Source organism: Danio rerio, chromosome 24 (assembly GCF_052040795.2).
Source record: "Danio rerio strain M-AB ecotype USA chromosome 24, GRCz13ab, whole genome shotgun sequence".
Taxonomy (NCBI): Eukaryota; Metazoa; Chordata; class Actinopteri; order Cypriniformes; family Danionidae; genus Danio; species Danio rerio.
In genome coordinates this window covers 26,164,582-26,452,939 of record NC_141044.1, presented here as the reverse complement: position 1 = coordinate 26,452,939, position 288,358 = coordinate 26,164,582, and the positions used below count along the sequence as shown (strand labels likewise).

Here is a 288,358-nt window from a genome sequence, read left to right as displayed (position 1 = left end):
TAGTAATCCTTAATGCTTTGAAATAGATCTGATAGAAGTCCCACTCACTTGTTTGGGATTACACTCATGATTTTTTTTCCACATTTAGTTAAATTAACCCATCGAATTAGAATTTGTCTACCTGTTAAAAGCACCTCTGTGAGATCCAGTTGGTGTTTTTCTGATGCACTGTACTCTCCTTGGTTTCCCCTTAATATCATGCTTTAATGGTTCACCTAAAGGTGCAGTGTGTTTGAAAAGAAGCCCGTCTCCTTTTTGTAATTTTCCGAGAACAAAGGCAAACATTTCAGTAATCTTCAAAGTGGCCAGTGGTATGTCGAGTGGACCGTGGAATGCAAGCAATGGCTAGGGCTTTTCAGTGCAAAAACAATGGCTTTCCTTTTATGGGTAGTAACTGCATAAACTGTGGTTGAAGCATTAGCTGTATCAGTTGCATCTACTTACAATACCGCAGTTTGAATTGATGTGTTTATGTGCATTAGAGCATTTCTATTTGCCTGTATGTATTTAAAGTTCTTAATATATCCCTGCCGGCTCTTGATGTGTGGGTTAGTGGGTGGGTAAGGTGTTATTTACTCAGACTCTTTTGATACAGCACAGGTTAAAAGCGTTCACCCCTACAGGCTCGACTCCTGAAGATCTTCGTAGGCAATATGCAAAGCGTTCGACTAAGAAGGGCTCCCATTGAGGAGTGAGAGCAGCAAAGCAAGAGGCAGGGCTCTTTAAACAAGCTCCTCTCCATGATCCCTGTGCTCTCTTCCTCCCTCCCTCTTTCCCTCCTCCTATAATAGGATGCAAATCAGGGACCCTCCTCTATGTTGTTGTGGAAGGGGAGAAGGCAGATGGAACATGAAAGGGTTTAATGTTTAAAAGTATGAATAGGGAAAACACGCAGCAGTGAGCCGGGGCTCATTCCGCTCTTATCAGATACACGAGGTGGGAGATTGTCTCATCTTTGCATGGGCCAGTTTTAAAGGAAAGATTTCAGCCCATAGAGCATGCATCATAATTAGTGCGAATGCTACAGGCTAGCGCACTGTACCGGCCGAGGGTCACACGCATGGATCATCCTTTCCGGTGCATCCCACCTGAGACTATGAGCTCATAACTCTTTGTTTGCATTAAAAACATATGCTAAGATGTGTGGGGAGGGGGGATTTTCTAGAAAACTGCACATTATTATATCAAACCATATAATTATTTATTATTTATACTGTATAGGTAGTATTTGAAATTAAGCAAAGCAGCACACCCAAATTCAACTTAAAACAATCAAGTTTGCGATGTTACATTTTATTAAACTCATGTGTTATTAATATGTAATGATTAAAATGATTTCTTAAAATCAAAGTTATTGTTTTTATATTGTTGTTGTTAAAGCTGCTGATTGTAAGTTTTTGACTCTTCTAAAGTAAGTAAAGGTTTATAAAGCATAAAAAATACCATAATATGTTTGCAGATATTTAAGGAACATGCCAAGTGAACATTCTTGTTTATCTGAAAATCAATGCTAAAGTCAGATATTCTGCTTTGAAAATGTGTGTGACATGCTGAAACGCTGTCTTTGTTTTGGTTCTTTTATCCCACCCAATGCCACTTCAGCCAATTATATTTCAGCACCCTGGGTTGCTTGGTGGAAAGCATTCAGAAAGGCTCTTAAAGCATGTGCCCGTGACCAAAATGCAACCTCCGATGGACAGTAGCAGACTCCAAAATGAGACGCAGATTCAGAGTTCCACATGAGGTGGTTATTAATTAGCAAATAATATAAATATTATGAACATAAACGTTTGGTGATCAGATTACATTGTAACCGTGTGTCCTAATAAGACTCTACGTGACGAGATTTGCAGTGATAAGCAATTTGGCTGTTTGCACCAGACAAAATATGACAGAAATTTAAATACAGCCATCAGAAACACAGAATACTGCATTGCACTCCAGCGAAATTGTCAGGTTTATAGTTTAATTAATACATAATAAACCTCTTTAACATTATTAAATGTACATGCTGAATCAATGATATAGTATATGTTGGTTTGCATTATTTCATAGTTCTAAAGTTCAATTTCAAACTGTTTATTTTATTTTGAACTTTTGAAATTTAATTTTATTCTGAATCTGCTGCTGATTTCAGTAGTTTGGCAGTAAATGTGATGTAAAACGGCATTCAAACTCCCATTGTTAGCATTTAACACTGATTAAAGCACATGAGGTTTACCTGAGGTGATTATTGTCATAGTTTATCCTGTTCACCTGTGAGAAATAGAAGCCGTTTCTAGTATATCAATTTGAGTTGTTGGTTAGGCAAATACTAGATAATATCTCAAATATTTTTTATCATGTACTGTTGCTTTTAGTTGGAACATGGTTTAAATCAGCCTTAAGGCTGGAAACTAGCTCCTGATAACGTCATTAATCTGGCAACCTGCGCTCACATTTGTTTTGATCCCAGAATACAATACCTAATTCAACCACTGAGTATCAAACTTACAAACTGCACCTTTAATATTGTTAGAACCAATTTTATGATATTTTTGCATATAATTAAAAAATCATTTTTATATAGAGCTTCACATATTTCTCCTCTGTTTGTTCTCTACATTGCTATTTTGAAGCTTGGAAAGTTTTATGACTTATTTGTCATCTTTTATTTAGTTATTATTATTTTCCAGAATTATGTTTTTCTTTATTTGATGGAAAAGCTTTGCACACCCTGTTGAGAAGCCAGATTTTAGACTTGCCGCCGTGCTCAATTTCTTAAGTTTTTTTTAGTGATAGTGTGGTTTGAAAATGATGGTTGAGCCTCTGGTCTTTTTCACCTTCTGATGGAGACAGAAGAAGCTTTTAAGGGTAATGGTAAGGTCAGTGCATTTAATGGGAGAGAAGTGTCCAGGCGACAGATTTTAAATCACCATAATATAAATACACCTCCATTTTCATAGGGAGTTTGCTTTCTTTTAAAGCAATTTGAGGAGCAGACGAACACTCATGCTTGTCTTAGCGGTGGGAAGGATTAGAGGAGTAAAGATTAAAGACCAGTTCTTAATCTTTCATATCAACTACAGAGGTGAAAGGTGATTTGGAAATGGAAATTTCTGATGCTCCTGCTTCGTGTATAAGTCCAGTGATTCTATTATATAGACAAGAGATTCATTCATCTGGTTAGCAATCAGTAACAGCAGGATGTCATCACCTGGCTTTGCATTTTTGCCAATTATAAATGTTTAATCCTGTATACATAGACCTGGCATTGTGTTGAAATGTTTGATTATGACTATTATTCTGCATTAAACAGTTAAACAGTGCACAGGGTTTCATAACATTTTATATTTATGATTGTAAAAATGTTATCTAGACAGGCAGCTTCTTCGATTTTGAAACACAACCTCTGTGTTTTTGGTTGTAATGTGATATTTAGATAAGTAAAGTTGTTGACTTTAAAATATGATCATTATGACTTAAGAATTATTCTTCACCCACACTGTTCATCTGCAAATTTGGTTGTATAGACTCAGACAGTCCAGTGGGCTGGATGCAGGAACCCTGTAGTGTTTTAAAGTTTTCATTCATTTATTTCTGTCCCAGAAACATTGTTGCAGTCCTAATGATATATGCCAGATCAACAACATTAGCACAGCAGGAAAATATTTCTTTCCACGCTTCCTTCTTCTTCTGTTTACAATTCGTCGTGAAACGCATGAAGCCATGGCATGATTGGTTCCCAAAGCCCACTGTGCTGTTTGCTTTAATATTGAGTTGACAGGAATTGGCGCTTACAGCGATCAATGAAATATTAGGTCGCGGATCAATCCACATATTAAAATGCTGGTAAAACACACACGCAGACTTTGACAAGATTGATATGAATGTAAATGTACAAGAGAGGAAAAACAATATTTTCAAAGAAACTAACAGAAGTTCTTTTAAGACTTTCTGCCAGCCGGCTGTCGATTAGTAGATTTATGTGTTTTTGGTGGATTTCTGTTTGGAACATGCTTGGCTGGCTAATATTTACATGAACTGTTCCAAACTCGCAGAACGCATCGACATATTGAGGGCCTGATTGTTAGCTGAGGTATTCACAATACAGTATATCTCCACAGAACCAGTGTCCTTGAGAAAATGGGGCGTATGTCACCCTAGACTGGTCCGATTGCCATTATGGTAAATGAAAGACTGCGGATGGACGCTGCTGCCGAAGTTGTGGGTTTTAGTCATTTTGGAGGGACCCTGGGGTGTGTCCCGCTCTCTTTACTGCATTTCCACAAGCCACCTCAGACGAGAGTGTGCTGCTGAAAGACACATTGTGCTAATTCACTTATTTAACTTGGCATACATTTGCAAGGATGATTATTATTATTATATGACCTAAGCAGCTAACCATACAGCCATGCGCTGGCGGAATGTCCTAAGCCATAATTACATATGATGAACCAGACGGATTCGGAGGAAAAAAATAAATAGGGGAGGTAATTTGGGGCTCTTTGATGCATTCCTTGGGATTTGTTGAGGTAGGGGAGAAGGAAAGTAGAAACGAGATGGTTTTTCGCTCTTGTTTTGTGCCGGTAGCAGAAAAGACAGTGGCCTTGTGCGCAATCTCTGAATGGAATGTAGGGGGCATACCTCTCGCACAAGAATTTCACTCAGGTTGCCAACTCCTGCGGTACCCATGATATAACATTACATTTATGTCTCCGGGCTCAATAGCGGTTACTGGTAACATGTGTTTGGACGGTGTCAGCATTGATGGAATCGTATACCTGGCTGGCCTCCAAGTAAGGCTGGAATGTGTTTAAAATGCTCTGAGGAACAAAACAAGCTTTTGTTTATTTTCTTTTTTTTCATTCTTGGGGTCCCCAGAGTTAGACCGGAAACCGGTGCCTCTTCGAAAGCGTACAAACAAGAATTATAAAAGTGGAGTGCTGATAGGATTTATTTAAAAAAATGCTTAAGACCATGATTATTTTATGCATGTTTTCTTTTTGTTGTTTTTTTCCCCCACTAATGATCAGGGCAAAAAAGTTTGAATGGCCTAATTTGTTTTCGTTTACGAACAACATCTTTTTAACCCGTCATTTTTTTTCTCTTTCATTGTCTGAAGGAGTCTTGTCATCCTAGCAGAACGTAGTGAATAAACATCCAGTCTCAAACAGCCCTTATCCTTATTCTGAATGCCACTAATGAGTCTGTTTTGTCACTGCAGGCAGTACAAATGAAACCAGTCTCCTACTGCCAACAGCAGACGGGCAGAGTGGAAGGCAACGAGAGGTGTTTTGTAATCATTGAAGTCAGTATAAATAAATAAGTCTCATCAGGTTAGGGGAAAAACAGGCTCCTTGGGAATTGGGGTCTAGTTTGACAGGTGATGGGGAGTCCCTGGTGCTTTGATTTGCATTGTTTTGGCATCACGGTACGACGGCGTCTTTGCTTTAGAGTCGCCCAGCTCATGCCTGATTAGGTCCTGAGAGTCTAGAGAGAGCGGGAGGTGGGTGTTCCTCCTCAGACCTCCGTGCCCAGGGTCCTGTATGACTGGATGTGCTCTTTGCCATGTGAAGGGGCACCCAGGGATGACAAGTTAGCTAAAATGATTGGACCCCATGGGGTTTTTGAGTCTTGGTTGTTTGCCAAATGCTAATCTAGAACAATTACCCATCAAAGACAAGAGCGCTGCGCTATATTGTCATAGATAGCCTCTTCGCCACCCACAACAACAGCACTTGGAGCAGTTTCAAAAAAAATTCTAAGCGCTTGACAGAACCACTGTGCGATTTATCCTCCAGCTTTCTGCTAAACCAAGTCGAGGTGAGAGAAAGCGTAGTCTTATTCTTCTTTTCTTTATTTATTTTAGTAATAAATAGGGCTTCTTTTCTTTGCTAGCAGCATCCTGACTTTTCGGTGGGCAGAATCTGCTATGGGATGCCACAAACATTTTGAACTTTGCAGGTAGTATATAACTGCTTTGTGAGTCTGGCAGTACTAAAAATGGTAAGCTTAAACCTCATAAATCAGAAACCCCAGGCTCAAGTCTCTGAACAGCTTGCACTGGTGCCACAGGGGTCTATAAAAGAAGGAAGAAAAATACTCAATTTCAATATAGGTCTTGAGCAAACAAAGCAGGAATGCTGATAGTGAATAAATTAATATTTTCTAGAGTTACGCACATCTCTGCTTGCATTGTGTTTTATAATATGACCATAAAAATGGATACTGTTCAGAATAATTTAAGATATGCGGTCAGCCTCGTTCACATGCTACACAAATCTATTTCTATTAGCATGAAAATATTAGTAATGGAGGTTGCTAAAAGGGGCTACAACTCAGGATAAGATGCATATAAGTGCAATATGAGAATATGAATGCGACAATAGCTAGCCAATAGCCCTTGAGCAAATGCTTGTTTATTAGTGATAGTTATTCATCCTAATGAGGTTTAGTCATCATGCAGGGAAAACAAATTACATTGCTGTTTTTCCCAGAAACCATTTTGAGTCTAGATGGAACGTCATGTATTTTGTTTTGGCAAATGCATGACTACCTAAGATGAATTAATGATGCAGAGGTTTCACACACAGAGATTCTAAGAAAAATCAAAAAAGCTTGAGCATGTTCTCTTTTAAGTTTACACACTAAACACTTATGTGTATTAGTCGTCCAAGAGTGGCAGGACCCTTCCAGTGCTTTAAATGTCAATTCAGCCGGGTTCGAGTCTGTTTACAGCAAGGCAGTTCATACAAGTAGCCTTGCATGTCTTTGAAGGGCTTCCCTTTGGAAAGAAACAAAGATAGCTGTAATTAATGACCCTGAATCTGTGCCAAAAAGGTTTTCCTCTGACAACTTCAACTTAATTAAAGCTTAAGACGTTTCAATGGCCACAGTGAGCCCCTTATGGTGCAGACTCGTGAGAAAATTCTGCAGAGTTTATGAAAGAAAAGATGTGTGTTACCACTGGTGCCATGACTCTAATCCCTGACAGTCCAAGAATCTGTTTTGTCAAAAGGGTTTTCTATTTAGCCGGCTCACACCTGCAGGCACGCCGGTACTTCCTAGAGGCTCGGAGAGCTCTGGTTTTGTGTTTTAGCGGAAGATCAGATAATGGAGGCCTCACTCGGCCTTTTGTTTTTGCGCATTGTTCATTAGTCTGCGAGTACTGTAGGCACACTTGATATGCTTGGCTTGCCTGGGGAATGGGGAGGGAGGAGGGAATGTTTGTTGGATTGGGAGGCTTTGTATGTGTCTTAGGTGCAGGGGAGGCCAGCTATGGCCTTGCATGGTGCACTGCTGCACAATTTTAATGCAAAACTTTAGCCCAAATTAAAGTGCATAATTGTCAGGCAGGGCTGAATGCAGGAGCCTTGCTGTTTGAAACACATTAGAGATGAATAGAACAATACGCAAAGCTGGACAGTTCGGATTTCGCCTACAAAGCACTGTTTTAAATACTTTTGCTCTCCTTCTGTGTCTAGCCTCCGCTTGGAGTCTCTTGTCAGAATTAACAAGCTTAGGAAGCCCCACCATCTCTCTCTCTCTCTCTCTCTCTCTCTGTGTGTGTGTATGTGTGTGTGCTTGTCCCTAAAAAGACCAATCCAGTTTGGGTTTTGTTAGCTGCAGAGGAGGAAAGAGCCTGTTCACCTTATTCGTACCAGTTGACCTACTGCAAGCCAGAACGCCAAGAGAAATAAAGCGGTTAGGTGCATTTTAATAGCTGTAAATAGTGGAGGTATTAGCATGAGAAAGTAGCCAGGATTTCCTCTTAAGCTTTCAGAAAAGTGTAACACACTTGTGTGTGTGCACACATTAGAGCTGGATTAGTGTTTGTGTATATATAAGTAAATATATTTCTGTAGTTTATGTAAATTCTTGATATATATTGTCACTTATTTAGTTTTCCATAGCTATCAATATAAGTTATTTTTGTATTTTAAAGCATGTATAAAGTAACATCTGTAAATGTTTATGATGAGGCAGACAAATAGTTTTGACTTTAATTAAGACACAATTCATGAATAAATTTAACTTACAATTTTATTTTGCTACTTTTGTGTAAAAAAAAAATGAATCAGCTTTCATAGCATCAGCAACATGGTAGCAATAAAACTGTAAGATTCACACACATACAGTGTGTGTATGGGCCTGAGTAACAGGGGTCTTTGTGTCAGTGAAGAAGAGAGAGAGGCCACGTAGGGGTTTAGCTTCCACTTTCGTTCACTAATGCGCCACAGGCCTTCATATGCCCCTCTATATACACAAACACACACACACACACAAAGCAGCATGTGAATATTTAGACTATATAAACCTGAACACGTGTGCGTCAGTACATGTTTAAACTGTTTCACAGTCCTCCGTAGGCCTTTATGAGCAGGATGGAAGCTGAGGTGCCCCTCTCCTACCGCACAAAGCCACAGACCTGTGGTAGTTTTATAGCCAGGGTCTGGTAGATTTGTTTTCTTATCTTTATCACTGCAAAGATAGTAAACTACCCCCTCCAGAACCCATCTTCTTTCATCCTCTTATCCCTTTCTAAAGTTGCAGAGTCCAGACTTAAAGTTAAGCTGGACTTTTTGTCGCGGTAAATTACTCGTATGTCCTGGATTATGCGATGCCAGGCGGAGACACGTTGGCTCGCTCTCCCTCGTCTGTCTTTCCTCATCGGGCAGCCCCTCTAAAGCACTCGGCTTTGACAATCTCTCTTTGTTATCAGTATTTATGTTTGGGACAAAGCTGGAAGGAATGCATTTCATGTCGGGAGATTATTACGGGGGAAAGGAAGTATCTGTTTCATGTAGGTGCTGTCTCAGCCCGTGAAACAAACGATGGCTGTAATTTCATGTGAAGCGTATAGCCCCTAATGACTTTTTCCCCTTCTCTCTCTCTCTCTCTCTCCCTCTCTCTGCTCGCACCTCCTCCCCTCCTGCAGCACTTGCAAAAACAAGAGAGTGCGTGTAACTCGGAATCCTGCTACTACTACTGCGCGCTGTGCGACTACTCCAGCCGAGCCAAACTGAACCTGCTGCAGCACCTCCGGTCAGTCAAGCACCAGCAGAGCGAAGGTCTCCGCAAGCTGCAGCTGCATCAGCAGGGCCTTCCTCCAGATGAAGACAACCTTGCTGATATTTTCCTCGTCAAGGACTGCCCTCCGAACGAATCAGGTGAGTGCACTATTCAGCCCACTCTTGTAACGCATACCTCCTTCCTCAAACCCAACTCTGGAGCACCTCTCCTCCCGATGTTAAACATAAATCCCTAAAACGAACACATTTCTCCCATTACTGACCGTCTTTTTATATCAGTACCAGGGCCTGTTTGCAGTGACATCTTTAGCAGGCACGCAGAAGGTTATGAAACTCTACCTTGGGAGGATCTCACAGTGCAATTTTTCCCCATGGAGTGAGCTTTAATTTCCTTTCTCATGACCAAATCAATTTGGCTTTCATTTAAAAGTTTTGAAGCTGCCAGAAGCTAATAAGTGTAAAACATTCAGAGACACACACACACACACACACACACACAAAGAAAAGATTAATAGTTTTATTTGAGAGGAACCTGTAATCCAAAATTGAAGAGCTGGTCAGGGTCCATTATATAATAATGCCCATGCTAATGCAGCATGTTCAAATGAACGCTTAACTTGTTTTTGCTTTGCCTGACCTGGCCGAGGGAAACACATTTTCAATGGCATTCCAAAGCTGAATTAATCTCTGTTCCCCAAAGTGTCCTGTTTATATATGATCTCCAGAACCAGATGGGATTAAACGGAGAAACATATGTGAAACTCCAGCTCCAAAACTACCCATATTGGAAATAAACAAATCTGTTTTACATTTGGCATTAATTATATCTGGATCAAAGGTGCTGCAGAGTCTGGGTGCACCAAATGACCTGTTGGATAAATTATTATTTTGCTTTCAGAAAGACAGGCTACCTTTGTCTAAACATGCATGTGTACACGCACACACAGTCTCACTTTTCTAACCTCCTGTCTTTGCACAAGAATATAGTGTATTACCATGCTTTAAGTACATTATCCCAGAGAGTGCATTATTTTTGGAGAGTTGCTGGTAAACACCATATCATGTGTTTTTCTTTACAGCGTATTCAAAGATATTCCTCAGCCAATCCATTCTGGTGTTTCTAGCTATAGCTCATGGCTTTTATATTTACCCTAGTCCTTCAGAATGGCGCTAATGTGTATAAACTAGCAGACTCATTCAGAATTTATGCTTGCTGTTTAATGACCATACTTTTCTTCACTTGTACGAATGTCAGAACGAGCAGATGAGGTGGGCGGACTCCAGACAGAGTACATTAGGGGAAAAATAAACCCGTTGTCATTGCTTTTTGGTGCTCTAGGTGGACTGCAGAACTGCCAATGTTTTTATTATACACAACTATGCTTGGATCAGTTGAAGAGTAACTAGCTTTAATAGGTCTGAGCCTTGAGCACAACACATTTAGAGTTGGGGGTGCTGTTGAACATTTTTACAACAGTAGGAGAGAGATTATTCAGGTAGTTCAACCCCATAATCTTAATGTTTAAAGTACTTTCAGACAGGTCCAACTGTAGTAAGGATAAGGAAATGGATTACTGGCAAAAGATGAATCACAGCTTATTTTTGTTAATCGTTCCACCTGGTACGTGAAAGCTGTAAATAAAGCGGGGAAGTTTATTTATAAACTTAATTTTGAGAGAATCCCGTGCTCAAATGGGTTTTCCCCCGGTTCCCTGGTTTCCTCCCACCGTCCAAAAACTTGTAACTTAAAGGTGCAGTAGGTGATCTGCCAAAAAGCTAACCGCTTAGCATATTATCTTTGGACGGCAGGGAGGGACTGTGATTCAAAGCCACACCCCCTGAAATCGCAAGCGCGCACACCGCATCACTAGAGCCGACAGACAACCCACTAGTTCATGTCATGTTCATGTAGCATGGTAAACAGTATAGGAAGGCTGTCATTGTTTAAAAATGACCCAATGTGAATATAATAGCAACTTCAGCTCAATAAAGCAGGTTAGGCGGAATAGCGCTATTTACTAGTGTTTTGTTGTTAAACTAAATATAAATCTACATTATAGATGCTGTCAAAGAACCTTATGAAACTGAAAATAATCACATCAATTTTTCACCAGGAGATTTCAGTGGCTGAACAACACGTCTGTGCATATTAGTCATTCATAACAACCCAATCTAACATAAAATAGTTTCAAAACAGAACATTACCTGTCTAACAGTAATACTTCAGCCATGGTGTCGTCCTTCCTCCAGCGTGCTAAAGTAACTCCAATATTGATTCAGGTATTTAAAAGTTTCAATTCAGCATTTGATTTCTCCCGGTCCGTCTCGTGACCGCGTGGCCGCTTTAAGAGCGAATTATACCCGCGCCTGGCTTTACAGTAATTGGCCTGAGCTCGGCTGTTCTTCCGCGCCTCCGGCTCCGACTGGGCATAGCTCGCGCGCATGCGTTTGTGATGCAGACGGGCACGCACTAATGGCAGATCTGCGTGAACACATGCGCAGAAGTCGGAATCTACATTTGCTGACAGTCTGACCTGCTTATCGGAATTAAGGGAGATGACGGTCCGACTCTATTTAATTGGATGAACATTTTTTAGTTTTATGCTTTACCCAGAATATAAAAATACATATGAACACATTCAGATCATTTACTGTAATCATTACATATTTGACTGTGAAGAGACTTTCAACCAGCACAACAGAAAATGTTTCTGAAGACAATCAACTACTGCACCTTTAAGTTAATTGACTAATCCAAACTGGCACCATAGACATGCTTCTAGTAAGTAGTTATCTCTTAAGAGCATTCACTATCTGTTCATTAGCTACTACAGCACAGGAGTTCTCGAGATCTACCTGAGCTCAAACTCCCCTCTCGCCTTGCAAATGGCAGCATGCCAAACAAACTTTACAATCAATCATCAGCTAAGTGTGAACTCTTGAAATAAATAATGTTTTTAAAAAGTTATCCAGTTCATGTGGGTTTCCCCCGGGTGCTCCAGTTTCCCCCACAGTCCAAAAACATAGGTGAATTGAATAAGCTAAATTGTCCCTAGTCTATGTGTGTGAATGCAAAAGTGTGTGGGTGTTTCCCAGTGTTGGGTTGCAGCTGGAAGGGCATCCGCTGCGTAAAAACATATACTGGATAAATTGGCGGTTCATTCCGCTGTGGCGACCCCTGATTAATAAGAGGACTAAGCCGAAAAGAAAATGAATGAATGAAAAAGTTAAGCGGAGGAGAGAAGGGAGGATAAATTGGTGAGAATGAGGGGGAGTCTGCCCTCTCTGTGACAGTGCTCACTCCATTCTTAGGGCCAGGCTGGGTGCCTGTGTGTATGTGATGGTAAGAACTTGTGTCTCTGCTCCAGTGAAAAAGGTCCTGGAGTAAGCAACATTTCAGCTCTCGCTGAATTACAGCTCTATGTTAAAGGGGGCCGGTTGGTTTTCGTGGGTATAACTCCTTAGTTTAGCATTTTCTGGTCATTAGTCAGTTTCATGAAGAGAGAGAGAGAGAGAGAGAAAGAGAGAGAGAGATGAAGAGAAGGAGAGAGAGAAAGATTTATTTAACTGCTGACCTGTATCTTTCTTTTAAAAGCAGCTCTGTGGAAACTCGCCAAATAATTATAAAACCATTTGGGAATAAAGGTTAGAATGCCATTGACTTCATGTTCATGTGAATGGATTTCGTTAAACAATTTTGATGCCATTTTTTAAGACATAATTAAGGGGAGATTTTGTGGCGCTTACAGTGGTTAAATAAAGGAGAAATGCATTAGTGACAAAAGCCACACTCAGCAAACTACAGCCATGCTGTAGCACAAGGGCCATATATCCGACTGCTTATTGTTTAATTAGACTACAATAGCACGCCAAAAAGGGTCTACACTGCAAAAATTCACCAGCGTTGTTTTTGTTGATAAACGTAGCCCTGCCCACAGTTTAGACATGCATCGCGTACATCAGGGAGACAAGAAGTCGTATATTTCATTCTTAACAGCACGAATCACTGTGGTGTGTGATAATGAATCCGACCTCCATGGGCCCAACGTGCTAAATTAGCCAAAAGAGACCTGGTACGGCAGAGCTCTCACAGTGCACTAACAGTAATATACCCTCCTAAAGAGACCATATGAGCCCATCCTCCCTGAGAATCAGACTGCCGAGTCTCCCAGAGCGACTGTAATTCCCTGTGCTCGGGACCCAGAAGGCTCATCATTTACACAAGGTAAACATTGTGAAGCTGAGAATTTGGAAAGGCAGTGGGGTTGTGTGGTTAAGCATGTTTTTGAAGTGGCGCCCCTCATTTGTAAATCACGGCGATCTCCATATATGTGGCCCCTGCGAACTCATATTTTACACAGATGTGCCAAATGGGTAAAACGCAACCGGGTTTTGTTTAGTAACTTCTAAATTAAATTCATCTAGATTATTTCCCGACTGGAATAATTACAGCTGGCACTTTTCTCATAAAGCCAAATCGATGGCGTAAAAAGGCTATTTGTATTAATATTTTATCCATTGCATGACTCTCTGTTGCATTATATTGCACGATATTCTTTTATAAATATTTAACAAATATTGATATTTCAGATGAAAAGGTTAAATAACAGCAGCACTGCATTTATATGTGTGTGTCTGTGTATGTGTGTGTATTTTAGTTGTCTTTAAACAAAGACAAAACAAGAAAGCACTGTAATTGCATGCGTGTGGAGTGGGACCTATTTTCCTGGCTTGTAGCTTGGCCTGTAAAACGCCTGATGGGCTTGTTGATGCATAAAGGGCTTTTTTGCATCCTTGGGCTGCTTCTCCATTTTGTCGTGGCTTTCGGAGAGGAGATGGGATCTTATGGAGGTAATTATTTCTGAGAGTCTCCCCCGCCACACTTACCCCCCTCCTTCGATATGTATTAAAACTAGGCAAGAAGAGGAGATCTTTGTGTGACATGGCCTTAAACAAAAGGCCTAGCTGACTTTGGAGATGAGCATGTCTTTAAATGATACAGCCGGATGGGAGCTGAGAGAGCCCGCATGTCCCGCTCTTTTGTTTCTTCTGAGTGATAATGCTTCAGGAGGTTTGCAACCAGGGCCAAATTACCACCAATGCAGTGAGAACCATTTTCATGGCAGCTGTAGGCCAACAACATGCACTAATGGACATGCTGCCTTTTTTTCTTTTTGTTAGACTGTCGGAAAAAGAAAGAAAGAACGAAAGAAAGAAAGACGTGTTTTGTTTTAGCCTGACGCAAGCGTGTATATGAAGAGGACTGCGTGCTTTGTTCGGTTACACTCCGAATGCGATCCTCAAAGCGGCTCTTTGTTTTTCCCTGTGGTCGCATTCTCATCCGCCTGCATTTCTGCGCCATGACAAGATATTTTAACGGTTTAGGTTATTTTATTTTATTTTTTCGACTTTGAGGGCAAACAAGCAATTATAACAGTTACTTTTCGAGATCGCCTCCCTAGACATTGTTTCCAGGGTTTGTGGCCATAATTTGTAGCCATTACATAAACTGAAATGGGAAAGCAGTGAAGTGAAAGATATGACATACAGCCAAATCAGTCTCATCATTCTGTTAGCCATGGGTGATGTACTAATGCAAGGCCATCCATTTTCCCTTTGATTCCTTACACAAAGCAGGAGGCGCAGAGGCGGCCACATTCCACTGTGATTAGACGGAGACGGGCCAGGCTGCAGGAACACAAGCCTGCTGTGTTTTTTATTTTTTTATTATTATTTTTTTTAACTCTGTTGCGATTGTACCTGATTATATATATATATATATATATATATATATATATATATATATATATATATATATATATATATATATATATTAGGGCTGTGCGATTATTTGAAATCAAATCGCGATTTGAAGCATTGCAATTAGCTAATTGCAAGAGGTTGCAAAATGAAATGTAAATGTATTATTTAACTTCCCCCGCCCAGAGCAATTACATGACTTCTGTCTGTGTGTTATAGTCTTACTAGCCAATTGAGTAAGCAATCAGAATTGTGCAACCAAACTATGCAGAATGCCCACACACACACACAAAAAAACCCAAACTGGAAAGCGCTTACGATTAGGATTAGCCACTTCAGAAGCATTAATAGATGAATTGATATCAAAGAAAAACAAAACATGGGTAATATGGGAATATTTTGGTTTCAAAGTCACAGACATTGAACAAAAACAGATCATCTGTAAGAATTGTTGCCCAGCACCTAATAAAGCACCACAGGCAGCTATATCAGGAGTGTCTTGCTAAAAAGCCAAATGAAAGTATCGCCTGTGACACTCAATCTTGTAGCAACAGCAAAGTAACAGAGTTGTTTCAGCCATGTTAGTTTGCAGAGTGTTCTATATTTTTATAATTATTATTATTTTGTTTGTATAACAAGCTAAACTATCTCCCTAATTTGAGTTGAACTTGTTTACAGAAGGGTAAAGTCTTTTTATTTATGTTCACTGTTTGCTCTAAACAAAAATTTGTGTTTCATTTTTGAATATTTTAAAAACAATTTGAATAAATGCTTAACTAAAGTTAGTTAATATCTTTTCAGTTCCCTTTTTAACTAGTAACACAATATTTGTACTAGTTTCTTTATAAATGTTTCTTTAAAAATATTTATAGCGTTCAATGTAATTTTTTATTTTTTTTTTAGGGTGGAAAAATCAATTTTTTTACTTAGAAATTTAAAAAGAACATATTTTAGAGCAGTAATCACAATACTGTGATACTGTGAAATCATGATATATTTGTCCAAGGTAATCATACCATCAGAATCTTATACCGGCCCATGTCTAATATAGAACGACAGCAAGATTATCAGTTGGCTTTTTGGTGTAAAAACATTTACAGAAAGCGATGGCACCACAAAAGAAACACAGCTTCTTTTTTTTTCTGGGAAAATAGGCCATCCCTAGTGAAACACGATCTTCACCAAGAGAGGCCTTTTGTTGATGGACATAAATTGTCTCAGGAGATCCACAGCCCGACCCCGATATTTATATTGCTGTATCATTAAATGGAGACAATGCTTGATGCTTGAATTATAATTTTTTCATATCATAATAAGTCAGTTATACATATGTGTATTATTATTTTTACATACAGCAGTGATTTTACCAGAAACCCTTTTTTCATATGGCAGGCACTCAAGATGGAGTCATTTCTGAATAATTCCGTCCAGTGCTAACGTAATTATTCTGTGGTTTCTTTGTGCAGAAATCCAAAATTATTTTCTAAAATAGCCATTTAGTGCTTTCGAAAAGACATGTTTTAGGACAGATGTCCCTGGTGGTTTTTCTTTCAATGAATCCTAATTCGCAAAGGGGTGATAGAAAAGCTAAATTGTTACCTCATGTTTTCAAAGGCAGTTGTGGCCACTGACAGTTAAAATGAGCAGAAATTGCAATGATTATTCACATTAACATACCTGACTTTTAACCATAATGCTTATTAAAACTCCAAGGGATTGATGTTTTTTTTGCATACTAATGTGAATTATTTCACTCTGCTTTTTTTATTATTTCGTTAGTGGCTGTGGCACTTTGAGAACATCCAGGAATGCAATACCTTTAGAAAAGCGTGACAGTTTCGATTTACATACGCTTGAAAAAGTAGGCCCTCTTTTGTTCATGCCGAACAATGCTAATAAGCCCAGCATAGTGAGCAGGCGACTAAAGGGGCCGTGTTTTAGTAAATGTACAGTACACGTGACTGCTAAAGGTGTAAGCTGACAGCCTACAGAGACTTGATCTGGTCTTAATTCAAACAGGGAGAGGAAAATTGCTCGGCGGCTTCCTCATTGTGTGGTGACTCCACTGACACTAACCATAGGAGATGGTACAATGCTCTCTGTCATAGGACATTAAGGGAAACAAGGCATTGTCAAAGCTTGGAGGACGTCACAGAGACAGGCAGCATAGAGCTCTGATAAAGCAGCAATTAACTAATTGCCTCAAGCAGTACAACAGCAGACTAGTGTTATTATTAATGTGTGATAATACGGATGGATCTCTCACACGAAGATACTTCCACTGGGTTACACTTGTGATGAGACTGCAGTAGTGTGACGTGTGTGGCTTGGCGTCCAACACCCTTGTCATTAGCTATCATCTCTGAGAGCGCCGAGCCCTGAATCCCTTCACTTCTGATTAGACGGCCGTCCATTGATGACTGGGCCGTCCAGGTGTCAGGGTAAAGTTAGTGACCCCGTCCTCCCCAGTGCATCTTGCCTGCAAGTAATTAGTCCTGACTCCAACCATCACCCCTCTAACCATCAGCGCTCTCTCTCTCCTTCCCCCTCCCTTTCTCGCTGTCTGTCTGACCTTGTATCCTTTCTCTTTCATTCATTTTCAATAAGATCATGTGTAAGGGTTGTGTAAAATTTTTTATTTTATATCTATACATGCAGCTATAGAAAAAATGACCTAATTACTTCGCAAATCACAGTTTTTGTAAACTAAAGATGACATTTTTTTCTAAATTAAAAATAAATGTTGTCATTTATTACTATTTGTTTTGCATATAATACAGTTAAAAAATTAAATTCTGCCATGTTTTCAGATGTTTTTATTTATTTTAAACAACACAATATCAACCTCAGAAGGGTTAAACAATCAATATTTAATGCAAAAACCCTGATTTTCAGTTAAATCAAATATTAACATTTGTTATTGTGATCAGTTGTCAGTTTTTTTGGGAAACAAATGGGAGAAATGCTACAACAATTATTAACAATAACATTTATAATTTAACATTTACATCAAGGATCAACAATAATGTTAGACTTTACTTGGGCGTATAATAATGGCCGCACAAGTATATTTGGTGGTGACATGAATAATACTATTACTATCATCCTTTATACTTTTTTGTATCCGTCCAAGAAAACTGAACATTCGCAATTGATTAACCAGTGGAAAATCTTCTCTCGCTCTGTACGTTTCCTTATGCTGGTTCTGTGAGCGCGAGAATCATCAACACACACCTTTTGTGCCAAAATGCATCTGACTGTAGTTTCTGAATCTCCTAAAATGTCCGGGATTCGGGTTTTACTTTCGCGTTCTAAAGTTGCCATTATTTGTATCTGTTTTTGCACTACCTTAACATTAAATGATTCATGATTTTATAAACGACTTTACTAGATAATAGGAGAGAACAAAATATACTGGCTGCAAAATATTGTACATCATTAGAAATCAATTAATTTGCCTTATTTAAATAAACTACACTTTTTCTTTTAATAATTAGTAGCATTTTTAGCAATAATGTATATTTTTATTCTTTATCTGCTATTTATTTCTCTTTTGCCGTATATTTGATTAATGATGTTATTACATACTTTATAAACATCTAAAATGCTTTGGCAATACTGTATAAAATGTCATGCCAATAAAGCAACTTTAGAGAGAGAGAAAGAGAGAGAGCAGCCTTTACCTGTCAGTGGGTGCACATGGCTCCTAAATAGCATAAACGTAAGAGAAATAGTGTATTTCTTTTATTTCAACAGCCTTTTAAAAATAACTTTAACCCAAAAAAAGAAAATATACACTTTTTCCTATTAAATATCTTGAAAAAAGTGTCATAATAAATCAAAATATAGTAAAATTTCACATTATTTTTTTTGTTTGTCGCATGTAGTTTATATGCTGTGGGTAAAAGGTGTATTTCAATCAAGCTACTGTGGGAAGCACTGCAACTATATAATTAACTTTACGAAAACCATTTGTACCGTTTGTATTTATAAATTACCATTAACCTAGATTAATAAACGCTGTAAGTAACGTAATGTTCATTTTTAGGTCACAGTACCTAATGCATTATCTAATGTGCATGTATGTATCAATCTCTTGGGTTCAGTGCATGTGGTACATGGGTTTGTTTACCATCTCCTCTCTCTTCTACTCCCTGTCCTTTTCTCTGATAGACTACTATTCTGGTTTCCCCCTTTCCTTTTCCCCATCCACCTCATCCATCACAACAAAGTATGGAATTGATAGCCAGTATTGATTATCCATAGTCGTGCCTAATCGTGGCTAACCGAAGGAAGCTTTGCAGATTTAGCCAGCGTCGAGCCAGAGCCAGTGATAATGCAGCTGGGAATTTAGACCTAATGCTGTCATCATGTTCTCTTACAGCGACTGACCACCGCATGTTAGACAGCATCCTATGGGAGCGAGGGAATGACTTAAGGATAACTTGAAATGCCAATTGCAATGCATTTAACTCGCAGAATGTGACATTTGCAGAGCGTTTTGTGAGTTAGGGTCTGATGTAGGTAATAGTAGTGACTAAAATGTTAGTGGTGATATTGTTGGTTGTTTATTATTATTTGGCAGGACAAAATGGGTATTTGCTAAGATGGTAAATAGGTTATATTTTGAAGGATATTTCTTAATATGTCCACAGTAAAACAACAGGGATATTTAAACACATCTGTTTCAATCCAATGGCAGAAATGCAAACGCTCACATTAGCCTGCTTTTTTCCATCTCTTCTTTTTTTTTCCCCATGTCTGCTTCCTGCACTGATGAGTAACTCTATTTAATAGGCTGCCATTATGCAGGCAGATTGGGAAGTTGACTGGGAAGTGCTCCTAGCTATTGCTGCATTTGAACCCTGTTAATATATGCAAATTAAAAGGAGTCGGGCCTCGGGATTGGTCCTGTTTTAAATAAAACGCGAATCTGATCAAGGCAATCTGCAGATGGGGTGTTATCAGAGGGAGCCGGAGCAGCGGTTGATGATTCCTCGGCTGTATCTCTCTCTTCCATCATACTGCACTGCATTAAAGAGACATGATTCATCAAGCACAGGCACTAGTATTTTATGAAATTTTGCTCTCTAGGGCAAAGGCTTTTTTCCTTAATCAGAAGACAGTAGGCTTGCTTAAGTAGAGTGCTCCACTCTGCCGTCATGCTGGATTTTCATTTCATTTGTTTGCGTGAAGGGGGGCATCCAGGGCAGGTGTGTATGAGCGTGTGTGTTCCCCATTATGTTTTACGGTGCATAAAGTTTATGCACGCACCTGTCAGCCGACATATCAGGGGTGGAGTTTACTTTTAAATAGGAGGAGCAGCTATTATTCCTGATGGGAATTTAATGCCACACATACTCTTAGGAGACTCACGCAGACGGCAATAGGTAGCATTAAGTACTGTCATTGGGGCGAAGGCCTGTTGATTGTTCATTGACTGTGTCTAGGTGTGCTGGAGTGCTTCTGTGGCATTTGCATAATACACAGGCAAAAAAAAGCCTGATGATTTCGAGCTCATTTATAGCTCTTCAGCCCTCACAATTACCACCAAGGATACCTGAAACAAGCATCCCCTCCAGGGCCCGACCACTTCCTTTGTGTGTGAGCGCAGGGGTTAAAACGGCAGAAAAATGTGGGTATTTTTCTTTCATTAGCCGCTGCTAAGGAATATCTCCTTCTGTGGACACCCTCTCACAAACCAATTAACTCAGTCTGAATAATTCATCATTCTGGGGCGACTGTGGTCCAGAAAGGAACAAACTGATAATAAGATCTAGTTTCCAATGTATATACAGTGAAGTAGGACAGCGCAGACACTTCCAAACCTTCAGTATGCATGAAGGATCTGTGTCACAGAGGGTCATTTTCATCTCTCTCTCTCCCTCTCATTGTCACATGCTTGTGTTTCTGATAATGCCACATACCGTTCAGACCGATTCTCTCCGCTATAATACACCTCATGCCTCTGTCAGCTCGCTTTCCCATGACCTGCTCTCGAGATCGGCACAATACAGTCACTTCATCAGGGCTCACAGCTACAGCTCGACTCGCAGAATCTCACCATTCTTCTTAGAAACTATCTGCTTATGCCTTAATTAGTCATCATTTTGAATGAACAAGGAGTCATGTGATTGGGGCGAGAAAGAAGATGGAGGGTCGAGAAAATAAATGGATTGATGTGGCGTGAGACTGTCTGACATTCCTGTGTGAAAGGATCATCTAACAGCTGAAGCTCATAATCCAGCCCTGTTGATAGAAAGACATCTCTCAGACCCCCTGGCCATTTTCGAGAGGCAAACTGCCCACAAAGCCTCATGAAATCGCTCGAGGAGTGCAGTTTTCTTTCCTGTAAGGTATTTCCTATTGGAACAGGAAGTTGCTGTGTTACATATTGAATGACTGAAATAGCAGGCAATGATATATTGTTTTCGTCAGTTTTCTCGGCAGCAGCTAGCGCTGTGCAGCTCTCACACGGTCGTCCACTGAAGGCAAGCAGGGCTGCGCCCGGTCAGTTCCTGGATGGGAGACCACATGGGGAAGCTAGGTTGTTGCCGGAAGTGGGGTTAGTGAGATCAGCAGTGGGCACTCAACCTGCGGTTTGTGTGGGTCTTAAGACCCCGGTATATTAATAGGGGTTTCTGTACTACTCAGTGAGCGCCGTCTTTCAGATGAGATGTTAAACCAACTCTGACTCTCTGTGGTCATTAAAAATCCCAGGCATCCTGGCAAAATTTGAAAAATTGGCTTCATCAAAATTGACTTCATCATTCTGTCTCCTCTCCACCAATCTGAAGTGTGGTCTGGCGCAATACGGCGCCGTCTCATCACCCAGGTGGATGCTGCACACTGGTGGTAGAAGAGAAGATTCCCCCACAAATGTTTAAAGCACTTTAATTGTCCAGAAAAGCGCTATGTAAATGTAAGGAATTATTAGTGGATTCAGGTAGTATTTGGTTTAAGCTAAGGCTCAATTTAAGGTAGGAACTGGCAGACATGCAAAAAAAATAATCATAAGGTAAATACAAAACAAAAGTTTCTATCTAGAGCTCCTTCATGGGACTCCACACTTGTAAGCAATAGCTCCAACGGGTTTGCGCAGCTCCCACCCACATTCGTCAGCACTACCAAGCTGACCAATCACAGAGCTTGCACTAACGTCGTTGCGACGTGTAGTTAGATTTTTTGAGAGGTGCGTGTCAGTGTTGGCGACAATAAAATGCGACCACGCGAAGGCTGCGCCAGAGCATGTGCACTTGACGCAGAAGTATAAATCAGCCTTAAGAAAAGCCTCCCAGTGGCTGTGACTACTTAATATTGAGTATTCTGTTAGATTAGATTCTGTTAGTGTGTCTGCTAGATTAAAAACTATAGTAAATCAAATCAATATATTTAACATTTCTATTTTGTGTGTGTCAGGATAAAAGTAGTCTGGTAATTTAGAATATTGCTAAATGGCTATTTTTTATTTATAATGACAGTTCTATGTCCTCAATGTGAAAGCCTCTTTTTGATGGTGTAAGGTTAGGAATGACTTGTAGGTTAGTAAAACATTAGCAAATTTCCATTGTTGGGTCAACTATACATTGTGTCCCATTAAATCGTTAAATTAAAGATTTCAATTGACGAAAGGCAAGAACATTTTGTGAAAAAATTCTCTTAAAAGGGTTGTACCCATCTTCCTCATTTCCTCCATGTTTCTTTCTTCTTCTCGTCCTCTGGCCCCACCCTTCTGGAAAAGCCATTAAGGCGTTGTCTCAAGCTTGTCAGATCATGGCCAGGCAGTGGGGAAATATTCCATCTGAGCAGCACACTGTCTTCAAGTGCTGCAATTAAGAGTGTCAGCATGCGGCCATGGTCCTGTCTGACTGCGAGCGGACGGGGGGGTCATCAGGCCCGTGTGACCCAACACACACATGGCTAGAAGCGAGCAACCATGCACTCCACGATATGACACCGCCACTCTGTTTGATAAAGGAAAACAGACGATTTGTGCAGAAACTCCTCCGAGTGCTCAGCCAATGAGACACTCTTGTGGGTCAAGTGCTGCATTTGCATTTTGATGGGATGTTATCGAGTAATTAATGCACTAGTCAGAATGTATTACCCCAGGAGTGAATTGAAAGGTTCATTACCAAATCGCCCTCACTCCAGGAATAGGTATTTCTCCAGGCGTTTGCCTCTGACATGTTGTTCTTCTCTCCCTCCCTCTCTCTTTCTGTCTCATCGTGGCAGGCTGTAGAGGTGAACAGTGGCTCTTAATAAGGGCATTCACTTTGGAGAGCGCTCGTCATAGTAAATGTACACATCAGGGCCTTGCCTTCTTGTCACTTTAATTGCTTCTGGAGGTTCTTAACAGGCCAATCTTCATCAGGCCAGGCCATGTTATGAATAACTCGAGCATCGGAGGAATTCATGCTTAATAAAAGGGGCCCAATTTATAAAAATGCTTTGTTTACAAAGCTCACACAGAAAATGCTCCACTTTACGGTTATCCATTAGAGAAAGACAAAAATCTCCAAGAGTGTCATGATAGCAATATACGACTGTTCTGCAAATGTGTACAGATTACAATTTTAACCGATAACTGGTAAACTGTCACTATTAAAATTCTTTGCTATTTTGTCTAAATATTTAACAATTAAATCCAATAAAAACCTCTACAGTTTTGCATCATGTGCATAATTTTAATGTTGTCATTTTAAAATATAAATTATGAATGTATTATAGTATCTTAAAATGCTTAAAATAAATATTAAGAAGGTGTATTTACTGTAGAAAAGCTGAAAGTACATTGTAACTGAATGTATTTTACAGCCGGGTGTATACTACCACCTAGTGAGTAATACAGCTGAATGTATACCATTACTATAGCATACAGTACCTCTAATTTCTCTCCTGCCTCCCTTATTTGCACCCCCTCCCTCTGTGCTGCCAAAACCAGCAATGTACAGAGGGAAATTTGAGTGTGCTATGAGATTAAAGGCTGAAATCAGGGCCTTGTGAGCAATCATCAATTCCCAAGAACATTCTTTCATCTTCCATTCTTCCAGCCTAATGCTAACGGTTTCATGTCACAACATTGTTGTTGCTTTTATCATCCTATAATAACTCTCCTGCAAAAAACGGGAGGGAGATTGGAAGAAAAAGAGGGTAAGAGAGGCCTGTTCTTTCTCTGCCATCACTGTAAATTTACACTAGGCTCTTTTGCTGTCACTGGAGCAGTTCCTCTTATATTAGCGGTCTTGTCTTTGGCCTGAGCTTAAACTCCGATATATTCCACCAAGACATTTATAGTCATTGTTCTGTTTTCCATAATGAAATCAAGCATTGTTTCCTGCCTCATGTATTTTAAGCCTAACAGCCACTGCGGGCACGAATTTGGTGTCTCTGATTTTGTGCGCTGGGGACAAAATGGCGACCCGGTAGGCTTGCAAATCCCTGTCTTCCATCAGCCAGCCTGTCCGTCAGCAGGGCATCAACGGCACCAAACTGCAGCCCATCTCTCGGCCCATCAGCAGGTCTCACACACCAGTGAATCCGAGCCTTTTGTTCCCACTTGGGCTGATAGGAATGAGGAGGTAGACCACGGAAAAGCAGAGCAATTTTCTGCTATTTAAGCTTGGAGAGATGGCGCTCCTTGGGAAGTGTGTGTGTGTGTGTGTGTCTGTGTAGAGGCGTTTGGAGAGGAAGAGAGTTTGTATAGTCACTGGATGAGATTTTTTAGATTTAGGCATGCATGGAATTGGGGGTGAGATAATCGCGAATGTGAAATTGAAACCTGTCGGCCGGCAATGCCTTTTTTACCCAACACCACACACACCTCACAAACCAGTCTGCCTTTTTGGTTCTACGTGACCGTCAATGAAAAGCACTTTGTAACTTTCACAAAAAAAAGCAATTTCGCAAAACATTGCTTATCATCAAGTTTCAGACTCGCAAGTTGTACCTAAAAGATAAACTATGTTTCACAAGAAAATACTCAAATTTCAATGAATTATCCTTGCCAATTCTTAAGCCACCTTTCCACTGCACAAGGCAAACAACAAGCGTCAGACTGGAAATTATTCATTTCCAATGGAGAGTACACTGGCAGCTGCATGAACCGCCAAAAGTACAACAAAGTATTGTTTTATAATGTTCATTTGTGTGTGTGTGTGTGTGTGTGTGTGTGTGTGTCTGTGTATCACATACTGTATGACAAGTGGGAAGCACAGTACTAATGTCTGCTTCTCTGTGTTATGTTCTGAACGTTTATCATATTTTTGCAGCAGATGGACATGAGTCGCTTTCTGTATGTCCCAAACCAAAAGATTCAGTAAAAGCAGAAAGACCGCGATCTCTGTTATCGTATCTGTCACCTAGCAACATCTGTACACAAAGCAGCAGCTCGATGATGCAAGCGTACCGGGGTTCAGAAGGAAAATAAGACAGTGTAAACACAAACCAACCGAGAAGGTGGCAAGAGGGGGCTTTCCAACTTGGGTACGGTCCAGGCAATTGAACCAAGTGTAAAAGCACTCTGAAAATTCTTTGTGACTGCCACAAGAGGGACACAACGACAGTTGTGTCCGAATGTTGTGTGCAGAGGAAGGTGGCTTTAGTAATTATTTGTGAAAGGGTTTTTGAATGCAAAAGTATTTCAGCAGCATAGCAGTATAGTCCTTTTGAGAGCGAAAAATCTAAACGCTGACGTTGGGTTAATTGCCTTAAAAAACAATGGCAGAGTTAATTACAGTTAAAAATGAGAGGAGAAGAACATATGCCGTGCCGTCTTCCCTGTAGCTATGTCAACAAAGCCGCTAAGAGAGTCCTCTTATGAAGTATGTCATGTTGCATTACTTTAATTACTGCATGTCAGTGTAATTTTGCTTAAACTTGTTATTTTTTTCTCTCTTTTACCCCAGGTTATAACATGTTGTATGGGTGCTCATTATTAATCTAATTTATTTGCTCGTCAAGCAAGCCATGTGACGACCGACTTCCTGCCTCAAATGACAATTGCAAACAGTAGCCTCTTTTTAAAGGTATAATCACCCATCTCTTCTAATTAGGAGAAGAATGTGCACTAGATACAAAGGGCTCTGTGAGGATGCAGCCCCGAGCAAGCGATAACTCCCGTGCCTCGCTGCAGCCTGATCTGGGATCTGCTTTAGGGAGGCGCTATCTGACATTAGATTAAGGGAGGTTATTTGTGGAGGGGGAGTTACTCAGGTTACATTCCTTTAAGGGAAGTGGCTGGCCGGCTGGCACCCTGTCTTCATTTCACAGGCTGGTAAAGTGAGCAAGGGCCTCTCATATTATTCACCGGAGCAGGCTGATCGAAGTGCGGCTCGATAGCACTAAACCAGCTCATGCTCCGAAGATTTGTCTTACAAAACCTTGAAAACTGCTCTGAACATCCATACATTGATTTTTGTTGGCGGGGATCTCCGGGGCTTTCATGTAGAGGCAGGATCCATGCAGGGATGAGGAGAGGGCTTCCCCCTTCACCAGACTGTGCCGGCAGAGCGGGGGGATTCCTTTTCAATAACCCGGCCGAAAGAATTAGAAACACACAGGGCTACTAGGGCCATGGCACCCTGTCATGCTAACGCCTGCTAAACACACACTTCAAAAGCCCTATGTGCACTTTTATATCAAAAGACAGTATGTGCGGTGCAACTATTTATGCAGCTTTTGAGATTGAGAGAAGCAAAAAGGCAGACGATTAATTCCAGTTTTATGGATGTGACTTTTGCAGTAAAACCTCAAAGCATAAATTCACAAAGTAAATGTTCAAATTATATTGAAAGATTTGTTTACATTTTCCAAAACAACTAACCACAGAGTTATGAGATCAGAAAAATATTCATCAGTAAGCATTTTTTTTATATTTTAAATAAGGAAAATAGACATGCGTTAATGGATGTGACCAAAAAAGTCTGCGAATTAACAGTATGCAACATACTTTGTTGAAATTCTCTGAATTAAACTGTGAAAATAAAAAAATAAAAACATGGTAATTAAAAGGAGAATAGTTGCTCCCTATAGAAGGAACAAGATTAAGTTTATTTTATTTTACATGTTTGCATTTATGAGGGAAAAGCTACATTATGGATGTGACATGTTTTCGTTATCAGCGTGTCGGCGAGGTCTTAAAAAGTATTAAAATGTCTTAAATTCCAAAAACAAAATTTTAGGTCTTAAAGCTGCTTAATCACACACAAACATTTTGTTGTAGGTCTTGAATCATGTTAAACAAGTCTTAATTTTCCTCTGTTCAAGTAAAGCTACCCAATCAACAATAATCCATCTCAAAATTATATATATATATATATATATTTGTTTTTATTGCAAAGAGATACAAATCCCAACCGCTGTTAGACATGTTTACAGTAAATTTTCCTAATTAAATTCCCCAAGTAGCAATGCATCCCTTTACATGATCTTCCATTAATGCAAAAACTAGAAGTAACTTGGCCATTAAAAAAAATCCTTAGTGTTTAGCCCTGTATAAGTCTAAAATTTCATTCATAATGGTTTAAATTTGACTTAAAGAAACTCTGCAGAAACTTATGCCATCATTTGAACAAATGCAAGGCCATTTTTCCACTTTCTGTTCAAATCTAATTAGATTTGTTTCCCAAGGAAGTCTGTTTAACCCTCAGAGCTAAAGAAAACTGTATCCTCATATCTTTTTTCTTGTATTGACAACTGTTAATCACAGTTGGGACTTTACAGAAATAATTTAAAAACACATCTCTCAGTTGGGTCAGAAAAAAAGACATATCACAAGTTGATAAAGTATGAGACTATATATTCATTTGTGACTTATTCTCCATAATCCAACCGTTTTTAACAGACTTTATTTTGACATAATTATGACTTATTCTCATGATTGCTACTTGATTATTTTTCATTTGACATTTTACCTTACAATTACATGTACATGCCTATTTTGGGGCGGAAACAGGCTTCCATAATGTCTTTCATTCTACCTTGTTCTCTAGCTCTCTTTTTGTCTTATTCTCCCTCTCCTTCGCTACTAATTCCTGTGCCTTTGATGTGATAAGGAAGTGTTAAATCAAAGTAAGGCCTAATTACATATCTTGGGACTGGCTGGTTGTAAAGCATTGTTCATACTGTTAGAAAGACAGGCGGCAGTGAGAGCGTGTGTAAAGGGAGGGCTCCACGTGTGTGTGCGCGGGCGTCTCTGGCTGGCAGCTGCCAGCATGCGTGCCACCTGCTATACATCTCTCCATTAGCATAATCACTCTCCGGCAAATGGCAATAATAGTGTCATGCACCTCTGTGTAATTGCCTCTGTCATAATATGTGCCTGACGATTGTGTTTCCTGACTCAACATGGAAAAAGCAGAGATCTCTGGTGCCACATTTACACAGAAGTGCCTTTGATCTGAGGCCCAGGAAGGACATCCCTCTTTCCGTCACTTGAAAGCACCTTGTCAGATGCAAATCAGAGGTAACCAAGATGCACCGCTGCTTTTAGCTAATAATCCAGGAGGTTACGGGTTTTGATCAAAGGATTGTGTCAGATTGTAGGTGCAAAATTGAAATGCATTCGTGTACACATTTCATCCATGCATATATGCTTGCACTCATCAGAATGAAGACAAGAAGACCTTCTCTTTTCCAGCTCCAACGTTTTACATAATTAGCCCATTCCTATTTTCCTTTAAGGGACAGAGCTAAGCAAAGTAAATGAATACCTAATGATTGTTTAGGCCAGGGGCAGTGTGGTCCGAGCATGAGTGACAGCTGCTGTAGCCACTGTGACGAGCTCAGCCTCTAATTGGGCATGAGAAAGGAAATGGAAGAACGGTGTAGGAAGGACTGGGGGGTGAACTGCGCAAACAGCAGACAAGCCAAACAGAAATTCTAATGGATTGCATGCTCGGCTTGCTGACACCTCATTGCACCTAACATCACTGTTTTTTGCAAGGGTGGCAAAAATTATACATTTGCAAAGATGACGCATGCATGTATTTTTCTCGGAGACAGGGTGCGGGTTGTGGGTAGCCACCCCATTGTTTGATGTATGGCGACAAAATCGGGCGGCTGGTGCAAGCATCCGTTTGTCTAATAGAAATGGATGGATGTAGCGTTTTCAACATTTTGTTTCTTTTTCATTATTCATATATCCTTTACCTTTCTGACGTTCCGACATTCAAGGACGCAGGCTTTCGTCTTTGGAAGCTGGATGATAAATGCTGAGCAATCCCTCCCCTAATCGTTCAGAGCAGGAGGAAAACACACAGCCTTTTTAAAGCATCTGTGTCTTAAACTGTCATTGATTAAATGTTAACTGATATACTCCAGTTGGCAATCTTGTTAGAGCTTCCAGTAGCCAAGATAGACAGTTTAGAGTCCCGGCTGATCAATATTACAGATAAAGATTTCATCCATCAATGAGCTCCCAAAACAAAAGGTGTCTGTTACCTGATTAGGCCGGCCAGAAAGTCTCTCCCCCTCTGGACTGCCGACGCAGCATGAGGAGTTCCATTCGATCGGCTACAAACATGGAGCCCATGTAATTACAGCACCAAACAGTTCCGCAGATAACATGCCTTTGACTTAGCTCCGGATAAAGGTTAATCTCCCTCTGTCTGTCCAGCGAGATGGGTCTGGGCTTTATATATTTATTTAAGTCCTCTGCTAAGGCCAGGGCCAGGGGCTGTTAGCGTGGAGCCTTGGAGGGAAAGAGTTAGAACCTCCTGCATACCAATGCCAGTGCAAATGACCGAATCGATGGCGGAATGGCCACTGCTGTTTAAGAGTATCAATAAATGTTCCCTTATTTCCTCCTCAATGGCTAAGTGTTGTAGTTAAAAGTCCAACAGATGTCTTAATTGAAAGTTAATTTTAAATCAATGCAGAGAGTCATTTAAATATTGATCATGCTCTTTTGACTCAAATTGTCCCGGCAGAGCATAATTTGCCCATCATTCCTCTTTTTCTAAAACAACTTTGTTCAGATTCAATCAATAAGCTACAATTAGTATGTTGTGAAACTGCCATTGACACTTCCTAAAGGCCTACGCGCAATTTCATTGTCTTTTCGGACACGGATACAGTGTGTCCTTAATTACAAAGTACATTTATGGTGTTTTAATTGCATTAGGTCATCGTAAAAATCAAACAGAAGCTCTTTAGTGAAAGACCAACTTGCTTTCCTGGTCTTTCATTACAGTTCAGGGCCATTAAAGAGACTCAAGGGCCACCGAAAGCAAGGCATCTACTTCTGATGTTTTCGGTATCAGACAAATAGAGGCAAGAACGACAGGCAATGTGGAAGGGGGACAAAATATGGGAGAGAGGGAGAGAAAGAGAACAGGGAATGTTGTCAGAGGCCTCTGTCTATCAGGGTAATCTTATTTATTTAAAGCATATGTCTGCTGGTACTCCTTTGTCAGGGTCTATTAGGGGGCAGTGCAGCCCATATGACATTGTTTAGCAAGTAATGAAATGGACATTTTTTGCATGTTTTTATAGAGTTGGAAGGGAGCTCACAGAGCCATTCATTTCCCTCTGTGGATGCCATCTCCTAGCCATCGCCTCAGATCGAGCTGCACGGCTATTGTCAGCCCTGTTTCCCTTCAGAAATTCAACTGAGGTTTTGTCTAATTAGATGTGGCCTCTGAGATCTTGGTTTCTGTCCTGTAAGAATTTACAGAATGTTAAGCATAGCCACTGTAACCCTTAAATGACCTCTGTTTTGATCGATCATAACAACGTGCTTGTGGAATTTGCTATTGTAGTTAGGTTTGGTACTTTCCAGTTCCCGTTTTTTCCCCCCCTCTCTTGTCTTTCCTTTCGAAGGATGATGCAGCTCACTGTGTATATTTGAAAAATCTGCATGCACGCCAGACCGCCTTTTCAGCCGTCTGTGTCTCCTCTCAGTGCGGTCAGGGGTTTGGCTGAGGCTTTCTGGGTTTCCAGAGCAGACCTGCACAGGGGTGACAGATAGGTCTTATTTGTCTGATAGAGTTGAGCAAGAAAATAGATCTAGAGCTGGTTACTTCATTAGGTTCTCTCATTGATTGAACCTCCTGCTGAAGTGATGCTGCAGCCTCCTCTGATAACTGCTGGTAATAGAACAAAATGAATTCTTATCACAGAGATTGGAAAGGCCATTAACCCTGGCCCCCAGTGCTTTTCAGACGTCACAGACAGGAAGCCGTGTGGTGCATGGGAGGAAAAAAAAAAAGCGCCATGCTCTGTCTGAGCCGAGGTCATGTTGGCGGCCGTGTGTGAAATTTCCAGCCCTTTTGGCTCCTGTGTAGATGAAACGGCTACCCAGGCAGATGTTTATAATCATGTCTTGAATAAATATTGGATGGAGAATAATAAAAAAGGAGAGCGGGGAGAGAGGGAGGGGAATGAAACCAAGAGGAATCTATTTTATATTATTTTCGAATACTGAAGTAAGCCCGGCCGCATCGCCTCCTTTCTCCAGATGCCTCAGGTGATCTGAATGGCACGGACACAAAAAGCCTTTTTGTGTACAATGCAGGTGTTTGGGGTTTGTCTGTGGAAACCTTTGAAGATGCATTCTTTAAAAGATTTAATGCTAGTTATTTGGAACCATTAATATCCCTTATGCGGGCAAGCACAGAAACAGAAGTCTGCAGAAATGAAGGGGGGAGAATTTGTGTTGGTGCAGCAAAAAAGCAGAAGCTTTAATCTTCATCATCTTTATTCATTTGATGGAGGTGATTAATGGTTTGAAGTGCATCCTGCATCACAGAAGAGACGGTTGCATATGAAAACTTCCTTGGATGAAAGTAACTGACAGCTACAAAAGATATTTTCTGATGGCGGATGCAAAGCGTACTCCTTGCCTTAGAGAACATTGACCATGTGAGGTAATGTGCTGGTCAGTTTTAGCAAGACAAAGAATAAAGATTTAAAATAGTGCTTTATCAAATGTACAACAATAACCATCTGTGTTAGCAAAAAAGTGCCCACGGTTTGAGTGTGTCGAGGAAAAAAAAAAAAAAGCTAAACAATTGAAAATGCTATTGAATGGCACCTTTCACCATTTATCACAAAATCTTTAGGTTAATTCGCAATTTATTTGGCCATCTCCAGATAACCCTGCAGCAGCTGAGTCTGAGCCTTCTTGTGTCTCTTAGCCGCAGCAGCGCCATGAAGGGAAACGGGCTCGCTTTTCGCGTAGATGTTTAGTATTTTAGACATGGTACATTAACGGCATCTGGTTAAGATCTAAATGCTTGTTAAATACACTGAAATTTGGAAAAAGAAGGGAGCAAGAAAAAAGATTTGGGTAGGGGGGGCGGTGGATCAACAAGTCAGTAAAGCTTATTATCCTGAAAGTATTACAAGTGGCCCTTAACAAAGTAGTACAGGGTTTCGAGTTTCAAAGATTCCTTTAAAATGGAGCGGCTCAAATGAAAACCATGGGGGGAAAGAATGTGACATCATGAAAACCATGGGCAGCTCAGAGCCAACCTACGGTGTGCTGGGAAATTAGTGTTCCTTACACCTCAACACGACCAGACAGTCCAGAAATCATAATTACAACCAGACTGCATTTTCACAAAGCCAGAGATTAAAAGAAATGACAGTCATCGTTGTGAATAATTGTTAACAGAACTATTGTTATTATTATAAAGGAGATCATTAGTTTAAATTAATATCATTGAGTCATTTAACATTATTCAAAACAATTATTATAACAAAAATATTATAACATTTTTATATTGTTATTACTGTTTTAAAATGCAGTAATAAGTCTCATTTACTACTACGTGATTACTAAGAGTTCTGCGAGATTGCAGTCTGCTTCTAATTCACTTTCTGTAAATAAGGTGCTCATTTATGATAGCCTAGCTTCAATACATTTTCTGATATTCTTTGTTAAGAACCATAAATAACCTGTGAGCCTGAGGAGGAGGCGGGGGACACATTTTAATGAGCAAAGTCATTTTTGGGGGTATCCACGGTTGTGTACAGTGGGTGTCTGTTTTACTGGCTGGATAATGACCGGACTGAGGTGTTATAGTCCCCAAGAGGAGAAAGAGGGAGCAGCCTGCCCTCCACGTCTGTCATTATGCTCTCTCTATACCGGACAGGCCCGGTGCTTTAATGAAAAGAAAGTGTTGGCCGTCACATTTCTAAATATCCATGGATGCCTCCTGTATGTTTTTTTTTTTTTTGGTAGGTATGGTAGCCTGTGCAAAGGGAAACCGGTGCATTTTGATGAGGCAAAAACACAGCACTGCTTTAATTGTGACGCCTTCTTGACCCCAGTCTCCCTCCAGCGTGCCGATCAACCCACATCAGAGCAGGTCTCACGGGAGACTAGCGAACAGAGAGCCATCGGAGATGTGTGGTTGATGTGTTTGCGGCTTTTGCTTGAAAGGGATGGCGGGGGCAGTAAAAGTTGTCTATGGCTCTGCTGTTTGCGATTAAGTTTGATGGGCAGAGAGTCTGCCGAACCCCCTCACACCCCTCCAATGCTGCTGACACGCTGCCTCTGTAAAGCATTCAGATTACTCAAACTGTTGCCAGGGTCAGGCGCGGGGCAGACACCACTATGATGTATAGGAAAGCATGTCTGGGAGTTTCTCTCGCTCTTGAAATGCATACCAGAAAAACTGCAGAACACCCTGCTAAAAGACCAGAGAGGGAGAGAGAGAAGGACGGTGGAAGGAAAGAGAGAAAAAAAATGCTGTCTGATGAGACCCAGATGATAGCGACCCATCCTTTTCTTCCCTTATTCCTTCTGTTACTACCTTCATAATTCGCCCTTTTCTTTTTCGTGACACTCTATGTTTTATTAATGCATTCCACGATCGCCTTAAAAATTTGATGCCCCCTCGAGGTAGAGACGCTCACTAGCACTTTGACACTTCATTTCCCAGCTAGGGGGACTGGGTCAGTAAATCTAGCTGGCTGAAGAGAGCGTGTGGAGGAGGAGAGGGGGAGGTGCCACAGCCTGGCCCCTGTACCCTTAGGGTGTGACATTGTGCTGTGGTGTTTGTGTATGAGCGTGTGTGTATGTGTGTGTGTCTCTTTTATTAACCGACCTGAAATCTGGTCATGATCACAGACTTCCAGCTGGTCCTAACCCCCATCTGCCTACTGAGGCAGAGCACTCTCTCTCTCTCTCTCTCTCTGATTAGCCCTCTGTCCTGACGCTGGCTTTAGTTCCGTCCAGAGCCTCTTTGCCTCCCAATATCACCTCCCCCCCACAAAATTCACCCCCAAATCTGGAGGTGAGGATCAGAGAGCAAGAAACACATTGTATGCTATGCTCATACTGTAGTGCATGCAAAGTAGTAGATACCGCTGAAATCAGAATTATTAAACCTCCTTTGATTTTTTTTTCTTTTGAAATATTTCCCAAATGATGTTTTGAAGGAAAAAAATGAAGGAAATTTTTAAAGTATGTTTGATAATATTTTTTTCTTCCGGAGAAAGTCTTATTTGTTTTATTTTGGCTATAATAAAAGCAGTTAAATTTTTTTAAAAAACATTTTAAGGTCAATATTATTAGTCCCTTTAAGCTATATATTTTTTCGATAGTCTACAAAACAAACCATCGTTATACAATAACATGCCTATTTACCCTAACCTGCCAAGTTAACCTAATTAACCTAGTTAAGCTAGATTAAAAATATCTAGTCAAATATTATTTATTGTCATCATGTCAAAGATAAAATAAATCAGATATCAGAGATGAGTTATTAAAAATATTATGTTAACAAATGTGTTGAAAAAAAATTTCCTCGATTAAACAGAACTTGGGGAAAAAATGAACAGAGGGCTAATAATTCAGAGGGTTTAATAATTTGGACTTTAGCTGTATATCTGACACATGAACTAGTGGTAGGAACATTTAAATGATCCAATATTTCATTTAACCCTAAAAATCAAATATTAAAATTTATATTTATTCAAATTGAAAAAGATTTATTATATGGCCAGCTGATTGACTGATAATATTTATTTAGTGATTTAAAAAAAGAAGATCATCTTTTAGCACAGTACATTATTGTGTCAGACAAAATATTAAATGTACGATGATAACACGACACGGAGGTAAATACATTGCTTCATGTCAGTCAACTCTATTCACCTTCTTTTTCAGCCATTTGAATCTTTTTAGTTTCAGACTTCGGGTCTCATTTACTTCCATTCATTTTCAGATGTATAAACAGCTTGACTATATATTTTTTAAGTTAAGTGGTTTTAAACAATTTTTGGGGGCTGAATTTAAACAAACAAATTAAGTTGAACATTACTAAATGTAACTTGTTTGTTTAAACTCCACCTATATAAATTGTTTGCAACAATTTAGCAGAAATCCTATTTTCAGTGTGGTTTGACCGTTTCTGTTGTTTATTATTACAAGTCATTTCTCCCGTAGACAACTGAATCACAAGTTCTAAAACAATCACAAAAATGAGCAAATTTCCGCATTACAGAACAAGGTCAATAACTGCCAATAACTGACAACATGGAAGGAATTCCAATTATGCAGAAATAGTTAATCTAATTATTTCTAATTGTGTTTATAATTTTTAAAATTAAAAATCATAATTATTGTTATTAATAATTACGTTAGCTTTAATTTTTCTGTATTATATATATAAAAAAACTAAATATTTATGGAAAAGGAAGCCCAGCTTGCTTCCTTAAGCACAAGTGCTGCAAATGATGGCATTTATTTTTGTAGAAATGCAGTCTGTACATCTAAAGACAGCCCCCAACTGTCTTAGACACACATGCACGCATGCACACGCACACACACACACACACACACACACACACACACACACACACACACACACACAGACAGTGCCTTTGTTGCAGGATGTATTAGAGCACACCGTCACCGCATGTGCGCCAAAATAGCAATTTTTGCAGCCGGCTGCCAGCAGTGACAGGAGATATTTCATCCTGTTGTCAGAATATTATTAATAAAACATCAGGACTAGAGTGCAGCACAATTTTTCCTTTCAATCACTCCCAGCATCTGCCATGAAAATTTCATGCTGTATATAATTTCCACTTAATGTATTGCACTTAAAACGTCGGTGCCAGCAGCGTGTGGGGAGTTTTAAAGGGTTAATTATATCATGTATCTGCAGAATCGGGGAGCCTCTGCTTACCAAACAATGACTTGAGTGATTGTATGCAAATATACCGGTGACCTTTTTGCCTCCCCGTGGTCAATTTATATGGTTATTAAGGTTTTATAAAATGGATGAGCGCAGCACTTTGAGCGCCATTTTCCTGCCTCATGTTGTCCTAATTTATTTCATTTCTCGCGGGGTCTTCCAAAATATGTTTATTTCTCCGTCTCACTCTCTCTCTCTCTCTTGATTTCTCTCTCTCTCTCTTTCTTTCTTCCCCCGTCGTGTGCCGTGTGATGGAAGCTGCATGGGGTGGAGGGGGAAAGACAGGAGTGGTTATCTGGCATTACTCAGCCTGCTAAAAATTCATTAAAATGTGACATCAGCGCAGTGAGAGACAAATGCTCTCTGGATGAAAGGGAACAGTAGGCCTTTCAGGGATTAGAGGCGCACGGCCTCGACCTATCACCTAACAGCATAAACAGATTAATCCACTGGCAGTGCTGCAAAGATACACAGAATTATTAAACACGAGGGGGGGCGACGGGGATGGTTGAGCCTACAGAAACATTTCCATGTAATCTGCCCAGTGCTAACAATCTGAAGAGGTGTGAAGAACATTGTCCCAGGTTTAATGAAACCAGAAGCACCGGTGGTATATTTTGTGTATGCACACACACACACACACACACACACACAGTCGGCATAACCTCTAGTGGGTAACCAAGTGCCCTTCCTGTGTTCAATTGTAGAAGAACCAGGTGAAGACAGCGAGGAATTCCCACAAGCCTCCTCATTGGCCGCAGCCGAGGACAAAGACACGAGCAAGAGGGACGCCATAGAAGGCAAGACCACAGAGAAGGACTCCAGTAAGACCTTTAGTTTTGGTCTTTTATTTCCTGGTACCCCTATCTCCAGTGTCACTAACACCCAACCTGTTTTGCTCCTCTGTTCTCTTCCAATGGGGCTTTTCCTGCTAATAACAGCTGCATGTGTGGGTTGCATGTGAATGCTATCAGTAGCCTCCCGCTGACCCATTTTAATCATAGCCATCTGATGGCAGAGATGTGGATAAAGGCAAAGAATATTCGGCAGTGGCCAGCGAGATTATTTTTTTTAATCAAATCAGTTTTTTGCGCTTGTAATTTTTAAGCTCCTTTCATTAATCTTTGCTGTTCTTACGATTCCTCTGATGACATATTAATTTTGTATAAGCGTGGGATTAGATAGTGCTGCAAGTGTGTCGTTTTCTAACCCTTCTTTAAAAAAAAAAAGAAAAAGAAGTAATAATAATAATAATTCTGCCGACGCACCACCTATCAGAGCTCATTGTCCTCGAACTGCAGATCTGCATACAAGTCTGACTGGTAGCACATTAGCAAGGGCAACAATCCTTACAAAACAGTGTTGTGTTGAGATCAGGAAACAGCCCCTGGAGCTAGCATCTGGCATCACTACCTAGGGCTCTGTTATATTTGATTTGCCAAATAAGAATTCATATGTGCTTTTTTATGTATGAGATGGAAATATATGGTCGAAATGAATATTACATTAGGCGTCTTTTCATGCACACCATACCTAGCTACATAATGTTGGGTTCAATGGAGCAGAGGAAATGCTGAAACAGGACAGAGCCTATTAGTTTAGCCAGTCGTTTATCTTTTATCCATATAGCCGTGACAGGCTTGTCTGAGGCAGCTCGTACTCAATGCATTTACATGACCTATTACATGCGCCGTCATTTAACGCTGCGGCCCAGATGCAGATCTCACTTCTTAAACCTTAATGTGAATATATGCATGCTAACTTTCTTTTCAGGCTGCTGTGTTCAAATTGAAATTAGGAAATATACATCTCCACATTTTTTGTTTGTTTGTTTGTTTGTTTGCTTTTCTAATCCATTACTTTGAGGAGCCGTCAAAATGGGTTTTAGGGGTTGCTCTGTTGAACCCATATGTTTAATGTGTTTTCCGCCCAATCCCTAATGTGGCTTGGAATATAAACCACCAGGCTCCTGCATATTAAAGAGAGATATACACAATATTCATCTTCTCAGGCAACGTTTCTCAAAACAGCACATTTACTTTGTCGTTTTAATCTAGTGTCACTGTGGATTAATTATAATCCAAATTGCATTTTCCATGCAAATGTCTTAATCTGGATCAACTCCAGATTACTTTGTGCTCTGTTTAGATGTAGCATGGTGGCATGTCACTGTGTTGGCTTCAGGGGTAAAGAGATAATTCCGCAAACACAAGCAAAGATGAAAATTAGCTGTCATTACTACTAAGAACATTTCTGCATACCTGCTGCAAATTAGCAAGGAGATTAAATATTGTTCTCAGATCAGCTTCTTATGAAATTTAAAATAATGCAGCTGAATTAAATAAAACGCAAGACAGATCAAATTCTGCATATTTACCATCAGCATTTGCATGTTTGTTGAGCGTTTATTCAATTTCTGTCTATCTAGATATTAGATTAAAATAAATTAAAAGTATTTGCATATTTCATTGAAGCCCTGCAGCTAGGATTTCAGTTGCTGACTTAATCGATTCGGAAATTCTTGTAGGATGTGCCAAATATGACATCCGTCGGTTTACGCCTTGTCTGAAGTGCGATGGCAAAGCTGATGGACTCGAATGCCTTTTTTTTTTTTCCACGAGAGGAAAAAGAAAGCATGGCTGCACTGTGCGAGCTGAGAATTTAGAGTGTGGTATTCAAATGTTATCTGCTGAACTGTAGGTCACACTAATGCGCAACCTTAACCTCTTGTCCTTGTAAATCACTAAAGTTCCCTGAGCGTCCCAGGGTCCTGCTTTATTTATTGCCCTGTCACCTCAGCCAGACTGGCTGGACTGAAGACCAGTAAATTGAATAGTAAATTTATGACTCCTTTATCAAGCAAGTCCAGTGTAATTGGCATTTGCAGGGGAAGACATTCTGAAGAAAAAAAAATTGCTAGTCATATATAAGCGGCCTGTAGTATTTTTGCAAAAAAAAGAAGAAAAGAGGCGCTTTGAGATATTAACAGGACTCAAAATGGTCTTTGAGATCAAATAGATCACATTAGAGAGATATCTGTTTGTTTGAATTATCAGTTGTGTTTAAAGAAGCCTTGCGTAGGTTGCATGATTTAAAAAGAAAAAACATTGACAGTTGTAAATAAAGATGGGTGGCCAGTCTGTGGCTCTGGTCCCTGTAATGCAAACAGCTTGACTGTCATAAATCACCGTTTGATTTATCTAATCAAGCAAGGTCCTGCTTCTCAAAGACATTTGTCATTCGGATGGGAAGGGGGGCTGTGGTGTCACAATTATTTTCTCTATTGCTTCATTGCACTGCGTGTGTGTCTGTAGACAAAGAAAAAAGGGCATTCTCATTTAGTGTGGGGTACACACACACACACTACACAAAGAGCCAAGCCATTGAGACACAATTCTACATGAAGACTGTTAAAAAATCATTTCATACCAATTGGTATGTTAAAATAACTTGATAGTTAATTTAGCTGACAACACGTCAAAGCAGAAACAGAGCCTGTGTTTGCAAGTGTTCGGTTCTACAAAGGCTTTACTTCATATTTCTTTCCTCGTTTCCTTTCCTGTTTCTAGTCTATCTGCAACCCCCTTTGAATGTTTCTGAAAGCAGAGTGTTGATTATGAAAATAAATCATATAGATGGATCCTCATGTAGAACAGATTAGCCCCCAGACCATACATTTACATTCAGTATGATGGCAATCAATGGAAGGGGCCTCATTGCATTGTGAAATGATTTTGCACCCAGTTGTCCAGGAGTCGCCTCCTCACCCGGGAAATAATTTAGTTGCAGATTGACTGGAAGATGGCGAAAATTGAAAGTTAAAATTAGAAATCCTCGTAATAAACAGAGGGGGGAGAAAAAAGGTCAGATGATGCGGTACAGCAATGAGATTGGGGAGCCTCGCAAATGAGGTTTTCTGTTTGTCATGAAATGCATGTGACGTCCCCCCGCCCCCCCTTAACGCAGCAGCGACATCAAGGCTAGGAGAGAAAAAAAACAGATTACCTAGCTATTTGAGACTGCAGACCATACTCTTGATACTCTTGGAAATTTGTATTGTGCCCTTGTGCTTTTTCCCCTTTTTGTGTCACTTTCTTTGGCAGGTTAATATGTCAGGCTCCTGATATGTAAGACCACAATAAAATAAGCCCGACGTCTTGTAATGCCAAGAATTAAAATGCATGAACATGCAGCAGATATTGAAATACTTAAAATAAATAGAGAGCAGAAAAAAACACTCGCTCCTTTTTTTCCAAACATCTTTTTCAGCATCCATTTTCGATGACTGCTTTGCTAAGCTTTGATTCATAAGAGTAATACACACATTTAGCCTAGAGTGACCAGATTAAAGCGAAGAACAGCAAGCAGGGCTTTCTTTGTGCACTGCATATGCAGCGAGAGGATAAATTGCATTGACTGAGGAGGCTGGGACACTCTGTATCTGAGGATACAGGGGTAATGAAAGATTTATCACTCTGTGCAGCATACTCTAAATACAACTGGGGGCTGATTTGCTGAATTGAGCTCAGCCGAAATGGAAATAACATGGCAACCCCCTCTAATACAGAGCGTGAGGCTTGGTTATTCAGGGGCGATGCAGGGAATGGTGATTTGACTGTCTGTATCCCCCAAATGAACTGCATAATGGTACTGTGACCTGCGATGCAATAACAATGAATTCGAACCTCTATTTATTTGTGAATATCTTCATTGGGTTGCTTTTGTGCATTAGATATAGTGATATAGATTTTTTTTGCTGGATCCTCTAAGTATTCATGCTCAAAATCAATACACACAATTTGTCTGTGGTGTAATTCAATTTAAATTTGTCGTTATTTTGTGTGTTTTTTTGTCATAAATATCACATCCATTTTATTTGCTAAATAATATCTTATAATTGGAGAAGCCCCAATAACCTTTTATCAGATCTACATTCCTAGAAATAAGCTCATTTTACCCAAATGTGGTGTTTTATTAAAGTGAGGGTCCTTGTACCTCTGTCAGGAGATTTTCAGCATCAGGAGTCCAGAATAAGCTTGTGACAGAAGATATCCTATCTGTTTGTTCACAGGAATTAATACACTGGCTAAGGAAACCCTGGGGATTGCTACAGCAGGGAAGCAGTCGCTTCAGCAGGAGAAAGAAAATGACACTCCACCCAAGAGGCCTAAATCAGCTGAAGAGAAGACGCTGTCCAATGAGCAGGTTAGTTACTCTGATCTCTTTGAGGGAAAAAAGGGTCTTGATAACAAGTCTGAGCCCTTTTCTGTAAAGAAATTCAATTCCAGCATCACATTATTTTAATTTTATTTCTTTTCTTTGTTAAAAATAAATTATAAAGCGTACAGGACATACTGAACCAGGTCTGAAAGGGCCACATTAAAACATGTAGCGAGAAGTTTAAACATACTGCACTATAAGTAGCAAAAATAGGTAGCGTAAGCTAAAATAGCTTTCGTCAACATCATTTTTAATCTTCTGATTACAAATTCCAGGCATTCATTTGCTTGCTTACTTGATTAGATTTTTAATTAAGTTACGTGAAATGAAAACCTAAGTTGCAGCATGACTCATGGTCATTCTGAGCAGTGTTATGATATGATAAACTCTTGTCTTTTCAGGTGCAGCAATGCCCATATTGTAATTACAGTAATAAGGATGCAAACCGTTTACAGCTGCACATCATGTCCCAGCATTCTATGCAGCCGGTCATCAGCTGCCCCTTGTGTCAGGATGTTCTCAGCAACAAGATTCACTTGCAGCTGCATCTCACCCACCTTCATAGCGTGGCTCCTGACTGTGTGGAGAAGCTACTTATGACAGTATGTGAAGCATTTATTAATTTTCTATTAACATAAAATATAGTAATATAAGCTGTCTGCATTACTCACTAGATCTTATTCTGGCAGGGTTCGCACAAATATGCATTTCACAGGCCTAGCATATTCTCCAAAGATTATGTTATGAACTTAAAAATTCTCCTCTTACAATCAGAAAACAGCAGTTTTGAAAATGATTTTAAAGTCTCTGTATCTCAACTTATTTTAAAGCTTAACTTTCTAAATTAATACATTTTTTGTAAATGTTTTTTTTTTATTGTTTAGCACAGATGCAATATGATTTATATGTGTTTTTCTTCAGGTTGCAGGTCCAGATCTTCCAGTGCCCAGTTCCTTGCTGTCTGCATCATTACAAGACAAAGTCCCATCCCTGATGGATACTTCAGCTGTTAACCCAGAGGGATCTGGAAAAACCATGGGTAAGCACATGCAGCCACAGTGTCATCTGAAATGTATGAACCACATCACAGATTTTTCTTTAGAAATAACAATTATCGTTTATAAATGAAAATTCTGAAATATTTTTATTCTGAACTTTAACAGGTAACAGCTCTAAGGATTTGAAAAACGGTACAGGTCAAGACAAAAGTGAGGTTGACCTTACCAGTGAGGAACTGAAACCACTAAAGGAGGCTGCTGAGGCTCCTGATTGGAAGAAAGCAAGTGGGCAAGATAGGAAGAGCCCAGACGCCTTGCAGGAGCACCTTAGCGATCTGCAAAAGCGGCAGCAGCTCTCAGTCTCTGATCGCCACGTCTACAAATACCGCTGCAACCATTGCAGCCTGGCTTTCAAGACTATGCAGAAGCTTGAGATACATTCCCAGTACCATGCCATCCGTGCAGCCACCATGTGCACTTTGTGCCAACGCAGCTTCAGGACATTCCTTGCCCTCCGAAAGCATCTGGAGACTGGTCACCCGGAGCTGACTGAAGCCGAAGTGCAGCAACTTTGTGGAAACCTGCCCCTAAATGGTGACATTTCTGAGAGCGAAATGCGGGCCCTGGAGGAGGCACAAGCCTTTGAGAATGAGCTAGACAAGGATGAGGAGCTTGACCAAGAAGGAAAGGCCAGTCCAACTGGAAGTGACAGCAGCTCTTTGCTTGATGACATGGGCTCAGAGCCAAAGCGGACCTTACCTTTTAGGAAAGGCCCAAATTTCACCATGGAAAAGTTTTTAGACCCTTCACGTCCATACAAATGCACAGTATGCAAAGAGTCCTTCACCCAAAAGAACATCCTCCTTGTTCACTATAATTCCGTCTCACATTTGCATAAGCTAAAGAAAGTCATCCAAGAGGCCTCAAGCCCAGTTCCCCAGGAGACCAGCAACAATGTTGACAACAAACCATACAAATGCAATATCTGCAATGTTGCTTACAGCCAAAGCTCAACCCTGGAGATTCACATGAGGTCTGTACTTCATCAAACTAAAGCACGCACCGCCAAATTAGAGACTAGTACCAGTACTGGGAGTGGAAGCAGTGGAAGTACTTCATCTAAAAGCCCTGTTCCACCCAATCACGGAAACACTGATTCTGCAAGTGCTGCACCAGTATCCACTAACAAAGAAAACACTGTAGATGCCAAAGAAGTTACCATGAAGCAAACTACTGAACACATACCTGTGCAGCCCAACCACCCACCAACCCAGTCACCAGCACAGCTTCAGATGCAACTACAGCATGAACTCCAACAGCAAGCTGCTTTCTTTCAGCCACAGTTTCTGAACCCAGCTTTCTTTCCGCACTTCCCTATGACACCAGAAGCACTACTGCAATTCCAGCAGCCCCAGTTCCTCTTCCCATTTTACATTCCTGGTGCTGAATTTAACATCAGCCCCGAGCTTGCATTGCATTCAGCTGCATTTGGGATGCCTGGAATGACAGGATCATTCCTTGAAGACCTGAAGCAGCAGATGCAGCAACAACATCAGCTGGGCCAACAGCAACAGCTTCAGCTTTCTCAGCAGCAAGCTCAACAGCAGGCCTCCCAGTCTCAAATGCAGCAGCAGAAAGTACAGCAGCAGAGTCACAAGCCTAAAACTGAGTCCAACCACAATGTCCTCTCTGAGATTCAAATGTCCAGAGATGCCGAAGAGCACCTAGAAAAGCAGGAAGGCAAAGCAAAGCAGGACACAGCTAATGAAAATGATAATGGGAAAGATGCTAAAGATAACAGAAAGCCAAAATTTTCAGAACCTCTGATTCCTCCACCACGCATCATCTCAGGAGCTAGAGGCAATGCTGCAAAAGCATTACTAGAGAACTTTGGCTTTGAATTGGTAATTCAATACAATGAGAATAGACAGAAAAGCCAGAAAAAGAACAGAGAGGATGAGTTAACTGACAAACTGGAGTGTGGGCTATGTGGAAAATTATTCTCCAACATGCTTATTCTCAAAAGCCATCAAGAACATATCCATGGCCAGTTCTTTCCATATGTGGAGTTGGAGAAGTTTGCACAGCAGTACAGGGAAGCATATGACAAGCTGTACCCCATTAACCCAGCATCTCCAGAAACTCCCCCTCCACCTCCACCACCACCACCACCACCTCCTCCTCCTGCCTCTTTGAATACTCTCCCTGCTAATGCATCTGTAGGTAAATCGCAGACACCATCGCCAGCACCTATACAAACTCCTCAGCAAGCCCCTCAACCTCCCCCTCCACCACCACCTCCACCACCAACTGCACCTCCTCAAGTGCATCTCCCTGTTTCTCTTGACATGCCAATTTTCCCACCATTGATGATGCAATCAGTGCAACACCCTGGGCTACCCCCACAGCTTGCGCTGCAGCTTCCAACAATGGACTCTTTATCTTCTGACCTCACACAGTTATGTCAACAGCAACTGGGACTGGATCCAAACTTCCTGCGGCAGTCTCAGTTCAAGCGTCCTCGCACCAGAATCACAGATGATCAGCTAAAAATTCTCCGTGCTCATTTTGATATCAATAATTCTCCCAACGAAGAGCAGATTCAAGAAATGGCAGACAAGTCTGGCCTTCCACAAAAAGTCATAAAGCACTGGTTCCGCAATACACTCTTTAAAGAACGTCAAAGAAGCAAAGATTCCCCTTACAATTTCAACATTCCACCCATGACCACACTGGAGGATATCAGACTTGAATCCCAAGTAAACTTGCTGGAGTACACCAGAATTGATTCTGCTTCGAACAAAAGGTCATCAAGAACACGTTTCACAGATTATCAACTGCGAGTACTCCAAGATTTCTTTGATACCAATGCTTATCCTAAGGATGATGAAATTGAGCAGCTCTCCACGGTACTCAACCTGCCAACACGAGTGATTGTGGTGTGGTTCCAAAATGCCAGACAAAAGGCCCGCAAGACCTATGAGAACCAAGCGGATACAAAAGAAAGCGAAAAGAAAGAACTAACAAATGAACGATACATTAGGACCAACAACATGCAGTACCAATGTAAGAAATGCAGTGTAATTTTCCCTCGAATCTTTGACCTGATTACTCACCAGAAAAAGCTGTGCTATAAAGATGAGGATGATGAGGCGGGAGATGAACACATCTTAGAAGATTTTTCAGAGAACAATGAACAAAGTTTAGCAAAGCCAATGGAGGCGGCAAAACAGTCTTTTGTGACAGCAAGCAGCTCTGGCTCCAGCTCTCCATTAATGCCTTCCCCCCGACCTGATATAGGGAAAACCTCACCAAAACCTGAGCTTCTTAATGAAAAGAGTAAATTGGGAGAGACTGCCCCTTTACAAACACCTAAGAACCCAAATGAGTTAAAACCTTCTAAAGCTTCAACCCCACAGCCTCTATCACAAAAAGTACCTCAACCACAGTTGTCAAGACCCCATTCCCAGCCACAGTCTACTCCAGTCCCATCAAGTCCTCTTTCACTTGCACTGTCTTCTCTAAACAATAGCCTACCACCACAAATGTTACAGTACCACTGTGAGCAGTGTAAAATAGCTTTCCCAACAGTAGAGCTTTGGCAGGAGCACCAACACATGCATTTTCTGGCTGCCCAAAACCAATTCCTGCATTCACAATTTTTAGAAAGGCCACTGGATATGCCCTATATGATCTTTGATCCAAACAACCCTCTTATGACTGGTCAACTTCTGTCTGGAGCCCTCTCCCAGATACCAACTGCAAGCAACTCTGGTCTTACCATGAACTCTAATTCTTTAAAACGGAAATTAGATGAAAAAGAGGATGGGTCTCATGAAAAAGATGGCCTTAACAGTGCAGAAGATCAGCACAGAGATAAACGTCTTAGGACAACCATTACTCCAGAGCAACTTGAGATCCTCTATGATAAATATTTACTTGATTCAAACCCAACTAGAAAGATGTTAGATCACATTGCTCATGAAGTTGGCCTCAAAAAAAGAGTTGTCCAAGTCTGGTTTCAAAACACCCGAGCCAGAGAGAGGAAAGGACAATTTAGAGCAGTTGGGCCCTCCCAGACTCACAAAAAGTGTCCCTTTTGCAGGGCATTGTTCAAGGCCAAGTCAGCTCTTGATAGCCACATTCGCTCAAGACACTGGCATGAGGCAAAGCAGGCAGGCTTTAGTTTGCCCCCAAGTCCAATGATGCCTCAAGATGATGAAGGTCAAAGTCCCCATAAGTACAGTTTTTCTGACTACTTACAGATGCCCACAAAGATTGAAATGAATGAAAATGAGCCTCCAACTGCATCTTCAACTCCAGTTAAACCTTCTGAGACGCTCTTTAAAAACTTTTTGAACATACCATCCTTGAAAGCAGAACATAGTGATGAACTTGAGGCACTTAACATGAGCTCTGCAGAGGCATCTTTTGATACTAACAAAATGGACTTTGATGAGACATCCTCTATTAACACAGCTGTGAGTGATGCTACAACTGGAGATGAGACCAACAATGAGGTTGAGAATCTCACAATAAATGGAAGTGAGAAAATGATTGAGAACAAATCAAACCAAGCACAAACCTCTGATATGAATGAGGATAGATTCCCTTTCAACATGGTTAGCCCAGCATTAAGTTTCTCTGGTAAAGACAGTGACTATTTCAATTACAGAGATGATGACTTCGATGATAATGCAGACAGGAGCGAGACTTCAAGTCTGGCTGATCCAAGTTCACCCAGTCCGTTTGGAAGTACAAATCCATTTAAGTCTTCAAAAGCTGGTGGAGAGAGACCAGGTCACAAACGTTTTAGAACCCAAATGAGCAACCTACAGCTTAAAGTCCTAAAAGCTTGCTTCAGTGACTACCGCACACCTACTATGCAAGAGTGTGAAATGCTGGGCAATGAAATAGGACTCCCAAAACGTGTTGTGCAAGTTTGGTTTCAGAATGCCCGTGCTAAAGAAAAAAAGTTTAAAATAAACATTGGAAAGCCATTCATGATAAGCCAAGGCTCCCCAGATGGACCAAGGCCTGAGTGTACATTATGTGGAGTAAAGTATACAGCCAGACTTTCGATCCGTGATCATATCTTTTCAAAGCAGCACATTGCAAAAGTGCAGGAAACCCTGGGCAACCAGGTTGATCGAGAAAAAGACTATCTAGCACCTACCACTGTCCGCCAGCTTATGGCTCAACAAGAACTTGACCGTTTAAAGAAGGCAACCGATGTACTCAACTTGCCAGCCCAGCAGCAGCCAGCAGTGGACAATAATGCACTTCATGGCCTTAGCCTGCCAACTGCCTACCCGGGAATATCTGGTCTCCCACCAGTGCTTCTACCTGGTGTGAACGGGCCATCCTCCCTTCCAGGTTTCCCACCAAATACACCTGGTGAGTTAGTATGACAAAAACACAGCGCAGTAGCTTAAAGAACAATTAATGCATCAAATGCAATTAGTGCTACTGCCCCATTTGCTTCCTTTTGAAGGACTGTGATGTTTATTGATTCATTATGACATTTTAATGCATGCATTAACTATAACAACTTGGAATACTTTGATTTTGTCTGTAAAGTTCAGTTGCTTGTGTTGTTTTTATTGTTTATTTTTTCCTTCTTTTTGTTGTAACCCTCTTTTGATAAAGTTCTTGTAACAGTTTTGATCCATAACAAGATAATATAGGCAAAGCCCCAAAATAATGTCTTGAGAAAGAAATTAGGAATGATTCTGCAGTCAATCATATTTCAATATTTTCTATACTACTGTATTTCAGCTTTAGCGTCTCCTGGTGCTGGCATGCTTGGGTTCCCTACTCCAGCCACCCCTTCTCCTGCCATGTCTCTCAGCAGTACCCCAACCAAGACTCTTCTTCAGACTCCTCCTCCTCCTCCTCCTCCTCAACCCTCCGCACTTCCTCTTCCTCCCACTCCTTTGGCAGCAAATCAGACTGAGCAGCACATAAAAGAATCTGAGAAAGACAAGAAGTTAGAGAAGCCCAAGGTGAAAGAAAGAGAAGCTGACACTGCCCGTCCCGAGACACCAATTGTGAAGAAAAAGGAAAAGCCCTCGCCGCCACTTTCAATGCTAGGAAAATTGGGAAGTGAGGGTCAGATGGACCCAGCACAACTGCAAGCACTTCAGAATGCCATTGCTGGTGACCCTGGCTCCTTCTTAGGGGGACAGTTCTTGCCTTATTTCATCCCTGGCTTTGCATCTTGCTTCTCACCCCAACTTCCTGGCGGAGTGCAGGGGGGATACTTCCCTCCTCTGTGTGGAATGGAAAACCTGTTCCCGTACGGCCCTGCGATGCCTCAGGCTATTGCTGGGCTTTCTCCAACTGCCCTGCTGCAGCAGTACCAACAGTACCAGCAGTCCCTCCAGGATTCCTTACAGAAGCAGCAGCATCAGCAGCAGCAGCAGCAGAAACAAAGTGAGCCGCAGCGGAAAACCCCTGCCCCTATGAAGTCAACGAGTGCGCAGAGCAATTCTCTCAAACCAAAAGAGACTGTCGAAACTAAGGATGATAAAGGCTCTTCAACAGAAAGCACAAACGAAGAACCCCAAACCAATACCAAAAGTTCAGGCTTTCCAGATGCGTTTATCGTTCCATCTATCAAACATGAGTTTATATGCAGAAAGTGCCAGATGATTTTTGCTGATGAAGACTCAGCAGCTCGCCACCAGAAGTCCTTCTGTTACTTTGGTCACCCTTTTATTGATCCGCAAGAGACAGTGCTTCGCAAGGCTGTGAGCAAATACAATTGCATAGCCTGCAACGTGTCCGTCAGCGGGAATGAAGCACTTGGCCAACACCTTCAGTCGAGCTTGCACAAAGAGAAAACAATCAAACAAGCAATGAGAAATGCCAAAGAGCATGCTAGATTATTACCTCACTCAGTCTGCTCCCCTAATCCTAACACCACATCTACCTCGCAGTCTGCAGCTTCTTCTAATAACACCTTGCCTCATCTCTCTCACTTGTCCATGAAGTCCTGGCCAAATATTCTTTTCCAGGCCTCAGCCAGGAAAGCTGCTTCCTGCCCATCTGCTTCTCCTCCTCCCCTTTCCTTGCCTTCAACGGTTACCTCAACTTCGTGCAGCACCTCAGGGGTTCAAACCTCACTACCCACCGAAAGTTGTTCAGACGAGTCTGACAGTGAGTTAAGCCAGAAGCTGGATGACTTAGATAACGCGTTGGAAGCCAAGGCTAAGGCAGCGTCCGGCCTAGATGGCAATTTCAGTAGTATGAGAATGGATATGTTCAGTGTGTAGGAGTGAAAAACGGATCCCTTGCTTAAACGAAAAAAAAAAGACTTTTAACTGCAGTTCCAAAGTTTCTCTAACCCAAAAAATTACAGTACCAAAAGATTGACTCAGGATTGTTTTTCCCATATTGATATGCTGGCAAGAAAATGATTGATTTTTGTTATGGACAGAACTGTTGCAGATGCTTGACTGAGCTTATATTGTATACAAAAACAAGGAATAGGAAAACTCACAAGTTCTTTTGGAGCTTGATTCAAGCCAAAAATTCTCACGATAGCAAATTGCACCTCAGCTGGATTGATTTCCAAATGCTAGCATGTACTGTATGGGATAATGATCCAGAACTTTCAAAGAGAGTTTCTCTTAGTTTAGTTAGGTGTAATTCAGTAGCTTTAAATTCTCAGGTCAGAACATAACATTTCTCATTTGTTGAAACAGCGAAGAAGCCTGCTTATAAATGGCTTTTACCAAAACATGTCAAGCTTTATTGGAGGCATTTCCTTGATGTGTGTAGTGTACCAAGAGACAATATAACTGTTACAGGACAACGCGCATATCCTTTTAGTTTGCCCTACGAGAGAGTATGCTTTTACCACTGAGGGAATTTAGAATGGTGAAGTCATGTGTATGCCCCCTGTGTTTGCCAGTTTGTATTGCCACAAGCTGTATTTATATACGACACCCTTTTTTCTTGTAGAATATACTAATAATCTGTGCCAACTCTTACCTTCTTTCTTTTACCTCTCATCACACCCTTTTTCCGAAGAGGTAATAATTCTAGTTTTGATAGACTCTTGAAGATTATGTGAATAGGACTTTTTTTTTTTTCATTTGTGAATTGCTATAATGTTACGGTACTTGCTTGTGTCTGGACTATAGTGCACTTATTTGATTTCTTTTTTTTTTTTCTTTTTTTTTTGAGGTAGGCCATGTCTTAATTTAATAGATATATCAGTTTTATGTGTTTGTTTGTTTGAATTATTATTTCTTTGTAGATCAGCAGCAGATTGATCCTCATTTGTTAGACGTTTCACACCTAACAATCCAGAGACATTTAACAATTGGTGCATCCATGAAAGTAGTACTGTATACTTGAAACTGAAAAAGTGCAAGTTGGACAAAATGTGTTGAAAATGGTCTGAACATTTGCTTCTTTTAAACAAGAAAGCTGCTTTAAAAAAGGGGGGACAAAGCATTTGTTTTATTAAACAACAAAAAAGGTGTTGTTGTTTTTTTTTTTCCTGTACTTCTGTAGAACTGAACACAGTGTTACCCCTATACACTGCCATTTAGTGGATAGGCTGATTCTTCCATTCTACTCTGGGCACTTCTGTTAATGTCATGAACATTTTCCATCATATTTAGTGATACTTGGATTACAAAGTATTATCTTATGACGTTTTGCTGCTACTGTGTAATGTTTTTTTGTTTGTTTTTTTAATCGCTTGCCATACATTTTCAGCTTCCTCCTAGACAGAATACTGATTCGTCATGAATTACATTGCTTTACTGTTTTATTTTATTTGCGTTGTTTTGGCTGTGTAACTTAAAGAATGTGAACGCTGTCAAGGGTGTTTAATTTTTACGAATCACTTTCTGGTTTAATACAGTCGGACAATGTGATTCATTCCAAAGTAACAGAAGGCTTAATGTATGAAAGAAAAAGGCTTGTGAACAAAGAAAGCTAAGCTGTTGTACATATTCGTAGTTGGCTGTGCATGGTACAAATTTATTAATATGAAGAAATGCAAAAATGTATTGCTTTTGGTATTCCTATTCTGAGATGAACAAGTAGCATGTAATGCAACTGTTTGACAGGTTAAATCAAATCATGCTTAAAAATTGTTTCAAACGATGAAATTAAGTAACATTTCATTTGACTTTTTATTGCTGTACAGGTGATTCTTTTATTGTTTGTTCGTTTTTTTCTGTTCAAAGGTAAATGTCAGTTTTTAATTCTCTTTTTGTGGACTTTTTAATGTTCTTATTTGGAATTTTTAATATTTTAATGCTTATTTTAATCCTGAAGACACTTTTTGATTGTGTTTCACAAGAGACGTCTTGGCCTCCTAAGGTGCAATCCTGCCTCTGTCCAAAACATGAGCGACTGTCCTGATTCCAAAGGCTTTTAGAACTCGGCTTTTGCCTTTCCCTGAATGTGGAACAGCATTTATAGACTGAGCTGTCAGCTAACACTGTGTGCTAAGGTGTTAGCCTGGACCAGAATGCTTCCCACACAAAGGAGACTGGTAAAGCAAAAAAAATAAAAATAAGAAAAGACAAAAAAAAAGAAAAAAAAAACGACAAAAAAAGAAAAAGACAAAAAACAAAACAAAACAAAGGATGGTCCAATAATGTAATTGTACATAAATGTTGCAACTGCACAGCAGCCAAAAAACCTTTCTACGGATGGATAGTGTCAAGCATAGGAGGACAGCCTTCTAAAGGTTGATATTAGGATTGTTCTTCTGGATATCAAAGGGATGATCAAGGCGTAATCATATTCTACACAATACGTACTTTCAACGCCTGGGTAACATAGGAAATGCACCCCAAGGTTTTAATAAAAAAAGATGCCCCTATGGCGAAAACTTTAAATAAACTAAACCAAAAATGTTATTGATGTTTTATATATAGAGAGTAGTCTCATTAGTTTTTGTTACTGTAATGTTTGAGGTCTCAGCTGTACCGTATTACGGTAATAACATGGTTTTGAAACTTTTTTTATTTTGTCACAGACCTGTTGTCATAGTTGAAATGACGTTTATTGTAGATGGTATTTGAACAACTTCTTCTGGAAATAGTTCATCAAGTATGTTTGTTGCTCATTGTTGTGATACATTAAAAACTGTATCTGCAAACCACTTCTGAGCCTGGCATCCGTCTCCTTGTTTCTTTACACCTTCACTACACTTTAGCTAGCGCCACATCGCACGTAAAAGGCACAGGAGCTCATCCGCTCCATCCTTAGCCTGAGCTCATGCTGCCAATGAGCTAGAGAAGAGGTCACATTATCCCTAAATCCACACTGAGAACATTTTTAATTTCACATGGTATGCCTTTACATGTTATTTGCTTGTAATCTGGCTTTATCCAGATGCGATGGATTATCTGTAGAAGTGTCAATCTTAAGAGCCTTTCTGCAGGTATTTGTCTAAGCTTCTCCCCTGGAAGAGATAATGGATTATTCTGCAATCTACCAAGCAGATCGCCCAGTTTTTTTTGCTACCTCAGGCAAAAATTTACTTTTTTGTAATCATTTGTAAAACTCACAATAAGGCAAAGTAAAGTCATGTAATTGTGGCAAACTGTATGTAAAAAGTTATAAAACTCCAATGTGTAAATTCTGTAATTTTTTAGTCACCCTCATGTTGTTCCAAAATCTTTTGTGCGAACACAACAAGATATATTTTTATGAATGAAATAAATAATTAAATTTATTTATTTGAGTTTATTTAGGTTTTTTCTTCACCTTTATCCTACTCTACAGGGAGGTTCTAGTAAGTCAGTTTGGTTACTACAAATGAACTACAAACCTTAGAAATGTAAAATTACAGGTGATTTTTTTAATAATGATATACTCTAAACTTATGAAGGATGGTTTTTGTAGCATATCATCTGGCCACTTGCAGGATTGTATAAATCTATTATTATAAATATTATTAATATTGTGCACTGTGCACATAAAACTAGTTACTGGAATAGTTTTAGACAGCTGCTTAGAACGAAGACCCACAATATATATATATATATATATATATATATATATATATATATATATATATATATATATATATATATATATATATATATAGCCTTTGTTTGTTTTATTGTTAAAAGCTAAGTTTTAAGTTTCAATTAAATGGTGAACATGAATAAGATTGTGTTTATATGTACACTTTCACCCGACAATGCAGACTTTGGTGAGCAAATCAGGTCAAAGACAGATTCGGCTTGACTAATGTATTCATAATTGAAGTGCCCTATGTTAAAATTTGATTGTTTATGTTTTTATTGCATTAAGGTATCATTTTAAAAAGTTATATTGCATTAGTTAATACAATTTAAAGTAATGTTTTCTATTTATTTCGTATTATACTTTGGTATATTTGGCCCACGCCTGATATTTACTTTTGGCCCTTCATACGAAAAAGTTTGGACACTCCTGGTGTGTATCTTATGTTACGCTGCAACATAAGTATGAATAGGTGCATTCGGGCTTTGCTTTTTTTTATCCAATTGTATTTCTATAATGTTTCATGAGCTTAAATTAGGTCAGTCTTCTTGACGTACAAATGTAAATGCTTCTGTTCATTTTGAAGCAGCAGAGTTCAAGCTGAACATATTTTTAAAAGAAAATGACAAATTTTGCTTAAAAAAGGACAGAAATCTCAGATTTCACAAAAAAAAGAAAATTTGTTCGTAAAATCAACAAAGCTTTATGGTTTTGGAACAACATGAGGATCAGTAAATGGTGAGAGAAATTTGATTCTGTAGCGATCTAATTAATTAACTTGATTAAAAATAATACTATAATAATAAGGTCTTCATGATCCAACAGCAGCTAACTTTCATTCCCAGTAGTCAATATAAAATGTTTCTCATTCAAAAAACATTTTTTTGATTGTTCAAACAATTTAAAATATTCTGAAAAAGCACAATTCTTGAGATTTCATTGGGACAACTTTATTTTGTTATGTTAAATTAACATAAATTTGTTAAAAGTGTTAAATGATTTGTTTTGGGACAACATGAACGAATTGTGTGGAACCCTGCCTTTTTTTTCACAGTGAGAGGCATTACACCCAGATATTTTTGGGTTGCGAATTTCTGGGGTGTGAATAGTTTTATTCAGCGTTATTTGCATATTTGGCCATATATATTTTTTATTTTAACAGATGTTTCCCACAGATCTGTTTTGCAGTCTAGTGTTGAGGGCGCTTAGATGTCATTGCTGTTATTTTTCCTGTATCTTCCAGCTGTGCAGACTGAGGGTCACGCTATTCAGTGATTGGATAGGGTTTGACCTTTGGAAGAACAATAGCAGAAGGCATTTCAGTTCTGCCCTTCCCCACACCTTCTCTCTATCTTTCCACAGTTGTTTGCTGACATTTAAGACTCACAGCTCGACCCGGTAGCGCTGAACGTAGCCTGCATCATGTGATCTCTGTGAATCATTCTATTGTATTGCTCGAGACTGAGAGGACTTCTGTTAATCCACAGATTTACACTTAAGAGTCCACCTGTTCTTTGTATTCAAATGGTTTTCAAAGCACAAAAAAGCACTATTTTTAGATATTTTTAGGGATTATCTGTACATTCCTTTAAATAAATGGATTTCCTAATCAACCAAACTGACAATTGAAACTAACTGCAGGCGAAATTAGTGTTTGGCAGAGTACATGTCGATCATTTTGATTTTGGTCAATTTTATTATGAAGGTATATACTGTATATCTATATATATATATATATATTGTGCCTGATTATCCAACAATTAAACTTTCTTTCTCAATTATTGACTGATAAAAAGAGATTCCCGAACTGTTCTTAGCAAATTTCTAATATATGAGGGGAAAATATTAAACAAATAATTTGAATTCGTCCAATCTTCAGATTTTAATTTATTTATTGGTTTATCTTTGGCAAAAAAGATGTATGCAAATTAGCACATTTAATGAAATAATGCCTTGTGAGCATTTTTAACATTTTACAAAATGTGAAATACAAAATAATAAATGATATCAGTCAACTATTATTTTTATTAGTTCATTTGTATTTTGGGTTCAATCTGTCCATATAGAATGCTTGACTTATAATGGCGGTGCTTATGCAGTCAAAGAGCTGATGCATTGTACGTATGCTAATGTTTATTGACACATTTATGGTTGATATTTTCTCAAGCCATTTGTTGGGTCTGGGGAGAGTAAACTGAATAAAAAGTGATTGGATCTTTGTCTCTCCTGCCACTCAAATCCCAAGTGTAGAATACTAATTTCTGCATTTGGTCCCAGAACGCAAGTCTTTTGTAATAAACTGATTCAATTATAATTAAATTCAGCACATGGGAATGTATCATTGCTGCATGAGCCATACTTTACAGTTGCAAAAATAACATTATCCAAAAAAAAACATGAGATTTATATTGAAAATAAGCTTTGAAACTTAAAAACAAACAAAAACATATGTATTGAAATGTATTTAGTCTATTATTTTATGTCTGAATGTTTCCCCCCAAATATTCTCAGTCCTTCTTTAATCTTTCCTCTCACCAGTGATCACAAGAGCTATTTTGGTTTGTTCTTTGATTCATAAACTTGTTCTGTTCCCACACCTGTGCTTCATTTAGCATGTGCACCTGAGCAGTCCTGCCAGATGTGTGTGCTCACATTTGAGATAAAATTTCTTATAATTTATGCTGGCCTGACTGAAGAGGCCTTGTATTAATAGAACATTTCTGCATTTGCACACAAGAGATCAGTTCTCTAAGTCTAATTGATCCAAAGAACTTTTAAGGTGTTAAATTCAAATGTATTTATTTATATAAAAAAAAAAAAGCTTCTAGCTTTACGGTGACATGTAGTAATTATTCTATCAATCATTCATTCATTTTCTTTTCGGTTTAGTCCCTTTATTGATGTGGAGTCTCCACAGCGGAATGAACTGCCAACTTATCCAGCATATGTTTTACACAGCAGATGCCCTTCCAGCTGCAACCCATCACTGGGAAACATCCATACACACTCATTCATACACATACACTACAACTTAGCCTATCCAATTCACCTACATATACCACATGTTTTTGGAGTTGTGGGGGAAACCGAAGCACCTGGAGTAAACCACCGCCAACACGGGGAGAACATGCAAACTCAGCACAGAAATGTCAACTGACCCAGCCAAGGCTCGAACCAGTGACCTTTTTGCTGTGAACCAGTGACCTTTTTGCCACTGCACCACCGAACTGTATGTAGTAATTGTTGTGTTTTAATTTTTTTTGCAAATGTTTCAACATTATTAAAATTAAACAATATACTAAATGTTTATAGCATATATAAATATAAAAATAGAAAAGTAAATACAAAATAAATTACAAAATTGTTTTAACTACAAAAACATTAAACAAAATAATAATGTTTGAATAAATAATTCAAAAAAATTAATGAATGAATAACTAAAATTAACAAATATACTATTGTTACCAGTTTTCTTATTTACTTCAAACCAGCTTCAAATGTAAGCACATTTTTGCTTATTTTTTTGTCAGAACACCTCGCTCTTCTGCATTTTTTTAGGTCCTTTTCTATCACAAAATGTCTTTTTCAAAAGTTAAGATTGAAAAAAATTTATTTGGCGTCGTTTAAAAATAAAATAGTAGTATAATATTAATTATATTCCCTTTATACACACATTTGTCAGCTCAATGCATCTACAATATGGTTATTACCAAAGTAATCTCACGCCAATTTGTAACTTTTTAATTTAATGGCTCATTCGTACATTTTAGTATGATTTGCTCATCCCCCAATGACAGTAGGGCTTAGGGTTGGGGTTTGAGGGCATGCCTCCTTTTAGAAATCACACATTTTCATATGAATTGAATAGTATGAATTTGTACCAGTGGCGGTTCTAGTTTAAATGGCACCCCCCACCCTCAAAAAAAAATAAAATAAATAAATAATAATAATAATATATATATATATATATATATATATATATATATATATATATATATATATATATATATATATATATATATATATATATATATATATATATATATATACATATATATATATATATATATATACATATATATATATATATATATATACATATATATATATATATATACATATATATATATATACATATATATATACATATATATATATATATATATATATATATATATATATATATATATATATATATATATTCATTTTCAGTAAATATAACACTTTATATTTATTAAAAATAAATGAAATTATTATAATTGTTATAAAATTATTATTCTAAATAAATAACAGAAAACAATCCTAAATTTAACAGAAAAACAATTTAGACACAACTGCAGTGATATACCAAGTTAACTTAAGAAATCTTTTGCATGAATACTAAATCTATAGAATTCAAAAAATGTGTTTTATAAAATTATGTTGTCTTAGACCTGACTAATGACAGAGAATTAATGTTGTATAACAACCTATTTAATATATATAACTTAAGTTTTGTTGACTTGCAACTCGCTGCATACCGACATCTCTGCATAAAAGGCTGTTACTCTGGTTTCACAGTGCATGAGTGGTGCATATTTTATCGGTGTGCATGTAAACAACAGGGGTGCATAACAGGAGCAGCAGGTGAGGTGCGCGGGAATGGTTCTCTATACACATGCGTCAGTTTCACCAGTGTTGTTTCAGTCGCACATAGAAAAGACAGCAATTGTGAATGGCCCCTAACGTATTATTCTAAGATTACTCTAAATTAATATTTGCAATAGTAAATTGTATCTCAAATCTTTTATCGGGGCACTTTTTTTCACGTTCTTCCCGTTGACGAAATAAATAAATGGTACAAAAATTATTAAATTCATAAAATGGACATAAGCAGGTTGAAGAGTAATTACAATTTATTCTTCAACCTATAATTTAGTTATACTCCTAACAGTTATATTTCAAACCAGTTGATTTAATCAAATTGACATATTAAATATTTCATGTAAAAGTAGATGCAGCCATTGGCCTGAGATTTTTAGCCATATAAACAGCTTGCTGTTGCAAACTTGTATTTTCCTATTCATGTCATTTTCCCTTGGCTTAGTCTCTATTTCAAAAGTCGCCACAGCGGAATGAACTATTAACAATTCCAGCATATGTTTTACGCAGCAGATGCCCTTCCAGCTGCAACCCAGTTTTGGAAACACCCACTTATTCACACTATGGACAATTTAGTTAATTCAATTCACTTGAAGCCCATGTCTGTAGGGGAAACCAGAACACATGGAAAAAACCCACGCCAACATGGGGAAACATGCAAACTTCACACAAATATGCCAACTGGCCCAGCTGGGACACCAACCAGCGACCTTCTTAGTGTGAGTCGACAGTGCTAACCACTGCATCATTATGTCACCGTATTTTCTTATTGTATACATGCACCGTCATACACAACTGTTTGTAGATCATAGTTTGATTATAAACTACTTTTATAATTCCTAGAGTCATTTCCCCATATACAGATAAATTGGAAGTTATAAAACAATCTCAGAAAAGAGTTTACTTCAGCATTACAGAATAAGGTCAAATAAGAAACATGTTTTAGTCCTCTACTTTCGGCGCCTCTTCAATCGGCATTTCAGTGAGATCGAAACAACCCATCTCATTCCCAACCCTAAATGGCAAAACTCCAGTGTGTGTTTATACTAACCAGAAAATATATCCAATAAATATATTCATAGTTACATTCATATTTATCTTTAGTTATTCTTGATGCAAACTAGCTTTTTTTAACTTTCTCTCGCAAGTTGTGAATCCTGTTTTACTTCCACTCTCCCAAAAATACATTTTCATCGCTCAGTACCGTCCTGTCGCATTAATGCAAAAAGGCCAGATAAAAACAGGATTACAGGTGATAAGAGAGACCTCATCGAGCCTTCAAACATCAATACGATATATCTAATATTCCCCCCAACAGCACACGGCAGACAAATATGGAGGAAAGCTGGAGGGATAAAAGAATTATTCCATTCTGAGAGTGAAATAAGCTCCTAACATTGCCAATATCCATGTAGGCGATGCGTTCGACAAACACAAATATCTAAGGAATGGGAGAGTGAGGAGACCTGGGAGAAATCTAAATAAGCCAGAGAGCTACACCTCTGAAACAAATGCTCGCAAAAAAAGATGCTGTTTCGAACCCGCTGGGATTTTCCCAGGCAGATTGTTCTGTTGTGTTTTTTGATATGCTTAGAAAACCACACCTCCCAGATGGCTTGAGATGAAGGTTGGGAGATACTATTGCTTAAGACAGATAAAACTAGTTGTGTGAGACCATCATCCCTCACCGAGAAATGCCTTATTTCCTTCTTCCCAAACAAAACAATTCTTCTCCGTTGATCTTCAATGCGCTTTAGTTGAGGCCATACATCTGAAGAAACAGCATGATTTGTTGAACACCTGAGGCATTGACGACGTTTAAAGAACAGCGCGGCATTTGGTAGATTTGATATTACAAAAGAAACACATCATTCTTTTTTGTTAGCTTTCTGAATGCGTAAAGTTCCGGTTTTTGTTCGATAAAAACGCCTGTGTTGCAGGTATTTTATTTCTCCAAGTTAAACTCTTCAGTTTGCTGAATGGGAAAGCAGCTTTTATAACTTCCAGCTTTTATGTTCCTTAAATCAACAATCGGTGGTGGATGTTTCAGCTGTGTAAGGGAGGGCAGATGCTTTGTCAAAGCCGTCAAACCTAAAGTCTGTTTGAATTACGGCAGAAATCTGTTCAGGATACATAGACAGCAAGACGTGAAAACAAATGTCCATTTTTATATAATCATAACAGCCACTCTGTAAACAATGACTAGAGATGAGTATTTGCTCTTTAAGATTTGTTTACAAATCCTGATGTTTGTGATGTCATAAAGGTCTGGATGATGACTAAAGTGAAATATTGCATTCAGATTTTTTGATGAATTGCTCTTTGATCTTTCCCTCATGATTTAAACATACAGAACAAAGTCCCTGTGAAATCATAATGATGTTTTTTTTAATGTTAGAATCAGTAGGATATCTAAAAGTTAGCGTACTCCAAAATAATCACATAATTCACGTTAGGAAGATATAAACATCCAAAGCTTGCAGTTTGTCCGCCTAAATTTCATACTTCAGTTTCACATCAAATCTTATGATCAATTAAATGCTAAAGATATAACATGTCTTTTGATATACTGTATGATCTTGAACCACTTTCACTGTTCAAAAAAGGGGGAGGAGCTACTCAGTGTCCATCCCTGTCTTTCACAAAAATGCACATTTGAGCACTTCACAAGATCTTTAAATGCATAAAAACATGCATCAGTATATTTATATATAACCATTACTTTACACAAATGAATTCTATTTTATTTTTATGATGCAATAATATGTGTCGATTTTATTGTTTTCAGAGCAGTCAAACTGTACTGAGGCAAACAGTAATTTAATAATAAAAAGTTTGGTGTAACGCGTTCCACAGTATTGCAGTATTGTATTTTATGTATTTTAGTTACATTTTTGTGGAACATAGTAATGTAATGAATTACATTTTAATTTTGTGTAATCTGGTTACAGTTACCAAAGTCAATGTAATTGTATTCCAGTTATGGTTTTAAGAAAAAAAAAATGTAAATCACGTTTTAGCAAGCGCTTTTAAATTCCTGGAGAATGCGAGCTAAAATGGTTGCTGATGAGAGTGGCTGCTTCTTTAAGTGGAAATACAGACATTACTTTGATTTCATTAAGAGTAAAAACAAAAATATTGCTGTGAAATGCAGTCTATGTCCAGTCTCTAAAGAACTTTCGGCTGCTTTTAACTCAACCAGCAACTTGTTTAAGCACTTGAATAGAAAGCATTCTATGACAATACTTGTCACCAAAGATGACACCAGCGTTTAAAAACACGGCAGCTCAACTCAGCTTAAACAGGATAAAGTTTAATTAAATTTTTTGTGCAGTCTCGGGACCGAAGGTATATTCTGAATTGAAGAGAAGCGTGGCTGCTTATAGAGCAGTTCACATGTCTTTTGCGCACATATATTGGGAGCACATATTGCGCATGCTCAAATTTCACAGGCACACCAAGTTGAAAACCGCGAGTCATGCAACAAGAATTGACCAATCAGCTTCATTTGGAATATACAAATTTAAGTTCGGAACTCGATGGGTTCGGGCTTAATTTTTATTATTTTAGACGGGGTAAATGAACAGTCATGTGATGCATTTCGATTAGCACGAGAAAGTAATCAAATCGTTTGTTACAACATTAAAATTCCTCCCTGCAAGGATGAAACAAATGATGACAGAGAAGTCAAAAAGAGTGAATTTTGACTGTGGTCAGGCCACCTGCCAGTTTAATAAGAACGATCATTTTAGCCACAAAGTGATTTCGGTGGTCGCTTATACACTGCATATTACGGTAAATCGCTAAATATCAATGTACAAGAAGCTGACAAGGAAGATGACGCGGTCACTCGCTACATTGAAACCGCTGTGATGGAAAAATGAAATAGATGATCTTGACAGGTGGAAGATGAACAAACAATCCTACCCAAAACTTGCAAAATTAGCGAGATCATTATGCATCTCGGCCAGTAGCAGCAGCAGTGAAAGGGTGTTCAGTGCTCCTCAGTGAGCGCAGAACTGCGCTAAAGCCATTTACAGTGGATTCAATAATGTTCCTTCACAAAAACACGTAGCCTAATCTTGGTGAGTAAAGGATTTTCAAATTATAATTAAATATTATTTAAACCATAAAATCATATTGTAGACAGAGTAGGCCTATACAGGCTAATGTTGGCCTTATTCTGTTATTATTCAGCTTCACCCTTGCCTTAATTCCAGACTGTGAAGAGAAGTGGCGAAACAAATCCCGCAGAGCCTTTATCTAAATTTCGTTATTGCCAATACGAATAAATAAATAGTAAATTTATAATTTATTTGAATTTAATTTGTTAAGAAAGACTTATTTTTATTAGTGTGTTGTCCAGTTTAAAGATGTAGGCCTACCTGCCTATTTAGAGTGCTAAGATGTTACGATGTTACAGAGGACTTGTTTTATTTCTTTGTTCCAACTTCTAAGCGGCCTATAGCCTAGGTTTGTTATGAATAAATGACACACATATAAAAAAACACATATAAACGACTCATTTGAATAATGTAAGGCTATAAACGAGTTCAGGCTTTTAAAAAGCTGTCAATCCAAATGTACTTGTCGGGCTCAGGCTGAATTCTGTTGGGCTCTGACCCTATCGGACTTAACTTTTATGGCCCAATTACATCTCTAATCCAGACTTAACATTGCATATCTTCGCAATGCGACTATTGCGAATGATCACTTTGCAATATCATGGCTGAAACGATATGCTTTGCAGCCCTAACATACTGTACACAGTGTAGAACCTTTAAAATCTCACTTCTCTCATTGATTTACTGACTTTTGAAATCTGTCTTTACTTCTCAGGAATAGTAGGAGGGAACTTCTTGAAAATCTCCTTGGTCAGAAAGTGTCTGCTTAGAGCATTACTGTAAATATTAATGTAAAGCAGTTTGGATTTGCTTTTCTTCACAATGTCTACTGCAAGGAAGCAAGGCCAAAACTTAAATCCTCCTCTTAATTTACTTCCAGCACACTTTCCCACTGGGACCGCCGTGAATTGAGGTTGAGACTCTGCATAATACAATATTTATATTTAATTGTTTCTTGCACTGGAAACAAAACTATGGCAACCGCAGTAAACATGTCATGTTTCATAACTCTTTAAATACATTTTAAAAAGCATTTAAGCAGAGGTCTGAATTTTTATGAGCACTTGGACGCCTTCAGAAATAGAGCTGACATTATGAGTGAATGATGTAAAGGTGATCATGGTCCTGCTTTAACCAAAGCCCTGGGAAATCTCAAAGACCTCAGGCTTTTTGTTCTATAAAACAGACACTATAAATAAAAAGAAAGGAAAATTAAATCAATAAAATCAAAGACAAAAATATGGGGAAAAAATGAAAAGTTTCTTGTTCTGTTAAACATCACTTCAGAAATATTTGAAAAGAAAAAAAACACAGGAGGATTAATAATTTTGACCTCAAATGTATATACATTAGACTGCACAACATATCAATTCAGCATCAATATCGCAGTGTGTGCTTCCGAAATAGTCACATCGCAGGATAAGCAATATGGTATTATAGTTGACTATATAGTCGATTATAATCTATGCAGGGTTTAATCATAATGAAGTAAAAGTTTATCATTTGGCATGCGTTTTTAAAGTTTTGATTTTTTTCATTCATTTTATAATTTACAGTACTTGTCAGCTTTTGTATTGTTATCAAAAATATAACTGCAAATAAATATGATCATATTCTATAATACACGTGATTTATTTATAAATGTTTATTAAATAAATATCAGCTAACACATTTAAAACAATATTTTAAGAAACTAATATAATAAACTATTAGCTTAACTTAATGAATTTTACAGCAATGTATTGTTAAATAATAATAAATGTTATTAATTATAAAAAGTAAACTATTTTCTTTGTATGCTTTTCAGTTTATTAAAAACTATTTTAATATTTTGTTAACTTTTAAATGATCATATTTACTTGAAATGAAATTTAATATGCAATGAAATATATTGAAAATAGATAGCTATAAAAACATACGTGGCCACTGGAATGTTAGAATTTACTGGATTTAAGAATTTGAGTATGTTCATTTTCATTTTATTGTATAAAGGTCTGATGTTATTAATTGAAATGTCAAACAATAAATCAAAAAATGTATTTTAAGTTTATCAGTTTGACTTTTCAGTTTACAAAAACATGTTTGAAAATAGTAATCTTAAGCAAGCATCTCCTACATTCACTCTGCGTAAAAAAGCAAGAAACAAACAAACAAAAAGAAAAAAAAGCATTTCTTCAATATGCATATTCTGACTCTGAATATACGAGTGCCGCATGGATGTTACCGACTTCTTCTGGTGCAACATTATTCATTTATTCATTGTGAAGATGTTGAACAAGAGGCCAGTCATTGTATTCTCAGAGAGCTCTTGTGTGTTTTGGCAGTGCCTGTCTTGAGTCCTGCTGCATATTTACAAAGAGCACAGCCATATGTAAATGACAAAGCAGTGCATCACACAAAAGACCCTCTCATTTCCAAACACGGGGCTTGGATTACAAGCATTTTGCTCTCTAACCTGTTTACCACTTGAGGGCTTCTGAGATGATCTTGTATGATGGGCAAATCACAATAGCTGCTCAACAGATGACGTCACAGGCCTGAATTACACACAAAATAATTATTGTTAATATTCTAGTCCCAATAATAAAAATTAAGAAAATATATTTATCTTTTTTATATCATATGCAAAACTCTTTATCCACAAACAAAATTTTCTTAAATCCTCTCCCATGACGGCATGAGGAATCTGCTAACGTTAAAAATTTGGTTAATGTTACACAAGCAAAGCACATTCGTTGACGATGTTAGTCTGACAAAAAATGAAACTCATAATCACTGAAGCTGTCAGCAAAGCGAAAATAACCACTTACATCGTTCCAGTAACTTGTTTATGATGAGAAATATCGTGTGAAAACAGTCACTCTGAGCGCACGTTTTAATTGGTTTCACCGGTTTCAACTTCTCCAGCGATTTGAGCTGTGACGCCTCTGATTGGCCATTTTGTTCCTAAAGTCAACAGAAACGTGTGTAATTGGCTATTACTATCATCAATTCTGCAAAAATAAAACGTATAAGGTTTAATTAGTTTTTCATAGTGTAATTTTATTGTGCTGAGGATTTTCTTCTCCCTTAAATTTGTGGGAAATTTTATTTATCTGGCATTTGTATACATATAGGAATTGGGTACGCTAACATTGTTCTTAGTGTATGAATGTGAATGAGTGTGTGTGGATGTTTCCCAGAGATGGGTTGCGGCTGGTAGGGCATCCGCTGCGAAAAACGTGATGGATAAGTTGGCGGTTCATTCAGCTGTGGCGACCCTGGATTAATAAAGGGACTAAGCTACAAAGAAAATGAATGAGTTATTGAATTAATATATTAGTATAATTTCCAAGGTTTAAAATACGAGAGTAGACTTGCTCTCTTTCCTTCAGTTTGCTTTTTTTTTAACAGGGCTCATATTTAAAATACATTCTGATGTATTTCATATTCATTAAACAAAATCTAAAATACAGTACAAAAATAAAATTAAAACAATTTAAAACAACACAATCTTTAAATAAATCATTAAAATAGAAATAGATTTAAAAGAATTTAATATATAAAATATAATAATTCCAAGCGTGTGTGTGTGTGTGTGTGTGTGTGTGTGTGTGTGAGAGAGAGAGAGAGAGAGAGAGAGAGAGAGAGATGTTTAAAATATGCATCATTTATTCATTCATTCATTCATTCATTAATTTATTTTCCTTTGACTTAGTCCCTTTATTCATCAGGGGTCACCACAGCCGAATGAACCGCCAACAATTCCAGCAAATGTGCGCTTATTCATGCATTATTTTTTGATTGTTACAAAACTAAAATGTAAATAATTTTTTTTAAATCACTAAGCTTTAAAAAGACCTAACAAATCATTCAAATAGCCTACCTTTGGGGTATATTAGAGTTGTTGCAATAAAAGACTGTACTCAAATATGATATTTTTAAAAATACTTTCTATTCTGTTTGCATACACTAAAAATAAATATTTCATATTCAATATTCATATTATGCATTATTGCTTTAAATTTTGTTCATCTGTGGAGAGTTTTTTTTTTCTGGTGACCTGAGGCTGAGACTGAGAGTAAAAAAAAAAAAGTCTTCTCCAGCACATTCTTCTCTTCATCTCTTCTTTGCCACATTCAACACATTCACAGTCAGGACTACCAATGGTGTCAATGAGAGCATATCACATAATTGTAGCACTCCATCTTGTTCCAGCACTCCACCAACACTGCACCACATCCGAATAGGTGAGAATAACCATTAAAATGCAAAAAATTACTCAACATGCAGCATCTCAAGCTGAAGTTGGATCTCTTTGTGATGAAGCACTCGACCCCCCCAGAGCTGATCTTCACAAATGGCCTCTTGCAGCAGAGCTGGTGTGGCGTTTGTGGGCTCGGCTGGGCGGACGCTTATAAATCACCAGTGGGTAAAGGGTTTTTAATGCAGCACTCTGCGCTCGCTGCCTCCATTTTCTGTCACAGCGCAGTAAAAGATGAGAGGCCCGGAGGGAATATTGCAGCCCCCGAGATGCTCAGAGCGGAGCTGTAGGTCATGCTGTGTGCCTCTCAATGGATAAATACATAAATACATGCAGCCATGCAATGCTAGACGTAAACACTGCTGCGAGATGAAAATGCACGCACAAAAATTGTTTCAGGAAGGTTTAGGTTTTAAGGAAATGTCAACTATGTATTGATAGGCATTCATGTTAAAAAGGTTTGTAGTCATTTTTGTGAGAAAAAAAATTGAAAATAAGTAAAAAATAAACATAGGCCAACATATTTCTACATTACAAATAAATAGACAGATAGCTATGGAAAAATTTGATTCTCAGTTATATTATTATTACTTTTGCAGTTCAGTAATTGTAGTTTGTTTATATTTGTTTTATTCTGTAAATTACTAATAAAATTTATTCCATACACTGCAAACAAATGATTTTCTTACCTGAATTTTTGTCTTGTTTCTAAAATCAAGAAGCCTTTTAGCAAAACATCTGTCTTGATTTAAGAAATAAATAAAATATCTGTCTTGATTTAAGAAATAATACGGAAGAATTTAGTTTTTTTTTATCAAGCAAAATAATCTGCCAATGTGGTAAGAAAAATAATCTTGTTTTAAACAAATATATTTTTCTTATCTCATTGGTAGATTATTTTGCATGTTTGAAGATAAAACTCACTCAATTTAAGCACATTATTTATCAAAATGACAATATTTTTTACTTGTCTAGAAAATGCTTCTTGATTAGCTGATTTTATACTTCATTTGCTTTTATTTTTACAATTATAAATGTTTTTATATTTACAGTGTGAAAATGCTTGTACTAATTATTCAAATAAAATTTATATTTATCAGAAATTTTGCAGAAAACTTGAAAACATACACTAATAATGGTTTCAAAATTAAACACACACACTCAAACAGCATCATGGATTCATGTTGAAACATTCTTACAAACATTCCCATATTGTATTGTCTACATTTATACATATTTATGCAATTGCAGTGCTCAGCATAACTGAGAACAGCACATTTTGAAAATGAATATTTGTATCCATTTCTCATTAAATATAGGCAATGTATTTTGGTGCCTTTTAACAAAATAGATTTATTAAACAGATATATTTATTGAAATAATATTTCAGTTTCCAAACATATTTAGAAATTGAAAGATAATACAAATAGATTCAAGCAAAATATTGCAAAAAAAATAAATAAATAAATTACAACCTGCAAAATTTCAACTAAAATTTTGAATGTTTTTCTGCTTCTTTTGATTTTTAAAAATTTGTATTTAATATTTTTTTAATGTATAAATTTGACTGTACTAGTTTTTGGACCATTATTCTAAGTTATTTTGTTAGATAAGCTCCAGATTTGGCTTAAGTACTGACTAATCTAATTTATATGCACAAATAAATATTGTATAGCTTCCTATATAAAATATGAATTTAAAAGACAGATTTGTAAGGGGTGTACTTATATATGCTGAGCCTTGTAATTTGTTGATGGCGACCCCAGATGGTCCTGTTGTAAATTTCTATATGATGTTTATTCAAACTGAACAAACACCACACAGATCTCCAAAACTGCAGCATCTGTTTCCAACAAAACAGAATGTGTTTCAGGAGGAATAATTTTGCCTTTTCAAATGTTTGAGCAGAAAAGATAATGCATGACTCTAAATTGCCGCCGAGCCACAGCTGTTGTGAATGCAAAGCAATCAGCCAAGGCTCAGAGAGGGCAGAGCGTCCTCATCCAGCGCAGCGGCACCAGTCCTTTAAGAACAACTCCTGCTTTCAGATTGAAAGATATCTTACAGTTGACTTTCATTCAATGACCTCTGGAGGAGCAGGCTTTGGTGGAGACAGCCACGTCCTTCACTGCTGAATACAAGCGCGCTGCTCTTTGGCATTAAAATATCTGGAATTTTCTAATATCAGATCATGTAGACGAGCTTTGTTTCACGTTTCTCTTCATGTCGCATTCAGAAAAACAAAAAGAGCCAAAAAGGAGACAGAAGAAGATGCGTTCTGATTGATTGGGTCCCTATGCAGTGTTTACTGCTCCCTATGCGCTGGTGAAGTTGTGTTTCATTCATTCATTTTCTTTTCGGCTTAGTCCCTTTTTAAATCAGGGTCACCACAGCAGAATGAACCTCCAACTTATCCAGCATATGTTTTACACAGCGCATCACTGGGAAGCACACATGCACTACGGACAATTTAGCTTACCCAGTTCACCTATAGCGCATGTCTTTGGACTTGTGGGGGAAACCAGAGCAGCCGGAGGAAGCCCACGCCAACACGGGGAGAACATGCAAACTCCACACAGAAATACCAACTGACCCAGCCAAGGCTCGAACCAGCGACCTTCTTGCTGTGAGGCGACAGTGCTACCCACTGCGCCACAACACTGCCCTTAAGTTATGATGTATATGGAATACTGTTATCGGGTCCAAACGGTTTTCCGTTTATGAGCACTAAACATATCACACATTAAAGTCTGCATGAACTGCAAGTTGCTGAGACTTTGTTTCAGTATCTTGATGTACTTTGAAGTGAAACTGAATATTAAATAGGGACAGGGTTTTGTTTTTGCACATCATTCCCTGATAGCAAACTAATGGTAAGAGTAGTGTGGTTAAGAATATTGTGGCTAAAGCCATCAAACTGACATCAACAGAGAAGAAGCAACACTCCAAAGGCAGAAGCAAATGGTCAGATTTTGGTTGAAGACAAACATTTTTGTCCCCACACTCTCAGAAAAAAAAGGTACACAGTGGTACAAATAATGTTCCTTAAGGAAAGGTTGAACCTTATATGGTACAGAAAAGACATCTTATGATACTGTTCAGAACCTTTTACTGAAATAAAGGTAGAATTTGTTCTCATAAAAAAGGTACAAGTGTTGGACAACTCCTTTATTACAATATCTATAAAAATAAATATTATTGTAAAAGCAAAGTGATTTATAATTAATTTCCATATTAAAACATGAATCATCATTTAAAAGCATGTTTAAAGAAACTCATAACCATTGATTATTAAGTTCTATAATACAAAACAACTGGTAAAACCAAATTATAGGTGTTGTAAATTAAACATTTAAGACATTTTTAATAAACATTTGGTGAGCATTTTCTGATAAATACTCTTTCATTATTGATATCCACACCTTTTGGTGTTTGCTTTCCACTACGCAAGTTAGCTGACAAAAGTCCTGCATATGCAAAGTGTTCATGCAGACATTTTAGTATTGTAAAACTAATGAAACATTGTGCATATCTCGTTACAATAATTTTGCATAACTCTATTTCTATTTTAAAATTAGGTCAATTAAATTAACTTTTAGATGATTACAAAGGTGTTGTAAAATTTGAGAATTTTTAAAAAAATTGTACATAGGAGAATGTGTTTCTGTAACATTTTTGTGAAAAGTGTTTAGAAATGTTAAGCAAAAATAGATCTTTTGATTGATGTTAGATTTTTTTTATTCTTTATTGTAAATGGAAAATATGTTTTTTTTTTAAAAAAAAAACATTGTTTAAAAACGTTTTTGATCTTTTAGTTTTACTGAAAATCAATTGACGCATTTTAGATAAAGCAGAATGCCTTTAAATAGTTCTTAAAGGAGCACATTTGAAACTGTCAAGGTACAAAGTAACTTACTGTAGTGGTTCCTTCATGGATCAGATTTTTACCTTTAATGAAGGTACAATATTGTATGTGCAGGTTTTAAAAAACAAAGGCACATTTTTGTTTCCCATGGCACAAATCATGTTCTTAAAAGTACAAACAATTTTAGTGTTTAGAGTGTTTCGATTCACAAAACGGTATTACGTGACTCAAAACAGAGCAAGACATTTTTTCACAGTATTTCCTTACATTTTTTCTTCAGAAGAAATTCTTATTTGTTTTATTTTGGCTAGAATAAAAGCTAGAAAAAAATGTTTTAAGATCAATGTTATTAGCCCCCTTAAGCAATATATATATATATATATATATATATATATATATATATATATATATATATATATATATATATATATATATATATATATATATATGTATATATGTATATATATATTGAATGTCTACAGAACAAAACATCACTATACAATGATTTACCTAATTACCCAACTTGCCTAATTAACATAATTAGTTAGAACTTTAAATTGCAAATATAGCTGAATACTGGTATCTTCAAAATAATCTAGCAAATATTATGCACTGTCATCATGGCAAAGATAAAATAATTTAAATTAATTTAATTTTAACATTATTACAACTAATATGTTTACAAATGTGTTGCAAAGATTTAATTTCCATTAAACAGAAATTGGGAAAATATATATATACAGGAGGGTTAATAAATCTGACTTCAACAACTGTATATATCAGGGGTGGCCAACCCTGTTCCTGGAGAGCCACCTTCCTGCAGATTTCAGTTGCTATCCATATCAAACACACCTGAACCAATTAATTTGAACCTGAACACCACGTGATAATTACAGGCAGGTGTGTTTGATATGAGTTGCGACTGAAATCTGCAGGAAGGTGGCTCTCCAGGAACAGGGTAGACCACCCCTGGTATATACCATGGAAAGTTCTCTTATGGTCAAATGTAACACATCTCAAGGGAGGAGTCGAGCAAAAGTAGGCTTAAATTTACACATCTATGTCTGTACAGCTGTAAAACAAAAGCATAACTTGCATGAAAATCAGTTTGCCTTGTTCTCCTGCTGATCGATGTTTAGATTCAGTGGCGGAGGCTGATGTTGCTCTGTGATTCCAGCTCAACTTTTCACACTGACACCTTGTGCTGTATGGTTTCCATGGGAACGGGGAAATTATTTTCTTGGCCAGCTGCACTGGAATGAACATCTGTATGGGTGTTGTCATTACCTTTCAGCTGATTTGCACATTAAAGGTTTCAATGTGTTTTCAGAAAATGTCCTCTACACTATAATTTGCCCTTCCTTTCTGAGCTGCTGTTGCATTCCAACATGCTCATATATCAGTCGTTCATTCATTTTCCTTCAGCTTAGTCCCTTTATTCATCAGGGGTCACCACAGTGGAATGAACTGGCAACTTATCCAGCATATGTTTTGTACTGTGGATGCCCTTCCAGCTGCAACCCGATACTGGCAAACATTCACAACCATACACTACGGCCAATTCAGTTTATTCAATTCACCTAAAGTGTATGTCTTTGGACTATGTGGAAAACCGGAACACCTTGAGGAAACCCACACAAACACGGGTAGAACATGCAAACTCCTCACAGACATGCCAACTGACCCAGCCAAGACATTTTTTCAAAAATATTGAACCAAAATGGTCTATACTGGTCCATATTAGGAATAGTTTTGTGACAATGTTGCTAACACTTCATTGTTTCTTTCTTCTGTTAAACACAAAATAAGAAAAATGCCGGTATCTACCCCTTATTAATAGCAGATATTTTCTTAATATGGGGAGATAAAAATATCTTTATTACATAGCATTGGAAGACCTGTAATGCTAATTTGGCCATGCACGCCTTGCATGACCAATCACATAGCAGGTTTTGCTCTCCTTCCCTGCATGCTGCTAGAGAGGCAGAATTTCAGGTAGAAAAGAATTCTGGCCCAGATTTGGCATAAAGCTGGCACAGTAGGCATTATTCAGCTCTGGCATACAGCATGTGAGACAAACATGGCCCTGGTTTGATATAGGTGGCACTATCTTTGAGGCGGCACGCCAAACAAGGATGTCTAATGTAGTATTTGGCCCGAATGTTAAAAATTGATATGTGGGCCACATAAGTTTGGCCAATCTTGACCCACATTTAAAATACATTTATATAATTTTTTTGAGTAAAGAAACATTTTATGCATACAATCATTTTCATCTTTCTGTTTGCATCTTCTAACGCATTCATTTTAATCCAGGAAACAATCAAGATTTATTCATTTATTGTTTCTTCTACATATGTTGCAAAATAACTGAATTTAACACACACTATTAAAAAAATTGTACATTTTTGCAATTCAACCTCTGTTATTTTTCAGTAAATTTCTGTCATTTAACAGCCGTTATTTTACGGTTTATTTCCGGCACCTCATCTGCTGGAAAAAAATCGTAAAATTATGGATTTTTTTTTAACAGTGTTCTACATATATTTTATTAACCAAGTTATTATTTTATTAATAATATTATTACCAACCTTTGCCATTATTAACATGCCTAAAGCACAATGCTACAAGGGTTTATCAATTTCATTGCAGTCTTGACACACCAAATATGGCTTTCAGACAATAGCTGGCCTAGATTCTGCCAAATTACGGGTTATTAACTCAGCTGAGACTAGGCCCAGATTTGGTCCATGTTTGGCCTTATACAGGGCCTTATACTAGAAGCCAGACTTGGTCTAGTCATGTACCATAATTCATTGCGGCATGTCGGCCAATTAAAAGCTGATTGTGTGGGCCAGAGCTGGGCCAAAGAAATTTTCCTATGTGGGATTAGCCGTTATGCTTTGTAGGCTAATCATGTAAGGCTTGCCTTAAAAAGGCTTTGTCCATAGTAATGAATTTTTTCCTACTATGGAAGTTCATAGATACCAACAACTAACACCATCTTCTATCATCTTCTTGTTCAACACAAGAAAGATACTCATAAAGGTTTTAAATAATGATACTTTTTATTCTTGGGTGACACAAATTAAAACCTAATAGAATTTTAAAAAAAAGTGTGCTCTTTGTTAATTTACTGCCCCGATGACAGCTTTTGTAAATTATTATTTCTTTTTTGTGCAGGGAGTGCAGGGCAATAAAGTTTCTTATAAAGGCACATGGAACTAGCAAAAATGAACGAAGGCATGGTTTCCAAGATAAAACAAAGAGAACAAGTTGTGAGTTTTCATAAAACATGAAAGCTCCTTCACTGGACCATGTCTTCCCGCTCTTCCTCACAGGGTCCCTCAATTCCAGGCTGATGCTAATGAACGTGGGTCTGCCACGGACATTATCTGCTGCCAACCGTCTGAGGTAAAGGCAATGAGTTTGGCACGGTAAGTGATAGCCTCGCTGACTCCTGTGGAGAACTACAAAGACAGACTGCATGCCTGCGAGGAAAAGCCAATACCTGTGTGCCTCTGTTCATTGGCTGTGCCAGACTGGAGTGGCTTAAAGAGAGAATGAACGACAACGAGGAATTAAGGAGGATTATGGGCCAGTCTGTGCCGTAATGAGCCCGAGGTGAGGTGGGTTCCAGCCAAAGTCTGAGCAGGCCTCTCATTGATGTCTACTGCACACAAAATTGCAAATAATCTGCAGACATCCTTCCAGATGTCCCCTCGAATTTCCTGCGGCTTAAGACAAATCGAAAGTGCTTTGAAAGTTTTGATAATCAAATAGCAAGTTTGATTGAAACCTTGCACATGGTGGAATGTAGCGTGCAGATGTCTAAAGATGTTTAACTTGTGCCCTAATGACAGTCATCCCATCTCAAGGGAATCTGACGGGGATTTGGGGAGGACAAAGTTATCTGCTGAATTTGGTATGTTCTATATGGAAATGAACAATGCTGGCCATTTTATTTTCAGTATTTTCATCATTAAATTAAAAATATCTATATTATATGCAGTGCATCCAAAAAGTATTGATAGCGCTTTATTTTTTCCACATTTTTTTTGTTACAGCCTTATTACAAAATGGATTAATTTATTTCCTCAAAAATCTACACACAAATGCCCTGTAATGACAATGTGAAAAAAAATGTAGCAAGTTTTTTGTTAAAAACCAAAAACCTGAAAAATCACATGTACATAAGTATTCACAGCCTTTGCTCAATACTTTGTTGATGCACCTTTGGCAGCAATTACAGCCTCAAGTCTTTTTGAATATGATGCCACAAGCTTGGCACACTTGTCTTTGAAATTTTTGTCCATTCCTCTTTGCAGTACCACTCAAGCTCTATTAGGTTGGATGGGAAGCGATGGTGTACAGCAATTTTCAGATCTCTCCAGAAATGTTTAATAGGATTTGGGTCTGGGCTCTGGATGGGTCACTCAAGACATTCACCGAGTTGTTGTGAAGCTACTCCATTGATATTTTGGTGGTGTGCATTGGGTCGCTGTCCTGCTGAATGATGAACCGTCACCTCAGTCTGAGGTCAAGAGCACTCGGAAGCAGGTTTTCATTCAGGATGTCTCTGTACATTGCTGCATTCATCTTTCCCTCTATCCTGACTAGTCTTCCTGTTCCTGCTGCTGAAAAACGATGGTACAAGCCTGGTGATGAGCGGTGCCTGGTTTTCTGTAGACATATAACGTTTGGCATTCACTCCAAAGAGTTCAATTTTAGTCTCATTAGACCAGAGAATTTTGTTTAATTATGGTCTGAGAGTCCTTCAGATGCCTTTTGGCAAATTCCAGGCAGGGACTGGCTTCCATCTGGCCACTCTACCATACAGGCCTGATTGGTGGATTGCTGCACAGATAGTTGTCCTTTTGTATGGTTCTCCTCTCTCCATAGAAGAACACTGGCGCTCAGACAGAGTGACTATCAGGTTATAGATCATCTCCCTCTCTTCTCCCCTAAACACTCAGCTATGGCCGGCCAGAGTCCTGGTGGTTCCAAACATCTTCCACTTATGGATGTTGGAGGCCATTGTGCTCATTGGAACTTTTAGAGCAGCAGAACATTTTCTGTAACTTTCACCAGCCTTGTGTCTCGAGACAATCCTGTCTCGAAGATCTACAGACAGTTCCTTTGTCTTCATGCTTGGTTTGTGCTTTGACATGCACTGTCAACCCTTGGACCTTATATAGTCAGATGTATGCCTTTTCAAATCATGTCCAATCAACAGAATTTACAACAGGTGAACTCCAATTAAGCTGCTGAACATCTTAAGAATGACCAGTGCAAGCAGATTGTACCTGAGCTCAATTTAGAGCTTTACGGCAAATGCTGTGAATACTTATGTATATGTTTTTTTTTCAGTTTTTTTTATTTTTAATAAACTTGCAACAATTAAAAAAAATCTTTTTTTCTGTAACACAAAAAAAAGTAGAAAAAGTGAAGCACTTTTAATACTTTCCAAATGCACTGTATAAAATTTTAATAATGACTTTTATTATTAATATTGATAATAATTAATTGTGGAGATAAATTCATTAGTTTTAAAAGGTTTATAAAATCATCTTTTTACAATATATACAAAAATAATAGCTTTTTTAACTATCATTTATTTAAAAAACTTTAAATAAATATAGTGGAATTTGTTGTAGTTGTTATTTTAAATGTATTGAACACCCATTGACTCATTATACTCTTCTACAGTAATATATAATATATTAAAAATCTAAACATTCTACATTTACATTTGGTGAATACTAGATATGATCATTAATTATTAGAAAAAATGTTGAAAAGCGTGCTATAAGCAATTTTCAGCCTGAATTGAAGAAACAACATGTACAGGCTTTAAATGCATTGATTTATTACCATAAAGCAATAATGTATTTTAAAGATATCCTGCAGTGTTTGGAAGCTGGACTAAAGTGAGAAACTGGGTCAATTATAGCGAGAGATACAGATCACTGTTTGTTCCGCTGGTCCGAAGTGAACCATTTATGTTGAGAAATCAGTGGGTGTCAAGAAATGTATCTTTTTTTGTCTCATTGATTCCCTGCATTCCCGGTTTAGAGTGCAAATGCTCTTCCAACAGTGAAGAAACACAGATAATTGGCCACTGTTGACAAGTTTGTCCAGTAGCTGTGCTAGATTTGCTTTTTAACCGTGAACTTTAGGTGATCACATTTAGTTAGGAGAGAAGCGGGTAGCAACACATGGCAATGAACTGTTTGAAGTATTATATCTCAAGTTGTATTTGTTTTTAATGACTTTTGCCCTTTGCAAAAAAAGCACACAAACAAACTCCTAGTATCTGTATTTAAAAAGCTCTATGATTTCCAAAATGAGAAATACAATCATAAAATTAGTCATCAATAGAATACAAACACTATAAAATATTTTAGGTGAATTTGACAAATACTGAATGAATAAAAAGAAAGACTGAACATCCAATCAAATTGCAGCATAGACTGTGAAGGTAAAATAGAAAAGAAAACTATTTAAACACAGAATCTAATCTGTTTTCTGCATATTTGGGGGCTCAAGCACATCTATAATTAAATGTGACTACACACAAGGACGCATATAGTATAAATATGTTTGTGTGTGTAAGAATATCTGCTATTGCACAGCTTTCCCGGTCAAAAAATACTAATATAAAATTTTCAGTTAGGTCAGGTGCGACCGAATCCACCTCCGTTTTGTATCTACGCGCAGGCACACAGCACTGCATTGTGGTTCATCCCCTCCGTTTCTATTCACTCTGAGAGGCGCTCAAACCGGAGGTTCAGTAAAGGAATAATAGAGGAGGATAAAGACCGCGATCTGTAGCGTCGGTCACTTAAGTAAGGTGAGTACAGTGAAGTGAAGATTACCGGCACAACACTTGATGGCCTTTGTTAAAGTAGCACACAGCACTGAAGCCACCCCTTTCCAGGTTTGTTTGTTTAGTGTTGAGGTGAGGGGCGAAAACAAAAGAAGCTAGTCGTGACTCAAAAAAACAAAGAAAAAATATAGTTAATTTGTCTTGCTAACACCCATAACCGTGTTTGCTGAATAGTAGCCTAGCATGCAGGGGCGGACTGGGACTACAAATCAGCCCTGGCACTGTAGCCACACCAGCCCACATTACCACACCGACACAGCCCCATCCAAGGACACGCACTTATATTCATTACTTATATTTGTGTACAGATGGTAAAATTATATAAGCAGTACCTTATTTAAGAGATATGTAAACATTTAATGTATGTGACTGAAACAAAAGCAACCCTTTTTTATATGCAATCATGTCATTCATTTTCTTTTCGGCTTAGTCCCTTTATTAATCTGGGAATCAGCAACTTATCCTGCATATGTTTTATACAGTGGATGCCCTCAAAGCTGCAACCTATTACTGGGTTACCCAATTCCCAATTGGCCTAACCAATTCACCTATAGCCTGTGTTTGGACTTGTGAAGAAAACCAGAAGGAAACCCACGCGAACATGCAAACTCCACACAGAAACACCAACTGAACCAAATGAGGCTCAAACCAGCACCTTTCTTGCTGTGAGGCGGCAGCACTACCTACTGCGCCACTGCACTGCCCCCTTTCGAGACTAGTTCTGTTAATTTTATGTATTTGGCAATGTCTGACTTGACTGCCTTTCCCTTTTTATGGTCCATCTCTGACAATTAGCTTGTGTTGCACTTACTGTTTGTTTGACATTCTTGCCAAATTTTGATTATGTCTGCGTAACCTTAGATTGGGTCGGCCCATCTCGAAACCAGCCCGTTGTTGCTGATTGGGCCAATGCTTAACATTTACTGTTATTCTTACTATTATCACCATCATCATCATAATATTCACATCTCGCACGAGATAAAAGCTGCCTACATTTAAAAAACAATACATATGAAAAAAAAAAAAAAAAAAAAATAGCTAACCGGCCCACATTTAAAAAATGGTCCGGCCCATCTGGCATTTGCCAGAATTGCCAGATGGCCAGTCCGCCCCTGATAGCATGCACATTGTGTCTTTGTGAATTTTAAAGAAGACCATGATCTCTACATGAAGTTTTGTTAACTATTTTTTACACATCTACTGAAAAATTAAAGCAATTGGGCGAATGTGAAGGAATTACGTTACACTGATAATTCAGAATTTTCTGTAAAAGGGATACTTCTTGAAAAATGCTTTTTCAGTCATTTAGTAAATATCAATCTCCAAACCTCTTTAATTTAAACCTGTCTTTATTTAAAATAAAAATTAAGAAAAAAAGAAGATATTTTGAGGAATTTTTGCTACCAATAGCAATTGACTTCCATTGTATTTTTTCCTACTACACAAGTCAATGGCTGGTTTCCAACATTATTCAAACATCTTGTGTCATTAACAGTAAAAGAAATGGTAAAGGTATGCCGTTAAAAAAAGAAAAGTTCCCCTTTTCCACTTCAGCCACTGCTCTCCAGTGTCTGCACATACCTGCTACATAGCTGCTCTGGCATTCATTTCACCAGCATTTAGGTGTCAAAATTTCTTGAGCAAATTGTGACAGAAACATAGCTGTTGTAATACTACTACGAACAATGAAAACAGAAGGAAAACTAAAATGAAAATCTCTCTCTATATATAATAAAAACAAGAAAAAAAAAACTCTTTTAGGGTCCTATAAACACAAATATAAAATAGAGTAAATCTTTTGGCTGCTATTTGATTTAGCATAGAATAGCCGCAAAGGGTAAGTAGCATTACACAAAAGTAGAGCTCTTTAAATCCAAATCTGTTAATCAGAGAACTCAACGCCTGACATCAAAGGTTCAAGAATGTGTGGATTGAAATGAGCAGGATCACTCATCAGAGTGTGAATATGGCCATGTCTACTGTAACACCCAGTGTGTATGTTAAAAAAATAGAATGTGGGCAATTGGCAAAGTAAATGGTGTCAAAGACTGCAGATTTTATAGCTGATTGGAGACTGTCGCAATCCTGAGTGTAAATGAGATTTGGAGAAGATAAAGAGCAAAATGAGGGTCGACTCTTTAGATAACTGTTACAAAGAAAAATGACAAGAGAAATCTTTGCATTTGACTTACAGGGATGTTTGTGTGTTTAGCTACATAAAATACACATTGTGTTCAAGAACCTTTTAAATTACAACATTAGTTACTTTTATTTAACTGGATGGCTTTCATCTCAGTTTATTTTATTACAACATATGTTTAAAATTATGCATAGGTTATACAGAGTGTCTCTTTTTATTGAAATATGAGTGGTGCTCCACTTAGAAAATCAGCTTTTAAGCTACCATTCTTCACAGAAATTAACACTCATCCCCTTAACAAAGTTATAATCTAATTAAATAATGTTTTTATATTACTATTGTTTTTATCATTGCATACCTTTTTACTCTACCCACCTGATTAAACAAATTAACCAGTTTTGAACAATATGTATCATTAATTAAATTTACAATATACTCAAAATATACACAGTATACAATACACAACAGTCTGTTATGTTTGGTATTCAGTTTTACAGGATTGTATTTGAATGCTTTTGAAGTCATTAAAAATGCATTTTGAAGGACAGATGTTCCCTGGATTCGATCTACATATATGTGGAAAACACCAGAACCATATGTTGAGTATATTGTAAATTGGCAATCATTACTGAACATTTCCAGAACAGTGGCGGCAAGTTCCTTTAATCCTATGAAGGAAAACAAAGGGTATAAACAGACGCTGTTGCACATTAAATATCTTTTGAACATTTTTTTTCTTAACTCAGTGTTCGCGTAAACTTGGACAGTTTTGAATATACCGAGAGCTACACTTCTTGGTGGTCCCGTGTTTTCGACCATATGCATAATAATGTCAGCGAATCCACATGAGGGTGAATCGGTGTGCCATGTTCCCAATTTTCAAGTCTTTGTCACAGTGAACTTGAGATCAGCGATTTCAAAAAATGACAAAATCTTGGAAACCACTGGTTCCTCTTGCCCAGAGAATTGACTGATTGCCTTCACAATGGGCAATTAAGGCAATGTGGTCTGGGGGAGGAAAAAAAAACTAGAGTGCGAGTTTCCAGAAGGTCTGAGTCCATTTGGATGTGTTTGGCCTCAGGCATGGCTCACTGGAGAGAGTTAACAGCAGAATAAATACCCATCTTTGCAGTCATTATTAGGCTTAGAGCATAATATGCCCGAAACTTGCATCGGTCCTACTCTGGTTTGTTACAGTTTACTGGCGTATTAAGAAGGGCCATGGAGATTAGGATGGGATGCCTGTCAATCTGCATCTTACCCCACTACCCCCTGGTGCTATCATGGCCTCTCCTTGATCTTGTGCAAATTTCTCTCTTCATAGGGGATGAGGGGAATTGGATCGTGCAGGCAGTTGAGCAAAGGCTTGTTTTGATGTTTATTCATTTGCTCAGCGCTCAATCCAAGAATGCAGGAAAGTGGACCTCTGATACACAGCTTCCATCAAACTTTAATGAGGCTGAATAAATTAGCGACACAAATGATGTTGTTTTAGAATTTTACATCATTAAGTTTGTCTCTTTGTACAAATTTCTGCATATTTCATGGCAACAAATGCTCTCATTTCAGAAAAAAAGGCACAAGGCATATGCTTTCATCAACTAATCTCTGTGATAGATGTTCAACTTGATCTCAAGTTACTCTGTTGTATGTATCTCAAGTCAATCAGCAGGCTGTCTGAGTGTCAGCTCTGAAGCAACTCTGTTCCTACTTGCAGCCTGACTGGCTCTATCTGCCCGGTCTCAGCACCACATTTGGGGCAGGTAAAGTAAATGTCAGCAATCACATTGCTCTTGACACAGTAGTAGCAGAACACATGCTTGCAACCAATGGAGTGGGGCATTGTGGGCCACTCCCTGCAGATGGCACACTCTGTGAGATGGGTTTCCTCTGAACTCTGCGTTCCTGTCAGGTCACTGAGAGGAGAAAACAGAGCTGAAACACCAGCCTTCAGCTTCCATACATTTATTAAAGGCAGCAGGAAGATGAGAAACTCAGCAAAGCCGTGCCACAACAGCTCCCGGTTCAGGTACTGGAAGTTGATGTCTCGTGGCCCTTGGGGTCGACTGAAGACTGGCTGCACTCCCAACAATCTTTCGATAAGGGTCGGAAAGGTTCCTCTTTGGAGGAAAAGTAGGAAGTTGACCAGGCTGGCCGCTTTGGTGAGGCCCAACAAGATGCTGAGTACTTTGCGGGCTTTGCGAGCATTGGACTCTGCTGGGTGGTTGAGAAACAAGCTATGGGAGCGCTCTCTAAACCACTTTTCACCCACCGTCAGCAAAGCAAACCAAAACTTCTGTGGCCGACTCATGGGCCGGTATTTCTGTCCCGGTATCAGTGCATTCTTGTACCGAATGTTGAGCAGTGACTGGCCCACGGTGGCACTGTTGGAGTAGATGGTGAACCTCCACAGGAGGAGCTGGAGAAGCGCTTTGAGTTCTGGTTCCACAGGGGTTAAGATCCCAGGTTTAAAATGCTGGAAACATTGGGTGAACTGTGACCAAACAAGCTGTTCCAGTGCACCATCCAGTTCAAAACCATCCAGCTGACTGATTCTCAAAACCCGAGATAAAGGGCTTGGGCCGGCCTTGGCGAAAGGCTTGTCACCTCCAGCTCCAGCTACAAGCAGAAGAAGGAAATGGTTATGCATTTTTGCATTTGAGTTGAAATCACTTTTCACATGTAAAACCCATCCTAAATTCCCTTTTAGCTGTGCAGGGCAGAGGCACAGGAGGTCTTATGCTGTTCCCTCTCGAGATTCAGTTCGAGGACAAATCACATCACAGGAGATTATCCCGACAGCACAGGCTTGGAAAGGCAGTAAACATCCGCTATGTGGAACTACTTTACTTTGACGGCTTTTTATAAGGGATCTAAGAACTGTGACGTTTGGCAATTTTTCATGGAATGCGTTTGTATCGGCCTGGGTTTATCTCTTTAAATGCAATGGTTAAAAAATGAGAGCCAGGGGCTGTGGTGACCACCTCTTAGCTTAGGATGGGATTTGGACAATATCTGAAATAAATTGGCTTATGAAAATTGCAGGAAACATCTCAAAATCTTTTTTCTTTCTATCAATACTTTAGGTTCATCTGTGCCTAAACCTTCACCAGTTAGAGAATGATGGAATTCATGAAGAAGTTGAAAAAAAAAATTATCTACTTTGAACAGATGTTGGAGACTGCATTTACGTTTGTTGTATAATCAGTCAGAACTTCTTCGTTTAGTGTGCTGATTATGTTTCATATGTGTTGAGGTTTAGAGACCAGTTCAATAGTTTCTCAGCGAAGGAAAAAATCCTTCACTGCACGACGGCACTCGGCCAGGTGAGACAAATCATTGCGGCAGGCCACTCTGGGGATACAGCTTTTCCATGTTCTCGTCATAGGCTTTTATTGAGCAGTTTACAAGTTATGAATGAATATGTTTTATTTGAGAACATAATATTGACAGCAACCTATCAATAGTAATGTGACTATTGTCAAGGGCCTGTCAATAGTAATGTAATTATGATTTAGAGGATCACATAGATGTTAGCTCGGGCAAGTAACATCTCGTATAGGACTGCTATCAATATCAGGATTACTATTGACAGGTTCTCTCAGACTCAAAGTACTTGCCAAATATATAACAACTAGACACTTTTGTCAATGTGCTCTGCCTATAAAAATTAAGCATTTGAATGTACAGGGCTTTAACCAGAGAGCTGAAAATCTATGCTTCTTATGTAATCGGCCAAATTCGTAATCAATGCCTCTGTTTACCTCTATTGTGATCAGAAGACCTGGCCTATGGAGCGAAGTGATTCATACATGTTTACAGTGCAATAGGCGAAAAATCAGTGACAGATAGCCAATAAGAATGAGTCTTAGCTGAAACAACAGTAGCACGAAGAAACAATTAGATACTACTTTATGTATATTTGTAAGCTGATTACCTCATTAGCTCTACATATCAATAATACTCCATCTTTATTATTTATGATCTGGAGTCACCTCTACTCCACAGAAATAAGCTGAATTTTCTAGGAAATGGAGCCCATCTTGGGGCTGCAAAATGGATGGGGAACACGCATATAAGGTTATATCAGCCAAGTCAAGGTCCTGACAAGCAGCCTTAAATGACAAATGCCTGACACCGGCACGGGCTATAAAACATGTTCTCCTGAGGCAGCCCACTGGGGGCTCAGGCCTGCAGTTCTGCAACTGATAAGCTGGGTCACAGAGTCACCTTGGGCTTAGCATTACAAGGCAGTAGGCCATGAGATTCCTGCAGCGACTGGACAATTTGAAATCCAGAGATTTTTAGGAAGCCTGTGGTTACCTGACCTTGCGTTTGACATTCGGTCTGTTTTTTGCATCTTTGATGCAAGTCAGAGAATTTATAGCATGTATCTATTACAGTATATGGTACAAACTAGGGCTGGGTGGTTAATCGAAAATTCAACATTCAGAATCTATATTTGATCAAAATTTTTCAGGTCAATTTTTTCAGTTATTTTCCTACCGAGTGTGGAGTCCCCCGCTCTGTTAAGGCTAAATGATGCTTATTACGTTATGATTCATACGTATTGTTCTCATATTATACTTCTGCCAACAGCATGTGTACAGTCTGGTGAAGCCTTTGCATACCAGTGCACCACTCAAAAAATACTTACACTTCACAACGACACTTAGCGCAAGCTTTGTGATTGGTCAGTTTGATCTAACGAAAAAACGCAAGTATTTTACGTTTTGCCAGTTTAGTGGCTAATTCGTAGGAATTCGTAGGAGTTCAGTCGTAGGAAATTGTACGATTTTAAAAAGGAGGCGTGGCACCTAACCCCACCCCTAAACCCAACCGTCATTCGGGGATGAGCAAGTCGTACTAAATTGTATGAATTGGATTGTACGAATTCATACGAATTAGCCACTAAATCAAAAAGTTACGAATTGCCATGAGATTGTGTTGGATTGGTCGGTTTGTATCGGTGACAGATCGATGGGCAGTGCAGAGAGCCACGTTTTAGGCAATGTGTGTTTTTAATGTCAGTTGTTCAGCGTTGATGTTCAATAAATAATTATAGATAGTAGACAGAGTGTTTTTTTCAATTATTTTAAAATCAAGTAACGCACCCTTCATTCAAAAATCAATGACTTGTAATATGTGACCATGTTTAATGTACAAAACCTACCAGTGAACTATGAGGGCAAAAACAAAATAAATGATTAAAATAATCGTTCATTAATCGTAATGGAGTTAAAATGTTCAATTTTGATTTTAGGCCAAATTGCCCAGCCGTAGTACATACTGTATTGTATCTTTTTCATTTATTCATTTTACTTCAGCTTAAGGCTGATTTATACTTCTGCATAAAGCACACGCTTATGGTCAAGGTCACCCTTTGCATGGTCACAAAGCCTTCACTGTGGCTGTCGCCAACAATGACGTGCACCTCTCAGACAATGTAACTACATGTTGCAACAACGCTGTGATTGGTCAGGTTGGTACCGGTGACGAGCATAGGCGGTGCCCTTTGGAGCCATGAGCCCGATGGAGTGAGTGTTTATAAGTGTCGAGTCTCGTAAAGGAGCTCTAGATGGAAACTTTTTTTTTTTTTACGTGTACCTTATGATTAAAATTGTTACACATCCGGCGGTTCCCGCCTCTGAATGAGTAAGTTTTAGCTACTTGTAGCATTCAGAAAAAACAAAAAACCAGCGAAGAAACACATAAAAACCTAATGCCAGCTAGCCTTTCGGAAGTGTTACTGCATAACAACACAAACAGCACAAAGAAATGCATGCTTACGCGCAAGGCATGCACCTTGGGTCACACCGATCACTCGACGCAGAAGCATAAATGAGCCTTTAGTCTTGAGTATCGTTTTGTATTACATTATATTTCTCAAATGTTTGGGGATGGTTTTAAAAGTTTTGGAAAAATTATATTATTTAATCAAATAATATAGTATTATACATATTCTTATAAATTCAAACCAATAACATTTTAAATGATTAAATACGATTTCAATATTTGAATATTAATTTTAATATAATGCCAAATTATCATTATCATTACTTCAGTATGGTCTCTTAGAAATCATAATACGTGGATTAAGAGCAGTGTTATTACAGTTATTTAAAAGTAAAACTGTTAATTAAAATAAATTAACTGAAATTAATATTTAAACATATATTTTTTAAAAATACACTTTATTTTTTTTAGCTAATTGCCAAAGTTAAAATGAAATCTTTTATAACATATAAATGTTTTATTGTTTGATAAATTAAACTCTTGTTTGAAATAATGAATACAGTGAATGACTGAATACCAGTCTATAATAATAGCTCTAATATGTAGTATATTACATAGTAAATAGATACCATTGGTATTGAAATATAAACGTGCATATTTTTCTTAATATTTTAATGTCTTGTACAAAAATGAAAATCACATGCCAGAACAGATTTTTTAAGATCCTTCGCTTAAAATTTTAAACCCACAGTACAAAAAGCTGGTTGTCACTTTGTATTTCCAGTGACAGTTGAAGTGTCACTCAGTCAAAAAATAAAACCCTAAAACCTTTGCTTCTTTTACATAATCATTTGTGCGATTAACGTTTCAGAGCTCTGGCGCCATTTTCAGCTGCTAGAAGAATTAGCCAGTCTCCTTGTTTTGCATTCAACTTTTAACTCCATCCCAGAAGTACAGTATATGAACACTGATGGCCATGTGCGTTTCTGAATTTGAAAGGTGATGTCATCCTGAAATGGGATTACAGGACTGCTAAAATACCATCCTGTTCTAATTGTTCTACGTCTGTATCATAAAATATGAATGTCTGCAAAAGCACTTGGGGTTCAAGGTCTGGTCCTAATGTCTCATCAGACGGCCCCATTTCTCTAATTACCAAGAGCCGCAAGTCTAACAAAACTTAACATCAGGGAAATGTCTTTTAAAGCAGCCAGGTCTGACACAAAGATATGCTTTGCTAAATCTTGTTTGCACAAAATGTAAATTATTGAAAAGAATTAATTGATTTTGTGAGTATGAAGGTGGAAGATTTAAAGCCTTAAGTACAGAGTTAGGCAGAAAAAAACAGCTTAAAAACTCATGAAACATTTAAAGGCTGAGGCAGCAGGAGCGACTGAACAGAACAGTTAATAAATGAGAAAACTGTGAAGATGCATATTATGGTGTACAGAGGGCAGTCGGGCTTTGCTGTGTCCACATAAAGGATTTTCACTTCAATACATTTGTCCGGTGATTTTTCACCACCTTTATGAGATGATGTATTTGCATAAAAAAAATCATTTTATCTTTTTTTAATAACCATTTCTTCTATTTTTTTTTATTTGAAAAATTACATGAACACACCATCCTTAATCGATGACACAAATAAATGAGAATTGTTTTCCTTTTCACCCTCATCCAGATTTGGCTTAGCATGTTGATTTAATGTTATATTAAAAGGCTTAATGTTTACATGGAAGCAGCAACATGGTAAACATTTTAACCACATATGGAAAATGCAAAACAACCCGACAAATAGTGCTTTTTTAATCTTAATCCATTTAAATGGCACAAATCTATAGGCAACCTTTTGACCTGGGCTGAGATCATACTGCAGTCGGACTTTAACGCCATTCATTATTTTAAGTGTGCCACTTACAGCTCAATCAAATCCACAGCAATCAGCTGTCCTAATTCTGTACCATGACGCCATTTCTGGTCACTTTAAAATTTTATATTAAAATTACATGGTAACCATGATTTTCTAGCATACACTCTGTTATAAATCATAATAATATATATTTTTAGATAAGTTTTAAGTTTTATAATATAAACAGCATGATGATTCGATTATTTATATGGCAGTGATGCTTGATGCAGGGTTATTCAGTACTGTAGCTTGACATTTTTCAAAGTGAAAGAAATGCAAGTGGCAAATATATCTCTAAGTAAGTGATGGCAGACGATGGCATCATCGTCATAAGCGGCGGTAAATTAATCATTTATGAATAACTAATTAGTTCATAACGAATTAATTATTTGTAGCCTACCGTTTCAATTACCTGACCTGCATGGTCTTTGTTTTACCCATACCCAAATCATAAATAACTGAATATAGATAAGTTACACACAAATTACCACCTGTCAATCACTTTTTCCACGGGACTCTGGCATGAATAGGCAGAATGATATGTATTATTATAATGGCGTCGACAAACTTGGTTGGTAAAAAAGGTGCACAACCAACAGTATCTGAGGTTTGCTAAAATTACTAAGTACAAGCGTGAAAGCGTGAACATTTTAAAACAAAGTCGTATTTGTGTAGAGTGTATTTTTCTTGAGCGGGTTGCTGCTGCGACAGAGCAGGGGATCGCGATGCCGGCTCAGCATCATGATGTCTGTTGGCCATGGACAATGGCATCGTCAATCGACCCAACACTATCTCTAAGCATCTAAGCTAAGCTAAAGGGAGAACTGGAGCTACTGCAAAAATCAATAATTAAATACACAACAGGATGATTTGAATCACCTCTATCTCATATGATTTAATGGTTTACCGCTTTTGACCAGTTGGTGGCATAATTTAACTGATGTGTTGTGGTCGTAAATGCATACACTAAATATCAGATAGAGGCCCTGAGCACGAGTCAGTAACGCTGCCATTTTTGTACAGTGCTCCCAGGACAAATGTCATTAAACTTCACTAGTCAAGGCTAAAGCTAATCTGAAGACGCTGGACTTTTGCGCAGGATATGGGTGTAGTAATGAGCAAACAAAGCATAAAGACATAACATTTCATGGGTTAGATTTAGTTTTTTATGATTTTGTATGTTATGAACTTTTGTGCTAAAGTCGTGTTATTAATGATAATACAGTCACTTACTGCAATGACTAGAAGGCAAATCGTTCAAAACAGACTTGATCACAAACGAATCGCTCCCTTGGTTAGAACCAGAAGTGAAAGCTGGAGAGTTTTAGCATTTCAGGCCATGGATTAAATCAAATTTAACAGGGAGGGAAAAATACATTGCCCATGCGTTAACTATCCATCTAAATTGAAAAGTGATGTAAAATTATTATTTTCCTAATTTAAAAAAAAAATTTGATCATCGAGAAATGTTTACATATCTATGGCTCCAGATGGCCAGTCCTCGACTATACCTTGCTCCCACAATAGTTTCAAAGGAGCGCTACCCTGTACTAAAATGGTGGCTCTATTGACGCATTTCTTTCCGTAGACAACAATAGCATAGGACACATCCAATGTAAGTGTGATTCAGCCTCATTTCATGTGCCAACTAAAACACATTGACACAAAATCCATAGCTTTTTGCCATCTGAAAATGATCAGAGTAAAATTTTTGGTTGTAAATTGGACTAACTCTTTAGGATACGGGTATCAAATCCAGTTCTTGGAGGGCCGCAGCTCTGCAAAGTTTAGTTCCAACTAGGGCTGCACTATATAAATATAATTTATCATCAATATCGCAATGTGTGCATCCGCAATAGTCAAACTGTCGGATCTTCAATGTTGAATTGGCATTATTTTGGACCAGGAACCACAGTTCAGAACATGAAGTCATTGGAGTTTTGTCATAATCATAATGAAGCAATTGCAAATGATTTTAAGGCCTGTGACTGTATGAGCATATCAAGAGAGGAAAAAGGTTCAGGACACCCTGGAGAACTTTTTTTTATATTAACAGATTTGTGTGTGTTGAGCATCAGTGAAGACAATGTTAGCACCTGTCAGCTTTAATTGTGGGGAAAACTGGATCATTTTGAGCTTTTGTCAGCTAATTTCAGCTTCCGGGTTTAAAATGATTTTTGGGGCGGGATCAAAATCGGCGACGTAGCGCAGTACTGCAAGTGCAATGATGACGCGTCGGTTTCTCATTATTATTCATAGCGGAGTTTTCTTATCCTATGAGAAGAGCCGGCTGCTTAATTATTCATGAGAGCATGTGCTTTCCGAAGGCAGACCTGCCAGTTTCAAGACACAGACCAACGGCACGCAGTAGCCGTTCATGAAGGCTCGTACATGTTTGTTTCCATGATCCACGGGTTTTGTTGCATGCTTTTTCTCCGCGATCCTGTTAGGGCCGATCATACAGCAAAGCTGTGTGCGTGCTGCAAGCATTTTTGTCGGGAGAGCAGTGCGAGAATTGAAGAATGGCGGATGTTGACTTTTATCAGGAGTTCGTTCACATTCAGACACATCGCCGTGCTGCTGTGTTTGCCTAAATCCTCTATATTACCAGCAGGGCTAATAGTTAAAATAGACAGGTCAGGAGACCAGCTGCACTGAGTCTGCATTCAAGATCTATAATTTAGACACGGGATCGAGGGAGAATCCTCATTTATAGTGTTTACATGAACACACTTATCTTTATAATGATATAAATTGTGGTTATGTGTATATGAAATTACGAATAACAAATGTAGCAGGGCATTAAATTACTGTTTATTTCTTTGCATTTTAACTTTGTAATCTATAAACTCATCTCCTCACGGTTTGTGTCTCAGTTTGAGAGCTAACTGTCAACAACTGTTATTTGCTCCCCTTCTCCCCTGCTGGCCACGCCCACTCCTGCCCTATGCTCGCGGAGCTCCACGCCCATTGATCATGCATCTTTTGAAAAAATTCTGAAGTAGACTTCCGAAAACCGAAAGTGGGGGGTGTCATAGCCCTTTAAACCATTCACTTACAAGGAATTGTACAATTTGAAACTTCAATAAAAAATATTTTATTGACTTGCTTATACAATGAAGCCTACAGTTTGCAGTAGTATTTAAATTAGATTTTTCAATTTCTGTATCTAAACTGTTAACAAACAGATCTATTTAAGTAATGTGGTGAAATTATATTCATATCGAAATATATATCTCAGAAAAACAAAACATTGCAATGTCAGATTTTTCCAATATTGTGCAGCCCTAGTTATAACCCTGCTTCAAGTCTTAGGCTGCGGTCACACTGGGCTGTTCCTACCGTAGACTTCCATTCTTATGCACGCGAATGCGTCAAACCAGAAACGCAGGGTCATGCGTCAAGTTTCTGAGGTTGCTGCAGTGCAAAGTTCAAGCTTGGTGAACTCTGATCTGCGAAATCGCATCACTTGACTGCGTGAGAACAATAGAGAACCAAAACATGACATCTCCGGACAGAAATGTAAAACATGAAGCAATCGCTGGCTTTTAAAAATGTCTAATAAGCTTGTTTAATCCCGCCCCTTTTCGCAGCGTCACACACACAAACTCTAGTGTGACTGCAGCTTTACCTGTAGGTTTCAAACAAGCCTGAAGGACTTAATTAGTTTGATCAGGTGTGTTTAATTAGGGTAAAAGCTAAACTGTGCAGAGCTGCAGCCCTCCAGGAACTGGATTTAACATCTGTGCTCTAGGAGGAGTTTTTGAAGAAAATCAAAATGGTGGACAGGAAGTTCAGTTAATTTTCCATAATTGTTCAGAATAGTTCTCACGATGATATTACTCATTACAATGGGCAAAATAGTACCCATTACCAATCACTACAAGGTACCTTCTGTACTTTTAAGTCATGGAGAAAAAAGTTTTGCAACAATATGCCAATGAGATGCAGACATGGCTACTGTTGGCATGCTAGCAAAAAGACCAGTATAGAGATTTTTGGCCAAAACATTCACAAGTTATAAGGAAAAACAACAACTTTTCACATCACCTGGCCACTTAATGTCACTGTGCCAAAAATTGTGCAGTCAACAACAGGTTATGAATTTCATAACAAAAACTAAAATTTTAAATTATGCTGAAGGTTTCCAGAGATGAAGTCTCACCTCCACTTGGCAAACCCTATATCAAATTTATTTGCATATTATTATGAATCAATTTAAAAGTTTTTATGCCAGCATGGCCAAAAAATTATCTTGTTTGATTTAGTAGAAATCAGACAAAAACAATCTAGGAGTTTAAAAAGAAATTTTTTTCTTAAGACAATGACTGAAAACCAGACTGAGCAAGTCGTTCTCAATATATACCAAGTCATATTGGTATTGCTTAATCAATTGCACTAATATTTTCATGTTGTGCATACCTAGAATAAGCTAAGAAATCAATTTTGTCTATAGTACTTGCAGTTCAAAATTTGCATATTTAGTGGCGCTAGTCTTGCAAGGAATTGTAATGTACCCACTCCGCAATGTGCCCGTAGGACCCCAAAACAGGTGTGCAAACAGACCTGAATGGGCCAAACTGGTGAAAATGAACAAACTAATTACAAAGTAAACATCTCCCCCACGCTGACATCAACACATCTGGACAACTCGGAGTACAAATGATCTGCAAATGACAAAACACACTAAATGATGTGTGAATTTGGGTATCTAAAATAATACCTGAAGATGACACTGAATAGCATTATTATGATTATAATGGACGTTTTTATCATCATTATTATTATTATTACTATTATTATTATATTTTAAATCGTTATGAGCTTTGGACAAGTTCCTTATACAAACAGTGAACGAATATTATAGTAACGTTAATGTGTTTCTTGACGACTGTGTACATTCTGGATCAACGTTTTTTGTAAGCTATATACCTCCGTTTATATTAGCTCTGTCTAGAACAGTCTAGTTTCCGAAAACTATGACAAATAATAAACATTGTATACAATTCTGTATGGAATTCGTTTATTATGCATTGAAACACGCATAAATCTCATACAAGTCTGACAGGAGAGAGACAATGCTGTCCTGCTCAAAACTAAATGCACCTTGATATTCGTTTATTTTTTGTCTCAACGCCTGGATAACTGAGATTTGACTAGAACAAATAAATGCAGTATAATTACCCATGATAAGACTGACAGTTTCACAGTCGGTCTCGGAACTGAGTCGCTGCTCTGTCTTCTTTTCCGGGTTATCTCGGTTAACCCCTCCTTGAAGCAGACGAGCCAATTGCAAATTGCATTTTCTCCGCACCCTTGATCACATGCGTCCAATCGCAGTATCTGATTGAGAGAGGCGAACATGAATCGTATCTACATGTGAGAGAGGCGTTGCTGCAGACTCCAGTGCGGCTGACAATAAATCGCCCAATCAAAATTGATAGCTGTGTATGACTGCAGGTCTTAGCCAATCGGTATCAGGGAGAGGCGGGCTCGGAGGGAGCATCATGTTTTCTGGTATTTCATTTGCAGCAGAGGGAACAGGCAGAAAAAGAAAGAAAATGCTCATGAACGAGCATGGGACGACTTAATAACGACACAATAACGCGGTTTCCTTAAAACGGCACTGTAAACTTGGCTTTTTATTTTGCCTGAAAACGTCTTGTCGAATGAGCAGCTGATTTACTCAATGTAATCAGCACCTGTTATTTTTTATTGTAATGAGTACTTTCAGTATACTAGCTGTCTGCCTAACTTATCTGTATGTCGTACTGAAATTGTCAGAACAATTATAAATGATCATCTACTTATTAATTAACAGTATTTTTGGAAGAAATATGCTGTTAAAAGGGGTAGTTCACCCAAAAATTAATGCTTTTTCAGCTTTACCCACGATTAACTTGTTTTGAAACCAGTTTGAATTTTGTTTTGTTTTGTTTTGTTGAGCTCAACCTGTAACCATTTAAATACACATTGTGGTAGAAAAAAAAACAATATTAAGCACAAAAGAAGATATTCTTATTTATTGAAATGAATACTTGAAATGAATACTTTTAGTATATTGTCTGTCTGTCATACTGAAACTGTCAGTACAATAAAAAACGACCATCTAGTTACTAGTTAACAGTATTTATGGAAAGAATATGTAGTTTAAAGGGGTAGTTCACCCCAAAATAATTATTTTGTCATCATTTACCCATGCTTAATTTGTTTTGAAATCAGTTTGATTTTTTGATCTGTTGAGCATAAAAGAAAATATTCTGAAGTATGTTGGAAACCTGTTACCATTTACATAGACATTGTGATAGGAAAAAACAATATTAAGCGCAAAAGAAAATATACTTATTTATTAAAATGAATACTTGTAATGAGAACTTTCAGTGTATTATCTGTCTAATTGTCGTACTGAAATTGTCAGAATGATTACAAATGGCCATCTAGTTACTAATTAACAGTATTTATGGGAGAAATTTGCTGTTTTAATTGGAAGTTCACTCAAAAATTTATATTTTGTCAGCATTACCCACGCTTTATGTTTGTTTGGTTTTTAGTTCTGTTGAACAGAAAAGAAGATATTCTGAAGAATGTTGGAAACCTGTAACCATTTACATACGCATTGTGGTAGGAAAAAAACAATATTATGTAAGTCAATAATTACAGGTTTCCAGCGTTTTTTAAAAATATCCTCTGTGTTTCAAACTGGTTTAGTAGAGTTCAAGGATAGGTAAATGATGACAGAAGTTTAGTTTTGGGGCAAATGATTCCTTTAAAACAATCTTTTAATTGATTGACTTATAAAAATTTTAAGTATACTATATATTATACTAAAATATATTCAATGTATATGTTATTGTATATATTAGTATATATTAATTATTATTTCATAAGTTTGTTTTATGTATATTTATATAAACAAGGATGCATATATTTGAGAAAATGTTTACATTTAGAGATAAAATATATATGTATATGATACAAATTATTTATCTCAATCTAAACTTATATGTAACAAGACTGTTTTGTATAGTTTTGTTTTTATGTTAGTGTGTGTGTGTGTGTGTGTGTGTGTGTGTATGTGTATATATATATATAGTCAGAATTATTAGCCCCCCTAAATTATTTGACCGCTTGTTTATTTTTCCCCAATTTCTGTTTAACGGAGAGAAGATTTTTTCCACACATTTCCAAACATAATAATTTTAATAACTCATTACTAATAACTGGTTGATTTTATCTTTACCAAGATGACTGTAAATATTATTTAACTAGATATTTTTCAAGACACTTCTACACAGCATAAAGTGACATTCAAAGGCTTAACTAGGTTAGTTAAGTTAAGGCAGGTTAGGGAAATTAGGCAAGTTATTGTATAACAGTGGTTTGTTTTGTAGATTATCGAGAAAAAATATAGCTTAAAGGGGCTAATTATTTTGTCCCTAAAATGGTTCATAAAAAATTCAAAACTGCTTTTATTCCAGCCGAAAAAAAAAACAAATAAGACTTTCTCCAGAAGAAAAAAATATTATCAGACATACTGTGAAAATGTCCTTGCTCTGTTAAACATCATTTGGAAAATATTTATAAAAAAGAAAAAAAATTTAAGGGGGCTAATAATTCTGACTTCAACTGTGTGTGTGCGTGTATATATATATATATATATATATATATATATATATATATATATATATATATATATATATATATATATATATATATATTATACACATACCTTGTCAGCACTTATTTTGGATGCGATTAATTGTAGTTAATCTTTGCGTACCACTAGTGTATATTGTTTGTTAAAATAAACACTCACATTTATGCAGTATTTATTTATTGATTCATTTAAAAGCAATTACTTCTGACTACAAATACAGATTATATCTTTTTCTGTATATCACCAGGGTAATGATCAATAAAACAATGTTAAATGATATGTTCAGGCATGTTAGAACTACAGTTTGTGCAGTTAAAAGCATAGTCCTCCTGTAAATGGTCATTTATTTATCCTTTACTCACTGACCATTCAATTTCAAATAGTTTTTTTATTGTGTGTCCAAACATTTCCTTTTGTTATTTCCAAAAAGAGACAGACTGATTTGTAGCAACACGATGGTGATTAAACCATAAAAGAAAACTCACTTTGGCTGAAGTGTCCCTTAAATGTTATGAAGTATTTTCAATCTGTTCTGATTGTTTAATGTCCTTGTTAACAAAACCAGCCTTTCAGGAGAGGAACTTGAACCGTGATAGTCCAGCACACTTAGAGGCCAGAAGTTCTATAGAATCCGTTCATCTAAAAGTACTTACATTTTATTGATTGTTGATCGGGGTTTCAAAAGCTATTTCTTAAAGATGTTTGTACACAAGATTGTTTGCTATTGTGAACCGCAACGCATTCATGCTCTCGCATAGCCCTTCTCAAGGTTTTGGTTTTCACAAAGATAATTATTTGAAAACCCCTTGTGGACTCTTCAACCTTTATAGACACAGATATTGTGTTTGTTGTTGAAGGAATGTTCACTGTTAAGAGTTCAGATGCAACAATTCATCACCCCGTTCAAGCATTTCTCAGAAGACACATATTAAGATGATTAATAATTTCTGCAATAATAGGGACAACATGATGTGTAACTCTCTAGGTGAACATTCGCATTACCTTTCTCGCTATGCGCTAACTGCTATTTAGTATGTGCGCTGCTAATAGATATTTTAATAATTTATTGGTATGTATTGTAAATTATTCACCCCTCTACAGTATATGGCCGTTGAACGTAACCTAGTTTAAAGCCTTTTCTCATTGACAGAGGTGAGATTGATCATTTAGGTTAAACGTAGGTGGGTCATGCAACAAATAACATGCATTTGGCTAATATTTAGACTAAAGTCAATATCATCGCTGCAAATGACCTCTAAAATGCAGAGAACGGTTTACGCTGCTCAGTTTACAGAAGAGTTCATTAGCTAAACCACACAATATTGACGCCAGAGTAGCATATGAACTCCATTTCTATTCGTCTATGTTTTCAAGAATCAGCAGAATTAGATTGAAGACTGCATCTCCACTGTCCCAGAGGCATATTATGCTGTTGTCCCTTGACTGCAGTAACCGTTGTTCTAATGTACATAATTGGCAATTGAGTAGATTCAGAGCATTAAAAGCTGCTTATTTGCCTCTTGCAATGTAAAGAATGCTCCGAACTTGGTAATATGAGCTACAAATGCACTGATTGAATGGTTGCAATATATAACCAGATTTATAAACCCATTTCGTAGTTTCGTAATTGTTTTAAAGTAATGGGCTTTTCAAAGTACGGCTGCTTATTGCCATCAGTTTATGCGTAGACATGATTAAAAGGAATACTCAGAATGGTTTAAAAGAGTGCTGGGTTGTAACTGATTACATGTATTTTGGAGTACGTAATCAGATTCTAAAATGTAGCAATTAGATTTTATTGTGTTATATATTGTGTTATATATATTTGTCATAATTAGAGTATACTGTGTCTTATTATGAGTTATGCTTACAAATTAGAAGTAAATGATTCATGAATTGTAGTATTTTAAACGTAATGTTTTCTAAAAACTCACACATGTCATTAGCTTTAACATTCACATTCCAGTTTTGATTATTGGTCACATTGATATGAAGATAAACAGATTAAATATTTCATCTGTGGGTTTCAAGAGGGTTTTTTTAATTATTATTTTCTTGTTTAATTTGATGTGTAATTGTTTTTTTCAGAGATGTTCAAATTGCAGCAAAGAGACCCTATGCAAATGTGGAAATGTTTGAAGGAAAAGGATAAAAAATTTAATAATACAGACTCGTATTCACAACATGATTACATAATCAAATCGTTGATATCTAAAATGATATCTAAAACATGAATAAACAAACATATAATATTGAATTACAATAATTTAATAAATAAAAAAACATTATATAACATATCTGCATTGTTAAAATGTTGCAAATTAATTTTAAACAAACAAATGAATACAAAAGTGAGCATAAAATAATTAAAATAAAATAAATATATAAACAAAATGTTTTTACAAAATTATAAAAGTATTTATTTATTTATAATCTCGGTCTGTTGTTAAATCATTCATTCATTTATTTTATTTTCAGCTCAGTGCCTTTATTAATCCGGGGTCGCCACAGCGGAATGAACCGCCAACTTATCCAGCATATGTTTTTACACAGCGGATGCCCTTCCAGCTGCAACCCATCACTGGGAAACATCCATAAACACTCATTCACACTCATACACTATGGACAATTTAGCCTACCCAATTCACCTGTACCACATGTCTTTGGACTATGGGGGAAACCCGAGCATCCGGAGGAAACCCACGCAAATGCAGGGAGAACATGCAAACTCCACACAGTAACGCCAACTGACCCAGCCGAGTTAGTAAAACTATTATGTTTAGAATTGTGTCGAAAAAAAATCTTCTCTCCGTTAAACAGAAATTGGGAACAAATATAAACGGGGGCTAATAATTCAGGGGGCTAATAATTCTGACTTCAACTGCAATATTTAATTAAAATTATTAAATAATAAAATGAATAAATAAAATAGTTATTACATAGCATATCATATTATTGAAATTTTACAAATAAATTTAAAACAAATAAATTAATACAAAATTGAGCAAAAAAAAAAACTAAAATTAATAAATTGACAAAATGTTTTCAAACTTACAAATTGTATTTATTTATTTATTTATCTCAGTCTAAACTTAATTAAATTCAAATTTATGTCATAAACAAGTTAAGTTAAAAGTTATCTAGTCAGAAAATGTTACATTAGAATACACAAGTAATCTAATTAGGTTAATTAAAAGCAGATTTCTTTAGGCTATATGCCATTGGTGGAATCTAAATGAAAGCATTGCCTAAAATAAGTAACCTAAAAGATCATTTTACTGACTACAGTTTTCATAATGTAATTTGTAACCAGTTACAGATTACAATTTCTAAATAAACTACCCAGTGATGTTTTTTTAATGTATTTTTATTTTTTTATTATTATTATTCAGCGGTTTCAAATGTATATGTGCTCATGTAATTACTTGCACTTACAGGCATGTTGTTGTGTTATATCAGCATGCAGCATACATAGGCTTAATCAACCCCAGCAACCTCACGATAAAGCTTAGCTTACGGCCAAAAGGTCTCCAACCTGGAGCAGATGTTTCCAAAGCTTATATCAAAGCTCAAGCTAAAATGTTCATTTAGACAGATTGGATTTGCAGCAGTGCAGAGGGGTTGAAGATGTTACCTTTGTGATTTCGGGCAGGATTTTGGAGCATCGTGCCTGCAGGACGACAGTAGCTTCAGATCCGGGAGCTGAAAACCGACATTAGACCCCTCACATAAGTGATCCATCGTGCTGGATGTGAGTCACATGCCTATATTCCCTCGCTCTCTCTCCGTTTTCTCCCTCACCCCAAAGTCACGGGACGGTCCCTCATTCATTTTTCAAAACTCATTTTCCGCCCTTGAGCTCAGGATTTTTAATTCGGGCTTCACCTTGACTGGTGGCCTTTGGGCATGAGGGATCAGCGGAGCCGGGCTTTGATCCAGCACGCCTGCATGGGACTCATTTCCAGCCCTGCCACACTGATGCGACTCAGTGGGTTCGACTTGACCTCGTGGCTCCTCTGGGCCCCTCCGGCCGCAGTCGACGAGACCCGACTCCCTCCATCCTGAACACCTCCAATAGCTCTTTCTAATCAAACCGCTCTGCTCTCCACAGGCCTGCCTTTGATCTGCATAATATGCCTCCTCCTTCTGCTGCTCTTCATCTTCCTTCTGCGTTTATCACATCATGTGTGAATGCTGAACATCGGCTAGGTGTTGTAGAAAGTTTGTTTGAATCCTCATGCTCATTTATAGCAGCCCTGGTGATCAAAAAGGGGTAGAATTTAGATCTGTTCGCAGACATCAGGGAAAACAAAAAGCCAAGCACAACTAAAACAGATGATTGACTTCATGTTAAAGTTGCACTTGGAAATAATATACTGTTTATCCATTCTTTTAAAATATTTTTTATCTGTCAGAGGGAAGGCATTGTGTGATGGTGAGATTCATTATAAGATTAATGAGGGAAAATATGTTTGCTTTTTTTTTCTGTCAGGCTTTTATTCTCTAGATATTTCTGTCTGTCTGTTTTTCTCTCACTCTTTCTTTAGCATATTTTATAATGTGATTTTATCATTTAAACAATTTATTTTTTTGTATTTGTTTAATTATAAATAATTTCAGTTTTGATGTTATTGTTCTGGGTGGCATGGTAGCACAATGATTAGCACTGTCGGCTCACAGCAAGAAGGTCGCCGTTTCAAGCCCCAACTAGGCCAGTTGGCATTTCTGTGTGGTATTTGCATATTCTCCCTATGTTTGCGTGGGTTTCGTAGGTGCTCTGGTTTCCCCCACAGTCCAAACCATGCAGTATAGGTTATCTAAATTGCCTGTAGAGTATGAGTATGAGTATGAGTATGAGTATGAGTATGAGTATGAGTATTTGTGTGTGTGTGTGTGTGTGTGTGTGTGTGTGTGTGTGTGTGAATGAGAGTGTATGGGTGTTTTCCAGTACTGGTTTGCAGCTGGTAGGGCATCTGCTGTGCAAACATATGCTGGAATAGTTTATTCCACTGTGGCTACCTCTGATAAATCAGGGACTAAGTCGAAGGAAGATGAATGAATGAATTAATGTGTTAGTTCTTTCATGTTTTTATTATTTAATTGATTATATTTAATGAAATATAATCAAATGTATTTATGTGTATTTTGTATTTAAATTAATAGTTTTATTTATTTAAATGTTTATCTAATTTATCTAAGTAATTTATTATTTATAAATTAAATTCAATTAAAAAAGAAATTAAAAAGAAAAGGTTTTCATATGACTTTTACTCATTTATAATTATAATTTTATAATTATATACTGCTAAAAAATAAATTAATAAGGGGAACACTTGAAGTAACATTGTGTTGTTTTAGTGCTCCCTTTATTTTTTGAGCAGTATATTTTAGAGTATATATTTGATTCATAATTAATCATCTTTTTTTTATTATTGTTGTAATATTTTTGATTATTTTTTTGTTTAACTCTGTTTTTTTATTGATAAATATTAGTCTGAGAGCCACAGCCTCAAATACATAGAATTATTAGACATTAACTGCTCCAATCTAGCAGCAGAACACAATTTGCTCACATTTCCTACTCTCTGAATAAAGCAATACAAAAACATATTCTTGCATTAAAAACAACAACAACAACAACAACAACAACAACAACAACAACAACAACAACAACAACAAAAAGATAGTAAGATAGATAAAATAACATTATAGATAAAAGTCACATAAAAAACACATATTAGGCCTTACAACAATACAGAAAATATATATAAAAACATATAAGAAAATATTTAAATACAAATATGCAATGGGTTACAGCATTAGCAAAAAAAAAGAAAAAAAAAACAAAACACTCCATTCATAATTAAATAAGCATATTATGCTTAACTAGGTTTATTAGGTTAAAAGGGCTGATAATTTTGTCCTTGAAATGGTGTTAAAAAATTTAAAACTGTTTTTATTCTAGCCGAAAAAAAATATATATAAAAACGAACAAGACTTTCTCCAGAGAAAAAACAAAACATAATTTTAGAAATATTTAAAAAAGAAAAAAAAAGTTCGAAGGGGGGCTAATAATTCTGACTTTAAATGAATATATATATATATATATATATATATATATATATATATATATATATATATATATATATATATATATATATATATATATATATACATGTATGTATGTCTGTCTGTGTGTGTGTGTGTGTGCGTGAGTGCGTGCGTGCGTGCGTGCGTGCATGCGTGCGTGCGTGTGTGTACACATACATACACATATATACATACACATATGTATTTATTTATTTTTTTAAATGTGAGAGGAAACGTCGCCAAATATTGTAAAAAATTGGAATTACCTTTGTATTACCGCAATGTGTATATCTAATCTTTTCTATTTGCATAAACTGTATCAGATCATTTATCCAATGTACATAACTGGGTGGAGAAGGATTTTTCCAGTTCAGTGTTATAAGTCTTTTAGCAATTATTAAACAGAAGGCAAGTGCATTTGATTGTGTAGATGACAAGGAAAAACTCGTATTTAAATATTTTAATTAATATCATTATTCATATTCAATTGAATTTACTTTGACAGATGTGTTTATGAAGTAAATCTGTTTTGTCCCCATAATTGTTTGATGTCTTGATATCTAATGTAATTTCTTCTACCTGATGCATAAGTCTTGCGAACCACCCATCTAAAACGCCTTTGCTGTGTGGGGTTTGTTTTTGACAGGTTTGCTGTACTCTCCTGTGTACAGAGTGCCCATGCCAAGATCCTGCTGCTGTACCTTTAGCCGTGACGAGTCAGCCCCTGCGCCAGCTGTGCCCATGGGGCAGCATCAGTCGTAACAAGAGTCTGTGTGACTGTTTCAGCGCAGCCCCATTGTGGTGTTAGAGGATAATAACACTCAGTTTCTTTTTGTCAGTGTGTTTTGCTGGATGATAAACACAGGGGAGGAAGGACCAGAGAAGGAGCTGAGGCTTGAAGAGGTGAGTTTGTGAAATCAAGTGGATAGCAAAGTAGGCAAACTTTGTAAATGCTGGCTGGAAAAACCTAGCCTAAATGTTAAAAATAGTTCAATATTGTTTTAAAATGCTTTTAGCATGTTGCTAACATGGCTTAGCAGGTTGTTAGTATATTTCTTGCATGTTTTGCACATATTGTAGCCATGCCTTAGCACATTATTATGCTGTAGCATGTTGTTAGCATTATTTAACATGTTTAAAAACTTGCTACTATATGTTTTATCTCATTGCTAGAATGCTATTTCCTTGTTTTAAAATATTGTTTAAATGTTTCTAACATGTTTTACTTTGCTAACATGTTTTAGCATGTTGTTAGCTGTTTTAACATGCTAACATATAGCTAGCATATTTCTGTACTTACTAGCTTGATTTATAGAGGTACAGTTAGTTTTATGTCTGGATATTCAGACATTCTCCTTAATGTAATTTCAGAAAAGTATTCTTTGCAAATTCTAAATAGGGAACTCATATTAGCAGACAATGACTATCAAAGTACAACAATGTTCACAGTAAATTGGGTAATGAAATTATATAGTGCTAATGTTATCATACTTACATGCTAATTCAAACCAAATATTCAAAGTAGCATGGTAAACAATGTAGAGGCTGCTAAATGAACAAACGTGCAAATATAAAACCAATACCTCTTACCTCTATGCTTGATTTATCAGTATTGTTGTAGCAATAACACTGGAGCTTATAGCACATTGGTACATTGCTTAGTATGTTGAAAACCTATTGCCAACATATTTAGCACATTACTAGGATGTTGTTAGTCTTTTTAATAATACGCTAAAATAAAAATATACATTTATCTAATATTTAACATTTCAATACAAATATTAAAAATGTAGCAAGACAGCAAAACACATTGTTATAGTAGTGTTACTTATTATCGTTAAAAAATATATGTTCTGTAATGTCAGCTTTCTCGCTTTCTTTCTCTGATCGTTTTAAATCACTAATTTTGAACAAATATCTAATGAATGCGGACAACAAGAATATTTGTGTAATGTACACCCTATTTTCAACAATGACAGACACACCTATAGGCAAGTAAATTCCCTAAATTGTTCAGTCTTTGTAGACTACAGGTCATAATAAAATTGACTGATTAGCACCGTTGTAACTGTCTGGTGACTCATGTGTTTCTTCTTCACTTTTTTGACCAATTAATATTACACGAACGAACCTGACAACATATGGGGCATGGTTTGTGCTCGTCTGCTGTGTTGCATTGTCCCCTTATTATAAATGGCTTTGGTTTTATTCTTTAGGCCATAGCTATTTAGATATTCTTCAGAGACGGTATATTAATATCATAGTAATGTTTGCTGTTTTTCCACCAAGAACTGGCTACACAAATTTCTTGCTCTGTGCATTTAATTGACAAAGGTCCAGTGTTTATCCCATACATGAGCTCATTTGTTCTATTTTGACTTTTATGCCATTATAAGTTATCAGAATAGCCCATCTAAAAACACTTTAAGAAAAAGCGGAATCTGATTTAAGTAAAGTCAACTTTCACTCTATTGTTGTTAAAGAGAAATCATTTTAAAAGTAACTTTTATTTTAAATCTTGGAACTTGTTCTTGAAAGAAAAAAAATGATCAATAAAAAGTTGTGAAGCATCAAAAGAGGCCCATAATAATACTTACTTGTTATTGTTGTTATTCATGGACTTTCAAATGTACTTTTTTACAAGAGAAGCTAGAAAAAATGTGAAGCTATGTGTTATTATTATTATGTTTATTTATTTTTATTATTTAAATGAACAAATTCAGAGACTAATGAAAGTTGAATGTGCTAGCACGTTTGTTATTTACCTAATAAATGACAATAGGCCACAGTTTTAAATTTAAAACTTTACCAGATGGCATTTTTTCCCCCCAGTGGTATATCATAAAGTAGCCTCTTCATATTTCTTTATTCTTAACCTTTAGATAATGTTTTTGGTACATCAAAAAGTATGACCATCTGACAAGCTTATCCAGCAAAAACAAAATCTCACTAAAATGCAGTGTTTGCAGTGTTTAAACCTCTTAATTAAAAAGAAAATGAGTCAAATAACTGCAAAAAAAAAAAAAAAAACTGCCTGATCTGGTTAAGTACAAAGCTCATGCAGTTTTTTTTTTTAATTTGCAATTTTCCATTATTTATTGATTCCAAATTTAGAACAAGCTTGTTGGCACAGGGCAACTGGCCCCCCTCTGACCCTTAAAAGGCTATAAGGCGACTGTTGGTTGTAAGTACTCTGTAAGAGTTAGTTTAATAGTTTTCACCCCCTCATTGAATGTCAATTGGCTTTTTCACTAAAATAGCCAGTCTGATCAGTGAGAAAATATATAAATGTAAATTCTTAGATCATTCTTAAGGCCTGACTCGAGTTTGGGGGTTGTAGCTTGAAAACTGTAAGAGGACCTGCATTTTGTAATAGAGTGGAGGAACTACGACGTCACCTTGTATAATCGGCTGCTAGCATAAAACTGGTTCCCTCGATAAAATCCCTATAGGATATTCTTATAGGCTTTTTGGATATTGCAAATAATAAGCTCTGTGTTCAAACACTGTTCATTACACTTACACATTTTGTCCAACTTGATGATCCTCACACGAAAATACATCTTTTAGCACTTTCAGATCTTAAATGCAAATGCAAGAATTGAAAAGCTAACATTGGGCTATTATAATGCCTTCGGGACGCTCGCCTGTGACATCAGCATCACCCTGCTTCAGACAACCTTTCAAGCTTATTTTTCGTCCATGATAATGATTTACTCTCTCAGTTTATTATATTATAATCCACGCTATATATTATAAACAAATAAAAGCTCAAAAACACATATACCTACGTGCTTTTCGAATAGTTTTTTTACGTCGGAATTTTGTTCTGCTTTACGATGAATGTCTCTAACACCGTCTGTGGTCCCATTTAGCAACTTGATAAAGTTGGATGTAACTGATGTGTTTTATGTCGAAGAATAAAAAGTGAAAGTATCTTGACTTTGTGTTAGCCACGAACCCTATTTAAGCAATCTAACCGAAATCTCATTCAAAATACCTATTGACTTTGAGACGAGGGAACCGGAACTGCTAAAATGCTTACTCGCTTTCAGGTTTTTGCATTCAAATTGACATCATAGTTCCTCCACTCTATTGGTCAAAGAAGATGAAGCAATGGTAGTAGATCAGTATGTTGGCATTCTCAATGCATTATTGTGCTGTTTGCACTAATTGCAGCTCTCCGAGCAACAGCCGCAATAAAACCCAGCTCCGTGAAGCAGCATCGGCAGGAGTGATGACTGGCTGCTCGGGGAAGGGTCTCTCAGGTCACGATCAGAGGTTATGTTAATTTGGTTGTTAATGACTTCCTTTTGAGTGATAATTGATCAGCTTCATTAGCATATTCGTCTGTAATGCTATGTCACTGGGGTAAAGCTCTGCGTAATGAATGCTTTGTTTGATTTTTGAAATAATGAACTAATTAGACTAATTAAAATCAATAGAGGTGCCAATACAAGGTTAGGCATCAGGCGGCGGTCTCTATCTGCGCTCTGCCCGAGTCACCAGCTCACTTTAAAGGAACCTAATGCTGATTTATGGGCTCTTGATGGTCATTAGTTAGAATAAATTGCACTGAGGAGCCAAGACAGCATTATTCAAGTACAGGATACTAAGTGCAATGTAAGGTCAGCAATAAGAGCAAACCTACATATGTAGTTGAATGCCCTTGTAAACCTTTGTTAATATATCAGGTCAGAATGGCGTTGAATGCCATCACCTATCTTTGCACGTTGTAATAGTGGGAGATTAGCAAGATGTATTTGGTTGAATGAGATTTAAATAACGGCATATTATAGAGGTATCTTTGATTTTTATCGAGACAGCCGTGTTGGCAATTATTAAGGACCTTCTTGAAGCAAGGTCACAAACAATATGTTGTGATTGCATCAGACTGAGCGACGGCTTATTGCTCTTTCATTAGTTATCTGTTTTCCTCTGCAATCACCATGGGATTTTACTTCTTTATTGGCTCTCGGATGCCACATTTAAGGCCGATATAACGTCCCATCCCATGGGCGACGGTTTCAAAAGACTATTAGAAGTGTATTTATTTATTTGCTTCTTTGTTTTATTTGTTTGTTAGTATTAGTATTAGTATTTTATAGTATTTTATTAACTTGACGTATAGCTTGTGCCTGTTCCTCTTTGCAGTTCATAATAATGTTTATTTGATTTAGTATTTAAAATAGCTAAATTATTTAATCTAATTGACAGACAGGTTGCGTCCGGTCCTCAGTTTATGGTAAAAATAAACCGAAGATTTTCATAAATTGAAGATTTTACTAAATTTAATATTAAATAAAAACAAATAATAATTTATGAAATAGGATTTAAAAATTCTTATGCAGTTATTTATTTAATGTATTTTAAAATGTAAGTTTTATTTAAATCAGATGTTATGAAAATTTAAAGATATTTTTAAATGTCCATTTTGTACAATTTTAAAGAACATTTTGATTAACTTCTGAATCTATTTATTGTTAAAATCAAATAAACACTTTTTTATTATTATTATTAATATATATATATATATATATATATATATATATATATATATATATATATATATATATATATATATATATATATATATATATATATATATATGTGTATATATATATATATATATATATATATATATATATATATATATAATTTTTATATAAATTCTTGACTTACAATTTATTATTATCTATACAGCCACATCATATAGCCATATCACCCTGCAGCCCATGACTGGTTACTCACTGAAGCTAAGCAGGGCTGAGCTTGTTTAATGCCTTAATGGGAGACCACATGGAAAAACTAGGGTGCTGTTGGAAGTGGGGTTAGTGAGGCCAGCAGTGGTCACTCAACCTGCGGTCTGTGTGGGTCCTAATGCCCCAGTATAGTGAAGGGGACAATATATTATCAGTGAGCACCATCTTTCGCATGAGATGTTAAACCGAGGTTCTAACTCTCTGTGGTCATTAAAAAAAATCCCATGGCACTTTTCAAAAAGAGTAGGAGTGTAACCCTAGTGTCCTGGCCAAAATCCCTCCATTGGCCCTTAACCATCATGGCCTCGCAATCATCCCCATCCACCGAATTGGCTGTATCACTGTCTCTTCACTCAACCAATAGTTAGTGTGTGTTGTCAGCACTGTTGTCTTGTGGCTGCTATTGCATCATCCAAGCCCCCATTCACAATCAATTTTTTTATCTGTCATCAGCATGGGATTTTACGTCTTTATTGGCTCTCGGATGCCACATTTAAGGCAGATATAGTGTTCTATCCCATGGGCGGTCATTTCGAAAGACTATTAGTAGATAGTTTATTTATTTATTCATTATTTGTTTGTTTCTTTGTTTTATTTGTTTGTTAATAAAAGTATGTTATTTTATTAATTTGACATATAGTTTGTGCCTATTCTACTTTGTGGGTCATAATAATAGTCATTTGGTTTAGTATTTGAAACAGCTTAATTATTTAAAATAATTGACAGACAGGTTGTGTCTTGTTCCTCAGTTTTTGGTTATAATTAGCTGCTAATTTTCATAAATGAAAGATTTTACAAAATTTTTATTAATTAAAAACAAATAATAGTGTATGAATAAAGAGAAAACATTTTTTATTGCAGTTATTTGTTTTTTTAATGTATTTTAAAATATTTTAAAATGTATTTTTTATTGAAATAAGATGTAATAAGATTTTAAAGATATTTCCGTTTGTCCATTTTGTGTAATGTCCATGTTGTGTTTTTTGATTAACTTGTATTTATTTATTTATTTATTTATTTATTTATTATTATTATAAAAACAATTAAACACGCATATTAAATAAAATCTTTACTTACATTTTATTATAATCCATAGTTTTAATTTAATATTGTTATGATTTATTTCATGAAAAATTGTTTTATTATTACATATTATTGTTTTACTTATTGCATTTATTTTTATTTTGATGTCAGTATAATTTATATTAATTTGTATTATATTATTTTTATTTATTATTTATTAGCTTAGACGCCATCAGTCAACTATAATAAGGTATACTGTAAATTCATTGCAAGATCAGCAATAAAGGACACACTGCATATAATTGAATGGCCTTGTAAACCTTTGTTAATATATAAAGTAAGATTGACACCGTACACCATCACCTATAATATTCATGCTCCCTCATGCTGTATTAGTTTTTTTCCCCCATGATCAGCATGGGATTTTACTTCTTTATTGGTGCTCAGATGCCACATTTAGGGCAGATTCATCCCCCTCCACCCCACCCATGCAATAGTCTCGAAAGCCCAATAAGAAGGTGAAGAATTATGTAAAATCCTGACTATTTCTGACAGAGGCAGGCCAGGTCAGTATATATTGGAAGGGCCACCGCTGACCTAAATTCATGCATTAATCTAAGATGTCAGTGGTGCAACCTTGATGGTCCATTTTCAACTAGTCAGCCTGGTTATTTTTCTTTCCGTCACCGCTTTGGGCGTTGGTCTGGGATCTGACGCCTTTTTCCACTCCTTTTCTGCCCATATTAATGTTCAAAATGGTCCCGAGAAGTAATTTGTGTGATGCGACATCCATGTTTGGCCCTGTTATATATCAGTGCGGGCTTATAGTGGGCTTGTGTTGTGCACCTTTTTTTTTCTCTCTGCAGGGTAGTTGACCATTACTTTAATAGTTTTTTTTCCCCACACAGGCTTTAATGATTGAGTAGTGTTTGTGCCAGCTTTTGCCATTCCTCTAACAAATTAGTTTACTGTGGTCATAACCTTCAAAAAGCTCATTACCATAAATTGCATGGCTTTTCATAAAGGCTGAGAGCTGCATTGACGAATCGCAAACAAGACCTTTCTCAGGACACTCAGTCCTGCTACTAAATTAGACCCCCCGTTCCCCCCAACCTTTCTTAATCAGCTAATGTTTTTTATTTTCTTAATTTCCGCCTCTTCTGATTTATTTGAATAACTAAAACAGACACATTTATATTTAGCTTTTTTTGTCATGTCTAGGAAATGTGGTGCGTATGTTGCTTGCTCAGGAAATGACATCTGTGGCGTGTCACCTTTGTAAATCCACAGGATTTTTATTGTCCTTTAATGCTTTGACTGACGTGAGTGTCAAAAGGGTGTCGCATGTCTTCATTTATTGGCATTTACAAGAAGACCTGGTTATTATTAAGACACTGGGGATGGGCAATACCCATTATTTTCTTTCTGATTCGATACCAAGTATTTCAAAACAAGTATCGTTGAAATGAATACTTCACTGAAATATTTTATAGGGATTTTATATATTGTTTTATCTGCTTCAGTATTATTTATTCATTCATTAATTCATTTTCTTTTCGGCTTAGTCCCTTTTTTATTCTGGGGTCGCCACAGCAAAAAGAAACAACCAACTTATCTTGTATATGTTTCACACAGCGGATGCCTTTCCAGCTGCAACCCATCACTGGGAAAAATTCATACACACTCATTGAGGGCCTACTTATACTATGCTATTCGAACCGTGCCCAGGCCCGTTTCCTGGATTGTTTGAGAACTGTGAGTGCTCTGAATCAGGCTCAGGCACGGTTCACCTCCTAATTCCTGCAGCATGAGGACTTTATGATAATTTACTGTATGAGCGTCAAAAGTGCCGGATCTGTTGAGCAAAATTTTTGACGGTGTGTCACTGCATCCCAAATGACTAAAACAATATAACTAAAGAAATCTCTATTGTGCTGTGCAAAATTGCTTACTGAGTAGCGCATCATCGATGACGTAAGCGTGCCCAGACCCAACAGTAATGTCAGTGCGGGCCGTCGGGGGAGACGGGAGGGGGGACAAGCGGGCTTTGGCTTGGTTTAAGGCAACTGTACATAGTGTGATTATGCCCTAACACAGCGGTTACCAACAGGGGGTTCGCGGTCCACAAGGGGGCCTCAGCTAGCTTTGTGGGGGGTCGAGTCATATTTAAAAAAAAATTCTTAGCAGTGAACAATTAGAATGATCATGTTGTGTTAGTTCATTTTATCCCCTAGCTCAACCACCGCTTCGTGGATCATTTGGTACCAGACCGCACAAGAAATCATTCATTATTTCCGTTTTATTTAATATCTGAGTCTGAACGATCTATTATTTTGAAAAAAATCTTTTATTTTGAAAAATTAGCTTGTTCTCTCTTTCTCTCTTATTCTTCTTACGCCTTGGTGACCCACAAGCAGCAAAATAAGTAAGAAACAGGCGTCATTAGAAAGTTTCTTTGCTAAGGGAAAAAGGCCAAGTGAAGGACCCGCAAACTGCCAAGGAATAGATTCGCAACCCACTTGTCAACAAATCAGGTAAATTCACCATGGCTGTGCAAGAAGATCAACCGGCGGCATATCGCGTATTTCTAGAGTTTGCACAAGTTTGTTGATTCCAATGAAGGTGTGCGGCTTGCACGCACAAGCGGTGTGACACGCTCGCACCAATGAACCCTGGGTTGCGACCATAGTCTGCGACGCGAGCACACAGCGAGTCACGTGACAAGAATTGAGCAATCAGCTTCAGCTTGTATGGAATATTCACATTTCGGTATGACTAATTTTCAGTTAAGTCAGACAAACACAGAACACCCAAACACTGCAGTGCTTTGTACTTTTCTCCATCAATAAAACTTGTATCAGGGCGACAGCAATGTTTTGTCAGCCCCTGAAAAAACGGGTTGATGGTCGCATAGCAATTTTTGTTATTGAATTTTAAATAGGGCCAATTTAAAGGCCAAAGGCTCACATTTATCAGTTACAAATGGCCTACTGATGTTTTGCTTTTATATGTAACATTAGGGTATTATTCATTCGTTCATTCATCCATTTTGTTTTCTGCTTAGTCCTTTTATTAATCCGGGGTCGCCACAGTGGAATGAACCGCCAACTTATGCAGCACATGTTTTATGCAGCGAATGCCCTTCCTGCTGCAACCCATCTCTGGAAAACATTAGGCTATTATTTGTGCATAAACATCTAGATATAGTTATAAACACACAATTTGTTTGAAAACAATCTTTTTTGTCATCATTACTGCAAACTTATATGAGCGATAATATCATTAAATGTGGGGTGGGGCCTTACAATATTTTCTGGGGAAAAAGGGGGTCTCAGGCAAAAAAGATTGGGAACTACTACCCTAACACAAATATATATCTATAGTGCATGTCTTTGGACTTGTGTGGAAAACCAGAGCACACAGAGGAAACCCACATCAGCACAGGGAGGACATGCAAACTCCTGCTGCGCCACCATTATGCCCCAGCTTCAGTATTATTATTAAATAAAATATACAATCCCTTTTAACATTTATTAAAATGAAAAAAATAGTATTAATTAAACAAAAATAGGCTATATTGATCTTTTTCTGCGAATGTTTTACTTGTGAAGCAGCTGTCTATATAGGAGAACTGACTAGGAATAATGAACAGCAGAAAACAGTCCCAACTACTACAAATGTGTTTCTGACTATACATAAAAAGTAGAATAATATAACAAGTTTGCAACATCAAGCAGCACAACCAGCCATTTTTAATGTACGATAATCAATGGAAGTGAATGAGACTGTTTATATATAAAGAATAAGGTCACTAACATGTATAACAAAAAACACACCCTGTTTAATTAACAAAAAACAAAAAATATATATTTTTATGACCTTATGAGCTTATTTTTCTTTAATTATTTAACTATTAGCCTCGTCATTAGTAAATGCAATAAAATAACAGATTATGCTTCTTTTTAATTCAATCATGATGATAAGTTTGAGGATGATGGCGATGGCGATGAACTCAAGTTTTAAAACCTGTGCTGTGTACTATGCTTTGAAAGTGTGTGCCTGTGACCTATTAGTGGAGATAAAGGGAAAGAATATTACAGTTCTCATTAGGTAAATAGTTGTATATTATGCGGCATATCATTAGGCCAATTACTATTAATAAGATATTCAAATCAGGGATCATTCATTAAGAAAAAACATTAAAAGGATTGATACCTTACTTTAAAGATTGATCCTATTGATACGTTGCCAGTATCAAAAGTATTGATACTTTAGGATCGGTCCGCTCACCCATAAAACACCTTTTAATTTTCATCTTTATAATGAATACTTAAGAACAGTAATTTTTGCTGCCCTTTCAAAGCATAGTACACAGCACACACACTCAGTGAAGAATTTAAAACTTGAGTTTATCGTCATCATAACCATGATCATCGTCAAACTTATCATCATGAATGAATTAAAAAGAAGTATAATCTGTCATTTTATTGCATTTAATAATGACCAGGCTTAAGCATAATTAAAGAAAAACAGGCTCATAAGGTCATAAAAATATTTTTTTAATTAATTCATAACAAACAAAGATGTTGTTTGAAATGAGTTTGGGATCATGATCCCACATGACTACTGTGTAGAAATTATATTCATTGATGAGCTAAAGTTTTCAAAATGTATTTTGATGATAGTATGAAGCAGAGGAAGGCCAAAATCTGTTGAAGCAAAATGAGAGTGCTAAAGCAGTTGCTGATGAGGATTGAGTTAAATGCAGCATGAAAGCAGCGGAGCTTTTATTATGCCATAGGTTGGGAACTTATCACACTAAATGCAAATGTTTCTGTTATTTTGCTGCACTGTGGTCAAATACAACACACACCATATGAAAGAATCTTTGTTGTTTTCCTGTTTTGTATAAAACCAAGCCAGAAATCGAGGGTGTATGGCGTCATTAGCATGGTGACCAGTGGTGGAAAGAGTACTGAAAAATCATACTCAAGTAAAAGTACCATTACTCTACTTGCACTACACTTTTGGTACTTTTACTTGAGTACTGAAAAATCAGACCATTACTTGCCCAAAAGTGTAGTGCCAGTAGGGTGAAAGTATCTGTTGTAAATATTACTCAAATGATGATTTTATTAAAAATTATTACAAATTATTCGCCCTTTTAAAAGTACTGAAGAGTAGTGAGTATTACATTGTGAAAAGTTAATGCGTTTTCATATAGTTTGTGCAGGGATGTGTAAACGTAACATTCTTTAGTGCATTCAGCTATCTTCCTCCATTCCTTCCTTTTTTCGTTTGTTTGTTCTGTTGTTTGTCATTTGTTTGTTAATTTTTTTCTTCATTCATTTATTGCATCCTTTGTTCCTCCTGTCATTCGTTCACTCACTCATTCATTCGTTCACTAATCTGTTGCGTCTGTCCGTCTGTCTATCCATTCCTTCCTTCCTTTTTTCCTTCCCTCATTAGGTTTGTTTGCTTATTTGTACGTTCCTTCCTTCCTTCCTTCCTTCCTTCCATCCTTCCTTCATTTTTTCAGTCCTTGCTTCCTTTGTTCAGTCTTTCCTTGGATCCTTTCTTCATTAATTCGGTCCTTCTTTTCATTTCTTGTTCAGCCCTTCCTCCATTCAGCCCTTTTTTCCATTCTTCATTTCTGTCCATTTAATGATTGTTTAAGGCTGTTTGGTGAGTTCAGTCTTAATACAGTCAACATCCTTTTTTTTTGGACATCTTCTTGGACATTTTTAATGCTTCCAAACACTGCATTCATAAAGAGCCCATGTCTTTGAGGTTGTTCAGTATGATGCGATTTACTTTCTGTGTGCGAATTGATTAGAAAGGAATCGAAGCACTGATTTTTCTACATTGGCAAATCACTATAGACAAGAAAGAAATAAAGTAGTGACTGCAGGTAAAAGGAAAATAGTGGATAATAGCAAGCTAGTTGAAAAATGTAAATACTCTATATAAAATGTAGCTTAACTACACTAAAAACTACCCCCTGGGGAATGTAGCAAGCTACGCTAAAAGTTACTTGGCAAAAGTGATCAATAAAACTGTCAATGAATCATATGAGGTATAGTTGTTTAGTTCAGTTATTTATTGCAAATACTATGCTGTGCCAAACAGAAACAAATTATAGTATATAACAGCAAAAACAAAAGCTCCAATGAAGCATTTATAATACTATAGTAATTTATAGCAAAGGGGAATATTTATGAATAAGCATTAAATTGTATTACATATTTTCAACTCTTCATTAATGAATTACACTACATAATTTAGCATCATTAGTAACTATCATGAACTAGTAGTAATTATCATAATATACTTTAGCGTTTACTAAAGTAAACTGTATCTTTCTCAGTCATCTTTCAATCAAGCAAGTTTCTCGTGTCAGCCTAATGATTGTTTGGCGACGTCACCGACCAGAGCGAGAGGTGGCTGTTACGCATCAAAAAGTGTGTTGTTGACTACCGTAAAACATATAGAAGAAGAAATCGTCATTCTCGCCACCATATGGATTTACTTTCATCCACAAATCCTACTACACATCCTCTACACAACTACACATCCTCAGTATTCATTCATCCAACCATGTATCAGCCATCCATCTGTATATTTTTCTGTAAATCCATCTATTTACTTATCCATGTATACATTATATATATGTATACATTATATATATATATATATATATATATATATATATATATATATATATATATATATATATATATATATATATATTGTTTTGAAAATATTGTGCCGTTACCTTTGTAAATCTACAGGATTATTACTGTTCTTGAGTTTTGTTTGCGTGTTTGCATTCACATTTACAAGAATTACTTGTTAATGATTAAGACATCTTTTCTTTTTTGAGCTTTGACTGACTCCAGTCTGAAAAGAGTCGCGTGTCTTCATTTACAGACTGTCAAAAGAAGACCTTTCTGTATTATTCACAAAAAGACCGCAAATCTTTTACATCTGCGACTGCTATCCGTACAACTTGTGAGAAAATCCCCATTCATTGTTTGGAGCTGCAAAGATGTTAATTCTGAAAGAAACTGTCATGCCTCTTATATCCCGGGTCAAAAGGAAATTAATAATTGCAATCGATCTCCAAATGTCTTTGTTTTGACTGCGTGTAATGCTGTCTGGAAGAACAATGATAGGAAGAAGAAATAAAAAGGGCTTGATAAGCACCTTCTTAGTCAGTTAAACATAATTAAACCAGAACGCTTGTGAAAGGCAGCACCGGCTTTTCAGAGCAACTGATATAGCAAGCGATTCCTCCTGGGGCTCAAAGAGAGAGGCTGTATGGAATTTAATTTCAGTTATTGTCTCTTCACGGTGGCCAGTAAGATTTTCTGTCTGAGTTGTAGCACATAATGGGAGGCTCTTGAGCTTCCTGATCACCCTTCCGTTTAGTCTTTTAAGCAAGTGCTCCATGCCTCGCTCCTCCAGCCTGCTTTTATTGTTTCTCTCTCGCAGTTTAATTCCCCCCAATGCATGCCGGTGTGGCTGCCCCATCCTGCTTTACTCAACAATAATATCAAGCGTGCACCTTCAACGAGCAAGCTGTCCCGCGGCTCAGTCTCTCTGCTTAATTAGCTTCACACGCCGCCACACATACATTTGCTTTTAAAGAAAAATATGATGACACACACACACACACACACACACATACACACACTGGGCTCAGCTAATTTTCCCCTCAGTTTCCATTTTGTTGTTAGCATTAATCTACTTAGAATTGCAAGGTGCACTGAGCAAAGCTAGTTTTACCTTAATCTTTTTCCCTTATGAAATTGAATAGTGGAGAAATCCTTAACATGGTTGTTTGCCGAGGTAAATTTGTTGCTTGTGCAGTATAATTGGTAATACCTTGTGAGTATTTTTTTTTTAAGTGCACAAGATCCATCAGTGTTCCTTCTTGTTTGTTGACTGCATTAAAGGAGTCTTGGCTGACCTAAAAAGCCAAGCATTAGAGCAAAATAATAGCAGAGAGTTTCATCTCTGGATCATGCATAAAATATTACCCTGCTTTTAATGGCTGTATCTTGACCCTTGTCTCTGAGTATTGTGCCCTAAAAAAACAAGTTTGTCCATGTTTGCTCCTCTAATGCACTTGATGGTAAGGGTGGCGAAGTCATCTGGAAGACGCTGAAAATGACAGTTCATATGGCTGTACTTTAAAGAGAAATTAAAGGCCTAGTCTCTCAGAAAATGTAAGTTTGTCATCATTTCTCATTATCAAGTTGTTCCTGCTGGATAGGGTTTCTAGATTTTGATGTGGAATATGGAATGGACAGGCACTGATATTTAATTATAAGTAAGGGATAATGTACATAGTAGGGTTGGACGATGTCAACCAACTTGGCATTGCACAATGTCTGATGTGAAACATGGAATGAACGATGGCATCGTCATCGTAGGTGGCGGTGAATTAATTATTTATGAATAATTAATTTATAACAAATTAATTATTTGTAGCTTTGTTTTACTTATAACCAAATCATAAATAAATAAAGATAAGTTTCACACAAATGACCTGTCCATCACTTTTTCCATAGGACATGAATAGGCAAAGTGATCTGTGTCATTATAATGGCGTAGACAAACTTGGTTGGTAAAAAAAAGTGCACAACCAACCAACAATATCTGAAGTTTTCACTAAAATTAGCTTACTAAGTACAAGCATGAACGTGAAAGATTGAAGCAATGTACTGATGCTGTGATACGTAGATTTAAAAGACAGAAGAGTTGTTAGATAGAGACAAGATTATTTAAATATCACATTAACAACTATAGTGAGACACGATTCAACGGTACATCCTTGATGAACTGTCGGACGTGCACTGCTCTCTAGGGTTTTGTGCTCAAAGCACTGGCTGACTGCCTGGAGCCCAGATGTGCGCATATGCTGCAGCGCATGCAGAGTGATGTGCGTTTTCAGCAGTAAAGTGTGGACAGAGAGCATTTCAGAAATGCTAGATAAAACGTTGGTATGGATGTGGTTCGTTTTCGTTCTAAAATGTCATTTTAAAACTAATACATATTCGTGTATTTTTCGCGATGGCATCGTCTATCAACCCAACCCTAGTACATAGCTAGTTGTTCTTGAAGAAGTCAGACTTATCAGCAGATGCACATTAGTATTTACCAGTTATGTTATTGTAGTTTTCTCTACATTTGTGCAGTTAAAACCCTGAAAGTGTTTTCATGAGACACAATACATTTTAGTAAGTTGTATTATTACCTTCATTCATGTTTTTACATGCTATTAGCAGTATAGCTTTTTTTTCTGACTTAATCGCTCGACTTAAATTCCCTTCCAACTTCATTGCTGGGAAACACCCACACCCTTTTTCATTCACACACATTCGACAATTCAGTTTATCCAGTTAACCATATATTCCATATCTTTAGGCTCTGGGGGAAACTGGAGCACTCTGAAGAAACCATTGCAAACACAGAGAGAACATGTAAACTCCACACAGAAAGGCCTTCTAGTCCAGCTGAGATTCAAACCAACGATCTTTATTCTCTGTGGCAGTAATGCTAACCACTTAGCCACCATGCCGGCTGAGAGAAGGAAAGAGAGAAATAGGACGTCTGACCAATACGAATGAGTAAATATTTTTTTTATTATTAATAATGTTTATTCTATCCTTGTCACTCTTAGGAATTTAATCTCTAAAATGACAAAAATGTGGCATGAAATTCTTATTGTGTGGCTCTCTATCATTTGAAAATCTTATTTAAAAAACTAAGAAAGCCATATAATAGCCAGTTAGTTATGTGAATAAAGCTGAAATTCAAAGGTTTATTCAGCCACAGTCTTCTCCAAGGTCAATATGTTGAACTCTTATTGACGTCTGATTTCTGAGCAATTCAGTCTTGCTCATTCACTGTGGTTTTCTGAATTTGATCTTTTTCTTCATTGGGAAGATCCAACTCAAAAGAATGATTGATTTGTAAATCAGAGATCATTACTGCAGGGGCTAATAAACATGCAAAGAAAACTTGAGGACTTGAAATATAGAGCATTTTTTATTAATCACTTTGGGAAATTTATACATCCTTAAATACTGTAGCAAGAGTTGTAATCGGAGCTTGTGGCAAAAATGATTCACAGTTTTAAAACAATTATAGCTGTTTTATTTATGGTGACGTGAAAATGGAGTGTCATGAAACACGTTGGGCCCTATCATACACCTGGCAGAATAAGGTACAAGACTTGTTCGGCGTGATTTGTTGCTATTTTCAGACCAATACAACATTATTTTTCTCGCTTTGTACTACATTGTTTAAATAGTAATCCATTTGCGCCGCTTTGTGGACTCATAGGTGTTCCGGTCTAGGAAGGAGGTGTGTTAAGGCGCATTGTTGGCACATTGCCATTTTGAGAAACTAAATTGACCAGCTGAAAGAAGGTCTAAAGTCTAGCGCAGAGCGCATTAGTTGTGCGCCTTAAACACATTGCTTAATACACACAAGATGTACAGCAATACGCAAATATCTTTACAAATGAAAAAGAATAAAACTATTAAAATATTACAAAAATTATTATTTTCAAATTGCAAAATTACAATTGGCTTTTGTATAATGTTATTATTTTTACCAGTATTATTTATTAAAAACTGGCATAAGAATAACAAACAAAATTTTATATGTAGCCTAATGAATTCTTTCAGTGGAGTGCTTATAACACTGTTTCCTTATCCAGGAAAGTAAAGGAGTAAAGAGTAAATGTAAAGAGAAAGTGAAGAGACTGAATGAGGGAGGCTTGTTCTATATCCTCGCTGTAGATGGTCTGTTTAACTGGCTAGTGCAGCGTTCAGTTTTTCCCGTTACAAAGTCAGCCATGTAAATAGCAAATGCACCATGACATGACGGGAGATGGGACTCTGATTGGTTTAATGCACGTTATGCTTAAAACACATCCATATATCATTAAGAGAATAAACACAACCCTGTTAGACCATGCACTGTGGTGCAAAGTGTATTTTTCCTTTCTCAAAAGTTTGTACACTCCCTTAATGCTTATGTGCCATGAGCTTTAGACTTTGCGCCTAGATCATTAAAATAGAGCCCTTAGTGTTGAACACTTTATCAGATATGACACCTTTTTTTTAATGCTGAGTCTTGTAACCAATCACCTGCTTTTCTTGTATGCAGTAGCGTTTAGATTAGTCACAGATAAAAAAAAAAATGATTTTCACCGTCTTAGTTTTGCAGGTTTTCTCTTATCATAAACAGCAAATTACTGAAACTATGCAAGAAAGAGACTCATTTAACAGCTTTAGTGATTATGTAGTAAGTTTATTACATGATTTGTATATTTGTAGCCATATATATGCTGTTGTTCCAAACACAAGAAATCATTATTACGTTTTCAATACCAATAAAAAATGTTTTTATTTTTTTGCCTCATTTGCTGTTTTATAATATTCAAGGCCTTTAAATATGCAGATTACATACTTTTTAAAATTATGTTTTTAGTATTCTGGCTGAATGAAGGAGTTAAATTTAAGCATTTGGCAAAAAAAGGCAACACAGATACAATTAATTCTTTTCTTTGCTGTTCACTTTAATAATATTTAAAAGTGGGGTTAAAAATAATCACATTACAGCTATGCTTTGAGAACAACACAATGCTGCATAAATCATGACTGAATTCTCATTTTTAGGTGAACTGTACCTTTAAGCTAATATAATGAAGGCATGTCTGCTGGTTTGGGAGTGGACCTGAAGCGGGTCAGTGGGAGAAAGAGCCATGTGGTTTGGGGACTTGACCTGTGAGTAATTAACATCAGCATTGATTTCCTTTTCCCAAGAGTGAAGCCTGTCACTACACCCTTCACCCGCACACACAAATACACAGCACTATATTTCACCTACACGGCCAATGTCAAACCCCAGCTTTCCAAAACAACACCAAGCATGGTGTGGGGAGACTAATTAGATATAGTGTTTGTCTGCCATGTTCGGCTGGTGCTTTTATACTGTCAGTCATGTTTGTTGGCAAATTAGCCACAGTTATAGTTCAGAAATTTGAGTCTTAATAACTGCATTGTATATTTATCTCTATTATTTCACTGTCTTGGCAATTTTTTTAGTTTTATGCTTTCCTTAAAATGATAAATCTGTATTTTAATTTATAGTTATGTGTTTGACTAAATAATTTTAAAAAATTCTTTGTATTACTCATGAATTTTTTTTTGTCATTGAAAAAAGAGACACAAGTATGTACAGTGTAAAAAAAAATATTACGGTAGTTGACTTCACTTAAAATAAATGTGTGAACCTATTGCTTTTAAAAATAATTTGTTAACTTTACTTAAAATAAGTGTGTAAACCTATTGCTTTCAAAATGATTTGATGACTTGACTCAAAATAAGTGTAAACATATTGCTTTTAAAATGATTACTTGACTTTGCTCAAAATAAGTGTGTAAACTTATTGCTTTCAAAATGATCAGTTGACTTAACTCAAAAAAAGTGTGTAAACCTATTGCTTTCAAAATGATTTGTTGACCTTACTTTAAAATAAGTGTATAAACCTATTGCTTTCAAAATGGTTTGTTGACTTTACTTAAAGTTAGTAAACCTTTGCCTTCTAAATGATTAGATGACTTAACTCAAATTAAGTGTAAACCTATTGCTTTTAAAATGATTACTTGACTTTGCTCAAAATTAGTGCCTGAACTTATTGCTTTCAATATGATTAGTTGACTTAACTCAAAATAAGTGTATAAACCTATTGCTTTCAAAATGATTTGTTGACCTTACTTTAAAATAAGTGTATACACCTATTGCTTTTAAAATGATTAGTTGACTTGACTCAAATAAGTGTGTAAACCCTTTGCTTTCAAAATGATTAGTTGGCTTTACTCTAAATAAGCCAGTAAACCTGTTGCTTCTAAAACGATTAGTTGACTTAACTTAAAATAAGTGAGTAAACCTGTTGCCCTATTATTTAAGTAAATTAACCGTGTAAAATGAAGGCCTTGAGACAAAAAAACCATATAAGTTTGTATTTTCAAACATTTTGAGTAATACGTTTTTTTTTTTCATTTGGATTGTGAGCATTGTTAAATATATTTTTATTTTACTTAAAGATAAAGCTTCTCAATTCTAAGGAGATAACATTTTTCAGTGAATCATTTTTATTTTGATAGGTTAACTGTTTTTGTGTTCAGTGTGTTCAGAGAGAGAGAAAGAGAGGTCACATCACATATGATGGTTTTTCCATATTTTCTTGTGGATTTTTCCAAGGTTTTTGTTCTCCTTGAGTCAAATACGGTTTCCCATCATGCCTCAAAGCCTTCCTTACTCTGTCCTTCCATTTGTTCATGTCAGCTCTCATTTTTTGCAGAGTTTTTGCCTTTTAATGTCTGAAGCAGACATGACAGGAAGTGGCATCTTCATTCTTCTTAGTGGACATAAACAGTTGTACCGCATGAAACAATTATTTTGTTTAAAATGCAGACTCTTGGTCGTGTGAAAATATATCCAAACTGTTTCTGTCTACAAAGTTTATGTATAAAATTTGATGTGATGTGGTTATTTCATTTTTATGTTTATTTTTTTGTACTTATACGGGTGTTGAAAGTACACATTTATAAAAGTCAAGTTATATCAACTTAACTGTTCAAAGTTACAATGGGTGAAGTTGACATTACTTAAACAAGAATATATTATATAAAAATATTAAATTGAGACAGTTAAGTTAATTTACCCTATCTTTGAGAAAGGTGTATTAACTTGAGAAGGGTTAATAAATCCTTGTTTGGTGAGATGACCCCAATCGATCGATTGATCGGTCGGTCGGTCCGTACTGCACATCAGTCAGTCAGTCAGTCAGTCCGTCAGTCAGTCAGTCAGTGATCTAAAGCTGTGTTTCTTAACCACATTCCTGGAGGACCACCAGCTCTGCACATTTTCCATGTCTCCTTAACTAAACACACCTGATTCAGATATCAGCTCATTAGCAGAGACTGAAAGACCTGTAATGGGTGTGACAGACAAAGGAGACATCCAAAACATGCAGTGCTGGTGGTCCTCCAGGAATGTGGTCGAGAACCACTGATCTAAAGGACTATATATTGGACTCATATTAACTAAAGGACTCGTATATTATCATCTTCAATTATTATTTAGTACATTACAGGGTGTCTTGTTATTTTTCTGAGGAAAAAGACTCATTTTTACTCTGGTTCAAGCATGTTACATGTTCTCCCCGTGTTCACATGGGTTTCCCCCACAAGTCCAAAGACATGCGGTACACGTGAATTGAATAAGCTAAATGGCCGTAGTGTGTCTGTGAATGCAAGAGTGTAAAGGTGTTTCCCAGTGTTGGTTTGTGACTGGAAGGGCATTCGCTGTGTAAAACATACGCTGGATAAGTTGGTGGTTCATTCAGCTGTTGCGACCTCAGATTAATAAAGGGACTAAGCCAAAAAGAAAACGAATGAATGAACATATTAGAAATTAACATTTATTTTATTTAATTAACCATTTATACCAGATTCATTATTTTTTAAAAATATATTTATTTTCTGGGTTTGCAAACACCAAATTACAAATAAAAAGAGAACATACAAAAAAGAACTAAGTCCAGGTTATAAATAAGCCATAAAATCATAGGATTTTAGTCATTGCACCCAGCTTTATATTAGCAGAAAAATGACTGATTGAATTTGCTCTGAACTGACAGTATTTGTTCTTTGGCTTTTATTTTCTTCGTTTCTATTAAAGTGAACAGTATTCCGGGTACTTGTTGGGTGAGCGGCTTAAATCAAAGAACTATTCTTCGGTAAACCACAAATCAAAGGCTGGTATAAACTCCAGATTTAGAGAAAGAGACACAGATTTGGACGTCTGCATCAAAAGGCATCATTCAGAGCTGCAGTTACGTCAATGTTTTGATCAAAATCCCATGGAAGAAAATGTTGTATGATCAAATATTATTATCCTAATTACATTTCATAAAATCTCTGTTTTTATCTTGCATTTTCGATCTGGACAACAGTAATTTAAGTCTGGTGATTGTCGTTTGTCTGTGGGGTTATGATTGTTTGATTCGCAATTGGATTAAGACTGTAATAATTGTTATAAGAGCATGAAACTTTCTTTCGTCACAGGGTTCACTGTTCGGACGGCATTTCTCTTGACTATTTGCTACTGAACATACGTTATATCTACTGTAAGTAATATGTTTGTTTTGTGTGCCTGTTTATTTTTTTGTTTTTTTATTGTATCTACTTAGGGTTTGTGTTGTTTTTGTAAGTTTGCATTGGGTATGTGCTTTTTAGATATCTAATTGGATGTGCATATTTCTCATTATGCATGCAGGCGTGGCTGCTAATGCAATATATGGTGAAGTGGTAGTATTGTGAGAAATTGTAATAATTTAATAATAATTAAAATTGGGTGATTTTTATTTTAATATAAGAATAAATTATTTGATGCAAAAATAATGTTTTTGCATCAGTACTCAAGCCATACAGATATATATTCAATATTTTTAATGAAGAAAGTAAAAAAAAAAGCATTTCTGTAAACTACTAATACGTTTTTACTAAAACAGAGCACTACTTATTTTAAATTAAAATTATTTATTATTGGTATATAAGTAGCATGCTTTCTATTTTAATATGTTTAAATTTGTAATTTATTTTAGTTATGCAATATATATGCATACATACATTAGAATGCTCAGTGTTGTGTTGTTTATTATTTTTGCAACCCATTATGTATTTTATTTTTATGTATAAAAAAAATTCAACTGTATGTATATATATATATATATATATATATATATATATATATATATATATATATATATATATATATATATATATACATACAGTTGAAGTCAGAATTATTAGTCCCCCAACCACCCCAATTTCTATTTAACGGAGAGAAGATTTTTTTTACACATTTCCAAACATAATAGTTTTAATAACTCATTTCTTATGACTGATTTATTTTATTTTTGCCATGACGACAGTAAGTAATAATTTGCTAGATGTTTTTCAAGACACTTCTACAGCTTAAAGTGACATTTAAAGGCTTAGCTTGGTTAATTAGGTTAACTAGGCAGGTTAGGGTAATTAGGCAAGTTATTGTATATCAATGGTTTGTTCTGTAGACTATCGAAAAAAATTACAGCTTAAAGAGGCTAATAATTTTGACCTTAAAATGGATTTTAAAAAACTAAAAACTGCTGTTTTTCTGGTCGAAATAAAGCAAATAAGACTTTCTCCAGAAGAAAAAATATTATCAGACATACCTTGCAGAACATTTCCTTGCTCTGTTAAACTTAATTTGGGAAATATTTAAAAAAGAAAAAGAAAAAGAAAATTGAAGGGGGGCTAAAAATTTTGACTTCAACTTCAACTCTATTAACTCTTCAACTTATATATAATTTATTTATAATGTATATTGATTGAAAAATAAATGTATTATTATTATTATTATTAAATAATATTATTGATATTTTTGAAATTTGATATTTGTTGATATTTTTGTTTACAAATATACTATTCATGTTGCTACTTTAAATAATTAAGAATATTTTAATTATATTAAATTAAATAATTTATGTATTAAGTGTATCTACAAATATATGTAGTTTGAAATAATTATTTTATAAATGTATATATAAGTATATGAACATAATTATAAATGAAATTTATTTTATTTTGACTACAGTATATATAAATGCTTATCTATCTATCTGTCTATTTATCTGTCTTTCACACACACACACACACGCACACGCACACACACGCACACACACACACACACACACACACACACACACACACACACACACACACACACACACACACACACACACACACACACACACACACACACACACACATATATATATATATATACAGTTGAAGTCATAATTATTAGCCCCAAGCTATATATTATTTTTGATAGTCTACAGAAAAGACATCATTATGCAATAACTTGCATAATCACCCTAATCTGCTTAGTTAACCTAATTAATCTAGTTAAGCCTTGAAATGTCACTTTGAGCTGTATAGAAGTGTATTGAAAAATATAGTAAAATAACATTTTCTGTCATCATCACAAAAATAAAATAAATCTGTTATTAGAAATGAGTTATTACAACTATTATGTTTAGAAATATGTTTAAAACCCATCATCTCTCTTTTAAACAGAAACTGGGGAAAAAACAGGGGGGCTAATATTTTAGGGAGCTAATAATTTGGACTTAAACTGTATGCTTTCAGATTTGGTCAGTTTTTTTTTTTTTTTTTAACTGAATAAGAGTATTAATAGCCTTAATTAAATCTTTCTCACCTCAGACTTTTGAGTGTTTGAGAATATTTTAATGACTCTCTCTCCATTATTCAGCCTTTAAAATGGACCATGTGTTACCTTTTGTTGACACAATGATTTTTCAGAAAACTTTGCAGAACTTTTTTCTTTTTCTTTTAAGTAAAGCAGTTTCTCGGAAGGTGAAAAAGCTCATGGCTGAATAAGTGATTTCAAGCAGGGGGTGATCGGGCAGCTGCTTTCCACATTGTGCAGTTATTCACTCACAGCTGGCTCCAGGAAGAGAAATTAAAGTATATAGAAATTATATCTGTAACTCTACAGTGCCGGTATTAGTTCATGAAGGCTACGTCCTGCTACCAGCTTTAAACAGAACAGATAGAAATAATCCTCAAGGGTAGTATCACAGTGGGTGAAGCCTTTTTTGTTTGCTTTATATATACATTTATTTATATATTTAAGTGTCATGAGAATAACTGAAACTAGAAAAAAAGTGATTTATTAATGCGAGCACTTCTGTCTCTTTCTCTCCGACTTTCTTTCCAAGGCTTCTCATCAGTTTTACATTTTTCATAATCTCCAGCTGAGGTTATTCAGTTATGTAAACTAGCACTGGCTGAAATATCACGCAGAATAATAGTCTTTTAAAATATGAGAGGATTTATCCAGCATTTGACTTTGTTTCATAAAAAATGTGTAATATTATTGCTGCAATAATACTTTTATTCAGTAAACATTAACCAAATCTAAAAGTTAAAATTATCCATGTAGTTACAATAAAATCAGTTTTTATTAAATGCTGTTTAACACATATATTCATCATGTTCATCAAATTATTTTATAATAATATATAATAATTTTAACTGTTTAACGTTATAATAAATTATGTAATAACAATTATTATTATAAGAGCTCTTGAATTTTTTCAGTTTTTCTGGATTTATGTTTTATTTTTATAATTTTGATCAGATTTTTATACAGAGATTTTTCAGACATTTTCATTTATTTTTTTTTAGAATAAAATACTGAAATTTGGAAGAAATTTAAACAAAAAAAATAATAATTTATATTTTATTTGAACCCATATAAATCCAATAAATCAGGATAACGTTTACCAGAACACATTAAATCTTTAAAACTGGTTCGAGCTGATAGAAAAGCAACAATGCACAACATATTGAAACTTGAGGCAGATGGGCTACAGCAGCAGTTGTTTCATAAAAAATGTGTAGTATTATTACTGCAATAATACTTGTATTCAGTAAACATTAACCAAATCTGAAAGTTAAAATTATCCATGTAGTTACAATAAAATCAGTTTTTATTAACGTTTACCAGACCACATTAAATCTTGCATATTAATACATTTTTTTCATTCAAAAATTCTTTTGTCCATTTTGCACAGCAAGCAAAAGTATCACTGGCTTTTGAAAGAGTGAAATTTCACTTTTCGGAGAGCTTGCTTTGGGGGCGGACACTATTTTTTTCTACTATTGACTTTTTCCAGGTTCTCGTCTTCTCCGCTTATTAGGGAAGCAAACAAATCAATATACTACACTGTGGCTGGAGTGTAGACATGAGGAGCTCCGGCCCACTGTCACTAACAATCCAGCCAATCGTCTGCCTTCTCACACACATCTGCATTCCAGAAAACAAGTTCACTACAGCTGCTTTCTGCTCACTCATCTGGTCAAAGCTTATTATTAAAGCTTATTTAAAAAGTGTACTGATTCAGGGATAATACAATTTGCAAACAGGTTTGGATTCTTCTTTTCTAAACGTATTTAACAAAAACTAAAAGGTTAACACAATGACTTGTTCACATTACTTAATGCGTTAGTTAACTACTGCAAAATATTTCATTAACTTGTAAAATGTTGGTTACAAAAACAGGCTGCATAAGCTAACTAGATTATACAAACTATTTTAGCGGTGTATTAGTTTTAGCGATTATAAAATGAGTGGTATTAAGATTAATCAATGTTGTAGCTTTTGTAGAATTAGCCACACACGCATGCACACATGCACAAACACACATGTATATATATAATGTAATAACACATATAATATTTTGTATATAAGGCACACACAGGCACAATTATAATAATTAAGAATGTATTTTGTATTTAAAAATGATTGATGTTATGTAATGTGTATATTAACTAATAAAAATAAAATAAATATAAAAAAATTAAAATTACTTACAATTATGGTAATTTATAAAATAATTTTTTTTTTTTTGTCTATAGTTGTTATGTACAACAAAAAATATTGTATTATATTAAAAGTATATAAAACTACATAATACATTTTATGTTAAAATATATTTAACACATGTAAATTACTTTAAACTGATTGAACTACTTGTTTACAGTATCATATTTCCATTTACTTTATATATATATATATATATATATATATATATATATATATATATATATATATATATATATATATATATATATATATATACACGTTTTAATTTTTTGCAATATTATTTAGTAATATAAAACGTAAAAATGATCATGTATGCTTACTGGCCACTTTATTAGGTACACCTGTCCAACTGCTCGTTAAGGCAAATTCTAATCAGCCAATCACATGTCAGAAACTCAATGCATTTAGACATGTAGACATGGTCAAGATGATCTGCTGCAGCTTAAACTGAGCATCAGAATGGGGAAGATACGTGGCATGATTGTTGGTGCCAAACAGGCTGGTCTGAGTATTTGAGATTTTCATGCACAAAAATCTCTAGGGTTTACAGAGAATGGTCAGAAAAAAAAGAAAATATCCATTGAGTGGCGGTTTTGTAGGCACAAATGCCTTGTTGAAGCCAGATGTCAGAGGAGAATGCCCAGACTGGTTTGAGCTGATAGAAAGGCAACTCTAACTCAAATAACCACTCATTACAACTGAGGTTATGCAGAAGAGCATCTCTGAATGCACAACATGTTGAAACTTGAGGCAGATGGGCTACAGCAGCAGAAGACCACACCGGGTGTCATTACTGTCAGCTAAGAACAGGAAACTGAGGCTACAATTCACACAGGCTCACCAAAATTGTACAAAAGAAGATTGGAAAAATGTTCTGTGGTCTGATTAATCTCGATTTCTGCTGCAACATTCGGATGGTAGATTCATGAAAGCATAAATCCATCCTGCCTTAAATCAATGTTTCAGGCTAGCAGTGGTGGTGTAATGGTGTGGGTAATATTTTCAACGCCACAGCCTACCTGAGTATTGTGGCTGACCATGTTCATCTCTTTATGCTCACAGTGTACTCATCTTCTGATGGCTACCTCCAGCAGGATAACATGCCATGTCATAAAGTGCCTCAGACTGGTTTCTCAAATATGACAATGAGTTCACTGTACTCAAATGGCCTCCACAGTCACCAGAACTCAATCCAAATGAGCACCTTTGGGATGTGGTGGAACGGGAGATTTGCATCATGGATGTGCAGCTGACAAATCTGCAGCAACTGCGTGATGCTATCATGTCAACATGGACCAAAACCTCTGAGCAATATTTCCAGTACCTTGTTGAATCTATTGCATGAAAGATTAAGGCAATTCTGAAGGCAAGAGGGGTCCAACATGATATTAAAAAGGTGTACCTAATAAAGTGGCCGGTGAGTGTACGTTCTAGTAGCTTTAACTGAAAAAAAAATCATGCTAAATATGATATTGTCTATTTTATTATTTTTAAAAAAATAGTGTCTATTATTTACATTTTTTTTAATTGTATATCTTTTGTTACAGAGGAGACAGTTCCCCAGAAACTTAAAAAATTAAAATGAATATTAAATGAAAAATGCATACATAAAAAAATCCTCCCCCTTTCAATCCATACCCATTTCCATTATATTTTCATCGTCTGCTGTTCGTGTTTTGATCCTATGGCTGTAAAGTGCTATCAGTGTTTTGGGGAGTGTATCAGCCCCTCCTCCTCGTCCTCCCGAGCCCCCCGTCACACTCCCCAGCTGGAGGCTTTTGACATCTGCTGGTTTGGGATCCGACAGAGCAGCTGTCGGCAGCAGGGAAGCCTCTTTCAGCGTCAGTTGGCGGGATGGCCGGGTGCCAGCTTGTGCCATCTGTGCGTCTGACATTTCCTTCTAATTAACAGAAGGGTTAATTGTTCTGGCAGGCTCAAATGCAGTGTCTAACATCACCCAGGGGAAATGTGTACAAGTGACGGAGTGGGAAGGTGGTGGTGGTGGTGAAAAAGCTTGGTTAACGTCGCCCGCTGCCACCGTCATGCTCATTGGTTACCCGATCCTGGTGCTGGCAATTGGGGCAAGGTGTTTTTTCTTAAGCCCCTTCCATGTTTCTGATGAATTATGCCATGCTTCTGTAATGATGTAGAAAGAATTGAGTTTTGAGAAGCAAAGACCACTGCCTGGGGGCAATTGGGAGGGAACAATTTGCATGTTATTACTGCATATACATAACTAATTGTGTTAGGCTTTGCTAATAGAGCAGAATGACGGATTGAAAAATTGAGAAGCTTTTTTTTTTTTTTACTGCCAACATAACGGTACAACACCGGCTGCTGGATGATCATTAAGATACTGAGCTGCTAAATGTAGCAGGTTGTTTCATTTGTCAGCCTGACATGATGTAATCAGTTTAGCGCTGTAATTTTATTGAAGTGCGTGGAAGACATTTTTTTTATGCCACTTACAATGGTGCGATAATGTTGGGAAATTGTATTTCAGCATGAAACTATGGCAAATAAAAATTTAAAATGGGTGGAAAGTCCTGAATGATAATCGTGTGACAGTTGTTTGATGCATTTTTTTCTATATATGAAAAACTAGTCAGAATAATAAAATGTTCCCATGTGCAGGCCACAATATATTTTGACAAATTGGAGTTTGCTTATGATTTCATGTATTTGAATCCCCTTTTACCCCAGAAGACATTAGCTCATTTTAGGGTTGTGCGTTACTGCCAAAAAAGAATATTTCTATATTTAAAGGTATTAAACAATTTAAATTAAACTAATTTTGCTGAGGACTTTTTGTTCTTGAACCTTAACTAAAAAAAAAGAACCTTAACCATCAATGATTATTAATTCAATAATTCGTTAAAATTATTAATTTAAAAGAGTTGTCTCATTTAGAAATGATGCAAGTGAGTTTATGACAGGAAATCCCTGACTGTTTTTTTCAAAAACAGATTCATTCTGCAAAAGAATAGAATTGAATCTACTTTTGTCAGCAATCCAGAGGAAAAACAGACAACATAGTGTCTTAATATTATACATAATGTTTGCAGAACTGTTATATATGTTTATTCATATAAATGCAAAACAACAACCTTTTCCCAGTGTTAAAATATTAATATTGATATTACTTGTATTACTTATTATATTATTTGTATTACAACATGAAACTACAGCATATTAAAACATGTGAAAGCCAATCGGCCTAAATGTGAAATTAAGGGCTTTATTTTAACGACCTAGGAGCAAAGTGCATGGCACAAAAACCTTAAGAGCGTGTCCGAATTCACTTTTGCTATTTTAAGGACAGTAAAATACACTTTGTACTCTGGCGCATGGTCGAACAGGGTTGTGCTTATTCTCTTAATAAGTTATTTGTGTGTTTTGAGTATACCGTGCATTAAACTAATCAAAGTTTCTTCTCCCATTCCCTTTAAGAGTCAGTTGTGTCATGCCATGGTGCATTTGCTATTTACACGGCGGACTTTAAAAGTGAAAAAACTGAACGCTTCACTAGCGAGAAAACGGTTAAACAGACCATCTGCAGTACAAGGATAAAGAACGATCCTCCTCCATTTGGCCACTTTCTCTTTACTTTACTTTTTACTTTACTCCTTTTCTTTAGTGGAAAAGGAAATGGTGTTGTACTCACTCCACTAAAGACATTCATTAGCCTACATATATTTAGCAACGATTTGTTTCATATTATCAATTATACTGCTAATAATAATAACATTATACAAATGCAAATTCTCATGAATAATCTGAAAAAAGCCTGCTTAAATGAAGGCAGCGTTTTAGGCTGTGGTTTTTCATATTTATGTAGAAAATAGTTTGTCTTAACATTTAAATTTTTAAAAAAAATTATACATAAAGATATTTGCATATTGCTCAGCATTGTGTGTATTAAGCAATGTGTACTCGTTTGGACCTGTATAGGTGCATAACTATGCTGGACAAATGCGCAGTCTATTTCAGTTCCTCAAAATAGCAACGTGCCAACAATGTGCCTTAGCACACCTCCTGTATAGTTTGGAACACCCATGAGTCCACAAAGTGGCGCAAACGGATTTGCTATTTAACCAATGTAGCGCAAAACGTGAAAATTAGGGTTGCGCTGGTCTGAAAATTGCAACAAATCGTGCCAAACACGTCTTGCGCCTTATTGCACCGGGTGTATGATAGGGCCCCAAGTCTAAGTCTTAAGACTTATAACTCATTCATTTAACCAATTCATTATAAACATCAGATTTATTTAGAAACACATTTAATCAATTGCTACATTCAAAAATAAATTCATTCAGGAATGAAGCACCACAATGTTGCTCAAAGATGGTCAAATACTGTTCATTTTCGTTTTGCAAAACAGAAGCCAGAAATATATCTCATTTAATACTCTACATCAGGCTGTTGAAGTGTTCTATAAAACATTGTCAAACAATGTAAGTATAATGTGAAAATTGGTTCCATCTTAAAATGTTGTATTGAATGCAGTTTAAATTTCATATAATATCCAATATTTGATGTCCTAAATCACTGCCTAAACAATCCCTCTGTCCATCTTTTTTTTGTGGGCCATATATTTACCACCCCTGTACTGCAGGTGAGACCTCAGTGGAGCATCACAATCTTTTTTGTTCATCTAGGGCAATTTGCTGCATTCTGTTTGGCATGTGTTTTTGATGCGATAAGTGTGAGCATATGCATGTCATGATGAATGATTAATCGCATATCATTTTGACATCAGAGGCGGCATGAGCGCTGATGTACTGACACGTTAAGGGGCCGCGCTACGCACACGAATGCTAGCATGCACACGCACACACACACACATACACACGGCTGTAGTGAAGGGCTAAATGGATGCCCTCTGGGTTTCGGAGTCTGAGAGTGGCAATTTGCACGCCTCCCTTGGCCCCTGTGCATTGACTGGCTGTCAGGGGTGCGCAAGGAAGGGAATCTGGGCCCCAAAGAAAAGAGACATGAGCCTTTTACCCAGCATGGGAGAGCCTGGAACAATCCGCCAGTGGAACAGGCTGCTTTTTGAAAATGTCTCAGAGAGGAAATGGGACTCAAATTGACTGCAGTTAGTTACCTTTCAAAAAGCTCTCGTCTATTCACCGCGCTTTCATTTTCATCTCGCACTTCACAAGTTTTTTTCGTGGTTGTCAGATGACTGATATTTGGCAACCGGCGTTGGATAAAACGCTCAGATGTGTGATGTAATTGCGAGTAATTGAAACAAATCAGGCCTGAGCTGCAAATTGGTTAAAAATTGGGACGTGCTCTCAGTCCATCGGTTTTGTCATTTTATAGTGGAGATTTAAAGAACAAAGTTTTTTTTGCATGTTTAATACGGTATGAAACGTGATTTTATAATTTACTGCAAATCGGCATGATTTCTGTCAAAAGCAAAAGAAGGTATTTATTTATTTTTTCAATGAACAAGACATTTATTTAAAATATAGTTTTGTTTGAATATTTTTTAAATTAATTTTCCAATATATTTATTCACAAACCCTTATCTAGTATAGAACAAATAATAACTGTCAATCAGTTTAAAATTAGAAATTATTTGGAGAAACATAGCAATGTTAATAATGATAATAATAACAACAACAACAAAAATAAAATAAAACCTAAGCAAAACAAAATAATAATAATAATAATAATAATAATAATAATATTTACATATGTATTTTTATATTTGTATTACTTAATATGGTTAACATAATCAATAGAGGCGTGCCATATCTTATAGAATTTTTTACTTGATCCTCTTAAAGAGTATCTTTTTTTTTTCAAAGTAAAGACAAAACATCATCTCTCTGGTCTATTAAATAAAGGTGGGTGGAAGGGGATCTATCTATTTAAGCAGAATTGCTCTGCGTGCTGATAAAGAAGAAAGGGTTAGAATCTTACACATTTATGAAAAGGTTACATATATTTTTTAAAGAAATCTATAAAATATGTCGCATTTTCATCATGTCTTTTTTGGATGTTTAATACTTTATGTAATGTGATTTTATAATTCACAGCAGATCTGCATGACTTCTGTCGATATTTGAAAAAAATATAGCTGATTTTGTTTATATATTTTTGAAAGAAATCTATAAATTATGTCTGCATTTTTTTTTTAACATGTTTAGTATATTGTGCGATTTTCATAATTTACATAAAATCTGTATGACTTCTGTGGAAAGCAAAAGAAAATAGGATATATATATATATATATATATATATATATATATATATATATATATATATATATATATATATATATATATATTAAAGGTTACAGCTGGAATGAACCGGCAACTTATCCAGCATATGTTTTACACAGCGAATGCTCTTCCAGCTGCAACCCATCACTGGGAAACACCCATACACACTCATTCAAACGCACACACACACTATGAAAAATTTATCTTACCTAATTCAGGTATTCTGCATGTCTTTAGACTGTGTGGGAAACCGGAACACCCGGAGAAAACCCATGCAAACACGGGCAGAACATGCAAACTCCACACAGAAATGCCAATTGATCCAGCTGAGACTCAAGCCAGCGACTTTCTTGCTGTGAGGTGATTCATTGTGCTACCCACTGCGCCACCGTGATGCTGGTTTTGTTCATAATCTTTAAAAATATCTATGAAATGTCACTGTGTACCATAATAATATATACATTTTTTTATATATTGATTCATTTTGATGGATTACATTTTGTTTCAAGGTTATCATTGAATTTTGGATTAGTGACAAGGTGACAAAACACTTAAAAAGTATGTTTTTATGTGAGAATAAAAAAAAGACTTTATGAAAAGCTAAAAATCTCAAAATTGACAGATTGTTGTGTGAAAAGTTCCTGCAGTGTTTCACCTTCAATAATACACTGAAATAGTGACATTTATTGGTATTTCAGCATATCTGTAATCAATCATTACTTAAAGGCATAGTTCACCCCCCCAAAAATAAACAAATCTTTCAGCGTTTAATCATCCTTGGCTTGTTTGAAACCTGTTTCGTTTGTTGAACTCACAAGAAGATATTTCTGTTGTAAACATGTAACCATTGACTTTAATAGTATCTGTGTTTTTCCTAGTATTGATGTCAATGATTACAGCTTCCAACAGAACAAAACATTCATAAACTTATTTGGAACTAAGGGTGAGGTGTGGGTGAGCGATCTCTTTATTTGTAACACTACAGCAGAGATGCCAAAACCCACAGGCACATTGTAACCTTTGATTTGGCCCGCCATCCCATTTAAGAAGAGAGGGAGAATTTTGGGGAAGGGTTAGGGTTGGTGGTTTTAATATACATTGTCATTTCTAATTTAATGTAACTTTTCATTTGTTAGTTTTAATTTTAAGCTACAAAAAAACTTGTTAATAAAGGTAGGTAAAGCTCGATCAGTGTATTCGCCATTAAACTTCATAATGTTATGAATAGAATTCTTAAGTTTTCATTATAATAGGTTCATTATAAAATTAAAAAATATATAATGTATTAGTTAATATGCTTAAAGTAATGTTTTTTAAATTTATTTTTAAATAAGCAAGGAAATTATTCATGGAAACTTTGTAATGCAGCTTGATATATTTACCTTTGGTCCTCAGTCAAGAGGAAGATTGGGCACCCCTGCAATACAGTAACATTACTGTAAAGTGATTTTATTTTTCTGCATGTTTAAAGCAGAAATAATTATGAAGTAGTATTTGATCATAGAATTTTTACATAAATGTTGCCCTTTTTGTCCCGCTCGTGCTTAATAATTCCTCTCATCCCCCTCTCAATAATGTAGAGCATGTCTCACATTCCCCACACCTGATCCGCACATCAGTTTATCTCCTCATGCTTTTGAAGACACGGGACAACATTCATGGGAAAAGCTCTCTGTTCGTTCTTCTCCAAAGCTGCCATTTACATATCCAAATATAAGCACGCTTGCATTTTTTTTCCCGCAGTGGAAAACATTAAGAAGCAATATTTATAGGATGTGGCTGGGATATCAGTTGATAGCATGGCGCTTGACAGCTGTCGCTAGCAGCCTGGCAGAGCTCATCAGGAAAGCGGCACTGTCTGCCCGCTCTGTCAGAGAAGTTTAGAGCGTCGTGCTGAGCCGCGGAGGTTCAGCTCAGTGTGAAAGAAGTGCTCGACTCCTCCAGCCTTCCAGCTCCTGCTCTGTCACATCAAGAGGCCTCTGTCTACTGCCTGGCCCCTCTGGATCGCCTGTCCAAAATCTGCCAGAGCTCAGTCTGAGCCTGTGCTTTTGCTCATCGCTGCTGATGAGTGTCACTGCGGTCAGGGCCAAACTGCTGCCTGTTGAGCGCGCTCTGTGTTGATTTGTGCATGCGGAGGATGCTCGTGAACTGATTTATTGTTTTTGAGAGTCTTCTTGTTTGAGGTGTCAGAGCAGTTCATTCAGTCATTTTTTAGATGTTTGATCCTGTGTGCGTTATTATTATTATTATAGATATTGTTAGCATCGCTTATGGCATGATAACCTAAAACATGTTATATGCATTTACACTTCACATAAGGTAAAAGTAAAAAATGTTTTACTGAAAAAAAAACACCTTTAGTGTTTCTGCTGCTTTATGCACTTTTTTTTTTTTTTTTTTTACATTTTAGGAACAATTTCAAGTAAAATTGAACTCAATGACATTTGTTAATTAGTAAACTTGTTCAAATTATTTTGTATGTTTTCAAAAATAAATAAACGAAAATAAAGTATTGCAGTGTTATTTTAGCATTATTGAGTAACTTTTGTCATTTATCAATTCATTTTAATTTTGAAGTTAAAGTGTGCTTTTTGTCTGTTTTGTATTTGTTTTTAGTATTAGTTAATTATTTAAACGACTAAATTATAGCTTTAAAGCACAATTTGTTATTCTAGTAAAATAAGAAACAGCATAATTACTTGATCTTGAACTAAAATTAAAAATGAAAACAATATTTATAATAAATTGTAAATTATTTACATGATTAAATTGAAGCTTTAAAGTACAATTTGACATACTATTAAAATAAGAATAATATTAATAAAATCAAACAAAACCAAAACAACCAAACATCACAATTAATCGAAGTTAACCTAAAATTAAAATAAATGTAAAAAATTGTTTGCAGTATTTGTAATTATTTAAACTACTAAACCAAAGCTAAAAAGTACAATTTGTTATACTAGTAGAATATGAATATTATTAATAAAAATGCCAAAACCAAACAGCATAATTTTTAAACTTGAACTTAAATTAAAATAAAAAAAAAAAATGTTTGTAGCATTTGTTTATTTTAATGACTAAATTAAAAGCTAAGTATGTACAATTTTTATACAAGTAGATTAATAATAATAATAATCAAAATGCCAAAACCAAACCACACAATTACCTAAACATTAACTAAAATTAAAATAAAAACAAAAGATTGTTTGTAGTTTTTGTAATTTATTTAAATTAATAAATTAAATCTAAAAAGTATCATTTGTTATATTAGTAGCATATTAATAATAATAATAATAATAATAATAAAAATAGCCAAACCAAACAGCAGAATTATTCAAACCTTAAATAATATTAAAATGAAAACAAAAAATTAAAAATGATTTCAAAATCTTGACAAAAACTGTCAAAGTAAAAGTCAATATATACATTTCAATTAGTTCACTAGGTCAATGAATGAATGGATAAAATACATAAATAAGTATTAATTTATGATAAAACAAATAAAACATGACCCTTCCCAAAAGATGCATTAAAACTACATAGACATATTAAAAAAAGAAATTAAGTAAATTAAGCATAATAAGAATAAATAAATAAATAAATTGAATAAATAAATGAATACAGGGTTCCCATGCTTTCATCAACAGCAGACTCAAGGACTTTTTAAAGCACCATTAATTTTAAATCAAGCACCTTTGTACTTGATACCCCAGCATATGATGTGCCATGAAAGTTCTTACTGTACTTAACATTTACATTAAAAATGTCATTTTCAAAAATTGACCATTTTTCAAAAGGCATGTTCAAAGAGCTTTAATAAAATTTGTTGGATTCAAGACTGGTAATATTCAAATGCAAGAAATTCCGAAATATTGATTAAATGTTAATTATCTGTCAGTGTTATGGTATGAGGTTTGAATTTAATAATTTCTCTGTTTATTTGTTTTGTTTTTGACAGTTGAGTACAATTTCTGAAATTGTTTCATTTTAAATTGAATTCAAGTACTTTCAAGGACCTGTGTTTGTTTTTAAAGTTCTTTCCAGGACTTGAAACCATATGTCTGAAATTCAAGTATTTTTTAAGTACTTTCAAGAAGCGGGTAAATAATACATTTAATATAATAATAATAATAATAATAATAATAATAATAATAATAATAATAATAATAATAAAAAAAGAAATTTACTTTTTTTTTTCATTAAATAGTATTGATAAAAATACAACAATGTGACTACTTTTGTAAATCCTTTTTCTTATAATTCGTGTGTAAATTAAAACGCCTTACCATAAAGTTAATAGGTTAATGTAAGCGTTAATGAATTAATGCTACTATTCATATATTTATGTATTTATTTATTTATTGTTTGTTGTAGTTAAGGATATATAAAGTACATAGATACTATAGCTAACTAAAAATAAAAAAAAATAAATGTCACTTCTATTAACATTGGCAAAATGGCTCTTAAACACACATTTATTTATACATTACGTTTTTTTTTTTTTGTATTGTAGCTAATGGTATACAGCAACTACTGTAAAGCTGAAATGCAAATAGTGAATCCTTTTACCAACAAGGCTTAATAGACAGAATAATAACCCTAATTTACACAGAAAGAAACCATTTACATGCTTAAACTAATAATTAAATCATTGTACACACCATATATCACTTGGTGAAACTAGATTGCAGGTGCTTAGAGAATAAAATGCGAGATCCAGTAAACAGCTGTCCAACATACGTCTGCTTCATTGTGCACTGAAAAATAATGCGGGCGCAGACACGAGGCGTATATGTTGTTTTGGTGGGACATTTGTGCTCTGTGTGCGGTTCAAGCCCAATTCCGGCGCACTCCAGGTGTGTGTTTGAGCTCCCGCCACCCGGTGAGTGACAGTGTGACAATAATGATGCCAGAGGAGGGAGTGACACACACGGCCCACACCGAATTAACAGCAGAAAGAATGCCCTACACACTACATAGTAATTATGGAGCTCACCGGGGGGCTCTGAGGAGAAAAGAAAGAGAAAGAAAGGGGGAAAAACTATACAAACTATACAATGCAGATTGGGAGATTCATTAAGATTTTCTCATTAGAGCCCCATTACCTTTGAAACTCTAACAAAGCCACAGAGGTGCCATTAGGAGCAGAATAGTGTCTGGAACAATTTTAGTCAGCTTTTCACCAGAACAACTAATGGCTCCTTATAAATGTCTCACGCAAATTGCGGGCATCTTTTGAAAGCGTGCATGTTGTTTTTATAGCTTTGATGCAAGTGTATTTTTAAGGATAGCTGTTAATTTTGTCATCATTTTGAGGAGGGGGTTGTGTGTGGTGAGTGAATGTATATTTGTACAGCACATGTTTTCCGAAATAGAATGAGATTTCAGGAAAACTTGACTTTTTCTGTGTTTGTGCTATACAAACGGCTGCGATTCTACAGTAATAGTAAAAGCTGTAAAATGCTACAGTACAAATTTTAAACCTGGTTAACAATACATTACCTTAAGTACAAGTAACTGTAAACTTATTTTATCAGAATTTATTTACTTTTTTAATATGCTTTTAGTCTTTTTCTCATTAGTTATGTACATTAGAGGTATATGTTGCATCTAATTTTGATGATTAATGCTTATTTCATTACTTAGTGTCATGTTTGGTTGTGGTATACCATTATGCTACTGTATGTAGCAATTGTTTGAATAACACTGAGCACCTTCTATATATTAGTATATCTCTCTGCTCATGCAAAAGCTGTTAGTAATGAGCATTGGTTCATCATCATGACTTTCTCATCTCCACATGCTTTTGGTTATGTCAAAGTACAATGTGTTGATGTTAATACTTCAAAACATTGGTGTATTAACACTGTAAATAGTTTTACCACAATAGTTTAGTATATGCAATAGTTTAATTACTTTTGTGAAATTTATTTTATGAGTTCTTCTGTATTTTTAAATTTAAACTTCTGGCAAAGGGCTAGATAGCCCCTTGAAATTGAGATTTTTCATGACCACACTCAAAACCAAGGGGGTATGAAAAATTCCCAGAATACACCAACAGCAGTGTGACTAGGAGATGCACAAAATAGTTTTTTTTTGTCATTTTTATGAGTTTTTACAACAAAGAAGCAGATTTTTTAAAAATAAATTCATAATGGCGTTTGTGTTTGACTATTATGCTTTCAAAAAAAAAGAATAATAAAATAAAATAGCGCAAAATTTCACTATCTATAATCCATTTTGTTAACTCCTGTGTACACTGAAAAAACATATTCAAAGATGATTCCTTGGATATACTAAATTTATTTAAGTTAAGTGGTTGTAAACAATTTACAATTTATTTTAAGGCTGAATTATAATATGGCATACACTAAAAATGCTGTAGTCCCACAGCATACTTTCACATTTGTCACTGGATGATACTCGGATACCCTGTCAAAAAAAGTCTAGTGGCTGGGAATGACCTTTTTACAGTGTCTGCTATGTTGTTTTTGTGTGTTTAGATGAATATGGCCAGGGTGTAAATGCACAGTATGTTACGAGCTTAATGCCACATTATATCATTATATGATAACATGATATTGTTGCCTTCAATGATTTCCTGAAAAAAAAAGAATGCAAATGGAATAAATACAGCTGTCACCATCGTCAATCTCATATGAAGTAAGAGATTGCGATGACATAGTGGCTGTAATGGTGTCCCATTTCTTAGGGGTATATTTTGAAGCCCTTCCCATTCACACTATGTTTCAAGGGCCAAGGGGAAGGGGTAGGGGTAAACAAAAATAAAATTAGGATTGAACCTAAGTCTTAATATACATTACTATCCCTCAGTCTGCACTATTGCACTAATGATGCCATTTTTTTCCTTTTGTACAGCAGCTGCATTTCTGTAAAGATTACACTTGTACTAAAAGTGTATTTTTTTCTTTACACATCAGCTTATCAGACCACAGAAAAAACATTAAAATTAATGAGTTGAATCAATTTTACTTCTCAACTACTTCATAAGTGTATCCACTAACACTTTAGAAAAATTGTAACCTCTTCCAATCTTCATTGTCTTCACATGTAAGGCTTTCCTTCAATACTGGGCATTTCTCATATTTTGCTATTATTATTATTATTTTTTTGTTTCTAGAGTGTTAGAAATTGTTCCAACTACTGATTTAAAATGAGCTGAATCATCACAATTCTTAAGTTTTTTTGGGGGACAGCTTAATTGTTTTATATTCAATCCATTTAAAACAATTTTAAACAATTTGTAAAACAATTAGGTTGACTTAATCAATTTGTGTTGAGACATTGTAAAAGGAATTGTGTGAAACCCATAATATTCTACAGTAGATTTCTAATGGAGAGCAGCATCTCATTTGCATTTAAAGGGACACACACAAAAAATGGGCGGATAAAATAAGGTCAAATTTGACAAGATATAATAATTGATCTATAAGGTATTTTAAGCTGAAACTTCACAGATGTATTCTAGGGACAGCAGACATTTATATTACATCTTATGAAAAGGGGCATAATATGTGCCCTTTATGTGAAATATGGGCCTCAAAGCACATTTAGGCATTGAAAGGCTGCAAGTTGCTCTTAATATTCTCCGCGGCCTCTCGTTCACAGTCCAAAGCCAGAGGACCTCTGAAGGCTCAGGTGGAAGATCTGAGGAAACAGCTCAAGGCCAAGAGCGGGATTATTCAAAGTCTGAAAGAGGAAATTAAGACTCCTTTGTTCCAGCGTGCACAAAAGAAGAATGAGGTACGGAGACGGTGAAATCCCTTTCCCCCATCCACTTTGATTGAATTGAAACAACTTTTAGATGCGGTTGAATTTTAACAATATTGCGTGCTGATTGCGCTGTAAGCCTTACATGTGTTGTGTATTAGGCAGCGCTTTCGTTCTTCAACAAGAGGCAAATATTGGGGACCTTAAAGGCTCCAAATGCCATCTCGACTCAGACTTGCTTTTACTGCCTGCTAGCCGTCTATATGAGGTGTCACCAAATTAAAACCACTGCTGTTTTATTGTCTGTGGGTTATGTCTTTACAAATTGATGGTTGCGGTAAGCCTGCATATAAACAGTGTGTTTTTTGCCACATATGAGAAATGCCTATGAGCATGTGCATTTGAGAATATATTCTTACAGGAAAAATGTAAAGATGAACATTCTTAAATTAAAACCAAAATTAAAATGGCAATTTCAAAAGATTTTTTTAGTGTTTGGATTTTTTTTTGAATCCTCATACTTAAATAGATGTCAACCAAATCTCAACCAAATATTGTCCTGTCCTAACAAACTATAAATTAATGGAAGGCTTATTTATTCACCTTCATGTGTGATGCATAAATATTTTAAATTAACTCTATAAAAACCTATTACTTTTAAAATATAATCTATAAAAGTCACATTTTTTACAGCAAGAATTTTTTTCCAGCTATAAATATAAATGTAATACACATTTATTTGTTGGCTAGGACTGTTGCCTTAAAGCAAACTGTTACTGGTTAGAGTCCCAGCTGGGCCAGTTGGCATTTCTGTGTGGAGTTTGCATGTTCTCCTCGTGCTCGTGTGGGTTTCCTCCGAGTGCTTCGGTTTTCCCCACAGTCCAAAGACATGCGCTATAGGTGAATTGAATAAACTAAATTGGCCGTAGTGTATGAGTGTGTGTGTGTGTGTGTGTGTGTGTGTGTGTTTGTGTGTATAAATGAGTATATGGGTGTTTCCTAGTACTGAATTTGTGGCCGGAAGGGCATCCGCTGCATAAAAGATATGCTGGAATTGGTGGTTCATTTCCGCTGTGGCGACCTTGCCAAAGAAAAATAAATGAATGAATGAATATTAGAAGTAACAATCATTATACTGTATTATACTATACACACTTTTAAAATAATTAATTAATATTTAATAATTCATTATAAAAAATACATGTTTATATATTAAATATTTTAATAGTAAATTATATTTTAAACATTTGTAATAAAATATATGTATTTTAAAAAGAATCAGCAATAAAATTGGAATCAGCAATAAAATTGAACAAAAACTGTATCATAATTTTTTTTTCTAAACGTTGAGTCAAACAAAATCTGCAAATTTTCAGGTTACCCAAACTAATGCGCATGCGCTCTCGAAAGGAACGAGATCACGACACCAACCTCATTTATGGCTGTTCTACGCACTATCATCATTTGAATAATGATCGTGCTGCTCATTTGAAGAAATTCACAACTTGGTATTGATGCCGAATCTTAAACAGAAATGAAAGTGAATCTTTGTTTACAAGTTTGTGGGTGTTTGAATAGTTGCTCTCATGTGATAGGGTTTGACAGGTATTTTGTATTTTAGTGTTTTTTTCCCAGGGTATTGTGGATATTTTATTTAGCGAATAAACATTAATTCTGTTAATACATTCATTCTATGCTAAAAGCTACATACACAGGCATGACTACAATCTATAAAACATGTGCATGATATTTTATTCACGCAATAAATTCAGGATCTTTTGCATAATATTTTTATTCTTGAATTGCCCAGTATTGTTACTTTTGTCGTTGTTAATTGAAGATTAATATGCCTATTTAAAATCATATAGTCAATAAACAACTAAAATAAAACAACTGTTAAACAGCATAAATTCTGTATTAAGAAATATAAACATCGGAAATAAAGGAAATAAATCTCAATGCATAATTTTTTACAGTTTTAGTACAAAATAGACAAGTCTTTACAAAAAGCACTATTTTTTATTGTATTTGATTGAAAGACCAGATAAGTCCCATGCAGTATGATCGGAAGTGGACAAACGACTGTTAACCTTAAGCATGTGTATGCCATATTTTTGAACTGAAATGTGTCTTTCATGTTTACGTGTGATCTGATCGAGCAAAATGTGTCTTATTATCGTGTAAACAGGGCAACATCAATAATAGACTGACTGCTTCAAAAAGTTCCTTAAATAGCGCAATGACAAGAAATAATATAGATTGCATCACCAAACACAGTAAAATGAAAGTAACGAGCCTGATTTAAAACGTAAGCCTAGAAAGTACAGATATTTGTGTAAAAATGTAAGGAGTAAAAGTAAAATCTAAAAAAAATAAGTTGTGGATTAAAGAACTGATGCCAAAATAATCTACTTAAGTACAGTAACGAAGTATTTGTACTTTGTTATTCCCATTTCTGCCACCAAACTGTTGTAAAAGCACACATCTGGTTCCCCGGAGAACTGTCAGTCTATATCGATCTATGGTTGGCTCCTGTACTAGTAGGCGGGGCTTCATTCGCCATATTGTTCGTTACATTTTCCCCCCTCAAAACTACACAAGTGACAGATTCTGTAGTCTTTGCCTGGATCCACAGCGTGAGAAAGCCATAGGCAGCCATGATGAAGAGAGGGTTAATTTGTGTTCCTCCCAGAGCAACAAGACCTCTTAAACTCTGCCTGCCTTCTCTCCATCATTATAAAATCTACTCCAGCCTGATTCCTCACACAAGATCTTTAATAATCACACAAATGACAGAAGCTGAGATCGTCCTCCTCTGATCTGAATATTTCTGTTTAATTTGACAGGTGCACGATTAAGAAAAAAACCTCATAAAAAATATCAAACCTTTGACCATCGCAAGAAAAGGTCTGCAAGGGATGGAACACACACTTTGGGAAAGGTGAGTGTGTAAAAGCAAATACAGCCATCATCCCTATAACCTTTAGCTGTATTACAAAGAGTGACATTAATTTGCTGCACATCCAAAAAATGAGGTTTTTAATGAGAAACTCACAGCGGGGTCACTGATTGGCTGTGATCATAAGCAGTGAATAGAGCTCCTTACAATGCGCTCGATTTTTATGCCCAGTACTTAAAAAAAATCCCCTTTTTTTCCTGACACAGAGGCAGAAATTGAAATGGTGTTATACTCAATAAAGCAGTATGATGAGAAGTGAATTAGCCTATCAGGACAATGATATTGTCAGCTCGGCGTGTGAAGGTGTTGTAAGTACTGTAGCTCTTCCAGATGAATCTCTGTGCGGCTCAGCAGTTTGTCTGCTAAGCAAGAAGAAAAGGGTTTATGATTCAGCCGTCACCTGCAGGGATATATCAACTGGATATTAAGGAGCCTTTTCCACCTTAATTCAATTTCAGGCCAGCACCTCTGACATCTAATCTTTAATTGTGGATGGATTTATCGCTGTGTTTCCAAAAGCACAGAGATAAACATTCTGAAATGGCCTCTGGACCGCAATGAGGGCACCAGGAGTTATGGTTATGCAACTTCCTGTGACCTCATCAGTCAGGACACATCTTTGAGTAACAGACGATGATGATGTGCTTTGAACAAACAGGTCTAAATGAGTCGCACGTCGTTCTCTTGTATATGGTGTGATTTTGACTCGAGCAGCGTGGGGTAATGACTTTAATGTGGTTTTAGCAAAATGATTCACGGCGCTGTTGTGTTAGATAATGATTTGAAAATGTTTTGTAAGACATGATGCATTTCTCACTTCTTGATATAACTCTAACAGCTGCCTGTCTGTCTGTCTTTTAATTTAACTAAATATAATTTATTCATTAATTAACCTTTGGCTTAGTCTCTAATTAAGAGGTCACCACAGTAAAATGAACAGCCTAATTTTATTTTATTTGATTTGATTTTTATATTAAATTTAATTAATTAATTTAATTTCATATTAAATTTATATTTATAAATTTAGAATTTAATTTAGTTTAATATGTATTTATAATTTATTTTATTTGTAATTTTGTAATTTTAGTCTAGTCTATTCTACACTGTAAAAAAATCCATAATTTTATGATTTATTATAAAAAAATTCACATAAAATAATGACTTTTAAGTTACAGAAATTTACTGTAAAATAACTGACATTAAATTACAGAAATTTCCTTATTTTCATTTCTGGTAAATTTCTGTAATTCAACCTCTGTTATTTTACAGTAAATTTCTGTAATTTAACGGCCATTATTTTATGTTGAGGCACCCCAGCTGCTGGAAATAAACCGTAAATTTACGGATTTTTTTTTACAGTGTAGTTTTGTCTACTCATTCTATTAGTTTTCCTTTGTCTCAGGGTGATTTCACACCTGTGAATCGATTCTGTTGTTCCGAAACAGAGATTACAATTGTTACATTGTAGCTCCTTGCTCTTGGTGTGGTTCGCTTTCACACTACAAAGTTTCTAATTGGACCAAAAGAGCTAAAACAAGTCACAAACTCATCGGAAATAAAGGAAATAAATCTCTAAACAATAAACTCTCCTCACATTGGTTAGTGTCGGAGTCCAGCTCAGCTGTCAGGAGAGGTGGTGGTTTGGTGGTGTTTGACAAGGTGCACGCGACGTGTTCGAAGAGAGGTGCGGTGGGGAGGAGTGAAGATGGTGCGCGACATAGCCTATTTGAGGGCCGGGAGGGAGATGCTAGATTACTGGTAGATTATTACTCGTTTACGTGCATCTGGGAGACTCGCGAAACTTCCCGCCCTACTCATAATTCTCTCTTCATATAGCCGTATGCCTATTACATATTCATAAAACACTGTGATATAACCGCGCTCGGATTGTATCGATTTCTCATTGCAATCGATCCGCTCCAGAGTTCGTTTCAATCGAGTCGAGACCACCTCATTCAAGCGATCTCGGAGCGATTGATTTGGCGTGGATCCTTGCGCGATTGCTGGTTTTTACATATGCCAAACGAACCGCACTTACTGGGCAAACGAGACAGGTTCCGAAACAAAAGTGTAGGTGTGGAAACACCCTTAGTCTCTATTTCAAAGGTCGCCACAGCAGAATGAACTGCCTAATTTAATTTAATTTAATTTAATTTAATTTAATTTAATTTAATTTAATTTAATTTAATTTCATTTCATTTCATTTCATTTCATTTCATTTCATTTCATTTCATTTAACATTTACTTTATATTTATAAAATTAATTTTATTTTAATTTTTTTGTTTTTTATTAACATTTCTATATTTATCTCCTTTTAACCCACTATAATATTGCTATGTAATTACATAGTTTTTTGCCTTCCTCAGATTCTATTCTATTCTATTCTGTTCTATTCTGTTTTGTTCTATTCTATTCTATTCTATTCTATTCTATTCTATTCTATTCTATTCTATTCTATTCTATTCTATTTTAGTCATTGTTTATATAACATTTTTTATTTTTTATATTTATTTGATTTTCTTTATAAATTCATTTGGCTTAAAATGTGCCCCTCAGCTTAAATTGGCACAATGTTTGTATGCATAGCTGACCATGAGTTTACGTAAGCATGAGCATTGTCATGTGATGTTTACAGCATGATATGTCTAAAACAGTGCTTTCATTCAAACAAACAAAGAGTAATTTGCACACACAGACAGAATCATTAAATGCTTAAATCATTTTCAATCAGTAATCATACATGTGTGCAGTTATTTGGTCGCTACACTTAAATGGTTTGTTCAACAGAGTATGTAATTCTCCTCTTCTTTCTTAGCAGACAGGCCTGTGTCTCTTAGCTCAGGGAGTGCTGATAGAGCTGAGCAGATTTGTTTCAGATGTTAATACCAATCAGGTCAACACTTTGAATGGATGAGTTTTATTCCCCGAGTGTCCTTGAATGCCAGTAAAACTTTAAAAATGCATTAAAAACAAATTTGTGCGGCACAGGGTTCAAACCAATTGCATGGCTCGCTCTGCTACGGTCCCTGGTGGTACGTCTGCCAGAATTTCCACTTGCAGCATTTTTCGCTTTTCTGCAAAGGTGATTTTATTTGTGTCTCTTATTTACTAACGGGGTTAATTTTTTTGCAGATGCTTTATACAGTGAATGATAAAACAGAAAAGCCCCTCTTCTGCATTCAGACCTAAGATCCCATATCCATCCATCCATCCATCCATCCATCCATCCATCCATCCATCCATCCATCCATCCATCCATCCATCCATCCATCCATCCATCCATCCATCCATCCATCCACAGTATTAATATTAATGATTAATTTAGCAAATAATCAATAACAACTTTAGATTTTTTTAAAATTCATATACAATTATATATAAAGTATAATTAAAATTAGTATAAAGTATAACTTAAATTCTTACATATATTTTAATTATTCTTTAATTGTACATGTTGAAATATATTTATTTTGAATATTTTAGGATAAAAAATGTACTGTAACAACAACAACAACGACAATAATAATAATAATAATAGGAGTAATAATATCTTATAATAATAATAATAAGAGTTTAAATGCAAAAACCTCTAAGTGCCATCTGAAAATTTCTTTTAAAATGAGCATTTTTCTAAGCCTCCAATATTTTTGTTTAATCTTCTAAACTCTGGGACCGGGTACCAGGTCCGTGATGTCCTTTTCTTCCGCATTCTTTCAATTTTCAAGGTCTGTACTGGCCCGATACCCCCATAAGTGGTTCTGTTTTCTCATCAGTTGGAAAAGAATAACGTTTGCATAGAGTATGACATTTTTCTTTTTTCCTATGATTATTGACATATGCAGGAGCCACCAAATTTAATTAAAGCAACCTATACCACACAAAACCTATAGGTACACTTTCAAGTTTAAGTTTACAAAAAAAAGTGCCTCTTTTTTTTGGAGGGATTTATTGCAACACAGACAACATATACATTTATTTTAATCACTATCATCAGTGTTTTATGAAAATTCAAAGGGTTTTCTTTAAAGTGATACCAAACTTTTGCGTTTGAAAAAAAAAGTTCCTCTTTTAGCAAAGCTTTTTTACTATATACAAACCGTTCTTGGAGGACCGGACCCAAAGAACACCAGGCAAGGGAGAAAAACCCAGCTCGACCGTCTCCCACTGCGTATCCATGCTCTGGACCAAGAGAAGCTGCTTCTCGATCTCTTTATGTAGACACAGGTTGGAGACACCCTCAAAGACTCTCTCAGAAGCTTGTGAAAGGCTCTGAAAGCGAAAAGGATGTTGAGCATTGCACTAGCCGCGTCTTTATAGTATGACTGATTGTCATTGAAGGCAGCCGTGCACGCTGACGCCGCCAACTCATTGTCACTTGATTGGCCCGATTTTTAAACTTTCAGATGATTGGTTTCTGACGAAAACCCCTTAGTGGAAGTTTCCACATAGCATTGAAGTTCCTCATCCAAAGGGGAACCACCGTTATCCAATAACTTGCCTTGGTAACCAAAAATCTGAATTCTTTGAATTTTACAATACACTGAATACTAATATATTGTAAAATGAGAAGAAAAATATCATTTACTGTCACCATGGTAAATATAAATGAAGTTAGTTATTAAAAATGGGTTTAAAAAATAAATATCTCTGTTAAGCAATATTTGGGAAATATTTTAAAAGAATTCAAATTTCACATTAAGGCTAATCATTTTGATTTAACTATATAACATCACACAGGGATGGTTGGATGGATAGACAGTAACCTAGGCCGTCTGCTTGTTAATAGAATAAATATGGCCATGTTGCCACTGTAACCTGAAGGCAGAGGGCCTTTTGTCCCAGATTTCTGCCCTTACAAAGACACGTGGTGCTTCGGCCTCCATCTGCGCTTGATGAGAATTACAACTCCCATTTAGATGCAAATACAATTAGCTCTCCCTGCCGCGCACATTAGAGCCCTTAGCAAACACAAGTGAGCTTTTCCTCTGCCTCTTAAGAGGGCATCTGTGTCGCCTGTGTAGTGCAGGTGGAGGAGGGTAGCGATGCCAGCCAGCGCCAGTTGGCACAGTGTCAAGTTTCGGTGGATAAACACCTCCGCTTCGACGCCTGCTAGCTTATCACAATATGCCACATCATGAGGTAATTAGCCCAAGCGGCCCCTCTCTCCACTTCAGGCAAACACATGCCGAATCGTGGCATTTGGGCAGATAAATATTTGTTCTGACAGCTTGACACTTTTCTGTATCAGGAATTTGACGCCGCACTTCTGCTTTGATAATTCACAGCGGTGAAGTGTGGATATCAGGCTTAGCACATAATACAGTCATTAGCCAAATCCCCAGTTCATTAACATGCAGACGTTAATGCGGCGACAAATGCGAAACATCTTGTTGGCGTATTTCCAGCAGGCACTTTGATCAGAATATGAACGTCCACGAGGAGGTTAATGATATTATTGCACCTATCTGCATATTTAATTACGCTCCTTGTTAACGATAAGTGCTGTTCATTCAATTTGCTTCATTTTGTAGCTGGCACGTTTTCAATGGGACTCCGCCAGCCGGCCTGTCGGGGAGTGGAGACAATTAAAAATGCATTCATCGAATCTGTAAAACAGATGCTAACAATCAGGTGCTTTCTCTCAACAAGATCTCTTCAATCTTCCATTACCATTATGCCAGTTAGCCGTAATTATCCCCGTTGCCAGTTTACATGCCAGCTCTGCTTTCTCTTCCTCCAGAAGTGTTCGTCTGAAGTATCAACACAGCAGTGGGGCTCTTAAAACACGGACACATTCAGAGAAATTAAGCATTTTCTCATTAGCCCCAGGCTATTGGGCTTATAAATTATTCATTCCTTCCTCACAAAAGAACATTAATCAATTATGAAGATATAAAGAAATTAAACATGGGGAGAAAGACAGGACTTTCATATTAATATGCAGACAGATAGTAGTGCTTCTGCTTGAAAATCAATACTTCTGTGAGTAATCTGCACGCTTCGGTGGCAATGCGAATGTGTAATCAGATGGATATACAGGAAGAGAAAAAAGTAGCATACTTCTTTATTGTTCGCTATCAAGAGTGTCTGCAACAAAATTAACCATGGAAGTACATAAACAAACAAGCAAACTGGAAAAATAAATGAAGTCACCCTGATTTTTTTTGTATATAGATATATCATCAGGCTACTCAATCAATCAAGCTTTAATTACAAAGTGCTTTACAGTATTTAAAACAAAATTAAACATTAAAACACAGATGGTAAGAACACAAGTGTCAATAAAACAGCGTTTTGTACTAACGAATATCAAAGCAAGTGTAAATAAATAGGTTTTAACTTTAGCTTTAAACAGTGCCACATTTGGCATGCAAAGTTCTAAAGGCAGGGATTTAAAATCTCACATTAATATGAAGGTGCAGGACTATTAACTGAATTAAAAACAAACAACAGTAGTTTAAAATCAATTCTGAATTTAACAGGAAGCCAGTGAAGAGAGTAAAGGACAGGTGTGATGCTCACGTTTGCGACTATTCATCAGCATGCGAGCAGCAGAATTTTGCACCAGTTGTGATTGATGAAGTAAGGTTTGGTTATTTCAACATAAAGTGCATTGCAATAGTCCAGAAAAAAGACGATAAAAGCATAAATTACTTTCTCTAGATCACGCCTTGATCACCGAATTAACCTGATTATCAAAATTTAAACTACAGTCCAAATTCACTCCCAAAGTTTTAACTACTTGGCTAAAATGTGGGTTAAAGCTAAGAAAATTTGAGGGTAACCCTTTAGGCAGGTCTGAGATGCCAAAAACAATACATTATGTTTTGTCTCAGTTCAGTGAAAGTTCTGTGATAACAGATATATAATAAATAGATATTAGTGCAGTCAAACATTTAACCGTTATTAATTAAATCCATAATAATAAAAAACGTTTATACTTCCATAATATATGTATGTGCTCATATTTTTGTATTTACCTATTTGTACAGTTAAGGTCAGAATTATTAGCCCCTGCATGTTTATTTTCCCCCCAATCTCTGTTTAACAGAGATACATTTTTTCAACACATTTCTTAACATAACAGTTTTAATAACTCATTTCTAATAACTGATTTATTTTATCTTTGCCATGATGACAGTAAATAATATTTGACTAGATAATTTTCAAGACACTTCCAACCAGCTTTAAGTGACATTTAAAGGCTTGACTAGGTTAATTAGGTTAACTAGGCAGGTTAGGGTTATTAGGCAAGTTATTGTATTACGATGGTTTGTTCTGTAGAGTGTCGAAAAAATATATAGCTTAAAGGGGCTAATTATTTTGACCTTAAAATGGTGAAATAAAACAAATAAGACTTTCTCTAGAAGAAAAAAAATATTATCAGACATACTGTGAAAATTTCCTTGCTCTGCTAAACATCATTTGGGAAATATTTAAAAGAAAACAAAATTCAAAGGGGGGCTAATAATTCTGACTTCAACTGTATGTGTGAGTGTACTGCATATATATTATTTACATATCTAAAAACACAAACATAGACAGTTGAATTCAGAATTTTTAGCCCTCTTGCATATTTTTTTCCCCATTTTCTGTTTAACGGAGTGACACATTTCTAAACATAACAGTTTTAATAACTCATTTTTAATAGCTGATTTATTATTTTATCTTTGCCATGATGACAGTAAATAATATTTGACTAGATAATTTTCAAGACACATTTAAAGGCTTGACAAGGTTAATTAGGTTAACTAGGCAGGTTAGGGTAATTTGGCAAGTTATTGTATAAAAATAGTTTGTTCTGTAGGCTATCAAAAAATATAGCTTAAAAAGGGTAATAATTTTGACTTTAAAACAATTTTAAAAAATATATAAAAATGCTTTTACTTCAGCCGAAATAAAACAAATGAGGTTTTCTTCAGAAGAATAAAATATTATCAGACATACTTTAAAAATTTCCTTGCTCTGTTAAACATCATTTGGCAGAAATTTTAAAAAGACAAAAAACAAATCTAATAATTTTGACTTCAACTGTATATTTTTTTATCTTATACAAGTGGTATATTAATATAAATATATAAGTAATTGTTTTGGTATTGCAAATGTTTGTATCTATTGTATGTTTGTATTCATATATAATATAGTACACCTATGTTATGTAATTTTTAAAAATTTGAGTTTGAAATTGTTGATTATCATTTAACAGCACTTATGAGATATTATATCATATATCATATAATTTTGTATCATATTACATTACACTAACTGTAAAATATATTCATTAATCAACAGGTTTCATATTTTGTGATTCACAAGTGTTTTTGTTTTGTTTTTATAGTTATGAGTTGTTTATGGCACCTTTATCTCTGCTCTGTTGACTTTTGATGTTGCAAATTCAGCTCTGCAGTTTAACAGTGTGACTTTTATTGGCATTTTAAAAGTTTGAAACAAAACGTCAGCAACATTACAGAAATAAGTACTAGTAGTTTAGTGCAGAGTACTATACTGTAGCAGCAACAACCCAATATCAATTCAAACTAAACATTTCTGTAAAAGTTACATTTTCAAACTTTTTAACACCAGAAGGATCCCATAATTCAATTCAAAAGAAGAAATGACAATGTAAAATACTGAATATTGCTGATTTACACTTTTTTACTCTGTAACTAGCTGCTTGCCCAAATTTACTGTATTTATTCTTTCAAGTAATCTACACCAGCTTCTTCTTGCGAGTAAGGCAGCTTTAATGCATGTGTTGTTTCGCTGTCTCTGGATTTTTGTTGCAGCACAAGTTTAGCCACAAATGTTTACATTTTTCTGTGTTTTTCTTTCAGCCGTTTCTGTTTTGACAGAGTGGCAGAACTGTTGAGTAAGGTGTACATGGTGAGGATGAACGGCGTGTGGTTATTTAATATGGCTGAAGTGGCCTGTGTTTATGTACACATTAAGGCTAAATTACCTCTAATTGTGCGATTTATTTCCTTTCGTTTAGCACAGTGATTGTTATTGCATCTGAGTATATGAAAGAGTCAGTGTTTTTGCTCAAAAAAAGTGGTCAGAGAGCAAAATGTAGAGCCATTTTTGAACCAAACCACAGTTTTTTTGACATTTTTTATGAATGTGGGACTGAGACAAGATGCTTTTGTTGCTTACTGAGGTGGAGAAAGCACAGTCCTCTGTATGTTCCTCTTTACAGTACATGAAATGTGGTGTAAGAACCACAGGCATCTGCTTAAAAAGACAGTGGGATTGAGGGCGATGAAGACTGAGATTTATGTCTTACAGGAACTCGTCTGCACGGTTCGTGCCAAATGTGTAATTTGTTGTGACACACTGTGAATACTGTAGACAAAACACATGACATGTTTTACTGCGTTTACAGCTTTGAGGTTTCCCAATTAAACACATTTGGAAATTGGTTTGGTTTTTCTGTTATACACTGTTTTTTTTCTTTTCCTTCTGGGGTCAAGTTCATTTTTGATATGGGTGGCCAAAATTTAATTTAATTTAATTTAATTTAATTTAATTTAATTTAATTTAATTTAATTTTATTTTATTTTATTTTATTTTATTTTATTTTATTTTATTTTATTTTATTTTATTTTATTTTATTTTAATATCCTGTCATCTTTTTACATTACACCTACGTTTCAAAGTCAACAGAGGCTTTTCATTTTCAATTATGCTCGCTGATCCTTACATACAGTTGAAGTCAGAATTTTTAGCCCCCCTGTTTTTTCCCCCTCAATTTCTGTTTAACGGAAAGACGATTTTTTTTCAACACATTTCTAAACATAATAGATGTACTAACTCATTTCTAATAACTGATTTATTTTTATCTTTGCAATGATAAAAGTAAATAATATTTGACTATATATTTTTCAAAACACTTCCATATGGCTTTAAGTGACATTTAAAGGCTTGACTAGGTTAATTAGGTTAACTAGGCAGGTTAGGGTATTTAGGCAAGTTATTGTATAATGATGGTTTGTTCTGTAGACTATTGAAAAAATATGTAGCTTAAAGAGGCTAATAATTTTATCCTTAAAATGGTGAAATAAAAATGTTTAAACTGCTTTATTCTAGCAAAAATAAAACAAATGAGACTTTTTCAGGAGAAATAATATTATCTGACATACTTTGAAAATGTCCTTGCTCTGTTAAACATAATTTGGGTAATATTTGAAAAAAGATAAAAGATAAAAAGGGGGCTAATAATTCTGACTTCAACTGTATATTGCTTGTTTTCATCTTTTATTTTACACTTGAACTAAAATAAATGCTCAGGTCTTTTTAACCAATAATATTATCGATGCTGTAAAAGGTATTCATTTATATTAATCAGTAATATCGGAATGTGAAAAGCCTTTTAACGAGCACAACAAAAATATTTCTACTAACAATCACTAACTGCAACTTTAATAGCAATAGGATTTTAAAACAAAGTCAATAAAAAAATTAAATCAACCGTTGGGCTTGTTCATACTTAGCCCAGATCGGGTTGAAACAGCCCATCATTTTATCTCACATTTTCTCTGAAATATTTGAATATCGGTACTGATCTGACGACTCTCTATTAAACCAAATAATCCTCCCTCATCTCCAGACCTGTGGCTGCTAAACTGTCTTTCTTTCCATCATGATAAAATCCGCTCCTCTGAAAATCCTCAGGACAGTAAAATGCAAAGCAGCAGAAATGAAAGTTAGTTGAAAGTCATTAGAGCATATTAGTGGAGGTAAGCATGTTCCCTGAGGCCCTTTAAGAAGACACAGAGTGATTAGGTGACGCCTTTCAAAAACACTGTTGTTCTCTTGGATGGAAAATAAGAGAGTTACGCTTCTGTCCCGCTGCGCTTCCTCCGTTAAATCTTGAAGAGTTAGCAAGATTTAATCCCATTTCTGCCGTCGCGTCCTCACTCACGGCCACTTTGCATAAGAAGTGTCCATTACGCTCACTAATGGGAAAGTGTGCTTTGAATTGAGCTCGGGGTCTTTGCATCAGACTCTAAAAAGCACACCAACACACTGCGCCTAATGGGAGTACATTGCCATGAAAAGATAATTTATCAGATTCGCTGATTCACCAGTCCTGTGCCCTTGTCTGATTGTGTAAAATGATCCGCTCTCTAATTACAGTCCATCCTATCAGAATTGCAAAATAGTTGCCATCCGGATAGAAGTGGGCGGTAGATTTTTTTATTTTTTGGGGTGGTGGGAGATGGAAGGTAAAGGGGAGATAATAGATTGACTTTAAATGTCGTCATATCTCGGCGGAAGATAAAGTAGGGTTCTGGAGATGTACATTAGTCTGAATGATTTACTCTCCTAACGAGTCTAATGTCTTCCTTTGATCGGATTATACGGGTCGCTCTGTGATTTATTTCAAGCTGACTCTGAAAACATGCGGGCTACATTTGAATGCTTGCAGAACAGTGTTATTTTAGTGACATTGGGACGATCTTAGTTTAATTAATGGTTTGAGAATGGTTTTTATTTGTATATATTTTTATTTTCACTACACTAAGTTATTTTAGTTGCACTTGACATGCTAGGCATTCAAGAGTTTTTGTTTTGAATTATTTGTAAGCTTTTTCTACTGCATTTTAAATTTCCATCATAAATGTCAATATTGGACGACAAAGTTGCTGAGTGGTTAGCACTGTCGCCTCACATGCAAGAAGGTCGCTGGTTCAAGTCCGGCTGGGCCAGTTGGCATTTCTGTATGGAGTTTGCATGTTCTCTCCATCAGGTATGGGCAGTATTTCTGACACATGTATTTCAAAATAAGTATTTCAAATACAAAATAATATTTTAAAATTTGTATTTTATGGGGTTTGTGAAAATGGGTTAATGTTTTGTATCAAAATACCTTAGTGTCTTGTACTTTTGTATTTTAAAATACTGTAAAATACTTTGTAAGAAGTCTACATCATGACATCCTAAAAATGTGGCCTCAAATTGATGCCTTCTTAGTTATTTAGGCTTGGGCGGTATCCAAATTTTGATACCGTCAAACCTCCTCCCTATTTTACCCCGGTATTACTGTGCATAATAATAAAAAAAATTGTTCGTATATTAGAGATCTGCGCAGGACGCTCTCTCTCTCTCTCTCTCTCTCATTCTCTCTCTCTCTCACACACACACACACACGCACGCACACACACATATACAGAGAGAGACACAGCACTACGCTCTCTATCTCTCTCATTCTCTCTCTCTCTCACACACACACAGAGAGAGAGACGCACAGCACTAAGCTCTCTCTCATTCTCACACACACACAAACAAACAAACAGCATCTACGCGGCCGCTCCCTTTCAAATTACACCAGAGTTACCGACCGCTCCCGCCCCGCGATTTATTCGGAAACTCATTCCTGCACCGCAAGAAATCTGGTTGGCTCCCGCGGTACAGCAGCGAGCATGTAGATCTCTAGTTCATATTTACCACGTCTCCCTACTCGTTCGGTCAAAACTGGAAATATTGCCAAACTGCAGGTCACTTGGTGCACGACTTGCCACCTCTCCCTCTCCGTCTTCCTCTCTCTCTCTCTCTCTCTCTCTCTCTCTCTCTTTACTCTACATTGTCCCTTGATGACAATCAGCGCATACACATTTGTAGGCATTAAATAAATAATTTTAATATTTAATACTTGTTTCCTATTTAAGTGCATTGTTTTTATGACGGTAACTGTATTGAAACCCCTCGGTATACTGTAAAACTGTGTTACCGCCCAAGCCTAATTAAGAAGGTGGAGTATGCATGGAAATTATGCAATATACACACAAAGAAAATAACAGATTAATGGCAACAAAAGTCAACAATCATTGAAAAAGTAAAAGTATACTGCACAATGCTAAGACCAGTAATGCCAGTACAGAGTAAAATTTGGCATCAGCATCTTTGCTTAAGAAATTAGATGGAATATATATTAGTCCTTAAGAACAAGATGTGGAGCCTTCAACACACAATCATTCTCAGTCTCAGTGCTGCAGGTGGAAATGTAGAGGATGTTTAGAATAATAAAACACCTAAAACTGTACTGGTGTTCACTAAGGGAGCAAACTGGGACTCTTCTGGTTAAAGAAGAACAGAAAACATCAGTCATTAAAAAACATTACACAGAGAAAAAGTATTAATCACATGAAGAAAGGCAGGTGTAGAAAGACAGAGAAAGGCCAGACAGCTGCTGAAATCTCTCAGCAGTTATTCGGCAACCCATTTCAGCAAGACAATGATACAAAAACAGCCAAGGAAACTCCCAAATGCTTGTGATCTAATAGAAAAAAAAAAAAAAAAGATCAGATTTGATAGACGAGACCCACAGAAGCATCAAGATTTTTATACTCTGTTGAAGTCTTAAAAACTCACACCTGAGCAATTAATGTGACTTCATTCCCCATATGAGAGGCTGCCATCACCAAAAAAAGCCTTTCATATAAAGTATTAAATACGGTTCAGTAGTTCAGTACTTTCTCCTTTTGTCATTTAATTGTTATAACACAAAAGGAATTTTTCAGATTTGTTTTGTTTTATTTTTATGTTTTTGTTATGTGTTGTGAGTTTTTACCAAAATCTGGTTCAGTTCAGCTCCTTTAGAAATATTATGGCTTTTTCAATGCTTATTTTCCCTGCTGTATACAGTATAATAGATATAAGAACAACAATTTTAAGTTTTATGTTATTAGAGATAACTGTGCAATATAATGCTACACATCATTCATTTTGAACAAGCAGAGGTGAATGTTTCAGTCAGAGATGAACATGTCTCTTCTTTGTAGTTTTTTGCTTGTGTTCTCGATGCATCTTGATTTTTTCTGTTAGTTTGGTAACTGTACTTAGCAGACAGAGATGGCCTTGTCCCTTGGACCTAATGAGTCTTTTATACACTGTACTGTGCACATAAATGTTTTAAAACTCTTGTCATAACATTCACTGGCGTACACATGACAGCTGGTATCTGTTGCTGCATATCTGTCCTGAATATTTTATAACCACATCTCCAAACTCCAAAAAATCAAAACCCAGAAAGCTTTTCTTTTTTTCCTCCTCTATGGCATATCAAACACTTTTTAAAGTGAAATTGAATACGTACCTAAGTAGTTTAGGATTTTGAAGAAGTGGGTTTTCAGTACTCAGGATGAATGATATTTTGATGGTGAGATATGCTTTTTTATACATGTATAAGAGGCAATAGTATCTGGCAAAGTGAATAAGAAATACTTTTAAATATTTTCTAGGCCAAGTGACATTGAGCAGATGAACTCCTGTTAAGACTTTTCCAGTCTTAAAAACAAAATTGTTTGAGTACATTGTCAAATTGTTTAATTTGTAATCATGTGAATTATTTATATACATTATTAGAACTTTTAGCATGTAGTAAAAGCATTGAGAAACTTAATTATGACATTAAATTGTTATTCCATTTTCAATTTCACATTTTTATGTATATATTTCCAAATGTCTACGTACACTCACTGGCCACTTTATCAGGTACACCTTACTAGTAACGGGTTGAACTCACTTTTTTCTTCATAACTGCCTTAATCTTTCCTGGCGTAGATTTAACAAGGTACTGGAAATATTCCTCAGAGATTTTGGTCCATATTGACATGACAGCATTTGCTGCAGATTTGTCGGCTGCACATTCATGATGCGAATCTCCCATTACACCACATCCAAAAGGTGCTCTATTGTATTGAGATCTGGTGAATGTGGAGGCCATTTGATTACAGTGAAATCATTTTCATGTTTAAGAAATCAGTCTGAGATGATTCGCACTTTACGACAAGGCGCGTTTTCCTGCTAGAAGTAGCCATCAGAAAATGGGTACACTGTTGTCATAAAGGGATGGACATGGTATCAAGTAGGTAGGTTGTGGCGTTGACATGACGCTCAATTGGTACTAATAGGCCCAAATTGTGCCAAGAAATTATACCCCACACCATTACACCACACCAGCCTAATCTGCCTTAAGGTTAGACGTGCTCAGTGAGGCTCTTCTGCATACCTCGGTTGTAACAAGTGGATATTTGAGTTACTGTTGCCTTTCTTTCAGTTTGGACATTCTCTTCTGACAACTGGCATCAACAAGGTATTTGCACCCACAGAACTGCCGCTCACTGGATATTTTCTCTTTTTCTGACCATTCTCTGTAAACCCTGTGCGTTAAAATCCCGGTAGATTAGCAGTTTCTGACATACTCAGACCAGACTGCCTGGCACCAGCAACCGTGCCACATTCAAAGTGGCTCACGTCACTTAAATCACCCTTTTTCCCATTCTGATGATTATTTTGAACTGCAGCAGAGTTTCTTGACCATGTCGACATGCATAAATGCATTGAGTTGCTGCCATGTGATTGTCTGACTGGAAATTTGTGTTAACGTTCAGTTGGACAGGTGTACCTATTAAAGTGGCCGGTGAGTGTATATATACAGTTGAAGTCAAAATTATTAGCCCTCCACAACAGTATTTCTTATAATATTTTTTTTTTCTTATTTAAATAAGTATTATTTGTTTTAGTTCAGATGGAATACAAACAGGTTTTTATTTTTTTTTAAAAACAAAACATTTTAAGGTCAATATTAAAATATATATATATATATATATATATATATATATATATATATATATATATATATATATATATATATATATATATATATATATTTGGATTGTCTACAGAACAAACTATCTTTATACATTTACTTGCCTAATTACCCTCAAGTTGCCTAACTAACATAATTAATCCAGTTAATCTTGTAAATTACACTTTAAGATGAATACTGGTATCTTGAAAAATATCTAAAAATATTATATATCGTCATCATTGCAAAAATGAATTAAGCCAGTTGCTTAGTTATTAAAACAAATATGTTTAGAAATGTGTTGAAATAAATCTCTCCATTAAACCAAATATATAAAAGAGATGGCCTCAATAATTTAATGCATGTCAATTTTTAATACATAATTGCTAAATAATATAGCTAATTACTATTTTTAAATATTGCATATTGTAGATAAATTACATATTAATAAATTATTTTATATTTAACATTTGTTATTAATAATGTAATTTAATTGTCATATTATTTTAAATGATTTACATTCCACTTTTAATATTATTGATATTCAGTTTATTAATTATAAAAATATTTTAGTCTTGATTAATTATGCTGGTAATATGCTATCTCCTAGAACAGTAATCAAAATTAGAATTCTCCAATATTGCCAGTAAAAGGAGCCTCAGCGTCTTGACCTTGCACATATGGAAAAGGTGCTTCACCATGGTAACCTGGATCCTCCAGGCTTTGCGGCGAGTCCATCATCTCAGCCTCTTCATGTAGGACTTTTATTGGCTGCACAATTGAAATGTCATGCTTGGCCAACAGAGGAGCCTGTCATTTTTAACGCGTGATTAAACCATCCCTGCTAAATGGAAAACACTGCCTGACCAGACAACAAAATGGGGAGAAGAGAAACACAGACAAACTGAGCAAATCCGGTGCTCACTCTATAGGCAAAACACTGTTTTTTTCATGCACATGGCAATTTTGAGATTTTGGAGTTTTCAGAAAGTGCTTATATATTCTGATGTAAATAAATGCACATTTTAAGTACCCCTTTGTCCATTTGATCAGTTTGTCTGTATATTATATTAGATTAAATTAGATTCAACTTTATTTTCATTACACACTTACAAGTACAATCAATGAAATGCAGTTTAGGTCTTACCAGGAGTGCAATAGCAGCAAGTGCAGGATATACAGTTGATGTCTTAATAATTAGCCCCCCTTTCAATCTTTTCTTATTTTTTAAATGTTTCCAAAATTACGTTTAACAGAGCAAGGAAATGTGTCTGATAATATTTTTTTTTTCTGAAAAAAGTCTTGTTTGTTTTATTTCAGCTAGAATAAAAGCAGTTTTAAATTTTGTAAGAACCCTTTTAAGGTCAAAATAATTAGCCCCTTTAAGCAATATATTTTTTTTCGATAGTCTACAGAACAAACCATTGTTATACAATAACTTGCCTAACTACCCTAACCTGCCTAGTTAACTTAATTAACCTAATTAAGCCTTTAAATGCCACTTTAAGCTGTATAGAAGTGTCTTGAAAATTATCTAGTTAAATAATATTTACTGTCATCATGGCAAAGATATAATAGTTATTAGAAATGAGTAATTAAAACTATTAAGTTTAGAAATGTTTTAATTTTTTAATTTTAATTGGGGAAACAATAAACAAGGGGGATAATAATTAAGGGGGGATAATAATTCTGACTTCAACTATATAAGTTATAAAGTGCAACTATAGAAAAACTATGGTGATATTTACAGATGGATGAACTACATTAAATTTAGAATTACAGTAAATGTTTGTAAACAGAGCTCCACTTCAGCACTACTAACATAAAAATATAAATCTTTTTTGATCATATCTACATTCTGAAGGGTTTTTTTTTTTATTTCTTACAGAGGGAATGTTCATATAACTTGCCTGATTATAGTGTACATTTTATTTGACTAAAATTAGGAAAATAATTTTTTTTGACAGTAATTTAAATGTTTGTCATAATTTATAAATCCTCTCAGTAAAACATAATGGGAAAGTAATATGTGTGGGATATACTGTACAGTGCTCAGCATAATTGAGTGTGCCCTGTTTTGAAAATGAGTATTTTGTATCCATTTCTTTGTAAATATAGACAAAAACAGATTTATTAAACATATATATTCATTCAAATTATATTTTAATCACCAAACATATTTAGAACTTGAAAGATAATTCAATTAAATTTAAGCAAAATATAGATTTTTGAATGTTTTTTTTTTTTTTTTTTTGCTTCTCTTAATTGTTCCTCCTTTTTAATTTAGTATTTAATATTTTTCTATAACATAAAAATTTGGGTGTACTAGTTTTTGGACCATTATCGTAAGTTATTTATTTTTTTAGATAAGCTATAGATTTGGCTACAGTACTGACTAATCTGATGTAAATGCACAAATATAATATTGTATAGCTTCCCATTAAAAATATGAATTTAAAAGATTTATTGCCATTTCAACAATATAGTGCAGCACACAGTGAAAGAAAACAATGTTCCTCCAGGACAACATGATATCAAATGACATACATTGACAACATATCACAGGACTACTACTATAAAAATTTAGAGAATAAAATAAAATAAGATAAACTAAAATAAAAATACATAAATTAAGAATAAGAGTGCAAAGTGTGGTTTGTGCAACATTTAGTGCAAATAAGACAGGACTGACAAGACAGAACAAAAACAGTAACGCCTACACTATGGATGCTGTGCAAATACTGAAGCAGATATCAATACTGTACATGTTGTTTTGTGAGGGTGTACTTCATAACATAAAGATTTGAACCTAACCTACCCCATAGACCACTAAAACAGCCTTAAGTTGCACAAATATTATTGCAGGAATAGCCCATTAAAATATTCCTGTAATGCCAAAATTATTAGAAGGTTTAGAAAAATCATCTTCCATCAACCTCCATTTTGTGATGTTCTGTCACATCATTTATGTGATGTAAATAATGTACTGTAAATAGATACAATCTTCATTTTTGATTAATAATGTGAATTGCTAAGTGCTTAATTTAGATAATTTTAAAGGCAAACACCTCAGTATTTAGATTTTTTTTTAAACCTGAGATTATCAAATAATTTTATCTTGGACAAATATTGTCAGATATTGTTATCCATGTGATGTCAGTAAAGTTGCTTTGGACAGAAGCATCTGCTAAATGACTTTATGTAAATATATTCATTCATTCATTTTCCTTCGGCTTAGTGCCTTTGTTCATCAATGTACCACCAACCTATTCATCATGTTATACACAGTGGATGCCCTTCCAGCTGTAACCCAGTACTGGGAAACACCCAATACACACCCACACTACACACATACACTACGAACCATTTTAGTTTATTCAATTCACCTATAGTGCATGTCTTTGCACTAATGGGGAAACTGGAGCACTTGAAGGGAACCCACATGAACAAGGGGAGAACATGCAAACTCCACACAGAAATGCCAACTGGCCCAGCTGGGACTCGAAAAAGAGACCTTCTTGCTGTGAGGTTATTGTGCTAACCACTGAGCCACCGTGTCACCCTAATGTACATGTATAAATCTTAGTTTCCAAACAATAATGCTTGCGCCTAGTTTTGTTGTTTAGGGTCACATTGAGTTAATGGCGTGTTATATTTAAACATATAATTTTATAAACATGTCATTCAGAAAATATTTGCTTAATGTATTCACCCAGCTGGGGCAGTATAGCGAAAGCTACTACAGTAGTTAATTATTTTTATTTTTTTACCCAAATCACCTCCAGCCTTAAAGTCATGCCTTAAAGACGCGGCAACGGCTTATGAATATTTGGGCATGTAAGGAGTTAAAAAAATGAGGCACACGATATGGCACATCAAAGCCAGAACATGTCACTGATGTAAAGGAAATCAGCTTCAAATGAATATTAATGAGCGGAACAATTACCTCTGGGAGATGTTGTCTGCAGCTTAGCTTTACTAACATACACCTCACCTTTGGCTCGGTGGCATCAGAGAAGGAATCCCCAGCAGGCATCTCTTCTCCAGCTGCTTCTATATTTGGTTGTCATTTCTGCCCTCGCTCTCCATCAGTCTGTTTCTGCCTTCCTTTTCTTTCCCTCACTCTGTTTCTCCTCCCGCACTGCTGTTGTTGTTTTTTATATAGATATATATGAAACAAGCGAAAGCAAATCTCCTGCCTGCAATATCTGTGGAATTGAGAGCTGTGTTATATGTCAGGTGGGATATTTTGTAATACATACGGCAATATTAACACAACAAATAGTGGTTTCATTATTTACCTATAGGAAATGTCTGTGGATGGTACAATAGATTGTTTGCGTTATACGGTTCCCCCATGCTGATGTTTTGTAACTCGGTGGACTTTTTTAATGAGTTCTTCCCATCTGAAAGTTATCAAATTTCTGCTCCGCCGCCTGCTGGACCTTTGCTTAAAACTGTACGCTAGTCAGCCGTGGAGATTAGCTTAGATCCATTGATTGAACTTTGAAAGAACTCTCTGAGCAGAGAAGAACTCCAAAGGTGACTGGAGTTTAATACGCAGCTCCTCACACTTTGAGCTTATACCTACACGTTCCTACACTTTTCTCCTCCTCCAGCTTTAGCAAGATTCACACTTTAATGCTAATGCCAGTATGAGCTTTATTGAAGGATTAGATTTCCCCGAGTCTGCTTTCACCTTGAACGTCTGACTTGTTTTAAGAACTTTCGACTTGTATGAAAAGTGGGACAAATTGGAGTTGTTTGTCTTTTTTAATTTGACCTCTTTAATTTGAAAGTTTGAGCGTTAAGAGGGGTGAACTTGATTTAATATTACATTTTCGGGTCTGTTTGGCCCATGGGTAAAATTCAGGTATTCGAAGCACGTGATAACATTATTATTAAAAAATATTTTACATAAATCTTTAAAGATTATATAAATATTTCTAGCGGGCAACTTGATGTCAAAATGACATCAAAACATGTCATTCATTCATTTTCTTGTCAGCTTAGTCCCTTTATTAAAACGGGGTCACCACAGCAGAATGAACCGCCAACTTATCCAGCACGTTTTTAGGCAGCGGATGCCCTTCCAGCCGCAACCCATCTCTGGGAAACATCCACACACACATTCACACACACACACTCATACACTACAGACAATTTAGCCTACCTAATTCACCTGTACCACATGTCTTTGGACTGTGGGGCAAACCGGAGCACCCGGAGGAAACCCATGCGAAGGCAGGGAGAACATGCAAACTCCACACAGAAACGCCAACTTAGCCAAGGTTCGAACCATTGATCCAGCGACCTTCTTGCTGTAAGGCGACAGCACTACCTACTGCGCCACTGCCTCGCCCTCAAAACATGTCAAGAATGCTAATTAATTTGATGTCAAAATGTTGACGAACTTGACGTCCATTTGACATCCACACATCGATTCCATTCTGACCACCAAAATAACGACACAAAAAGTATTTAAAATAAGAGAAGCTTTTTTAGAGTGACATGGTGGCTCAGTGGCTAGCACTGTCACCTCACAGCAGGAAGGTCTGTGTGAAGTTTGCATGTTCTCCCCATGATGGCATGGATTTCCTTCGGATGCTCTGGTTTCCCCCACAGTCCAAAGACATGCGCTATAGGTAAATTAAATGTGCTAAATTGACAGTGGTGTATGTGTGTGAATAAGTGTGTGTGGGTGTTTTCCAGTACTGGGTTGCAGCCGGAAGGGCGCTGTGTAAAACATATGCTGAATAAGTTGGCGGTTCTTTCCACTGTGGCGATCCCTGATTAATTAAGGGACTAAGCTGAAGGAAAATGAATGGATGAATGAATGAATTAAGTTATATTAATCTAAAAACTTCAATTACAAATTACAAAATTATCTGGATTTTGCATCCCTACAATGTGTATAAACTTTTGTTGTCAACACAGTATGAAATAGACATCTAACATTGGCATAAACAAAACAAGTCAAAAAATTTTGACGCCAATGTTAGATGTCTGTTTGGTGCTCATTTGGTTACTAGGGTCATTCAAGATGAAGGTGGCTTTTTTCCAGTCATTAAATAAGATTTGTAACTGAAACTGTGATCTTTCATAAAATGCAAGTCAGCAGTCACTGACACTTTTTAGAAAGAGAAAAAAAAAACTAATACAGGCAAAACAAAAGTAATACACGTGGCTACGAATGTTTAGAGGTTTTATCGATAACAATGTATAAAAACTATAAACAATCCCCACTGTGTGGATAGAAAGTGTGTGTGTGTGTGTGTGTGTGTGTGTGTGTGTGTGTGTGTGTGTGTGTGTGTGTGTGTGTGTTTGTGTGTAAATGGTTGCCAGATTGCAATAATTAAGCAAATAATTTAAGAGCTGATATATTATTTTAACAGAAAATCTCTGATTGGGGGATTTAAACTATAGACATCAGGCAGCTCCTTGTAAAGGCTTATGAAGAGGCTTTGTCATTTTTTTCAATATCAAAGGTTTTTTGCCGTTGTTTTTATTTTTATCACATATTAGTCTCATCTTCTTTACCAACGTATTGCTAAAGTCACAGTTATCATTAAAGATGTCATCTTCCTACAAAGCTGTCCATAACATATATTTTAGTCATAGAATTTGGTAACAGAAAAAACGATTCAGACTAGATTTGCCTGGAAAACTTTGACTCTCTGGGCTGATGTGGAGTGTGTGTAATTGTTTGTATTTTTTTATTTTTTATTTTTTGCAAATTCAAGTTAATGAAAGGTGCATAAACAGGAAACCAAAATGTATTTTATCTTAAGAATGCATACTGTGTTGAAGAGGTGTATTTCATCAGTTTTATGAGCATGATCCTTTTGTGTTTTTAAAGCTCACTTTCCACTTAAGACTTTAACTGTATATTTAGGGGTGGGCTTTTTATACTTTTTTGTATGAATTTGTACTCATACAAATTAGACACTTTTTCACAAAACAATAAAAAGATAATAATATAACAATATTATTAATAAATAATAATAAAAATATTAATATATTAACCCAATAATATTAGCATTGCTATTGCACATTTTAAAACTGTAAGGAATTTACTAAATTATTACACCATATGTATGCACTGTAAAAAGCATTTATTTGACTTGTTTTGAAAACGTAAGTAAACCAGTTGTAAGTAAACGAGCTGTGTGCATAATTAAAGGAATTGTTCATTTTTTTAAGTAATTTTAAGTTTTACAGTGTACATAGCATGACTTGCACATTTGGAATCTTCTGTTTTCAACTAAAAATATGTGTCTGCATACAGACTTGTTATGGTTAGTGAGTTTAACTAGACCACATCAACAGAAATGTGTTTTATTTAGCTGCTTTGCAGAGCGCAGTCTTTGAGTGCTGCCGTTCCCACTTAGTGCAATCATATTCGATCTAAAGTGATCCAGTTTATGCAGTTAATAAAAGAATCACAGGCAATATTTTTATATGTGGCTTTTCAATTTATGATAAAGCATTTGGATTAAAGTTTATTATTGCCTTGTTTTCTAGCAAGATCTGGCAACGTTAATGAGTAACGGTGTACCTCATTCCTTGACTGCTTGCACTGTGAATACAGAAGAGACACAGTTATACATTTAAATACAGCTGAAGTCATAATTATTAGCCCTGCTTTAACTTTTTTTCCTTTTAAAAATATTTGCAAAATGATGTTTAACGGAGCAAAGAAATTTTCACAGTATGTCTGATAATATTTTTTCTTCTCTAGAAAGTCTTATTTGTTTTATTATGGCTAGAATAAAAGCAGGTTTTATTTTTTAAAACCATTTAAAGGTCAAAATTATTAGCTCCTTTAAGCTATATATTTTTTTTCAATTGTCTATGGAAAAAATCACTGTTATACAATACCTTGCCTAATTACCCTATTCTGCCTATTTAACCTAATTAACCTAGTTAAGCCTTTAATTGTCACTTTAAGCTGTATAGAAGTGTATAGAAGTGTCTTGAAAAACATCTAGTAAAATATGGTATACTGCCAACATGGCAAAGATAAAATGAATCAGTAATTAGAAATGAGGTATTAAAACTATTATGTTTAGAAATGTGTTGAAAAATTCTCTCTGTTAAACAGAAATTCTGACTTCAGCTGTACATCATTAACAACTAGTTGTTTCGATTGTTTCTGTACACTGCGCAAAAGTACAAATGTGCTTATTACTGATACATTCCTGAGCAGTGTGTACAGAACAGGATTAAGCACTACAAGGAAAGCTGTCAAACAAATTTCGATGCAGCGTGTTTGTGGCCAGTGTGAGGGTTAATAATTAAAGCCCTGATGGTAGAAACACATCAGCAGTGATTAGTCTTCATGTATGTACAGCTCACTTTAAGTGCTAAAAAGCCATAGGTCAGCTTTACATTAAATCGACAAGGCCTATTGATTTATCCAATTTGGATTTGCCTTGTCTTTTGCACATAAACTTCAAATATGCTGTTCATATGGGAATGGCGCCATTGATTTCCTTAACTTAAGACCAAATGCTAAAGATTTTTGGATAAGCTTCCTCATTACTTAAGCTAAAATCAATAAGGAAGAGCATCTTTTAATGAACGAGCGGTTTGTACAGCAAACTGCTGAAATGGGCCCCCGTTCATCTGCCGCCCGGTCGATCGATCGTGAAGGTCTTTAAGCGAAACCCAATTGGTTGACATTGTGGTTTATCCTTCACGTCAAAGCGTACAGCCTTCGGAAAGTGAAGCGCAGTCAAAGACGCAACAGGAGTTTTTTTTTTTCTTCGTTCCTGCCGGTTTCTCCGTCGTGCTCAGTGAAGTATGAAAAGCCAGTTGGAGATTTAAGAGTGCTGTTTGTGCACAGACTGTGAAATATATGAGGGATTGTTTTGATTAAATGTATCTCTGTGAATATTTGGGTCTTGAATTTTAATGGCTTATCTTGTCTCGACTTTTGTATTGGTTGTCTGACTGTGGCAGTGAAAGTAGGTTTAGATCAATGAGGAAAGCGAGAGAAGGAGATGTGAGTCTGACCTCCCATATAGAACACCTACTGCATCTCCTGGAACAGAACAAACCCCTGCTGTGCGCTTAAAAACCTGACACGCTCAACTCACACACAGTTTTAATTGTTGTTAAAAAGTGGAAAAAACTACAATCCTACTCCAACTTCCCGACTTTACTTTAAAAGTTGACTGAAGTTCTGAGTTGAATTGTGTTGAAGAAAATGACTCAAATTTCTTTGTGACTGAATAATTAAACTCTTTATATAAATAATTAAAAGTGGCCGTTGGCCAAATAGGTGGGGATTCGTTTCAAATGGCTGTATATGAAAGTTTTTTCAATTGTTTTTACATCTTTAGTGACCCAGACCTATATATGTAATACACATGGATCTCTATTTGTTGCCACAACATACAATTATCTTATGTTAAAGCTGTATTTAGTAATGTATTAGGATAAACATGGGAGAGCGAGCACTTCACAGCCACACAAACAGCAAGACTAAACTTTTTTTAAAGGGCACCTATGATAGAAATCATTTTTTGTAAGCTGTTTGTAAAAAACTGTGTGTAGGTGTCCACTGTCACATTGGGGTGATATACAGACAATTAGTCTCTTTTTTTATTTACTAATGTTAAAATAGGAGATCTCACTTTACAATAAGGTTCATTAATTAATGGTAGGTAATGCATTTACTAAAATGAACAAACAATGACCAATACATTTACTGCAGTATTTATTCATGTTAATAAACATTAGTTAATGAAAATACAATTGTTCATTGTTAGTTCATGTTAACTCATGGTGCATTAACTAATGTTAACAAGCATGGAATTGAATGGTAATAATGCATTAGTAAATGTTCAATTATGAGTAATAAATGCTGTACAAGTTGTTTATAATTAGTTCATGTTAGTAAATGCATTAACTAATGAATCTTATTGTAAAGTGTTACCAAATAGGATCCAAATCCCTCCTGTTTTGAGACCCACCACAACATGACATAGGAGTGTGCTTTCCCGGCCCACCAAATTGATTGACAGCTGCGTATTAACGTGTCTCCATAGTAACGTGTATAATTATATCAACAATACAGGAAGTGCGCAAAGTAACAGGCATTAAAGGATCTGATCTGCTTGATGTGATCATCAATCATCATCAAGTGTGATCAAGAATGAGTTTTACAAGTTTACATAGTTTTTAAAACAGTGCATGTTTGTAATGAATTACAGTGATTTTACCGTCTCCATCAACACAGCCACATTAAATCAGTTTGTGTGCATTAAATCAGGTTTATTTTGTACATTAACTTAAGGGATATCCATACAGCAGTGGATATTAACAAAGTTAAACATTTGTGTGTCTGTGCGCGAACTTTGTAACAACATTGTGTGTGACTCATCGTTCTCAATGGCTTATTAACTCCACAACAAATACATCAAATACTCACTGGGAAAGTTCTCACTGTAGTATTTCTCACAAACGTTACGTGAGATCTGTTTCCTTCATGTCTGTCACTGTGCTGTTTATCTGACACCGCCGGAGATTGAGGCACTCTCTGACAGGCATTTGGGAACAGTGAGCAAAGAGAACTAGCATTACAGGACAGGCAACAAAAACAGCTATAATAGAGCAGAAAATTCCAATATTCTGAAAGCTAATAAATAATCTGATGGGGGTTTTGAGTTGAAACTTTACAGACACATTTTAGAGGCACAAAATACTCATCTTAAATCTTGAAAAAGGGGTAAAATACCTGACCTTTAAATTTGGGGTAAATAATCCGTTGTTCTCAGTGGTTATTAAAGTCATGCAAAATGATATTCAAGCTAAAACCATTTTAATATTATGTCTTTATTTGAATTTAATATATTATATTAATAATATATAAGCACAATAGCAGTCTGTTTTTTAATGTTCATAAGATGTTATGGAAATTAAGATGTTTTGAGTCACTGAATGTCATGGAAAAGTCAGAGAATTTTATATTTGGCTGAAAGTAGGAACCCTTTGCATCCTATTCTCTGGATAGAGAGTATTAAATGGCTCATTTCCATTCTAAATTGCACAAAAGGTGTGCAGTGTGATGCACATTGATTACAGTGATATCTGCGGCACATCTGATTGGCTAAAGGGTCATGAGTGACCTGCGTGAGAGGAGCCAGGAAAGTCTCAAAAATACACACTTTCACACACAAATCCTGGGTGATTCTTTCTTTCTTTTTTTCTTTCTTTCTTTTTTTCTTTCTTTCTTTTTTTCTTTCTTTCTTTCTTTCTTTCTTTCTTTCTTTCTTTCTTTCTTTCTTTCTTTCTTTCATTCTTTCTTTCTTTCTTTCTTTCTTTCTTTCTTTCTTTCTTTCTTTCTTTCTTTCTTTCTTTCAAATTGTATTGTGCAATGATAGGGTGAGTATTGTTTGATTTCACCCTGCTTTTTTCATTGTTTCTGTTTGATAATAATCATTAATCTTTTTATCTAATATTCTGTTTTTAAAAAATTTGATTAAATATGAAAAAAAAAATATATATATATATATATATATATATATATATATATATATATATATATATATAAAATATATATATATATATATATATATATATATATATATATATATATATATATATATATATATATATATATATATACATATATATATATAATTTTTTTATATATATATAATAAGCCCGCTTAAGTTGGAGAATAACTTACTGTAAAAAGAATACTTATTAAAATACAGTATAATTACCATTTATAAAACCAAAACTAATAAAAACTAATAAAACATAATTTTATTTTTCAGTGTCTTGTACAGATTTTGCTTCATAACTATATCCCTATTACAATCCTTATGTTAAAAAAAGTGAACATCTTTTTTAATGGCGAAAAATGAACGAAAAAACACCTCTTGCAAGCGTTTTTCCAAAGGTGTCACACTTTTTAAAGTCATAAATATGGAAACGGCATAAGTTCACATCACGGAAAAAGAATCAAAGCCTATTGTTGTATGTCCTTTGGTCGTGTAAAGTTTGCTTTAAATGTCACACATTAGCATATGAACTTTTAAATGAGCTTGTTTGCTCAGTAATGCTGGCATGTAAATACAGATATTGAATGCATAGGTTGAATAAGCGAGGTCTGGGTGAGACTTTGGTCTTCACAATGTTAATTAAGGCACGACGAGGGATCTCATGCTTAGATTGACTTGCTTATGTGTGGCTTCAGGAAAAAAAGCACTTTCAACTCCAATATCCAATAGCAGCAATGGAAATGATCTGTGCTGTCTTGATTTAAGCAGACGTGATTGACAAGCATCAATCCCAATATAAAATGCTTCATGCATTATTCAGAGTCGGTGCAATCCCTTGTTGTTGGAGTGTTTTGTGTGTGTGTGTTTGAGGTAGATGGATCATCAGGGGAACAGTAGTGGTATCAGGAAGACAGACAGACAGAAAGAGAGAAAGAGAAAGAGTGAGAGACAGATGTGTATTTGTAGGACATGAAAAAGAGATGACTTGATGAGCAAGCTGGTAGATTGATAGACTCTATTAACATGTAACATTCAACTTTATTGTTGACTAGTATTATTATACTAGTGATACTAGGATTAATAAAAAAATACATTCTATTTTTTTGTTAAATCCATGTAACATGGGCAAGTTTTAAAAATATTATTTTGCAGGTAACATTAGTGAATATCTATGTACATTCTATATTTAAATGCTGTATAATATACGTGAATAACATAAAATTGAATAATTTATTTGTATTTTTAAAAAATTCACAATAAATAGTTTTATTTTAGATGATTTAACTACGTGTTTGAGGCCAACATTTTGTTATTATTATTATTATTATTATTATTATTTGATGTATTTTTATTCATTCATTCATTCATTCAATCATTTTCCTTTGGCTTTGTCCCTTATTTATTTTGCCACAGCAGAATGAACTGCCAACTATTCCTATGTTTTATGCAGCTGACACTCATACACTATGAACAATTTAGTTTAATCAATACACCTTTAGCGCATGTCTTTGGACTCTGGGGGCAACCGGAGCACCCGGAGGAAACCCATGTGAACATGGGGTAAACATGCAAACTTCACACAAAAATGCCAACTGGCCCATCCGAGACTCGAACCAGCAACTTTCTTGCTGTGAGGCGACAATGCTAACCACTGAACCTCTGTGCTGCCCGTATTATTATTATTAATGTTATTATTATTATTATTATTAATAATATTCATTTTCTTTTTGACTGAGTCTGTTAATAATCAGGGGTCCCCACAGTGGAATAAATCACCAACTTACAAAGTACATCTTTTACGCAGCAGATGCCTTTCCAGCCGCAACCCAGCACTGGGAAACACCCATACATACTCTTATCATTATTATTATTATTATTATTATTATTATTATTATTATTACTTATACAGTATTACCAAATATATTTTAGCACCAAAAACGTAATGCATAGAAATGAATGGAAATGTACATTTTTACATTTTGTTTTGTTTAAAAGAAATATTTATTGTAACTGTATATTATAAAAAAAATATTAAATTACAAAAAACACACATTGTATACAAAACAATAACTGTTTAACATAAAAATATTACCACACACACAAATCATTTAAAATGTTTTTAAAAAAGGTATTTTAAACCAACATCAAATTAATTTAATCATTTTTTTATATTACACAAAATTCCCAAGAAATGCTTTAAGTTAAAGTAATATTTAATTATTTGTTTGAATCAAGCACACTGCCCTGTGTGTTTTAGAGAAAACTCACGTTTGTGTAATCGCACTTGACTGTAATTCACATCTGCTGCACTTCATCTTGCTCCTCTGGAAAAAAATTCTACACATCCCTGATTATTATGTACAATTTATTCCCAATAAAAACTGAATTTATAACATGACGTATAAAAGGAGGCAACCATGGACATGGAGCAGATGGACACAGGAGTCCAGACAGATCGAATTATGTGTGTAATTATTTCTCTTCTGCTTTCATTCTCTCTCTGTAGTCCTGTATTGAAGGGAAATGACATTATGTTGCCCATACCTTCAGTACATAAAAATGATTTAATACATACTCCGCTTTCAGCGTGGCGTAGCAGTGATGTCAGTCCTGCGGTGACTCCCTTTCTCTTTCTCTCCCCCTTGAAGTGTTTAAAACGCAAAAGTGTGGTAATAAAGCAATTTAGGATGTAAAACAACCTGGCCGTTACCTGCAGCAAGGCTTTCCGCCGTCATTACTGTCAGTTGTGAAAAACCCAGCGGGCCCGAATGATAAACACAAGGCCTGATCAGATGCCGCCGTGGCCTAATCATGTTTGTAGCGCCGAATTCCTTACCCTTTGAATGACCCGACAGAATGGCAGTGACCCAATCAGAAAAAAACCTAATTGAATCTACCTTGTGGCTGTGCGATTTATGAAAAAATGAAATTGAAGCTGAAATATGTATGCGCCCGAGCCAAATACCTCATGAATTGCTCTGTGCTGCCTACCTATTACAAATACTTATGAAAAACGAAGAAGAAAAAAAAGCACGGCTGGCTTTCTCATTACCCTTTGTAAGGATATTCCTATAGGATAATCTGATTTATTTGCAATTTTCTTTAAGCCGCTTAGTGTTTACTTCTAAGATTAATATTTGCGGTGTTATTAATACCCAGTTGTAATTATGACAGATTGAAATATAGATATATATTTTGTTGAATCTACAATTCCCCCTGTACAAATGGCTGATGCCTTCAGAGGGTTGAGATTGAAATGTGTGGAGGAGAACAGATGAAATGAATGCATAAATGGATGGTGGTCTGTCACACTTAATGGAATGAATGAATGAATGAATGAATGGATGAATGAATGAAGTGATGGGGTGGATTGTCACTTAAAGGGATGCTTAATTGAATGAACGAATGAATGAATGGATGAATGAAGTGATGTGACTGTCATCCTTAAATTGATGGGATAAATTAATGAGTGAATGAATAAAGCAATGAGATGGACTGTCACATGAAAGGGATGGGATGAATGAGTAAATGAATGAATGAAAGTATGAATAAATGGATGAAATGTTTAGGTGTAGTGTTACAGTTAAGGGATGGGGTAAATTAATTATTTAATTATTGGAATGAATGAATGAATGAATGAATGAATGAATGAATGAATGAATGATGGATTAATGAATGAATAAGGCAGACTGTCACACTTAAAGGGATTAATAAATGAATGAATGAATGAATGTAGTGATGAGATGGAATGTCAAAAAGTGATGGGATGAATTAATAAAATGATGAGGCAGACTCACACTTAAAGAGATGGAATGAATGAATGAATGAATGAAGTGATAAGGTGGACTCGCTCTTAAAGGAATGAATGAATAAATGAATGAATGAATGAACAAAGTGATAAGGTAGGCTCTCGCTCTTAAAAGAATGAATGAATGAATGAATGAATGAATGAATGAATGGAGTGATGAGGTGGACTCTCGATCTTAAATGAATGAATGAATGAATGAATGAATGAATGAATGAATGAATGAATGAATGAATGAATAAGTGAATGAATGAGTGAGTGAGTGAGTGAGTGAGTGAGTGAGTGAAGTGTAGAGATGGATTGTCACAAATTGAGATGGAATTAATAAATGTAGTGATGAGGCAGATTGTCACACTTAAAGGGATGGAATGAATGAATGAAGTGATGAGGTGGACTCACTCTTAAAGGGTTGAATGAATGGATTAGTGAGTGAGTGACTGAAGTGATGAGATGGATTGTCAATTGTGATGGAATGAATGAATTAATGAATTAAGTGATGGGGTAGACTTACAACTAGGAGGATGGAATGAATAAATTAAGTGATGACTCTCACTCTTTAAGGGATGCTTGGATGGATGGATGGATGGATGAATGAATGAATGAGGGAGACTCACATTTAAAAGGACGAATGAATAAATGAATGAATGTATGAATGAATGTAGAGATTAGATGGACTGTCACAAAGTGATGGGACAAATAAATGAAGGAATGAATAAAGTGACGAGGCAGGCTGTCACACTTGAAGGGATGAAAGAATGGATGAATGAATGAGCGAGTGAGTTAAATGGGATGGAATTAATGAAGTGATGAGGTGGACTCTGACTTTTAAAAGGATGAATGAATGGATGAGTGAATGAGTGAGTGAAGTGATGAGATGGATTGTCACAATTTTGATGGGATGAATGAATTGATTAAGTGATGATTGGGTAGACTCACACTTAAGGGGATGGATTATATTAATGAATGAATGAATGAATGAATGAATGAATGAATGAATAAATAAGTGAGTGAGTGAGTGAGTGAGTGAGTGAGTGAGTGAGTGAGTGAGCGAGCGAGCGAGTGAATGAGTGAATAAAGCGATAAGATGGATTGTCACAATTGTAATGGGATCAATTATTGAATTAATGAGGTGATGAGGTAGACTCACAATAAAGGGATGGATGAATAAATGAATGAATAAATGAATGAATGAAAGGGACAGCACTACACCCAGAAATGAAAATTCTGGCATTGTTTGTTGAGAAAGAAATGGAGATTTGACTTAAAATTCTGTCTAATAGGCAGTTTACTACTGTACATAGGTTTTAAAACAGAGCTCTAGAATATAAGAGACATTAAGAAATAGAGGACAAGGACTGAATAAGCAATTCCCCAAAAGGGAAGCCAACAGAAAATGCTCGGACAAACCAAACCATATGAAGCAAAACAAAGATTAAGTGAACATACATCAAATAAAATTGATGACCGCAAAATAAAGCATCTAGAGAGGACACAGTAGAAAAAATGTGAAACGTGACCCTCACCCATGCAGGCCTCTTGTCCGTCCCTGACCCATCACAGCTCCTCCAGCACTCAGAAGAGAGCAAAAACACTGATATTTAGATGGATGAGTCCGGCAGCGGGAGCAGAAAACTACCAAACAGCGACCTAAAGCGATCCCCTGTCTTCACATGCTTGATTTCATCCCTTAATTAGAGCCATTCATCAACGGTCTTGAGATACGAGGTTTCACCCCGGCTCTCGCCTCACCACACCTTGCCAGCTGTCAAAATTACAGCGTTCAGTTCATGCGCCATCCCTCAAATAGTTATTTTCTACAAGCTTGGCTGCGTCTCACAATTCACTATTTACTGTATTGTCTTGGCCACACACACACACACACACACACACACGTGCGCCCTCGCACATGCACGCTTACCCGGGGGAGTAGGCGTAATGTCAGCCGGTGCTAATAGTCATTAAGCCTCAGCTCAATTCCAATTAAAGGTCATTAGCCATGTTATTACAGAGATGATTATTGTTTTTAGACTTCAGCCAAACAACGGGCTGCTTGTCCTTGGTTGGCGTGTGGGAAAACAGATCAGAGCCTAATGAGCTAACGGCATATAGATTTGTTATGCATTATGAAAGGATGCCAGAGACCAATGTGGATGTAAGAAAAGGAAAACATCATATTTCAAGGCTGACAGAGCAAGCTTGGTTTGAGAAAATGCTTTAATTCATATGAGCTACATCAATTATTAAATTCATGAAACACTACTTTTATTCCTTGTACATTATGTCTCGTTTGCCAACACGAAATGTGGCAAGGCATCAATAATTTTCCTAGGATGAGTCTGTTAGCATCGTTAGCTTTACCTTGGCTTTAGCGGCTCGCTCATTACAACGCTGCAGGTTGTGAAGAGAGCTCTGTTGCAGAAGAGGAGAAGCAGATTTGAAGAGGAAGAAGAAGAAAGCGGTGGGTTGGGTCTCCTCAGCAAGAGCTAAAATTACCTGACCCAGAGCACTCCTGCAGGGCCTCCACTAAAACAACAAAACCTTCAGATACACAGGCGCCGCTCTCAACCAGTGTTCCACCTGCAGAGCAGTCCATTGTGTTTGAAAGAACAGGCTTGATGTTAAGGAATAGGTAACACTTTACAATACGGTTGTCTTAGTTAATGTCAGATAATGCATTTACTAACATGAACAAACCATGAGCAATGCATTTATTACAGCATTTGTTTATGTTAGCTAACGTTAGTTGATTTTTAGGTCATGTTAACTCACAGTGCATTAACTAATGTTAAGCATTTTTTTTTGGATGTTAATGCATTAGTAAATGTTGAACTACGATTAATAAATGCAGTACAACCATTGTTCATGATTAGCTCATGTTAGTAAACACATTAACTAATGAAACCTTACTGTAAAATGTGACAATATTTCCGTTTTGAATCAGTGTAGGCTACTTTAATTTAATTGACTAAAGCTGATGAATGAATACATTAAAACAAAAACAAAATAATGAGAAAACAGCACTATTTCATTTTTGAAGATTAAAAAAAAATGGAACATTCATTCATTTATTCATTCATTTTCTTTCAGCTTAGTCCATTTATTCATCAAGGATCACCACCTCAGAATAAACCGCCAACTCATCTAGCATATGTTTTACACAGTTGATGCCCTTTCAGCTGCAACCCAGCACTAGGAAAAATCCTAACACACTTATACACACTTTTAACATACGACCAATTTAGTTTAGTCAATTCACCTATACCGCATGTCTTTTGACTGTGGGGGAAACCTACTTGAACATGGGGAGAACATGCAAACTCCACACAGAAACGGCAACTGACCCAGCCGGGATTCGATCCAGCAACCTTCTTGTTGTTGTGAGGCAACAGTGCTAAACACTGAGCCACTGTCCCCCCTACTCACACCACAAATTTGCTATTATTTAAAAATTTTGAGATATCAAAATGAATAGTTTAGTTTGAGTCTCACAGATATAAATGTATAATTTTATTTATTTTTATTAATTAATTTAGTTGTTTATTTATTAATGTTAGAAGTGTCAACCTATCAGCCTCTTAAAATGTTTTCAGTGGTATGATTACTACTTAAATTATAATAATTATACAGGGTGATTCAAAAAGAATACAACTTTTGAGTTGATGTCACTCGAGTGTCTAAAGGGGGTCATATTGAACATCTATGAACTTGTTTTCAACTTAAAAAAAAAAAAGGTACTCTTGACATTTATTTAATTACTCGAGGTTCTGTCATGTTTCTTTGATTAAATACAGATTTTCAAAGTTGTGGTATTCTTTTTGAATCACCCTGTAGTAAAATGTTGAACATTTAGCATTTGACAACATTTTTTTTTTCATCACTATTACACTTCTTTTTGTTTTTATTTAACCAATATATACTATACTATACTATACTATACTATACTATACTATACTATCTATACTATTTTTTTACAAACAAATTCTACACTGAAAACAATGGTTGCAAAGCGATTCATTTTCATTGTTTTGGGCTTAGTCCCTTTATTAATCTGGGGTCGCTACAGCGGAATGAACCACCAACTTATCCAGCACGTTTTTACGCAGCGGATGCCCTTCCAGCCGCAACCCATCTCTGGGAAACATCCACACACACTCACACTCATACACAACGGACAATTAAGCCTACTCAATTCACCTGTACCACATGTCTTTGGACTGTGGGGGAAACCCACGCAAATGCAGTGAGAATATTCAAACTACACAGAAACGCCAACTGACCCTTCAAATTCACCTTTATTTGTATAAAGCTTTTACAATGTAAATTGTGTCAAAGCTTCACATAGAAGATCACATTAAATTGAAACTGTGTCAGTCCAGTTTTCAGTGTTTAAATTCAGTTCAGTTTAGCTCAATTCAGTGTGGTTTAATAATCACTACTGAGAGTTCAAACACTGAAGAGCAAATCCATCGATGCGCAGCTCTACAGATCCTGAGCCATGCAAGCCAGTGGCGACAGCGGCGAGGAAAAAAACTTTACCAATTGGCGAAAGTAAAGAATTTTAAAAATCCTTGAGAAAAACTAGGCTCAGCTGGGCACGAACATTTCTCCTATGGCCAAACGTCTTGTGCAGAGCTGCAGTCTAGGCGCTGGAGAATGATATTCCTCAGCGAAGACTCGTCTGTCACAGGAATCAGTCCATGACCCCCACAGCAGCTGCTCAGGATATGACCTGGTCCAGGATTATGGAAACCTTGGGATCATCTTGTCGCTGCTCTTGGATCAAATCAGTAGCTCTGCATAGTCTGAGGGCCTCGGGATGAGTATCCCCAGGTGGATATATATGTAGATGGGTGCAGCACAGCAAGAAGGTTGCTGGTTCAAGTCCCAACTGGGTCAATTGCTGCTTCTGTGTAAAGTTTGCATGTTCTCCCTGTGTTGGTGTAGGTTTCTTCCGGGTGCTCCAGTTTCCCCCACTGTGTGAATGTGAGAGTGGATTTTTTTCTAGTACTGGGTTGCGCCTGGAAGGGTATCCGCTGCGTAAAACCTATTCTGGATAAGTTGGCAGTTCATTTTGCTGTGGTGACTCCTAATAAATAAGGGACTAAGGTGAAGGAAAATAAATGAGTATATGTAGATTGCATAAAATTAAAAACTTAAATATGAAATATTATATATATAATCAGACCTTAAATACTAGAAAAGTATTTTATTAAAAAACATTTATGTACAGTATTTTACACACAGAAACGTATGCACATTTTCTATGGCATATCAGTACGTAAAAAATGGAAGACAGAAATAAAATACCGAACAACAAAATAACCCACAATTCATGCGATAGAGTGCATAGTGTATAATGCACATTTAGGACCACACATATACGATTCAGGTCTTTCATTAGCCATAACTGCAGTTTTTGTCAAGACTGTGTTATCCATTTCAAAGGATTCTCTCATGAGCCTCCCTTTCCATTAAGATACTTCCCTTAGAAGGGTTTTGGACCAGAGCGGTTGTCTTCAACCCAGCAGACAATTAGACATGTGCTTCGACAAAGACCTGCAAAACCTTCATCAACAGAAGCCAAATGAAGCAACCAGCTTTCCGGCATCCAGCAAACAAAGCTGCGTACACAAACAAAAGACTGATGAATAAAACAGGTGACACGTAGAGGGTTTAGAGGGGGGTTGAGCTGGGCATTGGGACCTTTCATCCAGCAGCAAATGGTGGCCTTTGTTAATGAATTCAATTTAATGTTTACTGTTCTTGAAGCTCTCCTGCCTCATATCCTGGCAGACTGCTTACTAACAAGACTGAAAGTCTGGCATTACGGCGTGTGGCTAAACAGGTCCCCCAGGGAGAGCAGCTTTTCTCTCTTTCTCCCTTCTCTCTCTCTCTCCCAATCCCTCTTTCTCCCTCCTCTGGCCTTGTATTAAAATACCTGCTCAGCGAATCGCTCCTCTTTCCTCCATCTCACACACACACACACACACACACAATGGGCAAAGAGAGCCACCAGCAGGACTTTCCTTCCTTCAGTGGCACACACTGACAGTTTTATCTACTTTACTAACTGCCTTTGCATGTCTAGAATGAATAATTGACCGATTTCAATGCGCTCAGGACGCTCGCTCATTTAAAAGCACAGAGATATGAAATAATAATGACTTGCAAACTCACCGGCGGCATCTAATTTCTGTAATTGTGTGCCAGCTGAATGGAGCTTGATTCTTTTTTTTTTTTGCACTTGTTTTCATAGTAAAAGTGTTCATATAACCATGCACAGCCCTGATTTATTTCTCTCTGCCTGTCTGCGGTGCTGTACTAATATTTATAGCTGTATATGCGTGTATCATTATAGATACAGGGGCTGATAAATTAGTTTGCTGATGACTGTTTTATATCACAAATCATCAGAACATTACAGCCTGCTAATGCAAATCCTCTCTCTCACTTTCTCTCTCTCTCTCTCACCGGCAGTGTGGCGGAGCAGGACCACAGCATTTTAATAATGGTCATTTGTGCGATTATTCCGAAGCATCGGCGGCGCGGAGGAAAGGGGATTTCTCATCGCCTCCTGCCCGCGCATCTGCGGCATTACTCAGTGTGAGCTATTGCAGGAGAGCTCATTGCTCTCAAAAATCAAAGTTAAATGGGTCATCTATCATCTGAATTTGTGTCTGGCTGACTTGTCTGAACATCACAATGATTTATGGCTTGAATTGGAGAAGTCAACCATGCATGTTTCTTAGTTTATCGTTTTATGCTGCCTTCAATTAAACCTCTATAAACAGGATGATGGCTTTACAACGTTGTCCGGCAATAAGGGCGATGAAGGTTTTGCATAAATGTGTAGCTTTCAGCCTTCTAATAATCCGATGACTTTTGTGTTTGGGTTGGGGGACATTTATTTTAGTAGTTATATATATATAATATATATATATATATATATATATATATATATATATATATATATATATATATATATATATATATATATATATATCAAGCAGTTCATGAAATATATGAGAAGCTAATAGGCTTTAGATGTTGTGCAGATGAAAAATGCAATATATTAAATTAAATGAGATTATAATTAAAAATCATAAAATAATCTGGTTTTCCCTCTGATTTATGTTTATTTTTTGACCCCATTGGCACATTTTTATTGTGAATTTGTTGTAAATTTATGTATATTGCATTTTAAATCATTCATTCATTCATTCATTCATTTTCCTTTGGCTTTGTCCCTTTATTCATCAGGGAATGAACAGCGGAACTGCCAACTTATCCAGCAAATTTTTTACACAGCGGATGCCCTTCCCACTGTAACCTAGTACACACATACACTAAGGCCAATTTATTCAATTCACCTATAGCCCATGTTTTAGGAGGAAACCCACACGAACATACAAACTCCACACTGAAATGCTGGGACTCGAACCAGTGCCCTTTTTGCTTTGAGCCAACGTGTTGCCGCATTTTAAAGACTTCAGACTTAAAGTACTATTTTTTTTGTCATCATTTACTCACCTTTTATGTCGTTCTAAATGTATAACATTTAAAAAAGTTATTTTCTATAGAATCCAAGCTATATCTGCCCCACTAAGTTTGTTCACCCAAACCTCTTATGCTTCCAAATGTTCATCAAGTTATCCCCCAAAAGAAAATAGACTCACATTCTTTATATGGTGAACAGATTTATTATTTCCTTTTATTCACTGATACTGATAAGTTGACTGGTCATTATTCACATCTGTTTTGTGCATGATACAGAACTGTTTTATTTTTTTATTTATGTTTTGGCGACATCTTTTCTTGGTTTTCTGCAAAAAACTACATTGCTTTCAAGTGTGGATTAAAACACACTTTTGCAGAAACTGTGCAGAAAAAAATTATTAACTATGTAAGCATGAAGATGGAGCACAAATGCCTCAGTAGACGAAAAAAAACAAAAAACTATTTGCTACATATGATCTACTGAAAAAAAAAAAAGACAGAGAGAAAATCCTAAAAATTAAAATGGTGGCAAAAGTTTATATGAGAGTGTCTTTGAGGGAACATTCTTAAAATAAAATTGATCATGTTTCCTCCATGTAATGCCATTACTGTTAAGGGTATTCTGCTTTGTTTACAGTGCTAGTAACAAAGTAAATGCTGCATTCTTGCATGCCATACATTTTATCTACCTTAATTCCAGACTATTTTGTTTTAACTTCAAATTTTACAATTATACAATCTAACAAAACCAAAAAAAAGCTTATTCAATTCTATGTATTATCTTTGTTTGAATCATAATTAAAATTCCATGCTTGCCTTTTGACTTATTTAAATTTTTTATTTTATTTAAATTTTACTCACATTTTTTACTCTCTATGGTAGAGCTAAACACTATATATCATTTAGGCATCGATATTGCAATGTGTGCATCTACAATAGTCACATCAAAAGATATGCAATGTTGAGTTGACTTTGCAGTGTATTTTTAGATTTTAAAATACAAAACCATAAAGAATGCTCTCACTTTTGTCTTTGCTTCATTGCATTTATCTGTGCTTGCAGTTTGTCTGTTACATTTTAGGAATGATACTCTTCCTTACAGACTCCCAATCAATCAAAATTTGTAATTTGATAACACTTTAGGGATCAATTCTCACTATTAACTAGTTGCTTATTAGCATGCATGTTTGTGAGGTATTGGCTGCTTATTAGTATAATTAGGGCCAGACAGAATCTGCTGACATTTTTTGCTATTTCTACAGAGAATTTTGTAAAAAAAATCTGCGGATTTATGCGGGCTCATTTTGGGAGTATCATAACTAAAAACTGAAATAAAAGTAATACCTTTTTACATTTATTGAATGTTTACAATGCAAATCCAACTAGATCCACAAATTTGGTAAATGAAGCAAGTCTTTCAGACTACAGAAAATATTATTTTACAAACTGAATTGTAAATAAATCTAATTAACATTTTCATATGAGTCAATAATATTACTCAAATTATTTAAAACCTAATAAAAATACATTTACAAACATTTAAACAAGTAAATACATAGACTCAGTTATGGGCTTTAAAAAATTGGCAGATTTCTGCACGCACAGATTGCATGTGTGCCTAGTTATAATCTACATTTTCTGCATGATCTTAATCTACATCCATTACTCAATACCTAAACTACCTTAATATCATATATTAACAATATTATTGAGGAGCAAATTAGGAGTTTAATGAAACAAATGTCACATTTAATGGTTTGCTAATAGCAAGAACTGAACACTAAAATAAAGTGTGACTATAAATTCTTTCTTAATAGTGCTATTCAATCATTTGGTGAAATTCATCGCCGGAAAATGAAATATCGCAATGTCCAATTTTTCCAAAATCATGCAGTCCTACTCTATGATCTCAACTATACTTACAAAGCAACATTTGTTCTTGCCAGAAGCTCAAACTTGCCATGTGACACTGAAGAATAAACCTCATTGGCTCTCACACATTAAGCAAGCATCAACTTTCTGAGCTTTAATGCCATTGTTAGTTGTTCATTATTTATATGTAAATAAAAGCCTTAAATAAATATGTTCTTCATATAAAGCAATCACGTCTTTTAAGAAGATAAACAAAAATATTATGTGTTTTTAATAATGTAAGGGTAAGTGAGGATAATTTTTTTTCATTTTGTGTTAAACTGACTCTTTAAAATCATTTTGATTTAAAGTCATTTTGTTTCATAATTATGCAAATTAAGAGGGCTGCACAAGATATCGTTTTAGCATCAATATTGCAACGTGTGTGCCGCAATAGTCACATCACAACTTTGGGGTGTATTTTTTACATTTAAATGATTCCAAAAACCATAAAGCATGCACTGTTCATTCATTCATTCATTCATTCATTCATTCATTCATTCATTCATTCATTCATTCTTTCATTCATTTACGGCTTAGTCCCTTTACTAATCCAACACAATCTCACGGCAATTCGTAACTTTTCCATTTAGTGGCTAATTCGTACAAATTCGTACGATCTAATTCGTACATTTTAGTACGATTTGCGTATCCCCCAATGACGGTTGGGTTTAGGGGTGCGGTTAGGTGCCACGCCTTCTTTTTAAAATCGTACATTTTCTTACGACTAAACTCGTACGAATTCGTACGAATTAGCCACTAAACTGCCAAAACGTAAAATACTTACGTTTTCTCGTGAGATCAGGCTGACTAATCTGGGGTCACCACAGCAAAATGAATAAAAGCCTAAAATAAATATGTTCTTCATATAAAGCAATCATGTATTTTAAAATGGCTTGAATAAAACTTGAAACCTTTTATTTAGAATTGTATTTAATTTTTTATCTTGGACGTTTTGGGTGAACAGACTTTCAGTAGAGGGACAGAATGGATTTGATTCAAAATATCTTCATTAGTGTTCCATTGATGAACAAAAATATGTGTTTGAAATAATATAATGGTATATTTTGTTCATTTTGTGGTGAATAACTCTTTAAAACCATTTAGTTTTAAAATAATTTATTTTCACAATTATGCAAATTAAGACATGTGTCTTTATTTAAGAATGTTTAGAACCCAGCCAGCCAAAAACGCTGAAGAAGAGCATAATTTTGTGCACCGTGCTCCTGCAATGAAAGAAGACTCATGTCGCTTTGGCCATTTTTCATTAACTAAATCCTGTAATTTGATCATTTTGTGATTCTTATGACACTATAATGTCATTAAGGCGCGATCTTGATTATTCCCCGCTTGCATCAACAACCAAATGCCACCTTAATGATCTGCCGTTTGCTTATTGTATTCTGCTTATTATTTCCCATTTCTCATTATTGCCATCATTTTTCTAGATAAAAGTGCATGCAAAAATTCAATTTTCCGAGCCTGGAATCCAGGGGCGATAACATGTTTGCTGATTAGAACCTGAATATATGGAATTTAACATGGCAGTTGAAGAGTAAATGGTGTTTTTGCGAGCATATGTGTGTGTGTGTGTGCTTACGTTTCGCCTGGGAATCATCCTGTTTCTTGTGTTCATTGTGTTTCCTGTGCGTATCTAGACTCATCCTTGAGATATTGATATGTGTTGTGTGTTCCTGTTTAATGCAGGCGGTTTTGTTTGAGCTTTATTTATATCTTTATTATACACAGCGATAGTGTAACTGGCGTGTTTATTGACAAAGGTATACCTAGGGATAAACCAGACTGAAAGGCCCAATTACCTGTGTTCATCATTACAGGTTTCAGGCTGTAGAAAACAAGCTTTGATTCTTTGTTTAGAAGGTTTTATTTCTGTCAAGAAACATGTTTAAATAAACCCCCCTGTTCTGTTCTCAGCCTTTAAAACAAGCGTGTTAACCATAATGGGCCACGAAATGCAGCTTTTGTTTCTTTTCGAGAAGCTTAAGAAGGTTTTTTGCTCTTTGGGAACACATGTCAGATGGAAAGAAATGGCACAAGGATATTGAAAAAATTTAGAAGAGGAACTGATTTAATTTTCACAACCAGGGAAAGTGTAAGGACCTTGGCATTGGCTGAAGAGGGTGAAATTAATCAGTGCTATCTGTAGTGAGCGCCAGTTAATCACAGGCCTCAGCATTTTATTAACAAAATGATATATCTGCTTCAAATTACCATATCAGGGAAACTTGCTCCCCCACCCCATGCTTCTCACATTTTGTCATTTGAAACGGAACCTTGATTAACAACATTTTTGTCAAGGCTTTACTTTGTTGAGAGAGAGTTTGTGTGTGATGCAAATGACCAAAAAAAACAAACAAAAAAAAAAACAGAAAAATTGCATGTATTGTATCAGGGTCTTGTCTTATGTCTCCAAATGGCCTGTTTTTATTAAACTGTGTTATGTTTAGTCAGTCTTTGCGCTTGGTGCTGAAAATCTGTATGTAGCTTTCTAACATGTATTGGTGCTGCCAGGGAGAATTGTGCGGTGAAGGCAAGGTTATTTTGTGCATGACAACAATATTTTTTTTGACACAAGGACCTCCGGTACAAAACACTGATGGTGTTGCTGTTGTTTGTTTCTGCTGTTATTTCTGGAAAGTGGCTAGCTCTGCTTACTATATATAACATCACTTTTGATGAATTTTGATAGACAGCATATATTATTTATTCATTCATTCATTCATTCATTTTCTTTTCACCTTAGCCCCTTTATCAATCAGGGATCGCCACAGCGGAACGAACCTCCAACTTATCCAGCATATGTTTTTATGCAACGGATGGCCTTCCAGCCATAACCCATCACTGGGAAACATCCATATACACACATTCACACACATATATACACTATGGACAATTTAGCTTACCATTCACCTATACCACATATTTTTGGACTACCAGAGCACCCAGAGGAAGCCTACATGAACACGGGGAGAACATGCAAACTCCACACAGAAATGCCAACTGACCCATCTTGGCCAGAACGCTCTTGTAGAGGAGATAAAGGATGTCTTTTCTGGTAAAATTAAGGTTGGCGTATGTGTAGCACATTCGCCTAATAACAAGAAGGTTGTTGGTTCAAGCCTCGGCTGGGTCAGTTGCCTTTTCTTTGTGGAGTTTGCATGTTCTCCCCTCGTTGGCATGAGTTTCCTCCGGGTGCTCTGGTTTCCCCCACAAGTCCAAAGACATGCGGTACAGGTGTGTTGGGTAAGCTAAATTGTCCATAGTGTATGTGTGTGAATGAGAATGTTTCCCAGTGATAGGTTGGAGCTGGAAGGGCATCCGCTGCCTAAGACATATGCTGGATAAGTTGGCGGTTCATTCATAAAGGGACTAAGCTGCAATGAATCTGAATTAATAATAATAATAATAATAATAATAATAATAATAATAATAATAATAATAATAATAATAATAATAATAATAACAAGAGACATTATATATATGTATGTATGTATGTATATATATTTACAGAATTGTTGTAGAGTATATATTTACTGTAAAGTATACAGTAATTTTCACAATTCACTTTAAAATACAGTAATTTACCAAATAAATGCCCTTCAGTAAATACAGTTCAAATTGCAGTTAAATACTGTGCAGTTTACAAAACATTGTAGGATAATGAGTTTGTGATTAGATTGTACTTTAGATTAACAACACAGATTGATTTTATAGCACCAGGTTCGTCTTTCTGACACCTTTATGGCAATCAAATACATTAAAAATAAATACAGGCCACAAATGAACATTGATCTCTGAGTGGCAGTCTCCAAAATTAAACCAAGACTTGGTAACTTGTGCTAAAACATTGTGTCCACCATTCTCATTAGGTAAGGTTAATATTAAATTAAACAAATTGATAAATGACTATATAAACTATAGCCTATGATTGTTAGACTGGTGCATGTTTTTGTGTTGTCAATATGCTTGTGTTTATATAGGCCTATTGTTGTGTGTGCAACATTTGCATATTTATAACCACCAAGGAATGTGGAGGTTGCGAGTCACTGGCATTGTTATTTTGGGGGGTAACAGGCTGAATAGTTTTCGGAACATCTGACTTTAGAGATCAGTTCTTTGTGTTTGGTCCTCCTAAATCTAAAGATAATCAAAATGTGTACTATTTATTTTGTTAGCACACAAAAAGAGTCTTAAAATATAGGATATAATTTGGTCCACTCCACTCTAACTGTAAGTTTGCTGCAAATATTCTGTCATATTATGTTTCATCAGACTACACAGGAGGAACTTCACTTCACTAAAAGGACTTTTCAGTCGCACTTGAAATCTCCACCTCCTTATCTGCTGTGTGTACATTTAATGTGGTTTGCCACAGGGTTTTGGTTTGGCCTCTGTGTTTGTTCACCCTGTATTCGCTTCAGTTATCCCATATTTTTTCATAAGCATTACATTTTACATCATTGTAATAGTGTCGATAAAATCCAAATGGAATAAGTCTCCATACAGTGCATCTAAATGCACCAATATCCTTTCTAACACATTGTGTTCTATTACTAAATAAATGGACAACCCTGACAAGCGGTTCCCTTTTTCTAATATCTAGCCCTGAATATCACCTGTAACCATAGTGACAGTGACTAAAGTAAATATCAATTGTGGCAGACCAGATGACATCCTACTCTGTTGCAAATTCTTAATGGACAGTGGCTTTGAAAATGTTTTATTGATTTTGTACAAGCCACATATGTATGGAAGTTAATTGAAATCTGAATCTAATCCACTCAAGACCTTGCCAATGTGAAACTAATATGTAAAATAATTATCTAGCCCCAGTGGTTTGCACTTTAAAACAGGACTCACAATTAATTCTTCTGATGTGTGAATGCCATGTATTGGATGTGTAATGCATAATTAGTGCTTACAGTAATATTTTTCTTAAAGAGACCCTATTATGGGTTTTTGAAAATGGCCTTCCATACAGTGTGTAACAGCATTAAGTGAATGAAAACATCCAGCTGAGGTTTAAATATGAATTTGCACCATGTTCAAAACTATTGATTATTTAACAAAATAGTCGACTTAGAGTTGAATACATGAGTCATGTCAAGTTCGTATCTTTTGCTTGAACACGTCGTCGTCGATACGCTACATCACCAAATATGAAGTGCCGGTATCGGTAAAACGTGAACGTGCCTTTTTCTTCAGATACTAGTGTGGGAGTGTGGGGGATCACGTGACTGATCGTGACAAGAAGATGATGATCACTGAAAGATGGAGATTCGGCTGTGGGGAATAAAGGGTTAAAGTTCATTTTCACAACAATACCACAGTATAGCCAACCTAGTGCTGTGTTTGTTCCTGTTCTTTTATTTTTTGATTTTGGATACAATAACCTACGCTGCAATGTGGGATTCGTTGGCCATTTGCTATTAAAGGACAGAGCAGCAAAGACTATTATGTAAGAGACTTTGTCAGACTTTGACAGGGACTTTGTCACAGTTCATATGGACCACTTTTTTCTTCTTCCGGATCATAACACGTAAGTGTAATTAAAATTGTTGCCTCGTTTTCTGCAGTTTGCAAACTATGTGTTTGATAGTGTGTTGTAACTTGTAGTCAGTCTGTGTGGCTTGTAATCACGTATCTATTATAGATCAGTGCTTGAAATGCATCGCTCAGGTTAAATCTTTAGGAGCTATTCACATATCGTGTCTAAAGCCACATTAAAACATGATGCGTGCTTCTTCCTTTACCAATTTAAATGTGTTTCTGAACTTACGATCCTCTTCCAATTGTTTTTGTTCTGGTCACGATCAGCTGTTCCTCACACATGCGGGGCAGTCAATTTTCAAAATAGTTCAACATTTGCCACTGTGTGGATTAGTACTGAATGTGTGTCATTGTTATTACTTGGGATATGGATTAAGAGTAGAGTAATATACTGGTGTTTCACTGCATTCCTTTATTGCATTTCTTCATTGGGCTTTCACACACTCTGTGTGCTACTTCAAAGCCATAGTGGGCATTTTTCACGCTGAACCCAGTCGACCAATCACAACCCACTGGATCATCAGACCTATCAGCGTAGATTAGCCTAACACAAAGGAGGGGTTTGGGAACAAATCAATCCCTAAAGGAATCATATGGGAGTTGTTGGAATAATTAGGTCAAATAAATGCAAATTATGAGACAATGAAAGTGTTTTTGACCTTACATACATATTAGCCTGTTGTTGGAACCAAATATGACAAAATATAACCTTTTTCATGTAAAATAGAGGCTCTTTAAATTATCACTCATGAAGGACTTTCATCCTTTTTCATTTTGACCGTTAGTTTTTCTTCATACATGACCATGTGAAAAATACAACTCCATCTGCAAAAGTGATGAAAAATATTAACTTAGATTTACTAGCTCCATCACTGCCAAAAGACGGACCCCCCACCTTTGCCCCACTTCACTCATCCTGCTCATTTTCACACATTTAGACCAATTGTTCCTGTATTGCCGGTCCATGCTGGGATGGAGGTGTGTTTGAACAACCTTTGCATGAGTTTTTTTTTAACAACTCTGTCAGAATAGACCACAAAAAGAAGAAGAAAAAAGTGAAGTCAGGTTTCAGTGTGCGTTTGTAGTTGGAAGCACCAAAATGTGGCTGGATGCCCAGATGTATGTTCATTCTCATGGGGAAGCAACAGGAAAGAGAATCTGAAAAATCATCATCCTTTAAATTTCATGCATCACAATTCATGTGTCTGTGAACACTGTATGTGCCGGTCATTCCTAGATAAATAAATAGCAGATGGTCTACAGATCATAGAGAATCGTTGTTGCATGTGTAATATCCTTCCGTCTACCATCCTGCTACTATGATCTGTCTGTATTGTCTTTCACACTCTTTCCTTTCCTCTGCCTATACATTATTTTACATTACCACCAAGGTTGATGTGATGTCATTATTTAGTGGTTTATACTGTTTTCGAGATGTTCGGGTTGAAGTGTTTGGCTTATTTAAGTATTGTATTGCCATTATGTAAATACACACACACAAAGACAAAACAAACAAAAAGCGTTACTCACCCTTTGCAAATAATTAATTTTGGAATCTGTGACTGCCATGATTATAATTGGTGAATAATAATCATTTCAGTAATTATTTTATCAATAGATTATTATTTTTTTCTATTAATTTAATTTTTAAATATTGTTATTCCACAAACTACCTTGCGTTCTCCAACTATATACAATTTTAAGGTTATGGAAACCAATTGAATGTTTGTAAATGATAAAGAAATTATAAAGTGAAAGCCAGAAAGAAAGAAAGAAAGAAAGAAAGATTAGACGGATAGACTGACAGACAGACAATTTTTATATATTTATTTTTGATTTGTAATTACATGACTTTTAAAACCAGTTTTTCATATTATTATAATTATTATCAGTAGTATTGATATTATTGTCAATTTATTAATTTATTTCTTTTTATTTTATTGTATATTTGTTAATAATTGGTCACAATCAAAAAAGAAAAAAATGAACAGTAAAACAATTCATTTGAACAGTGTAACAAACTTTTTAACAGTAAATGATTCATTTGAACAGTGTAACAATCTTTTGAACAGTGCAACGATTCACTTGAACAGTGTAACAATCTTTTGAACAGTAAAACGATTCATTTGAACAGTGTTACAATATTTTAAACAGTGAAACGATTCACCTGAACAGTGTAACAGTTGAAAGTGTGCATATTGAATTCTAACCTGTATTTTGAGTTGAATTGACTTATTTTTTTTATTTATTTATTTAAATTTTTTGCTTACATTTGAACAGTGGTGTAAAGAATATTGATAAATCAAATCTAAGTAAAAGTATTATTACTTGCCCAAAAATGTAGTGGAAGTAGAGTAAAAGTATCTGTTGTAAATACTACTCAAAGTATGAATAGTTACATTTACATTAATTTGTGGATGTCTGTAAACGTAATTTTCTCTAGTGCATTTAGTTATTGCCAAGCAGGCACACAACGTAATAAGATGTTAAAATTAGGTTAGATTTAGCTTGTGACGACAGGTGAACAAAATTCAATGTCTGGCCAGCCTCTAAGCACAACATTATTTTGATGTCCAATATCGACGTCAAATTATGTTGATGTTTGCTTGATTTTAGGTTGTGTTAAAAAGTGAACAAAATCCAGCGTTGAGCCAACATCTTCAACCATTGTCATATTGACATCAAATACTGACATTTATTCATCAAGTATGGCAACCAAAATCCAACATCTAATAAACATCCTAGTGGTAACGTCCGCACAACGGTCAGCTGTAACATCATTAGGTGTTGATATTTGGTTGATTTTAGGTTGTGTTAAAAAGTGAATAGAGTCCAAGGTCAAGTCAACATCTTAAACCAATGTCATGTTGACATCAAATACTGACATTTATTGGTCAGGTATGGCAACCAAAATCTATTGTCTGTTAGATGTCATAGTGGTAAAGCCCACACAACGTCAAGCTGTAACATTATTAGACATTGATATTTGGTTGATTTTAGGTTGTGTTAAAAAGTGCCCAAAATCCAACGTCGAGCCAACATCTTAAACTAATGTCATATTGATGCCAAGTACTGACATTTATTCGTCAGTCAGGTATGGTAACCAAAATCCAACATCTGATAAATGTGGTAACGTCAAGCTGTAACATCATTAGACGTTAATATTTGGTTGATTTTAGGTTACACATTGGACACTGACAACCTCACCTGTCGGCTTGACGTTGAGTTCTGAAGTCAACCCAATTTTCATTTCCAAGCACAATGCAATGTCCCCACGATGTTGGGATACAACATCAGTCTGACGTCTTTTTGACGTCTTGTGCCTGCTAGGTGTTTAAGGGCATTTTCTTCATCATACAGTAAAAATCTGACATCTTCTCATCAGTGACATGCATCTGAACAGAATCAATACGTGTAAAGATTTTGGACATCTACATGGACACTTTTAATGCTTCCAAACAGTTTGCTGCAATTATAAATCGCCCATGTCTTGAGGTAGTTCATTATAATGCAATTTACCTTCTACGTGTGATTTAATTGAACAGGAATCACAGGGCCAAAGAAAAAATATTGACTACAAACTATTTTTATCGTAATTTATTGTTTTTGTTTTCTTTATTTTGAAAGATATTTGTTTGTTTTCATTTTGCATAAGTGTTTGAAACTCGCATATTTTCTTGATTCCCACTTTGTTTAAATTGTACATATTGAGTTGACGTTAATCTGTGAAAAGAGAAAATCATGTATTTCCATTAACATGGACTTTATTATTGAACTTAAATAGATATTAAACAGAAAACATTTTCCTAATTATATAAATGAAACTAAATTGAAGAAAAACTCAATTTTGTTTGATCGTTCACTCACCTGCTGTGCTGCTTTTCCAGTAGCCTTTCCTGCTCATCTGATCAATTGGCCCACATTGAAAAATACGCTAGCGCAACGCGTTCAACCGTGCATGCTACAATCAGTTGTCACATATTAAAATTAGACATCTGAATTTTCCTCCACATCCATGCGCTCGAAGAAGCCAGACTAGAATGAAAGGGAGTCAAAAGTGTTTTAATGGAGCAGCTTTTGCCGACACACAGGCAGTAGACTCTTCCCATACCTTCTCTAAAGGAGGCAAATGCCTCTCCTCCTCGCGCACAGGGTCTTTGATCACTGCCTGTTGTTATATGTAATGATTTTGCTGGCATCTGTAGTACAGACCAGGAACGAGAGTGGCTCTAGTTCATTATAATAGGCTCATCGATGCCATGCTTGTATCAAGCCCCTTATTGACATCATTCAGTAATATGTGATTTATTTTATTTGCTCATTTTCTGTAGTTGCATGGGGAGCTTGAGCTTTCAAGGCCTTTGAGGAAGCCTCTCATCTCCAAATGTCAAAGTGCTCCCTGTGCATATGTGCGAGGCACATGAACACACACACACACACACACGCTCCATTTGCATATGAGTGGGGTTTTTGGTGGCATGCCAGGGCTTGACTGAAGAAGACATCAGAGATGAAACTGAGTGTTTTTCCCACCTGGAGCTAGCACTGATTAGCCCCAGAGCAAAGAGGGGAGGAGGCCGACATGAGCAGCTGTGAAATTACAACCTGCTTAATTTAATTACCCGTGCTAATTAATTCATATCTACAGCCAAAGGAAAAGGACTTGAGTAAAGAAGTCATTAGCCTAATTACTTAATTAATTGTCTGTGGCGCCGTCCCATTTGAGCTGCGTCTTCATTATCTGATGTTTGGCCTTGGCACCAGTTTAGTATGTTTGATGAAATCTGGTCCCGGTGATAATTTCTCCCCGTCACGCTTTCGTAATGAGAGGTGCGGAGGCTCCATATGGCCGTGTTTGCGCTCGAGTACCCGTTGGGAATGTCACTTGCTGATACTATATCTCCCAGCTTGGGAGAATATGTTTGATTGTGTTGCACTCAACGTGTCTGTGGTTTCATTTCGACTTCTGTTATGCATGTCTGTGATTACATTTGCTAGCTTCAGTAGCTGTGTTTCTATCCATGTATTTTTATGCACATTATGGAATTTCACACAAAAAAAAATGCTAATGAAAATGCCAAGATGTGCATAAATGTAAAACAAATTTGAAAAGTCATGTGATTTCCAAATATGATATGTGATAACCAAAATTGTCATGATAAGATATAGCATTAATGGAGAAACCATTTGATTTGGTCATTCTAAAATCCTTTAGCCAAATTCTGTCATTAAACTGGTTCGAAATTATTACTTCCTAAATCTGTTTTGATTGGCTGCACTCCCAAAGAACAGTCTCTCACCTCCCAAAGACATTGCATATTCATTGTGTTTCAACTTCGTCTTCTGAAGTTTTATTATGTAAGTAAAATGCCTCACAGTTCCTTCATCTTTTTTATTTGATACTTGGCGCTAGTTTATCAGGAAGTGACAATTTTATTCTCTCATTTGATGGAAATTGTGCTTTTTGTTTTGTGCAATATTCCAATTTTGACCATAAATTTAATTTGTATCTTTGGATGGGAACATAGCCAGTGATGTTTATTTTAGGTGTGAGTGTCTGGGTGTCCAAACTTTGTTGCTGCATCCCAGTTTGCATACTATCCGTTCTAAAAAGTGTTTGAAAATAGAATTGGTATGTCCCAAATTGTAGTATGTTAAAGAGTATGCCAAAGGATCCCTAATGTTTTACTATTTCCGGTAAAAATCGTAAGTGTAGAAGCGTCCATACTGTAACCGCTGATATTGCCCACAATACATTGCGTGGATGTGAATTTGATTAGAACTTCAAGCGCGGGTGAAAAGTGCAAATAAACTACAAACACGATGTATGTGCAAGACCAAACGTCAAGTACAGAGGCTTCGGTAAAGTTTCCATGATCACGTTCTCTCTGTTATATTTCATCTGCAATGTCCAAAGACGTGTTTGGACATTAACGTCTGAATGCATAATTATTCAAACACCTAAGGAGATTACTCTGCATGAAAGACTCGTGAATGGGAGATTAACCTGCTTCTCCTTTTCCAGTAAGTATAGGAAAATAAATACATGAGAAACATGGATAATGTGTGGATGCTTGACTGAGCTCATAACTAAGCAAAATAACGATCGGTTAATGATGAAGTAGCATGTCTCAAAGCTAGCATACTTTTCTGTTACACACTCAAAGGATATAATTTTCCTTCACAAAAAACTACATACTTTTATATAACGTAGTATACGTATGTGAATTGGGATGCAGCATCAGTCCTGCAGAGTTTAGCTCAACCCAAATTGGACACACCTGAACCAGCTAATCAAGCTCTTACTAGTTAAACTAGAAGCTTCCAGCAGGTATGTTGAATCAAGTTTGAGCTTTACTCTGCAGGACACCACCCTTCCAAGACAGAGTTTGGGCACCCCTGGTCTATAGGATCCCAAATAGAGATTATATGACACTTAAAATTTTTATGTATGTTTTGTTTAACTGATTCTACAGGGTGCTCATCTGTACTGTCCTTGTTAGCACATCCATCTCCTATGTGAGAGACGGCTGCTGGAATCCAGTTCAGACCATTGGTGCAGTGACCCGGGTAAGAGGGAGGTTTGCAGGGAAGTTAATAGGAGCTGTTCAAGTAAACCTAGCTGGCCTTGCCTTCTAGAGCCACACTAGTAATTGACGCTATGGGTAAACTCGCTCCTGGAGGGCTGGTGTCCTGCAGAGTTTAGCTTCAATCCTAATCGAACACACCTGCCAATAGCTTTCTAGTGATCTTGAAGACGCTAATTAGCATGTTCAGGTGTGTTTGATTAGGGTTGGAACAAAACTCTGCAGGACAGCAGCCCTCCAGGAGCGAGTTTACCCATCCCTGCACTAGAGGCTACAGTTGTCAGTGTGTTAATGTGGCTGCCCAGTTCAAATCCTACATGGTGCAGGTGTTGTCAGAAACTTGCTCATTCCCGGCACATTTTCCCAATGTTTTTTCTGTTTTATTTTTTACTTTCATCACCATTGAAAATTCATAAGGCAAATGGTCTGGTGGGAGTACTTTTAGCTTAGCTTAGCATAGATCATTGAATCATATTAGTCCATTAGCATCACGCTAAAAAAATTACCAAATAGTTTTTGTTATCTAAGTACACAATGTAAAAAGAAGAGTTAAATAAGAAAATTATTGAAAATCTTTGGTCATTTTTGAATGAGATACTAATTGTCTAATCAGATTCAATGATGCAGATACAGAGAAAGTATTTAATATGTAGCCTATTAACAATCAACATTATAGGGGAGCTATAAATTAGGTGTGAATTAGCTTTCATTTTTGTTTTTTTTAAACATCTAATCTGTTTGAATTGTTCTCCAGTTTAAGAATAATATTTCACCACATCAACAGCCGTCACACAATGAATTTAAATTCAAATAGACCGCAAAATTCAGACACTTTGAAGAATAGCTCAGATGAGAACAGCAACATAAGTCGACAATCTTAGGCAAAGCTACTGTATATAAAAAAGTTGTTGGAATTTGTATGCTGTTCACTTATTTCAGTTAAATTTGTTTTAAGCACCCCCTCAGTGCTTAAACTGTTAAGCCCCCACTTAACACCCCTCTCGCCAAAAGTAAAAAACATGACAAGTGGAGCTGTGTTTAGGTCATATCGTCATGACCAAGATGGGACTGAGGCTAGCATTATATGCCAGAGATGCTACTTCAAATCCTGTTCAGAGTGGTACGAGTAGAACTGTTGGGATTTACATTAGTGTCATGGATGGGAAGGCAGTGAAGTTTAGAGGCTGATTGTAACAGAGGTCTGCTAGTAAGAACTGTGTAACTAAAACTTTCCCCCCCTCACCCCACTATAGTAGCGACTGACGCTAAAGCCTTTTTATCATTCGTTAGTGCTCTGGTCTACCATGCTGGCTTCAAATCCTACTCTTTGTGCTGCAATTAGGACTAGAGTGGTTAGATTAGTGCCATAGCTCAGATGGGAGTAAGATTTAGGGGGGTGAGTATAACAGGGACAATACTGTATATGATAATGAAACATTATTTCATCAATATTTATTTTCCCAAATGTTATCTATGTCTACAAACTGTTAAATGTGCTTATTAAATGTATTTATTTTGCCTTATAATTTGATGCAGGCACCAGAATAGGATGTCTCTTCTTTTGACCCACATTCATTTTGTGGTGGCTAAATTAACTTTAAATTGATAAATTTTATTAATTACTTTATTTACGGCTACAACTAGCAGCTTATTGGCTATACTTGTCTTTGAAACAAATATTGCATTGTTTTGATAGCACCGTCAAGCCCATTGTTAACCTTCTAGGGTAATTTACATACAAATGTCTTACTTGTAGCTGCCTCTGCATGTTAATTAAAAAAAAAAAAAAGACTGCACACATCCAGCAATCTTCTTTGTTTGTCTAAATGTTAAAATTGACAGATACATTTCCATTTGCCCATTTGCTACATGACAAGAAAATACCATAATGTCATTTCACGAATGGGGAGGACATGTTTATCGTATACATTTAATCTGTTTGCATTGTTCTCTGGTATATGAATAATATTTCACCGGTGCCTCGGTGGAGAATAACCCCACCGCACTCTCATTTAGGACGTTAGCATACGATATTGAATTGGGTATATTATTATCCTGAGAACATTTGGCTAACTGCACTTTTACGACCGCTGTGTTGGGATCTCGGGTGAAAACGGGAGTGGCGAGGGATGTTTTACGCTGCTGTGGTGACTTAAGCAATTGGATAGAAATTGATTGAGAGCGTTTGTCCGGAGAAGGTCTGGTTCGGGAAAAGCTAGATATAGGGCTTAATAACCGAGGCTTTGGTTCCAGTGTCAGCTCAGATTATATTATATATTCAAGTGATACCTAGTGTTTGTGCTGAAAGCTAAAAAGCTTTCCCCTCCTGTTCCAACACACCACTGGCTGCGGTTTCTGGGAAAGCATTATGTTTGTCATTTATAGACTCTATAGATGTGCTTGAATGATCCTCATTTTTATGCACTTAAACATATGGAGCTAATAGGTTGTCAGTGTGTTCAATTGAATTATGTCTATTAATAGACAAACACATAAATGTACAAAACAAGCATGTGCACTGGAACATGTTGAATCAGATTGCAATGAGTGCATGTTGGGTGCACACTGTTTCATTTTCTTGTGTTATCTTCATCTTATACAATAGGTAATCATTCATTCATTCATTTTCAGCTTATTCCCTTTATACATCTGGGGTCCACACAGCAGAATGAACCGCCAACTTATCCAGCATATGTTTTACGCAGCGGATGCCCTTTCAGCAGCCATTACCAGTTGCAACCCATCACTGGGAAACATCCATACACTCCCATTCACACATACACTACGAACAATTTAGCTTACCCAATTTACCTATACTACATGTCTTTGGACTGTGGGGGAAACCTGAGCACCCGGAGGAAACCCATGAGAACAAGAAAGCTTCACACCGAAATCGGATCGGATCAAAGACCTTCTCGCTGTGAGGCGATCTTGCTACCTACTGCGCCACCTTGCTCCCAATAAATAATCAATGTGTCCATTATTTACATCCTGGAAAATCCATTTATTTTCTTTTATTTTTTTTTTCAAAATTTCATTTTAAAGGAACTGTTTATCCACAATTATAATTATCTATTAATTTAGTCACTCTCAAGCCATCCTAGGTGTACATGCGTTTCTTACATCAGATGAGCATAGTCTGTGCTTTATTAAATACTATCCATTCTCAGCCTTGCAATGGCAGTAAATGTTTTTAGATGGCCTTTAAAGCTTGTAAAAGAGTACATACTACTGCAGTCTGTATAAATTCCATCTGAAGCAAAGTCAGAAAAAAAGGTGCAAAAGCAGTCATGGGTGGTACCTTTTCATATTACTATCTAAAGTACAAAAGTATACAGTACCTTTAAGGTACCAATGTGAACCTTTTAGGTACAAAAGTGTATTGAAAAGGAACCAACCCAGTGACAGCATTTCTACCTTTATTACTGAGTAAAGTTTATAAATGATCTTTAATGTTGTATAAACTATGAAGTTGGTATAGTGGATGATCGACAATCAGAACCTATATTGATCAAATTTTTCCGTTTTTTTTTTAAATATTTTTTATCACTTTCCTTACTGCATGTGGAGTCATGTGACCTTCCTATAGGCCAATTTTAGGTCTTTGCATGCTGAAGTTCGAAACATTTGTATGCGTTTTTTTTATTATTATTAATATGCAAAAAATTTGTCACATAAACAAACCTTGCACGCACCTTGCATGCAAGTTTGAAGCATATTAATTAATCCATTAAGTAAAAAATGCAACAGAACTCGAGGTCAAATAAATTTTTCAACGTCCAAAAATTACAGACGAAAATTTCTGATTTAGTGTGCATTAACCTTTATACTTCTGTGTCAAGTGCATGCATGAGGTGCAAGTGCACCTTTCAAAGTGTAACTACCAAACACTGGAAAAAGGTAACTACATGTAACTACATGTTGCAACGATGCATATCGCAAGCTTTGTGATTGGTCGGCTTGTTATCAGCTCTTCAATGTTGATGTTCAATAAATTATCATAAATAATAGATAGTGTGTGTTTCCTTCAATTAGTTTAAAATTAAGTAATGCTCCCTTCATTCATAAATCTCTCATATGTAATATTTGCGAATATTTACTGTACAAAACTTGTCAGTAAACTATGAGAGCAAAAAATTTAATAAATAAATAAAATAATTGTTCATTAATTGTAATTGAGTAAAAATGTTCAATTAATTGAGATTTTGACTTTACGCCAAGTCGCCCAGCCCTATGAGAAAGTGATATGGATTACTTTCAGGATGAATGGGTGGACTTCTTATAGCTTTAAAAGCTATATTTACTGATGCATAACACATGTGATGGTTTATGGGTGAGTAAATTACTGATCAATTACATTTTTGAAGTAAAGCAGGCCTCTGTTTTTAATTTCTCAGAACTCTATTTTCATAGTTACCAAAATTAATGTCTAGTTTTTTGAAAGCATGGGCAAATTCTGTGACATTGAACATCGTTTTGTTTTTTCCTGGATTCTACAATACAGTTCAGCGGATTCTAAATTAAATCTGCATTGCAGAAATCATAAAACAAAAAAAACATGCACATATGCATATTGACTCTATGCTGTTGGTGCAATCATATAATAAACACTCTCTATTCACCACAGTGAAGCCTTTCTGGTAACTCTGAGTGAATACATGTTTTTTTTTTTTTAACCGTGTGCTTGTTTGTTGCTCAACTGCCTGTTTTGTGTGCATTCTAGCAGGCTCTCCTTTAGCACATGGATGTGAAATTAAATTTTGACCTTGACGACCTCTTTGGCCTCTGTAAGCCCAGGTGCATGAATGGGCTTTATAGAAGCTGCCATTGTTGCCTTAGTATTTACTCAAAAGGCTGTGAAGAGGAACAACATGGAGACGTCAATGGTTTAATTATTTCGAAGGCTGATGCTTTATGCTATGCCAATGCAGGAAGGTTATTATTAATGATAAGCTGGGTCAAAGATGAATTGTATTTACCTCTACGGTAAATCTGTGAATTGTGGGACCACACGGACAATAAACTCTGCTAAGGTTGTTCCTCTGAAAGTCTCTTTTCAAGTTTTTAATCTCTGTTACAGAGATTCAAAATCACGCACCTTTTTCCGTCCTTTTAAACTCTCGCCTTGCTGTTGAAATGTCCTTGGTAAATCGTTTTATTTCATAAAGTCCAGATGGTTTTGAACAAAGTATAACTAGCACATTGTCCCTTTTCTATCTCGTTAAAATCTGGAGTGTAGGAAGAGCTTTGGCCAATCAGGGATTAATGCGGGCCGGTTTCACAGTCAGGAGATTCAATACCGGACTGAATGGGACATCCAGGCCCAGCAAAAAAATCTCCTGGGGGACTTTGATTGGCAAAATAATTAGCTTATTATGTCCTTTCCAGATAGGTCCTTTTCTCTAGCCAAAGCCCTCTGAAATAATATTTAGGTTTAAGCCCTCATTTCACATTTAGCAATTTGATATTCTATTTGGAGCGCTTCCGTTCAGCGGGGGTCAATTGAGACCTCAGAAATTATAAAATGAAGTTTTCATCATCTGATTTGTCGGGCTCTCGCTGTCATGCCTTACGCACAAGTAGGATCCTAAATGGTTATCAATTTCCCCCATTGAGTCAGAAGAAGCATGACATTTACTGTTCTTTCCACCAGACCATTTTAACAGGCTTTGCTTCTGTCTTGGAGATTTCTTTGGAAATTAAGATTGAATGAAAGCAATGAACAGTGTAAAATGAATACACTAAAATGTTTTTATTTAAATTCCTCTCATTAATTAGAATGTGTACACTAGGATTTGTCAGTCCTTTAAATTATAAAACTGTAAATGAATAAAAAAAGATAGATCACATATGTGTTTTACTATAACATAAAAATAACCGTGCCTTGTCTCAAAAGTACTTTTGTGAGAAGAAGTTGCCAAATTACTTTCCTCCACCACAGATTCCTCATCTGAATGTCTATTTATTTACAAACAGTTTAAAGATTTTGTTGAACATAAAAAAAAGTGTGGTGGCCAAGAGAGCTTAACGTGCTGCAATTTAAGAAAACACATGCAATTACAAAAAACAACAGCAAATTAAGAAAATACCTTTATCTGTTTGACAGCATACGTGCTGCAAATCCTCACAACACATGCACATTTTCCCACATCGCAAACAGTTAATGAAAACACGCTGCATTTTGCATTTGAAAGTGTCATGACTATTGCACTGTAAAGTTGTAGGTGATCTTTGAAAGGTGAGTTTTTTTTTTTGTTTATTTTAATATCCCGATGCTCTTGTCTTTAGCACTGCTTGGAACATTTATGCTGTGTTGTGAGAAAATGCAGCGCGTTTTCGTAAAATGTTTGCGTTGTGAGAAAATGAAGCGCGTTTAATTTGTTTGCATTTTGTGAAAATGCAGCATGTTTTTTTTTTATAAAAATGTGTTTGTGTTGTGACAATTTGCAGCAGGTGTGCTGTCAAACAGATGAAGATCTTTTCTCAATTTGCTGGTGTTTTTTGTTATTACACGTTTTTTTTTTTTTTTTTTAAACTGCAGCATGTTAAGCTCTCTCAGCCACCATAAGAAAAGGGGAAATCAACAAAAATAAAATAAAGTAATAATAATAATAATAAAAGAAATCTCTTTGGTCACCTCACAAGAAGATCACTGGTTCGAGTACCAACTGGATCAGTTGGCATTTCTGTGTGGAGTTTGCATATTCTCCTCATGTTCGTGTGGGTTTCCTCCAGGTGTCAAAGACATGATATAAGTGACTAGATTGAACTAATTTGACCATAGTGTTTGAGTGTGTATGTGGGAATGTGAGAGTATATCTGTGTTTCCCAGTATTGGGTTGTGGCTGGAAGGGTATCCATTAAGTAAAACGTGCCGGAATAGTTAGTGGTTCATTCCGCTGTGGCATCCCTTGATAGGGGACTAAGCCAAAGGAAAATAAATGAATGAATTGTTTCAGTTAGTAATGTATACAGAGAAATCATTCTAAACCAGATGAGGATGAATAATAGATAGTTTTGATTTGCAGTCCAGACTATTGTACAGATGTCACCACTTTAAAATGTTCCCTCTTCCGCCCTTGTTGTGACGTGGCATGGCGTTAATGCTCATATTAAAGTGTCACCTACTGTATAGGTGAACATTAGATTAAAGGTCTATGTGAGAAGTCTTCCATTTTTATGTATTATTTATGAGTAAAGCTACACAGTTACAGAGTAACAGTTACATTTGCATAATATAGAACCATTTCTTGAAACAAGAGGCTTGTGAATAAGCTATGTTACCTTCTTGGCAGCAGTCATGCCCGCCATTAAAGCTTGCTCATGGGTATAAGAAGCAGCCAGTACTGCATGTATATTAGCCTACATATGACTTCAGAAATCATTTTAATACATGGATTGTGGGAATAAGAAATATTTCTAAATACATTATAATCAATGTGGACAACAGTAAGTATATGGCATATATTTCTACCTTATTATTGTTTTATTTGTTTGTTTGTTGTGCATGTATGCCCGTATGCGTGCATGTGTTATTTGATCCTTTGATTACTTTTCCCCTCAAGAATATGATATGCCAGAAGGCAGCGGTGTAGATCTGGCAAGCTCGACAGTTCCACTCAGGAGTACAGTAGATGATTACAGGCACACCTCCAAGCCCAAACCGTCAGCTCACAATGTGAACAAAACATTTTAACCACTGAGGTTTGTTTCTGCACACCTTTCCTTTCTATTCTCCCAAGCAATGCTCCCACACTCTTTTAACAGCAACTCTTTCTGACCTCCATTCACTGGCACAATGCACTGCGACCTTCCTCAACAAACTAGACACATACACAAAACAAACTTCACAGTCTAGAGCTCCAATGAGGCTACGTTTACACTAGTGTGTTTATTTTTTAAAACACAACTTTGCTACGGTTATGCTTGGGATCCACATTGCTTTGAGACTTTTAAAAATGGCCCCATTTTATATTATACTGTATCCCTCCTATAACATTTAACAAAAAGAAATAGTGTCTTGCAAAATCATGTGGGTTTAAATGAGTATTTCAAAGTAGCCTGGATGGTTTTCGGTACTCTGCAAAAAAAGATTTTCTTGTACTGCACATTTGAAATGAACTGAACCAACACAATTCTTGATGTTTTTTGTAACAAGTTAATTGTTTTATGTTTAATCAACTTAATTCCGCAAAAAATAAATATAATGCTCTTTTATGTGCATGCAACATCTTTGAATGGTATATGAATTGTCTAATTGATCTATAAAATGGTAGGAAGTTAATTATAAAAGATATATAGAGGATGTGATGAAATGACTGAGGAAGTAGTTGGTCCAAAAGCTTGTCCACTGTTCTGTTCCACTCAAAATATACAGTATATTTTTCTTAACAAATAGGGTTAATTCTTTATGGTGAATGTACAATTCTGGATCATTGTGTTTCTGCCCTTGATTGGCCAAGCCCTGATCACATGACCTCATGCTGAGTGTTGTTTTTCGTTTGCATGAAAGGTTATTATAAAAAAATTAAAAATAAAAAGAAAACTAACATTTTAACCAAAAAAGTAAAAAAAAAAAAAAAAAAAAAACTAGAACTAACTACTAACTGAAACTGTATTGTATACATTCAAAACTAAAATTATAGCAAAAATCAAGATTTACAATAAATGTAAATGTATTATTACATAATCTTACTTTATACATTTTAGATGTAAATCTATTTACTTCGCGCTGCAGGTGTTTGGTCCGAATTGCACCTCAGAGTTTGTAATCCTGCTGCCATTGGCCAGATTGAGGTGGTTCTCCTCCAGTCATCCTCGGTGTTGCTCTTGCGACAAAAACCAAGAGTAAACATGACAGCAGCATGATGACAGCATTAAATACTTTAAAATAATTCCTTTAACACATTTGTGCCCAATAATGCGTTTTATTTATGTATTAGTGATCACGAACAAATCTTTTTAACCAGATCTTCTAAGTGAACCGATTGAACTATGTAATGTAATGTGTTTTTACATAGCGCATTTATTGTGTATGGCCATACACCCAAAGCGCTTCACAATCATGAGGGGGGGGGTCTCTCCACACCACCATCAATGTGCAGCATCCACTTGGATGATGCGACGGCAGCCACCGGACAATGGCGCCAGTGCGCTCACCACACACCAGCTATTGGTGGAGTAGGGAGACAGTGAAAGAGCCAATTCGGTGGAAGGGGATGATTGGGAGGCCATGATTGTAAGGGGGACTTTGGCCAGGACACCGAGGTTACATCCCTGCTCTTTCATGAGAAGTGCCATGGGATTTTCAATGACCACAGAGAGTCAGGACCTCGGTTTAACGTCTCATCCGAAAGACGACACCCACTGACAGTGTAGTGTCCCCTTCACTTTTACTGGGGCATTAGGACTCACACAGACCACAGGTTGAGCGCCCCCTGTTGGCCTCACTAACACCACTTCCAACAGCAACCTAGTGTTCCCTAGTGGTCTCCTATCTAGATACTGACCAGGCTCAGGCCTACTTAGCTTCAGTGAGTAACCGGTCTTGGGCTGCAGGGTGATATGGCTGTGGCAAGTTCACCATGACTAGTTCACCAAATCAAACTGAATCATTTAAAACAATTTGCGTCTCCAGTAAGCACTTTTATCCACTAGCAAGTTACCTTTTAACACGTATAATACCCCTTCTGACTCGAAATAAACAATATATAATGTTATTCAGTCATTAAAACATCACACTGAGATCAGATTTGAGAAGCGGTGAACCGTTAATAATGCACATGCGTGATTGATGGTGAACCAAATACAAACAGTACATGACAACCTGCTGTAACTGAAGTAAGCTGAGGACTTAAATCAAAGGGTCTGGCGAATAAACGTAAGTTTATTTCAAAACAGAAAGTGATAATGGAATTTAAACTTGTGGTCAATCATGCTACAGTTTGGTTGGAAAACTTAACTGTAAGATTTTTTTCTGATCATGGTAAGGTTTTTAACTGACTGAAATTATGATTGCTGACTACATATTTTTGATATGTTGAGTCTAAACATGGGAGGATTGTCAGTTCATGTTAAAGACCCGAACTTCCTATCACTACTGTGTATCTAACCTCAGAATCAGCCTTGTACACGTTTTACTTAAGGCCGCTTTCTCGTGGGCTGTTGTGTTTGAATTTGAGGATGGGTAAATTGCAGTGGTAGATGATAGTGGTCGTGTGTCCTCTGAATACATGTTTCAAAAAAGGTATGTTTTTATTATATTCATTGTGTTTATGTCTGATGATTCTGAATCTTGCACACAACAAATATCCTTATTTAGAAGAAGAAGAAAAAAACTAAACTAATGACTTTTTAATACTAGATGCATATTGTATATGTATAGTTGTGTACTTTAACTATATATTTACTTGTCCCTTTCCTTTCTCAACACCGGTAAAGCATTTGCTGTTTACTTGAATGGTATATCCCCCTCCACCCCATACAATTCTATAATAATTTAATTATTCTTGACTTGTTTAAGTTTCCTTGAACAAAAATGAAGATATAACGAGTAATGTTGGAAAAACAGCCTATGACCTCTATATATATTTTTCCAACAATCTTCAAGATATCTGGTTTTATGTAAAAGACAAACAAATTAAATAGAACCACTTGAGTGTGAGTAAATGGTGAGTAAAACAAAAAGGTGAACCTTTCTTTAAATGTAAGTTTTTTCCTTTTTTCTACATGTAATTTATTAATCTTTTATTTGTTTATAATGAAAACTCCTAAATGGTGTTTTCTAAAATAACTGTACTGTACTATGATTTTATAGCTACTTCTAGCATCTGACTTTTAAGTTTGACCATGCAGCATCGATGAAGAGCTTTTCTGAAATAAAAATGCCAGTATGGACGAGATTCATTTTTATTTTAAACCAAAAAAGCACACTAGTGTAAAGATAGCCTGAGAGAAAATTTGCAGAGAGCAGAGTCAAAACCCTTCGTTTTTTTCAAAGAAACACAAAGAAAGAAGTAGCAGTTTCCAAAGTGACATTTGCACTTTCTTATCCATCAGTCACGAGACATGTTGATGAAACCTGAGGTAAAAATTACGAAGCTTTTCATTTGATGCTCTTTCAAGAATGGCTCTAATTGCCTCTGGTAGATTAATTGGCTTGTGCTTGTGTTTTACCTTGGAAGACAGTGTGTGCTGTGCTGGTGAGTTCATTTATTGTCTATATGTTTATTTTACTAGACAAGACGTGATCAAAACCTAAATATATTTACATGTAATCATATTATTTGCTATTATATAATTTTGTTTCCAGCATTAAAATTATTAAAAACTATTTAAATTACACTTTTTGAAATGTATTTTTATAATTGTAAATTCAAAAAGATTTAATTTCTTTTGTCCTAAATGGGAATATTGTTCTAATTATGAATTCATTTCTGTTTCTTATACACATTTAATCCTGTCAGTTACATTATTGTTGTATTTTACATATTTTTTCAAGCTTCAGTCTTAAAATGAAGAACTTGCTTTTTACTGTTCTGTTTTTTGGGCGGAATTATATTATATTATATTATATTATATTATATTATATTATATTATATTATATTATATTATATTATATTATATTATATTATTGATTTTTTTAACAATTTTTTTTGTTCTTAAATTTACTAAAATACTAATCAACTAAATCTTAAATCTTCTAAAAATGCATATTATTGGTTCAGCGTGAAATAGTTTTACAGGATAACTGTCTGGTCATTGAATATCATGTGGATCTGAGTGAGGGGATTTTTCCACAATTTTACAATGTTACTCTGGATCTATGCTGACTAAATCTATCCAGCAGTTACAGTATATTCTCTGTGTGTGTGTGTGTGTGTGTGTGTGTGTGTGTGTGTGTGTGTGTGTGTGTGTGTGTGTGTGTGTGTGTGTGTGTGTGTGTGTGTGTGTGTGTGTGTGTGTGTGTGTGTGTGTGTGTATGTGTGTGTGAGGAGCAGACTGTAAAAACTCCCTCACATGTCCCACAATGCCCCAGAATGTTCTCTGGAGTCTCTGTCTGCTGCTGAAGCTCCTGAGGCGCATCTGCTCTGTCTGAATAAAACCTCAGTCTGCCTCATGACACTGCAGAATCACACCGCTTTAATGCACTTTCTGCTCAAACACAGAGATCAGAGCGAGATCACCCAGGCAAAAGCATTTATGAACTTAACAGTTCGTTACTATTTAGCTAAATTGGGCCTTTCCTGTGTTCTTGCAGCATGTACGTTGAGTAAAATATGTAAGAAATTGGATACAATATTAAATGCATAACTTTAATTGATATATTTTTTCTTTTATCAATTTAATTATGAAAATAATGTGAACAAATTATTTATTTTTGTTTATTTATGGAACTGATTTATTGAATTTATAGATGTTTCTTTTATTTTAAATATGAAACATGTTTTTAGTGTAAGGTTTTAGATTTATTTAAATCTTGATTACTTCTAATGATCTAATCTAATTATTTGGGAATAATCTCTTTATAATGCTCATTTTTATTGTTATGATGTGTATAATAATAATAATAATAATAATAAAAAAAATAATAATAATAATAATAATAATAATAATAATATAATATTATAATATATAATATTAAATGATTTATTATTATTTATTTATATATTTATTAGATTCTCACTTAAATAGAGTAAAAATCTCAATAAATCCCCCCAATAATTACCAAAAAATGTATATAATAATAATAATAATAAATAATAATAGTTTATTATTATTATTTATAATTTTTTATCGAAATTTTCTTTCCATTCAAGTAAGAATCTAAAATTATAAATAATAATAATAATAATAACAATAATAATAAAATAATAATAATAATTATTTAATTAATTTATGATTCTCACTTACATGGAAAAAATACCCTCAATAAATCCCCCAAAATCCCCAAAATATGTTTATAATAATAATAATAATATGATAATAATAATAATAATAATAATAATAATAATAATAATAATAATAATAATAATAATAAATAATAAAATCATTATTTATTTATTTATTTATTTATTTGTTTGTTTGTTTATTTGAAAACCACAACACAACTTTAATAGTTATTCTTTTATGCTTTTTTTGTTTGCACCCTCCACAATATTTGATAAAATGACAAATTAGTATCAACACAAGTACTATTTATATCTAAAGGAAAAGATACTGTACCATATAACAGGAATGACCCAGCTTTGTTCACATGATTCTGTATTTAAATTACATAAAAGCTTACAACAGAAACTCTAAAGTCTTTCTTTTAAATAATGATCATGTTCAATTTCCTCTCCTCACTATAATGAAATGTCGGCCATTTTGCCCTCTCGCAGCACTGACAGACTGATAGCCGTATGTTTTCTGACAGCGATTTAAAAGGCAGCCTTTGTTGCAAATACAAATCCTGAAGCATGTATTAGTAACAGAGTTTCTCCAGCAGCTCCCACAAGTGTTGTTTGTAATGGACAGAGCGAAACGCGCAGCTTTAATCTCGCATTCAGCACAGATGCGCTTGTCATTGCCGCAGACTTAAAAGAGCCAGGTGTTCAAAATCACTCATTGTTGTCAAAGACGGTTTGGGCTTTTAGCTTTCGGAAGAAGCCGTTCTCCGAGTCGAAGGCGTTTGAAAGCTGATTTTTCCTCTGTAAACTCTGTTTCCCCAGAATTCCCCAGTCTGCCTGCTATCTTTAAAAACAGTCTGGCTTTTGTGTTTTGACAGTGATGGGGAATTTACTCATGGGTTATTTGTCAACATGCTCTACATGTGTAAACTAGAATGAGCTTTCCTTAATCTGAGCGCCTCAAAACTTTTTTTTTCCTCTTCTCTTGACTGTTTGCTGCAGTTTTATGTTTATTACTGTTTTTGACATGTTTACACTTTTAATTATTCATTTAATTTATGTGCTACTGTAAATATGTTTGCTCAGTGTTTTGTATTATTTAAAGTAATAGCATCTAAATTAACATTTTATTAGATTCAAAATATTAACTATTATACTGCATTATACTGAAATATTAATATACCTTGTGAAAAAATGAAAAGGATTTTGCTTTACGCTAAAAAATATACAGTAGAAGTCAGAATTATTAACCCCCTTTCAATTTTTTTTCTCTTTTAAATATTTCCTAAATGATGCTTAACAGAGCAAGGACATTTTAACAGTATGTCTCATAATATTTTTTTTTCTTTTGGAGAAAGTCTTGTTTGTTTTATTTCGGCTAGAATATAAGCAGTTTTTAATTTTAAAAAAAATCATTTTAAGGTGAAAATTATTAGCACCTTTAAGTATTTTTTTTCCGATTTTCGAGTTGTACAATTCATTTAAAAGTAATATAAAATCTTGTTTTTATTTCATTACAACATATGTATTTATTATGGTAAAAGTTTTGCATCAATGTGCAAGATGAAGTTTAAATCAGGAATAAATCTTTCTACAATCTTTTACCGAAAGAAATATTACTCTAAATATATTTTAAATTAATATTACACCAAATAGTTATATTTTAGATCTAACTGTCATTTTAAATCAGATTTGTTTAGATATGTTTTAATAAGATAAATACAATTTAGATATTACCACTTAATCAGTCTTTCGAATGAGACGTAAAACCAAGGTCATTAAAAATCCCACTTTTCGTAAAGAGTAGGGGTGTAACCCTGCACTGTAAAAAAAAAAAGTTGAGTAAACTTAAAATAATTAGGCAACCTATCACACATAGCTTTTTGAGTTAACTCAACAAACAGGGTTTGAAGACCAGTGAACTCAAAATATTTTGTTGAATTCTTTAGTTCTCTGAACAAAAAGTATCATGTTCACCCAACAAGATATTTTTGTTTGCTGAACAAAAAATATCATGTTCAACCAACAGGATATTTTTGTTTGCTGAACAAAAAATATCATGTTCATTCAACAAGACATTTTTGTTTGCTGAACAAAAAATATTATGTTAACCCAACAAGACATTTTTGTTTGCTGAACAAAAAATATCATGTTCAACCAACAGGATATTTTTGTTTGCTGAACAAAAAATATCATGTTCAACCAACAGGATATTTTTGTTTGCTGAACAAAAAATGTCATGTTCACCCAACAAGATATTTTTGTTTGCTGAACAAATATTATCATGTTTACTCAACAAGATCTTTTGTTTGCTGAACAAAAATTTTCACGTTTATTCAACAAGATCTTTTGTTTACTGAACAAAAATGATTATGTTTACCCAACAAGATTTTTTTAGTTTACTGAACAAAATAAAACAAACTGATTCATTATGCATTTACTATTAATTTTTAGGATTCAAATTAAATACACAAGAATAGTCAATTCACTTTTTTTATTTTTAACTGTGTTCAAATCACAATCCAAAACATTTGCATACAAAATCAGCATTTGACATTAGCCGTGTTCAGCATTGGGCTAGTTTGTACACAACTAGTACTGAATGTTTCCAGATTTGAAAAGATTGTACACTGCCTCAACATAAAATAACTGGCAACCTTACTAAAACCAAGCTATTAGTGTGTCTAAACACTCAAACCAGGTGAATATACAATCATCAAATCAGAGTAAACCCTAAAAGCCACTCCATTCATACAGTCTTTAAAGTGTACTGCACTTTTGTCAACAAAGTACATAAAGTCCAAAAACAGACCTCAAAACATTGAAACAGTGGCACATTAGGAAGTGGTCACGGGTCAGTTGCCGTTACTGTGTGGAGTTTGAATGTTCCCCCTGCGTTCACGTGGGTTTCCTTTGGGTTCTCCGGTTTCCCCCACAGTCCAAAGACGTGTGGCACAGGTGAATTGGGTAGGCTAAAATTGTCCGTAGTGTATGTGTGAATGAGTGTGTATGGATGTTTTCCAGAGATGGGTTGCAGCCGGAAGGGCATACGCTGCGTAAAACAAGTTCATTGCGCTGTGGCGACCCCAGATTAATAAAGGGACTAAGCCGAAAAGAAAACGAATGAATGAATGAACTGAACTCTCGCAGATCATGTGCCACCAACCTCCATAAAACATGCTGAATCACCTAAAAAGTATATTTGAGTTCTTTTGGGTGTTCCATATTCAGTCTATACAAGAGGCTGAACAAGTAAGCGAAGGCTGCAGGCAGATGTGTGATATCCTGAAGTACTATGGCCTCCTCCAAGATTTTAGCGAGGTTCATCACATATTGCAGGGATGCAGAAGTGCCATTATCATCTTCCACCACAGTGAAGATTCCAATCCTTTAATCTCTGGTGCTGTGGTCTTCAGGGTCCGTGTCCTTATAGGAGATTAAGTAATGGGAAAATTAATTGATGTGTAATATTAATTACTACTTATTAATGTTATTACTATTATGCAAAGAAAATAAAAACATGTAATACTTTCGTACATACAAACAGTAACACTTTGAAAAGTCTATAATATATAATAATTGAACAATATATTGACAACTTTTTAATATTTAGCAATTTTTTAAACTTTTATTTTACATAAAATTGCAAAGATTTACTTTTATTTGATACAGTTTCAATTGTGAAAGTTGTTTATTGTCCTGTTTAGAATATAACTGAGCCCTTAATTGTCATTCATAAGGGATTTATAAAGCATAAATAGTCCTCACTTTAGATTAGGTCACAACTGGATGAAGTTAAGCTCATAAAGCATATACTAACATACAAAGTAACTATTATTACATACCTTAATATTAGGATATTTAAATGTTAATTTGAATAGTTTATTAATCGTGTACTTAAGCATTCTGAATGATCTTAAAAACACCAACTGACCAAATAACTGGTTTGTAAATAATGCAATACTTAAATTAGTAATACAAATGAATCATTAAAGTTAAAAAAAATACAATCATTGAGCACTTCATGTAGAGTTATGCTTAACAGAAAATAAATTAACTATCCGCTAATACTAAATAAATTATTTATAGCGTGCAGCTATTAAAAGTGTTACCAAGCAGATTAATAAATGTAGAATAGGGTATGAAAATGGGTAACTTACCAGACATATCTTGAGAAAGCAAGCAGAATTTTTACGAAGAAAAATTGGCAATCCCTCAAGAGCTGCTCTTTCTCGATCGGTGACAATATCAGTGACCTAAAGGAAAGTCATTTACAAAGGGTGTTTTACAATCTTATTGTTTTGTAAGTAAAAATGTACTTAGTACATTTAAATGAGCATAGTATTTTATCCATGCTGTTGAAAAAACACATGGCTTTATTTTTAAAAAAGAATTTTGTGGTTTCCATACAATGGAATTTGATAATGGTTGTGTTGGCAAATTTAGAAAAATGTTTAGTTTCATGTGACAATTACTTTGAGTTAAAAACTACAGCTATTATTTTCTATTTTCCTCTTTAAATGTATTCATTTGAAATGGTCACTCAAAACAAGTGAAACATCTGTTATTTATCTTACTTCCATCTCACAATCAAAACACAACTTGACACAATTAAAATTAATGCAAAAGGGCTGGACAATTAAATTGTTGCAATTACGTTTTATTAGACTGTATTACCTGAGCATGAAATTCTTGACAGGACAAAATATGTTGCACATGTTAAAAACATCAGACGGGTGTATAAGAAAAAAAAAAATCTTAATGAGTACCTGCTCATCCATCTTGTTTAAAGTTGTATCCATCTCTGGACCCATTGAATCCCTTCTTTTCTGTAGAGTTTCAGGAGAGGTGCTGTATATTTATCAAGTCACTCGATTAACTGTCTCAGGAGATCTACATTACAGATCTGAGAAAACTCTGTGCAGATCTACAATATACAAAAAAAACATACATATTAATTTTTACACATAATATATATATATATATATATATATATATATATATATATATATATATATATATATATATATATATATATATATATATGTAAATGTAAATATTTAAATGTTCAAATGCTGAATACAGATGTATTTTGAATTACCTATAATAATAATGTTGTTTGTTATTTTTAGCATTATCATTACTACCTTGAATGAAACCAAAGCAATTGCAATATAGTGACTTACCTCTTCCTTAAAGTCCAGGTTATCTCTCTCTCTAATTTCTTCCTGGCTAAATCTCAACAACTTCTTTTGGGCAAAGAGAAAAGGTTTCTTGCATCTGCTGGTGAATGACCGTCAAATTTCACTGATGATAACAAGTCTCACCTCCTCAAGGAAATCTTGCATTGAATTATGTCATTGTCAATATTTCAGTCCTTTTGAGCAAAAAGAAAGAAAAATATATATTTAGCCCTTTATATTTTTTATGTAAATAAAAGCTAGCTGACTGTTAAAGCAAGTTGGTCTGAATATGATAGACATTTAGTCGAGCTAACAAATCAAGCAATGAATTACATGAAAATCACAAGATTTTCACACAAATTACACAGTTAAACACGTCACCGTTTGTTCCACTGGCTCTGGTTCGAAGGGAAAAAAGGTTATGATGTGCGCAATGCTGACAGCAATCTAGATAAACAGGACATAATGTTATATTTGACTTGGATACCTGATCTGGTATGTTATATGATACTCATTGTATTAATCGTGAGTTATTAAAGCAAATGACTCGATTGAAATCGCTATTTGTTTCAAATACATTCACTCTAAACTTTTATTGATGTAAATAGCCAAAACCAAGTGCACGAAACAAGTAACTCACGGCTAAATTATAACAAATAGTTCCGTATTAGGATACACGCGCACATCAAAGCCAACATATCAAATAATATAACGTTAGATGACAATAAAAAAAGACATACATACCTATGATTTAGCAGAAACGTCGTTGGCCTGCTCTTAACTAGGGATGGCTGACGTGAAACTGATGTTTTGACACAGTGTCGAGATCCCGAAGCGCAAGTGTTTCGAATCACTGCACAGAAGCATGATCCGAAGCACCCAAGTCACGTGACTAAAGTGTTTCGAAACACCTAGTCACGTGACTAAAGCGATTCAAAGCATCGATCAGCTTAGAAACGTTTCGAGACCTGGTGAATCCTAATTTGACTGCCAAGGTCTCCAAACTATCTCTGTCTCAAATGGCTTAGAGCACTGTGGGTTTGCTTATTGATTCTATGCTTAGCATGATGTTTTGGGTTCGAATCCCGACTTCGAAATCATGGTTTTATGTATTTTAATCATGTTTCTGTTTTGTGTAGCCTAAATAGGATACAGCTACAGTTACGCCAGCAATTTAGCATCATTTTTGTAACACTGTAAAACAATAATAAATATTTTTACAGTATGGTTGGGTTTAGGGTTTGGGTAGACATTAATAAAATACAATAAATGGGAAATTTAATGAATAATATAAATAATTCTTGATAACTTCAGGCCACCGTTTTTGATCTAGCAACAACCCTGTTTTAAGACAAAAACAAGACATATTTATTCACAAATTGTTTATTCGGATATCAGACCAATGTTGAAACAAAACGATACAAGAGCAAAGCATTACCAACTGGTATTAAAGCATTTTAAAACAACTGCTACTGACTGGCTTCGAAACCTACTACTCCTGCATGGATGTCTGACACCTTAACCACTGTACTATGTTACTTGAAGAATTCTACTTTCACAAAGTGGGGTTTAATCCCTCAATTTGTTCAATCGTTCTTTGCTGAAGCTGTTTCAGTGCAATATATATAAAAAATGACCACTAAATGTCACTGTAGAGTGAGGTTTCGAAACGTTTCGAAGCTTCGACACATTTGCTTCGACTGTTTCAGTGTTTCACGAAGCCTCGCTTTGCCCACCACTACTCTTAACCGCTCTATCACGGTCTCTCACATCATTAATACACTGGTAAAATAGATCGGGCAGTCAGATGGGTAGCACATCGCACAAAAACATGTATACAATTATATACAATCGATTATGAAAACGATTGACACGTAGCTCCGCAGAAAGAAAGATGGTTCGTTTTGTCGCGCGCACGTGACAGGTACCCCCTGCAGTGAGCTATGGAAGTAAATTGCGCATGCGCCAGAAGCTTATAAGGCGCATGCGCCAACAAGAAGGGCACGCATCAACGCAAAACTAAGAATTTTGTATTAGTTCAACAAAATATTTTAAGTTTTTCACATTGAAGCACCATATTTGTTGATCAAACTAACTATTATTTGTCAGCATTTCAAATGAAAATATTTAAATTCAGTTAACTTATTAATCTTTGTTCAGAGGACTTTTTGAAAGTTGGCGTTTTTACAGTGTGGTGTCCTAGCCTACCAATTAACCCCATCCTTGGAGTTGGCTCTATCACTGTCTCTCCACTCCACCTGTACCTGGTGTGTGGTGAGCGCACTGGCGCCGTTGTCCTGTGGCTGCCGTCGCATCATCCAAGTGGATGCTGCACACTGGTGGTGATGTGGAGAGACCCCCCCTCATGATTATGAAACGATTTGCGTATATGGCCATACATGATAAATGTGCTTTATGTATATATATATAAAATTTAATTGTAAGTGGCACATATAGGGCCTGTTTCCTTTACAAATATTATTGAGAACATTAAATAATCTATTCTAAAACATAAAAATCACTTACAAAAGCTAACATTAAATCTAATATCATGTATAAATCATATACATAAATAAATAAATAAATAAATAAATGAATAATAAGGCTATTTATTAAGAAATTAAATTTTACATTTATTAGGAAATGAAAAAAATTCTACTTCAATATTAATATTAATGAGGATGGTAATTATTATTATTATTAATACTATTATTATTATTATTATTATTATAATTATTATCATTATTATTATTTAGTAGAATACTGTTTATTTAATTTTTATTTTTGGAAAAGTCTACTTTTACAATTTTACAGCAGAAATGTTCTAACCAACAGGTCCATGTCATAAACAGTACAGATACTTAAATAACCTACTATAAATAAAAAATGTTTTTTTTTGTTTTTACAAGCATTTAAATAATGGGTCACCTATAACTTTCGCCATAAGCCACGGCTGTTTAAAATGACATCAATGTTGTCAAAGTGCACTGCGAAGGGAGCACAATTGTAAACATGAAGATCGCTAAAACTGAACTATAAAAATACTTTGAAAATACTTTTGAAAGCAAAATTACACCTAAGAGTATTGACTGCTTTAAAAAAAAAAATCCAAGTTTAAATGGGCGTAGGGGGCATAGGGGGGATTACTGGGAATAGAACACAGCCAGGAACTATGTTGCTAACTACATCTCTAGTGGTGTAGTTGCAAGCATACAATTTTGCGACGCAGTTTGCGAATGTTCGTTGAAACGATGGATTTGGGAAATGCCAAATCAATAAACTATGTTTGTAACGACACAACTTGCGACCTTATTTGGCTCACAATGTTTTTTGGAAAGCACCCCAAATTAAGTTCAATGATTTTTTTATTGTATCTTCATACTTGAGTAGATTGAACATAAAATAAAATGAATGGTCAAAAAATTTAAAAAATTATGTTGTCTATACTTATTTAAACAAGTAGCTTGAATAAGCTGCACAAATCTTCATTTTTTGAGTGTGTATTAATTAATAGTGTCAGTGTCCCTCAGCTCACCTTTAGCTTTAGCAACTTCAGAGTTGTGCCAACATGCAGCGTGTGCTCCAAAAAAACCCAGCAATGCCATTTATTTTTGTATAAAGCCAAAACCAGGAGCGGCCTGCATCCACAGAGAGTTTGTGGAGAGTAAATGAAGGACTTTTGCTTCATTTGAATGTCATTTAGAGCCGAGATGTGAAATACTGAATTTAACGTTTTATGACTTTCATTGAATAATAAATGAGAACATTAAGGAAGCATACTAATGATGAATATAATTGGCTTTGGGTTTTTCCTTTAAGCACTTTTTTTTGCAGATTTTTCCTCCACCGGTGCATGATGGGATAACTCATTTAGAGTGGCCAAACATTTTGCCCTTGAGAAAACAGAAGTCATCTGATTTTAGCCGACTGTTAAAGTTCCTCGGCTCACCTGATCAGATTTAATATTTTACTCATTATCTATTCAGCTTCTCGGTGGGGTCTTTGCTTTAATATTAATCGCTAATGTAAGATCAGAATGCAATCACAAAAGCAAGATCCAGTTAATAAATAATGATGATCTTTAATAGTTAATCGCTGTCAGAAGGGATAAATATCAAGATGGACAATGAGTAATTTGCAATCAGATCAATATGCATGTGTTTTCTCCCTGGCATTAGACTGCTCTCCACAAGAAGCTTACAGCGTGCATGATCCTCATTTACTCAGTTTTTGTTTATATCATATTTATTGCAACACATTCTAGCTTGCACATATTCACAATTTGGTCCTTGGTCAGTTTGGAAACTTTCACTTCTTTGCACACGTATAATCTACATAGGGAATAAAACATAACAAGGTGTTGAATTAATCGAATTATTTTTATTTTTTTTTACTTGTTAATTATTAGAATTAGTTAATTATTAGTTAATTATTAGTTATTAGTTAATTATAATAAATATTAGTTAATTATTAGTTATTAATGTTAATTATTAATGATTAATTATTAGTTAATCATTAGTTAATTATTAGAATTATTTATTTTATTTTTTACTTGTACATGGGTAATGACATCCAAGTTGGTGATGCAGATTGGCCATTACATTGTGAGTGTGCATACAGTGAATTGTACATACTCACTGTACATTCATTCATTCATTCATTCATTCATTTTCTTGTCGGCTTAGTCCCTTATTAATCCGGGGTCACCACAGCAGAATGAACCGCCTACTTATCCAGCAAGTTTTGTTTACGCAGCGGATGCCCTTCCAGCCGCAACCCATCTCTGGGAAACATCCACACACACATTCACACACTATGGACAATTTAGCCTACCCAATTTACCTGTACCACATGTCTTTGGACTGTAGGGGAAACTGGAACACCCGGAGGAAACCCACGCGAAGGCAAGGAGAACATGCAAACTCCACACAGAAACACCAACTGAGCCGAGGTTCGAACCAGCGACCTAGCGACCTTTTGCTGTGAGGCGACAGCACTACCTATTGCGCCACTACCTCGCCCACTCACTGTACATATACATTTGTAATTATACTCATCTATCTGCATACCTCTGATTATTAACAGCAATCTATAAATATATTCATCTATTGTAGATGAATGTTCATAGTTAATACAACCTGTATATGATGTTCATATTACATCCATCTGTAAATATCACTATAGTTTTTCTACAATTGCACTTATAGCTATATCCTGGAATTGCTGCTATTGCACTCTTGGTTAGACCTTACAATTTTGTTGCCTTTTACTTGTACATGGGTAATGACAATAAAGTTGAATCTAATCTAATTATTTTCTAATTATTCAATGAACTGAAGTTACTTATTGTGCTTATATTATAGTTACCGCACGTAAAGATATTGTTCAGATGTTGTATTTTAAGACATTTGTCTTCAATTTTTCTTTAATCAGCTCATGTCTTTCTTTTTGCAAATCTTCCCCTTGTAGAAAACTAATGGTAAAAGGGACATGGTTAAAAATATTGTGGCTGAAGCCATCAAACTGTCATTGACATACAGTATGCAGACGCATGTGGTCAGATTTGATTGAAAGTTACCAAAACAAATATAATTTTATTTTTCCCAGGGGATTAAAATGGACATGTCAATAGTTCACCCAAAGAAAAACAATGTTCATTTCTTTTCGGCTTAGTCGTTTATTAATTAGGAGTCGCAACAGCAGAATGAACCACCAACTTATCCAGCATATGTTTTACGCAGTGGATAACCTTTCAGCCAAAACCCAACACTGGGAAACACTCATAAACTCTTGCATTCACACACATACATTATGGCCAATTTAGTTCATTCAATTCAACTACTGCATGTCTTTGGGCTTGTAGGGAAACCGGAGCACCTGAAGGAAACCCATGCAAACACAGGGAGAACATGCAAACTCCACACAGAAATGCCAACTGACCCAGCCGGGGGAAAAACTATGTGCACTTGCAAAATAAAGATTGTACATTTTTATTTCAGACAGACTTTAAAGTTGCTAGAACGTTCCGCAAAGGTTCTTTACATTTTATAAGTGCTCTTCACACTAAGAAAAAGTGGTTCGAGCCTTCTAAGTAGTGCTGCATGATAAATCAAAAAAAAACATCTCGATTTGACCACACACAAGATCTTAATTCAGCTTTTCTACGATTCAGCCAGTTATATTTTCAAGGTCAGGAGAGAAGCGTTGGCGGATGCACAAGTCTTCACATTGTTTTAGCCTAAGTTGCTCAGCAACACACTGTAAAAAGTGCTACACTCACAAAGTTGGTTCTATCTACTTTAAATAATTGCAATCTAGTTAATTTTATTTGTTTTATACCAAAAAAATAAAATTTGCTTCCTCTTTACTTAAAATATATCAGTTTTTATATAACTGTATATTTTAAATAAAACTAATGCAATTTATTTGAGTAGATTTTTGTACGTGGTTATTGTGTAGAATAAATGTTATAAAAGTGAGTTGACACAGACAATTTATTAGAGCAGCTGTCGATGTGGGCAGGTGTTCATAAAACGTGATTTTAATAGTTTGGCGTGACTCCTTTTTCATTGCCCGGGATTTAGCAGGCAGACGCAGCTTCTGCAATGGTCGACATTAACTGCTCCCAGCAGCGGATCTGATTAACACGGTAAGTTGCAAATTTAGCCGAATGATAATTGTAAAGTCATGCAAAACTGCTGTCTTCGCTAGGCAGGTGAGGTTTTAGCTTTGTAAATTGTACTGTAGCCTCAGGTATGTTAACAGTTAGACTGCTCTCACATGGAAAGCTAAGTTGGCTAACGCTAACCAACGCTAGTTTATACTAACGATTAAAAGTGATATTATTGAGAAAAATAGTGAAAGTAGTTTTAAAACACTTAGTAGGTAAAACTAACGTTGCAGAACCGATTAACAAGGTCACTGGTGGGCGGTCGGGGTGTGGGGGTTCAGTTTGTTAGCGCTAACTTAGCTAAAGTTAGCTCACCTAAGTTATAGCAGCACATTAAGGATGGATATTAAATTCAGAAACGTATGCAACAGTTAAGTAGTTTGTGTTTAACGTAAGAGAAAGTATAACTTAAAGTTTGTGTTTTAGAGATTTAGTCCATAAGTTTTTTAATGCTGCATAGTGAATAAATTACAGATTTACAATTTATTTTAACTTAAATTACATTTACTACTGATGTTTACAGAACCATTTAAATTGTATGCACCTCATTCTAAAATGCATGTTCTTGGTCTTTAGATACCAAAGTGATTTTGTTACCTGTGGATCTTCAAACTTCACATCCAGGTAAGAAAAACATTAGATACAATTACAGCTATAATTATTTGCAGGTAAGTAAAACATTGGTAAAATTGCAAACAATAGTGGGCTCCATAGAATTAACTTACATTTGATATCTGAAGATTTTTTTTTATGTGTGCAACAGTAAAAACAGTATAAAAATATCCTAATGCAGTTTCTTATTATCTGTCAGTCTTTCAATAAAGCTAACTGATAACACTGAATCACTGAACTGTCATTTGCCAGTGACATTAAATTTGAAGAAAAAGTCAATTAAATGTAGCTTTAGCAAAAATTTAATGTAAACCTTAATGTAATGTGTAAAATGGCAATGTATTTATTTATTTATTTAATAAAATTTGTATTATGACGTGCAAAGTTTGGTGCAAAATGAAGATGACAATTAAATTATAGAATTTGTATTCTATAATTTTCTTATAGCCGTTTTCAAACAGTTTTAATATCTAAATTAAATACACATTCTTATGCTTTATAAGTTGCCAAAATAAACAAAAAAATGTAATACCTAAATTTTAACAATTCTGTGATTGACAGGAAACCACAATGACATGCACTGTTACACTGAGTAAAATCAAAGTTTTCTTTAAAATTTGATAACTAAAAACACCTGGAATAATGTAATTACACAACCTCTATAACCTTTTTTTATTTTTTAAATAAATGTTAGGTAATTTTAACTAAGGTAATTTTTAACTGATAAACTAAGGTGTTTCATCCATGCATCATTCTCACTGGACTTTTGTAACTTCACTTGTAGTTATTTTCTATTTAGTATTTAGCTATTTAATGTTGTTTGGTAGCAACCACCTGAACTCCTGTTTCTTTTTGTCTCTACCAATAGAGTTGTGAGGAATCAGAGGTGCATGCGGCTGCCCACAGGAAAAATTTGCCATCAGCCCAACACAGTTTGGATTATCATAGGACTGTCAGAGGTTTGCCAAACCTGTCAAATGCATGATGGCTCCTGTTTGGACTTACCGATGTCCTCGACTTCAAGTATCCATCAAAACTGTATACATTTAAGATGTATTAGAGACTCTTTGTGGGACTGGACATTATGCATCCAAAATCTTCATCAAAATATGCAAATCTCCTCACTGAGTTGCCTTGGATGATTTCTCAATAGGATCTGGTATTATTAATGTTTTTATTTATGTATTGTGTACGTGTAGCCACATTAATGGCCTATTTTGTAGTCACTATTAAAAGGAACATTGATTGATATTGAATACATGTTATGGTCTTTAATCCATCTTCCCATTCTTATTTAATTGTTATTGACAGGAAAGTCTGTTTATCTGTGTTTACTAGTGTATATTGTGCTTACAATATAGAAACGCCGATTTATTTTCTGAGGTTACAGCCAGAAGTCAATTAAATTCGTTTTAAATGACATATGCATGGTTAATTTTATTTAGATCATTAAGTTCATAATACTTAATTAAAATGAGTACAGTCAACATATAGCAATGTATAAGTAAGTTAAGTTTAACAAAAAAAGTAAGTTTATCTGATTTGAGTAATTTTAGAAATATTATTTGGCTCAACTTAATTTTATTGCATTTGTTTTAAGCAATGTTTTAGTGTTTAAAATACTTAAAAAAGGCTGGAAGTTGAATCAACCTAAAACGTCCGATGCAACCACTTGCCTCACTTTTTATAAGTTAGATCTAAGTAACATTTTTTACAGTGCACGGACGTCTCCAAATTGCGTTAAAAGTGTTCCGTACTGTATGTATAACGTATAATTCAACCAAAAATGTAATTTCTGTCTTAATGTAATGATGTATTTGCGGCCACGAAATCACACATCAGCTGATGTTTACTTTCGAGAGGACATGCGAGTGCTCTCCAGTGATATCTTCTTTAGCATAAACCTGCATAGGCTGTGAATAACAAGTAATAAAGTTGTAATTAACTTTCAGTTTTTTGCACAGAGTGATCGTTTAAGAGCTGTGCGGGAAATGTGATTTGCATGTGTGTGTTTTTTGTCCTCAAAATGACGGCAGCCATGAAATTAGTGCACTTGGCAGTGAAAGTGAAGTGCATAGAGTTAAGATTACGACAAGCATTTGATATGTTTTTCTTTCAAAGTGTTGTGCATGTGCATGAAAATAAATGTTTGCTGGGTCTGTTTAACTACTCTAGCCTATATAATGCAAGAGGGAATCTGATTTTAGCCAGAATTGTGCAGCCCTACTTTTAAGGTTTAATTTCAGGAACTTTTATTTGTAAGAATCTCTTTGTGCTCATGCTGGTTTTACACTATGTGACCTTCTAACGTTAACATCTTTTTTGCTTCATTTTTATTAACCTCACCACATTAACTTGAAAGGATTGAAATGTTGATTTTAAGGGAATTTAATTTCTCTCTCATTCTGTCTTTCTCTCTCAGTTGCAGGCCAGCAAGGAGAACGTTAATATCCCAGGCTTAAAAGTCGGCTTGCTCAAGTCCAAATTACAGGAAAAGACAGAACAATCTCAACAGCTGCAAGATCAAATTCTCAAGCAGCGGGAGGCTTTAAGTAGGGCAAGCCAAACTCTCAAAGACACCAGGAAAGCAGCTGGCAAGAAGGTAAAAAGAGTGACTTTCTCTCTTTTCTCGCTTGCTCTCGTCCCTTCTTTACGAAAAAAAAAAGCGTCTGAACATCTTTCCTCCCCTGTGATGCTGAATTCCCAGGTTGTGTTGTTTAGAAGTCTATTACACAAATTTTACAGTGTCTTATCTAAATTTCACCATTCAGAGACAGCTTGTATTTGTGTTGGCGTGCACTGAAACGCAGACGTTACCGTATTTTTGTAATCACAGAGGACTCGCTTTGTGTAGAAAGAAAACAGCGCTGCTCTGTCAAATCCTAACTGGCAAAGGATTCGGTATTTTAAGTGTTGTCTCAACAGAGCAAAGCTGTCGTCTTATTTTTTCCCCTCTAAATGAATATCAGATGAAGACGGGTGGAAATGTCCAAGTGTGAAGCTTCACATGGGTTAACCTAATTTTCCCTGAGACCAAGTAGATGTACGTTTAATTCCTCGGCTGCGCAAACAAGCGTCCGTTTAACCTCTCGACCCCTGTGAATAAATATATGTATAGGCAAACATAAGTGCCTGCCGATGGGTTTCAATTAATCTCGGCCACTTTTATCTTGCTTAGGCAAACAAAACAGACGTTAAATTCTGCACGGGTCCCGTTACGCTTTCCACATCTGGTTCTGTTTCGCTTCTCTCTGATCTCATATGTTGAACTACTGTAACTTCGCCACTGTCTGTTTCCTGTTGGAAAAAAGGGAGAGGAGGAGGGAAAAAATGCATCGAACAATAATAGCTTTTGTTCCAGAGAAGTTCCTCCGTTAGCGCAGCTGAACAAATAACATTAATAGTTTGGTTTGAACCAGCTCCTCCCTTCGCCGTTGTCTGATATTTATGCTTTCAGCAAGAGTTTCGTTTTGATTTCTCAGGCTTGGTTTCTTTGGATTTGTTTGAAGAGATCGTTCTTATTTCTTTCTCCTCTTTATGAGCGCTAGTAAATTAATAAGATGTCAAAGACAACAAAACCCAGTGTTTTACTTGCTCGACCTTGGACTCCATTAGAGAGAAGAGATGGGGAAGATCATTTGTCCACTTGAAGTTAGTGAACATCAGAGTAGAGAGAAAATAACTGAGGCCTCTGCAATGGAGATCCTGAGGCGTTCAATGCTGCTCATGTTACCCGTCAGCCCCTGCTGCTCACAGGAAAGAGTGACATACAGGAAACCTTCTTCTTCTTCTTCTTCTTCTTCTTCTTCTTCTTCTTCTTCTTCTTCTTCTTATGTTGTGTTCACACCAGATACAGAACGTACGAATAAATCATTATATTCGTGCATAAATAGATGCGTGAACATTTTGAGTTTACTTGCTTTATTTACGTGTCAAATTCACTTCACAATAGATGTGGATTCGCATCAAGGTCAGGCCTTCTGTCTATGGTGACTCTAGCTTCATTGCTGAGTTGCTAACATGTATTTTATTTAGAAAGTAGTTGAGCTTTATTTACTTTTTGAAGGCTAAAAACCAGCATTTATATTTGTTTGGTGCGGTGTCTGAGTCCCCTAGGTCCTGATTTTAGAGGTGCACCTGTGAGCTCTGTGAGTTAATCAACTCCTCCAGAAACTTTACCTGTAAGGTTTTCGAACTTGAGTGATTCACGCAAAATGGCCAATACGCGCAATACACTTAATTCTTGGTGCTTCATTTGCGCGAATTACATCATTCATGCTGCCTCATTCGAGCAGACTTATCATGTAGATAACTCGCGCTTGACGCTTCATCAGCATCAGCATCATAGTTTTTTTTTAGGTACTGAAGAATCAAAATTCAAATAGCAATTTTTTTATTTTAAACATTTTAATTTAGTCAACTTTAAAACTAGTTAAAATTTCTATATTTTTAATAACACTTTTTTTAAGTGTACATTTTTACTTTTAGAATTAGCAACAAATGAACACAAAATAATATTAGTTTTTTATGCATTAAATTTGTAAATTTTTATATACAATTTATATACACACTGCAAATAATGCTTTTCTTGCTTAGATTTTTTTGCCTTGTTTTTAGTACAAATAGCTAAAAAGAAACTTTTTTTAAACAAGCAAAAACTATTGTCTTGTTTTCAGAAATTTTAAACTTAATTTTTTTTAAAAACAAGTAAAATAATCTTACAATGGGCTAAGCAAAATAATCTTGTTTTTCATTTTGAGAGAAGGTTATTTTGCTTTGCTTGATTTAGGGAAAATCAAATTACTTTTGACATATTATTTCGTGTTTGTCAAAAAATGCTGCTTGGTTTAAAAATTTTTTTCTAGATATTTGAACTAAAAACAAGACAGAACAAATCTAAGAAATTTGTTATTATTATTTTTTTTTTTGCAGTGCAAAACAATATTTTAAGTTATATTATAAAATAATATGGAAATACATGTTCTATGTGAAATTAAGTTTGTAGAGCAATATTTACTGTCTTTCATTAGATATATTATAGATTGAATAATTTTCCATTGTAAAATTTAAATAAAAGTTAAAAATTGTGTTTTTTCATGGGTTGTTAGAAATTCAGTTTTTAATACTAAATTCTGTGCAGATATGTCCATTAATGTCATATTACTTCATCATACTAAATGCTAGGCTCATTTAGAAAATGAAAATTTTTATCCATTTCTCAGTGATTATTGGCAATGTATTTTGGTGCATTTAAACAAAACAAATTTATTAAACAGATATATTTCTTAAAATAATATTTTAGTCACCAAACATATTAATACATTGAAAGATAATGCAAATAAATCAAGCAAAATATTGCAAAAGAATTTAAATAAGTTACAACGCACAAGATTTCAACAAAATGTTTCAATTTTTTTTGCTTCTCTTGAATTTTCCTCGATTGTAAATTTGTATTTAATGTTTTTCTACATCATATAAATTTGCATGTGCTAGTTTTTGTACCGTTATTGTAAATTATTTTTAGTTAGATAAGCTCCAGATTTGGCTTCAGTTTGGACTAATCTAATGTATATGCACAAATATAATATTGGATGGCTTCCTTTTAAACTTATGAATTTAAAAGATAGATTTGTGAGGGGTGTACTTATATATGGAAAGCTCTGTCTAATGTTTTGTACATATATTTTTTATTTCTGAAAGCTCCATTTATTTTTTTGCTAATTATAATGCAGTAACATTAAATGAGCATTTATATGTTGGACATTATTTCTTCAAAAACATTAAAGACTGTAGTATCTTTTAATCAGATGTTATCCCTAGAATATTTATTTCAGTTTAATCATCAGTGTGGCTTTTTTAACCTTATCACTCTCGTTCATTAAATCAAAAACTTCACTGATATATGAAAAAAAAAGATCCCCTGTCCATCAGAATGACTTTGCAGTTCTCCTCAAATGTCAGAGCCGACTCTCCTCATCGACAAACTCTTGTCAACTCTTCCTGTTCACAAAGTCTTAATAAACCCGCTCCTCCATAAATATTGGATGTGAGTGTCACTCACCCGATTTGTTTATTTGCTTGTTTGTTCGTCGGATATATCACACTTATTCCCAGATCTCTCTCTCTGTTCTCAGTATAGGATGTCTAAACGTCAGATGGGATTCTCTTGTTGTCAGCATTTGAAGCCAGAAAAGTGCGCGCAGGGAAAAACGACAGCGATTGATTTAAAAATATACCTCCTCCTCCTTGATTTCCAAGGCCTTCCTGTCCATAATGCGCGTCTTTTAGCATAAAGTTCAGTCTAAAAGTTGTGAGTGATTGACCCAGTTGGTGGTGGATTTCGCTGGCTGCTTGTGACATGTTTCGCTTTGCTAAATAATCAACAAAGGTTTTGCGGCTGTCACAAAATGGCAGCAGTGCAACTTATCACGAGTGCAGTTTGTAGTCGTACTTCACATTATTTTTGTAATATTTCTTATGCGACTCGTCTAATGCACCGTAATGCAATTCTGTACATCGTTGACCTTTATATTGAGGTCGTTTTTGTGATTTTATTACTTTTTGCTCTGGAACAAAGTCAAAGTACATCTGCTGTTTTTGTGCTTAGTGGAAAAGCAGTTTAGTTTTAAAAATGTTTATTGTTTATCGGATAGACTAAATGAGTGCAGGTAGTTTGACATTTAAAGGGACATTTCACCTAAAAATGAACATTTGCTGTTAATTTACTCACCTGAAGCAGACAGATGTTTTTTTTTCAGTGAGACATAACACACGTACAATTAATAATAAGGCACATCAAAGAGTTTTTATTATGGAAAGTAAACTTTTAATGTAGAGAATGTTATTCTTAAGACCTTTTACAATCCATTTATTCAAAGTATTTTGTCCTTCTCCTTTATTTGCTGGTTTCCCCTCAATGTCTATAAAAAACAAGAATCGTCGTCAAGGCATTGTTAATTTGTGCTCAAAAATTTTGGTAGTTCACCTGCGAAGTCTTGCATACTATTACTAACAGCAGGTGTTGAGGATGGCACATAAAATACTAGGAGACAGCACACAATCCTTTAAGCAGGTATTTTGAGTGGGTGCCCCCTTGGGCGATGTCTAAGGAAAATACGATGTTCCACAAATCATTATAAATTTACTTTGTACCTGAAGCAATTTGCTTACTTTATAAATATAGTTAATCAAGGGATTATTATTGCTCGTTATTAATATTTATTTTTCCTTTCCTTTTTTTTTTTTTTTGGTTTGTGTACTTGATGTTAAGTGTTGATGTTTATTGTGTTATTCCTTATTGTGTCATTCTTGTTATATGTGAAGCACCACCATGTCAGAATGAATTCTTTCAAAGGGATTAATAATGTTTTAAACGAAACTAAACTAAAACTAAACTAAAGTTATTACTATTTTTTTTGTTGTTGAGATTGACCCATATTGATTTTATTAGTTGCATGTTTATATTCTCAATATAAGCTATGCAAATTAATATTTATTTAAATATATAGTTCTGCTTTTATGAAATATTTAAAGGATTTTATATATATATTTATTTGGACCATGACACTTTTTGGTACTGTATCTTTCATCTTTAATTTCAATAATCTTAAAAACAAAAAGGCGCTGACAAGTAGTAATAGTCATAATAAAAGACATATCTGCTGTTTCTAATAGCAGAATTACTAATATCATGACCACAATTAACATCAATATTACAGTTTTTCTCAAATGCTTTGGCTCAATTTTTAAATAAAAATTACATTTTTAAAGCAACAAGTTCAGATCTCTGAACAATTAGCTTGTTGTTCATATCAGATTTACATTTCTAATTCATTCATTTGAATTTTTCTTAGTCTCTGATTTATCTGGGGTCCCCACAGCGGAATGAACTGACAACTATTCCAGAATATATTTCAAGCAGCGGGTGCCGTTCCTGCCATAACCCAGAACTTGAAAACACACTCTCACATTCACACGCACACACACTTTGGCCAATTTAGTTTGTGTGAAGCAGCCAATGGAAACATAGTGAACATAGGAGAACATGTAAACTCCACACAGAAATGCCAGCTGACCCAGCCAGGACTTGAACCAGCATCTTTCTTGCTGTGAGGTGACAATGCTAACCACTACATTTCTTATACACTGTAAAAAAATGATATAACAAAAAGTCATGACTACAAACTTTTTTACCTTATTTTAATAAGTTAAACAGGTTTCAACTCAATTTGTTAAGTTAAGCTTTGCATAGTATGTGTAGTTCATATGAAGTTCAGAATATTTTAGTCAGTTGATTGGTTGATTTAAGTTGAGAGGACTAGAAAAGTTCATTTGATTCAGCTAAAAAAATAAGGCAGGAAGAATCTTTTTATGGTGTAAAAGAGAAAAAAAAGTATTGCATTGTATGTCATGTTAAACAAAACTGATGAATTAATACTCATTTAAACTCTTCACAACTTCAATTGTTTTTTCATCGTGTAAGCTGTCACACTCTAAACAATCCATTCATTTATGAAAAACTGCTATACATAATGTCAGATTCCACCAAACCGTCATTGCTATAGGGAGCGGTTTGCTGTGCATGAAGGGATACCAGTGGAGTTCCTTTCACCATACTCTGCATTCCTGAATCCAATAAAAGAGTTGATCATTGCAGGGGATGAGTGTGGCATTCAAGGAAATATTCTTCCAGGTGCATGGCAATGAAAAACCTTCAACTTTGATGGTTCACTGTTATGGTGACAAAAACAACAACGATGACAAAAATACTTTGTTTAGGGGTCATAGCCAAATTGCTGACACATAACTAAATTTGAAGCATGAATGAAATGTTTAGGGTAATTAACTACATTTTGCAGACATGTACAGTTCTGAAGTTCCAGCAAACAGTTGTGACATTTGCACTTACAGTTTAGAGAGTGTTAAGACTGTTTTAAAAACTTTGCCAATGCAATTGAGGAAAAATTATAACTCATTTTATTCTTTTATTATTTTAGATGTTTGTAGTTTAATTGTTTTAATTATTTTAGATTTTATTATTATTTTTTTATTATATTTACAGTTTTGATGTCAGTGTTACATTATATAGTGTTGTCAGTGTTATCTGTACCTTTCGTAGCTACAGTATACAAATATTTCAAAAACAGTATTAAAGCACTGTAAAACCCAACAGTCAACTTTATCAAATGAAATGAGTGTAGTCAAAAGAGTTTAAAAAAAAAGGGTTTTGAAAACCGTGTTAAAGGTAATGAGTTGATTAAATACCTCATTACTTTAACTTAAATAGAGCAAGTTCACAGTACTTATATAGATTTAGTTTAAACTTAAAACTTCAACTTAGTTTAACTTAGTTTTAAACTTTAAACTTAAATGGTTTTTAGCAATCGGTTTCCTCAAATGGTTTAAGTTACCTAACCTTATCAGGTTTTACAGTGTATTAAACTATAGCTTGTTATACTTTTAAATCCATTGACACCTTTTTAAGGTGTCAAAATACAGGTGTTAACTGTAATGTAAAAATAGTGCTAAAGTCTGATTTTGTAGTGGCTTTAAAAAAATCTGAATATTAGAATCTTAATTCAAGTAATTTTGAGATATTTGTGTCTCAAAGGTTAAAATTGTCATGTTAAAATTTCAATTTTGAAACACTTAAGAATAAATTATATTGTATCCCCCCCCCCCCCCTAAAATATTTCTAGCAGTAATGTTGTACTGTAAGAGTCATAAACACATACACCTTTAATTGAGTGAATTACCGGATATTTTTTAAGTGAGCTCTCTATTTAATTGTGACTATCTCAAAGGCCCAACGTGTATTATAACAACATTGTTTTTACTGCGTTTCTAATGTGCTATAAAAGCTGATTTCCTTTGAATGTTTCATGAGCAGGTCGCATCCTTCTTTCAGGAGAAATGCATTCACACTTTGCTTTTTTGTCTTGGTTTTTTTCTCTCTCTCTCCTCGTGCTTTCAGATGCGGTTAATGTCAGTCGCTGTGCACTGGAGCACATCAGATGTCAGGCCTCTGCAATTGTGCTACAATGAGCCTGTTAAATGTGCTTTGGAAGGGTGTAACGCAATATATTATGCATGCATGAAATGTACAAACACAATGAAATTATGCACTACAGATATGATACAGTTCTCTCAAGTCTTGCGGAGGCACTCTGTGATACATTTTAAATGCAATTTTTTTGTGGCCACCGGCAAAATGATGCTGCTGTCTAATGGTGCATTCATGGACATTGAAAACTCGCTTACACGAATACACACACACATGCATACACACACCCAAACACACATATACACACTCTTTTGTGTGTGTGTGTGTGTGTGTTTGTGTGTGTGTTTGCGTGTGTGTGTGTGTGCGTGTGTGTGTGTGTGTGTGTGTGTGTGTGTGTATGGTTCACATGACATGTCAGCTTTCTGAATACGTAGAATTATTTATTAATTTTGTCTGAAAGTTGTGTTTGTGGCCTGTGATGTCTTGCAGGGATATTTATCAAAACAGAATTCATTCATTTTTTTAAAGGTGATTTGAAGGTAATACAGGTTTTTTGGACATTTTAAATGCTTTCATTTGTTTAAAATATCCATGTTTTAAAAAATACATTCTAAAAATTCAATATAAAGTTATTGATGTGCAAATTAAGTTAATAAATAAACATTTTGAGCAAATGAAAAGGTGAAAGAAACTGATTAATATTTATCTGCTATTATTTATGATGAACAATTATCCTTTTTTCACACATTCAGACTTTTAAAAACACGTAAAAAATGTAAATATGTTAAATTAAAATTAAAGTTAAAATATAACAATTTTGCTATGATGATTATTACTTTTTTTTAAAAGGGAACTAATTATTTATAATTATATTTTACTGTATGAATGTTTTTAAGCATTAAAATGAAAAATGATCACAATAGTACAGTATGATGATGATACATTTTAAAAGAGGGAACTAATTATTTATTCGATTTGGCTGTATGTACTGTATGTGTTTGTGTGATCATTGATTAAAAGTGATAAGCACAGTAAAATATAACAATTTTACTATGATAATCATTTTAAAAGAGGGAACTAATTATAAATAAGGTCACACTTTACAATAAGGTTCATTAGTTAATGTTAAGTAATGCATTTACTAACATGAACAAACAATGAACAATACATCTACTACTGCATTTGTTCATGTTAGTAAACGTTAGTTAATGAAAATACAGTTGTTCATTGTTAGTTCGTGTTAACTCATGGTGCATTAACTAATGTTAACAAGCATGGACTTGAATGTTAATAATGCATTAGTAAATGTTCAATTATGATTAATAAATGCTGTACATGTGTTGTTCATGATTAGTTCATGTTAGTAAATGCATTAACTAATGAACCTTATTGTAAAGTGTTACCATAAATAATAATAAACTTTATTTTTATACAGCACCTTTAATAGCAGCATCTCAAGGCACTTTACAAACATAAAATGTGCAGCAGTAAAAGACACAAGGATGAATGCAATAATAAATACATTTAAAACACATGAAAGCAAATAATTAAAAACACATAAAATAATATTAATAATAGATATAACAGTCCAATAAAATCAAATAACAGCTGCTCTAAAACACAGTGATTCTGCATTGTGATTTGCCATTTGCAATGCATTAAAATATCGTTTTCCAGCCGCAGCCGTGCTTCATTCTCGAAATGTATAGTATGTCTTAAGCGATTTATTCAAACTATGACCAGGGATACAATCAGCCAGCGCTGTCGTCGCTCTATATAGTAAAAAGCAACATTTCGTGTCTGCCGGTTTGTTTACTTACGGGAGTTCCATTGACAATTTCCTGCAGGTTAACTCTGACCAATCGAAAAGCAGTTTAGGAAATACGTTCAATAACATCTGGCCAATGAGTGATGTGGATTATTTTATTTTAGTTATTTTCAACTGGTTCAGACCAAACCAGTCAGTGTGGTGTGAAAAGGACTCAAAAACAGCAGAAAAACCAAATGAACCAGAAAGTGTAAAGATTTTTTTTTTGTGTGTGGAAATTATTTCATTGTTACACAAATTTATTATATTGTGTCATAATTTCAGTTAGTATTTTTTTGTTATTGTGTTCATTGTCATTTATTTGTTCATTTATTTTATCAAAGAGCAAACCTTTTCATTTGAATATGTTCAAATGTTAAAAAACATCAAATGCTATTTAATGGGATTTTTTTTTTTTTAAATACCCTCTCAGACTGTATCAAATACAGTTCAGCTCCCACTTCTTCCAGTGCGTTTTATTCTCATGTCTTCCTGGAGGTTTGCTGTTTGGAGTGTATTGCGAGGTCTTGAACCCAGCCTGGACCTTTTCTTGATGTGAAATCTCAGCTTCGCTCAGAGCCGCAGTGTTTGCCCTTGCTGTGAGCTGCGCTGCCTTTGCTGCTTAGTTTCAGAGTGGAAGGCATGAGCCACAGACAGATGACCGATACAAAACGGTTTAAGCTTTGTTTCCATTGATCTTGACTATGTTTGCATAGGCCACAAAAGCAATTATTCCCCGAATATAGCTTTGAAAGGACAGCCAAAAAGCATACCGAAAAGCAGGAATTAGTGCAAATTGGAGACATTGGCGAGTAGTATTAGATGACAGGTTAGCTCTTAAAGGGACGGTTCACTCAAAAATGAGTATTTGCTGTTAATTTACTCAATTCAGAGAATTTAAGATGTGATTTCTTTTTTCTACAGTGGAACATACATGAAAAGAGGGTGTTTTTACTTGAAACTGTGGTTCTTGTTTTCTGTAAATGCAATAGATGATATTACCTGGTGTAAAAAAATAGCTGCATACAGTTTGGCTCAAGACTTTTTTTTTTCTTTACAAGGAGCTTTACTGAAGAATGTAGAAGTAAAAATATAACATTCTGTGGCAAACCTGAACTCAAACAGTAATCTAGTTATTCACATTTTACTCATTTTAATTCTTACTACTGACAAATATCTTGGAAAAAAATTAATTGGCATAAATTCAACTGTGTAGTTTTTTTTTCAGTTCAGTTAGATCTATAAATATTTGGACATACTCAATTCTAACATTTTTGGCTCTATACACGATTTAAAATAAAACAAAGATGCGCGCCTTTACTGCAGACTGTCAGCTTTAATTTGAGGGTATTTACATCCAAATCAGGTGAACGGTGAAGGAATTAAAACAATTTGCATATGTGCCTCCCACTAGTTAAGGGTCCAAAAGTAATTGGTCCAAATCAAACTTTCACTTATTTAATACTTGGTTGCAAATCCTTTGCAGTCAATTATAGCCTGAAGTCTGGAATGCATAGACATCACAAGTCGCTGGGTTTCATTCCTGGTGGTTCTCTGCCAGGCCTCTACAGCAGGTGTATAGAGCCAAAAATGTTAGAATTGTGTCGATGTCCAAATATTTATAGACCTAACTGTGTATGATATTGTTACATATGGTATGTAACATTAGTATTATTACAAGTTCGTCTTTTAGAATTGCTTATTTGACAGTAGATTACAAATATATATCTAATGGGTATATTTTCTGAAATTTGAAATTGTCTGAAATAGGGCTGTATGATATTGGAAAAATCGGATATTGCGATATTTAGTTTTTTTGTGATTAAGATGGAAATATATATATATATATATATATATATAGTTTCACAAGATTGGTTGAATAGCTCTATTTGAGGAAAAAGTAATTAATTTTTATTGATTGGGGTTATTTTAAAGAGTTTGAATCATGTATAAAATAATAAGCAAATTGCAAGCAATAATATTTAGCATAGAGCAAAGAAAAAAGTAAAAAAAAAACTTTTATGGATTTCTGGAGAGTCAATCGGTATTCAGGAACAGAAATGGAATAATAAAATGTCAAATAAAACTGTATAGTCTTTATTGTATTAGTAATTTAGTAAAATTATTCTTCATTAAAATTACAAATCTTATTCTGCTGAATGCTTTACACTCTCTTGAAATGCCCTTAAAACACATCTAAAATATAAAGTTTTACGTTAACACTTTACAATAAGGTTCATTAGTTAATGCATTTACTAACATGAACTAATCATGAACAACACATGTACAGCATTTATTAATCATAATTGAACATTTACTAATGCATTATTAACATTCAAGTCCATGCTTGTTAACATTAGTTAATGCACCGAGTTAACATGAACTAATAATGAACTACTGTATAATGAACTAAATGTATTGTTCATTGTTTGTTCATCTTAGTAAATGCATTAATTAACATTAACTAATGAACCTTATTGTAAAGTGTGACCTGTTTTACTCTGTTATGGTCATACTTTGCATTTACTCCACAAACATGTATTCGTAATTGTTGATACACTATAATCCCAACAGAATATTGCATATCCTGCGATGTGACTGTTGCGGACTCACATTTCAATATCTATCCTAAAACAATGTATATTGTGCAGCCTTAGAGCGAAATCTGAATAAATAAGCCCACCAATAATGTATGGTTAAAAAAATTACCAAATAATAATACAAAAAATCTAAATATTAAGGAAATTACCTTTAAAATTGTCTAAATGAAGTGCTAAGTAATGCACATTATTAATAGAACAGTAAGTTTTATTGTATTGATGGTGGAAAGCTTACTAAATATCTTCATGAACGTCAACTTTACTCAATATTAAATTTTTGAGTTTTGGCAAATGTTTTTTTTTACGTTTTTGTGGTGCAGAATCATCTACATTTCATTTATACATTTTTCATTTCATTTATTGCGCATACGCTAAATTTTATTCAGGAAAATTGTTTTAACCTATACACATATGAATATATATGAATGTTTAATAAATATAAATTATTAATCAGGAAGCTCATGGACCAGACTGTCATGAAAACACTCAATCTATAGATCAAATGTAATAATTTTCTAAATAATGTTCAGTGTCTTGCCCAGATCACTCATCCTGCTTCATAAGACCTCAATGTATCACAAGAAGCCAGTTAGCATTTCTGTGCAGTTTTCATGAGTTTGCATGTTATTCCCATGTTCACGTGGGTTTCCTCTGGGTCCTCCGGTTTCCCCCACAAGTCCAAAGACATGCGCTATAGGTGAATTGAATAAACTAAACTGTCTGTAGTTTATGAGTGAGTATAGGTGTTTCCCAGTGCTGGGTTTTGGCTGGAAGGGCATCCGCTGCGTAAAACATATGCTGGAATAGTTGGTGGTTCATTCCGCTGTGGCAACCTCTGACAAAGAGACTAAGCCAAAGAAAAATTAATGAATGTTCTACTGACTTTGATACAATCGAACACAAAAACAAAAGCAAATGTGATCTGTGAGAATGCATTAAAAATTCAGTATAGTAGCATCTTTGTTAAAGAAAAACAGCTATTATTGGTAATATTGGGTTGAAATTATTTTTTTTAAATGTGCGTTATTGTGAATAATGGGAATCAAATAAATCTACGTTTAAATTATAACAATCTTTAATGTTTTACTGACTTTGGGTGAACTGCCCATTTAATAAAGAACAAACAGCATTTATTCAATCTCAAGCTGCATTTATGAGTCCAGACACTGGAAAGGCATATAGTAAAAAAAAAGTGTTGAAAACGATTCAGTCCAAAGTTGTCCGATGCTCCGTCATTTGAGACTGTTCTTCATGAGTGCAGGGTGAAGGTCAAGGAGGCTATCTTAACTCCATCAATCCTGCAGACAGTTACAAACGACCTTTCACGTCCCATAAGAAGCTCTATATGCTGAATTGGAGGCGATACATATTTCTGTGTTTAGGCGACGTGTTCTGTGGGGATGGAGAAACGGTTCATTCACCAGCGCATGGTGATTGAAGCTAATATCTCATTTGGAGAAACAGACTGGTGTTACAAAGGCTGAGATTGAAGATGTTGTTGAAAGCACAGATGGACTCGCAGAATATATAGAGCCTTATTAGTTCATGCAATCCAACACAAAGACAAAAGCAAATGTGATCTGTGAGAATGCATTAAAAATTCAGTATAGTAGCGTCTTTGTTAAAGAAAAACAGCTATTATTGGTAATATTGGGTTGAAATTCTTTGAAATAATGCAGTGCTATAGTGAATAACGGGAATCTACGTTTCTAACATTCTTAGAATGATGCAATTACAGTAATTTCGATTATTAACATGGTGGTTGAGCGGGATTTGTTATTTACAGATGTACTAAAAAATAGCTGCCTCAGGAATTATAGAAGACTAAGAAAAACTATTGAGTTTCGAAAAACAGAAGCCTTTGAACTTTTGTCTTTGTTTACAGATGTAGATATAGAAAAAACATGAGTAAAATAAAGCCTCCAGTCTGACTGCATCATTTTGTGAATATACACAACCCGTAGCATATCAATATTTAAGCTCATTAATGTATGTTTCATTTTCATTCATTCATTTTTTTAAGCTTAATCTCTTTTTTAGTGTTTGCCACAGCAGAACGAACCTTCAACTATTCCAGCATATGTTTTAGACAGCAGACACCCTTCCAGCCACAACAGGTACTAGGAAAAACTCCATACATGCTTATTCTCACACACACTCACACACTATCATACAGTAGTTTATTTAATTCACCTATAGTGCATGTGTTTGGACTAAAACAGGAGCAACTAAAGGATACCCACGCTAACAAGCGAAGAACATGCAAACTCCACACTGAAATGCTAACTGGTCCAGCTGGGACTCAAACCAGCAACCTTCTTGCTGTGAGGCCACAGTGCTAACCACTTAGCCACCGTGCCGCCATGTATCATTTTATTATTAATAATTTAAATTGCATTATTTATTTGAATTGTTATTTATTAGTTAAATAGGCTATAATATAAAATGTCAAAATTCTACATTTACTTTTTATTGTATTATTTAATTTGTTAATTTAATTTAATTTGTAAATTTTTACAGTAACTTTATATTAAAGTAAGTTTATTAATAAACTAATGTTTTAAACAATGAAACATCAATATGTTATGAAATATATGCTCATATGCATCGAATGTTTATAAAATAAAATAAAATAAAATAAAATAAAATAAAATCTAATTAAATTAAATTAAATTAAATTAAATTAAATTAAATTAAATTAAATTAAATTAAATTAAATTAAATTAAATTAAATTAAATCAAATTAAAAAACTATTAAAACTAAAAATAAAGTAATCATTCAAAGCATATAAGAATATCGTAGCTAAGTGATGCGTGTGTGGGTATATACACTTAATGCATACATGATTGTAGGTCATTTATATACGGTTTATACAGTAAATTACCTACAATACATGCATTGTGTTGGTCAACTGCTTACACACAAAATCTTTTCATGTCACACGATTTCTGAAACCTCTCACTCAAAATGCAAAACTACACAGCAAATCTCAACAACCAGAAGCTATTTCTTAGCCTTGAAGTCAGTTTTCAATTGCATAAAACACTTTTTTCAAAACACTACCCTCAATTCTCAACCTAAAACACAAAAATCTAACAGGAAGCTTACTTGCTTTGCTTTTCTAAACACAACCAATCAAAATGCTACACTTTTTTAAAATGCTACACTCCCCGAATGTGGAAACACTAATTTCTTTACTGTGATCACCAACTAATCATTGCTTCACTGTATTACAGACCTATAAATACAGTAGGCCAAAGGTGATGGGACACCGGGCTGTTCTGGGCCAAAAAAATTAATAAATAAAAACAACTGGCCCACAATTTGTAGTTTTGTTCTAACTGCATGCACCTTTTCTAAATCCTAAATTCTAAATTACTCTACAAAAGAATAGTCAAATTATTCTCAGCCTGGCTCTGTAAAGTGTATGATAGCCAACCCTATACCCGCATGATGCTTCTCCCGGCAAAGGACACTTTCCTTCCCCCGAGACCCCACACTCTGTATAACTGTATTCTGGAGCATATACAGTTGAAGTGAGAATTAATAGCCCCCCTGAATTATTAGCCTCCTGTTTATTTTTTTTTCCAATTTCTGTTTAATAGAGAGTTTTTTTCAACAAATTTTTAAACATAATAGTTTTAATAACTCATTTCTAATAACTGATTTATTTTATCTTTGCCATGATGGCAGTAAATGATAGTTTACTAGATATTTTTCAAGACACTTCTATATAGCTTAAAGTGACATTTAAAGGCTTAACTAGGTTAATTAGGTTAAGGTCAGGTTAGAGTAATTAGGCAAGCTATTGTATAACAATGGTTTGTTCTGTAGACTATCCAAAAAAAAAAAAAAAAAAATAGCCTGAATGGGCTAATAATTTAAACCTTAAAACCTTAAAATGTTATTTTTTTTATTTATGAAAAACTGTTTTTATTCTAGCCAAAATAAAACAAATGAGACTTTCTCCAGAAGAAAAAAAAATCAGACATAAAAGTGAAAATTTTCTTGCTCTGTTAAACATCATTTGGGAAATATTCAAGAAAGAAACAAAAAAATCAAAAGGGGGCTAGAAATTCTGACATACTGTATATGTGCTTTATTTAAATTTTTTTACATACATTATGTTTTTGGCTTTGTTGTATGTTACTATACACAACAGTAATGTTTAGCCTAATAAATATTTTCTGTTTTTACCTGGGATTTGTGGTCACAGTGTACCTCTTCCCCCTGATTACTGTCCCTGTACATCATATTGAACTGTAGATATAAGCCTATGAAAGAAAGCCTATGAGCAAAAAGCTTTAGATTCAGAACAACAGTGTTCACATGCTGTATCTGAAAGTGTTATATTATGAAAGAAGTGTTTGCCGTCAAATGCTTCATTCTGACACGTTTTTATGGCATTTTGAATGCAGTGCTACATTTAGAATTAAATTGTGAGGCATTTTGTGTGTGCAGTTTTGAGAACTGTGTGTAGAGTTTTGAAAATGAAAGCAGTTGGAAAAAGCTGTAATTGGCAGCATTAAGGTAATCAATATTTTTTCAAGTAACACTGTGCGCTGTAATAAAGCTCTCTTTTGTCTTTTTTTTTATATTACCAAAATTTACATTACCAAGTCAGACAATTTTTTGTCAAATAACTAAAAATGTCAATAAAAGTCACTTTGCTCAACTACAGATTTATCTTAGCAGAGATCAAGATCCCTTAATGCAATACAAAAGGAAAAATTATGAAAAAACACCAATGAATTAAAAGTTTCACACAATTTATGATTAAATACAGGGTCATACAACAGTTATTTAACTGATACAGTGCAGTTTAGTGTGAATTGTTATTCACAGATTTACTAGTGGTAAAAAGTAGCTGCCTTAAAGGAAAAACAGAAGATAGACCAAGATAAACTATGGATTTTGGAAAAAAAAAAAAAGAATGAAATCTCTGAACAATTGTTTTTCTTTGTTTATGGATATACAGTAGATATCACAAAACCCAGAAATCAAACTAAAATAAAGCCTGCAGTCTGACAGCATGTTTTTGTGTGTGTTCGAGCATGTATAGTTGTAATTGTAATAAGGTGTTTGTGTTTGTAGTGTTGTTGCAGTAGCAACAGCAGGTGGAAAGACAGACGTGGTGGAGGCTTAACCAGCTGCAGGGTAAAGCTATGAAGTCTGTCTTCGTACCCTATTGAGACGTTTTTTCTTTAAAAAAAAAAAACACCTTTAAAATAGATTTCCTGCCATTTGGAGCCATTTATTCCAGACACAATATCTGCAAGGTGCAGCAAAAACTACCTAAACCGCAGCATTTTTATATAGTCAGTTTAAATGAAATATTTAATAATGAATAAAAATTGTTTATATATATATATATATATATATATATATATATAAGGAAGGACATTTTCACAGTGTCTGATCAAATTTGTTCATCTGTAGAAAGTCGTATTAGTTTTATTTCGGCTACAATAAAGCAGTTTTTAAAATGTTTTAAAAACAATTTCAAGGTCAAAATTATCAGCCCTTTTAGCCAATTTTTTTCAACAGTCTTTTCAAACTGTCTTTGTACAATGACGATAGGTAAGCCTTTTAACGTGACTTTAAGCTGTATAGAAATGTCATAAAAATATTTAGTAAAATATTATTTACTGCCATTATGGCAAAGATAAAATATAAATTAGAAATAAGTTATTAGAAATGAGTTATTAAAACTATTATGTTTAGAAATGTGTTGAAAAAAATCTCTCCGTTAAACAGAAATTGGGGTAAAAAATAAACAGGGCTAAATAAAAATAAACAATTCAGGGGGCTCATAATTCTGACTTCACTTCTACTATATATATGTATATATACATATATATATATATATATATATATATATATATATATATATATATATATATATATATATATATATATATATATATATATATATATATATATACGTACAGTATGTGTGTGTGTGTGTGTTTAAAGAAGGTTTGTGTGTAAGCATGTGCTTAAAGCAGAAGGTGTTTGTGTGTGTGTGTGTGTGTGTGTGTGTGTGTGTGTGTGTGTTCTGGTTTTTGTCTTTATGTGTGTCTTTCTGTGTGTGTGTCTGTCTGTGTGTGTGTGTGTGTGTGTGTGTGTGTGTGTATCCTCGCTGACCCCTCCTGCTACTTTACCGCCACCCATCTGTTTACTGACTCATGAAAAATGCATGAGTGTGTGTTTGGGAGCAGCGGAATAATTTTCAATATTTAGCCAGGCTATGAATACAGATGATGTTGAACTTTGGTGTATTGCAGTGGAGGTGTTTGGGTGCAGCTGATATCATGGCAGGCAGAGGTCAGCAGGACTAATGACAGATAAGGAAGACTAAGACCACAAACTGGACATCTAAACACAGACAGACAAATTGAAGGATGGACAGACAGACAGACAGCAGCTTCAAAACTCACTGAAAATGGTTAGCAACAGCATGAATCAAACATACTCAAATATACAGAGGATAAAAAGTAAATATTGTGATATATACAGTCAGTTGAAGTCTGAACTATTGGCAACCATTAGCAATATCATGGAAAAGGATAATGGTGTGTGTGTGTTTTTTGAAATACAGCAATGTACTCATTTTAGCTGGTAGTATTATTAGTTTTAATTTAAATTCTAAAATATTTGCAGGTAAAACTAAAGGATTTAGCATTTAATGGCACTATTAGAACATTTAACAATATGTAAATATTTAAAACTTAAGAGTTTAGCATGTATATAAAGATAGGTCCTCACTTGACATTTGACATGAGTTTTTAAAAATGCACTACCATATACACTACCTCAAAAGTTTGGGGTAAGTATTTTTTTTCATGTTTTTTTTAAAGAAAATTATTCTGTTTATCAAGGCCACATTTATTAAATGTAAAAAAAGTTAGTTTGTTAAATATTTATTTATTAATTATTTATTCATTACTTATTGTATGTATTTTTTTAAATGAAATTATTATTCCAGTCATTTTTGCTTTTATTTCTATGGCCATTATTATGGTAATAGTAATAGTAATAATAATAACAACAACAACAACAACAATAATAATAATAATAATAATAATAATAATAATAATAATAATAATAATAATAATAATGGAGTAATACTAAAGTAATGAAGCTGAAAATTAATTTTTAAAATCACTGGAATAAATAATTGAATTAAATAATAAACTTTTGAACAGTGCAATAACATTTCACAATTTTATAATTTGTACTGTGTTTTTTATTAAATTGGCCAGTATAAAGCAGCAGATCTCTCTTATTACACAGATGTTTGTGTGTATATATATATATATATATATATATATATATGTGTGTGTGTGTGCTTGTGTGAGTGCGCCTGGCACAGTATTTTTGGGGGCTAAATATCCCCACAGTTAAAGCAATACAAGTAATGTTTGGTCCCTATGAGCACATTTCTCTTAAATCATCTAGAAAGAAGTATTGTATTAGTAGTAATATACAGTGTGTACAGTATTAAATATATATATATATATATATATATATATATATATATATATATATATATATATATATATATATATATATATATATATATTTAATTGGAATGTCCCACTAAACAGAATAGCCCAATGTGTTTGTGTGTGTGAGGATAAAATTAATATAATTTATTACATTTTGGAGCAAATAATTTAATGTTTACAATTTTTAAAGATTTGAACTAAATTTATTACAAAGCCTGATTTATTTATTTATTTATTTATTTGTTTGTTTGTTTGTTTGCCTGTTTGTTCGTTCGTTTGTCGATCATTTGTTTGTTAATTCATTCATTCATTCATTCATTCATTCATTCATTCATTCATTCATTCATTCATTATTTATTTATTTATTTATTTATTTATTTATTTATTTATTTATTTATTCATTTATTTATTCATTTATTTGTTTATTTATTTATTCATTTATTCATTTATTCATTTATTTATTTTTCTGTTTAATTAGACAAGATTAAAAAACAGTGACAGATTGTGACATGGCTATGCTAAGTAAAGATATGCAAAACAAATGAATTACAGTAATAAAATAACACTGATGTACCTGCTGAACATTTGAGCACGCCTTTTTTCTTATGAAGGTCCTGTAATGGATCTAAACTCCAGCACAGGTGTGCAGGGAGATTAATTAGGTTTCTCTTAGAGTGAAATATCACAGAAATGGACCTCTATTGTTCGCTTGCTTATTTATTGCTTTGCATTTTGAATAAATTTAGCATTTGCTTAGCTGATATTACACCGCAGGTGTTTTGTTTGAAGTGTTTGGTGACATTTTCAGATGTACTAAAACTCAGTGCTTAATCGTTTTTTTTTTCCAGCTGCAGTGTTTTAGCCTACTTGGTTTTAAGGTCAGAGTCGCTGCGCTGTTTGTGAAGCGCTGGCCCTGAACCCATCATTAAAAGAGTTTGTAAAACATCAGTTTGAGTGCGGAGAGAAGTGCTTAATTGATTTTTAAAGATTAAAGGCTTGTCCTCGTCATAGATTAAAATCAGTCAGGGCAAGAAAACAACATCATTTAGCTTTAAAGAACTTTCACTTAAGCGCACTCCTCGACGGCATGTGATAGACGCAAATAGCAAAAGATAAAATAAGCAGGCAAATTTAATGTAGCGGCTTCAAGGTCACTTGGGACGTGGTCCTTCGTTAACAAGCCCTTAGAAAGTGCCGTTTTGACCACAAGTTTTTTATTACAGTCACAAGAGCAGCATATCATAGTCATTATGCGCTGTTAATGTCATTTATCAAATAAAGGAAAAGACAAGCGAAAAAGCTCTTTAAAGCCGCAAAACTATTTCTATAAAAATACCATAATCTCATCAAATTCTCAAGTCACAAAACAGGACATTCATACGGAGTGTTTAGAGCATGAACCCATCAAAACAAAATTAGTAAGCAAATAAAGTTGCGGAGTATTTGATCATGATGATTGGGTTAGACATAAATACGCTTTAATTGTGCTCACGTCTATGAAGGCTTTCAGAATTGATTTGAGAGCGCATTGGAAACATGATGCCATTCCACATAAAACTTGAATTTAAGCACTCCGGTGAGAAAATCAGAGTAATGCTGAGGTCATTTCTCGCTTTGGTTTAGAGTCTGAATGCATCATGTTAAGTCTATAACTCTGCTCACAACATTTCTCAGACTAAAAGTTGTCTGAAAGATGCTTGCACATACAGTGATCTAACAAAAACAGGTGAAATGTCTGTCTGCATCTGTCGATGTCGTTTGTGAACTCTAACCTGCAAGTTCACAGCACACGAAGACCAAAAGAACATAAGTGTGTCCTCTTAGCTGAAATGCAGGTAAACAATCTATAGATTTGTAGAATTACAGCATTGATTTTTTTTACATGGATTAGTTCACCCAAAAATTTAAATTCTGTAATTAAATACCCACTTACATGTTGTTTCAATCCCTCAAGACCTTTGTTCATCTTCAGAACACAAATTAAGATATTTTAGATGAAATCCAAGAGCTCTTTCATCCTCTATAAAGCAACCTGAGACTTTACCATGAATCATACTTACAAACCTCCATGAACAATTGTGTGGGCCATAGAAACTGTATTTACCCTCTATTTACCTTCCTTTTCTGTATTAGATTAGAGTGCGTTTTTATTGGCAATATGATGATTGCGTGTACTGCTGACTGTATTGAAAATATGTTATAGTACCTGTAGTAAATGTACACCCTGAAGACAAAGGTGAACAATGTTATTTTTACAATTGTTTTGCCATACAACTTCATACAATTACAGTTGAAGTAACATGGAGTTTCTGCTTCCTTTTCTGGGCTTTAAATGTCTCATGACCAGTGCTGTCCATGGAGGATCAGAGAGCTCTCAGATTTTATCTAACATATTTTAATTTGTGTTCTGAAGATGAAGGAATGTCTCAATGGATTGAAATAACACCAGGATGAAAAACTCAAAACAGAATTGTTCGTTTAATTCAGAATTTTGGGTAAACTAACCCTTTTAATGTTGATTTGTCTTTAAAAAGGTGCTGTAAATTCTGTCAAATTACAACAATTGCTGCAAACATGTTACATATCCTCAATGTTTAGTGTGACCATGGCTTTATATAGATGGTTTGCTGCTCAAAACTGTCTTGAATGCATTTACAAAGCAATTTAACATAAATAATAACATACAACATAAAATATGTTGCTCTGGGTACTTTCAGATAACAAAGCGTAGTCACATTTCAAATATGTTACTTTGGGTACATTTCAGATACATGTTTTTTTTTTTTTTTTTGTATGTATTTCCATGAGAAGGCAGGACTTGATATACTGACCTCACGAACCACTGATCTAAAGCATTCCCTTAAGCCCAATCAATAATGTTTTTAAAAGTAAACATAAGAAAAAAATTGAGCATGACAGCATAGTTTCACCTTGATTTTGCATTGCTTTCATTTATTTTCTGGAACCATGCTTTACAAACTTGAAGTTGATGTTGTTTTGTGGTATTTTTTGATATTATGTAAGGAAGTGCACTAAAAGGGAACACGGTGGTTCAATGGTTAGCACTGATGCCTCACAGCAAGAAGGTCACTGGTTCAAGTCCCGGCTGGGCCAGTTGGCATTTTTGTGTGGATTTTGCATGTTCTCCAAGTGTTGGCTTGGGTTCCTCTGGGTGCTCTGGTTTCCCTACAGTCGAAAGACATGCAGCATACAGCAGGTGAATTGGATTAACTAAATTGGCCATAGTGTGTGAGTGCATAGGTGAATGAATGGGTGTTTTCCAGTACTATAGTGCAGCTGGAAGGGCATCCGCTGTGTAAAACATATGCCAGAATAGTTGGCGGTTTATTCTGCTGTGGTGGCCCCTGATTAATAAGGAACTAAGCTGAAAGAATGAATGAATGAATGAATGAATGAATGAATGAATGAACTGCTCACAAGTATTGCTTTATTTGACATTATTTTTTCGAAAGGAACGAACATTGTTGGCTTCATTATTCACCATAGTGTCCATTTTACATAGAAAAGGTATTTCCAATGAGCCTAAATGTATTGCAACATTTATTCTGGTTTTTGTAGTGCCATTGCACTTTGAAATTTTGATTTTACTAAAATTTGACCACATAAAGATGTGTTATTTGCTCTTATTGACCTTATTCTAAAATGCGGAAGTGCGCCTGTTTTCGCGATTGTCTTAGAACTTCCGATTCAGTCGCCTATGGGAGAAATGACTAGGAATAATAAACGGCAGAAAATGGTCAAACTACTTGCTCAACAAACAAATGTTTGCGTGACTACACAGACCAAGTAGCATAATATAATAAGAAAATATTAAATTGCAACATCAAGCAGCGTAACGAGCAGTTGTTAACGTCAAAAAATGAATGGAAGTGAATGTGACCGGAAGTCGCGAGACAAAAAGATTCAAATGGCAGCGCTCACTTGCCAGCTGAGAATAAGGTGAATAGGCAGCCTATAACTTGCAAAATAACACTGACTTTTTGCTGTGATAATAGTTTGTTTCGATATGTATGTACAATATCATAAAAATAATTAAAGTGACAGGGTTAAAATGTATTTCAGTCATTTCTGCATATGCATTCATTCATGTTTTCATTCATTTATGCATTCAAGCATCCATTCATGCAATAAATTAGCAGTATTTTTTTCACTTACCTTGAAACATCTGTTTTGATTAGCTTGACACATTTGAGATGTGTCATTCACTTTTATATCGAGATTTCCAGAACAAAAACCTCTTGCTCTTTCAATTCGGTGCAGGATCAAATGTCTAAATACGGGAATGTGCTGCATGTGAAAGAAATCTTGAATGATGAATGAAGGTTTGTGACATTAGTCTCCGATTATTATTGCAGTCTTCAGACGGCATGTTGGCTCTTGAACGTCTCATGCTAACTACATTATGAGGGTCGATCTAAGTGCATGGTCGTATTTTACAACTTTTAGGGTCCCCATCTCAGATTAAGCTTAGTTTTTGGATGAATTTTACATCGTTCTTGCATGCTAGCACACAATATCCAACAAAATACCATAGTTACTACATTTATTGATACTGTAGTAAAAACAGTAAATTTTCATTAGCGACCAGGCTTGGTCTGCACTACAAACCGCCTGATGTCAGAAAAAGGAAATTAAACCAAATGACTTACAGAGGAGGAATCTGAATGAGAAGCTATTAAAATAGTTTCAAGGAAAACCCCAATGAAAAATGATCATGGTTTTACTCTAGTAAAATAACCTTTGTAACTATGGCTGTTTGGCAGATAATAAGGTTGTCATGTAAGAGACTGTGGTTTGTTGCTTTTTGTTCTCATTGTATGCACTTTGGGGTTTTCAGTACTGTGCTGTCCTAAAGGTCCAGGGAGAATCTGAATGTCAAATGTTAATGTTAATTTTTAATGTCTGAATTTGAAGAGCAGAATTGTCCAGAAATTCAGCTGTATTAAAAAAACCCAAAGAGGCAACAGAGCAGTTAACAGAAGAGCTCCAAGCAATCCCGAATCTGAAGAGCTGGATTGGGAAAATAATGTACAAGTGTGAATAGACAATTGAGAGATTAAGAAAGAAACGGGACAGCCACCAAAAATGATTTGTAGTCAAACCAGTGCACATAAAAATACACTGCAAAAATTATATTCAATCTTTATTAAAAATATCATTTAAATTGGTTGTTTGTAAATAAAATATTGAGAATGCTGCAAGGTATTACTATTTTTTTTATTCATAATAATAATAATAATAATAATAATAATAATTCTTACAAAAATTATGAAATACTTTAATGTTCAGCAGTATTAAAGTGATTTTTTGTATACATTTTTAATGTTTATAGATTTAACTTCAACTACTATAAATAAAATAAAATAAAATAAAATAAAATAAAATAAAATAAAATAAAATAAAATAATAAAATAAAATATAGGGTGTGGAATTGCATTCGCTGTAAAAAAACATATGCTGGATAAGTTGGTGGTTCATTTCGCTGTGGAGACCCCTGATTAAAAAAGTTACTAAGCCGAAAGAAAATGAATGAATGAATAAATGAATAATAAACATTTTCAATTTGTTTGTGAATTTGTAATAAATATACATATCATGTATCTTAATCTCGTGGATTTAAAATGGCGTAGCTATAGTTAATTAAAAAATAAATAAATAAAAATAAATAAATAAATAAAAACCTTCATTTTATAACTTGTTTGCAGAAAATATTACAATATAACATGCAGAATTAAAAGTAAATATACTTAGTTGTACATGTATACGTATATTGTAGTTTTGTAAATGTATGTTTTATGCATGACGCATGGAGTATTAAAGATTATATATGCATATAAATTTATTATAGAATTTTATTAAAATGTTGTAAATTAACATGTATTACAAGAATATGATTTTCAGTCTGTCAAAATATTATATTTTATTTTGTGTTTTATTTCATTTTAATTTAAATTAATTTTTTAAAAATGTGTATTAATTGACATTTTTAGTATCAGAAGTTTATTAAAGATTATTGGTTTGGATTTTTACAAGGAAATACTATTTTAGTCAAAATGTAATATTTTTTTAGCTTACAACCACTACTTCTGATAAGAAATAATTAGGATGTTTAATTCTTTCTACCTGTGTTTATTTAATAAAAATTATTTAAAAAATTGCAAAATTACTATTATTAAAAAATTATTGAATACACTGCAAAACCCAAAAAGTTAAGGTAACTCAAACCATTTGAGGAAACCGATTGCAACAAACCATTTAAGTTTAAAAACGAATCCTAATGAGTACTGTGAACCTAATCCATTCGGGTAAACAATGCTATTTGAGCACAGTAAAACCCAATAAATAAAGAGAACTCAAACCAACTGAGTACTGTAAAACCCAATATGTTAAGGCAACTAAAAATGTTTGAGCAAACCGATTGCTACAAACTATTTGAGTTCAAAAACTAATCTATATGATTACTGTGAATTTACTCCATATGGTTGAAGTAATGACGTATTTAACTCATTACCTTCAACACTGAGTTCAAAACTCTTTTCAAATGAGTAGAATTAACTTTCAGTCAATTTTGAGTATACTACACTCATTTCATTTAATAAAGTTGACTGTTGGGTTTTACAGTGTATTTTTATGCATCGTTATTCTCTCAAGTTGACATCTCCATTTGTTTAGTCTTAAAATTCAACATTCAAAATATATTTGATAGTACCCCAAATTCCTCTTTCTAACCTATACACAATCTTGCTTTAGGGGTTTTTGTCAACCCACCAATACAGAGTAATCCACATCTGCCATCCCAGGTCTTTCACTGCAGCTGAACCAACAATTGTAGGACCTTTATGTGCATCATATTCCTCTCTAAATGAGTCTGTCAGCACCTATACAGAGAACTAAATGAGAATCAGTCAATAAATGATGGGTTAATGAACACAAAGAGCCTTAATACCAAAGCAAAACACCTCAGAATTGTATCTGTCTGTTAACAAGCACTGAAAGGTTATGTTCAACCTGATAATCATGTTCTCCAGCATGATGACAATGATCCAAAGAACATCTCGTGCTTCGATGGAAACAAAAGCATCTGACCGTCTGTATAGAGTTCACATGGTAATTCTCACAAATCTGCTTATTCGATTAGTCAACTATAAATAGTCTAGATATTTCTAATTATGTTTGCTTGCTTACAATTTTTAAACACCTGGTTTAAATTAGATTTGAAATCTCTTTTTTTAATGCAGCATCTTAGAGATTAAACTACAACAAGAGAACTTAACAGAAACCGTGAGAACGTATTTCTGTGGAGAAGAGTAATTTATTAAATTCAGAAGTGACACCACTCAAGCCGATACGGGATATTGAATTAATAAAAAGTCTTTTCAGAGGTAATATGAAGTTAAAGCAGTAGTGCATCAGGACTGCTTGCAACAGAACAGTATCAGTCTTATTACCGCATGTAACAAAGTATAAAATACAGTCATTCTTCAAATCGGTAACTCTTTTATGAAGCACAAATTAAATTTGATTTGATTAAAATTATATTCCGCCAGTCTGACCTTGTAGGCTGCAGTTTAGCTCATACAAATTAAATTTTTCTGCAATAAAAATGATTCATTTGTTGCCAGGCATTGTAAATGTCTTCAAAAAGACGCAAAACCAAAGTGACATCAGGGGTGCTTGATTCATTTGTCACCCAAGGATGCCCCAAACAGGGCAACTGCAGTGGCTAACCAATATTAATGAATCCTGACGCAAGCACAAAATTGCTTGGCAAGAATAATGCTGGGAGATTATTAGTACATTCTGTGTACGCTCCATATAAACTGAGCTTTCTTTAAACGGTGAAATATGAATCCAAACAAATGGACACATCACCTTGAAAGAATAATAATGCATATCTGAAACCTGATTCGCAGAGGGGAAAAAAAGAGAGAAAAAGGTCACAGAATACACTGCAACATAACTAATTTCTTAACATAATAGCTTTAATAACATATTTCTTATAACGGATTTCTTTTTATATTCGCCACGATGACATTTCATAATATTATGCTTATTTTTCAACAAGCTAGTATTCAGCTTTAAGTGCATTTAAAGACTTAATTGGGTTAATTAGGTTAACAAAGCAAGTAATGGTTAATATTAATAATCGTCATTGTATTGAAATTGAAAAAATAAATAATGCTTAAGCGGGCTAATAATGTTCACATTAAAATGGTTTAAAAAAATTTAAAACTGCTTTTATCCTTCCTGGAATTTAACAAATAAGACTTTCTCCAGAATAAAGAAAAACATTATAGGAAATTCTGTGAAAAATTCCAAAGCACTTTACACATAGACAAAAATCCTATGTTAAATATTTTGACTTACTTTTACTTGGTTTAAGTGACTTTGAATGTGGTGGTTGTTGGTGCCAGACGGGCTGGTCTGAGTATTTCACAAACTGCTGATCTACTGGGATTTTCATGCTCAACCATCCCTAGGGATTACAAAGAATGGTCCAAAAAAGAGAAAATATCCAGTGAGTGGCGATTATCAATGCCTTGTTGATGCCAGAGGACAGAGGGGCATGGCCAGAGTGGTTCGATCTTATAGAAATTCAACAGGAACTCAAATAACCACTCATTACAACAGCGGTATAACATGTTAAACATTGAGGCAGATGGACTACAGGAGCAGAAGACCATACCGGGTGCCATTTTTGTCAGCTAGGAACTGGAAACAGGAGCAGAAGGCTACAATTTGCTGAGGCTACAATTTGCACAAGCTCAGCAAATTTGGACAATAGAAGAAAGGAAAATTGTTGCCTGGTCTTCGGAAATCTGGTCCGATTTCTACTGCAACATTCGGATGGTAGGGTCAGAATTTGCCATCAACAACATGAAAGTATGGATTCATACTGTCTTGTATCAACAGTTCAGGCTAGTGGTGGTGGTGTAATGGTGTGGATGTTTTTTTTGTCACACTTTGGGCCCATTAATACCAATTAAGCACAATGAATGCCACAGCCTATCAGAGTATTGTTGCTGACCATGTCGATCCCTTAATGACTACAGTGTACCCATTTTCTGATGGCTACGTCCAGCAGGATAACACGCCATGTTATAAAGCGCAAATCATCCCAGACTGGTTTCTTGAACATGACAATGAGTTCACTGTACTGAAATGGCCTCCACAGTCGCCAGATCTCAATCCAATAGAGCACCTGTGGGATGTGTTGGAATGGGAGATTTGCATCATGGATGAGCAGCGGACAAATCTGCAGCAACTGCATGATACTGCTATCATGTCAATATGGACCAGCATCTCGCTGAATCTATGCTACGAAGGATTAAGTCAGCTCTGAAGGGAAAAGGGGGTAAAACCCAGTAATAGTAAAGTGTACCTAATAAAGTGGCCGGTGAGTATATATATATATATATATATATATATATATATATATATATATATATATATATATATATATATATGTGTGTGTGTGTGTGTGTGTGTGTGTGTGTGTATAACATATAACAATCTAGTCTAATAAAACATATCCTCTAGTTCTATAATCTTGTTATTCTTGTAATGTATTGCTTTTAACTTGTCTAAAGTAAATAGGTGCCGATGTCACTTATCATTGATTTGCTGTATTGTTACACCAAAGAGGTTTTAGTGACTTACTGATGTTAAGTGGTCACCAGAAATGAGCATACTTACTTTTTTAGTATGTACTCTTATATCAAAAGTTCCCTGTGGATGGTATGGTAAGGTCCTGAACAATGTTTTTGGGTTTGCAGTCTGTGGCAATCCATTTAGTGATGGAATGAATTCACTTAGCGTTTGTTTTGTTGTTCACTTTTTTTTTTGTTAAGGCTTTTGCTGCTGCACTCATCCAGTGTTATTAGACAACCGCTACTGGTTGTCTCAGCATTAGGATTTTTGCTAACATCTGCAAAATATGTTTGGCCCAACGATGGTACTTCAAAGCTGTTGTGTTTCAGTGGTAGTTCATTTCATCACCACAATAAGTTTACACAACTTAGGTTTAATCCAAACTTCCGTCTGGAACCCGTTAATCACTATACTATACTATACTATACTATACTATACTATACTATACTATACTATACTATACTATACTAGTATAGTAATAATTAGTGTAATTTAAGCAATTTTCTCTTATTTACTGTTTAAAAAAAGGTTTAATTATATATATTTTTTCTCTTATATTGTTTAGTATTTTGGTGGTAATTCTAATGTTTGAACTTTGTTATCTTAAAAATGATATTTTATTTTGTAGCTAAAATGATTTATTTGTGATAAATCAAGAATCAAGAAGTTTCACTGACCCCTTTCTCTTGCTGTCCTTTTGTTTGTTTTTCTTTTTGCAAAATTGTTCATTTCCTCCTACCCAATTGGAGTTCACATAAAAAGTTTGGTATCAGACTGAAAGGATGGATCATGTCAGGTAGCCAATAATATACTTACCGTCTCTTTTTGCTCCAGCAAATTGCCTTGCGGTGTATTTCATCCTTTAGCAAGTCGGTCTCCTCATGGGCTGAGCGTTCCCGGTATCTGTCAATTATCCTCTCTCTCCGGCATCCATGTAGCCTCTCTGTCTCCAATCAGCGCTCATCGACGGCCTTCTCCAGTCAAATGTTTGTTATGTTAGCGGCGCTCGCCAACACTCCCAGTCGCCCCCTTAAAACCTCATTTGGCCCCGTCTGACTCGGAGCCCTACTACAACTGCGCTGCGCAAATAATTAAAGGCTTTAGTTAAATACATAGTTGGGGTATTTGGAGACTAGGGGATCTGTAATAACATTTGCCATTATTCACTCAGGCTTTGATTGCCTGACAGAAACAAATTAGGCCCCAGGATTAATTTCCAGCAAAACGTGCCAAGTGAATGCAATTGACTCCAATTAAAGCATGAAAGGACACTAAATATTCAAATCAGCCGAGCCGGTGATGGCGAGCCGATAAAGAATGGCGTGGAATTGTGCCAAGGGAGAAAACCAGCCATTCATGGGCACCTGAGGGAAAAATAACAGGCTCTCATTCAATAAAGAGTAGCTGGGGCAACAGACATGTGTTTCTGCAAGCCGAACATGCCCCCGCTGGCGTGTTGTTGTTGTTGTCGGGTCACATCAGCGGCTATTCACAAGCGTTCAGTGTTTTGAGCTCATTTGAATATCAAGGCCACATTAAGACACCTAAGTGGTGATGTATTATACATGCTAAGTGCTTGTTCAAGTTTATGCGGGGACACGTTTTGTAAAAGGTGGCGATGTCACATACATGAGCAAAATTAACCTGATTAAATAATAATGTCCCAGAATGCAAATTGCAGACTGATGGTGGCATCTGCAAACATTGCGTGCGCACTGCGGGACTGCTTGCAGTTGTGTGTGATTAGTAATGATATAATTAGTCAATTTTGGGAATTGAGTGTGCATTTAAGGGGATTCTTGTGAGATGAATTCACCCAACAGAGTTTTCTTCTGTTGAACACACACCCAAAAAGTTATTTTGAAGAAAGCTGAACACCTATAAAAGTTGGCTTCCGTATTAAAAAGGCAAGTTTATTTATATAGCACTATTCATACACAGTGGTAATTCAAAGTACTTTACATAAACAGTAATAAAAGAGACAAGTATAAGAAAAAAAGGGGGGATTAAAACAGATAAGAACAGATTAATTTGTGTTTAAAGACAGGTATTAAGAGAATGAAAAAGAAAAGAAAGATAATGAAAGATCTGTCGGACGCAGGACAGTGATCATTCAGTAAAGGCACAGCTAAACATAAGTTTTCAGTCTTGATTTGAATGTGCCTAATGTTGGAGCACATCTGATCATTTCTGGACGCTGATTTGAGCAGTGAGGGGTGTAGTAGCTGAGACTGATTCACCCTGCTTTAAAAAAAAAATTGTATGAAACCAAATCAAATCACTTTTATTGTCACATCATCAGCAGCACATGCACTCTAATGAGTTAAATGCTTAGGTGCTGGCTCCAGACAGTGCAAAATACAACGACAGTGCAAAATACAGACTGTGCAAAAGTACAGACAGTGCAAAAAACAACAACAGTGAAAAATACGACAACATACTCCCAAAAATAAAGCACAAAAATACAATTAGCAATGACAGTAATACATATGAGACTATGAATAGGTATACACATATGCCCCTTTCAGACATACAGACCTTTCTGTATCATGTGTGAACAGGCCCTTTTTGAAAATACCGGTAAATTAATTCCAGCAATTTTCCGGAGAGAGAAGTTTTAACATTACCGGTAATTTGCCAGAATGCTGCGATGTGTGAACGCAGAAGGAAAATTGCCGGAAAAAGCGTTTTTACAATTAGACGTTTACTCCAGTCAATCAGAACATTCAGATGTATTCACATCTGTGTTGCCTATGAAAATAAAAATCTTTGAATATTTTTCCCCACACGTTAAGCTGCTAGATGTTAGTCAGATAACATTTCTATGTTCCTTCTTAATGCCAACTGTGTAAAAAATTATCGATAAAATGCTTATATTAAACCGCTGTTTGTTTACCTTCACGCTCTGCTTAGAGTAGCTTGATGCGCGTGCATGTGAAGCAGTCGGTGAGCACCAGCACACAGACACACACATATTATGTACCATCAACCATCAACAAAAGCCCCACCCCTTCTATATGTACAAATTGGTACAAAAACACAAGCTCTGCCGTTTCGAATTCATTTCTGGTTAATGATGTCAGAATATACCCTTATTTTGGAATGGATGTGTAAACGGTCTTGCTTGGAGTTCCAGAATGTTCTTGGCTGTGTGAACATTGCTTTTTTTTATTTACTGGTAAAGTCTTTTCGGAAATTTTCCAGATATAAAACAGAATCACTTTGTGAAAGGGGCTGTAGTCTGACTGATGGTGGAGTCAAACTCTTGGAATTTCAAGTTTATTTGATCCCAAAGATCTGAGTGATCTGATTGGTTTGTATTCAGTGAGCATATTTGTAATATATTGAGGTTCTAGTCCATTTAGTGTTTTGTAGATAAGTAGTACTACTTTAAAATATATTCTGATTGTAACTGAGAGCCAGTGTAAAGACCTGAGGACAGGTGGTTGTGGACAGCAGCGTTCTGGATGAGCTGCAACTGTCTGACTGTCTTTTTGGGAAGGCCAGTGAGGAGTCTATTACAGTAATCTACTCTGCTGGTGATATAAGCATGAACAAGTTTCTCCAAGTCCTCATTGGAAACAAAGACTCTAATTCTTGCAATGTTTTTGGGATGATAGTATGCTTGTTTACTTACTGCTTTTGACATGACTACTAAAACTCAGATCTGACTTCAGAATCACACCAAGATTCTTGACCTTATTTTTTGATGTTTGGCAGTTAGAGCCAAGGTACATGTTCACCTCGAGAACCTGATCTCTGTTCCCAAATGCAAATTCAAAAGAAGAAAATCTTCTTTTTAGTTCAACAGAAGAACGAAACTCAAAGGTTTTAAACAGGAATAGGGTGGGTAAGTGATGACAGAATTAAAATTTTGGGGTGAACTACCATTAAAGAACATGATAAATTATGAAAACAAACTTTAACTTTCACAAGTCTAAAAAGAAACATAAAAGTCCATCATCATATAACTGTCCTTGATGCTGCTGACAGATGAGAAAATTGGTAGACTAAGTGGGATGAATGTTATTAGTAGGGACACTATGATTTCCTCGCCTCAGGAAACTCAGGAATTTACTCTATAATACACAATCTCAGAGTTTGGCAATGTTGGATTAATAAACAAAAATGAGGTCTTCATAGCTAATCAGATTTACTGTACGTATAAGTAAAGAGAGAACAGCCTACATTTTCCTACATTTCAAGGCCAGTTATCATAATGAAGTCGTCATAATATAAGTAAAATGTTTTATGTTTTTAAAGCAGTTTTCAATAGACACAAATATTGGGACAGAAAGTCCATGATGACAAATTTATTTTTAACAAAGCCGCTACATTCTGTGAGCTGTGTAAGAAAAGCAGTTCATGATCCCAGCAGAGCACTATGAGAGACTAGTGATGTCTGTGAGCAACTAGTGATATCTGTGAAAGACTAGTAATGTCTAGTGAGAGACATCCTTTGAGAGACTAGTGATGTCTGTGAGAGACTAGTGATGTTCGAAAGGCTTGTGATGTATGTGTGAGACTTGTGATGTCTATAAGAGAGTAGTGATGTCTGTGAGAGACTAGTGATGTCCGTGAAACACTTGTGATGATTGTGAGAAAGATTAGTGATGTCCTGTGCTGCAAATGAACTAATGTCCTCCAAAACAAGAGACTTTACATTTCAAACAAATTTTTGATGTTTTTATCAGAAAATTTTGTTTTAATGTTTCTGTTTGCTTCAAAAATGACAAATAATGCATTTGTTATACTGTAAATCAGTGACAAAAAGTCCAGACAACAAATATTTGTACGTTGCTTTAACTTATATTAATAAGTTAATCAGGTTTCAACTAATTTTTTGAAGTTATACAAAGACAACTTAAGTTAAAGGTGCAGTGTGTAAGTTTGACACCCAGTGGTTGATCTAGGTATTGCACTCCTGCATCAAAACACATTTTTCCTCGACTCCTTCACTGACGAGTTCACGCAAGCGCAGGTTACCAGAGTGACGTAAGCGTACCTGACTATCGCTCCTAAAGACTGATTTAAGGCTGATTTGTACCTTTTTAACTAAAATTCACACAATAGAAGAAATATTTTCCATACTAAAATAAGTTTTTATCCTAACCAACATCTGAAATTTCTATTTTAGGAACAGCTTCTAACAACAGGACAAACTGATCACCTTAGGTACACCTCATGTGGTTTATTCAGTGATAAATTCTAATAATGTGAGTTTGAATGCCATTTAATGTTACGTGTATTGCCATACTACTGAAGGCAGCAGCAGTTAGTTTACTTTAGTTATAGATAATAACATCAACAGTTTGAACTTTGACACTCAGCATGTACATTTAATCATATTAAAGAGGTTTAATATGTATTAATTAGATTGTAAACCTTACCATTTGCTGGAGCGCAGTGCAGTATTCTGTGCTTCTGAATGGCTGTCTTTAAATTTCTGTCATGTTTTGTCTGGTGCAAACAGCCAAAATGCTTATCACTGCAAGTCTCGTCAAATAGCGTCTTCTTAGGACACCAGGATTACAATGTAACCTGCTTAGCCAATGTTTACATTCATAATATTTATATTATTAGCTAATAATACCCTCATGTGGAACTCTGAATCTGCATCTTATTTCAGATTCTGCTACTGTCCACTAGAGCTCACATTATTATTAAATACATACTTAGAGAGCCTTCCTGACTGAATTAATGACATATGCAGTCTTCCAGCAAGTCAACCCGGGGTGCTGAAATATAATTGTCTAAAGTGGCATTTGGTGGATTAAGAGACCAAAACAAAGACAGCTGTTCAAGTACTTAACACACTTTTTTTTAAAGCAGAATATCTGACTTCAGCATAGTTTTTCAGATAAACAAAAATGTTTACTGAGCATGTTTCTTAAACATCTGCAAACATAATATGGCATTTTTATGCTTTAGAAGAGTCAAAAACTTACATACATCACCTTTAATATTTTAGATAGTTTGTTTGATGTAAGTTGAGATGACATTAAATTAATTTGTTTCAACTAAAAAAGTTAGGTCAGCAAGATTTTTTTACAGTGAACCAAAAATATACAGCATTTGTAGCTGTTTAAAGGGAATAAATTGTTGTAAAAATGTTTAAAAGCGTAAATCCAGCTACATATGTTTTTGATTTAACTTAACTTAAAAGTGTCTTTAAATCTGGAATCAACCTATTGTATCTCGGTCAGTTTCTCAGTGTTCTCATGAGTTGGATTTGTAGCTATGAGGAGTCGGGGTCCATGCTGAAGTTGAGCAGGTGTAGATGAAGTTGACCATCTGAAGAGAAGAATAGTCTGTGGATCTCTTGTGTGAGTATTCTGAAAGAGTCCTCAGACGTGTGGTTGAAGAAAATTTGACCTTGAGTTGTCCAGCTGAGCCGGACACATGCTGGACATCAGTCCTTTTAACAGACAAGTCTCTGCTAAGACGTGTGCAATAGCCTATTTTGAATGCAGAGACCTTGAAGCTTTCTAAATCCTTAAAAAAATATAATGATTAACTTTTTGAAATAATCTTTGTTAACATGTTTCATAGAGCCATGTGACAAAAGTTCTTATTTTCTTCATTTTTTTTCTTGTATCTAATGTGAGTAAGAAATGAAGTTGGCAAGTATTGTATATAAAGGTATATAACTGTTTATTATTCATTAAAAAAAAATGAAACTGCAAACTGCACTTTAATTTTATACTTGTGTAATATGATGTGCTGCACTGTGATTATTTCAGTGAAAAAAAAAACATAAATAATTATAGGTTATATTCATGTATTGATTCTATATAATAATAATAATAATAATAATAATAATAATAATAATAATATATGCTGGAGAAGTTGGCGGTTTATTCCACTGTGGGGACCCCAGATCAATTAAAGGACTAAGCTGAAAAGAAAATGAATTTATAATATAATATAATATAATATAATATAATATAATATAATATAATATAATATAATATAATATAATATAATATAATATATTGTCAGGAGTACCAGCGATCTAATGCTTGCAGATTGCTGGAGTACTACACATCAGTCATGGAACTGGACTGCAAATACCATCATGCATCTCACACACACACCAGTTCTTGATTTCCCCGGATTACACACACGTAACTGGTAACTCATAATAGACTGATTACTTGGACTTTATATTCAACTCTCTCTTAGACACACATACACTTTGCTGAGTCTTGTTGTTGTAACTTCACAAAGCGTTTTTGTTTTGCTTTCCCTTCTCGTTTTTCCTGACCCTTGTCTTGTATATTGTTTATGCCGATAGCTGCCTATACTGATTTCTTTGTCTGTTAACCGACCCCTCTTTTGGATTTTTTACTTTATGTTACTGTTTGCTTCTGCTGGTGACCATTGGCCACCTGACTAATCTTGGATCCTGAACGTGGCTTTCAGCGTCCCTTAGTTACTAATATAATATAATGTAATGTAACATAACGTAACTGAACATAAAAACATAACACAACACAATGTAACATAATGTAACGTAACATAATGTAACAATATAATATACTATTTCATGTTATATCACAATATCATGTTAATAAGAATTGAAATGTGTTTTATTCACTTATAATTCATATTCAGGGCTGGAAATTATTTTGATTTCTAGTAAAAAGTCACCAGGTGTTTTAGTCCCCAATTGTATGATAAAAATAGTCTGTTAACAAGTGAGTACATATTTCTTCCCCCATGTTTTCCTGGTTAACCTGGTGGTGTAAAATTGTCATATACTAGACAGACACGCTTCACACATATAGAATAAACACAAACACACGCAAGCAGGAAGTACAGCTCACCTTAATGATGGGCTATATGATTGTGGCTATGTCCCTGTGTGTGTGTGTGTGTGTGTGTGTGTGTGTGTGTGTGTGTGTGTGTGTGTGTGTGTGTGTGTGTGTGTGTGTGTGTGGTAATGATGCGATGCCGGCTGGGCTGTCTGTGGAGAACTCCTCATTTGCAGTCTGGGAGGCCTTTGTTGTTTTGTGCAGACAGTGTTGTTACGCATGCAGGAATGTCTCATTAAGAATTAACGTGGGCATCCTCAGCAGCGACAGAAGAGAGCGAGAGACAGATCAATCCCCACCCCGAAGCCAAGCCGGCCCTCCAGCCCGAGCGCCTTGATTATCAGGAGTCATTTGAAACCTCCCCATTTGTCCACAGCATGCTGGTTATGATCTCATTGTGAAGCATGCAGGGCCGACCATCTCTCTACCAATCGCTCATTACACCAGCCACTGCCGATAAACACCCCGTTGCTTATTTTTGCCGGATGTGTCCGTGCCGGCGTTTTTGATGGCTCCTCGAGGCATGCAAAATAATTGTTATGTATTCCGTCTGGATTTGTCCTTTTCTCCTTAGATCTACAGTGGAGTCTATAATTTGGTGTCAGACGGTAATGTCTTATTTGAGTGCTTTTGAGCCCGCTCAGGTTGCTGTGTCTCGTCCATGCATAAGATCGCTTCATCGTTTTATCCTCTTGTCTGTGTTCATTCCCTGGTGTCAAGGCAACAGTTTGGGTTGATGAGATGAGCCTGGATGCTCTATAACTTCAAAGCCTTGTGGAGAGCGGCACGCTGTATCGATTTCCCCAGTGTTTAAAATGTAAAACGTAAAGATATCAGTGCCGTTTGATTGGAATCGGTGTTGACCGGCCATAAGTGATGGATTGCATTTGAAAATCTCCATCTGGTGGCGGAGAAATCAGAGGGAATGGAGGATGTGGCAATGACCGTGAGAGTTCAAGTGGGTGATTGAACCGTTTGAAGGCAGCAGGACCGAATCAAACCAGGAGAAGAGAGCGCCATCGAGGAACCCTTCCAGACTTCAACAGCATAGGTGAAGAGAGCGGCCCTGCCCCCTTCCCACTTCACAAGAATGCCACGAGCCCTTGGCATGGATGAATCGCATTCAACCGCCAAGACCTTTTTTTTTTCTCTTCTTCTGACCCATTCATGCACTCCAACTCACGAGTGCACTATTGTACAGATGATCGATCGAGGACCTTCTCGTTAAATGCATTTTCAACAACTTGGAGTTGGATTTTCAGCTTTCTTCAGGCAATGATGTTATGCTAATGCAAATATCTGAAAGATTCTGAACATGAACTCCTTTGGCGGTTCGGAAATTTGCTAATCTTTGAAACACTAATAAAGAATTTTTATGTCCCTCCATTGAAAGCCTCTAATCACACTAAACTCTGTGTGTTCACACCAAAGGCAGTGAGAGCGTCAAAGGTTGCTACATTGATTTGGTTATTATCCTATATATCCATATGTCTGAAATATTCTAAAGCAGCAATGCTGTTTTGTACTGTCATATGAGATTCCCACTTTTTCAAAGAAAAAAAATATATAACATTATAATGAACATCAGTAACTCATCAGTTACTTTTTAATGTATGTACCTGTAAGAAAACATTGAAAATAATTGGAAATCCGTTGACTGCAATAATCAAAACCTTGGGAACAACTGTGGTCGGAACCAAAGTTCACAGTGACTGTGTTCTCTGGACTCCTCTCAAGCGGAGGATTTCTACATTCTGATTGCTTGTCGCCAAACTGCGTCATAGCTCATTACCATTAAATTAACTTGATTTTAACTCTCCTCGATGCCCACCCTTAAAGACGCACCGTGCTGCTCCTCGTCACTTATCGCCACCAGCTCTCATTGAAAATGAATGACTTCCGGCTACTTTGACGCTTCTGCCGCTTTTGGTGTGAATGCTTCAAAAAGGATGTGTTGGTTAATTGTATCACAAATAAGTTTATATTTGTTTTATATTTGTTATTGTATTGGTCTATTGGGACATTTTGTACGTATGTCTTCGCACTAACCGGAGGTTACCAAAAAAACTAATAAACTAAATTGGCTATAGTGTGTGTGTGCGAATAAGGCTGGAAGGGCATCCGCTATCTAAAACATATGACTGAATACATGACTGGGCTTAACCAATAAGCAAGGTAAGCAGCCGCTTAGAACCCGGCAAATTAGGGGGCCTCGACCAATGCCAAGAAGCCTATATTAATCAAATAGCTTTTTTTTTTATATATTTACCATCATATGTTGTAAATCTGTCAATAACCCTTAAGATTTTCATGTTATTACCCCTTTTCAAAACCCAGGGCCCCATGAAAACTGGAACTTTACTTAATTTGAATTTAATTTTACATCAAGAAGATAAAAGTTCCATTCAGTTGAAAATTTTTTTTAACAAGACATTTAAAATAAATAAATAAATAAATAAACGAATATGAATAAATTAATGTACAGAAAAAAAAATTATAGAGAAACAGAGTGTTTTGAGTTTCAATGCTAGGGCCCCACACCTGAAATAGCTTAAAGGCCCCCAAATCACTAAGTCCGCCCCTGCCAGAATACATAAGTTTGCAGTTTATTCCTCTGTGGCGACCTCTGAGTTAAAAACTAAGCTGAAGAAAAAAATTTATGAATGATGAATGATTTATATGTCCCTGTAAATATCATTAGTGTGAGAATGAACAAAAGTTGTTGGCGTCATACTGGCCCGTAATGTTCATTTTACCTAGAGTCAAACATATACTGTATGTTGAAGTTTGTTTTGGCAGATTCACAAACAATTAAGCAAAAGCATGTGTTTCCAATGAACCTGTGTTGGATTTTTCTGATCCTTTAGTCTAATATTGTGACCTAAGGATGCACAATTTACACACTGTACATACAAAGAAATAATAAAAAAAATGAATGAAAGCAACAAAACATACTTAAATTGATATAATTTCTGAGTTACAAAATGTATATTATTTATTTTTGTCTGCGTTTTAACTTAACAAATATTGAAGAAAATCAAAAGTAAGATTGTGTCTTGATGAATTAAATCATCACATTTAATATAAGCAGTTTCACCACACAAATAGATTGATCATGCAACGTTTTTGGGGATTGAAGTCACGTGCTTTTATGTTGCTTATGTAAAATAAAACAATTAACAGCACACTAATAAATTAATACATGAAGGAAAACATTAACATACTGTATAATTCATTGAAAAAAAGGCAAGCAATTTAACATCATCGGCTTGTGATCAGATCAATGAAAATGCATTTTAAAACCAGGTATATATGAAAAGTTTTAAAGGGACACAATCACTTTAAATCAAGATTATGATAAGAATGATTATAATAAATAATTTGGCTTTTATGCACACATAAACATTGATTAACATTCAAATTTGATTACAGAAGCTCAATCATGCTTGCCTGATACGCGAGAACCAATGAGATTCATTCTTATGTGTTGCACAGCACATTTTAGCATATGCAAGACCCAATGAGATGTGTATCTGCAAGTCAAACACAGAAATGCTAGAGCTTCTGTTTATTTTCAAAGATTGTGCTTTATATTTGAATAAACAGCCATTTTAAATCTGGTTGTCATTTAAAGATACAGTCTCTAATTACACAAATATACTTAATAATATAATAAATTAAACTGCTTATTTTATATAGATTTATTTTTTGTACTATTTACAATTTTTTACAGCATCTAAGTTGTTGGTGAATTCACAATTTCAATGGACAGAAATTTTAATTTACCTTAATTTTCCTTTGATTAATTTGAAGACTAACTAATTTCTTATGGGTTACAACAACTTGATGACAGAATTGCACATTTTTTTAAAAAAAATAACTCCAATTTTGGGAGTGTTTTGCCTGCGCCACGGTAGGTCTGTCATTGACGCGTGTTTGCCGCTGCTCCTTTACATGAGTTTTGTGACCTCAGTGGTTTGAAGCTGTTAGCTGGAGGTGTTTATTCTGTTGCATTAAGGCCGCCTGGGCGTTAAAATAAGCCGAGGAATAATACATTACATGCAGGAATATAACTTTATGCCGCAGCCTGCGCCTATCCAGCAGAAACGGTAGCCGCTGATTGGCTGGCAGTGACATGATTTATGATCCTGTTTTGCGCATCAGCGGCACAGGGTTTGCCGTGGCGAAGGCCTGCTGGAAATGATACATGGCATTCTAATTGAAGAATCCTCGGCGCGTCCTTCCTACAGTAGGAATGTTTAAATGTGGACGATGTTAATTCGGGAAAGGTGAAAAATCGCCTCTTAATGGGGTGAATGATGGAGGTTGAGCAGTCGGCGGTAGGCAGCGTTCATGATGCATATACAGAAATGACTGTTGAAGAGCAGAACTCTTTCTCTGAGCGCTATCAATGCGTGGCAGACCTCTGTTTGAATCATAGGATATAGAAAGCTGCAGACACTCGGAAGCAGGACTAAATAGGGTGGAAAAATGGATTTGACCAATGATCTTTTTACATGTAATGCATTACCTGCAAATGAGCTTTATTAACAATCAAACTGTTGACCATTAACACCTGTTCCTGTTTTCATAATACAAAATGTACACATAACAACAACAACATTAATAATAATAATATTAATAAGGGCATCCGGTGCGTAAAACATGGATAAGTTGGCGGTTCATTCCGCTGTGGCGACCCCTAATTAATAAAGGGACTAAGCCGAAAAGAAAATGAATGTATAATAATAATAATTATAATTACAACACAAAAACAACAACAACAACAATGTGATAATATTGCAATAATAAATTAGACTCATTAATAACATTGACACTCCACCATTTTAAACACATTTTTTTTATGTTTTGGGGGGATATTATTATTATTATTTATTTATTATTATTATTATTTATTAATAATATATTATATTATTGTTTTGTTTTAATAATCACAAACATTCTGTAGCAGCTTTAAAGCATGACATTTGATAAATTTAATTTAATTTAATTTAATTTTTATTTTTTTTAATTGTTTAAATTTTATGAAAATTATACTTATCAAAATATGCAGTTGTTTTATTAACTATTGATTATTAACTGCTGATTATAGACCATAGACTGTAAAATCTAAACACCAAATTAACTACCTTTAACATTATTGTATATTTATTATTATTTGTTGTAATAAAGGTTATTATTATTATTATTATTATTATTATGACTTACTTTGCTTTATTAATTACAAACATTTTGCATTAGTTCTGAAGCATGAGATTTTTTTTATATGTGTTTAAAAAACTTTTAAAAAACTTGTAATATATACAAATATTTGTATATATCTTTTTTCAGTCGTTTTATCAACTATTCTTTAAAAGCTGTTGATTTTAGACCATGTTTAGGCCTGTAAACACCAAATCAACTACTATTAAAATTTTTGTATATTTATTATTATTGTTAGTAGTAGTAAACTTTGTTTATTGTTATTATTATTATTATTATTATTATTATTATTATTATTATTATTATTATTATTATTATTATTATTATTATTATTATTATTATAGGTCTCTTTGAATTGTAGTTACCATAAAGCTGCGTTTGTATAAATAATGTAAATGTATTTATATTTCAAATTATGAAAATATGCGAATATAAATATAAATCATTATAGAAATATGTGTGTTTATGTTGTGAATTAATAAAACAAATACAAAATGTAATTTTGGGGGGAACAAGACAAAAAAGATGGCATGTTTTCAGTTTAATTACCAAGGTATAACTATAGTGCTAGTTCTGTATCCATACTCACCGTCTATATTCACTATTCCCTACATTAGTACACTAATATAGTCCAATTGAAGGACTGAATGAAAATTCGAGCACTCAATACACAGGGAAGGATACAGTTTTGTTTGTGCTTTGCCCGTTGATAAATCATTCAGATGGATTAACATTTCAAATTCTTTGGTCAGATTTTGTGATAGTTATTTTTGTGAGCTCTCTGTTGGTCATTTTTTTATACATTTTCAGTGCCTAGTTGTATTTTCACTGCAGGTATTTTAGGTTCAATTCTATAAATTCATGCCAAACACTACTTTAAAACATTTAACAGCTAAAGAATGTTGAATAAAAATGTAGTGGTGTTTATGTACTAATTTAAGAGCAGGGAACACTACATTAAGAGGAAGGATGTGAACATGACAGCATTTGTTGTTCTGACCATTTTCTTTTTCTATTTACTGAAAATAGAATGCAATATAAGAATAGAAAAGAAAATTCTAAGTGTTTTTATTTGAAATTTGGAATAAATGTTATCAGTCCCTTATATATTTAAACAAATATTAACATTTTACTCAAGCCCAAACCTAATTATAAGTCCAAGTATCTCCAAAGAAAGAGAGAATTTTAAAGTGGCCTCTTAATGTTTTTATGGAATACATTACTTTTTATATAATATTAATTTTATATAAAACGACAGTGTGTATAGGATTTATATGCTAACTAAACATTAAAAAGTATGAACGATTATAAAATGTGCTTTACATATAAAATATAAAAGGCTCTTACAATAATGTTTAACATTGCAGATAAGCCCAGAATTAGAGAATCTGCACTCTCATTGTAATGCCACTTCTTCCTGTAATATACATTTTCATTGCTCCATCCCCCTAATGTTACAAGGTCTGCAAGAAGCGTGATTCTGTCCATTTCACTGCAAGTTATAAATTTTAAATATGATAGAATTATCAGTTAGCTGTTCAGACTGAATCCCCGGAGTGGCCCAGTGCAAAACTCTTTTCCAATACAACCAGATTACAGCAGATAATTGTGTTACAGAGAGTATTGATTGAAAAATTGTTGTACTCCGGAAACATCTAAACACACAATTTCTCTGCTCTCTTTATTGCGCTTCGTCCTACAATGGCCCCATGTATTCTGAGATGCACCTCTCAGAGAAGGAGGAAAAAAAATATGAATTATATATGTATTGTAATAAAAGAAAATCTCGCGTTGGAACATCAGAGAAATTACTTCTTCACAAGAATCTATTGATCACTTTATATCAAAGGGGAATGTTTGACATAAGATTACCTGCCAGTTTGAACATTAGGTACACAGTTTTTTGCCCGGGGCCATTGTACATCTGCCAATGGGACTGTAAATAAGGCAAAAGCTGTAAGTACCTCTGGCTTCAAATCAACATCAGCCCAAACCAAAAGCCTTTATTTGATGCAGTTTTTCTTAACCTCCACCTATTGCGATCCACACGTGTTCCCGAGATTGAATTTAAAAGCCCCCAAGATGACCAAGAAAGCTGCTTTTGAGGTTAGTATGATGACACCTATAGGGGCCGTTTTCTATAGAACACCTTTTTTTTTTTTCAAGCTTAGAGACTGAAACAAATGTCCAGCGTAAAAACAGCCATTCACACAAAGCCAGTCAGAATTAAAACACACTTTTCCTCCTCAGCATTGGACCCGGTGCTCTATGAAAAAGCACTATCCCGTTTATGTACTTCCAGCACTCTTGACCTCTACCTGTGTTGGTTGTAAGAGGATCCGAACAGACTATACACAAATCATTTGCTCTTCTCGGTTCCCTTGTAGGATGCACTGAAGGCTTTTCTTTATTATTTATTTGTGCAGAATTTTTAATCAATCTTTCTTCTTCACCACATCTCTCTCTTACATATATTTATTGATTACGCAGATTTTTAACAAGGTTTTACCTTGAGGTTTCTGGAATCTTGTTGCCGTAGCTCTGTGTTTGTGTTTATTAAATATTTATTCGGCTCTTCAATTTCCTATGGCTCTTGTTTAAACAGTTCGGACCCTGCGAAGCTATAAATTAATCATTTGTGGCTGTGGATTTTAGTATTCGCTTTTTAGCTGGACCTCTTTGAAACCTCCCCCAAGCCATCCCATCTGAAGTCCTTTATAATGCCGCAGACGTCCACAAAAACCTCAAAGCCGCCATGCACTATATATTCATTGGCACTCAGTAAGCCTCAGACAAAAAAAAAAAATCATCCTCTTTGAAATAAATGCACCTGTGTTTGTGAACATGCCATGTGTTTATTTGATAGTGATAGCATTGAGATATAAAGTAGCATTAAAGCACATGTTGAAATGCAGCACTGTTTTGAATATACATCTGCTGTGATATGTTTTGTATGCACACTTGATGTTGGTACATTAAATGCACTAAGTGCAGAGCAGTGTTTTGTTTTTTTGCATGCGTGTCGGGCACAAAGCAAAGAGTGCCATCTATTGATGGAGACAGGAATTTTCTTTGCTGAACAAAAGACTCTGCACTGTCCTTCTTTATATCACAGGGACATTTTTGACATCTAACAATCAAATTGAGTCAAAAAAAAGAAAAAAAAACTTAAAATCTTGCTTTGTGTCAAATATCATATACTTTTAAAAAATGTGTAATTTGATCAAGGATTTTCTGTAACGCATTTTGAATATTGATTTGTCAGTAATCAAATGAAACTGAGTGAGCCTCTCTTTCTCTTTCTCCCTTTATCTCTTTCTCTGTGTGTGTGTGTGTGTGTTTGTGTGTGTGTAAGGGTGTCGGAGGACTGACCACAGTGGCCAGTGTATAAAAGCATTATGAGAGATCAGACCAGAGCCTCAGGCAGTTCTGCACCAACAGCTACAGCACACATTTTTTAGTAAGATGTATATTAGACACTCATTTAGCTATGCTTATGTTAACTTATTATTATTTTGAGTTATTTCTCAAAATAAAGGTTCTGTACTGGTATAAACGGTTTTACAAAACACTTTAAACATCCATGGAACCTTTTCAATGTGTGAAGTGTGGACTTTTTAGTGGAAAAGGATCTTCTGATTACTGAGGTATTATTTAAGAAACACAAAATAGTTCTAATATTGCTTTCTGGACAGGGTTAAGAAGCCTTGTCTGATATTTGAATTAGTGCTGATGTGTCTGTTGTGAAATTACAGCAAAGCCACAGTACTTTTTAGGTTGTTTGTACATTAAATGCAATATATGAACATATTTTAACATTTAAACTTAACCTTTTGAGTTTCCTGTTGTTCATTAATTGCACTGAATACATATAACAATATTTTGTGTGTATTATAATACATACACACACCTCAGTCATAATTAACTATATCATAATTGCAATACATACAAAAAAATATTCTTTTGCAAATTCAAGTTTCAATCATCAGCGTTTGTGACAAGATTGATTTCCATCTAAAAATGATTGGACATTAAAATGGAATAAATTGCTCATAAAATAAAAAATAAAAAATCAAAGAACACTCAACAAAACTACACTTAATATGTGTTAAATAACTTAATAATCTTGTTTATCATATTTTTGTCAATCTAGTTAGAATGAAACGATTGCAAGAATACCCAGAAACTGGAGCTTAGCAGGTGAAATGATATTTTCTGACTTTTACCCCTACAAAGATTGTGATTTTTGACATACTGTATCATGCATACCCCATGCTTTTGTATTGTTTTTGAAAGAAATCCACCAGCATGGCTGCAGTTATTTCATCAAAAACACAAAATAAATAGAAAAAAAAAAATTATATATTTACAAGATTACTAATATATTTTACAAGATTTATTACTAAGAACGCAAATCTGAATTTTCTCAATAATTCTTCCATAATGACTTCTGCTCATTTTTAATAATAAATACTTTTCATTATTTATTATCAATGATGTTGAAAATAATTGTCTGCTTAATATATTAGTTTTAAAGAGTGGTAGTTCATTTTCTGGTAACACTTTATTTTGATGGTCCATTTGAGTATTAGTAGACTGTAAGATTTCCCCTATATTAGGCACCAGATTCAGCAAAGTTCATCAGGTCGACCCGGAGACATGAGAAGAGACCAAACTGTAGTTAGAATGGTTTATTCTGCAAGCCTGACAACACAGGATGGACAGGGATATTTATACACAGGGGCTGATAGCAGAAAGGCACTCCAAATATGGGCTAGTCATACAGCATTTTCTCTTAACATGAATCAGCATATTTCATATCTGAGCATAGTGGAATTTTCCAGCGTGGGTGAAGCTGCGAAATGAAACCAGACCATGGTCTCATATTTCTAACACCTGCAAGACTGAAACCAGACCATGGCCTCATATTTCTGACACACAAATACATATACACACAAAACCACAAGCACTTCTGCACGTAGCTGCAAACACACTAAAAAGAGGACAAAATGTTCTCTCAGTCCCCTCTTTTAGGCCGAAGGCCTAACGCATTAGTTTATAGTTTTGGCCCACCATACTATCCATGGTAGCATAAACACGATTCATCAAACATTGTAAAAGAAAGGGACCACAGCAACAAACAAGAAGGAAAATAATACATACAGGAATTATCATAGTAAGGAAAGGAGTTACCCAGCCGAACAGACCCATCATCCAACCCCAAGTTGTGTCGGGAACATAATCTGAAGTCATAGCAGTTTTTAACCCTTGGAGAGTAGACATAGCAGTACTCATTTACATACCCCCCCTGGGATGCTGTTAAGAGATCTAGAGCCATTCTATTTTGCAAAACCATGGTACGTATATTACCCAGCTCCTTATTCTGGGCCTCATTAATTATTTTTGAGGCATTCAGGAATAGGCCCATGCGATAGTCCAGGGTCTCAATTCTTAGTAGAGCTTTTCCCACACCTATTTGCGGAAATAGAGCTAGTGCTACCTTACTTCCTGTGGTCCATAACTTAAAATCCCCTGGCACATCTGACCCCCAGACTGAGTCATGGGGCTTCATCTCAGGGATACTGCGCCTGCCCCTGCGATGGGGTGTCATCAATTGTACTGTGACAATAAAGGTGTGATCAGTCACATGTATAGGTGCACACTGACCAGTCCAATTAGCAGGTAGTGACATGTAGGCGTTGTTTCCACATAGCCACCATCCACCCTGGACCACATAGGTGCCATTCGAGGGGTTAGCAACATCGTTGGGGGCCCCTTCCCCTTGTCTCCATATCTGACCACAGTTTGTGGTATTGCCCATGAAGTGAGTGCCGTTAGTCTGTTTATAGCACACAGGGTGAGTAAGGGATTGGTTAATGAAAACCTTGTGACCTACTGGTGATACCTTTGCGTGACCAAATTTGACCCAAAATAGTGCATCGCATGTGCCATTTCTAAGGCCAGGATATGGTTTAGTATCATCTATTACTATGGAACTGTGCTGGTACCCAGATCCTGCAAAACTGGCAAAAACACTTAGCAGCTGTTTTATTCATGGGTTTAGCATAAAGAGGGGTTTGCTTGGCTGAATGAGGCATAACAGAACATACATAACAACCAGATACATTATATGACCTAGCTAAAACTCATTTACATATTGATACCACATATTATTTCAATTGGATTGTCAGCCCCATCCTCTGCCCATCCGAATTCATGATCATGTGTCCAGCGTTTCAGCCTGGCTGCATTAGCTTGAGCAACAAGAAAGAGAAACAGTCCCAATGTCCATAGCCACTTCATGCTTATCCTTCTAGTAGTTATGCTGCGTGGAGGTGCTAGCGGATGTGGGGGCCCCCAAAATCTGTAAAACAAAGAGAGTCTGCAGACAGATTATCATTGTACAAAACTTATACATTTTTATTATTCAATAGGTGCTCGTTTTATCCTGGTTGCATGGATCCACTGTGGAGAAGAGGAGGTTAAAACGGCGGTTCTGGTTACAGCCACGACATCCGTCGGGGGGCCATATTTGGGGTCCCCCAGTTCTGTGCTCATTTTATTGAACTGTCTAATCATTACTCTGTCACCAACCTTAAAGGGGTGTGTTGGGTCTACCGGCATCGGGGCTGAACCAGAATGTATATTAGTCCAGTATGCATGCAATGTTGTTAGTAGCTGTTGTGCACATTCACTCATATGAATATCCAAAGAACCGTCACCCAGTGTGGTACCCCTTTGCCTCCATGGTGAGGGAAAGGGTCGCCCCATCACAGTCTCATAAGGAGACAGACCGTGAAGACTTTTGTGAGGAAACATCCTCATGTCTGCTAAAACGAGAGGTAGCAAGGCGAGCCAATTTAAGTGCCCTGCATGTTGCATAGCCTTTCTTAATTTGTCCTTGATAGTCCTATTAGTTCGTTCTACTATACCAGATGATTGTGGATGGTAGGGAATATGTAGCTGCCAATTAATTTGGAGTTCTTTAGCTAGATTTTGTATTACTTTCGCAGTAAATGAGGTTCCCTTATCTGAGTCTATGGCACATGGTATACCGTATCTTGGAATGATTTCTCTTGTCAAACATCTGACAACTGTATTAGCATCTTCCTTACTGCATGGGAAGGCTTCAACCCATTTTGAAAATTTGTCCACAAAAACCAGTAAATATTTATTGAGACCCCTCTTTGGCAGGTGTGTGAAATCTACCTGCCATTCCTGAAAAGGTGTTTCAGGGAGGGGCAATTGTTGATGTTTAGCTTGAGGTTTAGTGATATTGTTTTGCGCACATATCAGACATCTATCTAAGGTGTTATTAACATGGTGCTGTAAATTATTAATGCACAAAAAGGAACTCATTGTGTCTATTAACTCATTGTGTCTATTCATTGTGTCTATTACCCCTCTTCGGCCGCGGTGTGTAACACCGTGAAACTCGCGGACGAGAAAAGGTGCACAGGATGATGGCAGGCATAAACGGCCTTTGCCATCTAGCATTATTCCATTAAGATCAGTCGTGGCGTCACATTCAGACCAGTAAGTATGGTACTAAGTATTTAGTAAGCTGCTGTTTTAGATGTGTCAGGAGCTCCTCCTGATCATCTTTCCACGCGAGGCGTGTTTTTATACGAGTACGTGTCTTTTTATCATCTGTTTCTTCCTTAACAGTTTCTGTTTGTACTATATCAAGCTTGCGATCAAGAGCAGGTATTTTTGTTGTTATTTCTTCATCGTCATAGGACGAACCCATTTTGGTTTAAAGGATAAATCGATAATCTGCCCCAATTAGTTGGCAGTGACGCGAACTGCGCAACAGCATGTCTACAAATTGCAGTGGTTTGTCCACTTCGGGCAGAAGAGATATGAGATCTTTAAGAACAGAGGGTGAAGGGGGAATTATTTCTATCCCTCGTGGTTTAGCAACCCACACCGCAGCCACATTAGAGGCTGAAGTAGTGCCCTTCGTGCTGTCAGGGGAGTCTGGTTTAGTTTTAATCATTTCTGTCAGTGACGGGTAAATAGAAGGCACTGTAGGAGAAGCACTTACAGAGCATGAAACTGCAGGCGGAAGCCCCGTATAAGGGGGTGGTGATATCATAGTTGTCTTAGCAGCTACGAGAGAGCCCCTCTTATCTGCCTTACGGGCAGTATTGCTTCTGCTTTTGGGTTTGGGGACAGATTTCAAAACGGTTTTAGGTGTAAAAATGCCTTTTTTTTTTTATCCCTCCATATGGAGCTCATTTTATACCATGTGTCATATCCATTCATCATATATTGGTCATTCCATTCTGGATCCCCATATCAATTTGTAAGCTAACTGAAGGAAGCCTGGGTCAAATGTTCCTTCCCTAGGAAAGTCTCTCCATTGAGATTGTCCCTCTGTCCACCCAGCTAAGTTGGACAGCCAAGGTTCAGTATAAAATCCCCAGCCACATCTATCCATCCACTCTTTTGGACTCTCACTGGGTTCTGGTTTTGGATATCCTTGTCCCATATTGCTGAAGCTGGTGCGTAATACTTATTTACTAAAATTTATTAAACCCCTGATTTGTGGAACCCAAATTTAATCGGGTACAACAACACAAATCCTTCTGTGCAATTTACTGTTTGAAGTAAACTTGACAGGCTAGCAAGTGTCAAATTAATAAATTTTCCTGATTTGTGGAACCCAAATTTAATTGAGTACGACGACACAAATCCTTCTGTGCAATTTACTGTTGAAAGTAAACTTGCCAGGATACTCTGTGCTCTAGAACACAGACCTCTCAACTCAATTGTAACTAAAATCTTACGATTTCCTGAGATACACCGGAGCAGGCAGTGTGAATAAAAATTCTCTTACCTGATCAGATGTATCCCGGACGAGCCCCCAGATCTGTAAGATTTCCCCTATATTAGGCACCAGATTCAGCAAAGTTCATCAGGTCGACCCGGAGACATGAGAAGAGACCAAACTGTAGTTAGAATGGTTTATTCTGCAAGCCTGACAACACAGGATGGACAGGGATATTTATACACAGGGGCTGATAGCAGAAAGGCACTCCAAATATGGGCTAGTCATACAGCATTTTCTCTTAACATGAATCAGCATATTTCATATCTGAGCATAGTGGAATTTTCCAGCGTGGGTGAAGCTGCGAAATGAAACCAGACCATGGTCTCATATTTCTAACACCTGCAAGACTGAAACCAGACCATGGCCTCATATTTCTGACACACAAATACATATACACACAAAACCACAAGCACTTCTGCACGTAGCTGCAAACACACTAAAAAGAGGACAAAATGTTCTCTCATAGACTAAATAATATCTGTTGATACTACTGCTTCAACAGACATTTAACTGACTATAAGAGACTTTGCAAATACATGTCAACTTACACCAACCCTAACCTCAACCCTAAGCCCTATTAAACAGTCTACTTATAGTTTAATGAGAATTAGTTAGCAAATAGATGTAAATGTAACTTAAATTCAACAAACGGACCATCAAAATAAAGTGTGGCCATTATTATTATTATTTTTAATTCATTAATGAATAGAAAGAACTGGAACAGAATAAAACAGTTTTGTAAAATTATGAATATCATGTTTTCAATAGCTCATTTATAATAAACATAAATGATCTTCTAATAAAGTTGAAAACTTGAACCGCAGTGTATGTTCTGCACATGTGTATATAGAACATTATGCATCAAAAGCAGTAGGATAAGTCAAACTTATATTGAACTCATTTTTTTTTGTAAAGTTATGCCTCACATTTCCTGTAAACCCAGTGTGAATCCAGCCGTCTCATCTTACCGGAAACTACCTTCAGTCAACATCCCACCTCACCGCACCCCTGCCTCCAGCTGAGACGCCCCTTTCCTGGTGCAGTCCTAGTTTTTCTTTCTTCTGTAGTGTGTGTGTGTGTGTGTGTGTGTGTGTGTTGAGTCAGTGTAAGTTCACAGCATCTGGGTGTAATCTGCACATACGTCAGTTTGAGACCAGCATGGGCTCCTGTAACAAATGCTTTGCCCTTTGCAGTATTTAGTTTGATCTATGTTTGCGTGGTGACTTAATCAGTCTAATTTAGGGTTTCATAGTCCGCTTTTTTCTGCAAGTTGTTAACATGCACACTCACTGCTCGCAGACGGAATCTCATGTTTGGCTTAGCGCAGAAATGTTAATTATTAACCCAAAAGCATGATGCCAAATGTGTTTCAGCTGTTTCTGGGAACTCTCTGTGTTCCTCCTACTTGTTCTCATGCTCGCTTTGGCTGCGTCCCGAACATTGAAAAATGTTGCATTTGTAGAGAGTTTGAAGAAGGCTACAACAATACTCAATCTATCCTAACCACAAGTCATTGAACCCACTATATGATTTCCAAATTCTATTGGAGAAAGCACACATTACTTTAGTTTAAGTCATGAAACCAAACAATTGAGATATTTTTAAAGTATTAGTATTATTTTAAACACAAGTCTCAAATTGTAGCATGTCTCCAACATCACGAATTGTGCAAACTTGTGTGTGTCCAATCTAAGACGTCTTTATCTACTTTGAAATTGAATGCAACACATAGAATACATATCCTTTATTAACTAATAGATATTGCAACATGTTGTTTAAAATGTGATGAAGCTGTTTACAGCAAATCTTACTTGTTTTTTTTTTATCTGAAAGAATTAAAAAATTTTTAAATGCATGGTTTTGTTGATAGAGAAGTTTGAAATATAGGAAATATATACTGAAATATACATGAACAATTTTATAAATCTATATATTACATTTAAAAATAAATATCCTTGGATTTTCAGACAGTTTAGTTCCTCTAACGACTGAATTTACGTCATCAATTCTTCAAAAACTCATCTATAAAGCCATTTTATGAATAATTATTTGAAACAGAAATTATATGGTACTTTATTTTACAGTCCTATGTCATATGTACATACCTTTGCATGAATGTACAATAGATATTGTATAAACTATTGCATAACTTGGTAGTAGGTACTAACCCTGAACCTACTGTAACCCACATAGTTAACTCAAATAACCAGAACTTTCTTACTTAAATACTGTTGGAATATTTAGTCAATTCCATGCCTGTTCAATAAAAAAGGTCAGTCTTCTCAGTGATTCTCTAGTCCTCCATTGGCCGCACCCATACATACGTCCTCTTTTTATACAAATTGTCTGCACAACATTTAAAGCATAACACTTTTTAACTGCATATATTCTGTGTTCACAACTCAAGTTAATTTTAGAAAATCAGGCCTTTGCATTTTTATCAGATTCATCTACTTCTGCAAAAATGCTTCATACAAAGCAAATCACACTCAACAGAAGATGTGCAGTTAGTTATATCACCTTTAAACAATACAAATGCAATTGTTTAATGAAAAGAAAAAGAGAAAAAAATTATTAAAATTTTTCCTTTTTCCACAATGATAGACTGTACAGTATGTCCACTTTGGGTTTATATAATGTAAAGCAATTATGCGCAAAACTGGAATACACTTAAATGAACAATTAAAAAAGTGATGATAAAACAGAGTATTTGCACAATATTTATTTTGCAAGTTTAATGAATCATCAGAATATAAAGTATCAAATGGAATTTTAAGGAAGTGAAACAACTAAACTTGGTTTCTAAAACAAGAGCAAAACACAAACCATATAAACTGTTAAGGATACATAGACTACAGCAGATTTAGTTAATAATAATTCATTGTTTGTATTTTAATTGTTGTAATGCATTGACAAGTTCACAAAGAACCACTTTACCACTGAACAATAGTTTTAATATAAAATAGTCCTCACTAGATTACTGTACGTCACAAAACTGGATGAAGTTAATAAAGCATTTATTAACATAAAAAATAGTTAATACTATATGCCTAAAAATAAGACATATAAACATTGATTTCAATAGTTTATTAATCAATTACTCTTTCTGAATTATCTTTTTTTTATATATAAACTTTTTTAGGGGTTTTCAGCTTTATTGTAATAGGACAGTGAAGATTTAGAGACAGAAAAGTATGTGGAGCAGAGATAGGGGAAGGGTCGGCAAAGGCCCTTTGGCCGAAAATCGAACTCGGGTCCCCGTGAACACCTTGCAATTTGTTAACGCATTAACCACAAGGCTCTTGGCACTGACATCGTGAATGATCTTAAAAAACACCAACTACTCTTAAATACAAATGATTTGTAAATAATGCAATACTTAATTTAGTAAGGAAAAATCAAGCAGTCACAAATTATGAAAGAACAATTATTAAGCACATTATAAATGAAATCCATGCTTCTTAACAAATAATTCTTAGTGTGTAATTGTAATATGTTACCAAGGGTTTTATAGTGTAATTTTTCACACTAACAAAAAAGATCACTTAAAGGTTCTTTGAAGATACCAAAATACATTTATACATCGTAAAAACCCAACTGTCAATTTTATCAAATGAAATGAGTGTAGTTAACTCAAAATTGACTGAAAGTTAATTCTACTTATTTGAAAAGAGTTTTGAACTCAGTGTTAAAAGTAATGAGTTAATTACTTCAACTTAAATTGATTTAGTTCCTCAAACAGTTTGAGTTGCTTTAACTTTTACAGTACTCAGTTGGTTCTATTCATTTATCGGGTTTTACTGTGCTCAAATTGCTTCGTTTACTCAAATGGATTAAGATCACAGTACTCATTAGGATTCATTTTTGAACAGTTTGTTGCAATTGGTTTCCTCATATGGTTTGAGTTTTAGATGCCTAGATGTGACATTATGGTACCAGTTTTCCTCACACACAATTCTTATTTGCTGACTAAAGAAGCCCTTCTTCACCCTCCCATTCCCCTTTACCACAAACACCAACTGTGGCCCAATCTAGAACATTGCTAAAAGTTCTGCATTGAAATGCACGGCATACTCTTAAACAGCCTTGTGTCACTCTGTCCCTCAACCGAACTCAAATCCATCCTGACATATTGTTTTGAATCACTACTTTCCTCTCGGTGGTCTCCGCGGCGAGTGGACTCACGGTCCAAACCCTTTATTAAAGCCATTTCTGCACAACAACCTACATGCACTGCAATTATTCATAAACCATCATTCAAAGCGCCGGCTCCATCATATAAGCTGACTGATTGTGGCTGAATAGGCATTTGTGAGGTGTGTGTTTAAGTCTATTTTATCTCTTACCCCCTGCCATTTGACTGCACTAATGCAGAGGAGGGGTGACCACACGCGTGCTCGCGCCCCACCGAAAGTCCAGTGGAGGTTGTGGAAATTGTAATAATTTGTTGTATTGATCCTTTTTGCCACGGCAGCCAGTTCCCATTGTGGCTGAGCAGAAATAGACACTTCATCGATTCCCTCTTTATAGCCAGACTTCCAGGCTTGGGAACGAGGCACCCTGCTGCTGCGGGTCCCATTGTCTCCTATGCAGAAAAATTTGAATGACCTCTGATAAAACCATCTTTACGTCGGCCCCCTCGGCGCGAAGGAAAGCTCTGCCTTAATCCAACTTCTCAGGACCGCTGGCGCATTCGCTGATTTAAGATTAGCACCCGCTACCTGGTGGGCTTGCGAGGGGTGTCATTATGGCTGATTTAAGATGCCACGGTTACTGTGGGACCCAAGATGGATGTCAGAAAGCTTTGTGCGAATGACAGTATTTGAGACCGCTCTTAAGTTTCATGCTAATGTCACTGAATGAGAGTCATTATGTGTTACTGTGAGAATGAGAGATTTTGATCTGGATCAGAATAACAGACCTCGAGCATAAGAACTTTCTGGGAAAAGATTTATGTACGTTCTGCACAATTGGATGTGCTGATGCTTTGGCCATGTGTTGGTGTGAGATTTTTTTTTACACGTTAAAGAGGATATTATATGTCAGAGATGTGGTGCAGTGGTTTACGTTGAGCCTTGGTGCTCACTTGGGGAAGGAGGTTTGAATCTGTCAGTCATTAGCTATATTTCCATCCATCTATTTTTATGTTCATTTTGTATATGCACAAAAAAAAAATCAGTTGATGTAAACAGCAAGATGTGCATAAATTTGTAAAATACGCATAAAATATGTATGTGCATAACTGAGTCAGGTAAACCTTTTATTTGATAAGAAAGATGTGCAAAAACTATGATGGAAACACTTTTACTAAACAAATTCCAGTATGCGCATTAAAAAAGGTCATGTGATTTTGTTAAAATAGATGTGTGTGAATGGGCAAACCAGCAGGCTGAGCACATTGTAAAATATCTAAAATGTTGTTATGGTATTCTAAAACGCCTTAACAATTTCAGTATTAGTGTTATTATATTATTAATTACTTCCAGAATTGTCAAGAGCATCTGTGCTCCACGTCTAACACCAAAACTCCACCATGCGTTCTTGTCGTGTCATCATTTTCTTCTGAGGCGCAAAGCATTTATTAAACAAAGCAATATTCTTCTACCACAGCAAATTCTGTTTTTTTTTTAATGATATTTGGCGCCAGTTAATTATGAAATGACAATTTTGTTCTCTTTGACTCATTGGATGGAAACGCTGCTTTATTCGCAGGTCTTTTTTTGCGATATTTCAGTTTTGTGCATAAAGTTAAGTCTTTTTTTTTTTGGATGGAAACAGCTATTTACTAAACTCATTTCATGCTCTTTATACCAGTATAGATGTTATTTCTACTGTTTTCTTCATCAAGCAGACAATGCATCATCCAGCTTCTCAACAAATTAACAAACTAAACCCTATTGTTATCATTCTTTCATCATTATGATGACTAATTTGTGTTTAAAGGGATAGTTTACCATAAAAATGTAAATGTCATCTTATTTTGAAGATTGTGGTTACTATACATTATTATGTATAGTAACCACTATACATAATACATACTAGTATATATATATATATATATATATATATATATATATATATATATATATATATATATATATATATATATATATATATATATATATATTATAATAGTATACTACAATACATTGTTTATATTCTGTACTATAGTTATATTAAATACTATAGTTTTTTTGGGATCATTATATTTTGATGGTCTCTTTAACCCATTTTGTTGCATTTACAGTAACTTACATTGCAACATGCCAACTATTAGAATATAAGTAGACTTCTAGGTTGGGGTTAGAGTTGGAGTAAGTTGACATGTACTTGCAAAGTTTCTTATAGTCAGTTAACTGTCTGTTAAAGGTGCTGTATCAGCAGATATTAAGCAGACAGTCTACTGATACTTAAATGAGAATTAATTGGCATGTAGATGCAACGCAACTTTTAGTCAACAAAATGTGCAATAGGGACCATCAAAATAAAGTGTTACCATGTTTTTGAACCATATTATAGTACAGTTCTTGAATTAATATGCTGTGTTGATTATATAGCTGATATGGTAACACAACAACTATTTTAATATGGACATATTACCTATAGGTTGGCCCACACTAAATCTGTGCCTGCTGAAATCCACATATGTCCACAGATTTTTAGCCCATATTTATGTACTTGTGTAAATGTGTGTATACATTTATATTTATTCAGTTTTAAAATTAATTTCAGCAGTATTATTAATTAATATGAAAATGCTTATTTGTTTTATTTTCAATTTACAGTTTGCCAATATTTTCTGTCTTTTAATAAATATATTAGACTTGCTTTGTTTACCAAATAAGTGGATCTAAGTGTATTTACATTGTAAACATTAAATAAAAGTTTAAAAAGTATTATTTGTTATTTCATACATTAAGAATTAAGATAAGATACTCCCAAAATGATTCTGCATAAATCTGCAGAATTTAAAAAGAAGTTCTGTGCAGAAATAGCAAAAAAATTAAAGCAGATTCTGTCTGTCCCTACCCACAGTATAGGCTATATTATACTACAATACACCACACTTTACAGACGTAAAAACTAATATGCTACATTCATTTTTACAGTTTATCAGTTCACTATAGATAATACTACAGTATACTTGACCGTTGATTAACAAAATGTTAATGTCAAATATATAATATAAAATATACAGTATAACTCACTTTACTGTAGTTTAGTTCATCACACTATAGTATTTACTATAAATCAGCATAGCAATTGTTTTAGATGAGTTTGTTTCCAAAATTATTCAAAATGTCTTATTTTGTGTTAAAAAAAAAGAAAGCCCACAAAACTTTAAAACAACCAGATTGTGAGTAAATAGTGAGTAAATTGTCATTATTGTAGTAAAAGTTCTGATATTCTTAATATTGATATTAATATTAATAATATGCATTTGCAGGGGCTGTCAGTGTGCAGAAGGGGATGCAGAACTTCAGAGTGTTTCTCGTTCCAGGGAAAACCACTGCACTCCTGGCTCTGCAGAAACACACACAAGGCCAAAGAGCAGATGAGAGTGACACACACACACAAACACACACTCTTCAAGTGCGACACCCCAAACATCCATATAAAGGCCAGCGGAGTCTGTTCCTACACTTCTCACTCACAGCCTTAAAGGTCAGCTATGTCCAAGTCCTAGCATTTACGGATCACAAACACACACACATAGGCCTAAACCTACCAACACACACATGCAAGCACGTTCGCCGTAGGGTTGTGACCATAGCTTGTTTGTTTATTTATTCATGCACTTGAAGTCTCTGTCAGCAGACCGCTTCTCCTCTGCAGGAGGTGAACTGGAGGATTTGCAATGTTCTCCGATCTGATTAGCAGGGAATGTCATGTGACAGCACACGGATTATCTTGTTCTGGTATGAGAGGACTAAATGTGGAAAGGTACTTTAGAGCCTTAATTCCAACGTGTAATATTTCATAATGTCGTACACGCGGGTCTCAGACTGGATAACTGTTGTCAGGTAGGCGCTTCACAAAGCCTGAGACTTCATTAATCCAGGTCTCTGCGAGTTCCTTTGAAATCATTTAAATTCCCTTCAACTCTTTCTGTCTTTTTCGGTGGTTGGAAACTTCCAGTGATAAATAATTAATGCTCGACTCCTTCGTTTTCTGCCCTCGCTTTCTTTCTTTGAGGTGTGAGGTAAGCTAAATACACCGGTGGGTTCACAAAGGTAAAGCTTGAGGTAGCTTAAGCGTGACTGCGAGAGATCGGGATCATTTTTATGTGCCGTTTGATCTGTGATGGACCCTGCATACGCTCGCTAATTACGATGGGCTGAGACAGTGTCATATCGACCACCCAGAGCTCTCATCACCTCTGTGAGAGAGAGAAAGAGAGAGAAAGAGAAATAGAGAGAGAGTTCTAATCAGCTGCCTCACACCTTCACTTCACACATCTCACACAGCAACACTCTCTCGTTTTGGGAAAAATCAGCCATTTATTTACCTCATTGGCTTTGTTTGCTTGGAAGAAAAAGCATTCTGTGGCTTCGTATTTAAACACTATAATGCTTGTCTCACACCACACATGGACTAAATGACACACTTTTATTGCTGTATTAACAGGTAGCATAATTCACAATGGTACAAAGCATGCACTGTAGTTTCTTGTAACATATACAGTAGTGGGAGTGAAAAAAATAATGTAATTTTATGACCGTTTGAGTCTGTTAAAATATTAAACGTTTCATTTTCTGACTTCCATGTAATTCCAAAACATTTATCTCCAGTTAAAGATGATATTTTAGAGAGACGTACAGTAGGTGAATGGATAGATATGTTGTTATATTACTAAAATGCCATGTTTCTTAAAGATTTTTCCAAGACCAAATCAAATACATTTGGGTTTACAAAAGCAAAAACTATTTGCTCATTTACTAACAATGATATTATCATTAAAACTAACCATTTATAAAATATTTGCCACATTAGTCATTAGTCCAAATGTGTTGAACTAATTTTTTTTGCTAAATTAAAATTAAAAAGTCACCATGAAAATCAATATCAGAGGCAAATATTGCCCCTTTGCCATATTTAAGTATGTCGTTTCATTCAGTGTATGCACTTTTATGCTGCTGATGTCTGATTGCAAGAGCATACGCTTCCTGGCAAAGTCTTGTCACCCTTCCAAGTTTTAGAAACTACAAATAATATCTTGACTTCTACTTGATCATTTGGTATCAGAAGTGGCTTATATAAAAGGCAAAGGCTTCTAGATTATGGTTATTTTACCTAAATAAAATATGAGCATGCCTTGAGTTTTTATGATTTAATTGGGAGAGTAAGGTCTGACTTTGCTTAGACAAAAGTCTTTTCACTTAACAGAAAGGTGAAGTGGAAAAAAAATATTGTGCATGACTTCCATGAACTTGGCAACTGCATCCATACATCTCTGCAATGACTCAAATAACTTATTAATAAAGTCATCTGGAATGGCAAAGAAAACGTTCTTGCAGGACTCCCAGAGTTCATCAAAATTCTTTGGATTCATCTTCAATGCTCCTTCATTTTACCCTAGACATGCTCAACAATGTTGATGTCTGGTGACTGGGTTGGCCAATCCTGGAGCACCTGGACCTTCTTTGGTTTCAGGAACTTTAATGTGGAGGAGGAGTGCTATCCTGCTGAAGAATTTGCCCTTTCCTATAGTTTGTAATATAATGGGCAGTACAAATGTCTAGATACCTCTGGCTGTTGATGTTGCCATGCACTCTGCAGATCTCTCGCACGTCCTCATACTGAATGTAACCATAAACCATGACTATTTCTTCACCAAACTTGACTAGTTTTTGTGAGAGTCCATGGGGGTTCCAGTAGGTCTTCTGCAGCATTTGTGATGATTGAGATGCAGTTCAACAGATAATTTATCAGTAAAATCTACCTTCTGCCACTTTTCTAAGATATCAACTAGAAGTCAACTTATTATTTGTTGCTCTTACAACTGGGATTGATGACAAGACTTTTGTCAGGAAATTTACATGTATTTGAGCAATATTTATTTTGCTTATTTCTGCTGCATCTAAACAGTTTTTTAGATCCAGAGTTTTTGTACTTGAGAAGATTTCGAAGTAGAAAATATAGAAATCCGGAAAACACTGGAAGGGAAATTAAGTGATGAAAAAATTGTCAATATTGAAAATTTGATTCCACAATTCTCAATGGCACTATGATATGTTCTTCTATCTAATAATAAAGCAAACTCTCAATATAGTAGAAAGAAACATAGCTGCTCCATACCCGCTCCTGATGTGTGTGGCGTGAAACAGGCCCAATTGCTGTCAAAAGTAAGGCTTTAAATATTCATCATTAATGCCAAAGCAGCTCTGGATTAAGTGCTTGTAGATTTAGCAGCACCAGTGATGCCCACAGCAGACAGGCTCGTTGAATTTATTCAATCCATTTGCTTCCTCTTTTATTTCAAGCAATCCATAGCTGTGTTTATTTTAGGTAAAATTGCCACCTACATTGTAAATGAATGACGCCAACCAACCCTTAAAAAAGACGAAGCGTCTCCGGTTATCCGATCAAAGCTTTTAAATAGTAAAAACAGCAGCTGGCTTTGTCGGCAGCCCAGATAAATCTATATTACAAATTGCTTTTGTGAGAACTGGATGAGCAGCTGATTTTTTTTTTGTATTGAACTTTTGTCCTATTCAGTGACCACAGTGGGAAAAGGATACTGATCCGCTAGAAAGATCAATACAAACCCGGAACGCTCTCTCTCTCTACACACTCACACACACATAAAGGTTTTGTGGGAATACAAGACACTGCAGGTGAATAGGGTAAAAATTAACTAAAAGTTGTCACTGTACTATCCAGTTAATTGACTATAATAAGAAATGCATTTTTTAAAATGTTTTCTAAAATGTTTGCATGCCTTTCTAAAAGAATTGAGTATTGGAAATCAGGTCTTTTATTTTCTTTTTATTTAGTTTCAAATGACTTTATAGCATGGATTTCAGAATACACAACATACTGCAAAGATATATCATTCATTCATTCATTTTCTTGTCGGCTTAGTCCCTTTATTAATCCAGGGTCGCCACAGCGGAATGAACCGCCAACTTATCCAGCAAGCTTTTACGCAGCAGATGCCCTTCCAGCTGCAACCTATCTCTGGAAAACATCCACACATACACTCATACACTACGGACAATTTAGCCTACCCAATTTACCTGTACCGCATGGCTTTGGACTGTGGGGGAAACCGGAGCAACCGGAGGAAACCCACGTGAAGGCAGGGAGAACATGCAAACTCCACACAGATCCACCAACTGAGCCGAGGTTCGAACCAGTGACCTAGCGACCTTCTTGCTGTGAGGCGACAGCACTACCTACTGCGCCACTGCCTTGCCCGCAAAGAGATATATATTTTTTTTAATAACAAAAAGTATATAATAGTGTATAAAAAGTGTATATAATCAGGAAAATTGTGTATGCAAATATTCCCCATTAAAAATTAGATATATACACTCACCGGCCACTTTATTAGGTACACCTTCTTAGTACTCTGTTGGACCCCTTTTTTTTGAGATTTTTTATAGAGATTTTGGTCTATATTGACATGATAGCATCACGCAGTTGCTGCAGATTTGTCGACAGCACATCCATTATGCAAATCTCTTGCTCCACCACATCCCAAAGGTGCTTTTTTGGATTGATTTCTGGTGACTGTGGAGGCCATTTGAGTACAGTGAACTCATTGTCATGTTTAAGAAATGTGTGCCAAGAAAATATCACCTACACCATACAAATTCTGACCCTACCATCCGAATGTCGCAGCAGAAATCAAGACTCATCAGACCAGGGAACGTTTGTCCAAACTTCTATTATCCAGTTTTGGTAAGCCTGTGCAAACTGTAGCCTCAGTTTTGTGTTCTTAGCTGACAGGAGTGAGACTCTGTCTGATTTTCTGCTTCTGTAGCCCATCTGCCTCAAGGTTGAACGTGTTATGCATTTAGAGATGCTCTTCTGCATATCTTGGTTGTAACGAGTGGTTATTTGAGTTACTGTTGTCTTTCGACCACATCTACATGCCTAAATTCATTGAGTTGCTGCTATGTGATTGGCTGATCAGAAATTTGCATTGATGAGCAGTTGGACCAGTGTACCAAATTTAGTGGCCTGTGAGTGTATATTAATAAAATAGAAAGTTTGGCCTATGTAGCTTCTGCTGAAGAGTAGATTGATGGCTCAGTGCAGAAGACAGAAATTATTTTGAGAAAACGGTCTTTAAAAATATATATTGTCATTTAAATATACAGACACAAAGAAAAGTGTACCAAAAAGACTATTAAGACCATTTGATGTTTTTATTTGGCTAAAAAAAAACTTCTTATGAAAAATCAAAAATAGCACAATCTCAAATTTGAAAGGTTCGTTAAAAAATAACAAGCAAACAAAGGTTTTGTCGGTAAAATCTCTCCTTAAACACACAGAAGTACGAGATGGACAGGTGGCACACTATCGAGTGGCCTCGTTGTGTGTGGATGTGTGTGTGTTTTTTTTAGCCTGTTCATCCGTCATGCAAACGGACACCATGATAATGCATGTCATTTTAAACACAATCATCTCCATTCGTGTTGGGGTTCACGTGTGTCGCCTCATTACATGTAATAGCTTGATGAGATGTGTGTATGGATTCATAACATTAAAATGTCAAAAGAATTTTAAAGTCCATTTCTCGCTCCTGTGTGAAATGAAGCAGTCTTTCTCTCTCTCTCTCTTTCTCTCTCTGTCTGTTGCTCTGATGGCATCATTACTTCTAAGTGCCCACCCTGGCGCATCAGCTGTCAAATTAGCACGCTGCGTTTTAATGATTCACCTCATCTACCAAATAAAGCGTGCCCATTGGCTCATTATTGATCTTCATTTACTCTGATTGGTCCCACTCGCTGGAATAGTGCCGATTAAAAACCCTTTGGAAACGCACAGTCGGCTGAGAGATGATGGTTAAAAGCAGGCACACGGAGAGGCACTGGCTAAATGCAAACATGATTGGCATGTTCCCGGGTTGGTGCGGCGATGTCACAGGTCGCAGTTTCGTGTTTCCATGTCCTTCAGGCCTTTATTACTGAGCCGAATGCATCGGGCTTATGGTCATCATAAAACTACAGTCCCTCACTGTAATGGCCATTGACATTATCAGCACAGTCATTATACACACTCACGGCAAAGTCACTGCAGACAACAGCGACTGCCCACTGGTGATTGGGATAATTTGACTAATTTAAAAGCTTTTAAAAGAGGCTGACTGTACGATTGAAGGTTTAATTAAGTAATCGTATT

The 288,358-nt window shown here is 35.5% G+C and overlaps 3 protein-coding genes and 4 long non-coding RNA genes across 16 annotated transcripts in view; 3 read left to right on the top strand and 4 right to left on the bottom strand.

Moving 5' to 3' along the window:
• zfhx4 (zinc finger homeobox 4) overlaps positions 1-52,279 on the top strand; it is an 85,334-nt gene extending 33,055 nt beyond the window's left edge. For 3 of the 4 annotated variants that reach the window (XM_087309548.1, XM_087309546.1, XM_087309547.1), the window contains 7 exons: positions 8,921-9,152; positions 36,634-36,750; positions 40,998-41,131; positions 41,548-41,748; positions 42,068-42,185; positions 42,310-47,541; positions 47,923-52,279. In XM_087309548.1, coding sequence (XP_087165674.1) covers positions 8,921-9,152; positions 36,634-36,750; positions 40,998-41,131; positions 41,548-41,748; positions 42,068-42,185; positions 42,310-47,541; positions 47,923-49,421 — 7,533 coding nt within the window. In that variant the 3' untranslated portion in view covers positions 49,422-52,279. The remainder of the gene's footprint in view (positions 1-8,920; positions 9,153-36,633; positions 36,751-40,997; positions 41,132-41,547; positions 41,749-42,067; positions 42,186-42,309; positions 47,542-47,922) is intronic. The other variant, XM_087309549.1, reaches the window with a different exon arrangement.
• Positions 52,280-62,844: 10,565 nt separating this feature from the next.
• Positions 62,845-64,834, bottom strand: LOC141380683 (uncharacterized). The gene is made up of 3 exons (XR_015524997.1): positions 64,727-64,834; positions 64,372-64,453; positions 62,845-64,258 (listed from the first exon to the last, which is right to left on the bottom strand). It is a non-coding gene; the product is annotated as an uncharacterized LOC141380683 (long non-coding RNA).
• A 14,341-nt stretch (positions 64,835-79,175) lies between these two features.
• On the bottom strand, positions 79,176-92,038 carry pex2 (peroxisomal biogenesis factor 2). The gene is given in 2 exon segments (NM_001423777.1): positions 79,176-81,672; positions 91,883-92,038. Coding segments are annotated over 2 exon segments (939 nt in total). The 5' UTR covers positions 91,887-92,038; the 3' UTR covers positions 79,176-80,737.
• Positions 92,039-101,073: 9,035 nt separating this feature from the next.
• On the top strand, positions 101,074-286,529 carry LOC147831059 (uncharacterized). 7 transcript variants are annotated; one of them, XM_087309543.1, is made up of 7 exons: positions 101,081-101,348; positions 118,927-119,034; positions 140,643-140,777; positions 143,591-143,685; positions 196,070-196,163; positions 223,958-224,137; positions 282,453-286,529. In XM_087309543.1, exons 4-7 carry the CDS (start codon positions 143,663-143,665, stop codon positions 282,666-282,668), a joined length of 513 nt encoding a protein of 170 aa, XP_087165669.1. In that variant the 5' UTR covers positions 101,081-101,348; positions 118,927-119,034; positions 140,643-140,777; positions 143,591-143,662; the 3' UTR covers positions 282,669-286,529. The 7 variants fall into 7 exon arrangements, 2 of the variants coding, with proteins under 2 accessions (XP_087165669.1, XP_087165670.1); XR_015524993.1 differs by lacking the exon at positions 196,070-196,163 and adding an exon at positions 116,663-116,865 and having other exon boundaries at positions 101,116-101,348; XR_015524991.1 differs by lacking the exons at positions 223,958-224,137; positions 282,453-286,529 and adding an exon at positions 198,812-200,802.
• LOC147838052 (uncharacterized) lies at positions 211,550-214,397 on the bottom strand. The gene is made up of 4 exons (XR_015524995.1): positions 214,257-214,397; positions 213,840-213,997; positions 213,231-213,326; positions 211,550-212,496 (listed from the first exon to the last, which is right to left on the bottom strand). It is a non-coding gene; the product is annotated as an uncharacterized LOC147838052 (long non-coding RNA).
• LOC147838051 (uncharacterized) lies at positions 220,829-222,791 on the top strand. The gene is made up of 3 exons (XR_015524996.1): positions 220,829-220,902; positions 221,500-221,547; positions 222,404-222,791. It is a non-coding gene; the product is annotated as an uncharacterized LOC147838051 (long non-coding RNA).
• On the bottom strand, positions 270,846-275,154 carry LOC148679489 (uncharacterized). The gene is made up of 2 exons (XR_015945714.1): positions 273,571-275,154; positions 270,846-273,540 (listed from the first exon to the last, which is right to left on the bottom strand). It is a non-coding gene; the product is annotated as an uncharacterized LOC148679489 (long non-coding RNA).
• Positions 286,530-288,358: the final 1,829 nt, after the last annotated feature.

Excerpts from the sequence above, each read along its gene's own strand:
- LOC147831059 (XM_087309543.1), top strand. The coding sequence starts at position 143,663 with ATGGAACACACACTTTGGGAAAG. Across the intron at positions 196,164-223,957 it reads CCATTGGTGCAGTGACCCGG|TTGCAGGCCAGCAAGGAGAA; the intron begins GTAAGAGGGAGG and ends TTTCTCTCTCAG. Across the intron at positions 224,138-282,452 it reads GGAAAGCAGCTGGCAAGAAG|GGGCTGTCAGTGTGCAGAAG; the intron begins GTAAAAAGAGTG and ends ATGCATTTGCAG.